At 41.2% G+C, this 288,358-nt stretch overlaps 4 protein-coding genes across 8 annotated transcripts; 1 reads left to right on the top strand and 3 right to left on the bottom strand.

Annotated features, from left to right (window-relative positions):
• Nucleotides 1-63,817: 63,817 nt before the first annotated feature.
• Nucleotides 63,818-136,076, top strand: PLXNC1 (plexin C1). Of its 2 annotated transcripts, none has more exons than XM_062015569.1 (31): nt 63,818-64,768; nt 74,541-74,669; nt 76,067-76,201; nt 78,586-78,686; nt 83,521-83,635; nt 84,631-84,775; nt 88,602-88,671; nt 90,033-90,108; nt 90,232-90,285; nt 94,722-94,861; nt 95,907-96,086; nt 97,360-97,447; nt 98,340-98,546; nt 98,650-98,841; nt 102,266-102,365; nt 103,402-103,500; nt 103,889-103,992; nt 107,858-107,899; nt 108,398-108,522; nt 109,099-109,297; nt 110,674-110,820; nt 118,992-119,169; nt 120,360-120,463; nt 124,781-124,835; nt 125,871-125,902; nt 125,991-126,098; nt 128,005-128,168; nt 128,673-128,820; nt 130,612-130,752; nt 130,834-130,908; nt 132,845-136,076. In XM_062015569.1, exons 1-31 carry the CDS (start codon nt 63,818-63,820, stop codon nt 132,947-132,949), a joined length of 4,509 nt encoding a protein of 1,502 aa, XP_061871553.1. In that variant the 3' UTR covers nt 132,950-136,076. The 2 variants fall into 2 exon arrangements, with proteins under 2 accessions (XP_061871553.1, XP_061871545.1); XM_062015561.1 differs by having other exon boundaries at nt 103,399-103,500.
• Nucleotides 136,077-138,593: 2,517 nt separating this feature from the next.
• On the bottom strand, nt 138,594-155,550 carry LOC133628312 (centrosomal protein of 83 kDa-like). The gene is made up of 17 exons (XM_062016216.1): nt 155,323-155,550; nt 154,773-154,923; nt 154,237-154,329; nt 153,811-153,942; nt 150,521-150,772; nt 149,133-149,268; nt 145,936-146,046; nt 145,808-145,831; nt 145,199-145,207; nt 144,689-144,800; nt 144,406-144,555; nt 143,644-143,737; nt 142,357-142,514; nt 140,281-140,428; nt 140,156-140,172; nt 139,374-139,448; nt 138,594-138,717 (listed from the first exon to the last, which is right to left on the bottom strand). Exons 1-17 carry the CDS (start codon nt 155,469-155,471, stop codon nt 138,594-138,596), a joined length of 1,935 nt encoding a protein of 644 aa, XP_061872200.1. The 5' UTR covers nt 155,472-155,550.
• Nucleotides 155,551-168,062: 12,512 nt separating this feature from the next.
• On the bottom strand, nt 168,063-196,585 carry LOC133624983 (centrosomal protein of 83 kDa-like). Of its 3 annotated transcripts, XM_061991229.1 has the most exons (16): nt 196,562-196,585; nt 188,281-188,533; nt 187,717-187,867; nt 186,860-186,952; nt 186,434-186,565; nt 183,101-183,352; nt 181,927-182,058; nt 178,033-178,147; nt 175,889-176,033; nt 175,606-175,755; nt 174,850-174,925; nt 173,569-173,726; nt 170,999-171,128; nt 170,244-170,347; nt 169,398-169,578; nt 168,063-168,774 (listed from the first exon to the last, which is right to left on the bottom strand). In XM_061991229.1, exons 2-16 carry the CDS (start codon nt 188,427-188,429, stop codon nt 168,613-168,615), a joined length of 2,130 nt encoding a protein of 709 aa, XP_061847213.1. In that variant the 5' UTR covers nt 188,430-188,533; nt 196,562-196,585; the 3' UTR covers nt 168,063-168,612. The 3 variants fall into 3 exon arrangements, with proteins under 3 accessions (XP_061847213.1, XP_061847050.1, XP_061847124.1); XM_061991066.1 differs by lacking the exons at nt 168,063-168,774; nt 170,244-170,347 and having other exon boundaries at nt 169,429-169,574; nt 170,995-171,128; XM_061991140.1 differs by lacking the exons at nt 168,063-168,774; nt 170,244-170,347; nt 196,562-196,585 and adding an exon at nt 196,074-196,099 and having other exon boundaries at nt 169,429-169,574; nt 170,995-171,128; nt 188,281-188,439.
• A 5,768-nt stretch (nt 196,586-202,353) lies between these two features.
• Nucleotides 202,354-256,918, bottom strand: TMCC3 (transmembrane and coiled-coil domain family 3). Of its 2 annotated transcripts, none has more exons than XM_062015552.1 (4): nt 256,701-256,918; nt 211,627-212,525; nt 210,013-210,148; nt 202,354-207,432 (listed from the first exon to the last, which is right to left on the bottom strand). In XM_062015552.1, exons 1-4 carry the CDS (start codon nt 256,776-256,778, stop codon nt 207,130-207,132), a joined length of 1,416 nt encoding a protein of 471 aa, XP_061871536.1. In that variant the 5' UTR covers nt 256,779-256,918; the 3' UTR covers nt 202,354-207,129. The 2 variants fall into 2 exon arrangements, with proteins under 2 accessions (XP_061871536.1, XP_061871529.1); XM_062015545.1 differs by lacking the exon at nt 256,701-256,918 and adding an exon at nt 242,430-242,485.
• Between the last annotated feature and the right edge of the window lie 31,440 nt (nt 256,919-288,358).

Raw genomic sequence — 288,358 nt, 5'->3', positions numbered from 1 at the left:
TCCTTAGGATGTTGCAGACCCCAGCAAGACAGAAGGGAAAAAAGATAACCAAGGATGTTGTGGATTGAGACAAGGGCAGGGAGGGGTCACTGCCAGTTACAGTTCTGTGCAAAACAGACTCCACTACTCAGAGAGGAAAGTAAGGAAAGTTTATTCTACTATCTACAAGAAAACAGGACAGAAAGACGAAACGGCAGGATGATGAGAAAAATACAATCAGTGCTTTAAGATCTCCCTTCCCCATTCCTCCCTTCTTCCCAGGCCCAGCTCACTGCTCCCAATATTTCTACCTCCTCCCTGCTCAACAGCTCGGAGAGGTAGGGAACGTGGGATGTGGTCAATCTCTCACAGATGGGCTCTGATGCTTTTATTGTCTCAGAGGAGGATGACTCCTAGCATTCTTCCCCTGCTCCAATACAGGGTCCCTCCCACGGGACACAGTCCTTAATGAACTTCTCTGGTGTGGATTCTTCCCAGCAGCTGTGGCTTGTGCAAATACAGAGTCCCTCCCACACAACACAGCCTCCTCTGGGCATAGTCACTGACCCTGGCACGGGGTCTTTTATGAAGTGCAAACAGATCTCAGCTTCACCAGTCCTCTCCACAGGATGCAGGTGAGTCTCTGCTCCGGCACACCTCCTCTTCCCTCACTAACCTTGAGGTCTGCATGGTCACTTCTCTCCTCCAATTCCTTGCACCACCACCAGCCAGAAAAGAATGAAGAAAAGAACAGCACCAGAAGGAACAGGAAAAACCTTCCTCTTCCAGCTGCTTCTTCTTAAAAAGTGATTGTGAAGGCACCTAATTAGCTCAGCCCCAGCAGGGAGTCTGACTCAGAGCTTGGGGAGAGTTTTGAGCAACTTCTTACAGGAGCCATCTTTACAGCCCCTTCCTCATTATTAGAAACAACTCCACAGAAACCCATGACATGTGGAAAATCTCAGTGCCAATTTTAGCCCGGACACCATTATATGGCCATTGTTACTGAGTATGTCAGGCAGTGCTTGAACTTTGAGTTTTGGGGTGCCTTGCTGGTCGATTGCCATAGGTTCTGGGACTGTTGTCAGGGGAGATGGATCAGCCCCCTTACCCCAGCAAGCTGGGTTTGTGCAGATGGAAGAGTTGGCCTATGTGTCTGGAGAAAAGGCTTATGAGCTTTGCAAGACTATAAGATGTCGGGTTTATAGCTGTGAAATCTTTACAGTGATCTAAGAAAGCTTCCTAAACTTTGGAATAATCCTTTGTTTCCTTTTGAGTCCTTGAGAACTGATATTTTCTCTCTTTCACTCTGAGTGGAATTGCCCTGTATTAGACTTATGTAAGTCTGCCACAAACCTTCCCCTCAGTCAGGAGCCAGCAATTACATACTACTCATTGCATGTCAGATGGGAAGCTGGGGCTGCAAACCAAAAGTTGGAAACAAATGTGTTTGTTTATCTAGATTTCACCTGGTTCCTGCAGGAAAATATGGTCTTGAACTGTGTGTATAACCCCCTTCCCTGGTCTCATGTCAACTCGAGCAAACCATGTGGCCTCTGTATGCTATCCCTAGCCTGTAGGACAAGCATTAGGATAATTATTTTTTGTCTGTTTAGATTATTAATAGATTACAGCCTTTAGCCTGAAACCCATGCCTAAGTATGGGCTTCTTCACTTAAAGTTGCTTTCTTTCTTGTGCTGGCATCATATTAGATGTTTAACCCACTGACTAGATTGACAGCTTCCTCCACACATCTTGGAAGAGAAGAAGTTAACGACATATGGCCCATGTTAAATCAAAGAGAAATTGGGATACACAGCTCCAAACTGAATTCCAGCTTCTGTTAAGTCAGCATGGCCTCATTGTGCAATTCCTAATACCTGAAGATATTTGACTATGACACTTCAGCACAGCTTCCCTGTGTTATCTGTTACAGCTGTCACATGCGATTTTCAAACAACAGCAGTTGAGTGTGATTTGGCAGTTTGAACCTCAGGATGCCATGTATTTCCCCATGACATAATAGGACCTAATATACTGACTACCTTGGATTATGGCAGCTCTGAAAGGTAGTATAGGGGTCATGATTTAACACAAATAGTAAAATCCATTTATTGCTTATTATACATGAAGCAGTAACATTTCTGGCATTCCACCTCCCTGCTCCTACCACGGTCTCTCCTGAAGCAGAGAGAACATGCTGTTTGAATTTAAGGCTCTTTGCTGGTGCTTTTAGAAGTGCACTTTATGCTGATGGCTGTGCTTGGTGTAGCTGGGTCCACACACACTATAGCTTGGCACACAGGCTTCTGCTGATATGCATCTCCTACGCTCCCTGCTTTGTCTGCTCTAGTAAGGGGAGATGCTACTTGCTGTTCCCCAAACTCTTCTGTGCAGGAGGCAGTGGTGGGAGGCCTGTGAGATGCAGCTCATGCTGGAGGGCTGCAGGGCAGGAGAGGTGGGTGATAAGCAGCTCATGGATCACTTGCTGGCATGGCTACAAGAAAACATCTTTGGGGACCTGCTGTTTGGGGCATGATGTGCACTGGCATAGACAGTATAGAGTCTGGTCTGGTAGGCACCACCACTCCTGGTAAAAAACCCATTTTAGAGAGACAGTCTGTGGTGTTGATAGTCTTTCTGTCCCCAGTAACTGAATTACAATTGTTGTTTACTGTAGAAAACCTTCAAGCATGTCCTATGGCTGCCATTAGAAATTAGTTGAGATGTTTAAAGTCCTATCTTTGATGCTATTCCTTTCTCATTGCTTATTTTTGAAGAAGTCTTTCCATTTCATTTCCCTTTATTTTGTCACCTTTTATTTAATGGATATGATGTACCTGTGTCATGGTTTAACCCCAGCTAGCAACTAAGCACCATGCAGCAGCTTGCTTGCTCCTCTCCAGTGGACAGGGAGGAGAATTGAGGGGGAGGGGAAAGTAAAACTTGTGAGTTAAGAACAGGTTACTAACTACAATTAAATAAAATGTATTCATAATAAATATTATTATTATAATAATAGTAATGAAAAGTAATAGGAAAAAAAAAGGGATATTTTTGAAAAGGAACAAACCTTCAACACACGGTGCCCACTGCAATTGCTCACAACCTGCTGATCAATGCCTGAGCAGCCTTCACATCAGCTCCCCCCAGTTTCAGTACTGGGCATGACATCCTATGGTATGGAATAGCCCTTTGGATAGTTCAGCTCAGCTGTCCTGGCCATGGTTCCTCCTAGCTTCTTGTGACCCCCCACCCAGCCCGCCTGCTGACAGGGCAGGCTGAGAAGCAGAACCAGCCGTTATACTGTGCATCATTGCTGGGCAATAACCAAAACATCCCTGTGTTGTTAATGCTGTTATCAGCACAAATCCAAAACACAGCCTTGTAGCAGCTACTAGGAAGAAAATTAACTCTATCCCAGCCCAAAGCAGGGGAACCTGTTACACAAAGATAAATTATTTCCGCAGATTTGGCATTGGGTTATTTATTAGGTTGAGAAGGAATCTGAGCTTGAGACAACCAAACCGCTAACAGTCTGTCATGTGGGTGCTGCTGCGGGATAGATTCTGCTTTCCTTTGCGCTGACATAAAATGAGTTGTTTAATGTCATCTAGTCACAGCATCTGTATCTACATCAGATATGAGGTCTGTTACGCTCTGAACTCCATCCTAATGTCTAAGAAATAAGCTTTTGAATAAAATGTTTATTTTTAAAAGAAGAAAGTATTTTGGAAATCGTATCAGAATTAAAATATATTTTATGTACTTGACAGCACTTTAACTAGATGTACTTTCTCATTCAATATTCACAATGCCCATATGTCAGCTGCCAGCACTGCCTCTTGCCTGTTACCATGATCTTCTCCCGGCACATAAACTGTTCAGGATTTGATTTTCCTTTCGGTTTAACCCCTCAGATTTCCATTCACAGTGCCACACACGATGTACATTTAAAATGCTATAAAAGGTATTAATAATGCCTCAATCTACAAAGCAGAGCACAGAAAGAGAAAGGACAGAAAAGCAAAATGTAATTCTCCCTGTTGAAATTTAAGCAGCACAATGAGATTAATTCTCCAGCTCTTGCGGAAAGCGTCATGGGATCTTTAAAGACCACAGACAAACCGGGCCAAGATGTTTAAGCCGCTTCAAGAGTAATACTCTCTTCACACCATATAAACCATATATAAGAACCACCAAGGGAAAGCCTCCCAACAATTTAAACAGCTGTGTAACACGTAACCCGATGCTGGGAGGGTTTATGTGTCCATGCACCCAGAGCATCCTCCTGATTAGTGGCGAGCGCTGTGCAACGTGTTCCTGCCAAAGCCGGCCGGCTGCGTGCTGCTGCCTGCGGGGCGTAAGGGCCCACGCGCGGCGGTGAGGCCTCGCTGGTAGCAGCTGAGCGAGAAGAAGGCATCACAGCATTATGGCAGCCTCTTCAGCAGATGTTTGTGACTGCCCAGCCTGCTGCAGATGTATTTAATGAGATTAACCCTCTAAATAGGGACTCTTCAAAAGAAGTGTATCGATAGTCACCTGTATTCTCCCCTTAATGAGACATGTCATCTACTTGGGACTGAAATAGAGGCACAGCAGCCCCGGCAGCCCCAGTGTCACTACCAGCAGTGAACTACTTCCCTCAGGGACTCTATGGGCCAAGTGAAACACCATGAGTCAAGCCATTGTCCTTCCTCACTCCTACACCAGGGCTGGACCCAGTCGCAGAGGTCCTTGTTCCACCCAGGACACAGGGTCTCCTCACCTCTGCGAAATAAACTTCTGCAGGAAATAGTTTGAGCAAAACTCAGACATGGGCAGCCTTTGGAGAGAAAAAAGAAACTTATAATGTCATCATGAAAGCAAAGGAAAATGGCATTGACGGATTGATAGGGAGATCACAGTGAAACTGCGGGTCATTAGATGAAAGGAAAGAAAGTGAGTGCTGAGAAGAATGAGCCCAGCAGCAAGCAAGAGGCAATGGTAGGGGTGTTCAGCACCATACTCACAGCGTGGTCAAACACCAGAGAAACAGTTTCTTGGATGCAAGTATTAGGTCTCAGAGCTTGCACATCAGAGGGAAAGCTATTCCTCACTAAGTCTTAATGAACACACAGGAGCTAATTTAAAGAAAATTACAGTGGTTGAATAATATATCATTAAGGACAATCATACAATTAGACTCACAAAGGGAAAATAACAAACCAGAAAGTGACATGGTTTTGGTAAGCATTAAAAAAATAAGATGAATGGGTTCATTTAAAAGGTTTAAAAATAAATTTAAAACGAAATCCTAGAAAGTCACCTACTTAAAACAGGTATGTAGTGTCAGAAGATATGCACAGGGCTGAATAAAAGGGAACCAGACGGGGTAGAGGAATGCCGAGTGGCAAGACTTAAGAGGTAATTTGAGACAGTCCTTCGGCATTTAGAAATCTGACCCTTCTGAGGGCAATAAACAGGATTATAAATTATGGTAGGTGATAAATTAGCAGGAAATCAGAAAGATCAACATAGGCTTCAAATGAATAAAGCTATTAAAAAAGAGTACAGATAAAAAGATGCTTTCTTAAGTCTATCAGAGGCGATAGTCATAAAAAAAGCATTCACATGCTGGGAGAGCACCAAGGACTAAACGAAGCATCTAATTTTTCAGCAGTAAAGTTATCTTTCTGTGTAAGTCTTTGCCACTGATGATATTGGATCTGTTTCTAAGGATAAGATGAAGTTGTTGAGGAAATATCACAACTGAGATGTTGGAACAAACTGAAAAAGTTACAAGTTGCTACATTCAGATCACAGAGTCATAGAATGGTAGGGGTTGGAAGGGACCTTTAGAGATCATCTAGTCCAACTCCCCTGCAGAAGCAGGTCCACCTAGATCAGATTGCATAGGAACATGTCCATGTGGGTCTTGAAGACCTCCAAGGAAAGAGACTTCATAACCCCTCTGGGCAGCCTGTGCCAGTGCTCCCTGAACAGTGAAATTGTGTTTTCTTATGTTTAAATGGAACTTTTTGTGTTCCAGCTTCATCCCATTACCCCTTGTCCTGTTGCTAGCTACTATAGAAAAAAGGGATGTCCCAACCTCCTGACACCCACCATTTAGATATTTGTAAATGTTAATAAGATCTCCCCTCGATCTCCTCTTCTCTAGACTAAACAGCCCCAGTTCCCACAGACTTTTTGCCCTATGAAAGATGTGCCAGTCCCCTGATCATCCTGGTGGTCCTGCACTGGACTGTCTCCAGCAGTTCTCTGTCCCTCTTAGCTGAGTAGCCCAGAACTGGACACAGTACTCCAGATGAGGCCTCACCAAGGCAGAGTAGAGGGGAAGCAGTACATCCCTTGACCTACTGGCCACACTCTTCTTGATGCATCCCAGTATGCCATTGGCCTTCTTGGCCACGAGTACATTGCTGTCTCATATTTAGCTTATTATCAATCAGGACTCCCAGGTCTCTCTCTGCAGAGCTGCTCTCCAGCAGGTCAGTCATAGCTTGTACTGATGCATGGAGTTTTTCCTCCCCAGGTGCAGGACTCTGCACTTGTCCTTGTTGAACCTCATGAGATACTTTGTCTAAGACTGGGAAAGAGCTCCGCTCCTCAAGGAGGCTGATGGTTGAAAGAAAACAAACTTCTTGTGTGCTTGAGGACTTCAAGTAGCAAGTTTATTCAGTATTTATACATACACAATGAAAAATCTGTCCATCGCTAATCACTGAATTTGTACCTCAGAGCTGGTCAAAATTATCATTGAAACTAGACCAATTAACATCTGGAAGCAGAATGACTTAGCTGAATTTCAGTTGGGATCTACAGGGGATTCTACTGGGACTTTACGGGTACCACCCCAGCAGCTAAATAGAGAACAAATGAAAGAGCAGTCATGAGTCAAACATTATGCCAAAGGCTAAAAGACAGGTTTCGTTATGACAAAATGGTGAAATGCAGAAGATCCTGTCCTGGCACATATGTTATTCACTATGTTTATCAATAATTTGGAAATCAGAGTGGGTAGTAAGGTAGCAAAATTACAGGTGATTAAAAGAAGGAAGTAGAGAAAGATTAATTAAATGCATTATGTTCTTGGCAGATGCTTGCCCGATCCTTCTTTTTTAAAAGCTCTAGTGATGGAGAAATCACGGCCCCACTTTGCCAGTCTGCTCCAGCACTGCAGAGTCCTTACTCTTGCAGAAATTTTCCTGATTAGTAACCTGTTTTCTTTGCTGTGATGCCTGGCATCACTCTTTGTCCAGCCTCCAGCAAACACTGAGAAGTGTTTATTCCTTTTCTGTGACTTATCTTTTGCATAATCAAAGTGACTTATGTGTGTCTCAGGGCTCATCATGAGATATTTAAGGACTCATCACCTCTGACTCCATACTACTCCAAATTCCTCCAATTCTTTTCACGACCATTCCCGAGAGGACAAATCGTTCTTGAATCACTATAACCTAAATGGGATACAAACTAATCAGTAACACATAGAGCAAAATAATTCCATCATATTTTATGGACTTCTCTTTTTTATCCATTACAACACAACCGTTGGTTGTGTCTGAGTTCTTGATTAGCAGGGAATTTGTAAACTCTTATACCCCCAAGCTGCATTACCTTGCATTAATTGGTCATTTTCCTCCCATGTTTCTGGAGTGTGCTATTCATATTTAATTAGTAAAACTCTGAATTTATCCTTTTTCAGTTGCACCCTATTTCTTCCAAGCCATTTCTTCAATTTGTCAAGATTGTTCTACCTTCCCATCTTGTCCTCTGTCATCACTACAGCTTCTCCCAGTTTAGTCATTCATATAATTAAAAAGCATATGTCTGCTCTCTCATGTAACTTGAAAATCTTGAATAGTGCTGGACACTGTACAGACACTGCTGAACTTCAACAGATACTTTTTGCAAATTTGAGAATGAGTTGTTGATCACTATTCTTGGAGTAAGTGGTTTTAACTAGATATGGTACTTCCTAACATTTATCTACGCTTTTTTCCATTCTTAGTTATGAGAATGTCATGCAAGGTATATTGAAAGTCTTAGTAAAGTAAAGATATATGCCATTGTGGTGCTGGAGCATGTCCAGAGATGGGCAACAAAGCTGGTGAAGGGTCTGTAGAACAAGTCTTAAGAGGAGTGGATGAGTGAACTGAGGCTATTTAGCTTGAAGGAGACTGAGGAGAAACCTTATAGTTCTCTACAGTTACCTGAAAGGAGGTTGTAGCGAGGTGGGGGTTGATCTCTTCTTACAAATTACAAGTGATAGGAAAAAAGGACATGGGTTCAAGTTGTACCAGGAAAAGTTTACACTGTTATTAGGAAAAATTTCTCAACTGAAAGGGTTGTTGACACTGTTGACACAGGCTGCCGTTGTTGACACTGGCACAGGCTGCTCAGGGAGGTGGTGGAGTTATCATACCTGGAAATTTAAAAGTGAAGATGAGGCACTGAGGGGCAAGGTTTAGTGGTGGGCTTGGCAGTGTGAGGTTAGCGGTTGGACTCGATGATCTTAAAGGTCTTTTCCAATGAAAAGGTTTCTATGACTGTAAGATTCTATGATTAACTTCCTCCTTCTAACCAACAAGACCTGTTGCCTTGACACAGAGAGTAAATTATATTAGTTTGACATGACAGATTCTTCTTAGGTGTCATTCATCTGGCTCTTATCTTCCAGATGCATCAAATTCTCAGATTTCTTGTTCCAGCATTTTTCTAAGAATTGAAGAAAAGCTGATTGCTTTGTAATTCCCTTGTTCTCTTATAATGATGAGAACTAATGTTAACTTTTTTTAGGCTTGTGATTGATCCAAGTTTACCTCTGACACTTAATTCAAGACATCCTCCTCACTGGGATAGACATGCAGAGACTCTCCATCTTCCTTCAATCCTTTCTCTCTTGCATTTGTTTTCTGTGTTGATCTTGCCTGATAGATCTCTTGAGCATTCTAAAGACTGCTTTCTTAAGTTCTTTCTCTTTATTTTGATCTTTTCTCTTCCTGCTTTTTTTAAGAGTTATAGGACATGTCATATCATGGTCACACTTGTACAGATGACCTTCATCTCCATGATCTTATGTAGAAGAAAATGAAGAAAATCCTCTCTTCTAGTTGATTTCTCCACTTTCTGCATTAACAATGCTGCTCATTACACATCCCAAGATCTTTTGGCCTGTCTTCATCCTGCTATTTTTCTCTTCTAGTAAATTTCTGTGTGGGAGTTAATCTCATTAACACCAAGTCATCTGTTTTGGGTGGTTCTATCTGTTGCTAAGAAAAAGTTGCATTCATCTGATCTTCCTGCTATTGCAAAATCCTGCTGTGCTCATGCCTGTGTGAATCTTCTCCTTTTCTATTTACTCTGAGACTTGATGTCTGTGAAGGTACAACAGAGACCTGTATTGTTTATCTTAGGTAGATTATGTGGGTAGTTCTTTCTCCCTTCTAATAATAGACATGTAAAAAGCAAGAAATTTGAGATGGATAAAAGGAAGTCTTTTCTTTCACAGACTCATCATTAGACCATTCATTGCCATGGGAACTGTTTTTAGCTGAGATGTAAGATTCAAAAGCCACATGGGGCATGGATGTGGATAGGACACATTTCCAGAGAGCATGTTTGTTGAAAACAATGTTTAAGAAAGTTGTTAAATCTTACTCTCCAAAACTGATACCAGTCCCTAATAACACAGTGCCAGGTTGATTCATGAGGTGCAGAAGTAGCTTACCTTCCCAAGGTGAGCATTTCATGAGCAAATCAACTCCGCCACGCGTGGCACATTTCTGACTACCGGGGCAATGTAGTCAGACTGTTCCTCCCAAGCTGAGCACAGCTGCATTAAACTCTGCACCCACTTAGAACTCTGACATGACAAGGTTTCCAGACTGAGTCAGAGAAGGAGCTGTTCTCCTGTTCTGAAACTTCAGTAACTTTTTAGCAGCAGTTTCCAAACTTTACTTACGATCCCACTTCTTATGTCAGTTATCTACTTCCATTTGCTTTTCCAGACTTATGAGCCCTTCTGCAGAAAACACTGTTTTATGGCATTGTGTGCTCCCCACATTCTCTTCCTCCCCATCACATCTTCCCTGCACCCCTACCTTGCCCTGCTGCTCACATCCCTCCTCTCTCTGCACCTCTCTGCCTGCTCCTTTCCTCCCTTTCTCTCCTGCACCTCTGCCATACAGATGCTGCCATGACTCCTTCATTTCTGTATGCTCAAAGCACCCCGTTTTCCCCCTCAGACTCTGTGAAAATCTTGCCATACTTTCAAAGTCCCTCCAGACTTCCCTTTGCCCCATCCCTGCATCTCCTGGTGTGTACTCCCAAACTGTCCAACTCTGCTTTGACATCACATTGTGTCACCAGTGACAAAACTTGTTTGTATTTGTTCTCAGATTTCAAGAGGTGAAGTCCATGCCAAGAGAAGATGGGATCTTCCTAGCTTGTTTTATTGGAGAAAACTGCAGGGAATGAAGAAGCAAGGTGGGGGAAAGGATAGTTAAAGTTGATAGTTTATTGGGAATTGTGCCATGGTGCAAGGAGCCCATAAAACATATACAAAGGAGCAGTAATAAGTAACGGGCTGCAGCTTTCTAAAGGAAACTTTATAAAGTTTGAAAGTGAACAATAAGGATGTTAAGATCACATTGCTCTCAGTAGAGTCTTCATCTAAGCAGGACAATGCTGGCTGCAGGGCTATGAGTGGTCTTCTATAATCCCCTTGCCCTTAGCCCCATTAAGTACACCTCTGCAGAGACTAAAAATTTGGTTTCAGGGAAAGGAAGAAACGGGATTATTTTAGAAATGACATAGGGAAAGAAAGCTTGCAACACATTAAAAAATGCTTTTGCTGGCCCTGTTCTTGAAGAAGAAATTTTTCCCGACTTAGAAACACCTACAATGGCAACAAAGACAAATCTCCTAGAAAATTACTGGGAAAAATATGCAAGAAAGAGGCAGATTAATTTCCAAAGTCGTTTTCCGGGAGATTTGTCTTTATTGTCATTGAAAGTATTTCTAAGAAAGAGTCTGATTAATTTCCAAAGTTAAGACTGCCCCTGTTTAGACAGAAAATCATGTTTGCCATGTTTCTGCTCTGGTGACTTACATTTTTCTCTTTGGGCATAGGCCAGAAGGATTCACAGCTTGAGAAAGGATCTTCCGTCTTCCTAGGAAGTTAAATCATTGGCACCGTTTCAGCTTTTGTGTATAAAGGAGATTAACATCATATTGACGTATAAGGTTGAAAGAACCACAAAACAGATGTTTGGATAGTCAACTGAACACTGAACTCAATGGAAAAATTCCATTTTGATCAGTTCGAGGTAGTGCTAGTCATCTTGTGGCTGTGCAGGATACTAAAATCTGGACTTTATAAATGAAACATAAAAAAAAATGGATTCCTGGAGAAACACAACTGTTTCAAGCTTCTCATTTTATTTTTTTAGACTGCAATAATCTCCGGCATGAATGGTCTGTCCCAAGTGGAACACATTAACATAAGTCATTCTAATAATTGCAGATTTTCAGATGATAGTCATCTCTTAATCACAGCTGGTCCCCATCTACAATACTGCTGGTGCCCTGATGTGATCTTTTCGGTGACTTACCACAGAGGTTGCTCTGGGAAAAAGGATGGAGAGCTGATGAGTTCTACTGTGGAGAGGTGGTTCATTGCTGAACATTTACTTTGTTCCTAAAGAGCACTGTGAGGAATCTCAGTTAAAGCAGCTGCTAAGGACTGGGATTAACCATGGCCAGTCTTTACCAATCACACACACAATGAGCAACCACCTGCATCCAGACTGCTCATCCCACGGAACAGAGATGCCGTCACAGCCAAGAAGAATAATTAGCTGCCGCCGCTGAAGATGTGATTTCCCTTTCTTACACTCCCTATGCTTTATTGGCTTTTTCAGACAGGTATTTTAACACTACCTTTATGATATAAAGCAAATTTCCTTCCTTTCCACACTTGTTTCTTTAACAAGCCAATCTCCTTGACTTTTTCTTACCTGAAAAGGGATCACAGTGTAAAGTTTTTATCTCACCTTTAGGGTGAAGGGGAAAGGATGGCCTCTCTAGCATGTTATTAAGGCCTTTGTTTTAAGCACACTTATTATTGCTCACTTCCTCTAACATATGGAGTTCATTTGTTGGACTAGCCAGAGCAGCACTGAGGCAAACATTAATGTTGTAAACATTAGACAATTGGGTCCAGCTCTTGCTCAGAGCTTGCATAGGGGTGGTCAGGGATGCTAATACATCTGCCACTCTTTGAGACAGATTGGTCCAGTAACTGTATAGAAACCAAGTGTATAGAGACAAGTGTCTATTTTAATTACTAAGAATTTGTAGCGGTGCTACAAATACCAGCGTGTCTTGGATTCCATCACAGGCAGACTGTGTTTGTTAAAGGAAACCTGAAGGAGAATCTGACCTTTAATCATTACTACACTAGGTAATGGAAAAATACTAAATTAAGACCCTTACAAGGAACAAGAGAGGTGGGTTTGGTGTTTTGTTTTGTTTTTTTTTAATTTGACCTGACAATATCTGTGTAAACTGAAGAAACACATGATACAAGCTGCAACTTTCTATGAAGCCTCTGAGTGTTAGCACTGGCATAAAAAGAAATGGCACCTTTGAAGTACTTCAGTATATTGAGATACTTATTTAGATAAGGAATGTGACTGCAAGATAGACAGCTGGTCAAAAGGGAACCTGTCTCTTTTGACAGTGCTACCTTCATGTTCTGCTTTAAGATATTGAGCCCTTTCTCTCAGCTACAAAATTTGCATATATGTTGACTCTCATTTGTCTTTACCGGAGACTGAAGTGGACCCAGTGCAGAATCCTCCATGAGTATTATTTACTTTCCTTCTCTTTCTTAGTCTCTTTAGGTTGAGATTCATCTACCCTGACTTCAGATTATTTAGATTATGATACCCATCTGCTACAGTCAATAGAGAGATATTGACAGCAGGGTGTAATTCATGTCACTCTAAATTTCATCTCTCACCTCTTGAAGTGACTTTCTGGAAGTGACTTTCCCTCTTCACTGTCTTTACACAGACCATGGACCCATGGCTCTGATTAGATGGCTCAAGGTAAATTTGATCAATGATCATGCTAGCATCTGCAATGACTTTATACTTTCCCCCAAAAGTCAGAAAGCTAAAAATGACTGCCAGTGACATCCAAGGTACCCAAAGGAAAGCTTAGTCTCTAAGCCCCATAAAAGAAATCCACTTTTGCCTCTTCTCCTCCTTTTGTACTCTTCTCTTTTGAGCTCTTCCAAATGTTGCTGTTTATATTTCACATCCATCTTAATTTTTGGAAATAAATACCTGACCCTGGGCTGGAGATCTGCCATGGTTTCATGATAAGTGATCCCTGCTTAAACAATTTGTTTCATCATCATCTAATTTTGGTTTCTACTGTCATTTTTGTTTTTCTCCACTTCAAACGCTTTAGCTAGTATGTATGTTGTCCCAGCAAATATTTATTGTAGACCCTAACTGGAAAAGCTCCTTTCCATTCCAGGGATATGTTGAAAGCATGGAGGTGAGTCTGGACGTGTCTACATGGATGGGCCCAGACAAGTACTCTCCTCTGCCATGCTCTGAGCTGATGCATGGGAGCCAGTTCTGGTCTGGAAACCACTGAGACATTTTCCTGCAGCTCTGTGCCCAAGCTAACATGCCTTGCAGAGGAGACCACATCCGTCTGCACCCATCTGTGTAGACACAGCTTATGCACATAAACCACATGATTTTGGTTCTTTCCCTCTCATTGGTTGTTTCTCCTGATGCAGGAGCACGTTCACACATGAGTGTGCACACTCCCATTTTTTATAGCCATTACAACCTGCAGGGGCTCAAAAACATATAGAAAAAATCACAGGAATTGTTTTTGTGCATATCTCAAATACTTCCTTCTAAGTGAAGAAGCAATTGAAAAGCAGCCTATATACTCTCTTTGTGAAATGTCTTACTGGCAGATAAACTGGATGACTTGACCACATGTCCCGTCTCTAATTTATGATTTGTGATGTAGGTGAAATTAATTGAAAGCTTGGCACTTGTAAGCGCTTTACTCCAGGCAATACACTCCAGAAGGAATTAACGAAAGAGAAGTGTTAGTTCAAAAAGCAATCTCTTCCAGATACATCTGCATGAAAGGATCATTCTGCGAACTCACACGCTGTACTGAAGTAAGCAAAGGGAATAGGGATCCTGAATTTACCCATGTGCAAACAGCATTTTGCTATGCAGATGCAGACTGTGGCGCGAAACCAGCTAACATGTTATTGGTTTTTTTACAGACTTTGCTGCCTCTGAATCCTTGGGGGAATTCTGGCTGGTGCAGACTTCCTCCTGGAGCCTTAGCAAAAAGCAAGCTGCAACAGCGGTCTGACACCACCTTCAAGGGGAGCTGCCCCAGCCCTGCACGCGGAGCCAGTTCTCCTGACGCTGGTGTTCGCACGCCTTTACTCCCTGACTGGCTGTGATTAATGTCCCTTGGAAGACCCCAGGTGTTCTGGGTGCCTGACTCTTATGACTGTGGACAGCTGTTTTGTGGAACACAACTGGGATGGAAAAAGTCTTGTATCCTTTTCCCGTTTTCTCACATTAGTGGAAAAAGAGCCCTCAGTAGTGCCTGAGAAACTATTTTCGCACACAGTGCTCTCATAGACTGTGGAGGGCACATATTGATATATGAAGTGGATGCCTATGGATATATTTCAGTGGTTTTGGCTAAACAAATGCAATGGATGCCTTCATTACTAAAAGTCTACTCCATTAGCCAGAGTTGTATTTACTCACTTTTGTTTGCAGTGACCAATTGCTTCCTCATCTTGCAGCATTTAAACAAGTACCACTCCCTTCATACTGGTTGGAGGTACCTCTGTTTCTAAGGGCTTGTATACAAGGGGGAGGCTAGTGTGCATTAAGATAGGGTATGAATTTACAGTGCTCTTGGGGTATCTGCACTTGATAGAAAAGCTATAAGGATGGAAAATGTGAAATTACGCCTGGTGGAATGGTCTGTCTAACTAAATCTGGTCTAACTGTGGATAATGCCTTATTCAGATGGCAATTTTGGTCACCTGGCAGATATTAATGTAAGCTCACATAGCTTTTGAATAATTATTCCACAGCTTCTCATCCCATTTTTGCGGCATGATTTCCACTCTCTCCATTTACTGTTTTTCTTGGCCTTTTTCCAGATGTGAGTGATTTGATAAAATCCCTGTTCAAATGTAGAGTTTCTGCAGCTGTAATCACTTTTGGCAGCCTGCTGAATAAGATAAGCTGATCTTCAAATATTAAAAAGATTGGACTGGTGCAGAGCTTTACTCCATTATCCTTGAAAAACAAACAATACTCACCACTCTGTGAAGGGCTATTCTTGGAAAAAGAAGATCTATTTGTTATCACAGAAAGCTGAGGGCAGTAATAACAGCCTTGCTCAGTTTCTCTTCTTAACATCAGTGATGCCACGACTCTGTGTTTTCAAATGAAAATATCCCTTTAAGCTATTGGTAGGTCTTATAACTACAACTATACAAAGACAGAGATTGAGTAGATGTATACTGATATTTATACATCACTCCAGCAGTTTTTGGCAGTGTTATCAGTATCTGCAACATCCAGACTTTCCAATGCTACTGCCTTTCTGAATGTGCACATAAAATGGCTAAAAAGAGAGCCTTAGGCTCACACTTACTCAGCGATGTTGTGCTGGAAATTCACTGGGCTTCAATGGTCATACTGACATATATGTTAACTATATCGTGTAATGACAAAACCATTCAGGCTGCAAGGCACCTCAGGAGCTCTCCAGTCAACACTGCTCAAATCAGGGTTAGATCTGAGATTGAGTCACGTGGTTCAGGATTTCATCCACCTCAGACCTTAAAAATTCCAAGGATGGAAACTATGCAGCCTCTCTAGGCAGCCACTGCTTGACTTTCCTGATGGACTAAAAGTTTCTCCCTACATCCAGTCTTTGCATTGTAGCTTAGTCATCAGCTTCCTGCTGAGTGAAGCCGATTTCCTGAGATCTATGCTTGTTTTCCTTGGTTTTGTGCTTGGAAGAGGTTGTCATTAAAGACTTGTAAGTTTTCCTGAGCCTTTTTGTCCTTCAGAGTTGGTTCTTATGGGATTCTGAAGAAACTAAAGTCTCTGCTCTCCTGAAGTCCATATCTGTAGTCTTCTACTTTTCTTCCTCATTCTCTTCAGTATCTTTAAGTCCACTATTTCAGGGTCTCCACAACCAAGCCTACCATTGATTATCACTCCTCCAACCAGTGTGAATACTTTGTGAATAGCAGATTCAGTGTGTGTGATCCCAGGTTGGCTTATCTAGTACCTCTGTCAAGAAGTTGGCCATGACATCTTCCAGAAACCTCCTGGCTTGCCTGCATCCCTCTCTAGTCCCCAGGATCCACGTAGTCTCTCCTGGTATGCTTGAAGTCCCTGGCAGTTATGTTGGTGCCCATGTGGAAGAGCAGCTAGGGTAATAGTCTGAGGCCAGACAACCTTTGGTCATCTCTGCTATGTCCCAGACATAAGCACGGGTCAGGTTGACAGGTAGAGACTTATATCTCCTGCAGCAGCTGTTGTCTCCAGTAACTATTGATCTCCTATTCCTCTTCATGCAGATACTTGGTTGAGGCCCAGCTGGCCATGACATGTCCCAGAAGTGTCATCATCTCCCCATGGTCCCGGGGAAATGTACTGGTTCTGTAACTGCAGAACTACAGGCCAAGAAAGACCCTTGCATAGGATGTCTGAGATGGTGCAACCTTCCCCATCTTGTGAGCCTGCATCCATTCACCCTCTGTGGGCTCTCTCCAGCTCATCTTCACAAACTCAGGGTTTAGCTCTGCAGGGTTTTTGCAAAGACTTTCAGTCTCCTCCTGCTCACTGTCATGGGTGCTGTGTGCCCACTCACCTCCTCCTGGCAGTTCTCCTTGCAGGCCTATGAGGCATATAGCCTGTTCCCTCACCCAATGCTGTCTCTGCAGAAAGAATTTATAGGAAACATTCTCTGAAAACCTTGTCCAGATGGGAAAAGATAAGTTTGGCCAGATATCAAACAATCCAGTCAACACACACATCATTCAGTGCACATGCAGTAAGTTGTACGTATTCAAGAAAGATGAAAGATCCCACCAGTCTTCTCTCTCAACCAACAGTGTGGAGCAGCCTTGGGGTCCCCAGTGCCATAATCACTGTAAGTGATAAATGGACCCCAGACCAACCTGCCCGGCAGGCAACAACTCAGCACTGCAGAAATAAGGCAGAGCCCCTTTGCTGGGAAAGGAGAGAGATGCTTTTGGGCATCTGAGTCTCAGTGTGCCAGGGCTCAGAGATGCTGGGATGGGGAAGTACATAGTGTGCTGTAGCAGGATGATGATGGACTGGCCCTGCAGATATAGCATGCTCCATGGTGATGAGGAACTGACAGAAGGACCTCTGCATGCCAACACCCTGGCACTTAAAGGATCCCTGATTTCCCCAGCACAGCAAGTCCCCTCTTGCTGTAGTATCTCAGTGCTTTCACATGATCTTGTCTTCACAGTGGAAGCATTGGTGTGTTGAAGTTGTCCATGTGTGTGAATCTGTCGGTCTGCAAGTGTGTGGAAGTGTGGAGCTGGCAGTGGCCCTAGGACAGGTAGGAAAGCAGTGGCACATTTGTGCTCCCTTCAGGGCAGGAGGGACCTGAGATCCCCACAGGGGATGTCAGGCAGAGGTTTGCACTTTCAGTGGAAGCCTGGAGAAGTCAAAAGAGATCAATATCAAGGACAGCTTTGCCTTGGCAGACCAAGAGGCACTGATAGGACTCCAGACTGGGAGTATCCAGAAGGTGGTAAAGCCTCTTCTGTTTGGGTACAAGACCATGTACAGAGTTCATAAGATATCTTAGTTCTAAAACTACAGCAAAGTGTATCACAGGGGCTAGAGGTTGTAAAGAAAGAAAAAGCTTGGCCTTCCTTTGAAGTGGAGTCATACAAGTCAGCACAAAGGTTGCACCTGCAAATCTGAGGGTATTTCTAGCTAACAAGATAAACACACAAGAACAATTCAAACCAGTGGGATAAAAAGGGAGAAAATCAATACATAAAGCCACTCGTGTCATTTTTTTAAACTTCACAGCATTTATCTTGCTCATTTCTCCATCAGTAATGGAAATGCCGTCTCTGTCTTCAAGAGATGTGGTATTTTCTTCTCAAGAACCCGCCTCCTGACCTCTGTCTCCAGAGAGACGAAATGTCATGGCCTGAAATCAAGAAAGAAATTCTAATAATTAACTGCTACTTATAGTGCCTCTTTCCTGCACAGTGTAGTGGCTCCCCATCAGCTTCGTCTTACAGCTAGGGAAACCAGAGGAGACTGAGTTAAGCAGTTGCTTTGGGTCTCACAAGAACTGGAGGGTAAGTCCCCTGCCTTTCTGACCAGCTCTTGTGCTTCAGACTGTGCTGCTTCTATCTATGATTTGGTAGTGAAATCGTGGCACTGGTATGCCTAATCCTTTATGGTCTTCATTTATTTTAGCTATTGTATTTTCACTTATTTTAGCCATTGTAAACACCAAATCACAATCCTGGTTGTCCTAACTGAGATGGTGGACAAAGACAAGAGCTTAGAGGGAAAGAAAATGACAGGGGTACATAGTGTGGCTTCAAGAAATCACTTAATGACGGCATGTGAAGAAACTCAAAGACAGATACATCAGAGGGAATGACGAGAATGGTGCCACCATAAAAAGAGGCTAAAATGCAGTGAGCAGAGTGAAGCCCTAAAAAGGCAGGCTTGCAGAGGGCTAATATAGCATCTCACAGGACGTTGTTGTGTGCCACACACTAGAGATTAAATGACAGCAGTGTTACCCTGACGTCAGTAGAAAAGAGGGACGAAGGACAGGTGGGAGTATGAACAGGGAGTGAGAAAGAGCACGTGTGTCTCTTACTTCTCACTGCAAGTGTCTTTTCACAGTTTGTTTTAATCTGCTACCAAAGAACATAAACTACACAATGACACATGTTTTAGATGCACACAGAATGACTATCCAAGGAGCGATTGCTGCTGCCCTTTACATTCACCCGTAGTGTACACAGTACTAGCTGCTTCAAGTAAACAAGCTCCAGATCAGAGGAGGCAGGTTGCATGGAAGAATTTCTTATCAGCTCATTTCTGGTTCAAAACCCACAAAAGTCCTGAACCCACAGTGGGTACTAAAATTAGAAAACCTGTGACAAAAATAGAACTCTTTCTTTTAACAGCCTGGGTTTATTTTGTGATACTCTGCAGGGAATGCCCCACTGAAATGTCATTTGAAGCCAAATCTTTGATTACACAAAACTCATCTTATTTGTGCAGATGGTTTAATAGACTACTTTTTCTTTTTATGTAGTAGATAGTAATGAAAAAATGCACAAAAAGTAGCTGGTGTGTTCTGAAGATGCTGGCAAATGGGCTGCTCAGGCTGTTAGCAGTGTAGGAGAAGGCAATTTCACCTCTTCCCAGTGCACACTGTGCCAGCAGGTCCTCACACATCCACACAGAGCTGAACTGAGATTACATGCCAAATATGTCAAAATGTCCCTCTTGGTGTCTCGAGGAAACTTCGGGAGGGAATAACGCTACAATGAAAGTCGGGTAGGTCCTGGACTGCTGAGGATTTATTTCCCATGTTCTGACTAGCACAAGTCTAAGGGTTAAATAATAACGTTCTTTGTTTAAATGAACCTGATATGCTTAAATGGAATTTTTTCAGGTCCTCTGTTATTGAAGTTGCAGTGTATTACTGAGCCTTTGTGTCCCAAATTTACGCAGATGCAATTCCAGCCACGAGCCAAGTCATAAGATGGCAAAACATAAGCGTTGAGAACATCAGGCTTAGGAAAATATACTGGTTACAGCCCCTGCAATGAAGTACTTGCAAAGGCCTAATTTTAGATGTGCACATTGGAATCAAATAGCAAAGGGATCAGCGGGGTGAGGAATGGAGGATTTTTTATTCAAATGTCAATTATAATTAACCTAGAGCACGATGATATTCCCCCGTCCCAGGGCATTTGTGGTGGGATGTAACACCATCCTTGGAAGCTGGCAGGGCATGCTGAGAAAAACGTCCCTGCCTAACGTTTCTGCCGATGCTAATCCATGAAGGCTTATTTTGGTGTCTGTCCAGTTAGGACTGGCCTTGGCCCTTCTTACCACTCTCTTCATTGCTGCAAAGCCACCTTAGGCACATGTTCCTGCACCGCCATGCACGACATCATCTCCCTGTTTCATATTGCGTAACTGCAAATCCCCTGTGATAAGGGAGGAGCAATCTCTCTCAAGGTGTGAAGGGAGCAAAAGCTCCCAGTGTTTGGGCTCAGAGAAATGAGGAAGGAGTGTCAGTCCTCTCCCATGGGAAGGTCTTCACCACCAGCCACCCTGGTCCCAGGGTCTGTCTATAGGATATCATGTACTGATGCTGCAGTCACACTTGGGACTGTTCAGATTTTGAACCCCAAATTTTGTCTCATGACATAACTATATACATAAAAATGGGAGAATCTCAATTCCTCACTCTAGTCGTTTCATGCTATTTTAACACTCAGTTTCTGTATGATGAGGCTGTAATAAAGAAGGGTAACAGAGTAGAATGGTGCAAAACAGGCAGAGGCCTCATTTACAGGGAGTCTCAGAAAACTCCCTTTTGGGATCCTTGGAGCTCAGAGGTGCTCACTGCAACTTCATCACATCCAGAGACCTTCTTGCAGAGTCTTGCATCTGGGAAAGAATAACCCCATGTACCAGTACAGGCTGGGGAATGAACTGTTAGAGAGTAGTGTAGGGGAAAGGGACCTGGGGGTCATAGTGGACAGCAGGATGCCCATGAGCCAGCAACTTGCCCTCGTGGCCAAGAAGGCCAATGGCATCCTGGGGTGTATTAGAAGAGCTGTGGTCAGTAGGTCGAGAGAGATTCTCCTCCTCCTCTACTCTGTTCTCGCGAGACTGCACTGGGAATGTTGTGTCCAGTTTTGGGCCCCTTGGTTCAAGGAAAAGGAGCTGCTGGAGCGAGTTCAGCACAAGACCACAAAGATGATGAAAGGAATGGAGCATCTACCTTATGATGAAAGGCTGAGGGAGGTGGGGCTCTTTAGCTTGGAGGACACTGAGGGGTGATCTCATTAATGTTTACAAACACGTAAATGATGGGAGTCAGGAGGATGGAGTCAGGCTGTTCTCAGTGATGTTCAATGACAGGACAAGGGGCAACAGGTACAAGCTGGAACATAAGATGTTCCAAAGAAATGCAAGGAAGAGTTTCTTCACTGTGAGGATGATGGAGCACTGGAACAGGCTGCCCAGATGGATTGCGGAGTCTCTTCTGGGGACATTCAAAACACATCTGGACAAGTTCCTGCATGACCTACTCTTGGAGGTCCTACTCTGGTAGGGTGTTTGGACTAGATGATCTTTCTAGGTCCCTTTCAGCCCTTGAGATTCTGTGATTCTGTGAATCATACTTTCTCAAGTACGATTTCCTCAAGCAGCTCTCTCACGTGTGACTATCCTTACTGGAGAAATCTAAAATAGGCAAGATGAACTCTAATGACTCTTTCCATACCTTAGTAAGCTTCCAACAAGTCATTAACTGCATTTGAAGCATAGTGCTGTGTCCCATTTTCCTGGAAAATCAAAGACAGAAACTCCTTCTCATAAAAAATAGCATGTGCAATACATAACAACTTCCTGCTCCCAGCCAGAGGCTGGGATTACTGAATGCAGTTGCATGACTGCATTTTACTTGTTGAGACACGGTAGCAACAAATGCCTCCTAGGTAATAAGAGGTTGTGGAAACTGGGCCACCTTCTGGCTTCATCTTTTGAGAGATACAGTGACAATGGAGTTTTTAATGAAGCTAATAAAAAGAAATGAACATGAGAATGTTACAGTAGCTTGTAGACTTCATTTTTTATGCAATTTAACAAGTGTCATCATGCTCTGTGTCAGACTTCTGACAATATTACCACGGTGGATGGTAGCAGCCAGTCAGCACAGACTTGTATAAACTCAGTGCATGCAGATGCCTTCATTTGGGCCATAAGAAGGAATAATTAAACATTTTCTACTGTAAAGATAGCTGAAGTCATGACCAAGGAAATGTCTAGCTATCACCACAAAGCCAAAGCAGAAGCTAGGACAGCACTAGAAATTCAAAGATTCTCTGAAAACTGACTGCAAGCTCGGGATGCATCAGTTTTATCACAAGAAAAAAGCTGCAAGCAAGCAAGAGAAAACCAGCAAATGAGGACTGTTGTTGTCATGCCTCAAAGAGAAATCACGGGCAGAAAGTATGCTCTCTGGAAGAGTCATCTTGGAAATGGTGAGCAAGGGAACTACCAGGTATTTGTTTTTACTGCAGTCACAGAAACAGATTTTGTGTAAAATATTGCATTCTTGGTAAATAATCAGTTAATTTCAGAGACCTAGTAATTGACTTCTGTAACCAATTCTCCTTGCAAACCCTGACCGTTGGCCAGCCACTCCACCTAAAGGACATTAATATATTGTCCAGGAGCTTGATTAATGAAGGACAAGGCAGATTTTTGTGGCTTGCACTGAAAAAAATAGAACTGTCAGTACCTTGATATGAAGTGACCAGGACAATTTTTTATTTAGTGACTCATTCTTGAAAGACTGTTCTGAATGCTACTTACCCCTCTGCTTAGTTTGGCTGTACTCAGGGATGCTATCAAAATCAATATTAAAGATAGGTTTTGTAGACTTGGCTGGAGTCAATGAGATGCTACAGGGAGATAAAAAAACAGTAATTCAAAAGTGCATGGCATGAAGAGTACTCTCTTCATTTTCAAGAAATTAGCTACCCATAAGAAAAACTAAAAATATCCATGGCAGATGTACATTCAAAGAAATGTACTTCAAAGAAAGTGTACTGAGACATCTTCTTTCTCAATAGATTTGAAAACATTTTCCATGAAAAACAATATAATAGAGTCAGAAAAGGGCAATACAAATGGTTTATAGCACAGCCACAAAGCAGCACTAAAGGTAACAGGCAGGGAGGTACCCTGTAGTAACCCTGCTATAACAATTGGGCGTGCTGGTGTGTACCAGGAAATAGACCACTGGGGACTATACACTTTCTCTAAACAGCATCTCCATCCCATTTCTCTCTGAGGGAAAGGGAAAAGAAAATAGAGAGAAATAAAATGATTATGGAGTGCAAGAATGAAGGTAAGAAAGAGGAGTGGGAGTCGGAAAATGAAAATCAGATAAACATGGCCCCAGAGAGCAGCTGGCAGTGCCATGGGAGCCCAGGTAGCAGTGGAGCCTGCAATCATAACACCAGACCTCTTTTTTATCTACATTTTCGTAATGTTTAGAAACAGTGCTTGAACTGAGAAGCAGCAACACAGGTCAAATTCTGGAGGACTGGAGCATGTCCTTTCCTGCTTCAAAGCAGTGGTTTCTCATCATCCCTCAGGATTGGCATGGAATGATGATCTCACAAGAGACCCAAATGAGGCATCTGGGAGCCAAATTTGTGATTGTTCTCAGCAGGGAGATCAGGGCCTTCAGTGAAATGCAAAGAGCCACCATCTCCAGCATCCATCACCATGGATCTCTTTCCTCTCCAGTACTTTTCTCACATCTTGGTCTCCCATCTGGTAGGGTTTTACCCTGCTTCCTCAGTGTCCTAAAATGTACTTTCCTAAAAGGCTGCAATGCCAGGTGGTGTGCATGAACAGTGCTAATTCAGGTGGCCTTGCATAGAGTTTTTACCTGGGGAACAGATCAAACAAACCACCCCACACTAAAACAGCGTGCAGAGTGGAGACACAAGGGTTGCCTGAGTTATTCCCTGTGATGTACAGGTCAGAGACCAAGATCTTGTAGGAGATTTTAAGGCTCAGAAAATGCTCTTCAATCACAGCTGAGCTGCAAAAGGTCAAAGTGTTTGACTTTAGGAAGCGGCAGAGGTTTGTTATGAAGTTCCTCTTTGTTTAAAGAGTTGAAAATAGGGAGGTTTATAGTAAAATAAATTAACTCTGGCAATCAAGTTTGAACAAGTTTCTTATCTCTGGTTTCAGAAAAGAAAGGGAAAGCAGTGAATCTGTATCTGAGGCAGTAGCAGCAAGAGCCCTGGGAGCTGCACCTGTCCTGGCAGCTCCCGGGCTCCTCTTGGGTTGATTAGTCTTTCCACTTGAGCACAGAAAGCAGTAATAAAAAGCTGTTCTCCTTAATATAGTGAAGACTTGTTCTTTTATGAAGAACAACAGTCTGGCTTCTCATCTATATATGGAGCATATGCATCCCCATCCCAGTTACGAAAATGTCAGTGTCTGTCCTGACTGCTGTAACAGAGCTTCTACTAGCAAGAGACAATTAGGCAGAAAGCTTGTGTAAATAATTTATCATTGCATATAAATGATTTCAGGAGATGCAAATACTAGCTATGAAAGTGCTGTCTGCTCAAATGGGAAACGTTGTAAGTTCAGTGGCTGGAAGCCAAAGCCATATAAAATCAAATGAGACTAAAATTTAGATTTTGACCAATGAGGTTGTTTAATAGTGGATCAGACTGTCACAGGCATGGTGAAGTTCTCATGTCTTGATCTCTTTGTATCAAAAGTGCATGACTTGAAGAAGGCATATTTTAAGCACATGCTAAATGGAGAAGCTTCCCTCCTAATTATTGGTGGGCCAGAATGAAAGTGTTTGTGACGGACTGGGGGACAGAGTTAGGCAACTGCTGGGTCATTGCCTTTCAAGTCACTCTGTGTCTGCTAAGTTAGCTGTCTATAATCAGATACACCAACTTACTCTTTTGAAATCAATATAGAATCCAATAACCCCATAAAACACGATTTGTGTATTAAATGTATTTGATCTAATGTGTAGTCCCAAGGTAACCTTTCTCGTACCTAAGGGTCTTTAAATGCTACATAATCTTTAACTCAGCTCTCAACTTGACTGTCTGTCTTCTGATTGTTTCAGAACCAGCAGAGGGTTTACAGAAAAAAATCTGAAATTTTTCTGGCCAGCATGTCAAGAAGAGAAACCACAGTCCTAGACAGACTCTCCAGCCCATTATGCGGCATATCAGTTCTCTCTGAACCTGTCCCAGGACCCAGACAGGAGATGTCTTGCGCTGTCCGTGACAGGACATCACCAGATGATTTGCAATAACCTAATTTTAATCACAAATCAAATAATCCTGTCTAATTTGATTTTGACTTTCTACTTATATTTGGATATTAGATTCATTTTCCTACACACAGACTGATTCTCTTTGGTTGGTAGCTATTAAAATATGTTGCTTTGTTACTAAAAGTAGCCCATAACTACAACTGGTATTTCCTTTTTGGTAGCCAAGGTGATATACTATACACATGTTAAATACATAGCTTAGAAGTACAATTTTTGTGCTGAATGAACAAGGTAAGTTTTAATTGGAACATGTTACGCATTTACAACAAAATGATACCGTAAAACAAAGAAAGCATTATTCACAGAAAATTAGTCAAACTAATGGTTTCTGATTGCCATGTTCTTCAGCATTTTAGAACTAATAGATGTCATCATCTCACACCTCATTTTTATAAGTAAACTGGAAGAGGAAACCTGCCACCTTTGTTTTTTTTTTTCAAATCCCAAATGGTTTGTCAAATTCTATTACATTATTGACATAGTTATTGAACTGAATATATCTGGTAGGAAGAAAATATCCTTCCAGCAGAAGAAACTACAGATTGCTGCAAAGAAATATAATGCTTTAGTAAGTCCTGTTTCCAGAGCTCAGGTAGTGATTTCATAAGTAAATTGAGTTTTACATAAATACCATTTAAGCAAATATATACTGGCTAGATAGTGTTCCTTATATAAGCGAAAAGTTTTCAATAGCATTAGATCAGGAGTTAATATAGGTTATGATGATTCATTAAATTAATTTAAACCAAACCCATTAAAGTGCATTTATTTTTAATGAGGAAACAGCAAGTTAATTTTTTTTAAATGTATTTTTATTTTATTTTTTATTTACTTAGACTTTTGGCAGCTCATTGTTTGCTGCTGTATTCAAAGGCTCCTAGGATCTTGAGAAACTTTTTGCCTGCCTGTTACTGACAGGGATCCTATGCAGACTTCTCAGCCTTATCACAACCTTGTGACTGATTTCTGCACTTGAATCATGTAAGGACAGCTAAACAAATACCAACTGAGCAAGACAGGAATATTTTTTTGTCTGCAGAGCCCACAAGATTCTGTCTTCAGTCTCATAGATTCAGGGACTTAAAGTTCTCTTCCAGTCCTGCACTGATTTTCTGGAGCAATTTCTCCCCTGCTTACCGTGCTAGCTCTGCCTTCAGGGAGGATTTTGGAGTGTTTTTCTTCCTTCCCGAGGTATGCAACAACTAGGCTTGCCTACCACAAGCTTCAACATTTGTGTTTAAGATATTGCCTTGAAAAATACCTTTTGTCTTTATATAAAACAACATTCTTTCAGCTCTCTAAATACATGCATTGTTTGATTTACCTTTATATTATAAAGGCGTATTGCCTGGGAAAAAGCGTTGAGCTAAGACACATAGAAAAACGAACATATATATGGTTATATACTTAAAAAAACACATATGCATGTACATATAGACACATGCAATTTGTGAAAGATTAGCAAAATTGTTTTAGATCCAGGAACAGATTAAATAAATTGCTGTAAGAAAATTGACATCTGGAGACTTTTCTTCAGACTCAGTGTGAAGCAGGAAAGATACTTTTTTTTTGAAACAATGTTTAGCTTATGTGTTAAATTTTTTCCATGACATTTTGCAGGATTGATTATCAGCTTTACTGACATTTTCTAATATCATTGCCTCTCTTTACCTCCTCCTGCTGTGCTCCATTACAAACTCAGTGCCTGGAAAAAGTTTCTTTCTCTTTTTATTCTCCTTTTAAAAGGTATAATTAGTGGTTTTCTGTGCGGGAGGGTCAGCACATGTATATACATGTGTTCATGTATGCTTTATATCCACAAGTACGTCTGTGTGTATATATACACACATATATATTCAATATTGTTTGTCATTACAAATCCTCTATGTTTGAAACTAATAGCAAAATAGTAATTATGTATAATTTTTCTGTTTCTGAACTGAGGAACTATGATAAGAGCATGAAAAATTATTCCTATCAGGGAGATTAACAGCACTGAGATGAGCTTTTACGGGCATACCTATGGAACACCTGGCTCCACCAAGGAGCCCACCTTCTCCCAGGACCACAGAGCCAAGCATGGCTCCATGCTGGCACAGATCCTCCTTACTCTGGACCAGATCAGTTGACAGGATGGGGGCCAGAAGGCAGACCTACACTGATAGTAGTCAGTGAATATTTCAAGGCTATCTCTTAAAAGAAGTTCCACTAGGTACCATGCTTCTCTTGGGTGAAAAGAAGAAAAGCAAGAGACAGTGGTTTCCAAATGGATGTAGTATCTAGGTGCCATTTCTGTTAGCTTGAGCTGCCCTGATGCATCTCTGTTGTTCTCTCCTAAAATTATTAAAAGATAGATGCATTCCTAATGGAGTTTAGCTCTCCTATTGTTGTTAACTGGGTTATCTTATACTAAGCAGTTCAGATTTTGTTAAATAAGGTCGTACAGTGGTCATTGAAAACATTTGAGTTGTTGCTAGATTAGTGTTAGCAATCAAATAAATCAGAAAAGAATATGGACACTGCATCGCAGAGTACAATTCCTAGCTTTATTTGAATGGAATAGTTTGTAAATAGAGTCTCATTGGTACCAGTCTAATGTCATTCTGTACTTTTTTTCTTGCAAGTGAAAAGAATGTAAGAGTGAAAGAAAGATGAAAAATGAACAATCACACCCAATTTAGGATGATTCATCTTCCAGAGGGGAAGAGATAAAATCTTTGTGTTCTGGAAAAATAATATGCAAAAGAAGACAGTAAAATCGCTGGGCAGTATTGTAGAATAAATAAAGCTACAATGAAATAGGGCATAACATGAGAATAAGAGCAAAAAATGTGTAACTTCTGTAGGCAAAAATTAATGCTTTAAAACCAGAGACAGATTAATAGAAATGCTTGGATCTAAATGAGATATTGTTATATGACATTGCATGTGAACTAGGATGAAGGAAAGAAAGTTAGTGTAACACTACAGTAAAAATTATATCAGAAAGTATAGCTATTTGTGCTGGTGGACAAACAATACATGTGTTAAAGAAAGCCTTGACAGTCAAATAATATGATCAAGTCATTCATGTCAACAAGTCCTAGGGTATCACTGTGGATTGAAATTGTGTATTACACATCAAACACTAGGACAAAGGTACACATCAGTGGAGCACAGTGGTGATCCCAGCCTCCAGGATCAGAAACAGAACAATAATGGAAAATTTCAGTCACTGCTTATCCCCAAGACAGTGGAGGAATGTCATTACAGACATCATACAAAGACAAAAGTTGTAAGCATAAATGACTGTTTTCTCAATAAAAGTGGAAAAAAACCCCACTAATCTAGATATGTACAAGAAAAAAGCATCTTGTGGGCATTGTACAAGACATAGTTCAAGATATAGTCATAGAAAAGATTGTCTGTAGTAGGAGATAAATGTCAAAAAGTCAATTATGTTATCATGGCTTTTAAAGAAGGGTGATTAATAAAAACAAAGCAGCTTTTTAAATAAGCACTTTATCAGAGTCTTTGAGTAAATGTAAATCATCCACAAAAAAGATTCAAACTCAAACTCAGGCCTAAAATAAAAAATGTAATTGCTTTTACGATTAAACATTTGAACAAAGGAATGGTCTAGAATTGAAAAATCCAAGTTGACTCCAAATGAAGAAAATAGACAAGAAGGTATATCATAGAATCACGGAGTCATAGAATAGTAGGGTTGGAAGGGACCTTTAGAGATCATCTAGTTCAATCCCTCTGCATCCTGGCAGCTAAATGCAAAAGTGTAAGAAAGCATACTAAAATCATCTTAAGAAGCAAGAAGCAAACGACACAGAAACTATTGAAGCCTTTTCAAATGCATCAGAAGCAAGAAGCCTCTCAGAATTGGACAGGTAAACAAGACACAGAAGAGATGCTTAGAGGAGTAAAGCCACAACAACAAAGAAAGACAAAAGAAAGAAGAAAAAAAAGAAATATGTAGAAAAAATAAAGATGGGGGGGAGGAAAGAAATACAAAGGAAAAATAAAAAGGTAAAAAGAAGAAAAGCCAAAGAGATTCTTTGTGTCAGGATTCAGCACAGAGAGGCTTAAGGAAGTTTGCACAATAAAGTCTTTATTTACAGGGGTGAGGCTGTGGGGTTGTGTCAAATTGAACTGTCAGTAGGGAGGTTTTAGAGCAAATCAATAAAGTGAGTAGCAACACATTGCTAGGAATAGGTAACAATCACTCGAGGGATCTGAGGGAATTCAAATATAAAATTGCTGAACTTTTCACAGTAGTGTGTAACCTATCGCTTACATTGGCCCAGGTTCCAGAGTAATGGAAGGTGGCAAATGTGGCCTCAATTTTTAAAATAATCTCCGGAGGGGAGCCAGGAAACCAGAGAATTGTAAATTTGACTTCCTGCTGAGGCAGACTGATGGAAGTTATAATAATGAGCAGAATTAGTAGACGTGAATATATACAACTTACTGGAGATAGTGAGCAGGGTTCATAAATAAAGAAACCATGCCTCACAAATCCTGTACAGTTCTTTGAAAGGATCATTGCACTTGTAGACAAGGGCAACTTGAGCAAAAAAATTACCTTTGGATTCCTAAACCTTTTTATAATATCCCTTCCCAAACAGTCTTACAGAAACCAAACGTCAGGGGCAGATTGCTGTGCATTAATAACTGCAAAGGAGACGGAACAGCAGGCAGGAATAAATGGTCAGTGTTCTTCCTGGAGCAGTCACTTGGGGAATCCCAGGGGCTCTTGGCTGGGAATAGCAACAAATCACCTAGAAAAGCTGAAGAACAGTGAGAGGAGAGAGTTTTCTGGTATTTTGGAAGAAGCTGAGACAATCAAAACCAAAGGAGACTGGAGAATTTCGAGTTTGCGTGGTGCCGAATAGGTGATAAAATGGAATATAAAATTCATCCTTCATGCATACAAAGTAATATACTGTGGCAATGAAGTCCTAAGTGCACTTAGGAAATGATCTGATCCAAATTTAGGAGGTTTTCTTCTGGAGATTAGGGAAAACTTAAGACAATCCTCCAAAGACATCTGCTTGACGATCTGTCATTGTCAAAAATGTGAACAACATTAGGGTGGACTAAGAGAAAACATCATTATGCTAATAATGCTGTCACAGTTTAGAGACAGGGTCAGCTTTTTTCTCAGCCTCTGTCTCGTAAAGGATGCAGAAGAACTGGAACACTTAAAAAAGAAAGGTAACGAAAATCAGCAGAGGCTTCTAAGCAAAAAGGAGTTTAAAATACGAAGACCACTAACCCTGGGAAAAAAAAGTCCAAACAGGACACACCCAAGTTGTTTAAAAATCCTGAATAATGTGAGAGGAAGATATGAGAGAATTTTGTAAGAGTAAACAAAAATAAATCCTTTTCCACACCATACACATAAAATTATGGAATTGCCATAGGATGCCATGGAAGTTTAGCATCTAACCAGATTCAGAATAAAATCTGGCAGCCACATGGAGTGAGATCTGTGGCTGTTAAGCAGCCACTCTGCTCAGCAAGTCCCTAACCTCTGATTTCCAGAAACTGGAGAAATGTAACAATGTAAGGATTATACTCAGCCTGATTCTCAAGGGCTCTCCCTTCGTCTGCTGTGGCCAGACGGAGTAGGTGGACCCTTGTTCTGACCCAGTATGTCATCCTTAAATTCTCTCTGTGCTTTTGTTCACTTTAGCAATTGTGTATTCAGTGGTGCTGAGGCAAGAGGGAGATGGACTGATGGTTGTGTGCTAAAGCTCAGGTGCACAGAAAAGCTCAGAGGAAAAGAGCAAGGCTCTCTCCTACTTCCAAACAGCTCAAAATAGGTGGTAATTCTCCAAGGCTGAAATCTATTATGGTAAAAGGTAGTAATCCCTCAACCAGAGAGACACATAGTTAACAGGTTTGGGTCAAAAACAAGACTGTACTGTAGTTGGAAGGAAGAAAATTATTAATGCAAGCCCAAGCCAATACTGATGAAGCTCTAATGGCATTAAAGGATACAGGTCGAAGTCATTCACCAGGCACTTTGGGATTCCCTTGCACCATATTTAACGTATGGATTAGCACCTTTCTTTTCAAACATTGAAGTTTCACAGACTTAGAAATCCCTGAAATAAAATGAGAGAAAGGTGTGATGAACTGGCTCTAGTATGTGTTAAAAAAGGTAGTCTGTAAAATGGTCCCAGTCATTGTTAATAACACAAAACTCTATTTTTAAACTAAAAGAGCTTGTTGGATGAATGGTAGTTGCAGCATTGTTTCCCACAACAAATGCTGATGAGGGTGGAAGCTGCTCTGCTTGCTGACAGCTCTCCAACTCCTGGGAACTGCTGCTCTCTGGTGCCCGCCTTCCTAACAAAATCCCAGACAATTTCCCTTTCATCCTCCTCGCCCTGCTTTTGATGTTGCTACTTTACTACCTCATCAAGAGAAGAATCAAAACGTAGTAACTCATGTTCAGATGCATATCCTTTCTAATTAAGTGCTGGCAAATAACATGTACTTGAATTGTAAAATGAGCCTATGCAGTATGTAAATGTGGTTGAGTCAATTCGCACAGCAGAGTGTCTTCTACCCATGTGACATGAAGAGCAAAGAAAACTCTAATTTGGGTAGCAGAGGTGGCTTGATTTAAACATTTTCAATAGAAAACATCTGGACTCCTCGTTTCAAAACTGTTTTTATTTTGAAATTGATGGAGACATCTCGAAAATGGGACTAAATAACCTGAAAACAAAACAAAGCACTCCTTTTTTGAGATGAATGGCTGAATCATTGTTTCTCAAAGAAACTGTTTGCTTTAGAAGGAGTATAAATCTTGTGTTGGGTCCCTACAGTCACAAGGGCCTTTGATGAATTTTGCAAGTGATGGCTTAAGTTCTGGTTTGATTTTATACTGCAGAAACTACGTGGCTGAAATAATGAATTATTTGGTAATATGTCTTTCACTATTTATTGCTTATTTTCATCACAGTTCTGCCATTTTTATTCCCTCTGCAAGCCAGTACATCTTCCGTGATGTTAGAGACTGGTGAACTAAATAAATATAAAGCAGTAACTGTCTGCAGCAAAATTTCTGAAACAAGTTCTCTCTTTTCCATTTTAAATAATTATGTTCTATAAACGGCACAAAGGAAATAACAAAGTCAGCCAGTAAATCAGAGGCAGTAAGTAGAAAAAGAGACTGTTGATGGTGTCTTTTAACTGCTGAAAATGGATATATGCATGAAGTAGCAATACTTTACAAAGTCATAGTTATTTCTGACTTTATTGAAATGCCTGCTGCTCATTACAGAGATTTAAGAGGTTGATGCTATGAGGTATAAGAGCTATATTTAACGAAAGTTGCAGCACCCCTGTTTTCTGGGCTACTGCGATTATGTTTTACACAAACTATAGACCCACTAGGTTCACCTTTAACTGACCATCAAAACATCCCATGTTGTTATTCACAGCAATTTCAACATCTATTGCTTGCAATAACTGAGTTTCTGTTAATAGTTTTACTTCTTGCTTGTGTGGTTTACGTTGAAATGCTTGTCTCTAAAATATTAATCACTAATTACAGAAAACGTCAGGTTAAGGGTGCCATGGTTCAACCCAGCAGACAGCTAAACACCACACAGTGCTTGCTCACTGCTCCCCTGCCCCTCGCAGTGGGACGGGGGAGAGAACTGGAAAAAATTAAGATTTATGAGTTGAGATGAAGGCATTTTAATAGGACAGAAAAGGACAGGCAACTAATAATGGAAACTAAGAATAATGGTAAAAGAATATACAAACCAAGCGATGCACAATGCAGTCGCCTGTCATCCACCACCCCGATGCTCAGCTAGTTCCTGAGAGGCAGCTCCTGCACAGCTTTCCCCCCAGTTGCTATACTGGGCATGATGTCCTGTGGTATAGAATATCCCTTTGGCCAGTTGGGGTCAGCTGTCCTGGCTGTGTCTCCTCAGAGACTCTTGTGCACCTCCAGCCTTCTCACTGGCAGGGCAGAGTGAGAAGTTGACAAGTCCTCAGTTTAGTATAAACACTACTTAACAACAACTAAAAAATCAGTGTATTATCAACATTATTCTCATCCTAAAATCAAAACACAGCCTAGTACCAGTCACTAGGAAGAAAATTAATTCTATCCCAGATGAAATCAGGACAAAGGGCCTAGAGTCAAACAAAGATCTAAGAAGGTACTTATCCTTTTACTGTAAGAAAAGCTGAATTGTCCTTAAAGTACATTGACTCCATGCTTAATATGAGTCCGTGCTCAGAGCTTTGCTGGATTTGAAAGTGAAAGAGCTTATTAGAAAGCAATATTTAGAGAACCATGTAAAATAACAGTGAATAACTTTCTTCCTGTGAATAGCATTCCTCCCTTCAGTTGTATTTAAATTTCAGGAAAAAAACTTAATGAAAAGCTTTTCTAGAGGACAAAATACCTACGTTACTGCCTTGTTTTTTCTTACCACTGAACATGTGGTCTGGGTTATCCCAGGCTACCACATTCCACTCTGAATTCAGTGTTTTTGCTGGGAAAACTGATGGATGTGCAAAGTAGAAGCTTGCTGGAAGCTCATGTAATGAGTCCCTCAGGAATAACTAGGCAAGGCTCAACTGGTTTAGGTGTCTTTGGGTAACCAAAGTACTCATTTACTTTAAAGGATAGTCTTCATTACTCATTCACTTAAAATGATGAAAATTATGGATAAAATTATATATACAATGTGGACTGCATAAGGAGAGTGAGCAAACAAGAGGAAGGATCTGTCTTCTTAAAAGATGTTTGGAATTTAAAGACATTTTTCAGAGAAATGTTGTCCATTTGCAGAAAATCTGTTTTTTAGAAGCACCTTGAAATACATGTTTAGAAGTGGATGTTTTTTCAAAGAGATAGTCTTGATGAAATTTCTAATCACATTGTATTTGAGTCCAAAGCTACTATCAGTCAAACAAGAAGTTTGTCCACATTTTGAAAAACTGTGATCTGAAATAGTCTAGTTTTCATTTATTTATTTCTTATCTTGTCCATTTGATAATGTCACTCAGAGCAGAACTGTCTTTATCATAAGGTAGCAAATCAGGAGTCAGGAATGCACATTGAGGGCTGATGAACAGTACCCCATGTAAAAGAAACTGTGAGAAGTGTTGTCGCTATCCAAACCACTTCTTTCAAAATTATTACACCTTTTCAGTGTGTTATTGTGAAATAGTCAGAAATCTGAGCTATTAGAAGAACATTTCCACAGCAAAACTCATTCACTCATACCCTGTTCTAAAGTGAATAAGCCTCATGGCTATGTACAACAAAAAGAAGAAAACATGTGACAAGAGAAGAACCCAGTTAAAAGTCAGCAAATTAGCAATGACGAGATCAAACCTCCCTATCATCACCAAGAGGGGTAGGGAGTTAATAGAAAGAACAAGGCAATAGGTGCTTGCAAAAATCTATGCATACCTGCAAAAATTCAATAATACACTTAGAATCATGGAATCATAGAATTAAGTCTATCAGAGGCGATAGTCATAAAAAAGCATCCATGTAGCTGGGAGAGCACCAAGGACTAAACAAAGCATCTAATTTTTCAGAAGTGAAGTTATCTTTCTGCGTAAGTCTTTGCCACTGATGATAACGGATCTATTTCTAAGGATGAGATGAAGTTACTGAGGAAATATCACAACTGAGATGTTGGAACAAACTGAAAAGTTGCAAGTTGCTACATTCAGATCATAGAAACATAGAATCATAGAATGGTAGGGGTTGGAAGGGACCTTTAAAGATTGTCTAGTCCAACTCCCCTGCAGAAGCAGGTTCACCTAGATCAGGTCACATAGGAACATGTCCAGGCAGGTCTTGAAGACCTCCAAGGAAAGAGGCTCCACACCCTCACTGTGCAGCCTGTGCCACTGCTCCATCACTTGTCATATGAGTATTTACTGACTGTAAAACATTATCAGAGAGGTATTACGTTTTATTTGAGTTTTCTCCTGAATATACAATCATTTTGCAGAAATCGTACTTCTCCTTACTATCCTTACATAGTAATTTTTATCATCTCTTGGCATCATGTGTTCTGGGATATCTAACTGCACAAAGGCTATTATTATCCTATAATTTCTCACTTACAAATATGGGCTACGTTTTAGCTGCCAACAGCACAGGAATCATTTGTGGTTGTAGGTTCCAGTTGAATACTTCCAAGGCATTTATGTGTTGTGGTTGCAATAGAATTATTCTTCAGATCACCCTAAAAAACTAGGAAACTATGAGGTCATTTCCAATAAACAATTACCACATAATTCACTAAGTGATTGGGGCAGGCGAGGGGGGGAAGTGCAGGGAGAAGCTGTTGTTTCTTGCCCATTGTGTATTCTTTAAACGAGTACAAGGTAAACATTGGTGGAACAAGTAAAGGACCTGAAATTAGTCCCGAAGTATAAGAACGAGATAGAGAGATCAATAGAAATTGAAGATTGAAAGGATACTGAGGGAAAGAGAAGTGTAAACTCGTTATTAAGGTTCACTGTTGTTGTCAAGGTGTTGGTGCTGCCTTATTGATGAAGAAGCTATGGTACTAGATATATAACTTCCAATGGTTGTTTTGGGTTCATGGACTCATATAAATCCTTCCATGTGTATCTCCATGTTCATATTTGTAGCTTAGGGATTTGTAAGTAGGAGAGGGACCTACATACCTTGACTTATTCTCTCCTGCACCAAATCTGGATCTAAAATGTAAAGACGTGCTGTGACATGATGAGTGAAATTTGGCTTTGTTTTGTATTCCTCTTTTCCTGCTTGCAGTCTTTCCTCACACACTGTGGGAACGCAGAAGCAATGAAAACAGCCCACATGGAGATGAAAGATCTATTCCCACAGCATCTCAGAGGATATGGCCAGAGTGGATAAAATAGGAAAGGTAATAAGCAAGAGGAGAAAATAGATGAGGAGAGGTTGAGGGCTGAAATACTCCAAGACATGCTTCAGGAGGTGAGAAGCTTTTCCTAATATTGCCTTCACCATCTCCTCTTGGGCACTCATTCAAGGGGCTCCTTTACACACTTTTTTGTTGCAGCTGTGCACAGCTGTGTCAGTACCCTGGCAGCACAGTGGCTGTTGGCTGCTGACAGAAACTCTGGTGCCCATTAAGCAGACAGCTGCACAAGGCACTATACAACACATTATCCATACTGGAATGCCACAGAGGCAGCATCAAAGGATTGGTCTCCAGGTCTTCTCCTTCTAAGATTGGTGGTACAGGTACTGGAGTTGTGCCAAGGCTGAATGGTCTTGATGCCTCTGATCAAATCCAACAGAAACTGGTGACACACAGGATTCCCACTGAACATCCCTGGCAATTGGATCAAGGCTTTTTTGACTGCTGTCAATCATACTTTGATACTCCATAAATGGGATGGACTCTACCTGGAGAAAAACGGACTGTTGTTTGCATCAGGCCAGCAGGAATGTAGTCACCAACATATTGAAAACGTTTCGTACGTAAAATGTTCAGCTTTGAGGAGCAAGGTCTGAAGTCCTTACGTAGTCTGAGATGGTTCTAGATTTGGCTGAAGTTCAGAAGCTTACTTTCTGTCTGTACAAATAAGCCCCTGGAAGTCCAGTCAAGATGTTCTTAAAACAGAGCTTCTTACAGTTTGAAATTAATAGTCAGTAGCAAATCATTATGATTTTACATAATAAGCCAGCTATAAAAGGGTTTGCAGCCAGTTCTTAAACTTCCAGGAACTGTGCTGTGGGATATAACGTTTCTATAGAGATCTTTTGTCATGCCACAAAATAGGTCTACAAATGTACAGCAGGGTGTCCCTTTGCAACAATCCTTCTTGTATCTCTCTGCCATATATTACAGTGGTGCCTCACGCAACGAGCACACATCTTCCCATGATTGTATTTTCTTTGTGCCTTCCAGCAAGATGAAGAGATAGAAAAAGAAGCTGAATTTTTCAGTTTTCACACGAGTAGAATCTCAGCTCTACAGTTGCTGCTTTTGTTTCCCTATACTGATACTTGTATTCTACCCTTTTGCTCCTGCATGTACAACTTCACTGTATTTTATGTATTCTACTCTGAATTAGAAAAAAAATCATAGATTTAGGAATGAGAGGTTATTGGAAAACATTAACCTAGAATGATTCAGATTTAAAATAAATAGCAAGCTGCCATAACATATTGAAATAGATTTTTAAGTGTTTTTTTTTACATAAGCAACATTTTGTTGGAAGCTCAATGAACTGGGAGAGTATCATAAGCAAAGTCATTGTCTTTAAAAAGTAGATAAAATCAGAAGGAACATCATATATGGATGAGGATTATTGATACAGAACAACTTCATAACAAGCTATTTCTTAAAGCTGCTCAAACTAATAAAAGAAGCCATGAGAATATTCCTTCCAGCTAAAAAAAAAAATCTTTAATGAAATTATTTTCATAGACTTCTGTAGACTCTATGCATAATACTCTGTTACATTAAGAGAAACAGTAAAATCCATTTTGCTGGAGAGAATTGTTTCAAGAAACACTGTAATTTCCATTGAAACTGCAAATCTTTTCAAAATAATTTTAAATGTATAAACATGAACTCTTGCATTGAAAATTGGGTTCAAAGGATTAAGTGCATTGTGACTAAGACCACATTTTTATTCTGACTTTTTTTGGTCTAGACACAGCTATCCTAACAGTGAACTTTTTTTAAGCAAGATTTAAAATACCTCTATCATTTTCTATAGATCAAGAATTTTTCTGCAAATTATAATGAAAAAGAAAAAAGAGAGATTCCAGAACTTCCAGAACAATGCCAGAACAGATTAAAGATTTAGGATGCATATTTTGGTGTTTTGGGTCTTTTTTTTCAACTGTACTGGGGAATACTCTTTGTATAAAAAAACCAAACCAAACAACAACCATATTCTGAACATCAGAACTGCTGAATAAAAGAGGGTAATCTTGCAACATGTTTCTTGAGAAACCATTAACGTGCTTCCCTGTTTAAAACCAGCTGGCACATCACAGAAGACTTTTATGAATGTTCTGATTTTAATTAATCCCTTGGGGTTCTCCATTGACCTCAGGACAGTTATACAAGGATGAGATTAGTCTTCTTGTTAGGAACAATTCTGTTTATAAATATGTCTTTAATTTGGGTAGGAGCTGAGTGGATTCTTCACTCTTTCTCAGAAGAGCACTATGTGCATAAAGCCAAGTTATTTGTTCTTTGTTTGGCTGCTGCTTAATTAGACTTCTCAGTTCTAACCAAACTTGTTTTGGAGCTCACCTGTTGCTGGGCTTGTGTTATAAATTCAGCTTTCATCACAGGTTCACACGCTCTTGTTTGTTCACATCTATAGCATGCTTTCTGTGATTTTCTTGATGAAAGAGGTCAAACTTGTGCCTTTTAAGACTTGGGTTAATCCAAGGGAGAAGGGTCTTACGTGATATCTTTTTTTTTCCAGATATAATTTCTGAGTTCACATGAGCTGGGGACTCCATGCAAAAGTAACCAGGAACAAACCAGCACAGATTAAGATGGCAGTAAACCATCCCATTAAAACCACCTTGGCCAGAAATTTTTGCGTGTGTCGACCTAATCTTTGATTGCCTTCGCAGCAAGTAGCTGTGATGTTGCAAAGAGATTTCTCAGTGTAGTGAAAGCTGTTGAACTTGTATAGTTATGCAAATTCCTATCATCTCTGTGTCAGAAAACTTGTTAATGAACATATCAATAAGGAAAGGTGGGGAGAGGAGGGCACGTGGGAGAAGAGCCACACGCATGCCAGCATTACGCCTTCTCCTTCAGGGGAGAATGAGTCAGAAATTTTTCTGTTTTGCACATCCTTGCTTTGAAGTGGTTCATTTTTGGCTTGATTTCACTGCACAGGAGACATTGCAAAGCAGCGTTTCTGCTGATACTGTCAGCCCTCCGGTGGATAACGAATGTGGTGTAGACAGACACCACAGCACTGCCCAAAACATGTTCAAAAACATCAATCCTGGGGATTACACAATGTATTTCATGGCTATTTACATGCAGAAGTCTCACCAGCTGGGTTAATCTTGTAGAAGCAAGTACAATTAGATGATATTTTATATGTATTATAAAGGCCGAGCCACAGGGCTCTACGCCAAGATCTGTTCTCATAAACAGCAGTGTAAATCCAGAGCAACCCTCTCAACTTCAGCAGAGATTACATCAAAGATGAGCCAGGATTCATATTCTAGGTTGCTTCCCACTGCCTACACACAGCCTACTAAGTTGCCTAAATTGAACCTTGGCTGTCTCATTTCTGGCACCTTAAAGGAACAGCTACATATATATATATACGTACATATATATATATATGTACATATATATGTGTTTTTATATATCTGTACATATATATATGCAGCAGGAATTGTTAGCAATGTTGGAAATAGCAACCTAACACCAAGAATTAGCTAGTATGGATCTTACATTTCAACAAGTGGGCATGTTCTTGTGCATGCACCCATGTGATATTCATACAGACAGTAGATTTTATGGATGCATGTATGTGTCCTGAAGAAAAGAGAAGGAATTCAGCATAGCAACAGAGGGAGATGATAGGGTGATTTCAAGGTTATCCTTCCAATCTTACAGCAATGGCAAGAAACACTCAGGATGATTGCACTGGGAAAAAAAAATGTGTTATGTAGTGTGTTTTGGACCTCTGACATGACTTTTAAGCCAGTTTTCCTATTTCCTACTGTAGTCCTTTAATGAGGATAGCCTATGATTTGGGTAAGCCAGTCACACAGCAGGAGCTTAGAGATGGGCTATTTTTAGTTGAATTTCCTACAGATATGTGGCTGTTCACATGATTATAGAGCTTGCAGATTTATCCATCTTTTCCCTGTCCTCCTCAATGACTTTTGGTGAGCTGCAGCCATATCAAAGATAGATGTAGAATTCTTAAATATATTAAATTCTTCTAGGTTTCATGATCATTTGTGACTTGACTGGAGGAGAAAGACCTAAAATAGTGCTCTTACTGTGTGCTCTGAGCACTATTATCAGACATTAAAGGAAGCCACCCAGGAGAAGGGAAGTCTAAATATTCCAGACATAGGAAATGCTTCTGTCAGAGCTTGCACTGCATGAGGAGCAGAGTGTCATTAGTCACAGAGGCACAAGTAACCAGAGCTCATTGAGTCTTCTGCTCGGGGAACTGTTGCTTAAAAAGATGAGAAATACGATGCTTCCACTGCAAAACCTGATAAGAGCAGAAAGACAAAATCTGAAAGTAGCTTTAAGTCAATAGCCTAGTTTCTAATAAATCTCTAGTAATTTTTGAATTGGCAGTGAACTTTTAATAGTATCTCTCTTAAAATAGTGTCATTTATTTGTTTCTATGTGTTGAGTTTCCTTTCCTTCCTGTCTTTAAAAGCAAATTTTTGGTATGTTGTAGTATCTTGTATAAGAAGCTCTAGTGAGTGAAGGAAGATATTTTTGCAGCTGCATTTTAATCTGGAGCTTTACAGGAGCCTTGCAAATAAAATCTTTACTTAAATATGACTTCCATAGCCCACAACAAATAGCTCATATCTCTGGATGGACTAACTGACCCATGGGAACTCTGCCATTCCCTGGAGAAGCTCCCTGTGCTCATTCCACCCTTCACTATGGCTCAGTATTAATTTAAGATAAAACAATCAGTCCGGTTCTCAAGATTTCAAAGAAACTCTTGAAAATAGATATCCCAGAGCTTGAAATTGCAGCTGTCTGGACAGTGGCTGGGAAATACAAACTCCCAACTTTGCAGCTCCTTGCAGCTGTTAACTGTAAAGTTTAAAGCTGACATATTAGGTACTGAAGAGGAAAAAAAAATATGTGCATCTAATTTAGTACTCAACAAAACAAAGTTGGAGTTCCTGTAGCTTATCTTCAGATGGAAAAAAACACGCCAAAAACTTTAGTTCCTCAAATGCCAACAAGTCTCACAGAGTATTTGTGTCACAGATGGCAAGCACCATGCTGCAAAGCATACAAAAGCACGAATTCATCTGTTGGATCCTCGATGACGGTATACTGTGCTCATACTTAGAAACATTCAATTTATTTCCAGGAAGCCAAACTTTCTAAACTATAAAACTATAGATGCAAGATTAACGCTTCCAGTCAATACTGATATGCTTTCTTGGCTGCTGAAAGAGACCCTTTCACATCATTAAGCTGCACCTCCAGGGCCCTCCCCTTTTCCAGGGGACACGCCGTGCTCCCATCCCTAATTACTGCATTCTCAGAGATGTGTGTTTCTGTGAGGCCTTTCATAGCACATCATGCTGCTCTACAGACGTGCTTTCTGACCATGCTGAAACCCTGTGGAGAAAGAAGGAAAGGAGGTTCCCTTTGAAAACAAACAAAAAAACCAGGCAGGCAAAGAAAATGTCTGTTACCACCTCCGCATGCCAGTGCTGCGTGTGTCTGCTTCCCCGGGCAGCCTGCTGGCACCACAGCCAAATTGGCTGAATCAGCCACACAGCAAGTTGAACCAATTGCTTTCCTACCACCTTTCTCAGTGGTGGCAAGGAGCCAAAGCCTGTGCCTTATCTGTTGGACCTTCATACCCCCAGCCGATGTCAAGAGCATCGCTACCCAGAAGCCATCACCTGGGAGCTCCCCCTGCATCCTCAGCCAGCTGGTGGGCTCTTGGGGATGCTGGATCCCACAGAGCACAGCAACATTGCCTACAGTCCACCTCTCCAAGCATCTCAAACCTGCTGTTGTGCCAGGATGTGCAGAGCTCGGGCTCCCCAGTCACACCAAGAGCTGCTCTTTGAAAGGGGAGCAGCAGCAGTAGCAGCTCTTGCACCAGGGGATGGCTTGACCACTGACTGCCAGCTGCAGCGTTGCTCATTATCCCAGCCACACGCATGGCTGGAGTTACAATAATTTCTACCAGCTTGAGGATAAACCCATAAATGTACAATTTCCTGCCCTTAAGGCCTTGGCATTCAAGCATATGTCAAAGGTGCACCTCTCATTTAAATAAAAACAAGGATTAATTGCCTAAATCTCAATCAGATACTGGTTTTAGACACTTCTTATCACTTTCTGAATGATCTCTCTTAAGCTGGAAAGTGTTACAGAAACAAGCTTGTTAAGTTGCATGTACATAAGCCAACTCAATCTGGAACCGAAGGACAGCAGTAAGGGAATAACTGGGGTCTGGAAAGCAAAGGTGTAATTAGCTGGGGTGCATTAGAAGGTCTGATAACAAGTACAAAGCAGTTTTTAGATGATCTGCATGGACGGGGAAGACTTCTGTTGTTTCTTAACCAAGCAGGAGGGTAATAAACCTCTCGCTGTGCCGGTTCGTTAGGGTTGGAATGCATTGTGGCTAAGGAAAAGAAAAGCAGCTCTGACACTTTTAACCGATGAGGGCTTTTTTTAATGAGACTAGCTGGCCTGATTTTCAAGTGTTTGATAGATGTGTGCGGGGTTGATTAGAAGTTACTTCATAATTGTAATGATATTGCAGAGTAAATGCAAGCTAAGTTATGTGAAACCAGTCAAATGTGGTGCTCTGAGTTACTGTAGAGATATTCTTATAGACTATGTCTAATGAATATGGAAATTGGCTGATTTGGAGATAAAAAGGTGTTAAAAAATAATTCCTTGGATCTCTTTCTAGGGGTTGTGTTTTGACATTTCTTTTTCACCTTGTGCCTGTCGAGCCAGGCTTCTCTGAATGCTGAACTTGCTCGAATTCTCAGTTCTTAGTACTGGTTTTAATTTTAGTAATAGAGTTCATTTGGTTTTTGTCTGGTTTCTACTACGTGAAACCATCAGTTTTTAGGGGACTAACCTAACAAAAACTACCTAAATTTACAACATTTCAAACAATATTTATAACAAACAAATCAGAAACCTCATTAAACATTTAGGATCCTACTTGTGATTACCTTGACAGTGAGTCTTCCGAGTTAAAGCAGGCCAAGAGCAAATCCTGAAGAAGCTTGTGTTCACAAACTGTAGGTAGGCTTTAACAACAGTTAAAAATCTGATTGTTATCTAAGGCTCCTTGGAGTATTTCCCTTATTTTGTCCAACTCAGGACAGTTGTACATTCAAGCCTTCTTGAAGAAATGAAAAGCTGAGGGAGGAATTACCCCATACTTTGACATCATACTGGAGTACAGGATCACTGGGTGCAGTAACTTGTTTTCACGAACCAGGAAGAGATTTCTATAAAGACTGTGTTCTGCAGTGGATGCCACCAGCACTGGAGCTGCCCCATCAACATCTGGACCATCTCCTTTACTGACAGCAGGAGAAGCCAGTGACAATCTTGGTTGATTTTTTTTGTGCGGGCTCTACAGCCAGAGCTTGCAGGGTATGCAATACAAATGCTACCCAAGCTTGACCCACTTGCCTAGGGGCAGAGGCAGCAAGCATCTTCAGCAAGGAGAGTGTCCCTACTGTGGGACAGAGGCAAACAGCCCATTGACACAGCATGTCAAGAGCTCAGAGCTGACAAACTACCTCCCTTAGGTGTCCTGAGTGTCTTCTAATGAAATGGTCACTTGTGGAAAGCAAACTTCTTGCTGGAGCATATTCAAGCCAGGTGGGTTGAGGCATCTCATCTGAAAGCCAGCAAGAATGTCACTTCAGTGAGTGGATCAGAGAGGCTTACACCAGGCAGGCAGTCTCCCTGGAGCAGGAGATTGCCTGCAGCCCAGTGTCCCCCTCCTGTACCCCACCATCCCCATGGGGAGAGCAGCCCTCACTTTCCAAACCTTGATGCAGCAAAGTGTTTATTTGAGGAACAAAAGGTTCCTTATACCTTGACAGCGGGGCTGCCTTCAAAGCCCTCGTTCAAACAGAGCTGTGTTTATCGAATTCCTCTGCACTGAGTATATACATGCCCGAGATTTTAATTCTTTCATAACTGTGAAACACTTGGTCGTATTTCTATCTGAGGCATCAGGATGGGAATTATTAGCAATTTGTGTGAATTTTGGTCTGTTCAGATCAAGACTGGGCAAAAATCATGTACTTGGGACTTCAGAGATTCCCCAGGCAGCAAGACTCAGGAGGAGGGAAATCTCTTCTCCCTAGTGGCCTGTTTTGTGACAAAGTGTGTCATAAAATCTCAGACATGGAATAAAAAAGCCCACATATTGCTTTTGATAACTACTCACCCTCCGGCTTTCTGAACAGATGGGAGCACTAAACACCAAAATTCTTCAGCTTACAAACTGGCAAAAGGCCCGGCAGCACTGCTAACAGAAGGAGTTGTACGAATTCTTCATTATTTACAAATTGAAATTCTTCTGGAAGGAATTACTGTAATATGTAGGACATGATCCCAGGGTTTTGGCAAAATGTATTAGTAACATGAGCTATTGATCCTAGGAATTAAATTAGATCTTGGAAGGTTAAAGTGTGATGTTGTCTAATGTATCGGGAACTTTACCTCTAATGAAAAGTTGTTTACACCTGTTGCAAGTGCTTTAGTTAATACATGAAAGTTGGTCTTTCCACAAGGGAATAGCCTGGCCATTCCTGTCAAATGGTGCCTGTGGTAATCAGGAGAGAAGTTCTGAGTTAGAAGCAGGGTTATAGTATCACTACCACATCTACTTTAAAGAAATGTATTTTAACAAAAAAGCTACATCTACTTTAGCCCCCAGTTTTTGTCAAATGTAACCTTTTGGTCCCAAACATCTCATTGTGGGTACTGCCTGCAAATAATTCAAAACTTAGAAAGCTGATTATTGAAAGAATATTTTAAGAGGTGGGTTCTTTTGCTTCTAGGTACCATCAAAACAGTTTGCTTTTAAGGATTTAACGACATCGTATCAAATTAGACTCACAAAATTGTCAGTGCCTTTGTAGCACATAATCAAGCAAAGGTTTGAAGCACTGGAAATAAAGTGGTAGGAACAGAAGGCTCAGCCATAGAGAGTTGTTTCCATAATTTCAGAAATCTAGGGAGCTCTGAGTTCTGATTCCAGTAGGAGCTGGGAGCTGCCGACCCAGGCAACGGAGAGGCAGCAAAGAGATCTGCTGGGAACGGAGAGGGCGGTATCCAGCAGACATTTCCTGCTTCCCAAGGAGCTTCCACCAACATGCTTCATCTCTGATCTGGGAAGGCAAGATGCCATCTAGTACACTGGCTGTGAAAAGGGTATGTTCACAATTTATATTGCAGGCAGCAGCTCCAGTGGCAGCTGGAGAGAGATACCCGGGTACAAATTCAGTGAGCGGTCAGTCGTTTCCTGCTTGTCAGATAACGTCCCTCCCTATGGGGTACCTATCAGTCGGAAGAGGTTGCCCTTCTCTCCAAAACACTTTCCTTGTTAAGCTTTCACTGACACTCCTTCTGTCTCCTTTAGATGTTTTGGTGTTGACACATCATTTTGTTGAAAAATTCCTGTCCGGCTCTGCTCAGTATCCCTTCCTTCAGTAAGCTGTCATCACTCTTTGATTTGCCAGACTTAGGGCAGTCACATAGCAGGGAAACTTGCAATATGAATCAGTGATATATAAGTGTCTCCCAGAGGATGCAAGTGATGGAAATCCCAGTTATTGGTTATTATTGGATCAGTGGGAACTTAGGACTGGGAATGAGATCAACTTACCAGTCCCACCGTAGTAAAGAGAGACCCTTCTTTGTTCCCTCAAATCCACTAATTGCATTGGCAGTTACATCCAGGCCCCAATTTTGGGACCATCCACATGGGGTGAGTGAGACTGTTTGAAGCATTGGGATTATCCTGCAGGCTCAAGCTCTTGTTGGTTTTGAATCAGAGCGAGATCTCCAGAGGCAGTCAGACTATGACTAGTGCAACGCATTTCAGGAATACCCAAACCAGCTTTAGCCAAGAAACACCAGTGCTGATTTTTTGCAAGAGTTGTGCAATTTTCAGCTGAAGATTGCTATTCCTGTGCTGTGCTCAGAAATCTAATAGAGGAAAGAAGGCTCAGGCACTGTATCTTTGGATTGTAGCAAAGGCAGAGCATTTGTTCAGCTGTGCATGTGAAGGTAGGCAAGGTCTTCCCCCTGCTGAGGGGTTTTAGCAGATCTCTCGGTGTTTTATTCTTTAGTCCTTGCTACAGAACACTGTGCTGGGTTTTTGGGGTTTTTTTGAAATCCTAGATTCCTTCTCCTGCCAGCTTGCCTGTGTGGGGCATCAATAAAAAGCATCTGACTGAGTCAGGCCTCTTTCCATGCATTTGTACTTTTGCTCCTGTCAGACCTTTTTAAAAAAGCAGTCTTGAGTTTGACTGCAAGTAGAAAAGCTCTGAAGGACAAAATCAGTCGTCTTTGTTTAACACACATATCTGTGGTTGATCTACAGCTGTCTGCTGGAGGGTCCTGCAGCATTTGGATTTTGTTACTCCCTCCTCTCCCATCCTTCTGCCACACTCTTCATTAGCTTAATTCTTTAAATAAATGTTGTTCTTTGCACTGTTGCAAATGCAATTGTCAATCATCTGCCAAGTGGCTTAGCAACTTGAGCCCACATCCCAAGAACTGCAAAAACTGAAGGCGCTGGCCCAGCCTGCCCTTACACCTGCTGCAAGCAGGCAGCTGAGAAACCATGCAGAGAGATATTTATCAAGGTAAAGAGGACAGAGTTCTCAGTCTGGGAAAACACAACACCAATTACATTTGCAAATAGAGTCATGTGCCTGTCCTTTCCCAGCAACTCTCATGCTCTCCCAGCTTCTATCCTAGCTGCCACTGTAAACATTCCCTTGCTTTCAGTTCCTCACAAGAGAAAAGCAAGAGGATGCAGAGTCCCAGAGCAGCTATGACAGCTTCAGAAGGAGATGCATGCCTCAACTTACGAGGTCTTGGGGACCATCTGTTCTCTCAGGACACAAGTTCATTGATAGCAATAACGCTTTCACGTGGCATTAGCTAACACAGGAGTAAATAACTCCTGTAAACAAAACCCCATTGCAACAAGTCTGTAGGGGAAAAAAGAGTTTTAAGATGGTGATTGGACTTGCCAGAGCAATGCCAATTTGTTTCAAAGACAATGTGGGTGTTTTGGAAGGTGTTTTCCTCCTATTGGGGAACAGACTCCAAACTGCTTCACGTTCTCTGAAGGAGATAAGAGCCATGGACTGCTTGGACCCAATACCAAAGGCAATCCAGAAGCTGAGCTGCCATGGAGCAGGGCAGGAGTATGTGGAGTATGTGTGTGCCTACATACGTGCACACACTCACTCGCACACCAGGCAGGAGACTGCCAGAGCTTTCTCTGAACGATTTCAGCAGAGTGTTTTGATTTCTACAGTCTGACACATTCCAGCCATTTAATGAGAATCTGGGGATTTTTACTGAGCTCACATTTAGGGAATTGAGCAGACTATTTTCCTGTGGGAACATCAGTCCTGTGCCTTGCACGGAAATGGCATGAAATCACCCTTAATTTCTTTTATTTACTTTTTAAAATCCAGGATCTTGCAGAATACAGGGAAGTGAAGCAAGGTGATATATAACTAAATGAAAAATGTGAAATTCTTTTCAAAGGTTTGACATTGAAATGCATGCCTGAAACTCACCGTTGCATGAGCTAATATCAGGCAAGTGAAAGCAACTGGCTATGAATAGAGGGAAATTTCTGTTTAAAGTATGAAATCCCCTCCACAATCAAGAACAGCTCTGTGATTTTATTTGTCAGGCTCTCTCACCATGCTGCACTATCATGAATTGATTTCAGGCAGAGGATGAGTGAAATCATATCTGGCTTGGCCAGCTGCCAGCAGCATTCAAGAAGTTTTGATTTCCAGGAAAAAAAAGATATTCCCAGGATAAAGACATGGTCTCTGTCACCTGTAGAACCACAAATTGTAGGTCAGTGGCTCCCAAATGTTTTGTACAAAAGCCTCAGTAGACAATATTGATAGTATTACATGCCTTTCCCTCCATTCTCTAAATCCTGCTCCTTTTCCTCCTGACATTTGTCCTTAGTACTGCTGCTTCCACCACTCCCCTCTTCTTCTCTGGCCACTCAACACAGGATTCCCACCACATATCCTTTTGTCATTGTCTCTCAAAGGAGACGCAGGCAAATGCTTTGTCAGTGTATTTCAGTTGGTATCTGCTCATGCAGATGACTTGACAGCATGACATTTTCTCCCTCTATCTGAAGATGCTGCAAAGTACTGATGGGTTTTTCAGTAAATAGTTTCATCTGTTGAAAATATGCATTTCCCATGTTAGAAAATATGCATTTTCCTAACCACTGAGGGCTCCAAATAATTGTTTTCAGGTCTGAATGTATCATTAGACTACCGTGATGGTATTTGCATTTATATCCAGCAGTCCCCAAGAGAACAAAGATTGCTAAAACAGTGCACATAATGTGAGAAAGCTGTATGAAAAAATCTGCATTTGATCAACAAAATATATGAAACAGCACTTTTCTAATGATGATGGAGGAGGTGTTTGAAGTTTGGAATAGGATTAATAGATCATCTTCTTTCACTATCACTTTTTATGAGATTGTAAACAGCAGAGATGTATAACACCTTCAGTAGCTCCATCTCAAACCATATGATAAGAATCAGGTTTTTTAACCCTCTATAACCTGATGATGTTTATGAAATACCTCTTACAGTTCTCTCTTAGATCACTGTATTCTGTTTTCCTTTCACTTGTGCACTTTAATAAAAGGCGGATCTGTTGTGAAGAAACATCTTGATTGCAGCTGAACTGAAGCCCATTTACGACTGTGAGAAAATTATTATTGTATGAACCTTTGGACAACAGGCAGCCCCACAAAACCTAGCGTCACAGGCTGAGTTAGAACAAGGCATGCTGTTAAAATTCCAGTATCATATTTGCTGCAGAAATTGGTTTTGTCACCTGAATTGGTAGCGGCACCCAGTGGCTAAAATACAGACTGCAAATTTTACCAATCCAAAAATTCCCCAGCTCAAATGCACTTGTGCCCACCAGGTAAAAAGCTTCCAGCTGGGGTCGGGGAAACCCTAGCAAGTGGGAACTGTTTCCAGCCTCTCTCATAATTACCAAAAGAGTTAGACATTGAGGTATCTAATTACCCTTGTAATACGCCCTTTGTCACTGAAACTGCTAAATATACGTGTTTTCCTAATGTTATTTTCCTGTGCAATTGCTGCAGTTGCCATGGGAGGGTTATGTAATGGTTTGTGGGAAGGGATGTGATCCATGTAATTGCAAATAGGAAGCAAAGTATCTGCAGCAAGCTGCTGGCTATATATAGCCTATGCTACAGCACACTGTAATATTCCCTGTCTCTGTCATATATATATATTTCTATTTACACATATATGTGTGTGTTAATTATAATTATATATAGTGTTACATATAATCACATATTGTGAACACACATATTTTGTAGGAAACAAGTAGGTGGACTCCAAATATAAATACCAAGACTCCACTGTATCTGCTGGTCCATGTTGCTTGTGATTTAAAAGCTGACATTAAGTTGTGTGGTATCAACACTTCATGAATCAGTGTTTGTGGAGGAAACACCAGGGATGAAATACCAGCTCCCTGAAAGCATTCATTCATGTAGGTACGAGGGCAGCTGATGCTCGCAGTTTCCTGCAAGCCTCATACCCCATGCCCAGGTAACAGGGGCAGCAGAGCTGCAACGTCATGGGCTGTGACATGTGAAGTGGAGATGTGCTAAGTGTCCCTTAAATGTATGTAGGAAGGTTTCTGCTGACGTATCTTCTCAGCTGCTGACAAATTTCTCATGGACCTCCTCGAAACACGGGTTTCTCACTGAGTGTCCTTGGGCCTTCAGACTGATCCCCAAAATCCTTTCAGGAGTCCTCAGGGTTCCTGAACCCTGGGTTGGACCTCAGGGCACTTGTCTGTAGATGGGCACCTACTCTGATCATAGTAGCTGGAAACATTTTGCTATAATAATGACTGTATTTCTAACTAATCAGCCAAAGCTCTTAGTACACCACATACAAGTAAAACATCATTTTCAAGACAGTGTAAGATCAGTTCTAACAGGAAAACCACCAACTCACCCTTCACACAAGATTAAATAAACACACATGTTGTGAGGTGCAGGCAGTTACAAATATATGGCCACCAGCAGTCGTTCAGAGACAGAACCAGGCCTGCAGAAAGCTGGGAAGGAGCAGCAGAGAGCGCCATGAGCTGCTTAAACACGGAGAAAGCTGCCTGACAGGGAGCAGCGGTTGGAGCAAGCGCTCACTGAGTGAGCTCACCACAGCCCCAGACCTCAACTGACGGCTTGTGGTCCTACCTGCAGAATACCACTGACCTACAAAGCCATCTGTGAAGTTGAAGGGGAAGCTGCCAAGCACACTCACCATAAAGTTTTATAAACACACACATCAGCAGGTGCCACATTTTTCTGTCACTTGTACACCAAGATAAATGCCTGGCAGGACAGTTTCTGTTCTCTGTTGTTTCAGACAAATTGGTTTCTGTTCTAGTTGTTTCTCCTAGTTGAAAGTCTCCCTGCTACCATGCTAGACTTTAAGCACTAGAGAGAAACACCCCTACTGCTCAACTAGTTACAGATGTGATCCTCACTTCAGTGAATTGTTCCTTCTTTGAGAACCACTGGCTGAGATAATATCCTGTGATATGAATGCTCTCTTCTAAGTGAAAGATGTTGGAGATAGCAAGCAGCAAACAGCTAGAGATGTGCCTGTCTCTAATTCCCAACCCACTTCCAGGGTTTCCTCCACCCATGGCAGAAACAAATTTGTCTCAGCCACTCACCTCCATGGGCACTTTCACATGCTGGACTGTGAACTTGTGCTGTGGCTTTCTCTGTTTTCACCTCAGACAGGTGGACAGACACCTCAGACAGCAAGACGGGAGAGGAAACCTTCAGTGATAGTTCCCTAAACAGACAGAGAAGACCTGATTCATCTTATTCTTTCAGGCTCTGCTTGTACCATTAATGAAGCACAGGAATAGCTCTTGGGAGGCAAAGGACTCTCCACCACTGATGGCTCTTACAAATAGAAGAGACAAAAATCTCTTGAGAATTTCTTACTTCTAGCTGTTCCTTCATTATGAGAGAGAGGATAGACTAGAAGACATCTTAAGGTACTGTGAAGCCCTTTTTTTTAATGATTTTTAGTTGTGGTTGGAATTTTCAGTCTCTAGAGACCTCAAACTGACACGAAGGGACTTTCTACACTGCTTACAATCCTAACAAGAAAAAAAACATCCAGTACTCTAAGAACAATGACACTTCTTTGTAGCGAATGTAAATCCTTACTCTGTCTTAAGTCCATTAAATATTGATTAGTTGTGGTTAAGTCATAGCATAATAGAATGTTTAGGGTTGAAAAGGACCTTAAATATCATCTTCCAGAGATAGGGTGTTCACAACCTCTCTGGACAACCTGTTGTAGTGCCTCACCACATTCCCAGTGAAGAATTTCTTGCTAATATCTAATTTGAATCTACCCTCTTTCAGTTTAATGCCATTACTCTGTGTCCTATCACAACAGATGCTAAAAATATTCTTCTCTACCTTTCTTGTAGGCCCCTTTAGGCACTGGAATGCTGTTAGAAGCTCTCCCTGGAGGCTTCTCTTCTCCAGTCTGTACAATCCTTACTCTCTCAGCCTTTCTTCACAGGAGAGGTGCTCCAGCCCTCTGGTCATCTTTATGGTCCTTCTCTGGACTCATCCCAACAGGTCCATTTCCTTCTTATGTTGAGAGCCTCAGAGCTGGACACAATACTGCAGGTGGGGTCTCCTGAGAGTGGAGAAGAGGGAGAGAATCACCTCCCTCAACCTGCTGTCAGGCTTTTTTTTATGTAGTCTGAGATATGGTTACCTTTCTGGGCTGCAAACACACATTGCTAGGTCATATTGAACTTCTCATCATCCAATACTCCCAAGTCTTCTTCAGTGCTTCTCTCCATCCTCTGCTCAGTCTATATCTGTGCTTGGGATTGCCCTGACTCATGTGCAGGACCTTGCATTTGGCCTTGTTGAACTTCAAAATGTCTGCATGGGCCCACCTTCAAGGTCCCTCTGGATGGTATCCTTTCGCTCCAGAGTGTGGACCAGACCATACAGCTCAGTGTTGGCAAACTTGCTGAGGATGTACTCAATCCCCCTGCCTATGTTCCTGACAAAGATGTTAAACAGTGCTAGTCTCAATACTGACCCCTGAGGAATGCCACTCACCACTTTAAAAAGCACTGATCAATATATGACATCAAGTTTGTGTTGCAGTTAAAATTGTACTAAAAAGAGGATCCACATCACTTTTTCATGCTTCAGTAATAGCTGTCTTTATTGCTGTCTTTCATATCTGAGATAATTCTTCTACTTTTAATAAATATGTATTAGTGAGATATTTTCTCATCAGTTTTCCTAGGCAATACTTCAAAAAGGTTTTGCCTGCAAAATCTTGACCTCATTTTGCCTTGCTCAAACTTAGTGATCTCTGCAGCTATGAAGGATCTCACACTATGAAGGACCCTTTTCTCACAGTGGTAATAAAGAAATTGGCATCCCTGCATGGATTCGCAGTACTTTTTCCCTAATCCCTGTAAAATGCAGGACAATCCAATAGGATGAGAAAGACCCCCTTTCCCCACCCCCCCCACCCATACTCAAGGAAAAAAAAACCCAAACCAAACCAAAACCAAACAGTTTGAAAGGGGAGAATGAATGATAAAAACAGGGGATTGGCAGAAAATGGGAGAAGCAAATACTGTCCTGTCATCGTACAGGATGTTACTGGCCTAAGTTTGGAATAAAGACAAGAAACATGAATGCATAATGCATCTTCCTCAATAAATGGTGTCAATCCTATACACATTCACGTATCTCCCTCTTCCAGTTATTTATTATTCATGTTTGCTCAGACCCAGTTATTTTCCACAAGACAAGAGTCAGAACATCAACTGCAAATTTAGTGGGATGCTGTGGAACTACTCAGGCAAGACCAGCTCTGTCTGTCATTCCTGACCAAGGCTTGCATTCTTAAATACCGCCCAGAGATCGACCCTTTGAGACTTCACTTTCCTGACGTTTCCTGATGTGAAATCTGGACCTTACTCACCGTACTTTTCCTGTCACGCAATCAGCCACAGACAAGGGGAACAAACAGTTTCCTTCCTTGTTGCATAGTTGAAGATCAGTGCAACCCTTTTCAATTTAGCCTTTTTTTCTTTTCTTCTGGAGAAAACAAATTCAAAACATTTCTAATCAATCCAGTCTTGTCTTCAAAGGCCCATTTTGGGTTTTGTTGCTTTCCACTGGTTGTCCTCATCCTTGAAGGGCAATGTCCAAAAACAGAAGCAACACAGCAGCTGCAGCATTGCCAGTGCAGAGCAGAGCTGGATTGCTTCACACTCTTGCAAGATTTCTGCTTACACGGAAATTTTACCTCCAAGTGATTTTGCACAAAAGCACGATGCTGTTGACTCATCTTTCAGCTTATGATAGGATATCCCACGAATCCTTTTCTGTAAAACTGTAGATTACCTTGTTTCTCCTAGTCTTGTGCCTGTGACATTGGTTGTTTCAGTTATACGTGGAACTTTCTACTTTCAAGGAACTCGCATCATCTTTATAGCCATGAGGTTTACAGAGAAACAAATTAAGTGGATTTTTCTTTTCCTTTATTGAATTTAATTCTATTTTTCCCCCAGGCTACTTCTCCAATTTGTAAACATAATTTTAAATTATAATCCTGCCCTCCTAAATGTTTGAAGCCCCTCCCAGCCTAATAACTGCCAACACTCATCACAAACAATGATCCCAGGAGACTTTTGAACACAGGTGTTAGATGTTGACTTTTTGCTGAGCTGCATTGTCTGTTGGTCAGGTTTAGAAAGTATTTTCCTCAGGCTTGGTTAAGAGACTCCAAGTACCTTCAAAAGAGAGAGACTTCATTTACTGTTACTCTTCTAAAGCAAGAGACATCTGGGCTACGTTAATCCAGAGCAGTCCTGCAAAGATTGTATTACAGGCAGCTCTTCCCCGAGTTAAAAACAAGCTTCTTGTTTTGCTCTCTGAGCTACTGTCTGGCCTCCACATACTTCCATAGCCTTAGTTCTTGAACTATCTTTTTAAAAACTATACCTAACTACATATATGTCCATTAATCATTTCCCTTTTTCTTCTTTTGTTAAAGACAATGATTCAAGGCCTTTTTTGAACATGTTGAATGTTCACAGAAATACTTAACAGAAGTGCTCATGCAGAAAACTAGTTCTCATTAGGATAAATAATTGTGGATCAGGATGAGCTTCTAGGTCGTTATCACATACTTTACACTGTCACAAAGTTGCATTTTTTTTCAAAGTATATTTTTGGCTTAGGGTCATGTTATACGGGGGATTATTAAAATGGGAGACCTCATACTAGATTATTTGGTGAATTAATGAATACAGAGGTTATAAGATAAAATTGTAAGTATACAGAGACTATGGACATACAGAGAACTCCATAATCTTTCAGGCATTGATTTTGCAGACAAATAAATTATAGCTTTTTTTTTCTTTTGTTTCAGACTAAATGTTCTCCTCTGCTTCACATTCTTCTTTGAGACAAATTGCTCTTGCATCATTGACCACAACAAACTTGTGACATTTCATACCAGCTGAGGATTTGCCTCTATTATACTACAACTGGAATATTAAAAGCAATATATGGCTCATTAAAAAAAAAAACCAAACAAAGCATTTGCATTTGGTGTCCTTTCATGTAGATGAAGGCACGGAAGGTTTTAAAGCATAATATGCTTCTGTAATTTAAGCTCTATTTCTGTTTCAGACTGTCCAGTAAACATTTCATTACGTGTGAGTGGTGTCATTATAATACCTAGAAGGTTATTTGGATAGGACTTCTAGCAGATTGTATGGTTAATTACTGAAGTTAGAGGATATGGGGAACATAAGGGATCCTGGATGCATTTGTAGGTGATGAGAAAAGCCACAGGTTTTTGTAATAACAGAGAAAATAAGCGAGATGTTTCTGAAATAACAAATAAGGTCATTGGCACTTGCAATGGGGAAGCTGACAGATCTCATATACATTGAGGTTTCTTACTTCCACCAGTCTTTATTCAGGTATGGAATCTACCGTCTCTGTCTTACTCTGAGAACCCAGAACCCTCTGGCTTCACATTCAGAATGTGGATTTTGTTCAAGAGGGCAAACAGAACATGCAGCACAGGTTTGTGGCTCAGATCTGGCACTGAGTAATGCCCCAGACTGAAAGGAGAGGAATGGAGAGGGAATATGTGGGAACATGGACATATACTGGGGTGTAAACAATTTTCAAGGAGTATGCAGCATTTTTAGAAACATGAAGACAAACATGCCTGAAATATGGGGTGATTAAGAAGAGAAGAATGGGCGGTGGGAGAGGAGAGAGAGAGCGTGCAATCTGTCTGTCAGACTCTTCACTGCAAAGCGGCAACAATTAAAAGACTGGAGACAGGCTTTTCAAATGGTATCCCAGATCGATGTAGTGGAGGTACAACCATTAACTAACAAGCTCTTCTGGGTAAATTTGTTGGTGACTCATCAGAGACAACGACAATTCAATCAGATCCTTCTCAGCGTGAACAGAGTGAAGGGAAATATTAGGAAAGAAAGAAACAATTTCAAGTAAATTCATATAAAATTAAGGGGTTTGTCCCTGTTTCCTTCAGGGACACCACTGTTCAACAGCATTCAAGGAAAGGCAAGCTCTTCCATTTAGTGCATGTCACTAATTAAAAACAATTATTGTTGTAATTAAAATACTTAATTCCACCTCTCTCTGGTGGTAAAGGCAGCATATATCTTGGCTTTTTCTATTAGCTCAGAGTAGGAATACTGAGGAGATTATTTGGCAAAAACGATTTCTATAGCCTCTGGACACAAACCTGAAAGTTGTCTTGGTTAATTTCATTAGCTTAACTAATTTGGCTAACTTAATTAATCAGACTTTCATTAAAAACCAATGAAAAAAAACCCCGAAGTACTGTTTTTGTGTTGATAATGGTATTTTTTAAAAATGCTCATTAAAAGATTGTTCATACCTAGACAACTTTGAAAAATACTCTCTACAGAAGCTGGAGGAGGTTTTTGTGAGTCAAACTTGCCTTCCACTCTATTGTCTTTTTGATTCCATTCAGATGCCAGTAGAAGAAAAAAAGATACATCAGCTTGCAGATTGCACCCTGCAGGCACTGAATACCCTGTAGCATTTGGCCAGCTAATCTGCCTCCAATGTCCTGTTTCCATGCAAAAGTCTCTTCAGCACAAACAAAAAGGGGAAGTGAGACTGCAATACATGAAAAACAATTGCCAGAATGATGAATAAGGAGTTAAACTTGGGTCAGCTTTTACTTTTCCTTGAAGACTTGCTTATGGAAAGCAGCCATGGAGTCAGACAGGAAAGGTCAAGCACCAGCAGTGAGAGATCAAGATTGGTCTGAACAACAGAATAGTTTTCAGGTTACCCCAAGTGGAGTGAACATCCTTCATTGACGTCCCATACATAACTAACTGCAAAGTTATTTTTTACCTGATATGCCATTCATTTCACAGCATAATTGCATAGATCTTTAACTCTGGGAAGCACTGTAGTTGTTTCAAAATACAGAGGTCAGTATGCAAGAAGTAGATACATACATAGGTGCTGACTTGGACAGTCTCTTAAATGAACATGCATTTGGACAAACATTTTGTTGTCTATTCCAAACTCAGTTTTCACTCCATACATCTCTCTGTATTAACCTATCTAGCACCAGTATGTTTTTTACATGTTTACCTACAAAAGAAAAATCCAAGATGTTTTCCTGTAGATATGTTTGACCTTTGTCTAACATAGGTCAGTACTTTAATTTGTTGAACTGAGTATATGGAAGCCTGCACAGTGACTGAATGCCACGGTCAGTGTCTCAGAGAGGATCTCTCCCACAGTCATTAGAATCTGGACTCTAGGATGGTAGAACTGCAGGACAGTAGGACTGCCAGGCTGAAGGAGGAAAGGCACAAGGAGGGAATTGGAATTTCTGGCACACGAGAGACTGTGGAGGATCATTTTCCCAAACTGCCCTGGCGAAACAGATTTGGTATGCTGTCATCTTTTAGTCCAAGTCCTGGAAAATAAAAGACACGACACCAGTGTTACAGTGCTGAAGGGTGGACTTGGAATATTATCTGAGTTTAGATCTGACTGATGCAAGAGAGTCTAATGGCAAGCAAGAGTAACACTTCATATTGTAAGTCACTGTAAGGATTAGCAGGAGGGTACTTGAATACTTTGGAAGCCATATGTAATTAAAGCTTGTTCCTTTGTAAATAGTAGCCTCTAGTATCCTTCTCTTCAAGTTAATAAACATTCCTATCTGTCTGCTATAGTGGCATATATCTATCACCTGACTCAACTCCCAAGTGATGTCTTTGTGTCAGATTATGAAACTCTGCTGTGAACAGATTAACAACCACAACCAAAAGCTGGAGTTTTATAAATACCACCAAGTGTGTTTAATCACATTCGCAGTGGGATTGCACAAATTGGTAGCATTTTGAGAAATCAGAGAAAAGAATGGTGGAAATAAATAGTACTTGATCAATTCAGAACCTATTCTAATCCTGAAGCATATCAATATGCGATAATGCTACGATGGCTCTAGCATCAGTCTGTAATTAAAACTGAGATGACTATTCTTTAAAGCAGTCATTCATTTTGCTTGTCACTGAAGAAGATTACACCATCTTATTCCCAAAATTAGAGTACTTGTAGTTTTTTGTCTTAATTCTGAGTGAGCATCCCAAGTTTAATTTGAAATAAATTTGATGAACAAATTTGAGCATGCACTTTAGTTTTTCTGTTACCTGAAGGTGCAATGACACAGGCTTTTCGAATCTTACTAGGTGAAAATTTCTTGAATTCAGATGAAAGAAACCTCTATTTTTAAAAAGCTCTTGCTAAACTTAACCATTAAAAATTAATATATCCATTAAATGATATGTTTATTAGAAACTAATAGAGTGAGGAGAAAAGTGAGGAAGAGAAGGGTGCCAGAGACAGGAAAACATTAAGGATTTAGGCAGACAGTGACTCTGCGAATAGCTGTGCTGATGCAAGACAGTACTATGGAGGCTTTGTGCTAGATTTCTTAATGGAGATGACAAGTCTTTAATAAAAAGGTAAATTAAGAAACAGTCAAGGCATCTGTGAAGGAGATGTGCACATCTTACAGCCTCAGCTCACATCAACAAGACATTAATAGACAGACCGAGCTTCTTGGAAGGTCAGATGCCATTTCCTTTACCACTTCTTGGCCCATATCCAGCTGTTTACCACCACAACCCCTCTGCTTCAATTTATCATCCCTTCAGATCTGCCAACAGAAAACCCTGCACAAGCTCTCCTACTGCTGTCTCATTCAAACTGGATGGGCTGGTTTAGATAGCTGAAATAGTAAATGTGCTGACCCAACAGATTTTGTTTGAAATGGCTTAGTAAGCCTTTGGATTAATATCTCTTCTGCAGGTATAAAAGTGCAAAGTGGAAAAATGAAGAGGACTTTAGGACAGGTTCTTGACAGTTTTCCATTTCTATTGGCAGAGTTAGACACAATGGATTAAATCTGTTCTTGTTTTACTGGGTGTGTTTGCCTAACGCTGAGGAACTGACTTGATGCAGTTTTTGGTTTGTGTTTTGGCTCATACAGGAAAAATCATATCATACAGCATTTGCTTTTTTCTCATTTGACCAAAATCACTCCTGTTTCACACCTTGTTCTAGGTCTTAGGCTCCTCTGCTACATGATTATTATCACTGACTGAAGACACAGATAGGTCAAGAGCTCGGGTCACTTTTAAAAACACTTGAGTAACACCATGCATCATCCTTCCTATCTGATTTGACAGCTCAACTTTTACAACAAATAAAACCAAAATACATCTTAGGCAAAAGATAGTTGTCAAGGTGTACCAGCTCTGGGAGCTAAGCTAAGCTGAGGATAAAACCCCATTATTTCTAGTTACGTTGTTACCTGTTCAGCATGTGTGCCTTCCTGTAATTCTGTTTTGAGAGGTTTTGTCCATGCATGGAATGGCTCTGCTTGTGAGGATTCCCAGAGCCTCCTTGAGAGGTAAGTAATTTTACTTCTTTCACAAACAAAGGAGATAAACATGGGATTCAGAGAGAGATTTGTCTTGTTCAGTGTTATAGAGGAATGTCATGGCACAGATCATCTCAAATCCAGGTTTCCTGCATGTGCTTCTGATACAAAACCAACCTTTTCAGTGTCGCTTGAATATGAATATTGCACAACGTGGAGAATAGCAAACTACAGTTTTCCTTTGTGTATATACCTCAGTTCCTTTTCTGTAACATCAGTACTACATATCAAAAATCCCACATTCTGAAAGAAGGAAACATAACATGATTGAAAAGAAAATGTTTTACATATATAATTGTGGTTTCCTGATTTCTTATCCAAAGTTTTACAGTATTATAGTGAAGACAGGATTAAAGCCTTCTTCCTCTCTCCCTTCTTTCCTTCTTTCCCTCTTCCTCCCAGAATACAGAAAGTATATGTACCTGTGAATATTTCAGTATAGGTAAATGTGCAACCAATACATTCATGAATTCAGGACCATATCCTGTGCCTTCAGTGGCATTATTTGCAGACCTTTCACAGTTAATTGCTCATTTTTTTTGCAATGAGGATTGGAATTTCCTCCAGGCTAACAAAGGTGCCTGTTCCTGAATCTGGCATTTCCTCTTTGTGAAGACCACCAGAAAAAATTTTAGATTAAATGAAACAAGTTTCAAGCAGAACTAAAATTCAAATCTGCAGACTCAGTTTCAATATCAAATTGCATTTACTTTGCCAGGAAGGGAATCCTTCCCAACAAAGCCTTTTGAAAAACTGCCCAGTATTTCCTTTTTGTTTTGTCAACATTCAGTTATAGCACAAAATTGACTTTACTGTATCATGAGAAAAGCAGTTATTTCAAGTATTACACTGAGGATAAAACGCATGTAAACATTAATGTTACCTATTATTAGCTCGTAAACAGAGGGTTATTTACCCTCCAAGAAAGAACATTTCAGAACTAAACTAAGGTAACCATATGCATTAAATAAACAAATCAAATCAAATCTTAATTGGGCTTGGAGCTTTGAAACAGGGAAAATATCGAAGTTCAGCTAAATAAATTACACACAAAAATTAAATCTCATTTGCAGAGTAATATTTTGTCAGATTGTCTGCAGAGTCATAACTTTAGAGAAATTTAGCATGCAGATGAGAAATAAGGAGGAGGGAAGCAGGCAGATGAACTAGCTGTAGTGGGAAAGCAATCTAAGTGAATTCAATGTGTGTTCTGCCTAACAGTGATGAAGATCTAAATGAGAGCTCTTTAAATTGTACACATAGAACCAAGTCTTGGTGTGATTCACATTCTAACTTCAGATCTCATACGCCCTGCTGAAATATATAAAGCTTGCTAAGGATAGCAAAGGAAGTTCAATTTGATTTCCTGGCTTTTTAAAGCAATTTTAGTCCCAGCAATACCTTGTAAAGTTCAACATTAACAAGTGAACTCCCTTGTTTGCCCTTCCTTCAGTGCCTGAAAAATAAAGCACAGTGCAACAGCAGGATAAAAACATCAACTACAGAAAAGTGTCAGCCAAGAAAATACAGAAAGACAATTTGCTGTTGTCTGCTCAGTTTTTATTAATTGTAGAGTGGTTTGGGTTGGAAGGGACCTTTGAAGTTCATCTAGTTCCAACATGAACATCAGTTTTTTGTTGGAATCAGTTCAGTCATGAACTGATTGCACTGTTTTCTGGTCTGCTGCATTAATAACAAATATTATACTCTGTGGCATTACAAACTAAATTTGTAGCCTCCCTTTCTATTTCCATAACATCAGCAGAAGCTCAGCTCTTCTGGTATCCTAATGGATATCTCTGGAAGAAGGAGTTGAAGACAAGAGCTCTTATTTACTTGGGGGGTTTTGAAAGGAACTGAGATATTTTGCTGCTTCAAGACCTGGGTCACTCATGGGTAAAACTTCATGCACTAATTCTCAATGCAAAACTATGTCAGCAGCTCTCAGAATTGTATGCAAAATTAAACATTGCAAGATGATGCTCTGGTCTGAGCTCCTGCTTCCCTGGGAAGAGGGAAGAAAGAACATAAAGAGAAAAGTTATGCAGGCAGGGAAGAATCTGCAGACTTGAGCTTCAATGGCTGTCCCTGGAACAGGTGGGTGTGCATCCTATCCTATCCTATCCTATCCTATCCTATCCTATCCTATCCTATCCCATCCCATCCCATCCCATCATGGTAGTACCTGCTACCCCACACAACTAGACAGTTTTCTTGTGACAGCAGTCATATACAGTTCAGTCTTCTCAGGTCCTAGAATAAGCAAAATTTGAAGCAGAACACAGAGAAGTCTGCAGCCTTAGGGGCATCACTGTTTGCCAAGATTAGAATAAGCCTGGCCCCACTCATTTAAGCAAATTAGTCATTCGGTGAAGTACATGTGGCTTATTTTAAACATAAAGCTTTAGAAATAGGGTATTTGGTCAGTCTTGAAAGCCAACACATGCAGGGCTCAGTGATTCTGTGAAGGGAGGGATGTCTGCAGAAGGTGACCTATTGCTGGACATGCTCTGAGGCCAAGACCAAAGATGTCTCACAGATAGGAGGTTAGTGTACTCTCCCAGTTATCCTCATAGGTTGTGAGCAAGACATAGACCACTGAGAACTTTCCATTTGCACTGAAAAGCAATTAGAAGGCAAGGTAGTGCATAATGCACTCCCATATGACACGTTCAGCCTACTCTGCAAAGCTGTACAAATTGCATTTCTGCACGCAATCTCTTTTGGCGATACTGGCATGAGGATCTGCTTTGCTTAGGTGTTGATTAGAAGTTCAGTCCTGCATGGGGAGCTGCAGGCAGTGTTTCTAAGTACGTAGAGCATCTCTTTGCATTTGGTGAGAAGACAAATCACTTTGTTTCACATTCTCTACTACATTTTGCAGATTTTGGAACACATTTTGGAGTCACTATACGAGAGATCGCTGAGTTGCCGAGGGCTCCAAATTTCATGGTAATATTTGTCGTAGACGCTGATTTCTGCAAGATGGTAAAATATTTTTGCTGACCAAGGCAACATCAATTCTTGCACAATAACTGCTGCTGGATAATGAAGAAAGATAATAAAAAAATTGCTAATTGTGTTTCACTTCCTACTTCAAAATGTTGTGCTTGACTCATTTCTACAGAGGTTACTTTTGTTCCAGTTTGTACAGTTCCACTTATTCCCACTCTAAAGGTATTTTAAGATAAAAGCATTTCAAATGGAGGGTCAGATGGCTTCTCGGTTTTGAACATTATGTCCTCTTCTCAGAAAGAATGGCAATGGGCCCTATGCCCATCCTCACCCATAGTTTCCAGAGACACCCAAGAGAGAACACTAAAATGCATCTTTGCTACCTTTCATAAGCCCGTTTACCATTTAAAATTCAGCAAAACAATACTTTACTGTTAGCTGGGCATGCAGGCTATATACTTCTCATTTTGTAGAGCCTGTACCAGCGACGACCCAGTGGGAAATCAAAGCAAACCGGTCACGCCATCCAGCACGGCCCGTCCTGTCCCCGGGCGCGCGTCGGACGGGCGGCGATCGCGCAGCAGCGCAGCGGGAGAGGGCAGGGCGTCTCCGCTGCCCTGCTCAACTCGGCAGAAAGGCTACAGCCTTTGTTCTGCCTCAGGCAACACGGTGAGATTTCTAACTAGAGATCTCACACCGCGGTCTTCCTGCTCACGGTGGCAGCGACCGGCTGGGCTGCTGGGGTGTAGTTTAGCAAGGATGGGTACGCGGAGCATCGTAGCTGGTCTAAGCCGGCTTCCCGAGCTCGGAGCGTTGCGGGAACGGGCGCTGCCGGCGCCCAACGGAGCTCGACCCCGCGCCCACATGAACCTGCCCCACTCGGCACCTGCCCCCCAACCCCCCCGCCCGCCGCGCTGCTCCCCTCCTCCCCCGCTGCTCACACGGCGGCTGCAGGGAGGGTTCGACTGGGCAGGGAGCGGATCGGAGGCCGGATGCCTCCGGGTACAGGGGGTGGCGCGGCGGGGGCCGCTGCCCCGGGTGGGCGGCCGGGCGCGGCGGTGCGCCCGAGGCGCGGCAGGTCTCGCCCCCCTCCGCGCCTCGCCGCGCGGCGGCGAAGGAGCCGCCCCCAACCCCGGCCCCCCCACCCCCAGCCTGGCGGCCACGGTGGGCGCTCGCGCCGCCGCCACCGCCCCCCGCCCGTGCGCGGCGAGGCGGGCCGGCGGGGCCGGGGGGCGGAGGGGGAGCGGCGGCGCACGGAGGCGAGGTGGCTCGGCAGCCCTCCCGGAGGAGCCCGGCCCACCGCTCCCGTACAAGCACCCCCTCCTCCCCGCCCCGAAAGAGGAACTCCCCGCCCGCGCTCAGCCCGGCCGCGGCGGAGGGAGGGAGAAGCGGCGGCGGCAGCGGCAGCGCGCCCGGCCCCTCCGCGCAGCATGGCGCAGCGGCGCCCGCCGCCCGCCGCCGCTTAAGGCGCCCCGCGGCGCCGAGCCGAGCCCGCGCCCATGGCGGCGCGGCCGCCCGCCCTCAGCTGGGCGCTGCCCCTGCTGGCGGCGCTGGCGGGCGCCGGCGGCCCCCAGAGCTTCGAGCTGCCGGGGGCTCCCATCGACAACATCGAGGTGAGCGGCGGCGGCGTGCTGGTGGCGGGCGGCAGCTGCCTCTACGAGCTGCGGCCCGAGCTGCGGTTCCCCCGCCGCGTGGTGCCGGCGGCGGCGGGGCAGGGCTGCGGGGAGCCCCCCGGCGTGCGCAGCAACCTGCTGCTGCCCTACCAGGAGGCGGGCGGGACGGGCGTCCTGCTGGCCGGCTGGACCCAGAAGGACGGCACCTGCCAGGTGTGGGAGCAGCCGGGCTATCGGCTGCGCTTGAACCGCAGCGAGGTGGTCAGCTGCCTGCCTGACGGCTCCACCGCCGGCGTCGTCTTCCAGCTGGCCGGTGACTGGTACCTGGCCGTGGCGGCCACCTACTCGGCTGGCCGCTATGGGAACCACCTGGGCTGCGAGCCCTCCCAGTCGGACGAGGCGACCGTCATCACGGTGCGCAGCATGGCCAACCTGGAGTCCAAGGAGGAGCTGGGCATCATCAAGCGCAGGGAAGAGCCTTTGCACTTCGTCGACGCGCTCCAGTGGGGAGACCACCTCTTCTTTCCCTACTACAGGTTGAAGGCCAGATTGGGTGAGGACACGGAGCCACCCAGCATGGCCGTCCTGCGCCAGCTGCGCCCCTCAGAGGGTGGCCTTACTTTGCAAGGGCACGTGTATTTGGACTGCGGGTGCAGGAGCCTCATCATTTCCTCTAGCCTTGTCCGCCAAGGCGAGCGGGGCTGGTGGGTGGGAGTTTTCCGCCACAGCCATGGTGCCAAGGCCTGGAACGCCACCGCCATCTGCATCTTCGGGATGGAAGAGGTGAAGGAGCAAGCCTGCGCGTCCACTCACTTCGTCATGAACGGGAAGGCCTGTGTAAGTCTGGGCATCGTTTTGCTAAGCTTTCCTCGAAGCGAGCCATTGTTGTCACTGTTGTTGTCGCTGTGCATGACTGCTAGGGTGTCCCTGACCTGAAGTTTGTGGGGAGCTTCAGAGCTGCAACAGGCTTTGCTCATCAGCGCTGACTCCATCAGCCCCAATGATTTCTGCAGTGCTTTCTAAAAAGCTCATCCCTTACCCGATCCTGGCGTGTCCTTCCCACCTGCATCTCAGGAAAGACATGTCTGGGGGATCATCTGAGGGCATCCTGGGTCAGGCCTGCATTTCAGGCTCCTCACTCAGTTAATGCACCCTTTTCTGTCAGGGATTAGTTGTTCTTCATTGCATTTTCCATACAGCCAAGATAAAGCATCTCCTACCTTATTCTGTTCATTTACATCTCGTGTCACTCCAGCTACATCAGAAATGAAAAAAAAGCCCATCAAATTGACTCCATGTGCATTGGGCTGTGTGTGTTGTTATCCTCATTGCTCACTAGATATTTATGGTTGCTTGTTCGGTGGTAGGTGTTTCCCAAACCTCCCAGGATTGGCCGTGCTCAAGAGGACTCACAGTCACCCCCCCAAACCCGTATGCACAGCAGACAGCAATAGGCAATATGTCTTTGTTGTTGGCAGTGGTTACATTTTCACAGGCAGTGGTATCCCATGGAGATCCCCTGGTCACCTACTTCTGTAACACTCTCTTCAGCTCCTTCCTCCTTTTGAAAGTGAGCTAGGCACGTAGAGGACAGGATGGACAAGATTACTGGCTTTGCTATAGCCTTGGTAGCTAGTAAAGAAATGAACAAAAACTTAAATTCAAGAAGCTATAAATGTCATTCAGGTGAAGCAGGTGCTCTTGCAAGGCCTGTACATGCTTTTAAGTCACTCTCAGAAGTCTTTTCAGAGCTGTTGCAAAAGGAACAACACTGGAGAGTGTCAGGGAGAACTATAGGGGATCAAGTATGCCATCGTAAAGCAAGCCCTGGCCTTTTGCAGTTCCCCCACCATCCAGGGACTTGGCAGCTTAACCCCTGAATCCCTGCTATGCTACAATAGGATTCTATTGAAAACTCCTTGAAAGAAGTGCGGTAGATTTACTGTCACTCTTCAGCTTCCCAAAACTAGCTGATAGCAGAGCACAGTGATGAGATTGTTTCAAATACAAACTACTGGAGGGCACGTGTGATTCAGTCTGCTTTTCTCTCTACCGAGTTGCAAGACTATTGTCAGTGTTAGAGGATGTAGTTATGAATGAGAACCCCATATGTGGGTGAAACGACTGTGCTGGAGTAAATAGTGAAACTCTTGCAACAGAGCTGGAGCCAATCCTTTGATTTCCAGTGCCAGTTTATAGCTTAATGCACGATTCCTGTGCTCTTGCAAGGCAAACTTGCTGAATGAATCTCAAAATACTTATATGCTAGTTGGATATTTAATTTGTATTCTTTGTTCCTAATTACTTGTGGAGTTTCATTGCGAGGTGCTTTCTGAGCCTGCAAAAAAACTTAGGTAAACTTCCCTGGGCAGCGGATTTATGAACACTTTCCAAACCCCCATGCTAGTAATTCCAGGCGAGTCTCATGGATTGCATAGAGCCACATACTGTGGGTAAAGTGAGGCAAATATTTCTGTCTGACTGATGTTGCTCTCAATCCCCCATCCCCATTGCCTCCCAGTGCCTGAATATGAAAAATCAATCATCTGCTTATTTAAGGATTGGTCTGCCTCCTGTGACTCCACAGTTATCATCATATCCCAAAAGTCTCATCTGTCCTGGAAATGTATATGATATTTGTGTACAATGCTGACGAATCCTAACTTTACAAATGATTAAAAGGATTGTTTACTTAGCATTATGTCCCTAACCGTGATGATGTTACTAATGATGGTATTTTGGCACAAGAAATACAGTTTACCACTGACACAAAAGTGGTATTTTAATATTTTGTGAGATGGCAAAGCATCTGGGTGTTGTGTAGTAATATGACTTGTAACATTACATGGCTAATTAGCCTCCCTTTTTAAGCTAATTACATGTGCTTATGGTGTATAAACATAGAAATAAATGCACGTAGTTCAGCTTTAATATGTTTTTTATACTACAGAAGGTTAGGCTAGGCTATTGCAGAGTAAGCGTGGGGATGACAGGCCCATATGCTGCTGCTTCTGGGTTGTTTTAGACTAGATCCTTCTACTGTCTCTCACCAAATCATGGGAGTCCCTGCAAACGTGGAACATACTCTTCTTCAAAACCGTCGGGAATGTGGTGTGCAGCATGTCCATCAGTGTGCAGCTTGTAGGAGAAGCGTGTGCGATAAGCTAGCAGTGGCTCTGGCCAGAAAGGAGCAACTAACTGGGAGCATGGAGCTGTCACAGGTACTTTGTAGCACGATATGTAGGAGTGGCAGCAAGCAACAGTACTGAACGTGTGCTTTGAAGTCCGATCTTTTAAAGATGGACTGAATAAATTAATGTGTTGCAGCATCACTGTTGCCCAGAGTGCAAGACCTATGTGGTGCTTGCATAGGAGATCCTGCTCTGACAGGGGGATTGGACTACCTGATCTTTCAAGGTCCCTTCCAACCCTTAAGATTCTGTGATTCTGTGCTATAGGATGTTATGAGTCTCAGTCTTCTTTGCTGGGTACACTTGAATTCTGGGGCTCAAGCATGATGTGATGAGGTACACAGATCGTGGATATGGACTGTCAGTTTAAGTAGGAACTGAAAACACAGGGAATTTTATTCACTGTAGCAATGCAATTTATAGTTAGGGGTATACATTAAGGAGTAGTGGCAGTTTGTTTTCCTTCTACTCTTGTCATTTTTCAGATTTCTGTAATTATTCTGGTTACCTTTAGGCAAGACATCCTCTTACTTGTCTGCACTCACTCAACTTTGCACTATGTTTTGGCACTTTGCTTCTCAACAGTACACTGCAAGCTTAGCCCAAATTATTTGTGCTCCTGAATTCCCTGCTGCATTACTACTGCATGTTGTACTCAGAACTCATTCCTGGTAGGTACTGAGCTTTCTGGCCCTAACCCAGTAAAGCACTTAAGGGCATATTTAACATTAGGCATATAAGTAATTCCATCCATGCACTAAGAGTTAAGCATGAACTTGAGTACTTCACTGGATTGGAACCAAATTGCTCTGAGTCCTGTAAGAACTTGTTGTAGGTGTGTAATCTCTTTAGCCTCACATTGCTACTTAGGCCAAAGTTGACATTTTCATTAAGTGTTAATGCTGGATTTGGTGTGTTGTTGGAAATTAGTAACTTTTAAGATCCTTGCTTACCAACTTTATCAAAAAAGCTTGCTACCGCTACAAATTGTGTGGAATCACTCCTTTTGAGAACTAACTAATTCTGGTTTTATTTTGTGCAGTACTGTGCACAAAGCATTTTATCCAAGTTGGATGTGTGTATTCTGGACATATGATACTGGATTTCCAGAGACATGATCCCTTATTAGCAAGAGGCCAGTGGTGTCTTAGATGAAACTACTCTGAACACTGTTTGCAGTTTGATGTTCAGCCCGTTTCCCTCTGATCCACATCGTAGTTTTGAGTGTATCTACTTATGCAAACTGTCAAGGTATATGCATATATGGACTCTCAAGCGTAACCCTGCATGTATGTAAGCACACCATCTTCACAATTTCTTTAGTTAATCAATGTGAATTTGCCAGATCTCATTCTCCATTTCTTTTCAGAAACCTGATTGAGCACTAACAAAACATTTTTTTGTGGTTTGTTATTGTGAAATGGAAGCTCCTTAGTCTATATATAGGAGGAATGCTGGAATTTGTCATGAACCTGTTCCAGTGAGCATTAAGAAAGGCTTTTCTTCTGTTCTGTGGCTGAATGGGGGCTACTAGAATCTCAGATCTCTCCCAGAGCTCCCACAATCTCGTGGAGCACAGCTAAGCAGATGAGTAGAAGCGTTCAAGTTAGAGAACATCAGCAGGAGGGAGTTATAATATGTTACCTAACCACAACGTCAAATCTTCAAATTAATTTTTCCATTAGAAAAAGTGGCATGAGAAGAGAAAGTTTCTACAGTTCTTCAGGGAGAAAATCCAAAAGAAGTGTTAGGCATATACCAGTAGGATGGAGAGAGGTTACTGTAATTTATAGGAAGGTTTTTATCTTGTGATATTCAAAGGCTAAGTAGCTGTGATAGTTACTAAATTATGAGCTATCTTCGACTTTCATCTGATATTTAATGCAAGTAAAGATATATATCAGTCTGTTCTTTGATTTTTTGCATTTTTCAGTGGGTGATAAATACGGGGGTTGATATATGCCCCTGAATTTATCTACCATAGTTTCGAATCCTAGGACAAATCTTAGCTGGTATAAGCTCTGCTGAAATGAGATTTTGAAGTCAACAGTGTGACATGAGTTTAATCATTAGTGGCCATTAATTTGCAGGGCTGACATTTGAATTTGTGTGGTAACTCATTCCAAAATGGTCTTTTATTTAAGGAAGGAATGGCAGACTTCTAAATATCATTTGGTATCAAAATTAATCCTGTAATTAATTTCCTAGTAGTGAAGTCATCTCCTGTGTATTACCAGGCTGCTAGTATTTCATCTGATGCTTGATAGATTTCTAGAGTTAATGTTTCTGAAGTGGATATTTCTGTTCAGTTACAATAAGTTTTCCATTCATCCCTGTTTGGTGTGGGAAGTAAGCCGTAGGAGACTTGTAAACTGTCAGTAAGAAGAAGAGTTGCTTTTAGTCATCTGGCTTCACCAGGTGTTCTTAGCAGAAATTTTGAAGAGCCTGGGGGCTCTTGAACAAATGATTCACTTTCTTGGGGTCACAGAGTCATTCAGGTTGGAAGGAACCTCAGTGGAGGTCTCGAGTCTAGCCTTCTGCTCACAACAGGGTCAGCTCTGAGATTGGACCAGGTTACTCTGAGCTTTGTCATGTTGGATCATGAAACATCCAGAGATGGAGACTGCACAACCTCTCTGGACAGCCTGTTCTGCTTATTTGTCCTCATAGTGCTGGGGTTTTTTCATCTCCTGTCTGCTAGAAACCTCTCCTGTTTCAATTTGTGTTACTATCTCTTGCTGTTCCGCACACACCTCAGTCAAGAGCCTAACTCTATTTCTCTGGTACCTCTGAAACTGGGTCTTCTGTAGGCTGACCCAGCAGAGTTTGCTCAGCCTTTCCTTATAGGGCAAGTGCTCCAGGCTCCAACCATCACAATGACCTTCTGCTGAGCTCTCTCCAATTTATCAAGATTAGTGCTGCACTGAGGGTCCCAGAACTGAGTGTAGTATCTTAGATACAATTGAATGTGTGCGAGGTAAAAGGAGGGTAATCACTTTCCTTGTTCTATCTGGCTGTGCATCTGTCGATACAGCCCAGGATGCTGTTAACTGTCACTGCTGCCTGGCTACATCAGTTAGCCTGCTGCTCTCCAGGGCTCCTATGTCCTCTCCAACAGAGCTGCTCCTCCACCTGTACTGTGACAGGGGTTTAGACCATCCACCTGCATTCGTTATTGTTGAATTTCTTGGGGTTCTTCTTCTCCCATTCTTCCAGCATCTCTAAGTCCTTCAGAACGGCAGCCCTACATTCAAGCTCAGCTCATTTTTATATCATCCACAAGGTTCGTCCAGAAGCTTTCAGTGTCTTCCTCCAGGTCATTGATAAAGGTATTTAACAGGACATATCCCAGGACAGTTCCCTCAAGAGCTTCCCTTGTAACTAGAGTCTAGATACAGTACAAACTGTAAACCAATACCCTTTGAGCCTGATCACAGAATCAAAGAATCATAGAATGGTAGGGATTGGAAGGGACCTCTAGAGAACATCCAGTCCAGCCCACTTGCTCAAGCAGATCCACCTCAATCAGGTGACACGGGAATATGTCCAGGTGAGTTTTGAAAACCCCGGAGAGGGAGACTCCACAACTCCTCTGGGCAGCCTGTGCCAGGGCTCCCTCACCCTTGCAGGAAAGGAGTTTTTCCTTATGTCGAAGTGGAACTTCCTGTGTTGCAGCTTGTGTCTGTTATGTCTGTTACTCCTTGTTCTGTCACTGGGCACTGCTGAAAAGAGACTCACTTCATTCTCTTCACACCCACCTGCTGTTGATTATCACATCAATGTGATAATATCACATGGATTATCACATCTCCAGTCAGTTCTTCCTTGTTTATGAGCAGCAAATTAGGACACTTTACCAATTCCATACACTTAGATCTGAGGGCAGAGAAGAAGTATTTTTGTTACTGCAAGAAGTCACAAATTTCTAGCATCTTCATCTCAGGAGTTGCTATTAACCTCTTGTTCAGGCATGACCTCTGTCCCTCCTGTCTTGTGTCATAAGACTCAGGATCTTGCCTCTGTGAGGTGTCTGTGAAGACCCTTTCATTTCCTGATAACCTTTCTGATTTTTTTTTTGTACTTTGCTCATCTGGGATGGTTTGTCCATCTAGCCTTGCTATGTAGTGCACAAATTCAAAACATTCTGTAGACAAAATTTGGGAAGAGTCCATCTTCTCATTCCTTAGCCCTAAGGCTCACCACATGCACCAATAATTAAGTTTGTTACCCTCTGCTATAATAAAAATTAATGCAGGTGGTTGAAGAGTGGTGAAGTTAAGAAAGAAGAATAAGGTTGCAGGAGTCTTTTTTTTCCCTGTAGGAAAAAAAATCTATATATTGTTCCAGTGTTGACTACTGCTCCCAAGTCCTGTGTCCTTTTGTATAGCTGCATCTGTTCTGGTGCTCAAACCCTGTATTTTTACTTTTTGCCCAGCTGCAATATGATGACTACTGTGAGCTAAAAATGCTGCCCTCCCCTCTGCGGCACACAACATAAAATAATCAGGAGGAAATCAAGAGAGAAAGTAGAAATGTGAATATGATTGCTGCAGTTGGAATCGTATGGAGATAAATCTGAAAATGAGATGCAAATGGAAAATGAGTATAAATACCTTTCATGCCAATAACCAAACAGCACAGTAAGGTGAGCTTAAAAGAAAACTGCAAGCTAATTCAGGAGATCTCTAGGCTTACCTGTGCACATGAGGTTTTGGGAGAACTATACAATAGAACAAGAACAAGAATAAGAATAAGAATAAGAATAAGAATAAGAATAAGAATAAGAATAAGAATAAGAATAGAGGATGAAACTGATGAATTAAAAAAGAAAGGTCTTCTAGAGCACTGTTGTAATTTCTTTTGCTTTTCTTATTTTTGTAATAGCCTTAAAATGTTGCAGGATAGACAAATATGTAGATGATCATGGAGATGAGTGACTCTTGAAGTATAAAGAAAGTTTAGACTGCAAATGTATTTTAAGAATGGATTTAGTTATGAAAGAAAAGGCTTGGGAAGGGTCTACAGTGCTGTAACCCCATTAGTCACACTGGAAGAGGTAAAGGGGCTTGTTAAAAAAATAAATGCACATAGAAAGGGGGTGACAGAAGGGTGAAAGCAGCAGCTGCACCCTGGAGGGAATGGGCAAGCTGGAGAAATAGGCTGCAAAAGAGAGGAGGCAATTTTTGTTGTGACTGCCCAGCGTCTAAATACCCCCTCTTCTTATCTGTATGAGCTCAATGTCGCATTGACCCTCCCTCTAGCAAGCAGAGTGAGGAGAGGAGGCTTCCACACTTGTCAGTATTGGTTTTTCAGTCAGATGAGGAGGATGCAGTGATATGACACTAGTTATTTTACTAGTATGTGGGTCAAAATAAAATCTGGCAGCAAAGCTTTTCAAAGACTCGGTGAGTCCTCCCCTCTTCTGTGATCTTGTTATACAGAGTCTGTGAGGAACCTAGGTTGGTTTGTTTTCCTTACACTACCACATGGTACCCTGCAGAAAAGAAAATCCTAATTATGGTGAAAATGAAAGCCTGGAAGCTTCACCTCCTCCCTCCTTAGCCTGAGTGAAGGTTCATTGTGTGCACCAGTGCTGGAGCTCTGTTACCCTCTGGTGTAATAGGAAAAAAGTGAGTTAACTTTTTCCACCTTAAAAGGCTTACGATCGCTTTTTCCCTTCCCATATCTAAACCAGACCTCCATGGTACTGGAGTCTCATGCCCAAGCGGGTTTTAATGAAGTTCTGTGCCAGTACATGGCAGTCACTGTGTCTTCTTTCTGCTGCATGAAAAAAAATAACCATATCTTTAAATATGAAAGTTAATCAAGTCTTCTTTTATTCCAAATGGCTGTTCTTGTGAGCTAATTAAAATAATTCAGATGATTGAAAAAGATTTTAATTGACTCAGGATTGTAGTTCAGAAAAAAAAAGGAATTATTTCTGTGTGAAAAGACTTTCTGGGGTTAAGCCGGCAGCCTGGCATGCAAGGGAGTTAAATTCAGCTGTTAACTGTGTTATGGATTCACTTCGGAACTTTGAGAAATGCCTTCACCTTTCTGCAAAATGTCTGTTTTAATGGTCTGTTCTTACACTGTTTTGTGCATTAAAGTGAAATAGGTTCTTGCACTCAGAGGGATCCTTTAGGCTTAGGGATCCATCCTTGAGGCTGAGATTCTGGGCTTTGTAAGTTGACCTACAGGGATTGTTCTCAAGAACGTGGTCCTACCTGATCTCTCACCCCTCACCTCTCTATGCCTGCTGCTCCTTTATGCGAGCCCTGGTGTCTGTGCAACCACATGTTCATGTGATGGGGAGAATGATTTGAATGAAAAATTACGTAGGTAGGTAGATGAACTTACAGACCATTTTCTAGGCACATCATTTCCTTAACTAAATTCACTGAAAAGCATTACACTAATAGAGGAGAAGGATTGGTAGAGCTCGACTGGAGTTGGATCTATTTTGAGAGCAGGTGGGATCACACCTTTGGTAATGTCTGCAGTGGAAATTGACTTAAAGCAATTACAGAGCTGCAAAACTAAATTACTGCGTGTTAGGGAGACACCTGGGCTTGTAGGGAGTTTGAGGCTGTGACCGTCTCTTACCTGGTGAATGACCTTATTCTCACACATCAGGGCTTCCTTTCAGCATTTGATTGTTTACAGTTGGGCTTATTTGGTTTGGTTCTTCCTTCCGCAAGATACAGGGGTTTCCTGCATGAAGTTTTCTTTCATGAGCTGCTTATATGTGTTTGTCCCTTAGCTTTCTCTGGCTTGGATGGAGGACTGTAGGTAACATGGTGATTTAAAAGTTCACACAGGTACATTTATGTTCTCCCTGACATGAATTTTATCTCATTTTTATATTGATATATTACACAACTTCCTTTAGTGTAAAGCAGGAAACCAGAAGGAGGAGGATGAAGCTCCACAGTTTTTGACACATACACAGAGAAAAGAGTCTTGTATATTCAAAGTGTCTCCTTTCTCCAGCATGTTTGCATGCTTTTAAAACTGGTTGCTGATTGTATTGGTAGCCTTCATGGTAGATGCAGCCAGGTGATGCCAAAACATGGCTTCACGAGGAGAACTGGCAATTCAGAATAAGCATTATGTCTCCAAAAAAGATAAATTCTGTTACAAAGTCATTTGCCCTACAGAGGTCAATGATTTAGCTGCAGTAGATGTAATCTTTATCACAGATGTGACCAGTTACTGTGTATAAAAAAGAGGTACTTTCATGTTTTATGTGCCATTTCCAGTGATAACATTGCTCTGAAATCATGTCAGAATTAAAATGTTACCCAAAGTATTGTCCAAAGTTGAGTTCCCCGAGACTCTTTCCAGGGATTCCTCTTGTTCTTAGTGTTTTGCAGTACAGGTGAATGATTTTGTAATAGCTGTCTCTTACATCTTAGTTTCAGAAGGAACCATCAATCAAGAAATTACCTACCTTGATTCACTCTGGATTAGTGGCTGTTTACGGCACAGTTGTTTTGAATCAGATAGTTCTCTTTTTGGGAACAGATGATGGACAGTTACTGAAGGTAAGCTGAGTGTGGTATTCCTTCCCTTTCCCATCAACTGCTGCTGTATTCAAGTGAGTAAATGTTTCCTGGTTTAGACACTGTGTTATAGAGAAGTATCTTCCATTGAATCTATTTCTTTTTTGTTTGTTTATGAAGTAACTGCTGTATTGTTACTTGGAGAGCAGAGTAGCTCTCAAAAGCAGTTATGCACCCTGCTTGAGATTCATGAAAACATTTCATTAAACTGCTAATGCCCACAGTATCAGCTTATGGACTGTTGAGTGCTCAGTTACTCTGTCTGTTATTTCCTTCCTTGCTCTCCTTTTTCAGTAGAAATATTAAATATTGTTAGGTTTTGAAAGCATATTTATTTGTTCATTAGCCTATGTGTGACATGAATAGCTACTCATTAGAGAGAAAATTCTTTTTCATTTTGCCTTAGCTTCTGAGGAGTTGACCTACACTAGCTTAAGTCAATCACTGGAAGTGAAAGTCATCTTATCAGACTTTTCAATCATCCAGTCAAATGTTTCTTATGGTTTAATTTCTTTCTGAGTTTTGCAAGAATGTGCATTTCCTGCCTACACTGCAAAGGATGATTCTCATTTTTTTGTCTTTATTAAGCAGGCAGTTGGAGCAGAATATAGTAGAGAGCTTGAAAAGCTTTTGCCCATTTGATTTCACTGTGCTTTTAATAGTGATAAAATAAATTGAAGTCTTCCATGTCTCCTTAGCACAGTGGAGACCATGAACATATCTTCCTCATTTAGTCAGGTTTATGGAAAACCTTAAATCAATGTTGGTGTGCTGATTAACTTGCAAAGTAACATTTCTTTAATCTCTGCGTCTCTTGAATTCTATGTGAAAGCTGGTAGAAAACTGTGGAGTTGGGTGAGGTAGTAAGATGAAGTACCACCTCATATGTATACTCACAAAACCCACAAAGAAACTTCTGTCATAATGACAGTTGTCAGCAACTTACATAGGTTCCTTTTTACATTCTGGTTGCCTGGATGTTTACTTTGTTTACTGGATGTTAATTTGTTTACTGAAGACGAAAACTTTCTTCTCCATTCTCCATAGGAGTATTTAACACATTATGACTTTGGGATATAGGTGTCTCTTCCACATTCAGTTTTTGCATCAGTCGGGAATATACTTTGTAGGAGGGCTGTTTTACACTAAACCAGTGCCAGATTCAGTGTAAAATGTGTCTGGAATGGATTTTGCTAAAATTCTGTTCTGGTGGTCTTTTCCTCCATCTTCCTGCAGTGTGAGACAGCACAGTGGATGAATTGAATCAGGGCATAATGAATCATGTCTGAAGCTCTGATATAGCTGAAATTAGGCTTTTGTTTAAAATGCTGATTGATCAGTACAAGGGCCTGTGAATAATTTAATTTCATGTGTTTTAGGCTATTCTTAATGAGGATATGGAATCTAATTGTCCAGAAGTTTTATACGAAATTGAGGAAGAAACTTCTGTTTTCCCCAAACTTCGACTTGATCCGGTAGATAATAACTACATCTATCTGTCCTCTGCCAATAAGGTAAGCACAATGTTAAATAAAATAGTAGAATCAAATAAATGACCACTTTAAGGATCTCTGCCGTTTTATAAGTAAAACATCAGTTTGAGTCAGAGTGAAACCTTAAGTGTCCAAACTGCAGTTACCAACTTTACATCTAGTACCTGGTTACGTTATTTAAGTTTGGGCTTCTCCAGATCTTAGAAGATCTGCTGTCGTGGTGCTGCCCACTGTTGCTATGATCCAGCAACACCCTTCATCTCTTGCTTACTTTATGTCATTCTGTTGAGAGAGTCTTTGTTTCTCTTTTTCCTGGAGACATCATGCAGAATTGGAGGTAGCAAACAAAACTTGTAGACTCTTTAGATATGGAGTTCCTCTGAATTAACAATCCAGGTATTGGTAGGCTAGCGTTTACTAGTCAGTTATGGAGTTTCTGACATGGAGAAATCTCTTAATTTGAGACAAGGGTTTGCAGTACTAGTTCTGCTGAAATCAACAATCACAGGATCATAGAATGGTAGGGGTTTGGAGGGACCTCTAGAGAACATCCAGTCCAACTCCCCTGCTCAAGCAGGTCCACCTCGATCAGGTGACACAGGAACGTGTCCAGGTGAGTTTGAAAACCTCCAGAGAAGGAGACTCCACACCCTCCTTGGGCAGCCTGTGCCAGGGCTCCCTCACTCTGACAGGAAAGAAGATTTTCCTTAAGTTTGAGTGGAACTTTTTGTGTTCCAGCCTTTGGCCAGTACCCTTAGTCCTGTCACTGGACACTACAGAAAAAAGTGTTGCCACATCCTCCTGACATACACCTTTCAAATACTTGTAAGTATTAATGAGGTCCCCCCCTCAATCTCCTCTTCTTCAGGCTGAACAGTCACAGGTCTTGCAGCCTTTCCTCATAAGAAAGATGCCTTCAGTTAGACATTAGAAAAGAAAACCAAACCATAGTAAGAAATTATTAATGTTTGTGTGTAGTAAGGCCAAGCAGTTCAGCAAGCACTGGGAGCTACTGCATGCGAGCAAACGCATCGGAGCTGCATGTCAAGCAGAGACTATCTCTCAAGAGTCAATGCAATTGTTGCAGCACATCCTCCAGCAGGGCCACTGAGCAAGAAGCTGGTAAATTTGTTTTTGTCTCTCTAGCAGCAAGGATGGTGGAAGTGAAAACGTAAGGGTTTGTTGTCTATCTTAGCACTTGATTACCTTCATTTACAGTCAAATCACTTTTTCACCAGTGGACATGGTATTTTACCCTGCCCACTGAGAGAGTGGATAAGGTGGTAGGAGAACTCCTGACTGATACAAACCATCCATCACAAATGCAGAAGGAATCAAAATTTTAGTCAAAAGTGTATGTAGATATCCAAAGTAAAGACTTGTGTTTTCTTTAGCTTTGGTAAAAGAGCAAGTTGTTGTAGAGGAACAACAGCTTTGGGGAGTAAATGCCTCTCTCTGATCATCTCTTGGAGCTTAAATAAGGCTTCTAGGCTGTCTTTTTAAACTTGCTAGTAGTGTACAATGTTGGCTGGTTTCTGAACTGATTATCTCTTCACATAAGCTGAATTTTACAAGATATGGCTGAAAACCACAGTAAATATAGTTTTGCAGAAAGCCGCATACCCTTGTTTCTCTTAACAATATATAGGAACATTTAATCCTTGTGTGAATCTGTAAAAAATGATTTGAATTAGGTATATTTCTATTACTAAGATGATTATTTAACATTGTTATTAATAACATTATTTGTATTCAGTATTTTTAATCAGCTTTCTCTTTTTCTTTTTCCTTTCTTTTTCTGAAAATGGCTGGCTAGGATATTCGAGATGAATGTACAAGTATAGCTACACACAATATAGCCACAATTATCTACATTTACTTATTGAAATGGCATTTTCATGCATGCTCAGTAGTTGCATGCGTTTGTTCTAGTGTGCACATGCAGTAACCTGACATGGTGATGCAAACACAGATGCATTTTGTTTTGCGCATGCATTTTTGGATGCACCTTCATCAATCATTTTAAAAAGCTCAGTTCTGGTGAGAGGAGAATGATCTTCTCCTAAGCAGAGCACTATTTGTAAAATATACCTCCTTTTTATTGTTATCTCTAATTCACTATGCTAATCAGTCTTTTTTGCCTTAATCTGTCCATGCTGGCCTTTGAGTAGTAGAATCAAATTGTCACTGTCAGAGGCATTTCATCATCTGATGGCAAAATACAGCGTGTGTAAAAAAAGGCTGCATATTTCTATCCAAAGGTCTTCTGACAGAGGGGAGTCCATAGCAAAACTTCCCCAGAGGGATTGTGCTTGGTTACTGTCAGATTTTTAATGATAACCCTCGATTTCCCTGTTTATGGAGACTATTGTAATTCAGTGTGCTATTGCATTCTTTGGTTTTAGGTGCGAAGAATACCAGTTGCAAATTGCAGTAGATACGTTTCTGAGCAAGAATGCTTATCTGCAAAGGATCCCTACTGTGGGTGGTGTTCTTTGAATCAAAGGTATTTTTTGGTATTTTAGACTTGTGTATAAAAGCGATGCATTATCTGTCAGTGTACATTTTTTCTGTCTTGGGGCTATTCAACATCAAGATTATATCTACTGAATTTTTAAGGAATCAGTCATAGCCATTTAACCTTTTAAAGACCATGTTAACCGTCAGATTTTTGAGATCTGCTGATAAAATATGTGTTGGACTGAGAAGAAAAAAAATATTTTGGGTTTAAAACAAATGATTTTGCTTTCCAGATTGATTTAGAGATGAAATTGTATACTCATGTTTGAAGCATGTTAATAGATGGGAGCATCTTCCTTGTGACAACAGGGAAAGAACGCTTAGTTTTCTTCAGTATTCATAGTTCCTTCCTTTGGAGCCACTGCTTTGTTCCTTGCTTTGGTTTAGGCCAGAGGAGAATTTCTTTCTAAACACTTCATGCCCACATTTAAGTCATTAGTTCTGCCACTTTGTTTGCAGCAGATTTGAAAGCTATTGTGTCTTTGGCCTGATCTGGAGAAATTCCTGGGTCATCAAGCTGAGTCTTCACAACAGCAAGCAACTGCATCATGTAAACCTACTCATAAACTAATCAAGGATCATCCTAATGGGATCATCCTAAATGGGCTTCTTGTCCTCCCTGCCCTGGTTGTGTGGCTGTCTGAGAGTCTCGTTTTTCTGTTGATGAAAATCTGTCTGCTCATTTTTATCATGCGTGTGTTCATGGACAGATATACTCATTTGTTCTGGTGCTCACATTGCCTTGGCTTAAATAGGCTTCTCCCCTTCACTCACGCTTATCTTTGTTATGTTTTTGTGAAATCACTCTCTTTTTTGACTTCCATTATGGTGTGCTAAAATAGCTAACTTCGCTAAGATCCCCTCACATAAGACACAGCTTTACTTCAGTATCCCTTCTGTGAAGTTTATGCATCCTCTTAAAATACGGATGGCTAGGACTATTACAGTATTCCAGAAGAGATTTCAGCTGTGCCTTGCTCTATAGTGTTTAATCAGTCTGTCCAGGAAAAACCTTACTTAGTGTGTCCTGGGATTGCAAATGTCTTTTTCATGACAGCATCACATTGATGGGCCACAATCATCCATGATCAAATAATGCCCCGAGGTCATTCTCTTTCTTTGTTTTCTTTCCAACTGATAAGTTTCCAGTCTATAACACACATGGGTTATGAGATTTTTATTGCTCTAGATACATGTTCTTGTACTTTATGCTTTGAAATGTCATCCCATTTCAAGGTTATGCAAGTTTTCTTGTGTAATATTCTCATCTTCCTCTGCATGGTAATGTTCCCAACATTATGTCATCTGCAGATGTTGATGGGGTAAACATTTTATGATAGTTTATCTGTAATTCAAACATTAAACAAAAGTGGTTGAAAGATTAGTTTTTCAGGAATTCCACTAGTAACCTTCTTTTGGAGGTTAATATCACCTACCCATTTTCCCTTGTTTCAGTGTTAACCCGATTTTGCTGAAGACCTGCTACTTTGTGTTTGCAAAGGTAGTTATTAGAAGAGAGTAGGTATTTACTCTGCAATGAGTATTCTTCCAATTCTCTTTTGCTACCTTGTTAGAAACTGTATATGTTCTAGTGCTAAGCTGTTCAGGCTTTCAGTTACCTTGTAAAGAGTTTACGAATAACAGCTATTAGTCAGTAAACCCACTGTTAATGAGGGGAATCACCAAAGTTTCCGTCAGATTGAAACAGAAAAAATCTACTCACTTGGAGTAAAAATTAATTACTATAATATATAATATAATAATATCCCATTCAGCACTCACATAATTCACTGTTAAGCACTTGGCATTGTTAAATATTTGGTTTAGTGAAGAGAGAGGTCTGAGTTAAACTTTAGAAAAAGAAGACCTATTTTTAGCCAGTATTTTCGTCAAAGTCCATATATATCCACTGAAGCAATATATTCCATAAAAAATTTTGAGATCAGTGATATGTTTTATACTCTCATTGGGAAATACATTTTGTATTAAATATTTACTTCATTTCTAAAGTAAAAGTTACCACCAGTGCTTCATTTTAAAGACAGTTTGAACTCAAATCCAGTATTTTAATCAAAAAAATCTGCACAACTTATTGCAAGTGAAAACAAAATGAAACAAAATGTTTCCACTGTCATTATTTTTACTTTTTCTTCTGTAGGGACAGATATATAAATTTTCCTTTTCACTTACCATCATTCAAAACAATTAGTCATAACATTGTGTGATTTCACTTAATGTTTATAGATTTTGTATAGATGAATGAGATTTACTTGAAGTATGCTGAAATTATTCCAGTATAAGGCACTGATGATTTTACATGTATTTTCCATATGGAAATAACACAGAATCTTTCAGTTATCTGATATGACCAGACTTACTTTTGAATTTGGTCAGTATATGTGACATCTGTGGACTTTATTCAGGGGCTAGTACCTTGGAAAAAGAAGCCAAAACTATCTCTGAAACTATGTTGTCATTCTATGAAGAAACCAGGATGCTTTTGCAAGGGAGAGAGGGCAAACTCAGTAGCATCTGTAGTTAATACAAGATTAGCTAACCAGAGACTTCAGTAAATATGAATTAAGTGGTATACATAGATATTGTGTTATCATAATGAAATAAGAGGAACTTCATTCTAATTGTGAAGAGGACTCTTTAGTAATATGAAGGACTAGCTTGCTGTGAAAGATTTAAATAAATTGACTCTGCTTTTCTCTGTACACATAGCTATCCATGTCTGAAATCTGATCCTAGGTTTTGGTGCCTCATACCTTCCTACTTGTATAGGCTCCAGCCCAGTCCACCTCTCCAAGAAAGCCAAACCTTGTAATTCTCTGAGTCTAGAGGTTAATTTTCACAACCATGGGGTTTACAAATAACATTTATCTGTTATATTCATTCCCATGTGCTTGCAAGTAATATTCTTCATTGTAGATGAGGAAAACAATTTCTCTGCTTGTGTTCCTCAGGAAGTCTAAGACAGCAAATAACTTTGTTCCAGGACAGTTTTGAATATGCAACTTTCCTAAACAATATTATTTGAAAATAGTTTTAATAGTAGTATCACTGAAAATGCACACACTTACTTAGTGCCAGGTATAGCAAATGGGTTGCCTTGCATCTTCAACATGATGTTCAGCCTGTCAGAAACTACAGGATGTCAGTGAAAGTCACCTACCCATATATATGTGAGCATCTGGTGTATGCACATCTGTTGATGACAGATCCCATCCTTTCTGCTTCTAAAACTGTGGTGCTAATGGACCTTCGTGATCTCAGTAAGGTGAAGAGAAAGATAAATGAGACTGAAATTTGTCCTAGTACAGATAATTTGAAATATGGCAGGCAGAGTCCCAGTTTCTTTCGGTATAGTTGTGACCTGAATGTATTACAATGCAAAGGCCCATTAGGTTCTTGTGCAGCAGCAACTCAGTTTCCTGACTTATACCACAAAGGAAGTGACCTTGTGCTTAACTGCATTCCAGTTGCCAATGCCTTGATCTACAGAGAAGAGAAGGCGGCTCTCTGGTTTCTGTGGGGTGTGGGGTTGTTCCAGGTGCTTTGGAAAGAAGTGGATTTTTTTTCTTGAAAGTCATTCTTGTGTTATTCTGATGGAGAGAAAAAACATTGTTTGAGAAGTATGTTTCTGTAGTGCTTCTGGGCTGTCCTTTGCAAGTATTTACTCATTTCTAGTTTTCAGTGAAGGAATAGTTCATTAAGACACCTGTCACTGGTCACTTGATTATCTACATATGCTTCTAGATTTGGTAGAAAAGTAGTATTATTGAAACAATATTAACTGCTACATTTATTTATTTATACATATTCAATCTTGAATAAAATACTAAAATAGATGTAGTTGGCACTTGTCTTCAGTTGCCAGCTATATGAAATTACTTGGAGTTAATCTGATTGTTCATTAACTGTCCACAGGAGACTGCATTGTAGGGATTCACCTTTCAAATGCAATGACTGTCCATCTGATTTGTATGCCCATGTTCTCTTCTTCTCACCACATGTTTATAATATGTGTAATTTTGTAGCACTTGCTTATCCCAGTGTTCCCTCATTCTTCCTTAATTTTCGGTGGTGTAGTTTATGTTTCCTATAGTTTGGCACCCGTGACATTTTTACTTGTGCCATCCTACTTCTAAATGGATTTTATTCTTGAAGACAGAGAAATCTATTTTGAACTACCTTTTCAAACACAGTGTTTTTAACCAAGTGCACTGACATAAAAGGGCAAGATTACCATTCGCATCAATGGATGACAGAGGAGATTGGATGGAAGATGCATCTCATCAACCGCATGCATCTGTAGCATAGTTCTACATCTGAGCTTCACCCTCATCTCCTCTTAAGCTGCTTGGAGAGAATAAGCAGTTTCTATAGTGTAATTCATTGCAGTTTTGAATGAATGACTAAAATAGGTTAGGTGAATTGCACCTTGAAAGAGCATATTTTTCTCCACTGAGTGCAGAGAGAACTGAGGGAAGGGGGTCAGATCTAGAGCTGTACAATGCAGCAATCAAGTTGGGGGTGATGAGTTCTTTCCCAGGCTACCAAGCCCACTGTTACTGGCCAAGCATCTAATATGTGCTTGAGTCTCATAGACATAATCAGGACTGTAGAGCTTGTATAAGTGCATTGTAGTTTATTTTGATAAGAAGATTTTCCTGATTGTTTTCCTGAAGCTTGTTGCAGTTATAACCATATTCCTGTAAAGAAAATCTTAATCTTTTACATGAAAATTATGGAACATTAAATAAGTTGAAGTGTGGTGAAGTCAAAGGCTAGCATAATTTTGTGTATACTTCTAGGTGCACATTAAAAGAAAATTGTACACGTTCAAACAGCATAAAGGGTTGGTATAACATTTCACATGCACCTGACAAAGATCTGAAAATCCTGCTAAGTTTCCCTGCCAAAAATCAGGTATGTGCACCTAGTTATTATGCATGTTTGTTTCTTGTGACTTACAGAGTGTCATTGTGTTGCTTATTGCAGCTTCCACTCTTTTGTCCCCTTGTTCCCTATATTAATCGCTCTTACCTCACCAATTGGCAAATGTATTGGAAATTCCAGTAACCTGAATGGATCAATCAGATAGATGTTGTGTTCCTCCCCTATAAAATGTATCCTGAAGCTCTACTTTGTGACATTGAGTCCAAAATTCACCATGCTGACAAAGGCAACGTTTCCATTATATCGCTTCATCAGCTATTTTAATATTTCCAGTGACTATATATCAAGTGCATTTATGTAAGTTCTGAGCTTTGTAACAAGTTATAAAATATTCACTGGGACACATATGCTAGCACAAATGCATCTTTAAATGTTTGGTATTAGTATTTACTCAGTATCTGTTCACAGCACACACAGCCTTAAGCATTTGATTATCAAGTATTGTGACTGGCCACTTAATCTGCATGCTATTGTTTCTGGTTTCCTGATTGAATGCCCTAATGTGATCATACTTGTAAAGCACTCTCAGCCAGAAACAAAAGATAATTCATTACAAGAGAAATTCTGTTTCATAATTAAATGCGCTTTGGTTATGGATGCAAGCATTGTCTCTCTGTAAGGATTCTTGATGAAATATTTTTAGGAGGCTATAACAGCATATAACAGTTATAGCAAAATTCTTGTCTTAAAATCCAAAATGATTCCAGACTGATCCCCTAACATACCTTATAGATCTATTTGATTTCTGGCAGTTAGCAATGCTGTTTCTTTCAGAACTCTTTCTGTCTTGTGTCTTCAGCTGGGACAGGACCCTACCTTTTGAGAGGCTACCTAGTGAATCATCTCCTTCTACCACAGAAACTGTCATTTTGTACATTTTATAGTTTGGGGTTTTCTGAAGAGACAAGGTGATGACTTGACAAGTATGACAAGAAATCTGTTGTGTCCGTTTTATTGTTTCATAGGTTGCTGTGACTGCAAGCATAAGCAAAATCCTTACTTCCTGTATGATAAAAATTGTAACACCTGTTGAAATATTTTATGAAAATGTAGTGCTGAGAAACTCATCATGTTTCTGCAATCTAACCAGTCCAGTGATAACTGATAAGGGTATGTTCTGCACTTATATTTCTTTAATCTTTATTTACTGTCTTTAATTACTGAGGAGAACTGATCATAAATATAGGCCTAATGAGTGTGAGAGTAGGTAATGCTTTTTATTAAATCTCATTGGAAAAAAAAAGTTCATGTTTTGTCAAGTGATTCGAGTGTACTCACATTATTCTTGGCAATTAAAGATTAGTTAATATGGTCAGTTCTGGGCTCCTCAGCTCAAGAGGGACAGAGAACTTCTGGAAAGAGTCCAGCGCGGGGCCACCAAGATGATCAGGGGACTGGAACATCTTTCATACCAGGAAAGGCTGCGGGAACTGGGGCTGTTTAGTCTATAGAAGAGGAGACTGAGGGGAGATCTTATTAACATTTATAAATATCTAAATGGTGGGTGTCAGGAGGTTGGGGCATCCCTTCTATAGTAGCTATCAACAGGACAAGAGACAATGGGATGAAGCTGGAACACAAAAAGATTCACTTAAACATAAGAAAAAACTATTTCACTGTTCAGGTGAGGGAGCAGTGGCACAGGCTGCCCAGAGGGGTTGTGGAGTCTCCTTCCTTGGAGGTCTTCAAGACCCACCTGGACAAGTTTCCTATGCGACCTGATCTAGGTGAACCTGCTTCTGCAGGGGGATTGGAGTAGATGATCTCTAAAGATCCCTTCCAACCCTACCATTCTATGATTCTATGACTATTTTGCTAGAATTTATAAAATATTTTAACTTATGGCCAGAAGCAGCTTCTTCAGTTCATCCTATAGCAGTGCAGTGTTTTAGCTTTAGGAGCATATTTGTGTGGTACCATTAGTCACTGTCTAAGGAAACTTAAGATAGCTGCAATGACAATGCAGCTGGAACAAGTGGTGTTGGTCCCGTGCTCTGCTTTTGACAAATTAACCCACCTTAACCTTTCTCTCATCTGCAAACAGATTTTTTTTTTTTTTGCAGGAAACTGTAGTAGCATCAGTAAGAGGAGGATCTGAATATGAATGTCTGAATCTTAACATTCAATTAACTGTTGCAACCTACCTTAGACACTTGCAGGAAACAGATTGTTCCATGTAGACAATCAGCAGAAAAAAACATGATTCAGGGGCGTTCTGAGTGGCACATCGTTTTGTCTCATTTTCATTCATCTTTCTAAATTATTAGTTGAATCATTTTGCAATAGTTTTTATACTACTTTGTTCATGAGTATTCAGAATAAAGAGCCCTGAGTCATTTGTGTTGGACACACGATGCATGTTATGTTTTGTGCATCCTATGGGCAACTGCAGGTTTTACAATGAGATGGTAAATTACTGAAGTTTTGAGCTGTTCTCTAGGCTTTGCTCTCAAAGATCAGATGATAATCCTTCACAGTAGAGTGTTATTTGGCTAATAAGAAGAATACGTCCCCTTTGCATTGCTTCAAGGGTCTGATAGAAATGCAAAGCTTCTTTATACAGGTTGACCTTGTACCTTTTTTAAGTTGCTTATTTTAGAATACAAAAGAGAGCTTTAATCTAAAATGAAGGACAAAGATAGCAAGCTCAAGGATACCATGTGCTCTTAAGTGACTTGAAGAGGAAACAGAAAATTCAGATAAATGCCTGCCTTTATCTTTTCTAGATAATATAACCCAAAAGACATGTAATACTCTGCATGAATCTGATTATCTTATAATACCTTTCTGTAAAAAGACGAATGGAATGTTAACCAGATATTACAATGACCTGTTGTTCTGAAGAGCTCAGTGCTGCAAAGAACTCTCTCTCTCGGGGACCCTTGTCCTTGAAGGAGATTCCTTTGAATATTGGCATCTCAGGAGGTCATCCTATCTATGGCCTTTGAATGGGAGAAGCTCCTCTGACATCAAACAAATGTTGTGTCAAGTTCCTGTCCAATATTGATTAGGGAATTGAGAAGAAAAAACTTTGTCACTAGCAGGTGATAGGCTGATATCCATATGTATTACAGTCTATTAAATTGTCTTTAGTAAAAACCATTAGTGGATTTTTAAGAGGGTCAAATGCGTTAGGGAGGAAAACAATGTCTTTTATTGACCAAGTCCCAAAAGCCAAGATTTCATATAACTATGGAGTATGTTGTTTTTGTTCTCTGTCTTCTGGGACTAAGGCTTTCTCTTACTCTGTTAGTAAGTTTTCAGGGTATAGTTTTTCAGAAGCCAACTTGCTGTGCCTGTGCATGGTGACAAAGATGAGCCCTTTGACAGTGTCAATCAGAAGGCTGTGAGCTCAGCTCATCCCTGCCAGTATTACTGCCCCTCACATGCTGCTACAAGCAGAGATATATTGGTGGATAATGCAAATGTGGAAGTTAGGCAAAGTGACCTCAGTCTCACAAGAAGATGCACTTGCTAAATTCCTTCATGTATCATTTTGAAAATACTTGCTACTCAGTGCCGTCTGGTCCATTTTGAAAGGTCAGCCTGGGCCATACAGAAGATAATAGGTTCCATTAATTTCAACGCTGACATAATCAACAAACCATATTCAGCAATGTTCTTTTTAAAGTGTTTATACAGACTTGAAAGAGAAGACAAACTCTGTCAGAAGCAGATAAATCCCATACTTCTACTTACTACTATTTTTCAATAGCTTATGACTTCAGACCCTTCTCGTATAATGACCTAGACAAGTGATTTAGGCAATTTTGTGCTCAAGGTACCACATTGCTGCAGGTATGTAGATTTCTGAGGATGTGGATAGGTGCTTGGTGAAGGATTTCAGAAAGTCTGTGTGTGCTCATCCACATCTTCAAGCATTTTAACACCCTTAAAAATCAGACTCTTTGCTATCCGTTGAATAAGATATTTAAGCATCCAAGCAGTTATAAGGACTATTTCCAACAAGCATTTCAGGTGACCTCTACAGCCAGCACCCAAGTGCCATGATGACCTGTGGAGCTAGGAGATACTTCTGATCTAACAATGTAGTTGTAGCCAAAGCCAATTTTCATCTGAACAAGCTACCCTGTGAAAAAGACAGAACATTCTCTACCTTTACAGAGTAGGTATAATTTAAATCTATGTAACTTTCCTGGATTAAAAAGCTTTCTACTTCCTAGCATAGAGAAGCCAGAAAAAGTCTGCACACATGGGTTTCATTTGATCTCAGACAGTCATTCATTTCACAGACGTACACATCTGCAGGCACACAGATGAAAGGGACCATGGCTTAAGTGGTATATATCTAACTCTACTTTTCGATGTGGTATTCTGCTCGTAGGAGAGGATACTCTTTCATTCCACAGCTGCCAGTGAATTGTTGGTATAGTAATTGCTAGCTGAAATAATGGCAAATTGACTCATGCAATCATAAAAGATTTAAATAGGATGAAAATTGCTACTGCATAGATTACAAAAGAAGACTCTGAAACCAAGTCTCTGAGACAGGGAGAGAGAGAGAAGTATGGTATGTTTGGATCTTGTATTATTAGAAGGCTTGGATTTGGGGTCTGGCCATGCCACAGTATACCACTGAGCACTCTTTGGGAATGATTTTATATCCCAACTCCATGATAGCATTTCCTTATTTGTATCCTGACAATAACATTATTTTTGTGTGTCATGCAGTGTCAAGCTTAATTAATGAGTGTATATAAAGTCTTGGAATAACTCAGCTGAAGGGAGCTATGAAAGGACGAGATCTAGTTATTTTTAGCAGTAAAAAGTGTGAGTGTGTATGTGAGATAAGGTGCACATCATGTAGAGAACAGCTGAAGGCACATGAGCTTTCAACTCTGGGGTTCTTTTTTGTTTGTTTTTAGTTTTTTTCTTGTAATATCCAGCATATGTCTAACAGTCACTTTTTTTACAGATTGTCTAGTTCTCGAAGCATCGCTGTCCTCCACCTCTTGGAATATCACGCAGACATTTTGGTTGAAAAAGTAAGAGCCTGGTTCCTACTGAAGTTCACTGAGGGGTTTATGTGGGAGGGCACCTGAAGTATGATCATTCTTTTGGGAGGAGTTAATTAAGGAAATACGTTTCGATAAAGATAGCCAAATCCCTTTTCTTGGTCCATTTCCTCCTTCTCTTCTTTCTTTATTGTCCTTAGAAAACTACTTTTTCTGATAGCCCTTTTATTTAATAAGATCCTGGCAGCTAGCTGTAGGAGAGTCATTACAATGACTGAATTTATGACAAGTGCCTGAAGAGATAATAAAGGATGTCACAGTGACATTAAAAACCTTTTTGTCCTTGTGAAAAAGGTGGGCCCCTGGTACTCAGGATAAGACCTAAATCAGAGGAGTCAAGAGATTCTGTAAGAGTCCCTGTATGGAGCTGGTTTTTAATAGAGCCAGATGCAATTTAAATATGATCCTTGGGTAACATGAATACAATTAAACCAGAAAGTAGCATCTAATCTGCTAATAAGAATAATGAATGCCTGTTATTCCATAAGCATTATTTTTCAGAGCTGCAGTCTTTGATGAGGGCTCACGGTAGAAAGCATTTGTGCCCAATCATGACCTAACCCTTTGTGAAATGTAGTTGTTAAAACTTAGAAAGATCTTGCTAACATATACTGTAGGTAACTACCGCGTTCCTATTCAGAATAGGACTTCCCCTATAACAAAGAGACTAATTCATAGACACTTCGGATGAAATAGAACTCCTGCATTTAGGGAAGTGGCACATCACTTCCCTGCCCCTGCAGCAACACAGGGAACGAGCTGTCTTTCTCTAAATCAGAGCATTTCTCAGCATGCATGGAGAAGGTCTGCACTGCTCTTGGCTCTCCTCTGTGCTCATAGATGCATTGCAAAACAAGACAGAGACAAACTAGTCTCCAACAGGCATTTTTTTTGGTAAGGGAAGGGAATAGCAAACTAGCAATACTTGCTAGCACTACACACAAAACAGAAGTTCGTGTAAGCTATGGAAGAATCAATGATGGTGTTTTGCCCTTTTCTGGTTAAAAAGTACTATCTGGCCATTTATGTACTGGAGAAAACCACAGCAAAATGAAACCCAGAGTCTTCCATCTGCTTTATGCTTTTTTGAAATTTATGACTCTCAACATCTCAGCACAGATTGTATTTCATACTAAATTTATCCTCAGAATAACCACAACAGAACAATAGGCTTGGAGAGTAAATGCAGGTTATGTGTTTTACACATTTCATTACATGTTTGCCAGGTTGTTCTCTTCATTTTGTGCTTTTTTCCCGTCACTTGAAATTTCATAGCTGAATCTCGATTGAGTTCCTCTGTCTTACAAAAACTCTGTTTTCTATGTTACCAGCTGCTCACGATGTATGCACAAGGGTGAGTGTGCCAGCTGTAAATGGATGCCTGTCTCTCCTGCTGCCACCTGCCAGGTGAAGTTTGTTGGGGAGAACTGGAATCCCCTGTCATGCTTTTTCCTTGTATTTTTTACATCTGAGCAGCAATCTGTCTCTTCATTGTCCTGACATGGAGAAATGCTGATTTTTTTTTTCCAGGATAGTTGTAATGCTGCTGCTTCCAAGAGGATCACCACTGCACAGAAAACAGAGGTTAGTTTAGCATTTTAGGATTTACATTATTGAGGCTCTGTGGGTTGGGGGAGAAATATATTTAAATATGAGGACTTTGGAGGAAGAATAGAGATGTGGATGAGGAGACAGACGATTGGTTACAAAGAAAGATAGTGCAGGATTGGGATTGATAGTACTTTTCCCTAGTGCTTTGTTGATGCTTAAAGATACCAACAAAGACTTGTGTTTCAGATCCAGACATTGAGACAGTGAACACTGCGCTCTAGATGCAGCGTTTACCATATTGCTTTAAATGCCAAAGTCCCTGTATGCTGTATTTAGGCACTCCCCAGGAGCCAACATGCTGAGGGCTGGGACCTGTAAGCTGACCAACAACAACAAAAAAAACCTACAAAGCAAAGCAGAACATCTTGGACTTAATCTCTTACTTAGATTTAAATACATGTTTGGGTTCAGCTGTCACAGACAGCTCTGTGAAACTAGGTTTCAGAGTCTCAAACCTTTTCCTCATTTTATGCAACCAGATCACAGCTTCTCCTGAAACGTAGCTGCCAGGGGAGCAGAAGGAAGGGGAGGATGTGCCACCCCGTTTCTGAATAACAGAGAAGTGGCTAGAGGATGCATCCAGGAACTAAAATCCGTTGGTATTAGTAAATCCCTGGTTCACACTTCCAGAAAAAAATGTCCTTGCTTCCAGGCTGTGGACAAAACTGGGAGACGGAGCTACTCCCCATCCATCCCACCCAAGCTGGATCACTGGGAAGGAAGGAGTGTCACTGGTGCCAAAGTGTCTTCTGAATCTGGTTATTGAGTTTTTTATTGAAATCATCTAGACTGTATGTGAGCACACAGTCTATACAATTTGCCTCCTAGGCCACCCCTTGAGCTTAGGTCAGCCCTTTAACCACAAAGTTATCCCTTGATTCTTTATAGTGCCAAAATGGTTTTATTTTCTCATAAAACCGAGCGATCATGTCATCAGTGGTTGCTTATGACATGCCTGTGTTAGGAAAGAAGTGAGTACTGAAGAGAAATTTGACAGATGAGTAGGTACATAGAGGTTTGCTGCCTACACTTTTTGGTTTCTGCTTTTCTATGAGTGATAGCATAGTTGGTATAAATAGCGATTATGTTCTTACCTCTAAATCTTTCACTAGAACTACCCAAACTTTTACCTGTGAGGACAGGAATTGCTTCTTAAATTCAGCTATTCAGCTGAGGTTTCTTAAACAAAATCACAAAAATCCATTTTGTTTTTCACAGAGATGAGTGGGATTGCAATACTTGTGCTTCCAAGCATTAATATTCTGGGTTTGGTCTGCATATAAAGCATAACGGCTGGTGAAAGAACAGAGGAAATTCTTCTTTACTCTGCTTCCAAGTGCATTAATTTGACATTGGTAAATAGTTGGAATTGCCTGGGAGATGGCTTTCTTCCACACGCCTTATCTTGGAAAGACAGTGATGGACAAGGCAGTGAGAGCACTAGAGGCAGTCCAGAGGCAGATGTTTATTTAAAAGTGATTGATCCATTCAGAGGGCTTGAAATTGCATTTAAAATCCTGCTCTCCTTTGACTGCTGGTGCTTTAAGGAGAGCATGCTGGAGAGCTGAGAAAGAGGATTTATGTTTTCCTACAACCCCAGCCGAGCATGTAGATTAATGCACATTTTTTTTCAGTGGCAGCCCCAGCCCTCCTCCTGACTCTAGCTGCTGGTTTCCATGCATGCACCTTCCCCCTCACTGCGCCAGAACAGCGGTTGGAGTGGTTGCATGAGTATGCTTGGCTGGGGAAATGATTTGGCTGTAAATAACCGTTGTCTTTCAGCAGGTTATTTTTCATCTGGGCCAGTTCCCTGATCCAATTCTTTGTGTGGCCTTGGGGCCCCTGTGCTAGTACCACAGGGAAGGCTGTGCCAGAGTCAGGGACAGACTTCCTGGGGTGACAGAAGCTGCTTAACCTGAGCCATTGCCAGATACCTCGGATGGGACCTGCAGCCATGCTAACCACACCTCTGAGGATGTGGCTGCCACTGTTTACGCAGCCCCAGGGAAGCATTAGGCTGTCCAGGGGACTGGGGCTGCAGCACAGAAATGTGGAGCTCTACAGAAGTTGACAGGGCTCTGCTGATTTACATTACCTTAGGACCTGGTGTACGCTCTCTGCATGTGTGTCTGCATGTTTACGCTGCTTTCATCTCATGCCTCACAACTAGTGATTTTTATAGATATCCTTCTGCCTCTCTACTGTCTCCCTTCTGCCTCTCTTGCTGCTGGGCATCTCTTCCCCTGCCACACAGTGATGGGAAGGTCAGTGGTTCTCTGGCACTGTGCAAACGAGCACCACAGATCCCAGCAAGGACACTGAGTCCAGTGAGGAAATTCACAGTTCCTTTTGCTGCTGAGGAAAGTGTTGCAGACCAGGGTGGTCAGGCTGGGAAGCAGGCTCTGGAGTAGCCAGGGCCAGCTTGCCTCAGCGCCATGAGTGGCTATACTGACGCCACGTGTCCAAGGCAGGACGTAGTGAGGGAGTCCGTATTGTGTAGCCACAGAGAAGGCAGGATTCAGGGGGTGACTGAAGCTTCCACAGTGAGCCATTCTTCCCTTGATTTCTTCTTGGTGTGAGAAAAGAAACAAGGCAATAGCTGTGGTGCCCTGTGGTGTGTGGTGCCTGTTCGAAAGACCAATGGGAGCCCTGAAGCGCCGCAGCATCCTGCTGCCCCCCTGAGCAGGGGATGTCTTATGTTTGCCTCAGCGGGACTCATGGCCCGGAGGCAGCTCTGGGGGATCTCTGTGTGGCTGTGTTATACAGTGTTAGTCCTGTGCTTTGGGGCTCCCTGCTGCTTACCAGTGAGAGCCTTGAAGCAATGTTTTACTCCTTTCTATGGTATTTGGCTTCTGGTTTGTGTGAGGATATTGATTGTCCTTGGTGCTCCGGAGTCCAGGCACAAGCAGAGGGATGGGATGTGGGTGGAGAAAAGCCCTGATGCTCCGCTGGCTTTAATCTCTCAGATTTCTGCTTCGGTTGTCCTGATTCCCAGGTCAGAGTGGGAGGGAATTTTCCCCCTCAGGCTCTTTGTCAGGGGTTTCTATTGCCCTTCTCCATTATCCATTCCAGAGGTCATCTTGGAGGCCCTTTCGGAGGCCCTCTGGCCCCAGCCTTTTCTGTCTGTTCCCTTTCCCGAGGCACAAGTTGCAGCTTTCCATCAGTTATGACAGGTCTCGCATTTGCTCGGGAGCACTCTGGCATTTAGCAGGCCATGGTAGCATTTGGGGACAACATGCCAGGGACCTTTCTGAAATAAACAAAGGCTGTGTTTGCAAAGGATGGCAGCATGAACCCAGCGATCCCCTCAGGCCACCAGCCCCAAGTCTTGGTGCTGCCAAAGAAAAACCCTGAGTGGTGAGAAAAACCCTGTGGGAAGGACTTTCCTAGAGGTTTTGCATCAGTGCCCTGCTTGGGTTTGGGAAGGCAGGAATCAAGATAATCACAATACTCTACAAACTCACTTTAAACTAGTATTATAGACAGTCTAAAAGCAAGCTAGAAACCATTTGCCTGTGAAGGTCCCAAACAGTTTGTGGTTTCACATGCGTATTTTCCTGTTTTTTTGAATGTTTTCAGTTTGTCGTCTGAAAGATACACAGAGAGGAAACCATCTGTGTGATTATAAAACTGGGGAAGCAGCAAAACTGATTAAACATGAGATGCTGTCAAATCTATCAAGTAAATACACCAAGGGGAAAAAAAAAAAATCTCTCTTCTTGCTCAGTAGTGTTAGTAAGTTAGGATAAGTAAAGAAAAGCACAGTTTAAAAATTGTCCACGTTTATGCTAGACCATGCCAGTGTCAGAGCAAACTAGGATTATTCTGAAATGCTGGAAAGTAGATTTGTAAGCTTCTTAGCACCAAAATGGGATACCAAAAAACCCAAATCCCTGCAGTTGTGTTGTACCTTTTGCTCTGTGTGTGACTTTGAAAGATTTCCTAGCAAAGCTGATTCTGTGGCTCTTTCTCAACTTTCATTCTAGGATTTGACCTTTCTTCCCCTTTTTCAGGTCACGAGAGATGCCTTCATTTGTTTCTGTGATCTCTCATAGTGACGGTACCAGGGGTTTTGCCTTGAGTTGTTTCTTAATTCTTCAAGGGTCACACGAAAGATATCATTTCAAGCTGGGTTTTTATGATGCTTACCTTCCACTATGTCAGCCTGTGATTCCTTTGGGCTACTTTGTTATGAGATAAATTGAAATATAAAATACGTAGGTATAAATAGTTGGCTCGTAAAGCAGTTGTGATTGGCAGTTTGTCCCAGGATCAAGCTTAACAAAAGTTGAAATCAATAAGAAAATTGTATCCCAGTGGCATGAAATCTGCATGGTAGTTTATACAGCTCGTGTTTAACTGCCTCGTCTTTTTATAACCAGATTTTGTTTTGCTCTGTTTTCTAATAGCATATCAGCATTCATTCCATTGAACCTTTGTGGATTTCTACATTAGGCAAGAGTGAAATAACGGTCAAAGGAGAAAACTTTACACACGCATCAGGCATAAAACTGATCCTGACTGGAATCACTGGCTGTAAACCAGACATGTGAGTCAAGCTCTGAGAAATAATACTATTTACTTTAAATGGTGAAAATTATGCACATTTTGCCCAGACAGTACAGTTGTGTGAACGGTTGTCATGGATCTCTCCTCAGCAGAGTGGGGAGTGCTCTGCACTCCTTCAGTTATAGTTCCATTTAAAGTTCCCAAGGGGTGGAAACCAATTTGGGTGCAATACAAGGGACAGATGGGTAGGTGGGCCATTCTGTCAGCAATAGTAGGACAGTTCTGTACCTGTGGCCCTCGGTTCCTTGCAGCAGGGCCTAAGAAGTTAGGTCACAGGAAAGCCTCAGCTTTTGTTTGACTCTCCTCTGCTTCAAAATATTCCCCAGATATATATTTTCTACTTGTGAAAGCACAAACACCATGCCAGGGAAAGGAATCTCTCATGCAACAGCTTGTACTTTTCTCTGTTGATGATTGCACAGTGTAACCCCCTAATTAGGCAATCTTATTCTGAATCCATCATTTTCAGGTGCAGCTGCGATGGCTGCCTGTGATTACCAAGCCCATTTTACATAGCTTGAAAAAGTACTCAAATGGTACAGTTCCATTTTTACTTCAACCATGAATTTCCTGGGGACCACAGAAAACAAAGGTGAGAGAGGGGAAGTAGAGAAAGAGAAGTGAAATGGAGGAAAGAGAGGAGGAAGGGGGAAAGTGAGAAGAAAGGAGAAGGTCCTGAAGGTTCTTGAGTAGGTCGTGGGCCGTGTTGGTAGCACGGGGAAGTGCACAGAGAACAGCAAAACTGCATGTTGTGTTACGTAGCCTCATCCCAAGGCTGCGAGGCCATATCGGTACTGTCTTCTGTGATTATTGTGACACACAGCAACTTCATTCAAAAGATGCCCTACTTTGTCTTTTCAACTCCCTGCTCAGTCTTTCCGCTTCCATCTGGCAGCTCAAAGAGAGATTAATTTGTCTTTTCTCCTTATCCTTTGCTTTCAGTTATAGTCTTCGTGTAGTAACACCAATGAGTGGCGTAGTGGCATCTGTGCCTCAGCGTCTGACTGTTTTTCTTTCTCCTCCAGCATTAAAGTTAGAAATGTGCTAAACGATACACAAATGACATTTACTCTCCCACCAACACGTAAAGAAGCCAAAAGTATCTGTATACAGGCTAATGGGAAAAAATGTTCACCACCGGTGACCCTGCATTATGTTTCACTGCCATCGTGTTTTGGGATCACACCAAATACCTCCTGGATCAGGTAAATGTGTCTTTTTGTACTTTTAATGCATTTATGAAGGTGTCGTCCTGCTGACCCAGTATGAGCCTCCTTCCTCAGCCAGACTGCAGCTGATGTAAACTTGGATGACTGCTGTAACCTGGGGTGGAGGATGAGTTTACACCAGTGGACTGATTTAGTGTATATCATGCGGATAGTCATGATACACCTGCAAGATGGATTGTGTGTTCTGCAGGATTCTTCCTGCCCAGCCCAGGTCTCCTTTGTAGAAGTAAAAAATAGTCTCTTCATGCTAGAGCTAAATCCAAAATACAGTAACATGCATAAATTCAAACTCTAATTAACTTTAATTTCTTGGTACTTACATACTCTTAACCTCCAAAGCACTGTAAGCTATCAGTGTATTGGAAAAGAAGAGAAAATAATCACCGCCGCAGTGGTACATGCAAACTTGCTTTAGCTTTGTGTTCTCTAAAGCCAAAAGAGCACTTTTCAAGCCTCTACTGGGTTCTATGGGAGACTCACAGCTCCAGTGAAAGACTTAGAGGGTGATTTTAAGATATTCTTAGGCACAGCTTTCCACCTGTCCCTCTGCCTGCACAGTTTTTACGCACTTTCATGTTCTTAATCTGATATCTTGGCGTCAAGCCCTGGCAAGTGTGGATTTGAGGTAATGAGTTGGGCTGGCAGCTGCAGCAGCTGAGCAACTAGGATGCCTGCCCTCATCTCCAGGTGAGAGGCAGCTCAGGCAGCTGGAAATTAATAATACCTTAAACCACTTCGGCTGTGTTCAGCAGAGATTGTGAGCCAGAGCCCTTGGACACAAGCACCATTGTGTGTGCTGAGACAGATGGTCTGAACACTGCTGAGAATGTTTCCTGGGAGGTGCCTGGCACCATCAGTTTGTCCTGAAGAAGGCAAGAATTAAGGGCAGGCAGGGCCCTGAAATACTATGACGCTCTTTCTTCAAGATAGAATATTAAATCACAGCCTGATTCTTTGGCTGCATGAATAGGAAACAAGGTGGAGAGTCCCTGAAAGGGAATGTGCTATCAAGTCATTTGGTTTTGCAGTAGCAGAAATATTTACCATTACATTATGAGGAAAGAATGGAAGTGCACTGTATGGCTCAAATTATCTCATCCTACAGTATGGCTTTATTATATTGTCTGCCACCGAAGCAAAATGTGCATGAGTAGTTTATTCATGGCTGAAACCTTAATGCAGGACTTACCTGTGATAAAACACAGAACATTAACCTCCCTCCCTCCCCTTGCCTTTTGTTTTTTTACAGCGGTGGTCGCAAAATTACTACGATTGGTCGAAATTTTAATGTGGTGGACAGTGTGATTATTTCAGATGACCAGAGGTCAAATCTCACCGTAAGTCTTAATGTCTTAATCTCCTTTGCAATAACAAGTGGAGGTCTTTTGAGGGATTAGGTTTTTGTTCCTAAGGTTTCAGGAGAATCTCGGTGTTTTTCAAACACTTGCTGAAATAATACTTGTAGGATTGCAGTTGCACACGTCTCAGTACAGGATCATGGATACACATAAGCTACTATGTTGTGTAATTCCTAAGCCTTTTTTCTGTCCTTTTCTGAGACTTGTTTCAAATCTGTCCTTTTTGACTCTCCCCAGCCTCCATATATGGGTTTGTTGGAGGAGGGGGTGGTGCACTTTTCTATGGCTTTGTGCTGAGAACCCAAATGGTGCCAATGCCTCAGCAAGGGGCAGCAGACTGGGGCTGATGTTGGGACGAAACCCTTTCTCCAAGTCTGTGAGGAGGTAAGCACCCCGTTGACTCCTGGGCTTGCAGCACAGAGACCAGAAAACAGCAGCACTACCCCATGGAGTAAACAATGCTGTGACTGTAGCAACTCTCCTCTCTTGGGAGTTAAACCGGGGAGAGGCAGTGCCCAGGGGTGCTGGGGAACTCATCCTGCTCTTCTCTTGTCACCTGCATTGAGGGGAAGGAAGGAGAAATCACTGTCACTATTCCTGTCTCACTGCAGGAAATACCTGCCTTAGCAGTGTGCAATCAGCCTTAAAGCAGCGTGCAGAGTGTGTAATAAATGTGCTTAAAGGTAGACACAGACTCAACACAGAAATTTTCCCAGGTGCTCTGCGTGCAGCCCTGATCTCAGAGAAGAGGTCTAGGAGAGATCTGTGTGAAGTCAGGAAGGCATTAAAATGATTTTGAATGCCTGTGTTTGTAATTGTACCCACTGTTGAGTGCTTAATGACTGTTACAGCTTTGCTATTGCATTTTTAGGTCTCTAGGAGTCCTGGCAATGAATCTGAATATCATTACTTGACACCAAGCCTGAGCCATGCAACAGAGGGCAAAGTTGTTGACATGATGTTAAAAGTGGAAACTACCTTTATACCGTGTGTCAAACTACACTATCACCCTGACCCAGTGTTCATTAACTACCAGCTGCACACTGAGCTGGATCCTGATCTGGAATTGAAAATATATGTAAGTCTAGAAGTGATAAATGGTTATTCCTTATTTGAAACTTGTTGCGAATCACTTTCTTGCTGTATTTAGTGACTATTATCTTTGATTTTTTTCCGTCTAGAAAGAAAATGACAAGTTGAATATTTCTAAAACTGAGGTAGAGGTTTATCTGTCATATATGAATGGTGCACAGACCAAAAAGATATGGTTCAGTGTCCAAAATATTACCAAAAAGCCAGACCGTAGCACCATACTGTGCAAATTCAAAAGGGAAGGAACAGACAAGATTGATTTCTCCACGGTGAAAGTTTTTGTAAGTAGATTTCCCTTTTGTTGCAATTGAGCAGTGTTTGGATGCTTGTACAGATGCAATAAAATGTGGCATTAACTCTCTTGTCAGGAATGTTCTTTATAAAGGGAGGAACTAGATGCATTTTCTGCTCTCCCAGTACTTGGTGGGACAGTTATCTTCCTCATATCTAAGCGCGTCTGCCTAGCTGAAGTACCACTAATGGTACTTGAGTTCATTCCCTGTCTAGTTTCTGCTGTAGTCTCAGAAGGTAGCCTTTGCAGTCCAAACTGAGCTCACTGCTGCTGAACTCCAGGAGAGCAGTAACTTGTTACACGTCTAACTGCAGTACAGACATCACCGATACAGCACAGCTGGCTCCAGGAGAGCCTCTCCTCTTAGATCTGCAGGCAATCTGATGCTGTAGTGTGGCCAAGAGGAAAAGGAATGTGTCCTCCCATTCACTTTTTCCCACTACAGTAGATAAGGATCTTGAACAGTGCACAGGGGTCACCAAGGAGAGAAGAGAAAGCATTTCTGGATGAAAAAGAGGGTGAAATTCAATGTGCCCTGGGAAGGCCAAAATGCTTTGAACATATGGCGCAAAGCCAGGCCCAAATATAAGGACATTAGCACGGATGTCAAAGCTAAATGGCAGCTTAAGATACTTGCTCCGTGAATCAGAAGATTCTATGAATTTTTTAAAATACAGTCATCATCATTTAAGAGGGAGAAAAATTATGCCAGACTCTTATTGCAGTGTATGGTGGTATAAAACTGAAATAACTCTATTGACTTCGAGGCATATGGCTCATAGTAAAGACTAACGAAGCTATTCTCAATTTCATATCACTGTTAAATGATCCCCCATCTGTGGATCCTGCCGTCTGAGCCAGTTATGGCATGGAAAAGCCTTTCTGAGACTGGTGTTGCATTTAAATATTAACGTTGCCTTGCACTGTCACATGCTCATTCTGCAAGCTTCGTAGGAGTGACTGTCAGAGAAAGGTCACCACTTCACTAAGGCAAATCAAATATAATAGCTATAATGTAACATTTCACTTCTGGTACCTTAAAATCATTTTTTCCAATGTCAAAAAAAATGTAAGAGCAGGGAATCATCATGTGTTTTTTCTATCTTATAAATAAAAAGTAGGGCCACTCTGAAGAAGGGATAATCTGGGGATAAAAGATAGGTATGGCCCAAGAATAAACATATCTCTTGCCTTAGTATTCAGGAGGAAAGATGATATTCGGCGTGGGGTCAAAGAGGGGACAATCAGTCTCAATGAAGGTATCAAATGAGTTAATACCATACATGTGACCAAAGCAAGATTCTGATAGATCTAGAAGCTCAAGGCAGCAGGAACAGGATCGTTCCCACCATAAAAGTGAGAAAGAGCTAGCAGATGATACTGTAGGCTTAGTAGGAAAGATTTTAAATAAAGCTGCAGCCAGGAGATGTACTATATGACTGGAGAGCAGCAAGTATAAAACCAGTATTTAAAAGAAAAAGAAAAAAAGGGAACTAGGCAAATGGAGGCTGGCTGATTTAATCCCAGCTCTGTGTAAAGCTCTATCATGTACTTTGAATGAGGGACTCACAAAGACCTGGGGGTGAGTGGATAATTGTCAACTTATTCTTAATAAAAGCAGATTACGATAGATAACTTTGTTTCATAAGATGAGTGATCTCCTCAACAACAAAAAACCAGTAGATCACATGTACCTGGAAGTCATTCAGTAAACTGCTTAACATAGTGATTATGAGGATTCTAGGGATTAGGAAAACTGGAAGCTGTGTGTGGGGAGCTGGCTCTGGGCAGTGTTGATTTTCATACAGATATTGTTTAGTGTCACTAGTGACTTGAGCACAAGAAGATGGCATGTACTAATAATATTTACTCATGGCATCAAGCTCAGAGGTTTTACCAGTCCAGAGGAAGTTTTATAATGTCATACAAGAATAATGAAATGAATTTAGGAATAGGAATTGGATGAACTCAGGTGTACCTTGTTCAGTCCATGACTCAGAAGCAAGATAAATAAAAGATAAGGAGAGAAATGGGGCCACTGAATGGAAAGGTTATGGTGAAGATTAAAGAGAATCTAATTGTGAGCAAAAAAAATTAAATGAATGCTTTATTTCAGTTTTCAAGAAGCAGGGATGAGTAACAAATTTCTGCCTTTGGAATGCTTTGGTTGGACATGATGAGTGGAGAAAGGCATGTGTGTTAGTTACAAGATGATTCATGTATTTAACCATCAATGTATTTCAGCCTTGGAAAAGGCAAGTGGGATCCTAGGAAGGCTTGGACCAAAAGTACTGTGTATAGGAACTTTGAAAACATATAAACCACTGAGGAGAAAAATAACATTTGATAGAGGAAATCGATCTGCTTTGTCCTCTGTTCTTTGTAGCCACAGGAGGCCAAAGAGGCTGTGTCGTTCCAGCACCGTGGGGTTTATTTTCTTGCTTGTGTCCATGTAGCTGTGATGTGACTATCCAGTTGGCAGCCTCCAGCTGCCCTGGCTGCTCACCTTCTGAAACAACCCAGTGACTGAAATTAGCAGATCTCTGCCTTCCCTACTGTAACCCGAAATAGTTTCAACCCAACTCTCCTTTTCAATTATCTCCATCTCATTTCTATCCCTGGCACTTGGTGGTATTCTTTTTCTGTGTCAAAGCATATTTTTACTTCTAGTCTGTTTGTAGGCTTAGCTACCCTTTGTTTGTGTTTTTGTAGTCCTCTCTGAGATCCTCCATTGTGAAATTTTCTCTGCCATAATTGTCAGTGGTGAATGCCTCAGTTCAGCATCTGGCAGACTTCAGCACTTGTGTGTATTCCTAAGAATTAATGCCTGTCCTGCCTTTGATGTGCCCAGTGGCTGTTGGGGGTGTTGTCTGTGGATGTTGTGTTTGTTCTGAAGCTGGACCTTCAGGAATGCCCTACAGCCTACGTAAAGAGGTTAAACTTCTGCAAATAAATAGGGAAGAGGGCTGTGGGACAGGCGGCTATCAAAAAACTTACTTCCCATTATCAGCTCCTTATCTTGCTTGTCTGCTCTGTGCAAAGTAATGTTTTTAACTGTCAACAATGTGCCTTCTTCAATTCAAATGCCCGGATGTTTAGCAACAATTCTGAAGTGTATGAGTCATTTGGACAGCTGGAGGCCAAATCCTGCCCTTCACTTGAGGGCTTTTGACAAAATTTGCTGCTTCACCAGGACCTCCAAAGATTTGTCTTGTCACTACTTTGTTATCCTGCTTTAAGTACAGTGAAAGTTAAGGGTTTTTTTGGTTCACATGATTTCCCAAATTGCTGCTGTCTTCCTAATAATCTGGAGAATCTTTCGTGTGCCTTCAGTACTTTTAATACATTAAATGTCATTTAAAGCACTGATATAATACTTATTCTCCATTAACACAGACATTCTCTTTCTTCAGGTCAAGTTAGGAAACTTTGAGCATGAAGTGAAACCAACATCATCACACATATATTTATATGTCCTTATTTTGCTACCAATTATAGTGTGTGTCATTATAGGTAAGTACAATAGTGTGTTCTCACTTTTTTGTTTGCTGATCATGACACATGAACACGTATACAAACACACATACGTCTTTGGGACTGTCACAAACATTCAGATGGTTTTCCTCACTTCCAAGTAAGAACAAAGTTAACTCTGGTCTGATGGTGAAGTCCATCTCATCAGACTAGAGCATATCAGGAGACTAGTTTTGGCTGTTCTGCTGGGTTTACTCACCATCATTTAGTGAGGCAAGCCATAGGACTGATGTCCTTGTGTCACAATTTGGGCCTTTCCAGCTGTCAGAGCTGGGCTACCCTCCCATCCCTGTGGAGATGTTGCCTAAGGAACTGCCTGTCCTCAGGCAGTGTTTGTGCTGTTTCGGCTCTGTTGCATTTGCATCACTGATGAATTTGTCAGTCATTACTAAATTGAGGGGGTAAATAGTTATCCCCTCCTCATTTTTGTCACTCTTTTTTTCTAAATGTTTTTGCCCTGATTGTATACTTGACAAGTTTCTGTTTATTGCAGGAATTCTGGCTGTGTGTTCTTCTTCTGTTTCTTTAGGTTTCTTTTTAAAAAGTGTGTTACCTTTACAGGAACCATATCTCATACCTTTACTCTCTCTACCTAAGCTTTAGAGGAATTAACAGTTTGGAAATGCATGTCCTGTTCAAAGGAACTGTTTTTCCTGTTTGGTCGATGCTACTTTAAGTGGGTTGCTAGTAGCTGAAGTGGTTGTTAGATTCTGTGTCTCAATGTGAAGGTTGTAGGTAGCAGAATGTGCTGTACTTTCAAATACAGTTGGATTGACAATTCTAAGACCTTGTTACAAGGAATGGTTTGTATTAAACATGTGGGTTTAGATGGAGATGACTGGGGCTCATGGGTACCAGCATCCTCAAAACAGTAGAAGCAGTAATGCTCCTGGAAAGTGCAAGTGTATATCAATCTTTCTGTTTCTTAAAATAGTATTAAAGTACATCTTGTATAGTGGTTGCCTGTTACCCAGTTTCTGTACTCAGAATCTCTTTTTCTTTTCCTTTCTAGCAGCATTTATAGTTACTAGATACAAATCCAAAGAGTTAACTCGTAAACAGAGTCAGCAACTGGAACTGCTGGAATACGAGATTCGGAAAGAAATACGTGAGGGTAGGTCTAAAGAGCTTTATAGAGCTTAAGTACAGTGTAATTTCTGAACTGAAGCTGTCTAGAAGCTCACATTATATAAACATGTTAATTTTATAGCTGTTAGAATGGTTTTGTGTTGTATCTGACTTCCCCTTCAGTGCTGGTGCACACTGTAGTAGCAGATAGCACTGAGCTAATAGGATTGCATTTAATATTTCCTTCAACAGAAATGGGGCGGGGGGAGGGAAAGATTGATACTTTCCCAGTCATAAGATTTTGGGTTAGAAAAACAACCCCTCTTGCCTGACACCTGTTTTTTAAGGAACAGCTGTTGAGGCCAATAGTTGTGAAGATGATTTTGTGTCAATTAAACTAACTGTCTGGGTGGGGACGGGGGGTGCTTTTTCAGGATTTGCAGAGCTGCAGATGGATGAATTAGATGTGGTGGATAGTTTTGGAACCATTCCCTTCCTTGACTACAAACACTTTGCTCTCAGAACTTTCTTTCCAGAGGTAAATATTTACAACTCTTTCAGTTGTCAGCCCTACCTAATAATGAAAAAGCTAGGAAGGTCAGTATCAAATAACTAAAGCAAATCCTACTCGGTAGTTGCACATTGTTTTCCCAAGAAACTTTTCTTAAATCAAGAATTACCAAAGAGTACTTAAGGCTTTACAGCTCTATATTTAAAAAGCCTAAACGCTGTATATGAAGCTTTTGAATTTTCAAGGGTTGTGTGTGCATCCATTTCTTTTTTGCCTAGCCTCACTAAGCTGCTTGCCTTTCAGGCCATCCTAGCTAAGCTGTAATTTATCCATTGCTCTTTTTTTTTGGTTCTCATTCTTTCACTCTCTGTGCTATAACTAATTAAAGTAACCGTCAGGCTAGCTAACATGCTAGCTAACATCATGACTCTTCCTAATTAGACTTGTGACATGAGGAAATGGCTCTAAGGTCGTGCTGACTTTCTACTTCAAGCTGCTGGCAGAAATGGTAAAACCTTGGTTCAAGGGAGTGCAGGGTCAGATGCTTAACATTTTCATAAGTATTTAAGTTCTATCCAGTTTAGAGGTGGATAGTTTCATTGTTCTTCGAAGCAGTTTGTGCCACTGCATCAGAGGACCAAAGAGGACTTCTCTTGAATGTTTTACTTCTGCTGGCTTTTTTCTTTCAGAGGCGGCGAGTTATAATGCTGATAAGTGCATTTGCCACAGCTTTCAAAATGATGTCATGATGTTAGCCAGTGCTTACTGGCATTTACTAACTGGCAGAAGCTCTGATCTCAGCTGATGATATTTTGTTGTGTAGCTGCCACCAATGAGTAGAACCCCTTGGTTTGTGCCGCGGTGGTTTAGGTTATAGCTGGTATGTTTGCGTGTTAGCTACTAGCCTTCGTGTCTTACTCATCACTGCTGCAGCCCAGTCCCGTAGGCTTATCTGCACACTGCTTCACTTTATCACAGTGTGTGATACACCACTAAAAGCTCGTTGTGATAAAGTAAACAGATGTAACAGCACAGATTCAGGGCCACACCAAATACCAGACACTACAGCAGAATAATATCGATCAGTTACACATACGTAATCTTTATATGCTTTGAGCCCAGTTCTCACACCAAAGGATCCTGGAGTTATCTCTTCTGGTACTACTGGGATGCCCCCAGTCTAATTTGTGTGCAGTTTGGAGGAGATTTTGAAAAAATGGATGAAGGAAACCCTACTTTCTACATATCTTTCAGGTTTTTTGTTGTTGTTGCCAGGCATAGTAGCAATAAAACAAGTGGTTTTATTTTTAGGACTATATCTTTTCCCAGTGATAGTCCCCTGTCAAAACAGTAACAATCTGTAGAAGCTGCTCTGAGTGGAAATGCTTTGCTTTATGCAAATAAAAGGAAAGAAAGAAGGCACAAAGTCTGCTACTCTCTTGCATTATGTGAGATTAGAACAGGAAGGGCTCCTGTTTTGCCTTGGCAGGTCTCATTACACTGTATGTCCCAGAAATAATTCCTGTTAGATTTTATCTCAATTAGAAGTACTGATACCACAAAGGTAAATTTGCCACTATTAGCTCTCTACAGACATGAGCTGTGCCAAACAAGTTATTTAATGTATTGTGTACCATTTTTTCCTGCTAAGTACTAATCATTTACATGGCAGGAAAGTCCAGACATGCCTTGTGCTGTGTGAATGTGGTTGGTCAGCAGTGCTCCACTAAACCAGTTACAGATGAACAGAAAAGGCAGTGTGGTAGCAGATGGCAACCAAGTGTCAGAGGGTTGGCAGGAGGGTCGGAGTGCCAAAGTGCCGCTCCCCTCGCTAACCTTGTGTGTTTGAATGGTGTCTGTATTGCGCCCTCTCTGCCTTTTGGCACGTTCCATGGGTTTTGTCTCATCTACTCTAAGCTGTTTAAACATGGACATCAGAGCTGTTCACTGAGCATCTTCTGTAGTCAGTGCAAAGACAAGCAGCTCAAGAAAGTGATTCATCTCACTTGCCTGAGACATCTGTCTCGGGATGGGATGACTTGCTTACAGAGGGAGTCAGATACCTAAAATTAACAGTGATGGACCTCATCTTCATTTTGAGCATCTAGCTTCCTGCTGCTTCTATTTTCTATATTTAATCTGGCTTGGTAGCTTTTGTTTTGTGCTTACTGCTTGTAGGTGTTTAATGGATATTGCATCTCTTCTTAAAATATTCCCTATGTTCAGCCTGATTTTTGCTTTACTTGTTAAAATTGGATTATTATTTCTGTTTGCCTGCAGTTTCCCACATTGTTTCGATTAATGCTACCACGCTTGTTCCCTGCTCACAAGCATGTTAACCTTTCATGTGGTTCTGGGTGTTTCACTCTGTGTATGTGTGTGTGTTTTATTGGTAGGTGGTGTTAGGGGTGCTGAAGAATACTTCAGAAAATGGGAATAACTAGTAGAGGAAGAGGAAGAAGGATGTGGTAAGGGAGAAGAGAACAGGCGGCTGAGGAAAGGGGGGTGTGAAAAGTTAGACATGTAGACGAAAAATTAAATGTGAGCCAGCAACGTGCATTTGCAGCCCAAAAAGCCAATAGTACCCTGGGCTGCATCAAAAGCAGTATGGCCAGCAAGTCAAGGAAAGTAATTCTTCCTTTCTGCTCTGCTCTCCTCTTGTGAGACCCCACTTGCAGTACTATGTCTAGCTCTGGGGTCCCCAGCACAAGAAAGACATGGGCCTGACCTGTTGGAGTGGTCCAGACGAAGGCCACAAAACCAGTCAGAGGGCTGAAACACCTCTCCTGTGAAGAAAGCCTGAGAGGGTTGGGGTTGTTCAGCCTGGAGAAAAGAAGGTTCCAGGGAGTCCTTACTGCAGCCTTTCGATACAAATGAAGCTTATAAGAAAGACAGAGAGACATTTTACCAGACCTTGTAGTGACAGATCAAGGGGCAATTGTTTTAAACTGGAAGAAGACAAATTTAGATTGAACATAAGGAAAAAATTCTTTATGTGAGGGTGGTGAGACACAGCAACAGGTTGCCCAGAGAACCTGTGCACACCTCATCCCTTGAGGTGTTCAAAGCCAGGTTGGATGGGACATTGAGCAACTGCCCATGGCAGTGGCTTGAATTAGATAATCTTTGAAGGTCTCTTCCAACCCAAACCATTCTGCAATTCTATAAGGCAGCTAGGAGCTGCCAGCATCACGGATAAAGCAGATGACAGTCAATGTTACTAGGGTGAAATTGTTGCCCAAGAGTGCTGCTTTGGGAACGTGCAGCTGTGTTGGGACCTTACAGGCTCTAAGAGTCAGACAAGAGGCATTGACAAATTGTATGAGAACTAGGGGCTTCCTTCTGTTATGAGAGCTGTTGCTTGGACTGAATGTGTGATGGCACCTGTGCCTCTCCGGAGACTGATAGCAAGACCTCCCGGAGAGTTCATTAGTGAACATTCATGAAGGGCCTTGAAATGAATGAAAGCAGATGAACTCAAGTGTCACTGTTGTAGAAAGCCCATATACCAAAGGCTATCATTGCTGTCCAAGAAGGATGCAGCCTGCAGCACTCCTGGCACACCAGCACGTCTGCAGATGAGGGTAATATTCAGCTTGTTGTGCAGAGCATTAGTTGATTGCCATGTAAGCGCAGCACAGAGGAGCACACACGTGAACACTGAAGTCAATCCCAAGTCATGTTTGAGCGTTGACTTTTCAGTGAACCTTGGCAACACCTTTGCAGAAGTTATTGTGTAGAGTTTTTCTGTTGTAGCCACATTAGAAGCCAGCATTGGTATTGTTTTATTTCAAGTTGTGTGCCATCAGGGACGTGCTCAGCGTGTTTTAACATACGTGTCTTAGAAACTTTTGGTACAAGAATGATAAATATCACCTGTCTTGTATTTTAGTCAGGAGACTTTGCATCCATGTTCAGTGAAGACATGCCACAGGTAAGTTGATGCAGTGTGATATGCCTTAATTCATAAGTATTTTTACAAAAGTAGTTGTGTCCCATATCTCAGTGTTGTCCTAGAAGTCATCAGATTGCATTTTCGATAAGTTCCCTTTCCCCTGTGAGGGAGGTTACTTGGATTTATACATAAAAAGAATTTTAATGTAAGATGCTTTTACCCAGTGTGTATTATGACTTATTTAAATAAAACTAATAGAATCTAGTCATGGGGAATGACAGGCAAGCTTAACTTACTGGCATTACTTCGTGTGTATGACAGAAAATGTATGCTCTGCATGTGTGTACTCTGTGTTGTACACAAATGCAAATACATCTTTGATAAAATCCTGAGACCTATGAAATTGTTGCAAAATTCCCACTGAATTGAACGAGGCCAGGATCTTATCCCATATGTTGCTTACCATTTTTTTTTCTGAGCATTAAGAATCCATCATAGCCAAACTACAGTTTGCTTATTTTTGTTTAACTATTCCAGAGCAGAGACCAAACGAGCAAGGATGAAAGCTTCAACATGTTGCATGCTTTAATTTGTAACAAGAACTTTCTTGTTACTCTCATTCACACCCTTGAAAAGCAGAAAAATTTCACTGTGAAAGACAGGTATAGTATGATTATGCTTATCACCTTCAAGACAAAGAATTAGCAGGAGAAAACAACACGGATTGTAGTGCACAAATGTAATTTCTACTTCTTACAAACCAAGTTTGCATTACTCCAGAGCATTTTTGCATCTTCTCCATCTGCACACACCGAGGAAGAAAAAACATTGCCATTGAAACAAGCCATTAAAAAGAGATAAGAATGTTTGTACATGTAAACAAAGAGGCAAAGGAGCAGGGAAACTCACTTCAAATCGGTAAACACTTCCTGCAGTTAGATCAACAGTTGTACAGTTTAGAAATGTTCTGTCACTGAAGCAGGTGTTGTTCTGCAGAATTAAATTTAGAGACACAAATTCTGTGTTTAAAAAATAATCACAAGAGCAGATGGACTTGAATTTTTTATATTTTTGTAGAGATTGGTGGACAGTTTCTGTGCCTGATGAGGGAAAACTTAGGATGCAAACTACACTCAAGTGTGTTTCATTTATTAAAGATGTCTGGGAAACTGGGAAGAGAAATTCCAACTATTACAGCATTCTTTTCTTTCTTTTCTGTTTTTTTGTTTTGGTGACAGGTGCTTGTTTGCATCCTTCTTGACTATTGCACTACAAACTAAGCTGGTTTATCTAACCCATATTTTGGAAGTGTTGACAAAGGACTTGATGGAGCAATCTAGCAATGTACAGCCTAAGCTCCTGCTCAGACGAACTGAATCTGTGGTAGAGAAATTGCTGACAAACTGGATGTCTGTCTGCCTCTCTGGATTTCTCCGGGTGGGTGTACAACTTGTTTTAACTGATTTCTTGCATAGGAATTGTTAGAAGGATCAGGTTAAAGTTTAAAAATGTTAATATTTAACATTTATAATGTGCCCTCTTCTAGTTTAGGTGACTTAGATAGTCATGACTAGCTATCATCAACGAGATGTAGGCAAAGAGTGTGTCTGTAGGCGATGAGCATGTCATTTATTTGGCTGAGATTTGGGTAATTCTGCAATCCCAGCGTATCTTTTTCTCATGTCAGACATTATTTCATCTCCATGAGACGAACTGTGATCGTACTAAAAGACTGACACACTTGTTAAAACGCAGCTGCACCTTTCTATGCAAGCTGTTGGAAAGCTGCCATGTAATGGAGAATTAAGGAATACCATCTTTTAGAAAAGTAAACTTCTTTCCAAACTTTTTAACCTCATAACAGCATTGCAGGCTTCATGAACTATGTGACTTCAAGTGGCAACAACATAAGGATTGTCTTACATTTTACAGTTTGTTTATTTTAGCCCACTTGGTAGCACTTTGGTCTTGGTTTCAGTGCTTGGTTATGCTTCCTGTCTCTCTTACCAGCGCTATGGTATTGCACTGTTGGTATCACTCATATCAGTCCTTGCATTAATACAGCAGCAGAATTGTTTGTGGCTCAGCAGCTCGCACCTCAGGAGAGAGCCAAGGAACTGTCAAGAGATCTGTTCTCGATACATCAGTTATCTTTACAGAGCTGTGCTCGTGAGATGCCTTAGCCAGGCTGCAGGAATGGCGTCACGTTGAAACAAAGATCCATCCTTCCCTTCTCAGGTGCTTTCCTGAAGCCCCGAGGTTCAGGCAGGAGAGAGAAGCCCCCGTTTCATTCCCTCTTTTGGCTAATAGACCAATGTATCTTTGGCTGATAGGCCACCTTGCTCCCACGGCTATTTTTTTCAGGGACAAGGAGAGATACCAATTCTAATGAAAACTAGTTGTTAGCTTGTTTTCTCACAAGACTGAAAAAGGAAGAAATAGCTGAATATGTGTGTGAACACATGCACGTCTCACCCCCCACCCGCTCCTCGCTGGAGCTAGGAAGCGTCTGCCAGGTGGAGTAGGAGCAGCTTGTCTGTAGTGTGCTTGTGAACAGCAAGGGGCTGTGAGCTAGCTTGCCACACACTCCAGCTGTCCCTTGCTATTTGCATGAGACTTTCGCACCAAAAAGCAAATGATGGAGGTTAAACAAGTAACTAGATAAATCTGCTCGGAGGGGTTTTCTTTTCTAACTGCAAGATAACAAGTTAGTTAAAAGGATATGACTTAATTTGTTACACTTGGTTCTTTTCTCAAGCTCATCTAGTGATTACAAAACCAAACGTGTTCCTTGCGTTTCTTTCATGGCCTAGGAGACAATTGGTGAACCTTTCTATTTGCTGGTGACAACCCTCAATCAGAGGATAAACAAAGGACCCGTTGATGCGATAACTTGCAAAGCCCTGTACACGCTCAACGAAGACTGGCTGCTGTGGCAAGTGTCTGAATTCAAAACAGTGGTATGTTTGCCTGTTTTCTGTTCCCTCCAAACATGGGCAACTACAATAGTTTCTCTTTTTCCAGGAAGCTAAATTAAGGCTCTTAGACACTAAAGTGATAGTTAAGTACTCAGATAATATAATTGTTATTGCTGACATAGTTTCAAAGCACAATAGAGTTTAACTAGCTGGTATTTCACCAATGTACAGTCACACATAGCACTCACTCCTCGCTTCACACCGTGCATTAGTCACCAAAGGTCAGGTTTAACAAAGCCTTAGGGTATCAATATTCCTTCTTATGTGGAAGTGTGCTATGAAAATATAAACATATGCTTAGAATTTAAACCAAATTACACTTTCCCAATGAATGAAATAATGGAATGCAGAGGTTTCATTTTTCTATTGTGTTTATGTGTGGCTAATATTCAGGCAGCCATAATTTTCTGTGGGTTTCCATGTTATTAGCTCCAAATTAGCAACGTTACAGTGTGGTGGATTTTAATTGGTTGCTTGGTTAAAAAGCAAGTTAACTGGGAAGCCTAGCTAGGATTCTGAAATTTACCAGAGATTTCTTGCCTTTCTCAAGTTAGACACGGAATTCTTTGAAAGCTGCAGTTTCCTTATTGATTGTCATTGTGACACCGAGGGGAGCAGGGACCGGGAGGATCATTGCTCTTTGGAGCATGTAAAATTGTGACTTTTTGAGAGGATCTGAACAAAATTTTCAGAATAAGCAGAGCACTTTTGGGGATTTTTTGGGATTTCCAAGTGATTTTGAGCCTCAGAACTTTAAAAATCTGGGTTTCTGGTCATTTCCATTGTTTCCTTCCTCCTTAACTCTTGGCTTTCTGTCAGTTACAAGGTATGCTTAGGGGTGGGAGAAGTGCAACTGAATTGTGGTCTTCAGAGCTAGGGAACAGCAACTGCCACAGCAAGGACACAACAAGTGCTGGTGGCTTTGGAGGAGAATTCAGTCATTTTTAGGGCCCAAATCTTGAGCCTCAGGTAGGGCTGGAGCTTCCAGGTCTGCTCATCATCCATTTGTGCAACGAGAACCTGGCGACACTAAGATGCCACGTACTGGGGTGGACTACATAACCCCAGGAATTTTGGCTGGTCAGGAATCCATTGGACTTAGCTCACTGAACCACGTAGGAAGCTCACTGTAGTGACAATCCCTCTGTAAAACCTTTCTGAATTGTCATTTTCTGCTGAAAGCTCTGGGACTGACAAATTTGTAGTCAAATCTTCTAATAGTTATTTACAAAGCTGTTGTTGGGAGCTTCATTTGAAGGTGCTTCAAGCTAATTTACCATGGCACATCATTGGAAAGGAAGTTTGCGACTGAAAATTAAATGCATAATGGCATATCTTTGTTTTCTTTCTTTATGCCCTGCATTCTGACATGCATTTGGGATCCAGAGTAAGCTTAAATATATTGCCATGTATAGCCATATGATACAAACCTCAGTAGTTAGGCAGAGCAACAATTTTCAAGCAAGCTCAGTATGCCTGTTAGTGGTAGACTGCACAGCAACATCTGGTCCTGTGGAATTGATTGACTTTTCTTATTTATAGCACAAATTCAAATTGAGAGCACCTTGGGGGATAGCTGACTGAAACTGCTGAGCACTGTCTTAAATGCTTCTCTCAGTGCAACTTCTATGTGTGCACTCACTGGTAGGGTCTTATGGGAAGCCTGCAGTGAAGAGGAGAGAGAGGAAGTGGTCTGAAGAACTCGGTATCAGTGGGAAAGGCTGAGTGTGGGATGGATGAGGAAGTGAGAGAGCAGATACCCTTTCTCAGACTTCGTTTGCTGCCTTTGTGCTTTGTATTCCTGCTTTTAAGTAGGAGATGATGGTAGTGGTGTAGGTTTAAGAAGTCAGCTTTCCCTGCTAAGGCACAGCAGTTTGCTGGACTTGTGGCTGAACATTCCCTTTAGAACCATCAGAAAAGGAGGGATGATCCTGTAGTACAGAGGTGGAGCCCAAAAACTCTAGTTGTGTCTGGAGAGGGAAACAGTTTTGTTTGGTGCTTTGTCTAAGATTTGCAATAGAAACAAAAACCATTCCCTGAAAGAGATTTAGGTGGAACAGCATGGCTTTCTGGGCTGGGGAAGCAGGCCACGTCGTCTTTTCAAGAACAGCAAAAGTGGAAGGAGTCTTTTCTTCACTCAGTAACACCACTTCACACGCACTGCAATGACACGTAGGACCTGTGAGCATACAGAACCACGTGTTTTCTCTTTTCTTTGGAAGAAAGTTTCTGCCTAAGGGGTTGCAGGTTGCATTTAGTAAATGAAGTAAGTCTGAGATGAGTTTTCAAATGCATTTGTACATTTGCTCAGTGCAGTTGCATTCTGAGTATTTTGTTGGTATTTTATTTTGCCCCTTTCCACAGCCCCACAATAGCAGTAGGTTAAAACCTACCTGTCCAGAGCGAAGTATAAAAACACAGCCAAAAAGAGGACAATAGGAGGATTCTGAAGGACATCTTCAGACACTCAGTATCCAGTTTTTAAACCTATCTCTAGGCACTTGAAGGCACAGGGATGCATCTGGTAGGGAGCGCAACTTTTAAATGGATGTCAGGGCACAAAGATCATAGAATGGTAGGGGTTGGAAGGGACCTTTAGAGATCTAGTCCAACTCTCCTTCAGAAGCAGGGTCACCTAGATCAGGTTACATAGGAACATGTCCAGGCAGGTCTTGAAGACCTCCAAGGAAGGAGACTCCACAACCCCTCTGGGCAGCCTGTGCCAGGGCTCCCTCACCTGAACAGTGAAATAGTTTTTTCTTATGTTTAAATGGAACTTTTTGTGTTCCAGCTTCATCCCATTACCCCTTGTCCTGTTGCTAGCTACTATAGAAAAAAGGGATGTCCCAACCTCCTGACACCCACCCTTTAGATATTTATAAATGTTAATAAGATCTCCCCTCAATCTCCTCCAGACTAAACAGCCCCAGTTCCCGCAGCCTTTCCTCATATGAAAGATGTTCCATTCCCCTGATCATCTTGGTAGCCCTGTGCTGGACTCCCTCCAGAAGTTCCCTGTCCCTCTTGAGCTGAGGAGCCCAGAACTGGACACAGGACTCCAGATGAGGCCTCACCAAGGCAGAGCAGAGAGGGAGAAGAACCTCCCTCCACCTGCCGGCCACACTCTTATTGATGCATCCCAGGATGCCATTGGATTTCTTGGCCACGAGGGCACATTGCTGGCTCATGTTTAGCTTATTATCAACCAGCACTCCCAGGTCTCTCTCTGCAGAGCTGCTCTTCAGCAGTTCAACTCCCAGCCTGCACTGGTGCATGGAGTTGTTCCTTCCCAGATGCAGGACTCTGCACTTGTCCTTGTTGAACCTCATGAGAGTCCTCTCTGCCCAACTCTCAAGCCAGTCGAGATCCCGCTGAATGGCAACACAGCCTTCTGGGATGTAGGCACTCTGCATGCAAATCTCTCAAGATTGAGACTTCAGCTCCAAACCAGTAACGCAGGATACAGACAAGCTCCTAAAAATCAGGGAGAACTCCACAGCCATTCTCCTAAACACACCACTGTGCAGATGAACTCTTGGAGCACAGAGAAAGACGGAAGGACAGATTTTTCAGGCCACTTGCAACAGGAGAAAAAGAGAACTAAGAAACACGTTGGTTTTGAACTGTGTTAGAGCTTTCCCTTGACTCAGCCCCATGCCCTTTTTAAAAATGCCACAGACCTTGGGACCAGCCAACCCCCTGCTGTTACCCTTCTCTGCTGGAAAGGGTCAGATATTGAACAGAGATCAACTGCTGAAGTAAATACTCAAGTAGAGGAATTGAAAGAAAGACACTTGTTAAAAAAATGGTCCAGTATGAGCTGAGGAGCTGTGTGGTTTCATGCTGTGCTTGTATTTTGAGTATTGAGAAATAAAACGGCCTTGAAAGAGACTTGGATATGTCATGGAGCCTTTTTGCAGGCTGAGGAAGCAAGCCTGCTTCCTCCCAGGCAGACAGGCAGCTGCAGCCTTTGGTGGATAATTTACTCAATGACTGATGAAGAAGCACAGTGCACAGCTGAGTGTTAGCATTTCACTGAAGTGTTTAAAATGAAATAGAAAAGCCACACGATGCCAGCCCAGCATGGGAGAAGTTCTCAGTGGAATCTCTCCTGTGGAAAACCGGGGGAGACCTCTTCATGTGATAGACTTGGTGCTCGAGCATTCTGTTGAATAGTCGCTGCTTCTTTTACAAAAGGGATTCGGGCAGTTCAGAATTATTTGCTGAAATGAGTTTACATCTTTTGGATGGGAAGAAATGATTGAATTCACCTGTGCAGCCAACAGCCTTTTGTTGAAAGTAAAGCAAAGCCACGTGCTGGAAGGTTGTTTAAAAGCATTCAGCTGCTTTATGAGTTAAAAGAAAGGTGTAATAAGAAGTGGGAGGGCTGCAAGGGAGTAAAGCTGAGTGGGGGAACCCGGTTTCCTAAGAAGGCGGCATGGCTGTGGTATTTAGGCACGCTTGGTGAGAGATGAGGAAGCTATTCAAAGCATGTGACATATGGGGATTTTCGTCAGCAGAAAAGAACACAGCAGCCCTCGCTCGGAAGCGAGTGGGGCAGATGTTGGCTGCAGGAGAGTCTTCTGAATTCTGTGCAGATTGAGCACCATACTGTAGCATCAAGAAGTGCAACCCTTGCTTTGCACAGTGCCCAACTAGCCTAAATTTAACTCCTGTAATGTTTTCTTCGCCAATTTGTTAGCAGTTCTATAACCTCTTCATGGGTATCTGTTCTGGCTGCTGCACAGAAGGATCATACCATCAATCTGATTTTTCCTGTTTGTTGTATCTCATAGTCTGGGAGACAGAGGAGTAGGTTTAAGGCAGTTTTGTTGCACTGTGTGTCGTGGTGCTGTCTCCTTTACAGAAATTCTCTAACTCTGTCAATCAAAAGTTTGTCTTGTTTTTTTCAGTCTGGTAAATAGAAGTAGGCTTTATTCAGATGCATAGCTGAATAGACAATGGAGTCATAAATAATTCCCTGAGCCCTTGAGTATCCCTGGTGATTTTTCTTTACTTCTAAGGCATGGAATTGTCACATTTCTTTATGAAACCACATCTTCTTTATTGCCTGCTATGGTTATTAATGTCTTTGCTGAATAATTCATTGTTAGAAAGTCATTTGCAAGAAAACTAGAAACCTGAAAAAAACATCTGTAAACACTGGCTTCAAATGTCCTTGTTTCTGTCACTGCATGAGTGAAAAAACGTTCCTAAGATGTGTTCCTGTCTTTCAGCTACGTTCTGAGGTGGTTCCTGTACAAGTAATTGCAGATGCTCGCCTTCTCCTCAACAGCCTTTAAGAATTCTTGTAACTTATGTTAGGCCTTTTCTGAAGAGCACTGTGACTTTATGCTGCTAATCACTAAGTTCTCACACGTGACATCTCAACTCGAGCTATTACTAGGTAGAACTACATGTCCTGTAATTTCCTCCTGAATCTTTCCCTAAGTTAACTCGTATTTTTATTTCCTTTACAAAGTGGGAGAGCTTAGAAAAGGACCTGATGATATTTCCTCGTGACTTCCATGTGTCACGATTCCTCCTGTGATTTCTCTTCAATGTTTTCTGACCTTCAGGGCTGATCATAAAAGCGATGGCATAATTTCACGGTCATTTCTGATTCTTTTTCCAGCTCTACACTTCGTGTCTAAATGCGGTGATTGTGACTGTCAGCTTCTGATTAACGGTTTCTAAAGCCAGGGGTTGTGCCGTCAGACAGGTTGAATCTGATTTATGAGAACTTCAGCGACAAGAGGGAAAACTTAATAATAGTCGGCTTCTCTAGCTCCCCATCAACTGCTTCATCACCTGGGATTAACTTCTGCAGGAAATCATTTCAGCAAAACTGTCTTGGTTTAGAGACTTTTACACATTTAAATCTTTCTTCCCATCTGACCACTTTTTTGAGTCCAAAAGTGTTGTTGTTATCCTCACGTTGTGGAAATGACTTGTATTCCACCTACATAAAGGACTGCTCTCTTTTACACTCCTGCCACCCTACATTGGGTTGAGTGGGGATGAGAAGACTCTCTCATGCTGATAACTGAAGAGGCTGCACATTTATGTGTGATCTGTGTGAGAGCATGTGCTGAAAAGGAAATGCTGCATAGAAAAACACAGTTTCTCTTGACAGTCTGAAAGGAAGACGGAATGAAGGAGAAGCAGGAACATGAATATTGCAGTGTAGGAATTATGTTAGGTGGAAAGGATCAACTAAAGGAAGGAATGCTTCCAAGGATTTGGAGATAAATCAACATCAGCTACAGTGTAACTACTCCAGAAAGTTCACTTTGGAGAGTAGAAGAGACAAAGGCTTTGATTAAAATGAGTTTTCCAAAGGCAAATGCAGTTAGTCCCTGTCCACGTTTTTGTCCCGCTGGTCCATGGCCTCGGGGCAGGCGAAGTCAAGGACAGGTTTGCTGTCTGTTCAGTTGGTCTGTGGGCCTAACCAAGCACAACTTCCTCATCCCTGTGCCAAGATATTTTTTACTAATTTTCTGCATGAAATCCCAACCTGAGGCACAGCATCCAGTCTGCTTCTCGTTCTGCAGGCACCGTTCCCACATCTCCTCCTCCTCCGTTCTGTCTGGCCTTTCCATGGACTTCTTTTCCTCTCAGTTAAACACCTCCATGTCCCAGTCAAGTTATTCCCAGTTACTTCAATTACATCCCAGTCTTTGTTAAATCCCAATCTTCAGAGCTTTGCAGCCCTGTTTTTAAGACTCCTTTTGCTTCTGTAGAAATAGTAAAACTCATTTATCTCTCCTTGGGCTACTGCTTTTCACCAGCAATGTGTAGTAGTTTCCACTCTTCATGGGTAATAAAGCAGAAAATAGCATTGTACAACTATTAATAACTACCAGTTTTTATAAGAAGAGAGAAAAAATTGTCACTGTAGCAACCTGGACAGAAGTTCTTTTCTTCACATGACAGAAGGGGACAAAAAAAATGTTAGTTGCTTCCTCTTTAAACTATCACTCCTTCAGTGAGTCACACCTGCAGCCTCTCACTTCAGACAGAAGATAGGTGTTATTCCAGAAGTGTCCAACAGCCAGCACGTAGGTTCAAGTATGTGGGTTTTCCTGTGCCACTTGTAGTTCAAGTGCTGGCACGTAAACCACTTGTTTTAATTCTGTCCCAAGACATCTCCAGCAGAGGGTCTGTGTCTGTGTGTCTGAGCAGTGATTTCTCTGCAAGGAGCAGCCTATGGCACTGGAAAGGGTTCCAGTTAGCGCTCGGCACAAACAATTCTGTGCTTCTCCCTTTTTCTCTGCCTTTTGGCACTTGATCTGCCTGACCTGCCCAGAAATATGACCTGACTACAAACATTCCCTGGAGATGGTCACCCAGTCTTATTGTCAGCTCCCAGTAGCCCATGCTCACCTTGTGTGCAGCCGAGCAGATGAGTCGTGGCCCAGCTAAGAGCGGCTGTGAGCTAAAGGGCAGGGGTGTAGGAACTGGACAGGTTGTGTGGGTATTTGACCTGGAGTAATAACTAATAGAATAAACCACCCTTTTCTGTGCAGGTCTGGACCACTTTGGGTTCTGTCTGATGCAACGTGCCTTTCCTTTCCACTGCTTCTGCAATAGCTCCATCACTGCTGCTTCTGGAGGCACATCTCTACACAGACAGACACTGATGTTTCCAGGGGAGGTGTATTTTTTTGTGTGGTTTAAGGCACTCAGCATAATCTGCTGGTGTAAATACACATTTTAGCACTGCTTCCTATCCTCTCAAAGTCAATCATGCTTGCCATGACGACTTACTTAGCAACCTTATCAGATCTCTAGTCGCTTAGAGTTCTGCTTTTAAGGCATTCGTTTTCAGTACAAATCTGCTTTTTTTTCTAGAAGGTGCATTGTCATTTTTCTTCGTCTGCCGTTGGTTTTTCAGTAATTCACTGAAATAGATTTGCACAAATCAAAATACTAAACACCCTTTTGGAAATAACATGGCTGCATATCTTTGATTCTTTGGGACTGAGGAGTTCTAAAAGCTTCATCGTGGGATTCCTTCAAATAGTCTTTATTGGAAATAGCTGTAGTAATAAATATGCTGAAAATTTCTCTGGCTTACTCTCAGGAGTTTGTAGGTTTCCCATACCAGATGTTCCCTGTAAGTCAGAATGACACTTGTTATGTTTCTCCAGGCATTGAACATTATCTTTGAAAAAATCCCGGAAAATGAGAGTGGAGATGCCTGTCAAACCATCCAAGTTAATGTTCTGGACTGCGACACCATAGGCCAAGCCAAGGAGAAGAGCCTTCAGGCTTTCCTTAATAAGAATGGCTTTCTTTACGGTCTTCAACTGGATGAAATTGGTCTTGGTAAGAGATTATCATTGTGTTATATCTTCACGGAGCTCACCGGCTCCTGGTTAGAAATTCCTACCTTTAGCTTTGGGGTTTTTATTTTAGTCTCTAGGCAGAACATAGCTTTTGTAAGGAATTTCTAGGGAAATACTAGATCATTTATGCCACCAGGTAGAACATTCGAACTACATTTACCTCACTTCTGTGAGGACTTCAGCGTGCAGTTAACAAGCATGTCTTATTTGTTGAACTCATGTAATTTGTATGTTCCTTTTCTGAGTCAAGGAAGGTAGTGCACCCACACAGGTACAGATGGTTGATACATCTTGTCAGTAGGTGAAATGATGCAGCAAGAGCTGCATTCAATTACCAAGAGCTTTAGTCCTTACCTACTGCCCTGCCTTCCAACAGGCCTACGTTTCCCTTGATCAAGAGAACCCACAGATAGAGTTTATTTACAGTCAGATTAGGTTGATCTAATAGTTTGCATGTGACTCGGAAAGATATGTGCATATCTACAGATATAAATGGGATCATTCTGGCAGATGAATTCAACCACCTTTTCCTGTTGGGTTTTCAAGAGCCCAAGGTCAGATAAAAGCTTGCAGCTGCCACCATACTGCTTCCCATGTGCTGCTCCAATTAACAAATTCAACATGGTTTGCATTTGTCACTTCCTGGCGTCACTTTCTAAAATGTTGGTGTTTCCTCACCTTCTCAGCTGCTATGTCAGCAAGGGATGCTAATTTACTTTAATACCTGATTTACGATGTATCCAGCACCGGTGCCCAACCACCCTTCACAAGTACCATGTCAGCTTTGTACAGCTCATTTAATGATCTCTTAGCAGTGGCTTGTGAAATCTTTCTTCTAGTCCCAGCGTGGCCTTAATACCAGGGCACGCTTGTAGAACAGGGTAACCAGGTGAGGTGAAATACCCTTCAAAAACTCTGCCTTGACCAACACAAAGTGAAGCACCAATAGCCTGCAGCAATGGAAGCCACCCAGGCTGTCACCCCAGAGCAGGAACCTGTTGTGTGGGAGTGCAAAACCACACTTATGTGACCCAGCACGAGGACAGAGAGAAGCAGCACTGTGGGGAGCCCCCAGTCCAAAAGTGCTTAGGTATTGTGTTTCCCTACAAACATCTGCATGGTGAGAATGTCACCGGGGTGTCATTGGTTTCTGTTGCTGTGATGTTGCAGAGCTCGTGTCTGAAGAGCGGCAAAGAGAGTTGTTAGACATCGATGGTTCCTCAGAGGTGATGGAGGATGGGATAAGGAAGCTCAATACCATCAGCCATTACGAGGTAAGCCCAGAAGCCAGACCTGTGAGTCGAGAAGCAGTTGCTCCCCAAATGCTGTCTGCACAGAAGTGTCTTGATTGATCAAAATCTTGAAGAGATAGCTGAGCATCATCAACAGAAGGAAAGAAATGTGTGACACGCAACTTTCTTGCCAATGAGTCATATGCTTTCTGTTACATCTCAGGGGGTTTGCTTGTTGCAGGGTTGCTTGGTTCACGCATACCAGGTAAACTGTTACTTCTGTTGAGCATTTCAGTTAAAGCAGCATCTGATTTCCAGTAAAGAGTCTTTCCTGCTCTCTGCTGCTGAGTTTTTCTTGTGCCATGAGCAATTGTTTATTTCTTCCCACCTCATATTTTGATTATCTGAACAGGCAGTAGCAGTACTTGTCAAAGCTCACTGAGAGTCAGAATAAGAAGGACTGATGAGTTTGCTCGCTATTCTCCTATGTCAGTCCCTTTCCCCTTTTCTCTGTTTCTGATTCCATCTGCTGTTGCCACTTGTACCATGAGTTTTTCTCCTCCGCTTCCGATTGCAGCTGTAAACCAGTTGTTTTCAATGCTGCAGTAGCCTGTCCGTCACAAGGCTGTGACTTGGGGCAGAGCCCTTCTGGGTGTAGCAGACTGCAAAAGTGTAGCAAGCAGCATGGCCTGAGGAGTTGCCACAGACATTGGTCAAAGTAGAGGGTGAGAGGCCAGGGTAAAATGTGCAACGGGTGAGTGGCCTCAGGTGCTGTGGTAGCTCACGTTCTGATGCTTACAGATAGAGTTTGGGAATGAGGTTAGTATGCTCAGTGCTTTTAGTGGACTTTCTTCATCTCTCATTGTTGAGCTTGACAGCCTTGGGTCTTAACAGGATCATCTGTATTTGTTTAGAAGTGCTGCTGGTGAGTGGAGGTCTGTGCCACACAGGGCAGTGTCGTGCTGGGAACCCCGAGGCAACCCTGGGCACGCTGCTGTGTGTGTGAGGGAACACAGTGCTATCCTCAGAGAGGAACAAGGACTCCTTGCAGGATTGCCTGTAGCTTGGGCAGAGCACGAGGCTGCTCAGAGCTGGAACACACTCAGCTGGAGTCCCTTCACACATTTCTGTCGGCATTTGTTGCTCTCCTTACCTACCAGGGACACAGCAGTGAACCCAGATGTCCCAGGTCACCATCCAGTGTCTTAAATACAGCTTTTTCTGTTCCTCTCTTGAATCTTGTCTGTAGATTAATGTGGGGCTTCCTCCACTCCACTTGCAAAGGTTTTGTACAAATTAGGACATGGTAGTGTTGCAGTCAGAGCCTGTGCAGCAAAGGTCAACTTAGATTTGAATTTGATTAGACATTTGTGGTAGTAGTGCCTGCCCTCTGTAATACAAGGCAGCTATTGCAAATGCTTCCTGACTTCACCTGGCATCTTTTGGCACTTCCTGAGCTCCTGGCATGCCGTGGTTCATGGGTGCCATACCTCATGGCAGATGAGTCTTCTCTGGTTGGTCACTGTGGTCCCTGGGGAGCTTTGTCCCAGCCCTTGCTTTCGACTGAGGTTTCTGCAGGCAGATGCAAGTTAGGTTGGAGATTCGGTTGTTTTTGCAAAGCTGTAACTACACTAATTACAGCTTTAGCAGCTGCTTCATAGAAATTGTGCTGGGTATCCATTTGGTAGATATTTTAGTTCACTTTTTCTGACACTGACAAAATACTGTAGGTTTTAGGCAGAAGCACAGTGGCATTTCAGGCAGTGGCTTAGTAGCAAGTATCAGCTATTAGCATATCTAGTGTATTGTCTTGTATGCATATTGATGCAAAAAGGGATGTAAAGGTGTCTAGCTAGCAAAAAAAAGGAACATTGCATACACAGTGTGAGGGAATTCAAGCCCAAGAGTGCCAAGAGTCTTGTAGCAAGCCTGACTTTTTGTTTGCCAGCTTTAAATGCTAGAAAGTAAACAGATTTTTGAAATGGGGAAGTACCACCAAGCCTTTTTAAGTTACTGAGACTGAGGGTTATGTTGTAAAGGTCACAGAATCACCATCCACTCTTGAAAAAAAGCAGCTATAGTTTCCACATTGATTTTTAAAGTGCTCAAGTAGGGGATGTTTGCATTTTTGTGTGGTGTTTCTGAAGGGAAAAACATCCAGTATGCTCTTGTTCGACTTTCATCTGTCTCTGACTTGTGTGCTCCTTTTGCTCTGACTTTTGCTCCCAGTAGGATTATTGGTGTGATTATTTACAAGGTCTGCACTACTGCTTGCATGAGAATAACCACAAACCTTGACAAGAAAGTTGCTGATTATCACAATGTCCTGTTCCCCACACAAGAAGAGATGTGAAGAACCTCTTTCAGATCTGCTGTCCAGGCACAGGTCTCCAGTTTCTCACCCTGTAGCAGTGTTGCAGAGAGTGAATCTGAATGTGTGATCCAGGGAGCTCACTGACAAGAAAGCCACACTAGTACATCTTCTGTTTTGCTCAGCAGCTGTACTGCATGTTGTGTGGATCTGAACAGTTCTCCCCTCTCCCTGGTTGTCCCCTTAAGTAACACAGCTGACAAAGTAAAGATGTTTTGAGGTGCCCATGGGAGCAGTCCACTGTGAAAAGGGATTTAGGCAGCAGGACACAAAAAGAAGGCTTTTTTAAAATGGTTTTTTTTATTTGGATCACTCTGCAAGAAGCAGCAAGTGTGGCTGCTGTGGTGGTGATAAAGAAGGGGAGGCACATTCCACTCAAGGCTAAAAGCATCAATTTTTTCCCAGAAGTAAAACCTGAAGTGGGTGCTTGGATCCTAGCTGCACTGCACCAACGCCTCGAGTTCCTGGAGGGAAGGGTTCTCCCTCCCAGCTCTTGCCCCTCTCTCTCAGGAGAGGAGCCAACACATTTCAGCTTTGAGCTGCTCTCCTGCTTCTTGGAGCAGGAGTGGAGACAGTGCATTGCCCACATTGCCCTGCGAGGGAGGGGATGAGCTGCTGGGTGGCCCTGTTCCTGTTTACCTGTCTTCAGGGCCAAGTAGGAGGACTCTCTGGATGTTTGTGTCACCTCAACAAGCTAGCTTTAGAGAGTATTCCCACATAGTCTGGTTTTAAAGTGCTCTGTGTTACCTGAAAGAGCTCTGAAGCACTGGATGATAAATAGAAACCCTGCAAAAAAAAAATCATAATATAGACTGCATTTGCTTTCCGGGAGCAAGTGTAAGTGCAGATTTCTTTGGCGCAAGACACAGCTTTTGATAGAGTATCTTCATGTTGAAACTGGTTTCTCACACCAGGCTGGCTGCCAAGGTTTAAAAAACACTTAAATTATTTTGGCAGAGATCCTTTCCTAGAACTGGCCAGTTGTTTTTGTAATTATAGAGGAAAGTACACTAGCACTTGGCAAGACCCAATATCTGACAGCAGAGCAGTGGCGTTCTCAGTGGGAGACATTTTTGAGTTACTCTTTGACAATAAAAGCAAACAACAAAAAGGACTTGGCAGTTTCTTTTACAGATTGTAGTTACCACCCTGGCAGCACTGTGAGCTTGGGGTAGGCAGGGGCTCAATTTTTCCTAGAAGTGCCAAGGTGACTGGATGTAGATTTTGACCTTACAGTCCACAGGGCATAAAGATTTTGCTCAGCTTGAAAATAGTTGTTGGGAGCACCAGGCTAAACTCTCAACATGGCCCTTCCAGAGAGCAGAGGGGGAATGGACTGAGCTAGAAGGAAAGGGGCCAAAAGAGGAGTGATCCTTGTATTTCCCTCCCTGCCTCTCTTTCGCAAAAAACCCAGTTGCGTTGGAGACAGAGAATTCTATTGGAGCAATCCATAGGGAGATAGGTGCAAGAGGCAGCACAAGGCAGTACATGCAAGTGAAAGTGTCTAAACAGGGGCTAAACCAGAAAAATAAGAGAAAGTGAAAGGTACAAAAAGTTCCATTTAAACATAAGGAAAAACTATTTCACTGTTTAGGTGAGGGAGCTCTGGCACAGGCTGCCCAGGGAGTGTGTGGAGTCTCCTTCCTTGGAGGTCTTCAAAACCTCCAAGGTGTTCTTGTGTGACCTGATCTGGGTGGATCTGTTTTAGCAGGGGGATTGGACTAGATGTTCTCTAGATGTTCTTCCAACCCCAGCCATTCTGTGATTCGGTGTACTGAAGGCCAATTTGTCAGAAGAGCTGCCTTCCCCCTGGTCGAGTGAGGCCAACAGAGTGCAGCTGCTGCCAGAGCACGGGGTGCGGAGCGGGGAGCGAGGAGTGGGGCACCCCCCTGTGCCCTCACCGGTGTCGGCAGCAGGAGATGAGGCTGAGGGCTTCTTGAATTCCAAGCACTTTGGTTTCAGCATGGTATCTTTGGTTTTGCTTTCAGATTTCAAATGGAGCAACCATAAAAGTCTTCAAAAAGAAAGCAAACACCCGATCAGGTAACAAAGGGACTGCTGCCTGTTTAGTCTTTTGTGGCGAGTGGGCTGGGAGTGCAGAGAGCAGAGCTGTGACAGGTGGTGTCATAGTCAACAGGAGCTCTGAAAAATGGGCATTTTGATACAGCTGAGCCAAATGAAGAGCCATGTTACACTGGCTCTAGGCCTTGTAAAGGCACAGTGGGCCTAGGAAGAAGGCAAAGGACAGGAGGACTCACAGTCCTTGGCAGGTGAATGCTTAAAGATCCATCCCTGTAGGCAGGAAAGCAGCACAGGAAGGCTGGGTGACACAAAGCCACCACGGGGAGTGTGCCCTGGGCCAGCACTGGCGTTGTGTGACACAAACACAACAGGGCACTCTTCAGAGTGGCACAGCAAAAAAATGTCCTTTGGGAATTTTCCTTGTTCTCTTGACTGTGTTTCTGAAAGCTTTGTCTCAGCAGGTCTGGAGTTAAAGGGTGCTTACAAAAGGTCGGTTCAGCTCACTTGCCCCTGCCATGCAGGTTGCTCCAACCCAGCTGGTGGCTGGGGGGAAACAGACATTCCCAGCATGTGATTCACCTCAACATCAAAGTGGACATCTGAAGTTAGGAGAGATGAATCCCTGAGGTGCAAGTCACAAGGGTGGCATCGTGCCCTCCCTCAGCAAGAACAGGGTTGTCTCTTCTCAGCCATTGCTTTCAAGTCTGATCTCAGCCCACCTGCACTGAGTGCTCTTAGAGACTAAACCAATGCACTCATCTCACCTGCTGCCCCTTGTCCTCCTTTCAGAGGAGCTTCCAGCTCGCCCTGGCAGCAGATGATGATGCCCCAGCTTAGCAAGCCCGAGCTACAGGTTAGCACTGGTGAGGTGAGCCAAGACCTGTGTGTTTCTCAGAGGCTTCCCCAACACGGAAGGCAGGAAGGTGTGACGTCGAGCCTGCTTGCTCTGCACCCTGACATGCATCCTGCTGCAGAGCCCAGAGCCAAGCAGAATTCACAAGCTTGTAGCTGTGTGTTTCACTAATGCTTGTTTGCTCTCTGCTTTCTGTTGTTTAGATGTGGACTACTCGGATGAGCACTGTCATTTGGTGAGTTCAGTCATTACACTGTTAAGTGGTAGATTTAATCCTGATCTGTATTTGTATCTGTGTAATCTCTCTAATCTCTTCATGGCAGATTTTACCAGACTGCGAAGCGAACAAAGATGTGAAAGGAGGAGGTCACAAAGGAAAGCAAAAATTCAAAGTGAAAGAAATGTATCTGACAAAGCTTCTGTCAACTAAGGTAAGTTGCAAAGGCCTTGGTTTGAGGGAAGGCTGATGTTAGGCTTGGCTGGTTTGGCACAACAGAAAGAGAAATCAAAGCAGAAATGGTGAGGACTTCCTGCATGTTTAGCAAATATGTTCAGTAAAAAGGTAGCCTCTAAAAATCACTGTGCTAACTGTGCATTATGGCCCTTTGCAAAGATCAGCTCATTTCGTGTTTTCTTATGCTAAAGTTCTAAAATTGTCTATTCTTCACCTTCTTTGTCTCTTCATTAAGCACAACCTTTTTTTCTCAGGTTAAATTTAAAAGGTAGTTATTGAGCTTAGAGAAAGTGAGTTTTGCCAGTGAGAACAATCCCTTCTGGAGAGATTGTTTCGACCAATAATCTCCTTACCCTCTACTAGAGTTTACCCAGCTCAGAGACAACTTCCAAGACCCGAGTCTCACAAATCACTGTCTAGGAATGATATCATCTTTTTAGGGTCTCAAATTAAGCATCCAAAATAACTAGATTAGTTTTAAAAACAAGGTCTTAGGATCCACAGTATGATCACTTAACTTACACGATGTGCATTCCTTAGGAATAAGGCTTGCTCCCTCCCTCTGGTAATGTCATCTTGTTTCTCACTGACTCTAAAGGGTTACAAAACTCTTTGCAACAGCTTATTACTTAAAATATTAATCAGTGCACAACACTGAGTGCTGTGCTGTACAAGAGGCCTGAAGGGATGCTGATTGTGGCCTTCTTGCATTTAAAAAGCTATCAATCATTATTTAGTTAGCTCGTTGATAGCATCTGAAGTAATTGGGGACACTACCCAAAGTGAGAGCGAAGACTGATCATGTCTCATTAGCTGTGGAAACTAACATAAGCCTTTAGGAGCTGTGGAGTAAACCAGTAACGTCTTATGGTGAAAGGCTGAACTACAAAAGGAAAGATCAGGCTCTTGAGAGGCAGACCTTTTAAAGTGCTTTAAATTAATCATAAGTAGGATAGTGCTCTGAACAACAGTGCTGTGGTATCCTTCACTGTGCAATTCCACCCATGATACGCCGTGCACTAGAGGAACTTGCACTGAATCATGTCTCTCTCCCTCTCTCTCGCCCACATACCCACACAGACACGGCTGCAGCGTTTGCCACGTGAAATGAACTGGCCAGTAGTGCATGAGGGCCCTGGGATGCACTTAAATCCTTCTTGTGGAGAGAGGTTTGGGCTCAACTAAGTTGCAGAAGCGATGTGGAGAAAAAAAAAGCACAAAACAGTGTTTCGCTTTGTTTGCCTCTACTTACGAATACTCTGTGACAATGTCAGTGAGTCCATCGGCAACCAAGCCCTTGCTTTTGTGAGCCAAACAGCTTCACTTCTGGATCAGAAATACCCAAGTTTCAGTTCTCCTCTCTAATATTAGTGCCCGTGTAGGCCACCCAGAGCTGTGACCCTGGGGTTAGATCAAGCACCGCAGCGCTGGTGAGCGCATGTGTCGAGCACGTGTGGCAGGTGGCCCCAAGAAGACCTGTGCCCTAGAAAGCTACTCAAAGTCTTTTTTGCTCAACCTCCCTGTTACTTCCAGTCACAAGTTCCAAATGCCTTTAGCAGTGATGCAAACAGTATGCGAAGAGTTGCTGTTGTCTTTGTGAGAAAAGTGATTCCTTCCACCTACAGTTTCTGACAAAGTTCCCCACAGTTGTCCTGTCGGTCATAGGGCTTGTGTGCAATTGCAAGCAGCTCTTAATGTATTTGTAGTGCCATTTTTTGCTACTGACTGTCTTGTTTGCCAATAACCTATGACCTGGGTGTTTGCCACAAGACTATTGCAGTTTCTGTGCCATGTTGCCTCTGGGGCACGCTCAGCTTTCCAAGACAAGAAAGCCCATTCTTTTCTTGCGCAATAATAGCACCGTTGGTTTTCTTACTTTGCAGGTCGCAATTCATTCAGTTGTTGAAAGGCTTTTCAGGAGCATTTGGACTTTACCCAACAATAAAGCACCCGTTGCCATCAAGTACTTTTTTGACTTCCTGGATGCCCAGGCTGAGAGCAAAAAAATCACCGACCCTGATGTGGTCCATATATGGAAAACCAACAGGTATGTCCATGGGTCGTGCTCAGGAAATGGAGTTGCACAGAGGGAACAGGTCACCTGTGATCAGGGGAATACCATTTGGGCATGTCTGGGTGAAGATGTGGTTTGGCTTTGTGGATTCCAGTGATTTTAGTGTATTGGATACTGCTATGAACCACCTGAACTTCCAGGACTTCTAAGTCCACATACTGACCTGACACTCAGAAAGAAGCACTATTATTTGAAGATGCAAGGGTGACTGACCAGTGTGTGTCCTCCGTAGCCTTTATTCCTTTATCCCTTTTTAAACATGATTAAACAGCCCGGAGCTGTGCTTCTTTCCACGAGTGCAGTGCAACTAAACCACCATTTTAAAGCAGTTGTGCTGAGTGGAGTAGTAGTGACCTGATCTAGGTGGACCTGCTTGAGCAGGGAGGGTTGCCTAGATGATATGTGGATGTCCCTTCCAACCCCTACCATCCCGTGATTTGGTGTGCAATTAAAGATGTTCCTTCTTTCTCTGTCTAGTCTTCCTCTTCGCTTCTGGGTGAACATCCTGAAGAACCCCCAGTTTGTCTTTGATATTAAGAAGACTTCACACATAGATGGCTGCTTGTCTGTGATCGCCCAAGCTTTCATGGATGCCTTTTCTCTCGCAGAGCAGACGCTGGGGAAGGTAATGCTGCCCTTCCAGTCTTTCACTAACTTCTCCACCAATGTCTTTCTGAACTGTGTAATGATTTAGAGGATGAAGTGATGAATCTGCTTTCAGTGGCCTGATTAAGCTCGGTTTCCATTCCTTGTTGCCCTGTCTCACCAGACTTTGAGGAATTCGCTGGAGCAGAGAGATACAGCTTCTAGAAACCCACCTTTAGGGTTAATTGCTGCCTGTCTCCTCTGCAGTTAGTACCTGCAGTGTGTTTATGGAATGGAGGGTGGGAACTGTAAGACTTTATTAAGACTTTATTTAATGGATTTTTAAGCAAAAGTCTTAAAAGTATTAACATTATTTGATAAGTAGTCCAAGTTTTGCCTGCTGCACACCAGTGTGCAGAAAACACACTTAGTAAGCTACAGAGAGCTGTAAGAATACTTGAAAGGGGTTTGAAACGGTTCCTTTCACATGTATTCACTGCTCCCTTTTCATGTGCAAAATTGTTTTGCTGGAGAAACAAGTCCAAAAATCTTACATTCAAAAGCCAACTGTAGTGCAGTGTCCAGAGCTTTGGGGATCAGAAGTACTTCCTTTTTCCCCAAGGCTATTTTCCTTTGCTTTGCACTAAAGCAGGAAGCATTTTTCTTCAGGCTCACACTACCCAGAGCAGGCTTGACGGTTTTTACCCTAAAAAAAAATTGGTTATCAAAATGGACTGATTTCCTGTGTGATCTGAACCAGCTGCTCATCTGTTAAAGGCAAATAACAAATAATGTGCTTGTTTATCTTATTGTAGGAGTGAAGTGTCATGAATTAAAACTAATTACAACACTTAATTGATGGAAGAACTGCAAATGAGCACGGTCTGTGCTCAGCATCCACTCTGAAGTAGTGCGGAACTCCCATTAGCTGTTTGAGAAGCGATGCTGAAACCTGATAAAAGTTGGCAGTGCAGTAAACATCCTGTGGCCTTTTTAGTACTAAAATGTATTTACTTTCATTATTTTTTAGCCTTTTATCTTAAGACGTTCCTCTGCCACTTAGAAAATAAACATCTCAATCATTTAATCACCCAGCAGAAGCGGTAGTGACAAGGTATCACGTGCTTGTGTCATTCCCCAGAATTTAAAGTAGAGCAGTGACAGGAAACTACCAACCACCACTTTTACATTTTGAAAACATAGTTTCCAGGTGGGGCTTCAGCTCCTGCCACAAATAGCAGCATTTACTTCCTCGGATGAGCCTAAAGCTGTCTGGTGGGTCACTGCTAACCCAGGCTAAACATCAAGCCATCCCTTCTGGCTGTGCGTGCCTGGCAGTCAGCTCTCCCTGCTCTCAAGCCCCTGAGAGGAAGGAGGAGCAGGGACTAAAGAGTTTATAGGGGAACCTGTGCCAGGCCAGGATCGAGTGAGACTCCCGGGCCAGTTTCCCCAGGGGAGCTTTCCACTGCGCCGCTGTATCTGCAGGTAACCAGGGTAGCAGCCACAAGCCCTTGGGTCAGCTTTCACAGCCTTTTAGGGCCTGGGGAGGGGTGAGAAGGAAGGGTGAGAAAGAAGAATATGTCTGAGGGACAAATGTTCATCACTCCTGATGCCAACAGAAATAATTATATGGCAACTGCCGTGAAACACACCGGACTGTTACTGAGGTCCCCTTTCTGTTCATCTTTATTTCATAACCTTGATTCCACTACAAAGAGAAATGAGTCACACAGGGAACAGACACAATTAGATGCAATTAACTATGTGGAGGTGGAACCTCAGGAAATCTGTGCTGTGAAAACTGACAAGGCTTCCAATATTGTCTTTTAAGGAAGCACCAACAAATAAACTTCTCTACGCTAAGGACATTCCACTCTACAAGAAGGAGGTGAAAGCGTACTATAAAGCCATCAGGGATCTGCCTCCATTGACCACTTCAGAGGTTGAAGAATTTCTAACTCAGGAATCTAAGGTATGGCTGAGAAGCAACAGCTTCATTTGCTTTACAGGTTAAAAAGGAGAACTACCTGACCAGAACTGTGTTCTGTTTTAGAAACATGAAAACGAATTTAACGAGAAAGTGGCCTTGAATGAAATCTGCAGATACATAGTGAAATATTACGATGAGGTAAGTGCCTCTGCTGTTCTCACCCAACCCATTAACCTTAGCTTGCCACCTCAAGCTTGAAAGTTGGGCTCAACAGAGAAAGCAAGGGCTGGCCTGGCATGTAACTTGCTGGTGCCACTGCAGGGCCAGCCCCTGGGTGACGCAGCCCAGGCTGCTCCTCAGGCTAAGCTCAGACAGCACCGGAAGTTTTTAAACACGTGGCTGCCTCTTCTTCTAAGATTCTATGCTTAATAATTAACTTAAGATTGATTAGTAGAGTATGAGACAAACACTAGCATTGAATACTAGTTCTAGCATCTTTATTCTTGGATAAATGAAACATTCTAGGATCTTGAATTCTCTTCCACTTAAAACCACTTTTTATGCCCAGAGGACTTAAAATAAATGGATAGCTGAGCAGCTATGGAACACATTTTACTCCATACTTTTTGTGTGTGGAAACTTGATACTTGTTTATGTGTATTACCCCTTGGAGGGGGTCACAGGCCAAAGGTTTGTTGGTGCACCTTTACTGTCACCTCTGTATTTCACGGAGGACGTAGCAATGAGATGCTCCCTGTAGTCTGGAGGAAGCTCCCCTACAGCTTAGGCTTCTGGTTGTAGTGTGTTTGCAGAAGATCTGCTAATGCCTGTCACAGCTCTTGTGCACGCGCTCCATTTCCCTGGAGGTTTGGAAACCAGATTAGACTGTTGCACCAGGGATCTCGAGTTAACAGTCAGTGCAGACACCTCGGCGGAGCACACTCAGCCTTACGGCAAGAAGTGTCTGCTCCTTTCCCATCACAGCCCTTACTCTCCTAATAATCTTTCTTTCTCTTAAAGGCGGGAAGCTAGAGCTTCCAGTCTTTGCTATTGCTAACAAAGGAAATCTTTTCTCAGCTGAAAGCACATAGTCACAGGCTGCCTCTAAGCTGCTTTGTAAGAAAATCCTTTGCGTGGTAAGATTCTCCACTCAGTTTTGCTCGGCGCCCTTAACAGAGGCTGCGGAGCCGGCTGGGAGGTGTTGCCTGAAGGCCTCCTTACCACTTCCAGCAGGTTGTCTTGGTCTCCTGGCAACCAGACCTCTCTCCCTTTCATCCCCAGCAGCACAGCAGCAGCGCTTGCTGTAATCATCCAGCTCTCAGTCACCTGTTAGCCAGCTCACCCCTTCTGATCTCTAACATCTCACATTATCTGGGTTCAGCGTCCTGTCTGTGCCTCTTCAAAAAAAAGCTTGGGACAGTGCTTGGAATGGCACTAGCCCATTAAAATTGTTGACACGTGAGGCTTCAGAATGCTTCTTAATCCCAGTGTCTTATTTTTTGCCTTTTTGAAGCTAGTACTGGCTAAATTCACCATATCCTTAGAAGGAATCTTGCCCCCCTCCCCACTCTTCTCCCTCTGGCTTTTGACTGGGAGCAGCTGAACCTCATTCATTGTTTGCTGAGACCTCAATGGCTTTGCAGAGCTGCCAGCAAGGAGTTTTCAGACAGCAGTAGCGCTCCTTCCTATTGCCTGGGCCGGTGCCAAGTGGGCCAGTCAGAGGAAGAAAGGCAGTTCCTTGCCCTCAGTTTATAGGGCAGAGGGCAGAAGGAGAGAAATAAAATACCATTTGCAAATCTGCTTTAAGGGCAAAGCTGAAGCCCTGGCCTTGCCTCAGACTTGGAGAGATGAACATGTGTTTGATTTGTTTTGGGTTTTGGAGGTTTTTTTGCTTGGCTCTGTCATTCTTTTGTGCAAGTGTTGCAAATCCTGTAATCGTAAGGACTTGAGAGGAAAACTACCAAAATAAAGTGTTAAAATCAGAAAAGAATGTTTACATCCAGGCAGGCATTCAGATGGATTTATTTCTGCCAGTAGTTGTTGGAATGCAGAAAAGCAAGCTTTAAACAGCAAGTAAAATATGCACTAAAAAAGAAAATGATTCTCTCTTTTCTTTTTTGCTAATTGTTAACAGATTGTCAGCAAACTCGAGCGAGAACGGGGGTTTGAAGAAGTCCAGAAACAGCTCCAGCAAGTAAAAGCCTTATTTGATGAAAAGAAAAAATGCAAATGGTTTTGAGCAGAGAGCACTGACTCACAGCGTCGCTGTGGGGGATTTCAAATAAGAGCTACTGCTCCCAAAACTGTTTTGACTGACTTTATGTACAGGGTTTGAAACATTTGGACACTCTTCTCCGCTCTGACCATTCCAAGCGACGCCTGCGTTTGGGACTGAAGGACGAGCAGGGTCACCTGTTCAAACGTGGGCACGTGAAAGGGAAAGCGAGGCTGGCCTCGGCAGGGACAGCATTTTTAGGTACTTGAACACACATATACCTTTGGCTTCAAAAGTACTGCCTAAGTAAGCTTCCTGCTTGCTTCAAAACAAGCTCGCAGGAGATGCACAAAACACACTGCAAGTTCAGCGGTGCCCGCGTGAACTTGTAGGTTGCTTCACTCTTTTTTTGAAGAGAGCGAGCTGCAGCCTCGCCACATCCTTTTGGCAGCCCTGGCAAACTGTGGGGATGTGCTCTGCCTGCAGAATATAGGTCGGCTACAGTTGCCTTCCTGCCTTCCTTCCTCCCAGGCAAAGCTACACTTCTTCCTATTCAATAGGAAAACAACCCCCACAGCACCAAAGTGACGCTTGGGATGAGTGTGTTTAGAAGAAAAAGTAGGTCTGAGGTCTGAAGGCCAAACGTCCCACGGCAGGACTCTCCTTCCTTAGGTTAGAAATTCCCCGTAGCAAAGTGAAGCCAACCGCTGGGGGCCAGGGGGGAGGCTTTTGGAGAAAGGCACTAGACCCGCATCAGTCTGTGTTTACATTTCTACCTTTCCATCCTTAAATAAGCTGTGAAACAGATCGTGAGCAGCTTCACTTCACAACGCGGAACCTCTGTGCAGCTGTGCCGCATCAGAACGCCGCCGGGATTTGGTGGAGCAGCCGGTGGGCGGCTGCACTTTGGTGCACAATCCTGTGCTCAGGTGCCTGCCCGGCCCCTGCAGCAGTGCTGGCAGTGCTGGCCATCCCTCTACACTGGCCTCACAAAGCTAAAGCCAGCAGTTTTCGTTTTCATGTTGTCCACCGAAAGGCTTTGGCAAAAGAGGGTTAGGGTAAGAATACGTAGGAACACAAGAGCTGGTGTCAGCTCTGTGTATGAGAAGCATACAAACATGAGAGCTCAGGTTGGGCTGGGGAGGGGGAACTGTCTGCCTTAGGCCTGCTGGGGTGTCTTTTTTTTTTCAGGCTTAGAAGTTTTAAGAGGAAGGCATCCATTACATTTGTCTTGGTGGCCATAGCCCAGCTGGCAATGGGTGCATGGCCATGCTGCTGAGAGGAGGCTGGTGCCACGGTTGTGGTTCTGCTGCCGTGCCAGCACGGCCCTACCCTCCATCACAGGGCTGAAGTGGTTTGTTGCCGTGGGCTCTGCTTCTGCCTCTCTGCCTCTCCTTGGGGCTGAGATGGGCACTGATGGGACTGAGATCCAATCGATACATTTCAGGGTTCTGTGCCCTGAGCTGGAGGTGCAGAGGCAGCCTGGGGGCCACAGGGAGAGCAATCCTGGCTGTGGCAGCAGGGACATGCCCCGGGCTGTGCATGGCACAGGAGGCCCACATGTAGCATAGAGCTCAGCCAGAGGCATGTATGGAGCTGCCAGGTGCTGCTGCCATGGCAGAGCCTGGGGGCTGCTGGCCGACAGCACTGAAGGCACTGGTTTGGTTCCAGGGGCTGCCAGAAAGTGGTACCAGGCATAAGCCCCCAACCCACAGCCAGCCAGAGCTCAGGCAGCTCCCAGCCCGCCTTGGCAGCAGCAAGGGCCACCTGTTAACGTGGGGAAAAGCAAACACAAAGCCACGTTGCCTACTGGCCTGCACTCTCCCTACTCAGTGATTGCACAAGTTGTATCTCTGGCACACCCAAGAGGGCAGCCACCAACCCATACTGTGAGTGAGGGCTTTTGCTTTCTTCTTTTCTTCTTCCTTTAACTCCAGTCTTACCCGTGCTGTTAAGTTTACACTTGATGGAATGTATGGCTTTGGTCAGGAAACTGCACTACAACGTTGCAGTACTTTCAGCAGTTCTCTGCCTGGCACAATATATTTTGGTAAGTTTAACTTTAATTGGGGAAAAAAAACAACCCCACCCCAACTCTAACCTATTTTGCCCTCTCTCCTAAAGGAGTGGACTGTGGCTTGAGTGGCACTTGAGCTTAGAATACCTGTACTAAAGGGCTTGATTTTTATCATTCTTAACCTAACATTTTAAAGCAGCATCAAATAAAAAATATTGGGAAAAAAATAAAGCACAGTAGTTCCTATGAAAGGAGGGGTAGGAGCAGATTTACTCTTTCCAGTTGGGCATCTGAGCGGCTCCGTTCCATGTCAGGTGGTTGCTGGCAGCGCGTTTGAATGAACTGTGATGGTTTTGTTCAACAGTAACCTTCTGTACAGGCAGAAAGGAAAAAAAATCCCAAACATTTCTGCTTGAAAAAAAACTGTAAAATATAATCTGTTTGCGTGGGTCTGATCCTGTGAACTTCACTCTATGTGTTTATATGATGAGGAAATGAAAATCAGTCCTATTCTGTATTTGTACTACTGCTTGTTGGCTACAATAGCTTTAATGATTTCTAGAGATTAAGTATGTGTTGAAGCAGGCCCTGTAGCTTTAGCCTACAGCCTGGAATAGGAGTATTGCCTTTTATTCAAGCCTCCTGAACAGCGTCACTCTGTTAGTAAACCATTTAAAGTCATGTTGGGACTTTGTAACCCATCAAGTGGATCTCACGAAGTGATGTGGAGTATAATTAAGTGATTGTGGCTCTTTTGGTAGGTTTGGGTCAGCACACAGAAACACTGGCACACCTTCTGTATCTGCAAGTCGCTGTTATGGTGACACGGACAAAAACAACAACCTCTGACTAAAGCTGTATTACGGCAACCCAGCAATTCTGATAGCACTCTCTGAAATGAAAGCAAACTTCTAACTCCTTTTCACATGTTTACAGGCAAACAGCTTATTTTCTAACACTAGCTTACAGAGCATTATTTTGCAGTCATCTAGTTTAAAGTCACATCTTACTAATGTGTAAAGTAATTCCTGTTGTACAGAAGTTAACCTGTTGTTTAAAATGAATGGTTAAAAAAAAAGTGCAGGTGACAAATCCATGTTGGTGTTTGTATGGGTTTATCTAGAATAAAGTGCATTTGGAGGTTATTTGGATTAATGTCTGTACTTTACAGTGGCTGGAAGCAGTGCCCCCACCCAGGAAGGGGCTAACTGCAGCCCAGGAGCAGCACGGCAGCTCCAAAGCAGAGCCATGGGAGTCAGCCCCCTGCAGTGCAAACCACTTTGTCACTCTGAAGCTGGGAAGTACAAAAAAAGGAAGGTTGGAGTCAGCGTTGGGTGATGCAGGGGGTGTGGAGAGATAGCAGCCTGAAACCCAGCAGCTCCTGAGCAGAGACCTCTGCGTGGGCAGGGAAGGGGATTCCCAGTCTTCTCCACAGGCCAGAGCCCTGCTGAAGGTGCAGCTCTCTTGTGCAGTCTTCAGGAGCCACACTGCAACAGCATTGCTCTATGTCCTGAGCCTGAGGGCACTTTTAAAAAGTTAAAAATGTTTAAATGAGGATTATCTGGTAAGTGTTTTTCTGGGAGAGGATGCTGCAGAGGGACTACCTCTCCTGCAAAGAGCCTGAGGCAGACTGGGAACGGGAGCCCAAAGACCATCATTCTTCCTCTGCCATCATTCGTTTTTTTGAGCTCCATGACTACTGCAGTTTGCATGACTGCTGTCTGTGCCCCCTGGCACCCAGAGCTGGGGACAGAGGTGCAAGGCTGCCAAGTCAGAGCTCTGGGTCACCACTGATACCTGACTGAAGGGTACCATGGGCAGAGCTGTCCTGGGCAGCTGGACTGACTCCTTCCAAATTAACCCTGGGGAGACAGTAGGAACAGCTTCTAAGCATCACACTGTTCTACTCAGAGAAGTCCCCAGGAAAGTGCAGGACAATACACACTGTGGGGAAAATCAAAACACAGACTCTGGAGAAAAGAGCTGCCTCAATGACAATCACAGAATCACAGAATGGTAGGAGTTGGAAGGGACCTTTAGAGATCATCTAGTCCAGCCCCCCACCCAAAGCAGGTCCACCTAGATCAGGTCACACAGGAATGCGTCAAGGTGGGTTTTGGAAACCTCCAGAGAAGGAGTCTCCACCCTCTCCCTGGGCAGCCTGTGCCAGGGCTCCCTCACCTGAACAGTGAAATAGTTTTTCCTATGTTTAACTTTTTGTGTTCCAGCTTCATCCCATTATCCTTTGTCCTGTCACTAGACACTACAGGAAAAAGAGATGCTTCAACCTCCTGACATCCACCCTTTAGATATTTGTAAATATTAATGAAATCTCCCCTCAGTCTCCTCCAGACTAAACAGCCCCAGTTCCCGCAGCCTTTCCTCAGAAGGAAGATGTTCCAGTCCCAATTAGCTTGGTGGCCCTGCGCTGGACTCTCTCCAGCACTTCCCTGTCCCTCTTGAGCTGGGGAACCCAGAACTGGACACAGGACTCCAGATGAGGCCTCACCAGGGCAGAGTAGAGCGGGAGAAGAACCGACCTTGACCTGCTGGCCACACTCTTCTTGATGCATCCCAGGATGCCATTGGCCTTCTTGGCCATGAGGGCACATTGTTGCTTTTTACTATCAGCCGGGACTCCCAGGTCTCTCTCTGCAGAGCTGCTCTCCAGCAGGTCAACCCCGAGCCTCTACTGGTGCATTGGGGTTGTTAGTTCCCAGGTGTAGGACTCTGCACTTGAACCTCATGAGATTCCTCTCTGCCCGCTCGGAAGCCGGTCAAGATCCTGCTGACTGGCAGCACAGTGTCACCATACACAATGCAGTTACTCAGCTGTCTGTTACTACCATCTAACAACAGCACCAAGTAAAATATTATGAGAAATGACACTGCATAGCTCACTGCTTTATATTTTTACTGCAGTATTTGGGGAAAAAAAAAAGCACCCAAAACCAGAACCATAAACCAGATAAAATCATTCCTGCTCTTCCAGGAAAGTTTTCACGTTCAGGTCAAAAAAATGAATTGATCCTTTACAAGTTTCTGTTGTTAAACTGATAATGAAGAGGAAACCCATCCAAACAAACATTACACCAGAATAAATGCTATTGTAGTGAAGTAAACAAATAACAGTATGTCCTGGTTTGAGCTAGGATAGGGTTAATTCCTGTGAGGAACCAGGAAGAGGTACAGCCTGGGCAGCTGATCCAGGCTAGCCAGTAGGTATTCAATACCATCCTAATGTAATGCCCAGTATACAGTGGGGAGCTAGCCAGAAGGAACTCTTCTGGGGTCGCGGTTCTTTGGCTGCCGGTCCATCGCAGTCGCTTAGGTTGGGTCCCGGGTGGTGAGCAACTGCGACACTCACCAGTTTTCTTTGTAATATTTCTTTATTTTTTGTGATAGTTGTTCTTTTCCAACCTGTATTCTAGTAAACTGTTCTTCTTTACACTTCCATGGGCTGTTTTCCTTTGTTTCTGATCCCCTCCCCATTGTGCCGGGAGGGGGACAATGTTCTCCCTTTGTCCTAGCTGGGTAAAACCATGACACAGTAGCAACAAACTTACATTTTCATAATAACAAAACCAAAGTATTGCTTATTCCTGTTATAAAATTAGAAGGCACATCCTCAAGGGTAACAAATAGAAGTTTTCAGCACTTTTTCCATTTCTGTTTCATTTCATCTTCTTTACCTTCATGGAACTCATTGTGCCGACGTTGCAAGTCCTTCAGTCTCCTCTGGAGCCGGGTGTATTCTTCGTAGGAAACATTCTGCCTAGGAAAGAGAAGATTTCTTATTGCTCCAAACCTTTACTATCCTGGCACAGAAGCCTGCCTCTCCACAAGTAGCTCTGCTCTCTACTGTCCCTGTAAAGAAAAAACGCATACCAGAAGAACTGGAAGGTAGAAGACCTGTGTATATTCTTCTGCCTAAATGTCCAAAAGTCCCTCCCAACACATCGAGCTCCCTGCCATATTACAGATTAGAATTCACATGGGATAAATTAAGCTTTCAATGGTGTTCACAGGTGAGAGCCACAGGAATCACATCAAATTGACTCAAGCCTTCCACAGGTGCCCAGCAAAGAGAAAAAAAAAGATAGGAGTTTGTCTTGCAAAGAGGACATGAAGTGCGTTTGGCTTGCCATTGCAAAGTCTTTCTTCATTTCCCTCTTTAGAAGGGATTCCTGCAACTGCACCTGTCTGATATTCTCCCTCTGTGTTTTCCTGAAGAGATGGTCCTGCAGTTGTCTTAGAAACTCTCACCTGTCCATCCTAAAGGGATTCCACTCAAAGAATCCTAGTGCTGAACATGCCATTAGACTGGACTCTTGTTATTAAACTGTCATGTACCTCCAAAAGTACTTCAGAGCTGTCAGATCTTCAGCATATATCATTTTTCAAGCTACAGTAAAAAGCAAAGTTTGTTACCTATTTAACACCTGATTTTCTGTTTCTAGTTGTTCTATCTTGGCTTCCAAAAGTTCTAGTTCCTCTTGCATCCTCCTGTTGAGAATCTTTCTCTGTCAAACAGACATTTCAAGCAGCTAAGTAAGGCTTTCATAGATTAGATTAACAATTAAATCTACACTGTACACGGTTTCATGCTGTGACAGATTTTAGGAGTTTCCTTCCTTAAGGAGAGGTGCTGAGTCCCCACAATAGGAGCCAGAAAAGATGAGAAGTGACCCATAGCTGCCACCAAAAGCTGAGGAGCTGCCAGGCCCTTGTTGCTCAGTGACTAACTGGACTGACAAACACTTCCTGTAGTTTGAGAATTCAAAGCTCATTTGTCAAATGACCAGGTGTAAGTGTATAAACATGAGCCAAAAAAAGTACACTTTGGTTTCAGGTTGTTAGGGTTTTTTTTTTTGCTCAGGTTGACCTCAACTTTTTACAACCTTAAAAGCTACTGGTGGTGTATGTGTCCAAGGTGTAAAACTGCCAATTAATCTTGAGCTTTTACAGGCAACTAATCAGCTTTTCATTTCAAGTTATTTCACAAAAAGCAAGCTTAGGTGATAATGGAAAATTATAATATTCCATTAAGGAAAAGTAAAACATCATTTGCCCAGTATCCAAAGCATCATCTTTAGTGATCAGGCCCCACCTCTTAAATAATCATGTGTACACACACACACATTTCCCTGTACACAAAAGCTTTGATGGCTTTGTAACAAGCCTGTTGGCTGTCCTATTCTTTTGCATATTACTTCAATCTATTTCTATGCTGGTCTTGAAGAATCCCATAAATTTTGTTATTTTATACAGTGGACTGCAGATAAGCCCTTAATGTTCTAACAATTCTAGCTGGCCAAAGTACAGCTCAACTTCTCACGAGGAAGAGTGAACCTGCCTTCTTCTGGGCCACAGCAGCTCGGGATAGCCTGTTCTTCATTTGGTTGTACTTCCCTTCTGTCTCTGTGATGCGCTGAGTAAGCACACGCTTCTCCTCCAGCCATTCCCTCCGCTGGTGTTCAAAAGTCCTTTGAAAAATATCAGGTTAGAAGATTAAGAAATTATGTAGACAAAGTACTGCATCTGGTGTCTTGAGGCTCTTAAAAGAGATGCATCATTTCACAACCCCTCTCTCTATATACTTGAAGGATCTGATTTAAACTTGATTCTGCTAACAATCTAATTGTGACCGAGGACATTTCAACCTTTGCATTAACAGCCTCCTAGGTTTTGTTCAGCTAGGAGGCCAATTGTGGAAAGTGATTCCAATAAGCTAGTTAATTGCTGGCTGCTTGCTGCTCTGGCCTGCTGCCAAACCAGCCATGGAAGATGCCTAAATTCAGCTCAAACAAGCACACTGCAACACATGAGCAGCCATCTCTCTCACACAGCAGTTGTTGCAGGAGCTGACTACTGCCTTCTCTGTTTGGGAGCCAGGACGTAAGAGAACAAGTAACATGCTGCTGCCCTATGCAGTCTACTACATCTTTGTCAAGTCTGTACTCCTCTGTTCCTACTACATGCTCCTGACCAGAACAAACACCAACACAAGAGGAGGCTCCACATTCCAGCTACACATACTCCACCCCCCGGCACATGTTACCTGTTCAGGCTTTTGCATGGTTAAAACACACCAAAATGAGGCTGTGTTCTCTAGCTGTGCCTGTGAGACCAGACAGTTTCTCTGCTGCTGTGTGTGTTTGGGCTGTCTCCATTTCAGGTAACAGTAGTCAAGAGCTAACTGCATATTTAACTACATTACTACAAAAACCCTCTCAAATGCTGACATTCTGAGCAGCGGTGTTTAACAAATAGACTCCAAGGCTTGGGATCAGTGCATCCATCCCATTTGGGACTGGATGTGATGCAGTGTTGCTACAGGGATTCATACAATCTCCATAAATTTCTCACCAAACAGCCTTTTCTTTCCCCACCGTAGAGTTCCTGTATCAGAACCAAGATCCCGGCCCCCTTGCTACTCATCGCTGTTCTTTTAGTAGACCCAGTGTGGTTTGTACCTTGCTGTTGTTGCTCTAAACAACTACTACTGCCCAGGAACCAAAGAGCTTTCTCAAAAAGTACTGCTTAACAGCAGAAGATTTTCATTTGAACAGTGGTTAATAAAAGTCATAAGGTGGGGTTTTTTCTTTTCTATCCCACTAATGCTGTTCCTGAAATGCTTAACAAGTGCCTGCTTGAGCTCATCTCTGATCTGTATCAGTCTCATAATTTGCCTTCAGCCCTTTTTCTCATTTCACATTTTCACTTCCAAGCCTAAGATTGCCACAGCCAGGCAGGCAGCTGCCTTACTTATGGCTCAACTGGCATTATTTTATTTATCTGACACTTTTCATCTGAGACTTTCTTATCTTTTGGTCTCTATTTCAGTTCCTCTTTAAGCCAAGTAACTTTGGTGCAACTTAACTCTTGGAGTTCACGCTGGTAGAAATTACTGAACTGAGGAAGGAAGCCCTACCACCCACAGAGTCAGAAAAAGAATGGAAACATGGAGGCTCAAGGTTAACAGTACGACAGACGTGGAGGGCTTGGGTATAGGCTGAAAAGCTGCTTAATTTCTGCAGTATCGGCCTTGGTGCATCACCCATTACCCTCACTCTTACAGAAAGACCTCTGAGGACTGCCAAGTTCCTTCTATGGCCTTCCCGGGAAAACCTACTCCTGAGTGGTCTTTGGCCCATAAACTCATTAAAGACATTGACAGACTCACTAAAAATGTGAATACATCCTCCTGAAGTATTTTTTAAGTTACCACAAGCAAGGTTCTTATGCACACTGCATAACACAAGGTGTAGCCATTGTTTACAATTGTCTGATATTTCCTGTTCAGGTTACATTTCCAACTTCATTCGGAACCCACAGTCCATAGTTAAGTAATCCACGTGAAAAGAACACAAGCAATATGAAAAGTAAAGCCAAAAAGGAAGAAAAAGATTACTTCTCTGTTTCCAGTTGAGCTTTTCCTGCCTGAGTCCTTGCATGTTGACATTCTTGTTTCAACCTCTCTATTTTTCCCTTCAGCTTCTGATTAGACTCCAGCAACTCATTTTCTGATTGAGAAAGTGACGTGACCTGGAGCTGCAAGTCGTCAATTTGCTATAAAACAAAAGAATTTTTTCCATTTGAGAAGGTTTGTGAGTGACTAACAATTAATGATGAGATATTGAGACTGAACAAAATGCAGACACCAACTGGCTCCATTAGCTTTCCAAAAGCCTTTCTTCTTTGTTAACTTTTCTCCTTATTTGACACTTTCTCCAGAAGGTTTACAGCAAATCACTACTAGACAATGAAGGTTTGCTCTTGTAGTGGAAACACGAGGGGGAGGGAGGACTCTTCTTCAGTCATTGATGTGTTCCCCAGAACTTAAGAAAACTAACATTAAGCCCCAGGGCTGAACAGAACTAGAGCACCAGACAACATTTCCGAGCAGAGCTGTGGAGCTACCTAGATTCTGCTCTCATAACGCGGAGGCTCTTACAGCCCGGCGTGGCTTTACCAGCCAGTTCCCAAAGTCAAGTAAGTGCAGAGTCTGGGAAGTCCAACCTCTGCAGCAAGAACATCAAAAGAAAGATTTCTCTTGCCCTTTTTCTCTCCACAGGGATGCCCAGATACCCCAATTTCTGGAGGGAAAAGACTAAACCAACGTCTCAGAGTGCACACAGCTTGCAGACCACTCTGTGGCACAGCTACGTTCCCACCTCCCAAATAACAACACAGGCGAGTGGCAGCTAAAATAATTCAGGTTTATTTTCAACACAGACATCAACTCACACTGAAATACACCTCTTTACGCTAGTTTATTCATTTGTGAAACATCTGTTGAGCACTTGAAGAACCTCAGATGAGAGATGCAGTGTAAATGCAAAGCATTACCTAGAAACAATTTGTAAGTCTCCATGGAAACTGACTCTCCAGTTAAATAGTGCATAACCGTGTGCAATACACCAGTCTATAAACATTCAGCTTTGAAATCCTCAGTACCCACAAAATGCACAAAGCAAACAGCAGTAAGCTATTTATAAAAGTCCAGAAAAACATGACTGATGGCTGAACACTTTTGCAACAACATATCTGTTGTTGTATGCATTTTGTCCCTCTGGAGGGGGTGGGGCAAGGAGGGGAAAAGCTTTAAAGACTCAATCTAATCTGCAAACACTGGACATGGTCATTGCAGGAGAGCTTGCATTTCTCTATAAAACACTGCAATGCAACAAAACCTTACCTGTCTCAGATCAGCAATTTCATGTCTCTTCTCTTTCAGTTTCTCTGCTGTACTTGCTTGAATAGCTCGAATAGCTTGCTGTTGAATTTTTAGTCTAAAACAGTATAAGACATCTTAACGTTTATGTAATTAAAATACAGATGTGAAGACTAATCAGGCAGACAATAGAACACATTGGATAGTTCAAAAGGCTGATACATATTTCAATAATGACTGAAAGATGTGTTTATTACTGAATTTCTACACAAGTAAGAAATATCTTGATTTGTTTGCTTTTGGAGTGTGACTTTTGGTCAATTTATCATACTGACTTTCATACTATAGTAAAACAACTCTACTGACCAGCTCAGAGAGGTACCATATTAGGGTCCCAGTTTGCCACTTGCTGATGTGGTGCCATTGCAGAAAGATAAATAGCTTCCTCTAACTCATGGGCTATGTCAGCAGGCAACAGGGACCCCATTTTCATAAAGGAGAGTAGTGCAAAATGGTGTCTTTAAAATGTTAATTGAAATCATGGAATTTGTAAAGGTTTGGATTAAAAAAAAATCTGTTTTTTTAAAGAGCACATTTTAAATCCACTCCTCTTTCTGCACAATGCCAAGGTAATTCTGTGTAATGAACACCTGTGTATCTATGAATAGATATCTATGAATCTCTATGAAAAGTAACCTTTTTATACTGACTACTGGAAAGAAATTTGGGGAGGGGGGGAAAGAAAAGAAAGAGAAATTTGTGTGAAGGTTAGAAAAGCCACACTACCGCAAACGCTGAAGTTCCTTCTTGGCAGATTCTTCTGCCATCTGTACAACACGTAGTTTCTCCTCATACCGGTCCTTTTCAGATTGTCGCCAAGTATCTTGTTCCAGTTTCATCTTCTCTAGATCAGCTAATCTGTTCTCGAGTTCTAACCTGAGACACGATCCGACATGCACAAGAGTCACCACAAAATGCCAGAAGTGTTTAGTTGCCAAAAAATGACATTTTGAGAAGTTACTCAAAACACTCTTCTTTTAGAAGTTGAGCAGTAAACCAACAAACATACTTTTCATCCTGTAAGGCTGTAAGTTTTTCAAACACTTCCTCTTTGGCAGCTTGAACTTTATGGATTAGCTCCCGATCCTTTCCTACTAAAAGCAACTTATGACGCTCCACACCTTTTGGAGAGTAAACATCACACTGAGTCTCTGTCTATTAGTATTTTAACATACAAAAGTAATTAAAAAGTTGATACCATTATAAAGTCTAAAGCAATTTCTGCTAAACAGTCGTGTCTGGATTGAAAACAAAAAGTGATTCTCAGAGCTACAAAAAGGTCAAGCAGTAAAATTTGTTATTTTCTATTTTATGGAAAACTTTCTGCTGCCCAGTGCCTGGTTACCCCTGAAACTGGTCTAAAATTGTGACTCCATAGGCAGGGACAAAGAGAGGCAAGATGCAAAGAGGCCTGACACTAATGAAAAACTTGTGATCCTGACAACTGTGTCCACTGGCAAATAAGCCAAGATGCTATAACAGCGACTCCTGGTTATTATGCTAATTTAGTGATGCAAACTGGATTCCACTGCAAGTTCAGCTTGGTTGGAATCTCATCTCCAATATTTTTAGCTCACAATATTTTGCATTGTCAGTAGAGAAAACACCACTTTTTAGTTGCTCTCAGTGAACAGAAACAACTCTCAGAGGAAGACAAAGGGGTTATGTTGGGGTTATGGCAAATCAGTGAGGTCAGACCACTTAAAAGCTGTGTAGTGATTGAAATCATGAACACATAGCTAGTACTAGGAAGCTTTGGTCTTTTCACTCTAGAAAGCTATTTCAAGTTTTCTACATACTCAGATGTATTAGGTAGCTTAGAACATTGCCTGTTTTCTTCAAAGAATCATTTGAAAACTGTCTTTTGCTTCACACAGCTGCCTTACCCAATTGTTACCAATTCCACAGAGACAGAATCTGAAAACAAAACTACCACTGAAGCCCTGTGGTGTCAAACAGAGTGTGAAAGACTCTAGCATTTGGCAATAACAGCAAAAAGAACCATTTCAAGTACACATTGGGAACCACACTATGCTCTAATTGTGTCACAGAGGCACTAGTTTACAGAAATACAAAATTCTTCTCTCCTAACCTAGCAGACCCAGCGAAACACAGTTTTTTGGGATACAAAATGAATTGTCAGATCTATGACCTGGACCAGAAGGGAATGCTGGGGAATGTTTAAAGGAAAAATAATGGTAGTATTCTAACTATAACTAACAAAAAACATCATTAGAAATTATTTGCAGATATTACCATCCATTTCACTTTGGATCTTGTTTCTCTCTCTTTCTACCTCACTCTTTGCTCTTGCTGCCTCAAGTTTGACATTGGTTACTTCCAGTTTATGTGAATGCTTAAGTTCTTCTACCTAGAAAGCAGAAAAAAAACCACAACTAAGATAAATATGTATACATTTGCAGCTTTACAGTGAGTTTTTCATGGGACACCTTGCTAACAAGAAAATCTGCCAAATAATCATGGACTATGCTTACTTTGGACATATCTTAAGTCCTTTCTTTTCCCCATCCACTGCTCTCCCAAAGCCAAACCACTCACTTTAGCAGAGAATTCCTAATGGTGATGATACAGATGCTGTAACACTACAGCTACTGGCTTGAGCTGTTCCCCAAATCACAACCAGCGCTAGTATGGGTTTTATTCATTTCTCAAGGCACGCACTAAAGACCATTGAATGAATTGTCAGTCATCTTCAAATGCAAGTTTATATATTCCCTGATTAAAGTGCTCTTACACAACAAATATACCAAGACCACTGACCTGTATTTCACCTTTAACCAGCCACTTAGCATAAACTATAGTGTAGGAAAGCTCCTCTTTGAAGCAGCCTTGGCAGTACAAGCACAGATGCGCAGGATTACCTGTGAAAACTCAGATTCTGAGCAAATACCTGACACTCTACAAGCCAATCTCCACATACTGGGGTGTTTCTGAAGAGACTACTCTTTGGAAATACCTTGCTATGACACTGATCCAAATTGGATATGACCCCAGTGCCTTACCACCCAACTAGTAGCATGTCACTTTACACATAATTCACTTCTGACTAAAAGTTCCCCAGAGTCAAGCTAAATAAAGTTACATTTAATCTCCCTAAGTGAAACAAAACACTGACATGCAAAACTAGATTAGCAGTTGCTCCCCCAAGTAATTTCACTTGGGTGGCTACTTGCAGTCCCCCCACCTCCTGGAGTACTACCCGACTTTCTCAAAACCCAGATCTTTGTAGTTTTAAAGTGCGTTTTAATTCCAGTGCTTCTCTACAGCTGTGACATACACATCAAATGGCCTGATGAAAACAGGAGCTTGAAGAACATCCAATCAAAAGACAATGACTGCTTGCATGGAAACTTTCCATAGTTTAGGCATTTGCACGCAGTAATTACACGGTCAATGCAAATTAAATATCTAGAGGAAAGCGCTTATAATGAAAATCCATTCACAATGACAAATGTAATTACAACCTGCTAGCACATACAAGTGGCAAAAGGTTAAGAATGACATAGTAGCTTATTAAGTAACTACACAGTGGATTTGGTTGCTTAAATACTAAGTTGGGAACATTTCAAGGTAACTTGCAAAGATTTAAGGTGGCTTTTTTAAGGCACAAAATCCAGAAGACAAATGAGTGTGCCTGTGCTCAGGACTAAGTTTGAGTGGGTGCAGAAGGGAGTGGAGGTGTGTATAGAAATCAGTTTCTACTTTCCTCCCTGAAAGAAACACTACTGAACATATTCATTTTCAGAAATGTAGAACAGCATCAAGTCATAGAGCTTAAAGGCATTCTGCATTCAGCTAGTCATGCAAGACCAAAGTTACTGGCTTTACAGTTAGCTCAGAACTAACTAAAGCCTCTCCAAACAGGGGGAAAAAAACCAGAGGATTAAATTTCCTACCAGGAACTGACAGATGTGATAAAAAAATGTTATCCAGTATTCTCTCCAGAAAGGAGGGAATAAAAGGCAGCAGAAAGCTAATATTTACCCATGGAACTGTTTCATAGAATCATATAAACGTAGGGGTTGGAAGAGACCTTTAGAGATCATTCAGTCTAACCCCGCTGCCAAAGCAGGTCCACCTAGATCAGGTCACACAAGAATGTGTCCAGGTGGGTTGTGAAGACCTCCAGAGCAAGAAACTCCACATCTTCCCTGGGCTCGCTCACCTGAACAGTAAAATAGTTTTTTCCTTATGTTTCAATGGAATGTTTTGTGTTCCAGCTTCATCCCATTACGCCTTGTCCTGTTGATAGATACAATAGAAAAAAACGGGGGGCCCAACCTCCTCACACCCACCATTTATATACTTGTAAATATTTATGAGATCCTCCTTCAGTCTCCTCTTCTCTAGAATAAAGTTTCATTAGGACTCGTATCCTGACTCAAATGTACATAAAGCAATCCAAGCACTGTGCAACATTTGAAGGTAAAGCTGTTTCCTAGTGTTTTCATTTTTCTTGTTTTTTTCAAATAACCACATAGGAAACTGCACACAGGATCTGTCGGTTTTAACTTGTGTAGCTGAGGGGTCACTCTAACCAGACAAAACTGTCGACCTGCTTGAGGGTAGGGAAGCTCTACAGAGAGATTTAGATAGGCTGGAAGGCTGGGGCAAGGCCAACGCCATGAGTTTCAACAAGGCCAAGTGCCAGGTCCTGCACTTGGGCCACAACAACCCCCAGCAGCCTGGGGGAGAAGTGGCTGGAAAGCTGCCAGGCAGAGAGGGACCTGGGAGTGTTGATTGATACCAGCTGAAATTTCTTGAAATTTCTCAATCATGTGGCAAGACAATGATCTACTGAAAATGCTATGATGCAGTGCTGTACAGAGATGTTCCCATACAAGCTATACAGGCATTGGCCCAAGAAGAGTGCGATGCTCATGTGACCATCCTGCTTCTAACATAACCTAAATCTCTGCTGGCAGTTCCAATGCAGCTTCCTTCCTGGAGCTATCACAGCCCATTCAGAGGATACTTTTAAAATCTGCAGAAGCCACAGCTCCATTAAAAAGAAAAAAAAGGCCAAACAAACCACACTGTGCAATTTAAAGCTCTATTGCACTCTACACACTTTATGAAAAAGTAATGCTTCTTTCCAGCACATAAGGCTGCCTATTTTCATCAGTACTAAAACCATGAAGAGAAAGACACCTTTTCAAGCCCTGTTTTGTTTAGGAAAAAAAGAGATCTAGAACATGAAATAAAAAGGAGCATAACCACCATCTTTAGAGATACTTTCAGAGATGTTTTTCCTGTAAAGTCACATATTCTGTATCTCCCAACTGAAACTGGGGGAAAAAATTCCAAACCTATTTTGAGTCACAGCAGAAGACACTCGATTCTTGTTACTTGATTCTTCTTATAAAACATAAACAGAGAAACTTAAATATAATGGGATATGAAAAATGGATTTCAGATATCATAAAAAGCACTTACTTTAGCAGCTAAGTTATTGACTTCTCGTTCAGATTTGTGAAGTTTGCTAATTAAGAGAATGTTTTGCTCATGACTCTTCTGTAGTTCTTTCTCCATTCGATCAATTTGTAGTTCAGCAGACTTCTTTTCTGCCTTGAATAAAGGAGGTATTTGTAAGTTCTGGAGCAGGGCTGTCTTTTGCTGTTCACTTGAAAGGCTCCATTGATCTGGGATTTCAGATACTACTCATCTTTAATATTTTTCAATAATATGTCAATATTTCTCTTTGCCCAATAATCTGTTCCAACACAATAAGGGTCTTGAGCTTTACACAGAAGTCACAACTGGTTTTACAAACACTGCCCACACAGAATCACACATATTTTCAATCCCACTTCACAAGAGGCAGAGGTAAGCTGACTTGGTCAGAAAGCAGCAGATATTCCTACCAATGAATTACTTACTGGGCTGTAAGCAGCAACATGACTATAAGCAGTGCTCTGAAAGATGTCATATGTTGGCCTATGCAGTTACACAAACTGAAGAATTAACATCATAGAGAGGAAGTGAAACACCATTACAGTACTATATATTCGTGACCCTCAGGTTTACTAAGGATCGGAAAGATAATCTAACATATGATTTCACCTTCCTTTTTCCAAACTAACCTATTCCCACCAGGATTTTTAAAAAGTTCTCTAAATTAAGAATATTACAGCACTTTTTAAGTTGTGATCAGAGCATTTTGTAACACATATATACAGCACTGACAAGATGACAAAGGAAAACAAACCCTCTAGCAATATGCTGTAAGTGTGCAAGAAATCTAGATGGAAAGGCTCCTTGCCTAAAGAGCTGGCAAGAACTGACAGGAACACTGAAGACCACAGATAAGGAATACAGTGCAACTCTGGGAAACACACAACAGGCCAGGAATACCATAAGCTCTCTAAGGGAGAGCAAAAACTAAACAGCTGCAGCAATGTGCTGGAGAAAAGAAAGACAAGAAAAAAGATGAGGAAAAGATTCAAGAAACATGAAGCATCGTATGACTTTTTTTGCAAATAATAAATAATTAATAACATTGCCATCAGTTTCTGATTCCAGAAGAATGGCAAGTGCTGACACGACCATCTTCTTGACTGTAACCACGGCTATCAGTCGCATGTTTAGAAAGGAGATCATTCAACAGAATCTCTCGGTTGAGCTCTCCACCTCCCAAAAGGTGAACTGACAGTACAGGACGCCCAACCTACTTCCAATTTGGTTTTGAATCTGAAACATACAAATTCAAATTGCAGAGTAAAAGGCAAAATTACCAGAGACAGTCCCATCAGGCCAAGCATTAGTCTCACTGCATCCTACAAGGAGGCAAAATTTAATTAAAAGAAAGAAAGAGTCTTACCTCTAGAGATCTTGTCACAGCCTGCATCTCAGCTAACTGTCGCACTTGGACTCTTTGAACGCTTTCTGCTTGCAGACCACAATTGTCTCGTTCTGCTCTTAGCTCTTCTACTTCTGCTTCTAAGCCTTTTAATTTCTGATACAGTTGTGCTTTTTCTCTAGAGAGTGCCTCCACGCGTTTGCTGTCCCTCGTGGGATCAACACTAAGCAGCTGATTATGGAGCTCTTCTTTATCATTATCCAGCCTTGCAATCTGATGGTTGTTAATCAGAAAAACAAACGCTTTTACCCTGGTGAGGTGTCAGGCAGCAACAAACACAGCAGCTGTCAATTCAGGAAAGAGCAGAACTGTGCATTTAAAGTATTAAGAAGTTACATTCACATTCAATGTCATTTTTGCTCCAGTTATCACTGATAAGCCTTGTCCTCATGCCTCAGGTGTCCTTGGGCCACCTAGCAGTCTGTGGGAGTAAAGCAGTATCCAAAGCAGAGGAAGAAAACTATAGGGATCATTTAATCCAATGGACATCGGCATGAGCCCTTGGAATAGATTCAGGCGTTGTGAAGGAACTCACTGGTATCACCACGAGGCTATTCTCTATTACCTTTGAAAAGTCATAGCAATCAGAGAAGGTTCCTGATGACTGGAAAGAAGCAGACAGCACACCCATTATCAAGAACAGTAAAAAGGTCAGGAAGAAGGATCCAAGTAACTACAGGACAGTCAGATTCACTTTAGTCTCCATGAAGGTTACAAAGCAAAGCCTCTTAAAAGTCATTTCTAAACACATGAAAGACTAGGTGATAGAAAGCAGGGTTTCCCAAGGACAAATCATGCCTGACCTACTTCTCTGCTTTCTAGAAAGAGGTGACTGGCACTGTAGACACAGAGAGTGCAGTAGATGTTGTATACCTTGATTTAACAAGGCCTTTGATGGTCTCCCACAATCTTCTCTCTCATCAAATTGGTGAGATACGGGCCAGAAAATTGGATGATAAATTGGATAGAAAACTGGCTGGGCTAACAGCCTTAAAAGGTGATGATCAGAGCCTGCAAAGCCCAGCTAACTGCTTGTAATTAGTGGGGTTTAAATGCTGATTGGTGTCCTAATTAGCAATCTGGATGATGGAATGGAGCGTGCTTTCGGCAAGCTTGGGGGTGACACCAAAATGAAGGGAAACAGTCAATGGGCTGGAAAGTAGAACTGTTACTCTGAGAAGTCTGAAGGCTTGGGCTAACTGGAACCTCTTCAACAAAAGCAACTCGTGCATCTGGGATGCAATAATTCAGTGCAACGGTACAGGCCAGGGAAAACTTGTCTAGGAAGCAGCTCCATGGAAAAGGATTTGAGAGTCCTACTGGACAATAAGTTCACAACAAGTCAGCAGAGTACGCTTGCAGCAAAGATGATCAACTGCATCCTGGCAGATTAGCAGAAGGACAGATAGCATATTCCAGGAAATGAACCTCTCTCCCAATCCAGTACTGGTAAGACTGCATCTAGAGTTTGTGTCCAGTACACAAAGAACAATGATGAACTGGAGCAAGTCCAGAGGATGCCTACCAAGATGGGCAGGGAGTTGAGGAACATGGCATGTAAGGACAGGCTGAGAAAACTATGCCTCTTCAGTTTGGGAAGACAAGGAGAGGTATAGTGATGGAAAGAGTGGCAATAGCCACAAGCTGGAACATGTGCAATCCCAATTAGATGTCAGGAAAAAAAGTTTACCATGAAGATGGTTAAATACCAGAACGGTTTGCCCAGAAAGGCTGCGGATTCTCCAGCCCCACAGATTTTTCAAGACTTGACTGGAAATTGTCCTGAGCAACCTGATCTCATTACACTTCAGTATTTTAAGCAGAATGTTGGACGAGGCATAAGTCTCTTCCAGCCTACAGGATGATTCCACAATTCTAAAACCACAACAGAACACAAATCTGCTAGTAACAGCCAACGTGGCTGGGCCCTGTCAGACAGAAGAAAAAGGGGAAAAAAATTCTCTCTCCTGCAAGGTAGTATGGGGAGTACAAACTAATCTCGAGGCTGTAACTAGCAAACTAACATATAGATTGCAGTGTTTCAAATTGAGTTGTGCAGACTGAATACAATACTGGGGGCAAGAGTGAGACAGTCAGGTATATAGGAGTTCTCTTGATATTTGGCGACAAGTCCAAACTCTGGTCTGCTGCTCTGCTTTTAGAAGTTGCATCAACGACCTCTATGGAGCAAAGGCATTTTCTGCAGTAAAAGCCCTCCAAATCCCTTCTTTACAATGAGATTCAAACACTTATTGCACAGCACGCCCAAGCTATCATTTAAGAATTACGATGGCTTTGTAGCCTCCTTGTACTAAATGGCACAGAAGGTTAAAAGTGCTCTTAGACAGCAAAACTAGATCACATTGTGCCCTGTGCTAATTAGCTGCAGGACTACCACAAACCCAACAAGCCCACAAGAGAGGCAAGCTGTAAAGTAGCATGTGGCTTTAGCTCCAGGAAGGACAACTGTTCTGCTTTTAAGGCATTGCATTTGCAAAGTTGGATTGGTTTTCAAAGTGATGATTGCTTTGATTTGTGTCTCACGTTTGGACTAATACATTCAAATCTGGCATCTTACGATATATGGTCCCAGACAAACACTTAAATGAATATGCAAATGACACATGCAACATTCATTTATACGGCTGCATATACTTAAAACATGAATAAGCTGGCGATTTATTTAGCTACACTTTGGAACGTCGAATTCTGAAAGAGAAAATTCATGAATGGCTTATTCAAGAGTTAACACAACTGAAACAAAAGTTACCAAAGCTTTCAGTATCCTTTTGAACACCACTGCCTTGATCCATGAGTGCAAAATGTACCCTCATCTGGCATTAACAGTAACTTCTGCTGACACCTTCTTGGATTAGCGGGCACAGAAGTAATGAAAAATCTACCCTTACATCAGATAACTTATTAATTTCACATTACCATAATGTCACAAAGTCCATCACAAAGGTGAGTTTAAAAAGCAGAAAGCAAAGCTCCTGGCTGTCACTTATCAGAAGGCAAGTCTATTCTTACCCATAATAGCACAAATGATGTTGCGACACACTGCTGAGCAAACCCAGAGAGGCAGCTTTAGGCTAAGTCATAAAAGTGTTGTGAGAATTAAGAGGAATGGAAACAAACACTACATTATGAAACGGTGTCAAACTGACAGCCCATCAAGCAGCAAAGTTTTCACAACCTTCAAACAGTTTTCTCATCAGATACATTGTAGGCTACTGTAACAGTCTGTGTACCTCAGCCTCGTATTTTAGTTTCTTCTCTTCTAAAATACGTGCGTGTTCTTCCTTTTGATGTTCAAATTCTGATTTCAGAAAAGTATGTTCATAACGAAGTTTGTTGTATTCTCTTCTGTATTTTTCCACTTCCTAAGTTGGGGGGCATAAAAACCACAAAATCATCAACCAGAGAAGTTTTCAGATTCATTTCTTTCAAACGTCCAGGCAATGTTCCTATCATTTCACAAATGATATTAGACAAACTGAATCCCTCCTTCTCCCAGAGTTTCAACCTTCATTGCCTGAGGCAACAGTACCAGACCAAAAAATGTCAGAGCTTGCCCCCCTTGAAGTTTTAATTTCCTAAGGTTTTAGGAACAATGGCTGATGGCAAGTAGTGATTGCTACTCTAAAGGAAACAGAATTACAATGCTTACGACTTACATTTTCTAGCTTCTGATAACGTTCTGTCATTGGAGATTCCAATTCCTGCTGTATTTGTGCTTTTAATAGTTCCAATTTTTGAGGCGTTAACACCTTAGGACAGAAAGGTATCATAAGTAACTAGACATTCTCATTTACTTATCCTGTAATAGGACAAATAGCCAGGAAGAATGGATTTCAAGTATGGCTTTAGGATTCCTGCTTCATTTTCTATGTTCTTCTAAGAATTTTCAACAGTAATCTCAGAAGCAAAACAACATTGTATTAGTGAGCTAGAAATATTCTGGGAAGATAACAGAGTGTCTTACTATTAACACGGCACATAACAGGATCTGAAAGATTCCGTTAAACAAGAAAACAATCATTTCAACCCAACTCTAGAGAAGAAACACCACTCTGCCACTCTGGGTGAATTTCAAGATATCTGAAATACATTCAAGCTAGGTATATGCAAATTATATACACAGAAATGTCTAGCCCTATCACAGGGCCTATGGCTAGAATTCATATTAAGCTCTGACAATAAGTGATCTTACCTGCATCTTCAGTTCTTCCAGCTCCTGTGTTTTACTCACCAACTGCTCTTCAAATTCAGCGAGAAGCAGCTGGAATTTGTCATGTGCAGTCTGCTTTTCAACTAACAACCGCTCCAGTTCATCTTGTGATTTGGTATATTCCTCCTTCAATCTGCAAGACAAAAATACATTCTTAGTAGTATTATTATTACACTGGCCACATTCTTTTGTTTATACCTAATTTATCTTACATTTACCCTCTAAAATTAATCTTAAAGCTCAAAAAAATCACAAGCAGAAGCAAACATACAAATATCAAGTCAGAACTAGGTTACCCACACCCTCTTTCTGTAATATACTGAAAAGATACCCATATTTATATACATAAAAAGTATTGTAGAAACATAATCTGCAATGTTTTAAGGTATTTTGAATTGTCTCTTTTCTAATACGAACAACACTCAAATCTGTCCTTACACACAGAAATAGCTAACACACAAATTCCTTGCACTTAACATCTAGCTTCACCTCTTAACAGCTCAAATGAAGTAATCTGTTAAAATCAATGTACCTTAGATGTTCTGCCTTCAAAGTTTGATAATTTGTCTTATGGTGTTCACATCGCATTTTTTCATCAATCAGAAGTTTTTGTAGTTCTTGGGCGTTAGCTGTCTCACCATTTCCAGCCACAGGAGGAAGGAGACTGCCTGAAGCATCCATCTTACGACAACTGGTCACAATGAGTGTGGAGAGGACAAAATTAAAATTAACTTCTCTACAAGGCCATCCACTTTTTCTGCTGACATCCCAGAAGATCAAGTCACCTGAACAGATACAAGGGCACGGACTTAGCAATCAATTACCTTCACAGTTCAAAGATTTCACACTCTGCTTTTGCCTTCAGTACAGAGGCATCTCCACTGTACTATAACTCAGGTCAGAAACCTCTACTGAAAGGGCAACTCTTCTCTGCTCATCCTGCCTGCCCTGAAAACTAATAGCCCTTCCAGAGGCACTGAATCAACTTCACCATGAAGACTGAGTCAACATAAGCACAAGCACTTCTATCTGACTGATTGCATTAAATGTTATTTCTACTGACGCTGAGAATCAAACTATGATGCTCGCAATGCCCTAATTATGCTTTGTTACTCGGAGTTCAAGCAGAGGCCACAGATGTCAGACACATGCAGCTTTTACCACTACTTATCACAGCTATGGCCTGTCTCACACTCCTACTCCATACATCATCACTTCAGATGGAAGAAGAGCAGATAATTCTCACTGTGGAATTCCTATCAAGCCCTCTCCAGAGAGGAGTTGAGGTTCCATGGGCAGGCTGGAAGACACTGGCCCACAGTTCAGCTCTGAAACATAACTTGATACATGGCACTTCCTTCTTTTAGAAGTTTGTCTCAGGATTTCTTGTGATCTTTCCAGAAAGAGCTTTGCTAGACCTGACAATATCAGATTGGTGTGAGAAAGTGGAAAACTGACAGATGCTGAGAAATGAGGAAGTATTCTAACATGTCTCATTAGTTCTTTTCATTATTAGAAGCAAGATGTATCAATCTGAACATTACTGACACTTCTAAAGAATCTGCGTGAGGAAGGGCTGTAACTGACATTTAGGGAAGTTACAAAGCTTTGAAACCAACTACTCTGCCAATTTAGCTTTTGGCATAAGTGGACTGATGCCTAAGAGCTCCATGGTTGTAGTGTACAAATATAATTCACCGTTATAAAGTGTAACTTTGTACAAAGCAGAACTCAAACACAAAAAGATGTTAAATCTCGCTGCAAATAACCTCATCTTCTTTATACATACACTTGAATATACAATGCTTTCTACCATTCCACGCTTTAAATCTTTCATGGATCACAGAATCATAGAATGGTAGGGGTTGGAAGGGACCTTTAGAGATCATCTAGTCCAAACGCTTACCATTTTATGAACTCTGAACTATGAGCAATACGGAAATTCCAAACAACGATAGCACAAGTTCCAAATAACGTTCTAACCAGCACAATATCTATTTCTCATTCTTCAATTTTGTCTACTAATGAGAAAAAAAGGACAACAGCAATTTCCAAACTCAATATAGAGGCATTTTCAATTGTGAAAGCAACAGCTGTATGAGGTCCGTCATCCTAAATACAATAAACCACATGAGAGCACAGACAGTTTGGGTACCCAGAGAAACTCCAAATATCTTTACAAATTTCTAAGTCTATCAGCAGAGTTACCATGATCACTGTAAGAAAAACCAACCCAAATAAAACCAAAACCCAAAACAAACAGAAAACAACACAAACCCAACCCCATCACCAGGCAATAGTACTTTGTCGCAGGTTTGCAGTTTCATAAGCTACAGATACCAAATGTAACTGCCAAGCTATAAGTCATATTCAGAATTAGGAACATCAGATTTAAAATTGGGTCTGAATCCTGCAGCTTATTCAAATAAGGATTTCTGAATAACAGAAACAGATACAAAATCAAAGGTATCAAAAGAAAGCACAGCATTTTCTGAGAGCATTTCAACCAAAAGAAAAAAGATAAATGGAAATGTAACCTTTTCTTCTCTTAATTCCAAACTGTTGCAGGTGGGAAGTACATTCTCTCCTCATAGCTTTTGCTACTATCAAAAAGTGCACAAACTGTAAAGCAAACCACACACCTGGCCATGTATTCGTCTGCATGAAACGTTCATGAAAAAGAAAAAAAGAAAGAAGGGGCGGGGAGGGAACTGGACATGGAATCATATCTTAAAAAACATTTGTTTCAGACTGCAAAAACCTAAACCAGTGGGTATTTAAGGAAACAAAACCATTTTGGCTTGCAGGGACATCTAGTGGCAAATTCCACTATATGCATTCCTGGTGACTACTGTGAAACAAATTACAATAACAGAGATGCATTACTTCACAAGAGCTCTTTCCTTGAAGTCACTGATAGCAACTTGTAGTCTTTAACCTGCTGACCTTGTTACAAATAAAATCCCCTAACTTTTCACCCCTTCAAAAAACATAAATAATTCCTGGCAGTGAACTGTCAATAAGCAATGTCATTTAGGGCTACAAATATTGAGAGTACACTACTAAAAAGAATGTCTGCTGTGCTAATAGCTTACAGCAGCTACTCATGATCAACAGCCCTTAAATAATCTTCAAAATTACAGAAGACTACACCTCTAGTCTTTGAGAAATATTTTAAAGGAACATTACCTGAAATTTCCTCCTCTCTTGCAGACCTGTCCAAGGAGTAGAGAACCATGAAACATACTTTAAAGAAACTAAAACTACATTCTATCTAAAAATAGTTCTCCATCTATGTATTTGCCCAATTTTGTCATGTTACAGAGCTGCAAACTTCTATCAGTTGCCTCAAATTCATATTATGAAATCTTAACATTCTTTTGGTCACCTATACATAGAAAGGTAAACTGGTGCAAAGTCCTGAAACCTATGAAACTCAGTAGCTAAAATAACTACAATTTACTGCAGAATGTCTAGCTAAGTGAAGTAACTCAACTACACTTCCAAGAATCATCCTTGGTTTGCCTTTCTTCTCCAGTTGTTTGTTTTCAGAGAGAAACATTGCTTAAAGATCTACTTCACTTCTCCCTCTCAATTATACCTACACATTGTGAAAGGGCTCTTCCTCTTTTTCAAGATTTTCCAGCTATGTTAACTTTTTGTTTACTAGAAGTTAAAATGAGAGGATATGTGCATTTAGAGAAAGATATAAAGGTATCAGTATAACTTTATTTATGTCACTTTTTTGTTGTTGTATGTTGTTTAAAACACCAAGGCTTTCTTCTAGCTTACGTGACAGTGCAAAAAACACTAAAATTTACCCTATTTAGTCGCTGTTTTAAGCAGACAATACAACAAATGTAATTCTGCAACTACTGATGACAAAAGATGTTTTGTTCAAGCTATAAAACTCTCTGTAAAACCTGTTGAGAGCCAAAAAGCTGTTTCTCACAGCGTATGGTTTAATCCATTTGCCTTCAGTCAGAACTCTAGAGACCTCTTTAGATGCTCAGTCTTTTCTTTGTTTCTAATTGGACTAGCCAAGGTCTTGTGAAACAATAAACTATTTGCCTGAAAGAATGAGACACTCAAAGGAAACACATGAAAATGACTCTTCACACACTACCCCTTCTCATCCCTGCTTAAGAGCCTGCAGTAAGACTAGATAAAGAACTAAAAAGTGTTATCCAACACAAGAGCTCCCTGTCACCAGGAATGGGAGGTTCCACTCCTTTCTTCATTCTCATTTCTAGATTTGCCATTTGTCAGACCCTTCCACTCAAGAAGCAAACACACTTAAACATGCAGAAAACACTCAATAGTTTTTCCTGGGAGCTCAGTGAGTTACAGCAGCTCATGGAAAAATCCAACAAGCTACATCATCAGTGAAAGCAGGCAGCTGGTACTGGCTAGGAGAAAGGAATAAGGAGACAAGTAAAGAGGCTGGAGGAGGAGCAAGGCTTTCTCCTTTAGGAACACAAAGTTGTCACATCATGAGCTCAGATGTTCACAGTATCACAGCCTTGGAATGGATACCTAACCTTTAGATAGCCAAAATTAAGTTAAACAAATCCTACCTTAAATGACTGTGCAACACACGAGACTTCTCATGCACAACTGAATAAAAAGCAAACCAAAATTATATCTGTATCTTGAGAAACATGACAGCATACCTCTCATTACTTCAATAGTCAATATTCTACTAATTCCTCATCAGACACTTGCAACAGCCAAAGTAATCACCTTAAAAAAATATATCTATCTAGACCTATCTCTATATCTAAAGATTTATATACACATATCTATATGGGAGAGTGAGGTGTCGAAGAGAAACGTGAAAATGACCCCTATCCTCAATCTGCAAAAAGGCTGAAGTTCACCAGTAGAAAAGTGAACATGTAAGTGCAAACTTCTGAATGCCCGGCAGCAAGCAGGTTCTCCCTATCCCTGAACCTCACCGCCCTAGGCTTGTGCCGGGTTATTCCCAAAACACCCTGCCCAAAGAGGCCACAGCAAGCCATTACCACCAGACAAAGCAAATGGCAAAGATGATGGCTTTGGAGAGAAGACTGAACAGCCTTCCTGCTCATACGCAGAAAGTTGAAGGTCCATGCAGGAAGGCCCCAGTCCACCTGCCCAACCAGCCTACACTCATTAGCCAGCCACTCCTCAGACCTAAACCTGCTCCACCACAGCAGCTGCTACTGAAACATAATTTCAAAATGGCACCTCACCTCCCAGTGGTGCCTCACCTCATAATGGTGCCTCTGCCCCACAATGGTGCATAATCTCCCAATGGCGCCTCCACCCCCATTGGAGCCTCATTTCCCAATGGCGTCTCACCTCCAAATGGTGTCTCACCTCCCAGTGGCACCTCACCTCCCAGTGGTGTCTCATCTCCCATAGGCACCTCACCTCCAAATGGCACCGCACCTCGCAATGGTGCCTCAACTCCCAATGGCAGCTCACGTCCCAGTGGCGCCTCACCTCCCAGTGGTGACTCACCTCCCAACGGCAGTTCACCTTCCAATGGCACCTCCATGTCCTAAAGATGCCTCACGTCCCAATAGCGCCTGACATCCAAATGGCCCCTCCGCCCTCCATTAAGGCCTCACATCCCAATGGCGCCCCAACCCACCAACGGCAGCTCACGTCCCAATGGTGCCTCAACTTCCAAAGGCGTCTCATGTCCCAACAACACCTCCCCTCACAACAGTGCCTCATCTCTCAATGGCGCCTCCTGCCCTCATTGGCGCCTCACCTTCCCACCTCACATCCAAATGGCATCTCACCTCACAGAGATGCCTCACCTCCCAATGGCACCTCACCTCACAACAGCGTCTCACCTCCCAACAGCGCCTCACCTCCCAACAGCGCCTCACCTCCCAATGGCACCTCATCTCCCAACGGCGCCTCACCTCCCAACGGCACCTCACCTTCCAATGGCACCTCCATGTCCCAAAGACGCCTCACATCCCAATAGCACCTCACATCCAAATGGCCCCTCCATCCCCCACTAAGGCCTCACATCCAAATGGCACCCCACATCCCAATGGCACCTCCGACCCCCAACAACTCCTCATCTCCCAACGGTGCCTCATCTCCCAACGGTGTCACCACCCCTCAATGGCGCCTTCACACCCCAAATGGCACCTCACCTACCAATGGCGCCTCACCTACCAATGGCGCCTCACGTCCCAACGGGACGTCACCACCTAGCGGCGCCTCAAGTCTCAATGGCACCTCACCTCCCAACGGCGCCTCATCTCCCAGTGGCGCCTCCGACTCCCATAGGCGCCCCACATCGCAATGGTGCCTCACCTAACCACCTCACTTCCCAGCCGCGCCTCCGATCCCCAACGGCGCCTCCGCCCGCCGGGGTCCCGCGGCGCGCGGGGCATGCCGGGAGCGGGGCAGCGCAGCGCGGCGTTGCCGGGGAAACGGGCCCGCGCGACCTCCGCTCCGCCCCCGCCGGGGCCTCGAGGCGGGGCGCGCGCCGTGCCCGGCGCCCGGCGCGCGGGGAGCGGGGAGCGGGGAGCGGGGCCGTCCCGGGGCGGCGGCGGGCTTGGGCGGCTGCCGTGCCGCATGCGCCGCGCTCCCCGCCACTCGCGGGGGTCACGTACCCGCTGGACAAGGGCGGGCGCCCACGGGCCTCGCAGCGCCGCTGTGGAACGGCGGCACGGCCGTGCCGCTCGCGCTGGTGTCTGAAGTCGGTACCGGGCTCTTTTCGCTTGCCAGCGGAGGGGACCGAAGTAGGCGTTATGTCTCCTCTGCCGCGCTGCTAAGGAGCTGCAGCCCTGATGCTAATACCAAGCCGCAACGGACAAAGGGAAAGACTTACTGAGGGCGCTCCTGGCAATGGCCGCTGCTTGCTGACAGAGCTCGGCTGGTGAGAACTGTTGAAATGCCGTAAACACGATCCTCTCATGAACTGCCTGCGTTGCTCTCTGAAACTGTGTTGACTAAACATCGATTGATCATCCAGACTGCTACCGACACCCCCCTAGAAAGATGCACAATCCTGTAATAAGGGTTAAAATTGGCTTCAGATGGTGTATTAGAAGGTGGTTGTTACTGACGACATACACACATCCCCAAGGAAAACAAGGCAAATGTTAAATTAGCCAGTACTTGTGTACAGATCTGGAGATTACAGCTCACCCTCCCAGAGGTGGCTGTAAACTCAGTTAATCCTAAAACACGTTACAGTCACTTCCATCCCCACAACCAGAGTTCAGCACTTCCTTCACTGGAAGTCAGACTGTGCAGGCCAATGCTGCCGCTGCAGTTTTACACGTATGCTGTGTGCTTGGGGTCGGTACCTTTGCGGTATTAGAAGTGGAATGCCAACAGCGTTCAACCTATACTGATTTATACCTATCCCACAATAGGGAACATTAGAGCAGCTTGAAAGTTCATCTTCCAAAAGGAACTAAAATTTATTTTTCATGCAAAACACATGTTGATTAACAAACAAAAAACCAAACCCTGGTTCCACACGGCCTTACAATGCAAACCAATCTTTCCTAAAGGTATGAAGTTGCATGCCTGACTCTCTTGTTTTCTGTATCAAATTTGCTCATTTTTAAATTATTGGTTTTGCTGTCAGCTCTACAAACACTAATGCTGGCTAAGTCCAAACAGAAGTCTTCCTCCCTTTAACAGCTTCATTAACACCAGCTGTAGTGTGGCCCAAATCTGTTCTTTGGTTCTGTGTCTGTTCACATCAGGATTACACAGCAATGATCTATTGGAAAGTGCGTAATTGACATGAGAAATATGATGTCAAGAATCTAGGTCACTGAGTGTCAGCTCTATGGGGGATATAACAACAACAAAAAAACCACCAAAATTATTTAGGTAACTTGAATCAACAGACAGGGCTGGGTGTCTCTTGCCGGCTAATTTGTTCAATAACGGTGCCATTTTTGTGTGACCATTTCCAGTGTGGTGTCTTGTTCTATGAGGATGAGTCAGGATGGTGGAAACCATGTTACTTTATTTTTACCTCCATGACTTACACATTGATCAAAAAAAGGTACTTGTTTCCCACCTACTGACCTGAGGCCTACTGACTCAGGTAATTCCAGTTAATCACCTGATAGCATTTTTGAAGGAAGCAGATTTAATACCTTCATAATATAATGGATTATTTCAGCAGTGAAAAATTCTCCTTTGTGGAATTTTTCCCACAATACTGGCTTTTTGTAGGAACAGAAATTTATGCAGCTACAGACCTCAGGAGTTTATTTTACAAAAAAAATAAAGTCTCTTTAAAGTACACCATTTAAACTCACTGTAGGTCTCAAGTTAAAGTTGCATCATTTCGTGTGAGACACCTCAAGGTTTTTTTAAATGTCTCTTTAAATGTCATCATATTAGTTATGGGTAGATCAGCATTTCATGGAGCAGCAAATTTCACCCTCACATAGAGAAAGCAACATACAAAGATCTACAAAATATGTACAGAAAATTTCTGGGTGAGTTTGAAAGCTTGTTTAGACTTCCTTGCTGTCTCAGTTGAGCAAGCTGAAAATAGTTGCCAGATAAGATAAATCCTCAAGCTTCAGTAGCCCAGTGGTGTATCTTTAGGGCAGGGGTTTGCTGTTATGCACACATGCTGCTGGCCATACCTCCAGTTTAATCCATACTTAGGTTATGTCACCTTGACCTGAATCCATATCAATATCAAGACAGAGGCCCCTGGGAGTAGGAGTGTTAAGAGTACAAGCTCTGCTCAGTCCCTGAGTCAGCAGAACCTGAAAGCGTGCAAACACTTTCATTTGCTCATACAATTGCATCAAAGATATCTATGACTGTGCTGTTGGTGGTGGAGAGTTAAAACAATACATTGCTATGTGTAGGTTGTTGAGAAAAAAACGTTTTACTGTTGAGCTCAGTAGGACTGGAAAGTAATTTTTAGCACTTAAGACAACAGGAGATATACAGCATGAGGCAGTTTATGAAGCAGTTACTCAGGCTCTGTGCTGTGTGGGACTGCTGTTCACACAGGTGGTGTGTTCTCTTCTGCTCAGTATGTACATGGAGTGTCTCGTGCTTATAAATACTGATCTTCTGCATCCTTCCCTTTTAACCATGTGTCTGTGCTATAGGGAAAAAAGATGTTTCCCAGACCAGTACCAATTTCTTAAAATGGTATTCAATAGAAAAATACTGCGGGAATTTATTGGACTACAAGGAGATTTCACATCCACGTATATTGCTCTCGTACATTACAAGCTGCAGTCCTGACTGTGCTTTCATTTCACAGAATCACAGAATCATTCAGGCTGGAAAAGAACTTCAAGATCATCAGCTCTGTTAACCCAGCACTGCTGTATCCACCACTAAACCATGCCCCTCAGTCTTTTAAATACTTCCAGGGATGGTAACAATCACTTCCCTGGGCAGCTTGTGCCAGTGTTTAACAGCCCTTTCAGTGAGCAAACTTTTCCTAATACCCAATCTGAATGTCCCCTGGCAGAACTTGCAGCTGTTTCCTCTTGTCCTGCTGCTTGTTACTTGGGAGAAAAGACCAACTCCCACCTCACTACAACGTCCTTTCAGGTAGTTGTAGAGAGCAATAACTTCTCCCCAGAGCCTCCTCTTCTCCAGACTAAACACCCCACTTTTGTCTCTTAGGACTTGTTGTCCAGACCCTTCACCAGCTTTGTTACCCTTCTTTTTCCATTACATTGGCCCCATTGTAATCACACGGAGAAGAGTTTTTCCAAATTTACACCCACACAGATGGTAGATCTGCACACTCACTAACTGAAGGGATCACAACTACATGAAATGCAAGCTCAGTTCCTAAAGTTTCTGTCAAGAGTGTGTTAAGGGTCAGTTCTGGGGCCAGTCTTATTCAACATGTTCATCAATGACCTTGGATGAGGTGACAGGGTACCCTCAACAAGTTTGCTGATGACATGAAAATTAAAGGAGTGTTTAACACACAAGAAGGCTGTGCTGCATTGATCCTAGTTTTGAAGAGGACTCTTTAGTAACATGAAGAACTAGCTTGCTGTGAAAGATTTAAATAGTCTCTGCTTTTCTCTCTACACACAGCTATCCATGTCTGAAATCTTATCCTAGGTTTTGGTGCCTCATACCTTCCTACTTGCATAGGCTCCAGCCCAGTCCACCTTTCCAAGAAAGCCAAACCTTGTAATTGTCTGAATCTAGAGGTTAATTTTCACAACCATGGGGTTTACAAATAACATTTTCCATTATATTCATTCCCGTGTGCTTGCAAGTAATATCAGTTGTCTAGAAACAGGGATACAAGAAAATAATATCATCCTCAGGTGAGGTGAATTGATGTTACTCTTGGCCTGTGCAGGGCAATTTTGAGAATTTATGCTGAGGACCATCATCAGATGCTCTACCACCCCTTTGCAACTGCTCTCCATGAAATAGCCATTTTCCATAGCACGTTGTTTCGGTGTTAAAGGTCATACTTTAGAGCAACAGAAGCCACATTTTTCCTGTCATAAAGACAAGCATCACCCTGGATCCAGGGTGACTTTACTTTTTTTGCCATTAATTTCTCAAATTCTTCATTCTAGATGAGGGAAATAATTTCTCTGCTCGGGAAGTCTAAGGCAGCAAATAACTTTGTTCCAGGACAGTTTTGAATATGCAACTTTCCTAAACAATATTATTTGAAAATAGTTTTAATAGTAGTATCACTGAAAATGCACACACTTACTTAGTGCCAGGTATAGCAAATGGGTTGCCTTGCATCTTCAACATGATGTTCAGCCTGTCAGAAACTACAGGATGTCAGTGAAAGTCACCTACCCATATATATGTGAGCATCTGGTGTATGCACATCTGTTGATGACAGATCCCATCCTTTCTGCTTCTAAAACTGTGGTGCTAATGGACCTTCGTGATCTCAGTAAGGTGAAGAGAGAGATAAATGAGACTGAAATTTGCCCTAGTACAGATAATTTGAAATATGGCAGGCAGAGTCCCAGTTTCTTTCGGTATAGTTGTGACCTGAATGTATTACAATGCAAAGGCCCATTAGGTTCTTGTGCAGCAGCAACTCAGTTTCCTGACTTATACCACAAAGGAAGTGACCTTGTGCTTAACTGCATTCCAGTTGCCAATGCCTTGATCTACAGAGAAGAGAAGGCGGCCCTCTGGTTTCTGTGGGGTGTGGGGTTGTTCCGGGTGCTTTGGAAAGAAGTGGATTTTTTTTCTTGAAAGTCATTCTTGTGTTATTCTGATGGAGAGAAAAAACATTGCTTGAGAAATATGTTTCTGTAGTGCTTCTGGGCTGTCCTTTGCAAGTATTTACTCATTTCTAGTTTTCAGTGAAGGAATAGTTCATTAAGATACCTGTCACTGGTCACTTGATTATCTACATATGCTTCTAGATTTGGTAGAAAAGTAGTATTATTGAAACAATATTAACTGCTACATTTATTTATTTATACACATTCAATCTTGAATAAAATACTAAAATAGATGTAGTTGGCACTTGTCTTCAGTTGCCAGCTATATGAAATTACTTGGAGTTAATCTGATTGTTCATTAACTGTCCACAGGAGACGGCATTGTAAGGATTCACCTTTCAAATGCAATGACTGTCCATCTGATTTGTATGCCCATGTTCTCTTCTTCTCACCACATGTTTATAATATGTGTCATTTTGTAGCACTTGCTTATCCCAGTGTTCCCTCATTCTTCCTTAATTTTCGGTGGTATAGTTTATGTTTCCTATAGTTTGGCACCTGTGACATTTTTACTTGTGCCATCCTACTTCTAAATGGATTTTATTCTTGAAGACAGAGAAATCTATTTTGAACTACCTTTTCAAACACAGTGTTTTTAACCAAGTGCACTGACATAAAAGGGCAAGATTACCATTCGCATCAATGGATGACAGAGGAGATTGGATGGAAGATGCATCTCATCAACCGCATGCATCTGTAGCATAGTTCTACATCTGAGCTTCACCCTCATCTCCTCTTAAGCTGCTTGGAGAGAATAAGCAGTTTCTATAGCGTGATTCATTGCAGTTTTGTATGAATGACTAAAATAGGTTAGGTGAATTGCACCTTGAAAGAGCATATTTTTCTCCACTGAGTGCAGAGAGAACTGAGGGAAGGGGGTCAGATCTAGAGCTGTACAATGCAGCAATCAAGTTGGGGGTGATGAGTTCTTTCCCAGGCTACCAAGCCCACTGTTACTGGCCAAGCATCTAATATGTGCTTGAGTCTCATAGACATAATCAGGACTGTAGAGTTTGTATAAGTGCATTGTAGTTTATTTTGATAAGAAGATTTTCCTGATTGTTTTCCTGAAGCTTGTTGCAGTTATAACCATATTCCTGTAAAGAAAATCTTAATCTTTTACATGAAAATTATGGAACATTAAATAAGTTGAAGTGTGGTGAAGTCAAAGGCTAGCATAATTTTGTGTATACTTCTAGGTGCACATTAAAAGAAAATTGTACACGTTCAAACAGCATAAAGGGTTGGTATAACATTTCACATGCACCTGACAAAGATCTGAAAATCCTGCTAAGTTTCCCTGCCAAAAATCAGGTATGTGCACCTAGTTATTATGCATGTTTGTTTCTTGTGACTTACAGAGTGTCATTGTGTTGCTTATTGCAGCTTCCAGTCTTTTGTCCCCTTGTTCCCTATATTAATCGCTCTTACCTCACCAATTGGCAAATGTATTGGAAATTCTAGTAACCTGAATGGGTCAATAGATGTTGTGTTCCTCCCCTATAAAATGTATCCTGAAGCTCTACTTTGTGACATTGAGTCCAAAATTCACCATGCTGACAAAGGCAACGTTTCCGTTATTAAAACAGCTGATGATATATTTCCAGTGACTATATATCAAGTGCATTTATGTAAGTTCTGAGCTTTGTAACACGTTACAAAATATTCACTGGGACACATATGCTAGCACAAATGCGTCTTTAAATGTTTGGTATTAGTATTTACTCAGTATCTGTTCACAGCACACACAGCCTTAAGCATTTGATTATCAAGTATTGTGACTGACCACTTAATCTGCATGCTATTGTTTCTGGTTTCCTGATTGAATGCCCTAATGTGATCATACTTGTAAAGCACTCTCAGCCAGAAACAAAAGATAATTCATTACTATAGAACAGAACTGATAATGAAGGGGAAAAACACCCAAACAAACATTAAACCAGAATAAATAATGTTATTGTAGTTGAGTAAACAAATAACAGTAGCAACAAACTTACATTTTCGTAATAACAAACCCAAATTATTGCTTATTCCTGTTATAAAATTAGAAGGCACATCCTCAAAGGTAACAAATAGAAGTTTTCAGCACTTTTTCCATTTCTGTTTAATTTCATCTTCTTTACCTTCATGGGAACCTCAAAACAACTATAGATCACAGCAGTATTAACAGCCGGCAACCCAACAAACTCCTGATACGGTAACATCCATATTGAAGGAGTAAGAGGATATTATCAAATAATTTTTTAAAGGATTTAGCAAATCATTTTTATGTTAAAGGTGAGCACAATCCAAACCTTGTTTTAAAGTTTCGTGTGATGAGATTATTTCATATGTTTTGCCCTCAAGCTAATGATACCTCATTTCCATAGAAACACTTAAAAACGCAGTTAGTCTGTCAGTGCTTTTACTTTGAACCGTTGTAGTAGATGATACCTGACAGCCTATCAAACATGAATACAAAACTCTGCAGGGGATATTTGATGCTGCTCAGGCACATACCAGCCTGCTTTTGGCAAAACATTGAGCTCATCTAAGGCAAAGCCATTGCCTGGGGCCAGCAGGCAGAGCCTGGGGATTCATGGGGTGTCCGCGGGGGTGACCTCAGCTCTGTCAGAGCCGTCTGCTGCCACTGTGCGCTCTCGGGGCAGCCCGAGGTCTTCCAGCTGCTTTCTCTGCGTGGTTTCAAGGTCTTCCAGCCGTTTTCGGAGCAGGGAAAGCTCTCTCTGATGCTGCTCCTCCTTCAAATTTAAAAAACACAACTGGTTCTTATATTCTGCACAGCTAGGAGGGACCAAAACCATCAGTAATTTCCTAGTGATTTTTAATGAATGTTGTGAAGTCCCAAATACCCTTATTCATGAAATGTTTCTCCTACATGTTTTGTGGGTATCGTTCTCGGCAAGAAATACACATGCAGGTGCTCTCCCTGTCAGGTGACTCCAGGTCTGTTATCAAGACTCTCAAGTCAGCCTGGTCAGCCTCAGCCAGAGAGATTTTCAACCTCAGCAGCTCACCACAGTAAAATTCTCCTAACCACACAAGAAATCAAGAGCACTGCTTTTTAAAAACAAAAGCATGGTGTTACAGCACCACTGTGGTATTTCTTGTCCGAAGGAGCTATTTAAAACCTCTCAAGGAGAAGGATGAAAAGTACAGAGAGACTGACCATTTGTTACATTCTGTAACATATAGTGACTTTCTAGTGCTCCTTCCTATCATAAGGAAGAGGACTTCACTAGAAGCACTCATTCGTTTCCCTCCTCTGTTCAAGCATCAAATACTCCTTCCTTAAGACTATGGACTACCACAAAGGACTGTTCTAAGTACTCTCTTTTGTGTTATCATTTTCATAGCCCAGCACCTGGAGAAGGGGGAAGGCCAGTTCAGGCCCAGGAGGCAAGGCGGCTGGGGACAGGACACTTCCTGGAGGGACTGACAGCATGTTTGGATTCAGAATCAAGCTCCGGAACTCATTGTGCCGACGTTGCAAGTCCTTCAGTCTCCTCTGGAGCCGGGTGTATTCTTCGTAGGAAACATTCTGCCTAGGAAAGAGAAGATTTCTTATTGCTCCAAACCTTTACTATCCTGGCACAGAAGCCTGCCTCGCCACAAGTAGCTCTGTTCTCTAATATCCCTGTAAAGAAAAAAAAAACACATACCAGAAGAATTGGAAGGTAGAAGACCTGTGTATATTCTTCTGCCTAAATGTCCAAAAGTCCCTCCCAGCACATGGAGCTCCCTGCCATATTACAGATTAGAATTCATGTGGGCTCAATTAAGCTTTCAATGGCATTCACAGTTGAGAGCCACAGGAATCACATCAAATTGACTCAAGCCTTCCACAGGTGCCCAGCGAAGAGAAAAAAAAAGATAGGAGTTTGTCTTGCAAAGAGGACACTAAGTGTGTTTGGCTTGCCATTGCAAAGTCTTTCTTCATTTCCCTCTTTAGAAGGGATTCCTGCAACTGCATCTATCTGATATTTTCCCTTTGTGTCTTCCTGAAGAGATGGTCCTGCAGTTGCCTTGTAAACTCTCACCTGTCCATCCTAAAGGGATTCCACTCAAAGAATCCTAGTGCTGAACATGCCATTAGACTGCACTCTCGTTACTAAACTGTCATGTATCTCCAAAAGTACTTCAGAGCTGCAAGTCAGATCTTGAGCATATATCATTTTTCAAGCTACAAAAAAAGAGCAAAGTTTATTACCTATTTAATACCTGATTTTCTGTTTCTAGTTGTTCTATCTTGGCTTCCAAAAGTTCTAGTTTCTCTTGCATCCTCCTGTGTTTATTATCATTGAGAGTCTTTCTCTGTCAAACAGACATTTCAAACAGCTAAGTAAGGCTTTCATAGATTAGATTAACAATTAAATCTACACTGTACATGGTTTCATGCTGTGACAGATTTTAGGAGTTTCCTTCCTTAAGGAGAGGTGCTGAGTCCCCACAATAGGAGCCAGAAGAGATGGGAAGTGACCCATAGCTGCCACCAAAAGCTGAGGAGCTGCCAGGCCCTTGTTCGGTGACTAACTGGACTGACAAACACTTCCTGTAGTTTGAGAATTCAAAGCTCATTTGTCAAATGACCAGGTGTAAATAAGTATAAACATGAGCCAAAAAAAGTACACTTTGGTTTTCGGTTGTTGGGTTTTTTTTTTTACAACCTTAAAAGCTGCTGGTAGGTTTCAGAACGTATATGTGTCCAATGTGTAAAACTGCCAATTAATCTTGAGCTTTTACAGGCAACTAATCAGCTTTTCATTTCAAGTTATGTCATAAAAAAGTTATAATATTCCATCAAGGAAAAGTAAAACATCATTTGCCCAGTATCCAAAGCATCATGTTTAGTAATCAGGCCCCACCTCTTAAATAATCATGTGTACACACACACACATATTTCCCTGCACACAAAAGCTCAACTTCTCACAAGCTGGATCATTCATAAAGGAAGAGTGAACCTGCCTTCTTCTGGGCCACAGCAGCTCGGGATAGCCTGTTCTTCATTTGGTTGTACTTCTCCTCTTTCTCCGTCATGTGCTGAGTAAGCACACGCTTCTCCTCCAGCCATTCCATCCGCTGGTGTTCTAAAGTCCTTTGAAAAGATTAGAATATTAAGAAGTTATGTAGACAAAGCACTGCTTCTGATTGGTGTCTTGAGGCTCTTAAAAGAGATGCATCATTTCACAACCCCTCTCTCTATATAATTGAATGATCTGCTCCCGAACAGAACAAACACCAACTCAAGAGGAGGCTCCACATTCCAGCTACACACACCCCACCCGCGGCGCATGTTACCTGTTCAGGCTTTTGCATGGTTAAAACACACCAAAATGAGGCTGTGTTCTCTAGCTGTGCATGTGAAACCAGACAGTTTCTCTGCTGCTGTGTGTGTTTGGGCTGTCTCCATTTCAGGTAACAGTAGTCAAGAGCTAACTGCATATTTAACTACATTACTACAAAAAACTCTCTCAAATGCTGACATTCTGAGCAGCGGTGTTTAACAAATAGACTCCAAGGCTTGGGATCAGTGCATCCATCCCATTTGGGACTGGATGTGATGCAGTGTCGCTACAGGGATTCATACAATCTCCATAAATTTCTCACCAAACAGCCTTTTCTTTCCCCACCGTAGAGTTCCCGTATCAGAACCAAGATCCCGGCCCCCTTGCTACTCATCGCTGTTCTTTTAGTAGACCCAGTGTGGTTTGTACCTTGCTGTTGTTGCTCTAAACAACTACTACTGCCCAGGAACCAAAGAGCTTTCTCAAAAAGTACTGCTTAACAGCAGAAGATTTTCATTTGAACAGTGGTTAATAAAAGTCATAAGGTGGGGTTTTTTCTTTTCTATCCCACTAATGCTGTTCCTGAAATGCTTAACAAGTGCCTGCTTGAGCTCATCTCTGATCTGTATCAGTCTCATAATTTGCCTTCAGCCCTTTTTCTCATTTCACATTTTCACTTCCAAGCCTAAGATTGCCACAGCCAGGCAGGCAGCTGCCTTACTTATGGCTCAACTGGTATTATTTTATTTATCTGACACTTTTCATCTGAGACTTTCTTATCTTTTGGTCTCTGTTTCACTTCCTCTTTAAGCCAAGTAACTTTGGTGCAACTTAACTCTTGGAGTTCACGCTGGTAGAAATTACTGAACTGAGGAAGGAAGCCCTACCACCCACAGAGTCAGAAAAATAATGGAAACATGTCCCAAAGCTCAAGGTTAACAGTATGACAGACGTGGAGGGCTTGGGTGTAGCCTGAAAAGCTGCTTAATTTCTGCAGTATCAGCCTTGCTGCATCACCCATTACACAAAGACCTCTGAGGACTGCCAAGTTTCTTCCACTGCCTTCCCAAGAAAACCTACTCCTGAGTGGTCTTTGGCCCATAAACTCATAAAAGACATTGACAGTCTCACTAAAAATGTGAATACATCCTCCTGAAGTAAGCATCCAATGTATTTCACATGCTACTAACCATTGAACATACTCTGCAGTCCCAGTGCTTGTTATGCCTTGCAATGTTAAGCTGAAAAGCAATACTTAAACAAATGGCAACAACACAATTGCAGCATGAATTTATAGCAAAAGAAATGTTTAAACAAACAAACAAAAATATGCCACATGAAATAGAAAACTTCCAGAAGATATAATTTGGGATGCTCAGTTTTTTAAAAAACCCACCACCCAACAATCTGCCACAAGTTCAACAAATATTTGGTTATGAGGCTTGCCAATACTGAACAGCCATTTCAGATAGACTGACAAAAGCATTTTTAATTTTCAGGAAACTGTTAATTTCTTTATGGCATCTCAACAAGGTTTGGTTTCCTTCAGCGTTTATTAGCATGTTTTCATGGTATGTGGTCAAGCTTGTGCAAAAAAATGAAAGTGATTATTTTTAATTCTGATGAGAGCAACTAGGAGGCCTCCTGTAAGATTTTCACAGAATCACAGAATGGTCAGGGTTGGAAGGGACCCCTAAAGATTGTCTAGTCCAACCCCTCCGCTACAGTAGGTTCACCTAGAGCAGGTTGCAAATTTTATTTGTCTTCGGTCAGCCAGAAGGATCTAATAGGAAGGGAAACAAATATAGATATACACACAGATACAGACGGTGTGCTTGAAACCTTATCAAAGCATAATACAACATTTATATGCCTTTTTCACCCTTAATGCTTGAACACACTTGAGAGATCTGTGTGTGAAAGTCTAGATCCACTGAAGCTTTCATTAAATTTGACATTCACTTCACTATGAATAGGATTTAATTTCATACAAAAGGTGTATTTCACTAGCCAGTAATTAATTGGAACAGACATGAATGGAAGCAAAATTATTTTTTAAGTTACCACAAGCAAGGTTCTTATGCACACTGCATAACACAAGGTGTAGCCATTGTTTACAATTGTCTGATATTTCCTGTTCAGGTTACATTTCCAACTTCATTCGGAACCCACAGTCCATAGTTAAGTAATCCATGTGAAAAGAACACAAGCAATATGAAAAGTAAAGCCAAAAAGGAAGAAAAAGATTACTTCTCTGTTTCCAGTTGAGCTTTTTCTGCCTGAGTCCTTGCATGTTGACATTCTTGTTTCAACCTCTCTGTTTTTTCCTTCAGCTTCTGATTAGACTCCAGCAAATCATTTTCTGATTGAGAAAGTGACGTGACCTGGAGCTGCAAGTCGTCAATTTGCTATAAACAAAAGAATTTTTTCCATTTGAGAAGGTTTGTGAGTGACTAACAATTAATGATGAGATATTGAGACTGAACAAAATGCAGACACCAACTGGCTCCATTCAAAAGCCTTTCTTCTTTGTTAACTTTTCTCCTTATTTGACACTTTCTCCAGAAGGTTTACAGCAAATCACTACTAGACAATGAAGGTTTGCTCTTGTAGTGGAAACACGAGGGGGAGGGAGGACTCTTCTTCAGTCATTGATGTGTTCCCCAGAACTTAAGAAAACTAACATTAAGCCCCAGGGCTGAACAGAACTAGAGCCCCAGACAACATTTCCGAGCAGAGCTGTGGAGCTACCTAGATTCTGCTCTCATAACGCAGAGGCTCTTACAGCCCGGCGTGGCTTTACCAGCCAGTTCCCAAAGTCAAGTAAGTGCAGAGTCTGGGAAGTCCAACCTCTGCAGCAAGAACATCAAAAGAAAGATTTCTCTTGCCCTTTTTTCTCTCCACAGGGATGCCCAGATACCCCAGTTTCTGGAGGGAAAAGACTAAACCAACGCCTCAGAGTGCACACAGCTTGCAGACCACTCTGTGGTACAGCTACGTTCCCACCTCCCAAATAACAACACAGGCGAGTGGCAGCTAAAATAATTCAGGTTTATTTTCAACACAGACATCAACTCACACTGAAATACACCTCTTTACGCTAGTTTATTCATTTGTGAAACATCTGTTGAGCACTTGAAGAACCTCAGATGAGAGATGCAGTGTAAATGCAAAGCATTACCTAGAAACAATTTGTAAGTCTCCATGGAAACTGACTCTCCAGTTAAATAGTGCATAACCGTGTGCAATACACCAGTCTATAAACATTCAGCTTTGAAATCCTCAGTACCCACAAAATGCACAAAGCAAACAGCAGTAAGCTATTTATAAAAGTCCAGAAAAACATGACTGAGGGCTGAACACTTTTGCAACAACATATCTGTTGTTGCATGCATTTTGTCCCTCTGGGGGGGGGTGGGGCAAGGAGGGGAAAAGCTTTAAAGACTCAATCTAATCTGCAAACACTGGACATGGTCATTGCAGGAGAGCTTGCATTTCTCTATAAAACACTGCAATGCAATAAAACCTTACCTGTCTCAGATCAGCAATTTCATGTCTCTTTTCTTCCAGTTCCTCTGTCTGAATAGCTTGCTGTTGAATTTTTAATCTAAAACGGTATAAGACATCTTAATGTTTATGTAATTAAAATACAGATGTGAAGACTAATCAGGCAGACAATAGAACACATTGGATAATTCAAATGGCTGATACATATTTCAATAATGACTGAAAGATGTGTTTATTACTGAATTTCTACACAAGTAAGAAATATCTTGATTTGTTTGCTTTTGGAGTGTGACTTTTGGTCAATTTATCATACTGACTTTCATACTATAGTAAAACAACTCTACTGACCAATGGTAGAGTACCAGAGAGGTACCATATTAGGGTCCCAGTTTGCCAGTTGCTGATGTGGTGCCATCACAGAAAGAGAAATAGCTTACTCTAACTCATGGGCTATGTCAGCAGGCAACAGGGACCCCATTTTCATAAAGGAGAGTAGTGCAAAATGGTGTCTTTAAAATGTTAATTGAAATCATGGAATTTGTAAAGGTTTGGATTAAAAAAAAACAAAACTTTTTTTTAAAGAGCACATTTTAAATCCACTCCTCTTTCTGCACAATGCCAAGGTAATTCTGTGTAATGAACACCTGTGTATCTATGAATAGATATCTATGAATCTCTATGAAAAGTAACCTTTTTATACTGACTATTGGAAAGAAATTTGGGGAGGGGGGGGAAGAAAAGAAAGAGAAATTTGTGCGAAGGTTAGAAAAGCCACACTACCGCAAACGCTGAAGTTCCTTCTTGGCAGATTCTTCTGCCATCTGTACAACACGTAGTTTCTCCTCATACCGGTCCTTTTCAGATTGTCGCCAAGTATCTTGTTCCAGTTTCATCTTCTCTAGATCAGCTAATCTGTTCTCGAGTTCTAACCTGAGACACGATCCGACATGCACAAGAGTCACCACAAAATGCCAGAAGTGTTTAGTTGCCAAAAAATGACATTTTGAGAAGTTACTCAAAACACTCTTCTTTTAGAAGTTGAGCAGTAAACCAACAAACATACTTTTCATCCTGTAAGGCTGTAAGTTTTTCAAACACTTCTTCTTTGGCAGCTTGAACTTTACGGATTAGCTCCCGATCCTTTTCTACTAAAAGCACCTTATGACGCTCAGCAGCTGCTTTCAGAACTTCCTTGTCTGACAGCAATCCTGCATTACACATTTTAAAAAGTTTAAATGTCAGTACTTATATCAGTCTGATGAAATCTAGTTTTAAAATAACTTTATCAATTGCTAAAATGCATTTCAAAAAAGAAAAACAATCACAAGCCAGGTCATAGAATGAATGAGGAAAAACATCCCAGAAGAACAGAAGGGATGTAGCCTTTCTACGTTCAACAGCAACGCTTCAAAACCTCTTGGAGAGTAAACATCATATTGAGTCTCTGTCTATTATTATTTTAACATACAAAATACCAAGTTGATACCATTATAAAGTCTAAAGCAATTTCTGCTAAACAGTCATGTCTGGATTGAAAACAAAAAGTGATTATCAGAGCTACAGAAAGGTCAAGCAGTAAAATATGTTATTTTCTATTTTATGGAAAAATTTCTGCTGCCCAGTGCCTGGTTACCCCTGAAACTGGTCTAAAATTGTGACTCCATAGGCAAGGACAAGGAGAGGCAAGATGCAAAGAGGCCTGACACTAATGAAAAACTTGTGATCCTGACACTTGTGTTCACTGGCAAATAAGCCAAGATGCTATGACAGTGTCTCCTGGTTATTATGCTAATTCAGTGATGCAAACTGGATTCCACTGCAAGTTCAGCTTGGCTGGAATCTCACTGTGTTTAGTTTCATATTTCATAGGCTCCAACGTTTTTAGTTCACAGTATTTTGCTTTGTCAGTAGAGAAAACGCCACTTTTTAGTTGCTCTCGGTGAATAGGAACAACTCTCACAGGAAAACAAAGGGGTTATATTGGGGTTATGGCAAATCAGTGAGGTCAGTCCACTTAAAAGCTGTGTAGTGATTGAAATCATGAACACATAGCTAGTACTAGTGTTGCAGATACACAATTATTTTAATTAACAACTTATCATCACAATAAGTAGTCAAGCACTCATTAAGCACTTGTTAATCACCTAGTAATAGTTGAATCAATTAGCTAAACACTTGCAAATAACTCAAACACCTCTTGATTAAGTATTCGTTTGAATCACATAAGAATCAAACTGCAAGAGTTACTTACCACACCTGATAGGGACCTGTTACCTTAGCCAGGAGACCCTGGTGAATGTATTTGTTAGGTTACTTTAGCAGTTACCTTAACCACAAGACTCTGGTAAATGTATTCGTTAGGTTACCTTGGCTGTTACCTTAGTTGTTACTAAACCAAAGGGACTGATATCTTTTTTTGACCAATCAGTGTGAGTTTGGAAATTTTGTGTTGTTTGGGAACCAATCAAGTTGAATGGCTAAATTGATAGATGGACATTTTATGCATGCTTTTGTTGGCAAATGTGATTCTTTTGTTTGAAGTGTATAAAAACCCTGTAAATGGTAACTAACAAAAAAGCAAGTATGGAGGAGCTATCCCCTGCATTTTCTGAGCTCTGCATAATAAAGAAGTGCCTGCTTATCTACATTCCTGTGTAGATAAGTTTTTCGGGATTGCTGATCCATCAACACTAGGAAGCTTTGGTCTTTTCACTCTAGAAAGCTATTTCAAGTTGTCTGTCTACATACTCAGATGTATTAGGTAGCTTAGAACATTGCCTGTTTTCTTCAAAGAATCATTTGAAAACTGCCTTTTGCTTCACACAGCTGCCTTACCCAATTGTTACCAATTCATCAGATAGAATCTGAAAACAAAACCACCACTGAAGCCCTGTGGTTTCAAACAGAGTGTGAAAGACTCTAGCATTTGGCAATAACAGCAAAAAGAACCATTTCAAGTACATGGTTGGAACCACACTATGCTGTAATTGTGTCACAGATGCACTAGTTTACAGAAATACAAAATTCTTCTCTCCTAACCTAGCAGACCCAGCGAAACACAGTTTTTTGGGATACAAAACGAACTGTCAGATCTATGACCTGGACCAGAAAGTGAAGGCTGCTGGGGAATGTTTAGAGGAAAAATATTGGTAGTATTCTAACTATAACTTACAAAAAACATCATTAGAAATTATTTGCAGATATTACCATCCATTTCACTTTGGATCTTGTTTCTCTCTCTTTCTACCTCACTCTTTGCTCTTGCTGCCTCAAGTTTGACATTGGTTACTTCCAGTTTATGTGAATGCTTAAGTTCTTCTACCTAGAAAGCAGAAAAAAAACCACAACTAAGATAAATATGTATACATTTGCAGCTTTACAGTGAGTTTTTCATGGGACACCTTGCTAACAAGAAAATCTGCCAAATAATCATGGACTATGCTTACTTTGGACATATCTTAAGTCCTTTCTTTTCCCCATCCCAGAGTCAAGCTAAATAAAGTTACATTTAATCTCCCTAAGTGAAACAAAACACTGACATGCAAAACTAGATTAGCAGTTGCTCCCCCAAGTAATTTCATTTGGGTGGCTACTTGCAGTCCCCCCACCTCCTGGAGTACTACCCGACTTTCTCAAAACCCAGATCTTTGTAGTTTTAAAGTGCGTTTTAATTCCAATGCTTCTCTACAGCTGTGACATACACATCAAATGGCCTGATGAAAACAGGAGCTTGAAGAACATCCAATCAAAAGACAATGACTGCTTGCATGGAAACTTTCCATAGTTTAGGCATTTGCACGCAGTAATTACACGGTCAATGCGAATTAAATATCTAGAGGAAAGCGCTTATAATGAAAATCCATTCACAATGACAAATGTAATTACAACCTGCTAGCACATACAAGTGGCAAAAGGTTAAGAATGACATAGTAGCTTATTAAGTAACTACACAGTGGATTTGGTTGCTTAAATACTAAGTTGGGAACATTTCAAGGTAACTTGCAAAGATTTAAGGTGGCTTTTTTAAGGCACAAAATCCAGAAGACAAATGAGTGTGCCTGTGCTCAGGACTAAGTTTGAGTGGGTGCAGAAGGGAGTGGAGGTGTGTATAGAAATCAGTTTCTACTTTCCTCCCTGAAAGAAACACTACTGAACATATTCATTTTCTCCTACTTCTGGAGGTGTGCAGAGAACACATGTTGATACAACAATGTAAAGACTGTAACAGCTTTCTGTATATTCTGATCAACATTCAGTCAAAAAACATTTTGCAGAAGTTTTCCCCTCCTGTTCCTCATTTGTGCGAGTCAAGTATGACACGTTGTATACAAAGACTTGAAATACTGGTAGAGGAATATCCTGTTCCTACTGTAAATTAGAACTTTGTTGGATTAGCAGCCAAAATAAAATACTTCACACTTATAAGTGGGCCTCATAAAGCCTGTTTTGATTTGATTTGAGACTGTTAAAGAACCAGCGTGGTAGAAGTCAAAATTTTCTTCCTGTATTGTATCTTCCTTGAGGCATATTATGACATTATTAACTGCTGTACCCATGCAAAGTGCATGTCACTTACTCTGAAAGTATTTTCAGAAATGTAGGACAGCATCATGTCAGAGAGCTTGAAGTCATTCTGCATTCAGCTAGTTATGCAAGACCAAAGTTACTGGCTTTACAGTTAGCTCAGAACTAACTAAAGCCTCTCCAAAAAGATTAAAAAAATATCCCACATTGGAGTAAATTTGTACCAGGAACTGACAGATGTGATAAAAAATTGTTATCCAATATTCTCTCCAGAAAGAAGGGAATAAAAAGCAGCAGAAAGCTAATATTTACCCATGGAATTGTTTCATAGAATCATAGAATCATAGAATGGTAGAAGTTGGAAGAGACCTTTAGAGATCATCTAGTCCAACCCCTTGCCGAAGCAGGTCCACCTAGATCAGGTCTGACAGGAACGCGTCCAGGTGGGTTTTGAAGACCTCCACAGCAGGAGACTCCACACCCTCCCTGGGCAGCCTGTGCCAGGGTTCCCTCACCTCAACAGTGAAACAGTTTTTCCTTATGTTTCAATGGAATGTTTTGTGTTCCAGCTTCATCCCATTATGCCTTGTCCTGTTGATAGATACAATAGAAAAAAACGGGGGGCCCAACCTCCTCACACCCACCATTTATATACTTGTAAATATTTATGAGATCCTCCTTCAGTCTCCTCTTCTCTAGAATAAAGTTTCATTAGGACTCGTATCCTGACTCAAATGTACATAAAGCAATCCAAGCACTGTGCAACATTTGAAGGTAAAGCTGTTTCCTAGTGTTTTCATTTTTCTTGTTTTTTCAAATAACCACATAGGAAACTGCACACAGGATCTGTCGGTTTTAACTTGTGTAGCTGAGGGGTCACTCTAACCAGACAAAACTGTCGACCTGCTTGAGGGTAGGGAAGCTCTACAGAGAGATTTAGATAGGCTGGATGGCTGGGGCAAGGCCAATGCCATGAGTTTCAACAAGGCCAAGTGCCAGCTCCTGCACTTGGGCCACAACAACCCGCAGCAGCAGGAGGTTGATTGAAAAGCAGCTGAATATGAGCCAGCAGTGTGCCCAGGTGGCCAAGAAGGCCAATGGCATCATGGCCTGGATAAGGAATAATGTTGTCAGTAGGAGCAGGGAAGTGATTATTTCCCTGGACTGAGCTTTGTTGAAGCTGTACCTCAAATACTGTGTCCAGTTTTGTGCCTCTCTCTACAAGAAGGACATTGAGGTGCTGTAGAGGATACAGAGGAGGGCTAGGAAAGGATCTGGAGTATGTCTCCTATGAAGAACAGCTGAGGGATCTGGGGCTTTTTAGCCTGGAGAAAAGAAGGCTCAGGGAAGACCTTATTGCTCTCTACAACTACCTGAAAGGAAGCTGTAACCACGTGGGGATCTGTTCTGCGTATTGACAAGCCATAGAACAAGAGGAAACGGCCTCAAGTTGCACCAGGATAGGTTCAGGCTGGATATGAGCAGGAATTTCTTTAGTGAAGGGGCTGTCAGGGATTGGAAGAGCTGCCCAGGGAGGTGGTGGAGTCACTGTCCCTGAAGGTGTTTAAGAGACAGGTGGATGTTGCACTTAGGGAAATGGTCTGGTGGTTGATACGGCTGGGACAAAGGCTGGACTCAATGATCTTAAAGGTCTCTTCCAGCGGAAGTGATTCTGTGATTCTAAATTACCTCTGAAGCCAGTATTCATATTTACCTCATTATCATGAAACACTAAAAAGTGATGTCAAGTTTCTTCAGCACCTGAGGGTTTTCCATGAACTTGAATCCTCCAGATATATTTTTTTTTAATTATTTTTCTCAACATTTCTCTAAGATCTCAAAAATAATACCTACATACAAAAACATACTAAAACCTCTAACATCTGATGCCAACCCAATAACTAAGATACTCAATCATGTGGCAAGACAATGATCTACTGAAAATGCTATGATGCAGTGCTGTACAGAGATGTTCCCATACAAGCTATACAGGCATTGGCCCAAGAAGAATGTGATGCTCATGTGACCATCCTGCTTCTAACATAACCTAAATCTCTGCTGGCAGTTCCAATGCAGCTTCCTTCCTGGAGCTATCACAGCCCATTCAGAGGATACTTTTAAAATCTGCAGAAGCCACAGCTCCATTAAAAGGAAAAAAAAAGGCCAAACAAACCACGCTGTGCAATTTAAAGCTCTATTGCACTCTACACACTTTATGAAAAAGTAATGCTTCTTTCCAGCACATAAGGCTGCCTATTTTCATCAGTACTAAAACCATGAAGAGAAAGACACCTTTTCAAGCCCTGTTTTGTTTAGGAAAAAAAAAGATCTAGAACATGAAATAAAAAGGAGCATAACCACCATCTTTAGAGATACTTTCAGAGATGTTTTTCCTGTAAAGTCACATATTTTGTATCTCCCAACTGAAACTGGGGGAAAAAATTACAAACCTATTTTGAGTCACAGCAGAAGACACTCGATTCTTGTTACTTGATTCTTCTTATAAAACATAAACAGAGAAACTTAAATATAATGGGATATGAAAAATGGATTTCAGATATCATAAAAAGCACTTACTTTAGCAGCTAAGTTATTGACTTCTCGTTCAGATTTGTGAAGTTTGCTAATTAAGAGAATGTTTTGCTCATGACTCTTCTGTAGTTCTTTCTCCATTCGATCAATTTGTAGTTCAGCAGACTTCTTTTCTGCCTTGAATAAAGGAGGTATTTGTAAGTTCTGGAGCAGGGCTGTCTTTTTGCTGTTCACTTGAAAGGCTCCACTGATGTGGGCTTTCAGATATTACTCATCTTTTATATTTTTCAATAATATATCAATATTTCTCTTTGCCCAATAATCTGTTCCAACACAATAAGGGTCTTGAGCTTTACACAGAAGTCACAACTGGTTTTACAAACACTGCCCACACAGAATCACACATATTTTCAATCCCACTTCACAAGAGGCAGAGGTAAGCTGACTTGGTCAGAAAGCAGCAGATATTCCTACCAATGAATTACTTACTGGGCTGTAAGCAGCAACATGACTATAAGCAGTGCTCTGAAAGATGTCGTATGTTGGCCTATGCAGTTACACAAACTGAAGAGTTAACATCATAGAGAGGAAGTGAAATGCCATTACAGTACTATATATTCGTGACCCTCAGGTTTACTAAGGATCAAAAAGATAATCTAACATATGATTTCACCTTCCTTTTTCCAAACTAACCTATTCCCAGCAGGATTTTTAAAAAGTTCTCTAAATTAAGAATATTACAGCACTTTATACGTTGTGATCAGAGCATTTTGTAACAAAACTAAACAGCTGCAGCAATGTGCTGGAGAAAGGAAAGACAAGAAAAAAGATGAGGAAAAGATTCAAGAAACATGGAGCATCGTATGACTTTTTTTTAAATAATAAATAATTAATAACATTGCCATCAGTTTCTGATTCCAGAAGAATGGCAAGTGCTGACACGACCATCTTCTTGACTGTAACCACGGCTATCAGTCGCATGTTTAGAAAGGAGATCATTTAACAGAATCTCTCGGTTGAGCTCTCCACCTCCCAAAAGGTGAACTGACAGTACAGGACGCCCAACCTACTTCCAATTTGGTTTTGAATCTGAAACGTACAAATTCAAATTGCAGAGTAAAAGGCAAAATTACCAGAGACAGTCCCATCAGGCCAAGCATTAGTCTCACTGCATCCTACAAGGAGGCAAAATTTAATTAAAAGAAAGAAAGAGTCTTACCTCTAGAGATCTTGTCACAGCCTGCATCTCAGCCAACTGTCGCACTTGGACTCTTTGAACGCTTTCTGCTTGCAGACCACAATTGTCTCGTTCTGCTCTTAGCTCTTCTACTTCTGCTTCTAAGCCTTTTAATTTCTGATACAGTTGTGCTTTTTCTCTAGAGAGTGCCTCCACACGTTTGCTGTCCCTCGTGGGATCAACACTAAGCAGCTGATTATGGAGCTCTTCTTTATCATTATCCAGCCTTGCAATCTGATGGTTGTTAATCAGAAAAACAAACGCTTTTACACTGGTGAGGTGTCAGGCAGCAACAAACACAGCAGCTGTCAATTCAGGAAAGAGCAGAACTGTGCATTTAAAGTATTAAGAAGTTATATTCACATTTATTTTCTTCCTTAGAGTAGGAAAGTCAACAGGCTCACTCTTCAATGTCATTTTTGCTCCAGTTATCACTGATAAGCCTTGTCCTCAGGCCTCAGATGTCCCTGGGCCACCTAGCAGTCTGTGGGAGTAAAGCAGTATCCAAAGCAGAGGAAGAAAACTTTAGGGATCATTTAATCCAATGGACATCGGCATGAGCCCTTGGAATAGATTCAGGTGTTGTGAAGGAACTCACTGGTATCACCACGAGGCTATTCTCTATTACTTTTGAAAAGTTTGGCAATCAGAGAAGGTTCCTGATGACTGGAAAGAAGCAGACAGCATACCCATTATCAAGAACAGTAAAAAGGTCAGGAAGAAGGATCCAAGTAACTCCAGGACAGTCAGATTCACTTTAGTCTCCATGAAGGTTACAAAGCAAAGCCTCTTAAAAGTCATTTCTAAACACATGAAAGACTAGGTGATAGAAAGCAGGGTTTCCCAAGGGCAAATCATGCCTGACCTACTTCTCTGCTTTCTAGAAAGAGGTGACTGGCACTGTAGACACAGAGAGTGCAGTAGATGTTGTATACCTTGATTTAACAAGGCTTTTGATGGTCTCCCACAATCTTCTCTCTCATCAAATTGGTGAGATACGGGCCAGAAAATTGGACGATAAATTGGATAGAAAACTGACTGGGCTAACAGCCTTAAAAAGTGATGATCAGAGCTGCAAAGCCCAGCTAACTGCTTGTAATTAGTGGGGTTTAAATGCTGATTGGTGTCCTAATTAGCAATCTGGATGATGGAATGGAGCATGCTTTCGGCAAGCTTGGGGGTGACACCAAACTGAAGGGAAACAGTCAATGGGCTGGAAAGTAGAACTGTTACTCTGAGAAGTCTGAAGGCTTGGGCTAACTGGAACCTCTTCAACAAAAGCAACTCGTGCATCTGGGATGCAATAATTCAGTGCAACGGTACAGGCCAGGGAAAACTTGTCTAGGAAGCAGCTCCATGGAAAAGGATTTGAGAGTCCTACTGGACAATAAGTTCACAACAAGTCAGCAGAGTACCCTTGCAGCAAAGATGATCAACTGCATCCTGGCAGATTAGCAGAAGGACAGATAGCAGATTCCAGGAAATGAACCTCTCTCCCAATCCAGTACTGGTAAGACTGCATCTAGAGTTTGTGTCCAGTACACAAAGAACAATGATGAACTGGAGCAAGTCCAGAGGATGCCTACGAAGATGGGCAGGGAGTTGAGGAACATGGCATGTAAAGACAGGCTGAGAAAACTATGCCTCTTCAGTTTGGGAAGACATGGAGAGATATAGTGATGGAAAGAGTGGCAATAGCCACAAGCTGGAACATGTGCAATCCCAATTAGATGTCAGGAAAAAAAGTTTACCATGAAGATGGTTAAATACCAGAACGGTTTTGCCCAGAAAGGCTGCAGACTCTCCAGCCCCACAGATTTTTCAAGACTTGACTGGAAATGGTCCTGAGCAACCTGATCTCATTACACTTCAATATTTTAAGCAGAATGTTGGACAAGGCATAAGTCTCTTCCAGTCTACAGGATGATTCCACAATTCTAAAACCACAACAGAACACAAATCTGCTAGTAACAGCCAACGTGGCTGGGCCCTCTCAGACAGAAGAAAAAGGGGAAAAAAAAATTCTCTCTCCTGCAAGGTAGTATGGGGAGTACAAACTAATCTCGAGGCTGTAACTAGCAAACTAACATATAGATTGCAGTGTTTCAAATTGAGTTGTGCAGACTGAATACAATACTGGGGGCAAGAGTGAGACAGTCAGGTATATAGGAGTTCTCTTGATATTTGGCGACAAGTCCAAACTCTGATCTGCTGCTCTGCTTTTAGAAGTTGCATCAACGACCTCTATGGAGCAAAGGCATCTTCTGCAGTAAAAGCCCTCCAAACCCCTTCTTTACAATAAGATTCAAACACTTATTGCACAGCACGCCCAAGCTATCATTTAAGAATTACAATGGCTTTGTAGCCTCCTTGTACTAAATGGCACAGAAGGTTAAAAGTGCTCTTAGACAGCAAAACTAGATCACATTGTGCCCTGTGCTAATTAGCTGCAGGACTACCACAAACCCAACAAGCCCACAAGAGAGGCAAGCTGTAAAGTAGCATGTGGCTTTAGCTCCAGGAAGGACAACTGTTCTGCTTTTAAGGCATTGCATTTGCAAAGTTGGATTGGTTTTCAAAGTGATGATTGCTTTGATTTGTGTCTCACGTTTGGACTAATACATTCAAATCTGGCATCTTACGATATATGGTCCCAGACAAACACTTAAATGAATATGCAAATGACACATGCAACATTCATTTATACGGCTGCATATACTTAAAACATGAATAAGCTGGCGATTTATTTAGCTACACTTTGGAACGTCGAATTCTGAAAGAGAAAATTCATGAATGGCTTATTCAAGAGTTAACATAACTGAAACAAAAGTTACCAAAGCTTTCAGTATCCTTTTGAACACCACTGCCTTGATCCATGAGTGCAAAATGTACCCTCATCTGGCATTAACAGTAACTTCTGCTGACACCTTCTTGGATTAGCGGGCACAGAAGTAATGAAAAATCTACCCTTACATCAGATAACTTATTAATTTCACGTTACCATAATGTCACAAAGTCCATCACAAAGGTGAGTTTAAAAAGCAGAAAGCAAAGCTCCTGGCTGTCACTTATCAGAAGGCAAGTCTATTCTTACCCATAATAGCACAAATGATGTTGCGACACACTGCTGAGCAAACCCAGAGAGGCAGCTTTAGGCTAAGTCATAAAAGTGTTGTGAGAATTAAGAGGAATGGAAACCAACACTACATTATGAAACGGTGTCAAACTGACAGCCCATCAGGCAGTAAAGTTTTCACAACGTTCAAACAGTTTTCTCATCAGATACATTGTAGGCTACTGTAACAGTCTGTGTACCTCAGCCTCGTATTTTATTTTCTTCTCTTCTAAAATACGTGCGTGTTCTTCCTTTTGATGTTCAAATTCTGATTTCAGAAAAGTATGTTCATAACGAAGTTTGTTGTATTCTCTTCTGTATTTTTCCACTTCCTAAGTTGGGGGGAATAAAAACCACAAAATCATCAACCAGAGAAGTTTTCAGATTCATTTCTTTCAAACGTCCAGGCAATGTTCCTATCATTTCACAAATGATATTAGACAAACTGAATCCCTCCTTCTCCCAGAGTTTCAACCTTCATTGCCTGAGGCAACAGTACCAGACCAAAAAATGTCAGAGCTTGCCCCCCTTGAAGTTTTAATTTCCTAAGGTTTTAGGAACAACGGCTGATGGCAAGTAGTGATTGCTACTCTAAAGGAAACAGAATTACAATGCTTACGACTTACATTTTCTAGCTTCTGATAACGTTCTGTCATCGGAGATTCCAATTCCTGCTGTATTTGCGCTTTTAATAGTTCCAATTTTTGAGGAGTTAACACCTTAGGACAGAAAGGTATCATAAGTAACTAGACATTCTCATTTACTTATCCTGTAATAGGACGAATAGCCAGGAAGAATGGATTTCAAGTATGGCTTTAGGATTCCTGCTTCATTTTCTATGTTCTTCTAAAGAATTTTCAACAGTAATCTCAGAAGCAAAACAACACTGTATTAGTGAGCTAGAAATATTCTGGGAAGATAACAGAAGCGTTTAAAATGTCAGTATTTTCTGGTAGAAGCAATACAAATGTCAAGCTCAATTGCCAAGAGATTTATCTCTGGGGGAGGAAGGGGAGTGGTCTTACCTAAAAGATAAAGAATTAGCATTTGAAAAACTTCCATAGTAAATGAACCAATCCCAAAGAATCAAAATGAGCAACACCAAACCAATTCTTTGTAAAACACATCAGATGCAAAGAAACAAATATCTTTTTTTCCTGTCACTTTCCCTAACAGATTTTGGCACCTAATTTATCCTCCAGGGAGATGATTCTCCCCATAACAGAAGACCAGGCAGACAGAGACTGAGAGTCTTACTATTACTATTAACACGGCACATAACAGGATCTGAAAGATTCCGTTAAACAAGAAAACAATCATTTCAACCCAACTCTAGAGAAGAAACACCACTCTGGGTGAATTTCAAGATATCTGAAATACATTCAAGCTAGGTATATGCAAATTATATACACAGAAATGTCTAGCCCTATCACAGGGCCTATGGCTAGAATTCATATTAAGCTCTGACAGTAAGTGATCTTACCTGCATCTTCAGTTCTTCCAGCTCCTGTGTTTTACTCACCAACTGCTCTTCAAATTCAGCGAGAAGCAGCTGGAATTTGTCATGTGCAGTCTGCTTTTCAACTAACAACCGCTCCAGTTCATCTCGTGATTTGGTATATTCCTCCTTCAATCTGCAAGACAAAAATACATTCTTAGTAGTAGTATTATTATTACACTGACCACATTCTTTTGTTTATACCTAATTTATCTTACATTTACCCTCTAAAATTAATCTTAAAGCTCAAAAAAATCACAAGCAGAAGCAAACATACAAATACCAAGTCAGAACTAAGCTACCCACACCCTCTTTCTGTAATATACTGAAAAGTATTTATAAGCATAAAAAGTATTGCAGAAACATAATCTGCAATGTTTTAAGGTATTTTGAATTGTCTCTTTTCTAATATGAACAACACTGAAATCTGTCCTTACACACAGAAATAGCTAACACACACACACACACACACAGAAAAATTCCTTGCACTTAACATCTAGCTTCACCTCTTAACAGCTCAAATGAAGTAATCTGTTAAAATCAATGTACCTTAGATGTTCTGCCTTCAAAGTTTGATAATTTGTCTTATGGTGTTCACATCGCATTTTTTCATCAATCAGAAGTTTTTGTAGTTCTTGGGCGTTAGCTGTCTCACCATTTCCAGCCACAGGAGGAAGGAGACTGCCTGAAGCATCCATCTTACGACAACTGGTCACAATGAGTGTGGAGAGGACAAAATTAAAATTAACTTCTCTACAAGGCCATCCACTTTTTCTGCTGACATCCCAGAAGATCAAGTCACCTGAACAGATACAAGGGCATGGACTTAGCAATCAATTACCTTCACAGTTCAAAGATTTCAACACTCTGCTTTTGCCTTCAGTACAGAGGCATCTCCACTGTACTATAACTCGGGTCAGAAACCTCTACTGAAAGGGCAACTCTTCTCTGCTCATCCTGCCTGCCCTGAAAACTAATAGCCCTTCCAGAGGCACTGAATCAACTTCATCACGAAGATTGAGTCAACATAAGCACAAGCACTTCTATCTGACTGATTGCATTAAATGTTATTTCTACTGACGCTGAGAATCAAACTATGATGCTCGCAATGCCCTAATTATGCTTTGTTACTTGGAGTTCAAGCAGAGGCCAAAGATGTCAGACACATGCAGCTTTTACCACTACTTACCACAGCTATGGCCTGTCTCACACTCCTACTCCATACATCATCACTTCAGATGGAAGAAGAGCAGATAATTCTCACTGTGGAATTCCTATCAAGCCCTCTCCAGAGAGGAGCTGAGGTTCCATGGGCAGGCTGGAAGACACTGGCCCACAGTTCAGCTCTGAAACATAACTTGATACATGGCACTTCCTTGTTTTACACATTTATCTCCGGATTTCTTGTGATCTTTCCAGAAAGAGCTTTGCTAGACCTGACAATATCAGATTGGTGTGAGAAAGTGGAAAACTGACAGATGCTGAGAAATGAGGAAGTATTCTAACATGTCTCATTAGTTCTTTTCATTATTAGAAGCAAGATGTATCAATCTGAACATTACTGACACTTCTAAAGAATCTGGGTGAGGAAGGGCTGTAACTGACATTTAGGGAAGTTACAAAGCTTTGAAACCAACTACTCTGCCAATTTAGCTTTTGGCATAAGTGGACTGATGCCTAAGAGCTCCATGGTTGTAGTGTACAAATATAATTCACCGTTATAAAGTGTAACTTTGTACAAAGCAGAACTCAAACAGAAAAAAATGTTAAATCTTGCTGCAAATAACCTCATCTTCTTTATACATACACTTGAATATACAATGCTTTCTACCATTCCACGCTTTAAATCTTTCATGGATCACAGAATCATAGAATGGTAGGGGTTGGAAGGGACCTTTAGAGATCATCTAGTCCAAACACTTACCATTTTCTGAACTGTGAACTATGAGCAACACAGTAATCTATCTTCTATATAGGAAAATAAACAATGCATGCTTTTGCCCATTCCACTAACAGACATAATAATATCAAGAAAGTCTTACATTTAAAACTTTTCCACTTTTTCCCACTTTTCCTTCCTCCATCACTAAGAGTGGAAAAGGTCAGAGGAAACTCCACCAGTTACAACACCACTATAGGCAAAGTGATAACAGCAATTTTTATTCTGCTTTACCCAAATTTGCTGAGAGAATAAGTCTGAAGAAGTAAAAACAATGAGTCCCCTTCTTAGCTATTGTCCTATGTGCACAACTAATTTCAAACATCGATAGCACAAGTTCCAAAGAACCTTCTAACCAGCACAATATCTATTTCTCATTCCTATTTTTTTTTCTATTATTGAGAAAAAAAGGACAACAGCAATTTCCAAACTCAATGTAGAGGCATTTTCAATTGTGAAAGCAACAGCTGTATGAGGAGATCTGGTCTGTGATCCTAAATACAATAAACCACATGAGAGCACAGACAGTTTGGGTACTCAGAGAAAATCCAAGGCAGTACATCTTTACAAATTTCTAAGTATACCAGCAGGGTTATCATGATCACTGTAAAAAAAAAAACCAACCCAAATAAAACCAAAACCCAAAACAAATAGAAAACAACACAAAACCAACCCCATCACCAGGCAATAGTACTTTGTCTCAGGTTTACAGTTTCATAAGCTTCAGATACCAAATGTAACTGTCAAGCCTGAACTCAGAATTAGGAACATAGAATTTAAAATTGGGTCTGAATCCTGCAGCTTACTTGAATAAGGATTTCTGAAGTGGTCCAACAGATATAAAATCAAAGGCATCAAAAGAAAGTACAGCATTTTCTGAGAGCATATCAACCAAAAGAAAAAAGATAAATGGAAATGTAACCTTTTCTTCTCTTACTTCCAAACTGTTGCAGGTGGGAAGTACATTCTCTCCTCATAGCTTTTGCTACTATGAAAAAGTGCACAAACTGTAAAGCAAACCACACACCTGGCCATGTATTCGTCTGCATGAAATATTCATGAAAAAGAAAAAAAGAAAAAACGGAGGGGGGAAAGAACTTAAGCAGTGGGTATTTAAGGAAACAAAACCATTTTGGCTTGCAGGGACATCTAGTGGCAAATTCCACTATTTGCATTCCTGGTGACTACTGTGAAACAAATTACAATAACAGAGATGCATTACTTCACAAGAGCTCTTTCCTTGAAGTCATTGATAGCAACCTGCAGTATTTAACCTGCTGACCTTGTTACAAATAAAATCCCCTAACTTTCCACCCCTTCAAAAAACATAAATAATTCCTGGCAGTGAACTGTCAATAAGCAATGTCATTTAGGGCTACAAATATTGAGAGTACACTACTAAAAAGAATGTCTGCTGTGCTAATGGCTTACAGCACTTGCTCATGATCAACAGCCCTTAAATAATCTTCAAAATTACACAAGACTACATAGAATCATACAATGGTAGGGGTTGGAAGGGACCTTTAGAGATCACCTAGTCCAATCCCCCTGCAGAAGCAGGTTCACCTAGATCAGGTCCATAGGAACATGTCCAGGTGGGTCTTGAAGACCTCCAAGGAAGAAGACTCCACAACCCATCTGGGCAGCCTGTGCCTCCCTCATCTTCAGAGTAAAATAGTTTTTTCTTATATTTAAATGGAACTTTTGGTGTTCCAGCTTCATCCCATTACCCCTTGTCCTGTTGCTAGATACCATAGAAAAAAAGGAAGCCCCAACTTCCTGACACCCACCCTTTAGATATTTATAAATGCTAATAAGGTGTCCTCTCAGTCTCCTCTTTTCTAGGCTAAACAGCCCCAGTTCCAGCCTTTTATCCCACAGCCCTACATCTCTAGTCTTTGAGAAATACTTTAAACGAACATTACCTGAAATTTCCTCCTCTCTTGCAGACCTGTCCAAGAAGTAGAGAACCATGAAACATACTTTAAAGAAACTAAAACTACATTCTATCTAAAAATAGTTCTCCATCTATGTATTTGCCCAATTTTGTCATGTTACAGAGCTGCAAACTTCTATCAGTTGCCTCAAATTCATATTATGAAATCTTAACATTCTTTTGGTCACCTATACATAGAAAGGTAAACTGGTGCAAAGTCCTGAAACCTATGAAACTCAGTAGCTAAAATAACTACAATTTACTGCAGAATGTCTAGCTAAGTGAAGTAACTCAACTACACTTCCAAGAATCATCCTTGGTTTGCCTTTCTTCTCCAGTTGTTTGTTTTCATAGAGAGAAACATTGCTTAAAGATCTACTTCACTTCTCCCTCTCAATTATACCTACACATTGTGAACAGGCCTTTCCAAGATTTTCCAGCTATATTACTTTAGCTTTCTGTTTTCTACAAGCAGTCAAAATGAGAGAATATGTGCAATTAGAGAAAGATATAAAGATATCAGTATAATTTTATTTATGTCACTTTTTTGTTGTTGTATGTTGTTTTAAAAAACAAAGCTTCCTTCTAGCTTACGTGACAGTGCAAAATGACATGATTTCAGCATGTATTGGTAATTCACCCAGGTGACATACAGAAGTCACTCATGGCACTTTCCATACCACAGCCACATATAAAACACGAAAATTTACCTTATTTGGTCACTCTTTAAAATAGACAATACAACAAATGTAATTCTGCAACTACCGATGACAAAAGATGTTTTGTTCAAGCTATAAAACTCTCAGTAAAACCTGTTGAGAGCCAAAAAGCTGTTTCTCACAACGTACGGTTTAATCCATTTGCCTTTCTTCAGTCAGAACTCTAGAGACCTCTCTAGATGTTCGGTCTTTTCTTTGTTTCTAATTGGACTAGCCAAGTTCTTGTGAAACAATAAACTATTTGTCTGAAAGAAAAAGTGAGACACTCGAAAGGAAGCACATGAAACTGACTCTTCAAACACTACCCCTTCTCATCTGTCGTGGTTTGACATGATAGCCTTTTCTGGTAAGGGGATGTAAAGATGGCTCCTGTAAGTAGTTGCTTGAAACTCTCCCCAGCTCTGAGCCAGATCCACTTCTGGGGCTGAGCCAATTAGAAGCCTCCATGATCACTTTCTAAGAAGAAGCCAGAAGAGGAGGCTTCTTCCTCCTTCTTCTTCCTGTTTCTTCCTTCTTCTGCCCCTTTTTCTTCTTCTGGCTGGTGGTGGTGCAAGGAGCAGGAACAGTGAGAGAAACAACCATGCAGACTCCAAGGTCAGTGATGAAAGAGAGGAGGAGGAGGTGTGCTGGAGCAGAGACTCCCCTGCATTCTACAGAGAGGACCGGTGAAGCTGATTTATTTTCATTTCTTTAAAGACCCCACATCAGCGGTATAGACTCATTTTGATAATGAGCCTGTATCAGGGGCAGAGACTCATGTTGCTAAAGCTGGCCCCGGACCAGGGGCAACGATTCACTTCATTAAAGGCCTCGAGCCAGAGAGAGTGACTATGGCTGGAGGAGGCCATGTTCTGTGAGAAGGACCCAATCACTTCATCACAGACCCCGAGCCAAGGGGAGTGATTTTCTTCTTTAAAACTATGGCGGGAAGAGGCCATGTCCTGATAGAGAGACCCAATATCCACAGCTGTAACTGTGGGAAGGAACCCACGACAAAGCAGTTCATTCAACCTGTGCCCAGAGGAGGACTTGTCCTGGGGGAGGGACCCGCTATCTGCAGAATCTGCAACCGCGGCAAAGAATCCATGCCTGAGACATTCACCAAGGACTGTGTCCCATGTGAAGGACCCTGTATCAGCAGAAGCCACGGCTGCTGGGAACAACCCACACCAGAGAAGTTCGTTAAGGACTGTGTCCCGGGGAAGGAACCCCATGTTGGAGCAGGGGAAGAATTACAGGAGTCATCCTCCTCTGAGAAGACAGAAGCAGCAGAGCCCATCTGTGAGAGACTGACCACATCCCCCATTCCCTGCCCCCCTGAGCTGTTGAAGGGGGAGGAGGTAGAGATATCGGGAGCAGTGAGTTGGGCCCAGGAAGAAAGGAGGGATGGAGGAGGGAGATCTTAAAGTGCTGGTTGTAATTTTCTCATCATCCTACTCCCTTTTTGCTTTTATTCTGTTCTGTTTCTTGTAGAATAAAATTTCCTACTTTCTTCTCCATGTTGAGTACTAGAGTCTGTTTTGCCCAGGACCATAATTGGCAGTGAGTCCTCTCTGTCCTTGTCTCAATCCACAACAACCTTGCTTATCTTTTTACTCCTATTTCGCTTGGGCCTCCACCATCCTAATGAGTGTGGGGGTGAATACGGGCACTGAGCAAGAGACTGTCATGGTGTTTCTGTGCTAGCTGGGTCAAACCATGACATCATCCCTGCTTAAGAGCCTACAGTAAGACTAGATAAAGGAACTAAAGATAAAAAGTGTTATCCAACACAAGAGCTCCCTGTCACCAGGAATGGGAGGTTCCACTCCTTTCTTCATTCTCATTTCTAGATTTGCCATTTGTCAGACCCTTCCACTCAAGAAGCAAACACACTTAAACACGCAGAAAACACTCAGTAGTTTTTCCTGTGAGCTCAGTGAGTTACAACAGCTCATGGAAAAATCCAACAAGCTACATCATCAGTGAAAGCAGGCAGCTGGTACTGGCTAGGAGAAAGGAATAAGGAGACAAGTAAAGAGGCTGGAGGAGGAGCAAGGCTTTCTCCTTGAGGAACACAAAGTTGTCACATCGTGAGCTCAGATGTTCACAATATCACAGCCTTGGACTAGATACCTAACCTTTAGATAGCCAAAATTAAGTGAAACAAATCCTACCTTAAACGACTGTGCAACACACGAGACTTCTCGTAAACCAAAATTATATCTGTATCTTGAGAAACATGACAGCATACCTCTCATTACTTCAACAGTCAATATTCTACTAATCCCTCATCAGACACTTGCAACAGCCAAAGTAATCACCTTAAAAAACATATATATGTATATGAAGATATCTATATGGGAGAGTGAGGTGTCAAAGAGAAATATGAAAATCTTTATTATGGAAAGTTCCATAATCTAGACACTACTCAGATATCACTGTAGAAAATACAGTGAAAATAAACAGTATCTTTATGTGCTTAAGTGCAGAAACTTTGGGGGACATCTATGTGGCTTCTACATTACAGACAACATCAGTAACATTGAAATTACTATCACATGTCCCACAACACCGTTCAAAGTACAAATTCCATCAACAATTAAGAATGTATTATTTCAGTGTTCATCCCTTCACATGGCCCACAGTATCACCCTTTCAGTTTCTCTGATACAGTTAATTATTAGGTCAAAAGCAACAAACAAGGTCATCTCTTAACTCAGGATTAACATTTTTGCTTTAGTCACACAGACTACTAAGGCAGACTGACAGCAGTTACTGATCAGATTGAAATTTTGTATACAAGCTACAGTTGGCAAATCTAGCTGTACTCAAGAACAGCTCATCTACATATGCCACATACATTCTCCACTATGTTTTCATGACAAGAGACCTTCAAACACACAGGAGAAACTTGTTGACTAGAATCTCATTCAAAGTTTTACCCGGCCATCCAGATGGCTGCTTGTCACAAGTAGTTCTGTAGTCCACAACCAAAATTGTTCAGGGGAAAAAAAAAAAAAAAACATTTCCCTTTCATACTGATGTAAAAATAGACATGTTCAGGCAGGGCACAGGTCTCACGTTAGCATATATATTCTACACTTTCTACAGGCAGAAATATGATTATATGCACCTTACAAAATGTGGACAAAAAGCACACACGAGGCAAAATGAGCCATATCAGCTACCGTGACATTTTTACTGTTAATTTCCCTGCGGCGCGTGGATACAGCAGCTTGGTCAGAAGAACAATACAAGGATGTGACGCTTCCAGAAGTGCTGGAAAATTACCCTTATTCTCAAGCTGCAAAAAGGCTGAAGTTCACCAGTAGAAAAGCGAGCATGTAACTGTAAACATCTCCAAGCCCGGCGGCGAGCAGGCTCTCCCTACCCCTGAACCTCGCCGCCCCGGGCTTGTGCTGGGCGATTCCCAAACCACCCTAACCAGAGAGGCCGCAACAGGCCTCTACCACCAGACGATGCACACGGCAAAGACGATGGCTGTCTGGGACAGGCCGCTGACCTCTTTGCCCAGCTCTGCAGTTCTCTGTTTGGGAACTAACGGCCTAGGGGAGGAGCGAGCGTGACCGAAGAGAAAGCCGAAGGGCCTTCCTGCTCATATGCGGCGAGGTGAAGGCCCGAGCAGGAAGGCCCCAGCCCGCCTGCCCAAGCGAGCAGCACTGAGGATCCAACCACCCCTCAAACCCGCACCCGCTCCACCACGGCAGCCGCTACCGGGCCGCGGAGTTTAAAAATGGCGCCTCACCTCCCAACGGCGCCTCCGCCCGCCGGGGTCCCGCGGCGCGCGGGGCATGCCGGGAGCGGGGCAGCGCAGCGCGGCGTTGCCGGGGAAACGGGCCCGCGCGACCTCCGCTCCGCCCCCGCCGGGGCCTCGAGGCGGGGCGCGCGCCGTGCCCGGCGCCCGGCGCGCGGGGAGCGGGGAGCGGGGAGCGGGGCCGTCCCGGGGCGGCGGCGGGCTTGGGCGGCTGCCGTGCCGCATGCGCCGCGCTCCCCGCCACTCGCGGGGGTCACGTACCCGCTGGACAAGGGCGGGCGCCCACGGGCCTCGCAGCGCCGCTGTGGAACGGCGGCACGGCCGTGCCGCTCGCGCTGGTGTCTGAAGTCGGTACCGGGCTCTTTTCGCTTGCCAGCGGAGGGGACCGAAGTAGGCGTTATGTCTCCTCTGCCGCGCTGCTAAGGAGCTGCAGCCCTGATGCTAATACCAAGCCGCAACGGACAAAGGGAAAGACTTACTGAGGGCGCTCCTGGCGATGGCCGCTGCTTGCTGACAGAGCTCGGCTGGTGAGAACTGTTGAAATGCCGTAAACACGATCCTCTCATGAACTGCCTGCGTTGCTCTCTGAAACTGTGTTGACTAAACATCGATTGATCATCCAGACTGCTACCGACACCCCCCTAGAAAGATGCACAATCCTGTAATAAGGGTTAAAATTGGCTTCAGATCGTGTATTAGAAGGTGGTTGTTACCGAGGACATACACACATCCCCAAGGAAAACAAGGCAAATGTTAAATTAGCCAGTACTTGTGTACAGATCTGGAGATTACAGCTCACTCTCCTAGAGGTGGCTGTAAACTCAGTTAATCCTAAAACACGTTACAGTCACTTCCATCCCCACAACCAGAGTTCAGCACTTCCTTCACTGGAAGTCAGCCTGTGCAGGCCAATGCTGCCGCTGCAGTTTTACACGTATGCTGTGTGCTTGGGGTCGGTACCTTTATGGTATTAGAAGTGGAATGCCAACAGCATTCAACCTGTACTGATTTATACCTATTCCACAATAGGGAACATTAGAGCAGCTTGAAAGTTCATCTTCCAAAAGGAACTAAAATTTATTTTTCATGCAAAACACATGTTGATTAACAAACAAAAAACCAAACCCTGGTTCCACACGGCCTTACAATGCAAACCAATCTTTCCTAAAGGTATGAAGTTTCATACCTTTCCTAAAGGTATGAAATTTGCTCATTTTTAAATTATTGGTTTTGCTGTCAGCTCTACAAACACTAATGCTGGCTAAGTCCAAACAGAAGTCTTCCTCCCTTTAACAGCTTCATTAACACCAGCTGTAGTGTGGCCCAAATCCGTTCTTTGGTTCTGTGTCTGTTCACATCAGGATTACACAGCAATGATCTATTGGAAAGTGCGTAATTGACATGAGAAATATGATGTCAAGAATCTAGGTCACTGAGTGTCAGCTCTATGGGGGATATAACAACAACAAAAAACCCACCAAAATTATTTAGGTAACTTGAATCAACAGACAGGGCTGGGTGTCTCTTGCCGGCTAATTTGTTCAATAACGGTGCCATTTTTGTGTGACCATTTCCAGTGTGGTGTCTTGTTCTATGAGGATGAGTCAGGATGGTGGAAATCATGTTACTTTATTTTTACCTCCATGACTTACACATTGATCAAAAAGCTACTTGTTTCCCACCAAGGCCTACTGACTCAGGTAATTCCAATTAATCACCTGATAGCATTTTTGAAGTGCAGGTCATAATGATGCTCTTCCTTGTCACAGTGACCATCTCTTCTATGTCTCACAGCAATGCATGAAGAAGTGCTGAAAACCTGCTCCTTAGGGTGCTTGCTTTAAATATAGAGCTACCATAGTGACTCAGATGGGCTTGACCTGGGAATCTTGTAGAGTACAAGGACAGAGAGAGAAAAAGCAAGAGACAAGATGGAGTGCAAGGGCACAAGGAGGAGATGGCTGAAGGAACAGAAAGCAGCTATGTGGGGCTTATGGACACAGCAGAGAGAAGGTCAATCAAGACAGAAGCATGGGGAGCAAGAGTGAGAAACAGAAAACAAAGACTATATGTATTTCAAGACAAGGAGGGATAAATAAATAGGAAAAGAAGCCATCCTGTTGAAGATTTTAACTCACTGTAGGGCTCAAGTTAAAGTCACAAGGTTTCATCTGAGAGACCTCAAGGGTTTTTAGTTGAGAGTACTTGAGATTTTTTTAATGTCTCTTTAAATGTCATCATATTAGTTATGGGTAGATCAGCATTTCTTGGACAGTAAATTTCACCCTCACATAGAGAAAACAACACACAAAGAGCTACAAAATCTGTAGAGATGCCCAGGAAAATGTTTCAATGTATTTTGCACATGCAGTCTTTGGAGGAATATACTGCTTAAGATTAGTCAAAAAATGTCTGGGTGAGTTTGAAAGCTTGTTTAGACTTCCTTGCTGCCTCAGTTGAGCAAGCTGAAAATAGTTGCCAGATTAGATAAATCCTCAAGCTTCAGTAGCCCAGTGGTGTATCTTTAGGGCAGGGGTTTGCTGTTATGCACACATGCTGCTGGCCATACCACCAGTTTAATCCATACTTAAGTTATGTCACCTTGACCTGAATCCAATCTAACAAGATAGAGGCCCCGGGGAGTAGGAGTGTTAAGAGTACAAGCTCTGCTCAGTCCCTGAGTCAGCAGAACCTGAAAGCATGCAAATAGTTTCATCAACTCATACAATTGCATCAGAGAGGCCTGTGACTAAGTAGTGTGCCGGTGGTGGTGGAGAGTTAAAACCATACATTGCTGTGTGTAGGTTGCTGAGAAAAACAATGTTTTGGGAATTGTGAAATAAGGAGATGAAATTGCATTTAAGTGCTGTAGTGCTGTGGGAAGAGTCTTCCCTGGTTAAACTCTGAGAAGGTTTTACTGTTGAGCTCAATAGGACTGGAAAGTAATTTTTAGCACTTAAGACAACAGGAGATATACAGCATGAGGCAGTTTATGAAGCAGTTACTCAGGCTCTGTGCTGTGTGGGACTGCTGTTCACACAGGTGGTGTGTTCTCTTCTGCTCAGTATGTACATGGAGTGTCTCGTGCTTATAAATACTGATCTTCTGCATCCTTCCCTTTTAACCATGTGTCTGTGCTATAGGGAAAAAAGATGTTTCCCAGACCAGTACCAATTTCTTAAAATGGTATTCAGTAGAAAAATACTGCGGGAATTTATTGGGCTACAAGGAGATTTCACATCCACGTATATTGCTCTCGTACATTACAGGCTGCAGTCCTGACTGTGCTTTCATTTCACAGAATCACAGAATCGTTCAGGCTGGAAAAGAACTTCAAGATCATCAGCTCTGTTAACCCAGCACTGCTGTATCCACCACTAAACCATGCCCCTCAGTCTTTTAAATACTTCCAGGGATGGTAACAATCACTTCCCTGGGCAGCTTGTGCCAGTGTTTAACAGCCCTTTCAGTGAGCAAACTTTTCCTAATATCCAATCTAAATCTCCCCTGGCAGAACTTGCAGCTGTTTCCTCTTGTCCTGCTGCTTGTTACTTGGGAGAAAAGACCAACTCCCACCTCACTACAACATCCTTTCAGGTAGATGTAGAGAGCAATAACTTCTCCCCAGAGCCTCTGCTTCTCCAGACTAAACACCCCAGTTTTGTCTCTTAGGACTTGTTGTCCAGACCCTTCACCAGCTTTGTTACCCTTCTTTTTCCATTACATTGGCCCCATTCTAGTCATACCGAGAAGAGTTTTTCCAAATTTACACCCACACAGATGGTAGATCTGCACACTCACTAACTGAAGGGATCACAACTACATGAAATGCAAGCTCAATTCCTAAAGTTTCTGTCAAGAGGGTCAGTTCTGGGGCCAGTCTTATTCAACATGTTCATCAATGACCTTAGATGAGGTGACAGGGTACCCTCAACAAGTTTGCTGATGACATGAAAATGAGAGGAGTGGCTAATACACAAGAAGGCTGTGCTGCCATTCATCAAGATCTAGACTGGCTTCAGAGTTGGGCAGAGAGGAACCTCATGAGTTTCAACAAGGACAATGCAGAGTCCTGTATCTGGGAATGAACAACCCCATGCACCAGTACAGGCTGAGGGTTGACCTACTGGAGAGCAGCTCTGCAGAGAGAGACCTGGGAGTCCTAATTGACAATAAACTGAACATGAGCCAGCAATGTGCCCTCGTGGCCAAGAAGGTTGAGGGAGGTTCTACTCACCTGCTACTCTGCCCTGGTGAGGCCTCATATGGAGTCCTGTGTTCAGTTCTGGGCTCCCCACTTCAAGAGCAGTACAGAACTTCTGAAGAGAGTACAGCAGAGGGCTACAAAGATGATCAGAGAACTGGAACATCTCTTTTATGAGGAAAGGCTGTGAAACCTGGGGCTGTTTAGCCTGGTGAAGAGGAGACTGAGGGGGCACATCATCAATGCTTGAAAATACTTAAAGGGTGGGTGTCAAAAGGATGAGGTGAGTCTTTTTTTCTGCAGTAGCCAGTAGCAGGACAAGGGGTAATGGGCAGAAGCTGAACTTCAGGAAGTTCCACTTGAACATGAGAAAAACTTTCCCTCTGAGGGTGAAGTAGCCTTGGCACAGGCTGCCCAGGGAGGTTGTAGTCTCCTCTGGAGGTTTTCAAAACCTGCCTGGGCATGTTCCTGTGCAACGAAGTGGACCTGCTTTGGTAGACAGTTGAATTAGATGATCTCCAACCCTGACCATTCTATGCATGGATGCTTCTTTCATCAGCTTAGCACTAGCCAACATCACACTTGTCCTAAAAAGCAGCCTTTCTGCTTTCTGTCTGAATCTGGTAGGCTGCACATAAAAGGTAACATAGCATCGATCCACTTAGTAACTTCACAAAACTAATGAGTTGTCACCTAAGTCCACAGTCCAAATATGAATTGAGGAGGATACAGCGTGGAGATTTCTCCTTTCAATTACATCAACTCTGTGCTGGTTGCCATGGGAGACAGAACCTGCCCTTTGATTGCTGTACTCTTCCACAGCAGCACAAGTCCAGGATGGCAACATATACACTGAGGAAGCACTTATTACAAAGTTTAAATGGCACTGCCAGCAGCGTCTCAACTAGCTCTCTCCAAGCAGGGTTTGGTGTGGCAAAATGAGTTGCAGTGTAGAAGCAGATGAAGTCTTTAGTGCCTTGAGCTGGTTTCTCGCACATTTCTACAACTTTAGCTCTGAGAAGTATTGGAGGCACTGACACAAAGTCCACCCAGTGTGTGCTGCTGGGTTGTCTTGTCCAGCGATTGTTGACACTGTATAGTCACCAGGACTTGGCTACAAATGACCCTTTGCCTTCTGGGCAAAGTTCAACAGCAACATTGTGTTTTCCTCCCTGCCTTTCTATTTTTGGGTGCAGTCACCAGTGTGTGTTACGCACTCTTCAAAGCCAGAGCACTGAACAGCTAAGAGAACCAGTGGTGAGGAAGATGGCTTTTTTCACACCTGGTTTGACAGTTTGTTAGCAGAGGTTATTCAGCCCATGCTAGAAGTGGTCCAAAAGTCTCAGAGGTTGGAGGGGAACCTGCTGGTTGTGAATGGAGTCGGCCTTAATATAGACTGAGTTCCAGGCACTAACGCAAAACTCAGCATGACAAGACCTTGGAAAGTCTGTGGGAGGCACGGGAGCTGCTGGGTGCCATTTACTCCATGGAAGGAAGTCGGAAGTACGGCATGACTGAAAAGCAACACAGTCACTGCACTGTTTCTGGTCTGCCCTTGGTAGAAAAATAATAGCACTCCCAACAGGTGCTCATGACAGCTGATAAGAGCTCCACTTTGTGAAAAAATAAATGCAAGTGCTTTGCTTTGTCAGCTATGTTAACTATGAGGCATGTCAGTATTACATTTTTCACATGCGTGACCAAGATTTCTGACAGCAATCTACAAATTCAGCCGTGGTTTCTAATTCAGTTTTCCAAAGAAACAATCCAAAGTGAGTCCAAGTGCTCGGTATGACAACATCACGTTTGCATAGCATGTTCACACAGGCTCTGGAGAAGAGTGATGTTGATACCTCATTTGATGGTTGCAGTTTGGCTGTCACAGCTGTAAATTAACTTCAAATGACCAGTTTAGGTCAAAATTGCAGCAGAGCAGAACGCTCCTTTTTGAATTCTCAGCGTTTTAAAGCTGAGGCTTATCCTCAACTGAATAACTGTTACCGACAAAGAAAAACTCATTGGGTTTGAGTGATCCAACAGTAAGTTTAAGAAACAATGTTCATCATCTCATAAATGTAAATATTTTTATTTTTTTAAAAAGTGTTAATGGCACCTTAGAGGCAGTCATGGCTACACAACAAAATATACAAAAATTACATCGTCTTAGTTGCATCTTTCCACAGTGCTGCATGAAATGACAGTGGTATAAGAAGCATTGTAGATCACGCATCAAGACAACTAACTTTAGTCAATAAAAGATAAGGTTTGGTACACCTCCATACTACCAGCCCCAGCTTCCCTGGGTGACAAAGAAAGGTGGCTTTGTGCAAAACTTCCCAACACCAGGACAATTTAATACATTAAGCATACAGCAAATCAACATACAACATCAGTGTGAGTAGTCCTCACATGGGCTCTATATACAGCATCATCTCAGTTTGCTTTTTCAGGGCAAAACTTCGATCCTTTTAACTAAAATGTGACTTTTTTTAATCTTTAACTGCTGTCAGATAAAACTGTCTGATTCTTTCTGCTGGAATCTATTCAGCATCAGAGAGACCATTCAAAGAAACAAGCCTTTTATCACTTGCCTTTTAAGGAGGGTCAATATAATTAATTAAAGGGCATATTCTGGCATGAGGGTAAATGAAAAAAGCAGAGAAATATTTGCTCGATTAAAAAATAAGAGACTAGATACGACTGATTTCTGAAACTAGGAACAGCAATGATTAAATTCTGTTATCTAAAGTGTTTAATCACATGAATCTCTGTTTACTTTCAGTTGCACCATCGAATCCAGAAATAAAATGTTTGTGCCCTAGTGGAAAGGGGCTTGGTTTCCAAAATTGTTTTTCATATTGCCTAAGTGAACCACAAACTTCTGTGGGTTGGGGTTTTTCCCCCAGATAATTTGTTGTTCATTGATTTTTAACTCCAGAAAGTACTACAGTTGACTTTGCAGATTATGCAGTTGACTTTGATGCAAATATAAGTCTGGATGGACTCTTCTCTGAACAGCCTCAGTCAGCTTTAGCTTTTAGTATTGAAGCCCTTGTTTATGTTATGCTTATGAGACTAATAACTAGCTGTGATCCTTCTGATTCCCAAACTGAATCTTATGATTGCAATAGATTTGTCTAGCTTCAACTTCTAGTTAGTGGATCATGCATATTTCCTACAGCAAATTACCTTCACCTATTGAATTTCTCTTCTCCAGATAAGCAGTTCATGATCTCTTCAGACAAAACCATTGGCTTTTAAATATCCTTCATGCAGCGCAGCAGAGGCACTGCATAAGCATTTTAACGTTAAACTAAAAGGCAGTCCAATTTGATAATGCTTCTCTTAAGAATTCAGAATGAGTAGACATAGTAGAGCAGTAAAATGAGAAGCTGGATGAACACATATAAAGCAGAAAAAAAGAATTTAAACTGGGTCTCATTCAGTGCTGGCAGTGACTAATTGGATGTTCAACAACAATGGTGTTACAGTCAAAGCTAGTAGAGGGATCCATTATACAAGTTTTTGAGAAAACCCAGTTTAGAGCTGAATACTGAAATGAAAGGGGTCAGGAAAATTGTGCAAACCTTCAAGAGAAACTAAATCCGCAGAAACTTACAAGCAGAAAAACTGCCCAAAGCCTATAGAACAGATATTGACAACTAACTGAAGGGCTTTTCTGTTGGAGAAACTACTGTTCAAAGTGAAGTGAAATAATTGACTGCCAGGCAGCACCAAGCAGAAAAGACACTGACTGGCAACTTGAATATTTTAGAGGCTCACGATGAGCGAGTGTAAAGAGTACACACTAAGAACATGTAATGTGTTATATGAGAATATAAGAGCAAGTGGTATCCTAACAGACCATGGTTAACTGAGAAGCTGGACAAAGTTCTACTTAAGTGAGATCTTGGGGCCATTTGGGATGGCCCAGAGAGCAGAGCCCTGACTGCAGGCTGAGGCTGTACACTTGCAGAACTCCAGCCTAGGTGGTGGAAGTGCTGCTGATACTAGCCTCCAGCCTGCTCTTGGCCCTGGTAACAGAGCTGGCTAGCCAGTGCTATACCACCTCCTGGTCCCTCTAGTACCTGTGCCCTGGAGGCAGCAGTTAGGAAGAACCTTTCTTGCACATATACACTCCTGACCCCATCTAACAAAATGCTACACACACAGTCTTGTCTCAAGCGGCCAAAACAGACGGTGGCTGTGCAAGTTGAAGAAAAGAATAGAGATTATAATACAGATGGCAAAAAAACTATGAAGAGTCACAGCTTTCTGAAGAGCAGTACCAGGATCCTTGGGTTTTTGTAATAGATACATAATCTCATAGCTTATGGAAATGGGGCAGGGAGAAAAAAGTCATAAGGTTGTTAAGTAAAATGGAATTTCAGAAAAGACCTCAGAAAGAAAAGAACTCCAAACAGAAGCACACTCATTGACTAAAGAAATGGAAAGTAAAGAATATAAAGAGACACCACGTACCTTTTCAAAAATGAAAAAGAAATTATACAAAAACAGTGGAAAAGACCGAGAGGATCTCAGGACACACCGAAAGGGCATAAAAACAATCATGGGAAACCCTCTCATGTGATGTAAAGGTCAGGAAAGAGCTACTTCTTTTTTCTTTTTAATCTTTTTAACATTGTGGAAGGGACTTTCCTCTGAAGATAAGTTTATAGGTCGCCTTTGTGGAAACAATTGCCTCAGTTTACTAGCTGGCTGTAAAAGGAGGCTAAGCACAGATACACTCGGGAAGTGAGGGCAAAGGCCTGTTGCAATGCATGCACACGGTTAACAGTTAAGAGACATGACAAGAAAGGTCTCCCTGAACTGACCAGCAGCAGAAGCCCATGCAGCAATTAAAGACAAAAAAAAGCTTCCTATGTATCATAACACCCCATTACCCTTGTTTTCCTGGTATACCCTGAAGAAGGAAAGGCAAAGAGAAAAACCCCAAATCATTAAGGAAAAGAAGAATCTATCTATGTAATTGTTCCTAACACAACCTGGGATTATCCAATTGGTAAGTTCAGGCTTTATAGAGCCATATGCCTCTCAGCAGGACTTTTGCTTTCGACCTTTCTCGGAAGATAAGGCAGGGCTGTGTTAGGATAACATGGGTGTGGCTGAGCCGATCCATTTCCGGTGCCTGCGAGCCAGCACAAGTCTTCCTGATTTCTCTGCTCCAAGATGTAGCACAGACAAACATTTCTTTGATGATTTTTAAAGTATTTTAATTGAATTTTCTAAATGCTGAGTCATATCATTATTTATGCAGTTAATTCTGTCTTTCCTTCAGTCCTTGAAGTCACAATAAGTAACTGTAGTCACTGCTAACCCAGTTGTGGTAAGATATCAAAGTTCTTCCCCTGACTCCACCCCCCTCCCTTTTTTCAAAATAAAGACTTCTGAATTTCTACACCAACTGTTGCACTTGGTAAAAACAAATACACACATCAAGTAATTGCCTTCCCCACCCTCCTGTAAAACCAGCATAACAAATACTGCAACTGAAAAGAAAATCTTTTCAAAGCAAGTAACACTGAACATCAAAGAACTGATTCTTTTTATTTAAGGGAGGGTAGAGAATAATTCTGGGTGCGGTGGTTTGTTTGGGGTTTTTTATTAAAGATCTTGTTTTACATCATGGCTGAAAGCCAAACAGATTTCAGGGATATTTAATTTTTTTTTTTTTTTTCAGTTCTTAAATCGAGCAGAAAAAATTCCAGTAAGAAAACAAAACCATCTGTCTCCTAGCAGTGCTACTGTATGTAAATACATTATTTTCAGGAATGTTTGTCAAGAAAATCTGCACAGTGATTGTATATTTACAGAAGTTTAAGTCCTTGCTCATCTAAGAAGAAGCTGTTTCCACATGCTTCTTCCACATTCCTTAATCTGACACAAGAAAGAAATCCACTGTACCCAGAGTCCCACCACCTATCTGCTCTGCATTCAGTTAGAGCATCACAACAATTCTGTGCTAACTAACAAGAGCTAACCTTTGCCTTTCTGTGTTGTTCTCCCTTGCAGGCTGCAGGGCTTGAAACAAGTGAGTGCTTTGGTCTGCATGACAACTTACCCAACAGTTATTTGCTTCTTTACTCTTTTACAAAATGGCCTGGAGATCTTGTAATTCAATTCAGTTCATCTTTGGAAGTCTTATGTCACAGGTGTATGTTTCTCCAGTGTGGTGAGGAACAGTGACACGATAGAACAACTGCTAACTGAGGTCAATAGTCAGCATTGGTCTAACTTACAAACAATAAACTCTGTGCAAAGGGTTGGTAGCTAAAGCATCAGGTTTTACTAGTCCTGAGAACAAGAAACCTCATATATAGATACCTATTAATTTCGATTCAAGAACTATTAATACATATGACTGTATAATTTGGCTTATTGCTCTAGTTGGGTTCAGATAGAAAATTAAATTATTGGTCTAGCAGGGCTGATACACATTACAGTGCACTCTCTCCCAATTCCGCTCTTTGCACTCTAGTAAAAAGCACACCTGACACTTGCAGTTGCTTGGATTCCTCCCAGAACATCATACCATCTTCTGTGGGCTTGTAAAGTGGAAAACCCTTTGGATTAAGGCAGAAGACTGACATAAGCAAGTAGTTCATCACAGACGTAGCCAATTGGACACAATTGGATTGAACAGGCAAGTGACTGCCAACAAGCACGCATTTATGTATTTACACCTTCAAGTCCAAGGGTCTTTGTAGCCTCCTCCATCCAGTCTGCACATTTAAACTGACAAAAATTTATTTGTATACACACAGCACTTAAAAAAAACAGAGAGGAGAGGAAAAAAAGCAGCAAGCAGCCAGACCAGCAGCTTCATCTGGGTATAATCATCCTTTCTATGGCACAAATGATGTGATCCCAGTTTTTACAAAATATTGCCAGCAGAGTCACTGCAAAAAAAGTGCAGATGATATGAAAACGGCTCTTCATCATCGGTGCAATGAACTTTGCGATAGTAGAAACACACACTAAGATGACAGTCATGAAGGCCAGGATAACATTTATACATTTCCCCAGGAGCACTTTGGCATTAACCGTTTCCGACTGCTGTGCTTGCTGTTCCTGCTGATGGAGCTCCAGCTTTGAAACTCGGGTCTGGCACGATTCCAAGGCTTCCTGGTGACAGAAAACAAGAATTAGGGCAGCTGTATTTCCATACACTGCTTTTCCTGTTTCAGCTGCAGAGCCATCCGTCAGCTAGATTAAAAGTGTAATTTATTACAGTGTTCTCAAATCTGAATGCACCACCCACATTTTAAAAAATAAATGCACATATGTATCTGCATGTGTATACCACTCCCTGCTCAGGCATAATCCAGTCTGACAACACTGTCCAAAATGTAGGTTTTACATTTTTCATGCCTCAGAGAAAAGGACCGTAACTCTAATGTTCCTGACAGATAATATTTCCTGAATATACCAAAGAAACAAAGTACTGGAAAAACTGTTGCCATGTCAACTTCCCCTGAATTAAAACAGCATCAAAGTTAGTTTCTTTGTATATTCTGCAGAAAACATTAAGGTAGTACAGGCTTCTTGCTATACTAATTAAATCTGCTTTGCAACATGTAGCATTTGGCTTACACCACCTCTCTGCTCTACAGTTTCTCCCCAGGCAAACGGTGGTGTCAGGCTTGAGACCTAAGTAGGAGACTGCCTTCTCCCTCTGTTGGTGTGGAGGCTCATCAATCCATACCCTGAGCAGACAGTGTATAGTGGAGACAGTGGAGAAATCCATGGTGATGCTTTTAGGAGATTCACTCACATGACATATTCCACTTCACATTCTGTTCTAAAGAAAGCAGATCTTTCTCTTCTGATTCAGTGTAGGCTAAAAGTGGTCTTTGAATAAAATAGTTCCCAAGTCACTAATCCTATGCTGAAGTCCTCTCAAAGTGAAACATGGAAGAATTTCCAACTGCTTTGCTTACACTGCTTTCTGCTAGAAGCTGGGATTTGGGCACCACAGTGTTACATGGTGCAAAACTATATAATTCAACGGGGTCATCCATTAACTTGATGTAAACTTTTGCCACTGTGTAAAAGGGAAAAATTCCAGGGATGTTCACCTGATGATACAGTAAGCTGATTCAACCCAGTCCTCTGGGTAAAAACAAACCAAGCTGCTGTATACAGAGCTATTAGCTCTCCTTTGCTGAGTCAGTTCTCTGTAGTTCGCAAGTTGAATTGGCCTACCATTTGACCAGCCAGGCATCAAGTCAGCAAAAAGCATGTGGTACAGCACCTTACAAAAGACTTCTTCCTTTCACTGCCCTAGGAATTAGTAATAAGGTAGAAGACAGTTCTTAACGGGTGGCACAAAGTCCCTTAGGGCTCATACATGCTCTCTGCTTCATCTAGTGCTGGTTTAGACAAAGTCCAGCTGCAAAGTCTGAGCGCTGCAGTTCTGCACCAAGAGGCTGAGCAAGTGTTTTACAGACAATCTGCCCGTCCCTTAGGGACAGAATGCTTCAAAGTCAGTTACTTAAAATATCCACAACTTAAATGCTTTTACTTGATTTTATCTTATTTGCCAAACCCCAGAGAGGTAGGTTTAAAGAGGCCCAAGTGCACATAGATAAAAGAAAAAAGGTTGTATCAACATAGCACTTCAATTAGTTTTAAAAGTCTCTGACACCCCTCCAGGGTTTTGCTAATGAGTCTGTGAACATTTCACAGCTCTTCTGCTGGAAGTTCTCCACTCAGTTCTCCTTCAGTTTTCACATCCTCAAGATCCCTTCACAGAAAGGAGTCCTGCAGGAGAAACCTCTCTTCTTTAAACCTACAAAGGAACCTACAACATGCTTAGATTCAGTGCCATCCTTTTCCCACTCTGTTTCCAGGGGGTCTCAGAGCCTTGCACTGATCAGGAAGCAGTGTGATTGCGCTGCTGCTTGCACTCACTACACTTAGAAATGTGAGCACAGGGGTGTAACAGGACTGGGATGAGGTTTTTTATCATCTGAGCCAGTGCAAAGACAGTCTTTGAGCATTTCTCGGTGAATTTAAACTCAAGGTAAGGCAAAACAATTGCTCAGACTTTGGGTAGAAATATTATGCATTACATAAATGCTTCTATCTTCTATAAATATTCAAGAATGTAACAACATGCTGCCAGGAGAAACTTGCAGATATTATTGCTGGCTTTTGATGGAAACCAGACATGACTACAACCAAACACTGAGGTGAACATACTCGACAGATTTGATTATTGTTGTGACCATGGATTAAAATTCCGAATCCTAACTGGCAAATCCACAAGTCTACTTATCAACTAGCTCTCTTACTTTTTTAACTTAAATTCAATTATCATAAAACTTGCCAGTGATAGGATTACATATTGGAGGAAGTCTGAGTGAGAGGTTTGTATTAGGACATTGTCAAAAGCATCATTTTACACAGTACAAGGAGACTCAATTCCTTCCTCCTGTGGTGCAAGAAATCAAAGCAGACCATTCTTCATCCATAAGTCTGTCTAGGCTAGATCATCAATTCCAGCAGATAAAATTTTGAATCCACTGAAATGAGACTGGCACCAATATAAATATGCTGTGTTTTCACCTTGAAGAGACAAAACATGGGCTTAAATCTTTCCCCAGATTTCTTATACACAAAGATGTAGAAAGATGCAAGTGTTTTACAGTACAAGATTTTAACAAAATATACAAAGCTTATGATAAGGAAAAAAAGAAGTACCTGAACATCTCGCGATCTCTCATATGCCTGATACGCCACTTTCTCCTCTATGCTGGCTAACTCTTGTTTCAAGTTTGCTGTCTCATGTTGATGAAGATCAGTGAGGTCATTTAACTGGTCTTCCAATCTTTCGTATCTTATTAGGAAAAAAGGTCTAAATTTAGTTCCTTCTATTCAAGTAATGCTAAATCGTGAAAATGATTATACATTTTAAAAGGTAATTTCTCAGTGTACTATGGATTCATCTGACTGGCATTACAGAGCACAAAGAAATCAGTAAAAACTTTGGACACTCTCCATAAGCATTTATTCAGCAAACTGAAAGCCTTTTTTTTCTTGCTGGCAGTTGGTGTTAAAAAGCAAATATTTTCACATTGTTGGCAAATTATATGAACTATAAGCAGTGCCTTAGGGTATCCAACTCACATTTTTCCATTTCTCACTCTTCATTTAGACAAGAAGATATGGGTTCATAAGTAAGCTTGAGCCAGTTAACAGCTCACTAGTAGTGAAAGGAAAAACATGTTTCCTGGATCCCTTGTCAAACACAACTGCAAGGTCTTGCCATTTATATACAGCCTGTTCTGACCCGTCTCTGCATGTAAATCAGTTCAACAAAACCATAAGGATACTAGAAATATTTTCTGATGAGTTTGTAACTTGGTTTAAACACAAGACCAGTGGTGCAGTTGGCACAAAAAATAGAGACAAAATTGTCTAGCTGTAGAAACAGTGGCAGAAGACTTGAGATCTTAGTGGCAATGAGCTGTCAGAAAAGGCTGCTCTGTTTTCTCCCGAAACCAAGTTCTGAGTGCTCTAGGCCATTCACCCTGGTTTTTTCCTTCCCCAAGTTGTCATCTAATATCCAGCCTTCCCTTGTATTTGAAGAACTGTTACTAAGGGAAACATTAAATATTGCGTTTCATACCGAGTCTTTGTCTATTAGCATAGTAAAGACTTCAAAAGACGCTTACTTTAATATGTCACATGACAAATGGGATATAGCTATAGTAGGTGCAAGTCCCCTGTAGAATAAATCTCACTTCCCACAGTAGGCGATAAAGGAACTAATTGCCAAGTAACAAATGCAAGAGGAAGTTGTGTTACTGCACTCAAAATTACATTTCACCACCAGGGGTTACACCAGGGTACAAAGTGACATTGCATTCACAAGATAGCAATGTGTCTGAAAAGTATTTGGACAAGGTACTTAGGACAAGTGTAGATACTTATAAGCTATAAGTCAGCTCTGACTTGAAAATACTAATAGGTTGACAGTCTAGCACAATAAATCAGAATCCTTCTACCACTTACAAAACAATTGGCATCTCTTATACACAGTTTTCATATAATACAACATGGCAGATGAGAAAATGTTCTGATAGGCCTAAGAACTACCACATCGTTTGATTGGAAATCTCAACATTCTACACATTTTCAGTTATTGAAAGGAGTGGAACATTTTGGTACCAGATATTGATTGGAATTATTTTTTCCTCTTGCTTCTGAAATCTCTCACACACAAGCATGCACCCAAGTTTACACTCTCCAAACAGTTTCTATATCCATTCAGAAGCCATTCAAATATTCAAGAGAATAGTTAAAAAATGATACCTATATCTTTCCTCTTGTAACATCTGAGTAATAAAGCCATAGTCTCTTTTAAATTGTGTTTTTAAATTCTCAATATCGTCAGCTAATTGAGATTGTGTCTCCTTGATTTCCCTTAGTTCCTCCAAAATCATGGAAAGTTTTCCCTGGCTGTCCAGGGTACTTGCCACAGCAGGCCCAAAGGAAGTATTGCCGTTGCTATCTGCTGAGCCAGAGGTCCCACTTGAGCACTCATCATCACTAACATATTTAGGTTTGGCAACAATGGTGGCGCTGCCCCCATAGGTTCTAGAACTTGTTTCTGGCCGAAATTCATCCAAGGTGTTTTTGAGATGAGCGATGTTGTCTGCACTACCAAATTTGTTTCGGATCAGGTTTGCAAACTCCCTAGACTTGCTGAAAACAAAGACAGGTGGTGTCAATGATACACCTGGCACACCCGACTTGCTGCTCTCTGTTCCATGCCCAGAGCTACGAGCTTTTCCATGCTGAATGTCTTTCAAGTTCTCTTTGGAAGTATCCTTAGTAGTTTTGGAAGATCCATTTTGTTCAATATCCTTGAGTTTTTTGTGATACTGTTCCAATTTCTTCTGCAGCTGGGCAATGGAGTGGGCAGATTTCTGGTTCTTTTTCTCAAAGACTTGTTTAATGCGCCCAGCCTGTTGTTTGTCTGCACTGTTTACCAGTTTCAAATATTCAGCCACGTTTCCATCTCGAGCTGTTTGTTCAACTTTGATTTGTTCTGTAACCTTGAGGATTTTCTGTTTCAAGCTATCTGTACTGAGTTTGGCTTTGTGAAATTCTAGGACTCCATCTGGTACATCAAAATTCAGGTTGGTGTCAGAGCCTCCTCGGCGAATGTTAAGTGGTAAACTCAGGGTATTCATGTCATGTCTTTCCACCTGAGAGGTTAAAAAAAAAAGGAATATGAATTTTACTTTAATCCAACTTTGTTTCCTTTTCTGCATGCAATTATAACAAGTACACAATATAAAGTAGAATGAACTTTTCTTTGAAGTTAAGAAGCATTTCTTTACTTTCCTAGATTGATAAACTGTCTCCATTTAAAAAGCAAAGCAGCAAGATGAATTAGAGTGAAAATTATTCAAGTGTTTAGTATTTCAGAATCATTTACAGTTACTCCCAAAATCAGACCAACACCTAGTTAGAAAAGGTTCCTAAAGATATTGTTTATTACGTTTAAAAAAGGTCATGACTGATAATCACTCCATCTTTCTCCCAGAAATAATCAGATACAGATAGAGACATAAACAGAATTTTTTCCTCAATGGCAAAGTTATATTGTTCAGTATATTTTTTGATATATGCTAAAATCTTTTTTTGGTACATGCTCCTCCCATTCAAGTTGTTCACACAATTCAAAACTTTTGCACAACTAGCTGAATGTTCTTGGAAATTTACTGCCTGCTTCAGCAGGAAGCAGTTGCTAGTTTTTAATGCACAGGGCATAGAGAAAGACTTGGCCTGCATTTGACTTTCCATGCTTAATGAAGATGCTCAGCAACTTGATTCACTGTGGCTAAATTTGTTTTAATAGCAAACTCACCCAGTGGGGTTAACAGAAACAAATTCAGGAAAGAAAACTGCATTCACCCAAGTATAGGATGAATATGCTCTCCGGAAGCATAACAAAAAAACCAGTCAGGCAACTTGTTCACACACAAACGCAACAGATTATTCATCTTTATCAACAGAAAGGCCAAGATAGTTTGACACAAAACATAGAAAGTATTTCCACATATAGTCAAAGCCACAGGGAAGGCATGAAACAAGAATGATCTAACCAAAACAGCTTCATTCTTATTATCATTTTGCACCATTTTGCTCTCTGACAGAGACAGTACATTTCATTACAGCTGCCACAACACCCTGTCTACAGGGACTGCTTAACAAACACCCCAGACATAACAGGTTTTAAGAGCTTTAACACCATTGCAGAGACATGGCAGAAGACATTTTAAAGTAGCTTTTTAAGATGCATTCGTGAAATGCTTTAACTGCTCTTTGCTTCAAAATGCCTGAGATACCATGTTAGAAGTTTGATTTCTGACTACAGTATTTATTCTGGTTTATAATACCAAAGATCTTGCAGCAAGAGCTATGTTGCAGCACATACATGTTCAGTCACCATCATTCCATCTTTTTCTTGATTAAGATCAAAAAAAATCATTAAGCATTGTTTTAAGGTTCATTCTCACATTTTTGTACAATGTTGGTGGCCTTTGGTATCCTACTGTTAACGACATGCAGTGTGCACAAACTGATCAGGAGAACTATTCTCACTCTGCATCTATCATGATGGGTTACAAACACAGAGGGAGTCATACAGCCATGAAGCCATATCTGTACCTGACCATTTTGGATCATCTCCACTCTTATATCATACCCTTATAGTACTGAGGATGATGGTATTTTTTTTCTGCACTGCTCAGGGTACAAACAAAGTAACTAAAGTTCACATTCACCAACCTTTAAGGAAAATGGACATTTGAAAAATGCAAACTGAAGAGCTCTGGAGTTTAAAATTTCTCCCAGAGACTATTGGTTAATGGCGACCTTTAAGACTCAGGCTCTATTTCAAGGATTAAACCAGTGCTGTGGCTGGTTTAGTGAAGTGCTTTGCATTTTACCAGTTTGTTAAAAATAATTGATATTGAGCCATATGCTTAATTATTAAAAAGAACTGCAAGCAATTTTCATCAATATATAAGAACTATACATAGTTTAATAAAATCAGTCACATGTGCTTCACAGAAAATCTCCTTTATTAATGAGATTTCATTTTACTATAGGCACAGATACAAAACACATGGGTGGTATTCTATATTTCCCATGATACCTAATTTAAAGACTACAAAACATTGCAAGTGTCAAAACTAATCTCAATTTTTATTGATTTTTTTAAAAAATCAAGTAGTCTTAGAAATATAAATAATAGGGTGGAAAAAAAGCTTTTACAGATCACTTTTAAAAATGATAACGCTCATAATACTGTTGTGGTAGCTAAAATATGCGTTTAATAAAGTTTGATATAGGATACTTGTATCTTTCCAAAGGCTCACACAGCAAAGAAAAGTAATCACAGCAAACATCTGAAAAGCTCAAGATACTAGATCTGTACCCCATATTGCAATTATTTCTTTAAATGGATTTACTTGATCTGAACAAATTTAGTGAAGAGAAAAAGCTCTATATAAAAACAATAGTTTCCTGAAAAAAGCCCAAGACATTTGAAAAAGCTTTGGTACAAAAATGAGACTGTAATAAATCGCTGGATTGCATATACACACAAGACAGATCCATCACTGATGTCATTCAGGACAAGCTGTATGTACTTCCAAGAATGGGTGGGTCTATTGCTAACCTTTAAACACCATTAAGTGTTTACTTCCTTTGTACAAAATAGTCTAAAAATATATCATAATAATTGGATATGAGCCCAAAACAAATCCCTTCTCCCTTATGTCCTTTCCCTCACTGGAGTCTCTAGCGGTCAGCAAGGTCTATCATCACCATGCGCCCTGTGCCTTCCTGGTACTTTGAGGTCACAATAGCAATAGAGATAAAAAAAACACAAAACCAGCAGCATCGAGGGAACACATTTGCTGAAAGTTGCACTGCTTTTGGAGATGAGGAAATCAATTATCATGTGGCAAATTTCCTTCTGTAAATGAGTAAACCAAATTGTAAAGTCAGTTCAAATTCAGTGATGTTTAGAAAAGAATTGTATATGAATTTCCAAAACACTGCTAGGAGTAGGGGTGCTTTTTAGCTTACTGGATTGAGAGCTCACTAAGTGTACAGAACAGTAAAACACATCCCTCTGTCTAATTGTATTTGACCAAAATGGCAGGTGTCCTCCTGTCGTCGTGCTGCAAGGTTGGGCGAAGTAATAGAGGCTCCTTTAAAATTCTGCTGATGTACTATGCTTTTTTGTTGGGGTTTTTTTGACAGTGAGTTTTGGTTTTTTTCTTACTGTTGGGGTTTGGTTGTTTTTGTGTGGTTTTGGGTTGGCTTTTTTGTTTGGTTGGTTGAGTTTTTTTAAATTAGAAGCAAGCAGTCACTGGAGGATCCAGGTATCTGTAAACACGTGGCCTATCACCTGTCTTCTATCTTGATGAGGCAGAATAGTTTGGCAAAGATCCTTTTGGGATTGCTTTATAGCTCAACACTAACACCACCTCAAGACATACAGCATTCAACTTCAGAGCCTACCCCAAATCCTCCTTGTTGCAACAGTCTCATCTTGAGATGAGAAGAGTCACCCCGTTAGCACCCAACGCTCCTTCCCGAGGCACTGTAAGTGCAGCTTGCACTTACTACTCTATTGAATGCCTGGCTCTTTCCACTGAGCAGAAGACTGTCAGTAGGAGTCTGAGATGCTACCTCATCCCCACGGGGACTGGCATCCTCTCCTGTGATGTGGACTGAAATCCTCCCACCCGTAGGAGACTGAACGCACTTCCGCCTCAAACTACACAAGTGCTCTTCCAGCTATGCTACAGGAAGAGATGATGAATGCCATACATGCCATTGTTCTTCCTGTGACTTGTGGGTCACCAGGGCCTGACAAGAGCACCAAGTTGCTCATAATAAAGAAGCTGATGAGAGATTGATTTGTTTAAGATTTTTCATTGTAGTTGACAAAAGAATAATATCTCTACACACAGTAGTGGCCCCAACAGACAAGACAGGACAAGTCATATTTTGGAAAGTGAGAAGCACTTGAGAAAAGAATGGAATTATCCCACATCACTCCTTTTATGATAATAATTAATAGGGAGACAGGGAACAGCAATAGATGAGAGGAAGTAGTCCTGAGACAAGTGGTAACACAAGGAAGAAAAAGCACTAGCCCAGAGTGTCAGGAAATACAACAGATGTGCCCAGGATCTGACTTCTACGGGAACTGGGGAAAAAACAATTTGCACAGAGTTACTGGGAGAGCCATATCTGATATTGGCTTGAAAGAAAAGATCTGCAGCTTGAAGAGACTGCCACATTTTATGGAGCAGTTCACATACACACTTTGCTACCACCCAAGTGAGAACTAATTGTAATGTTTCTGTCACTCAAATACAAGCTTTTTAAGAACAGTGATTTAGGAGTGCAGCAATTTAGGCTCCCTGCCTGCAGGGCCAGACATCACAGATGACTAGATCAGTACATTTCAGAAGTAAAGCAACTTCCTCTGCACCAGCCCTGCTTTTCTCCAAGGAACCTGTCCAAGCAGATCTCTGGCTGCATGGACAGGTCATTGATGCGGCCCATCCCAACCAGAAGTCCAGAGCTTTGAGACAGGGAGAGTAGAGCAACTGTTCATGCAACGAACACAGGCACACTGATAGGAAACCTTCAATATGCTTAATTCAGAGGTATTTTTTCCATGTTAAATTGTAAGTGTAGCAGTTTATAAATAGCAGGTTGTCTTTTAACAAGAAACAATCAGAACACAATAGCGCTTTGAAAACACAATCACAGGAGCAAGGTGAGGGATTTTATTGGTATCCACACTTTCCCACTATCTGGAAAAGCAACTGAAAGCTCAGATCTGCAGCCCATGCTAACAATAAGTGCAGAGGGACCCACATCATGCCCAAATACCACAGGTAAGACTGATAGAAAGGGGCTTCATATGGACAGGACATTTAATAGACTATAGATTGGCCATTACATCCTCTGGTTGCAAAATGTGAAGCAGATATAGACGGTTATTTCTTCCCAAAGATCCTGAGGTGAGATCCATTTGGGAGAATGCAATCTGTAGTGACTGCAGTGACTAGAGCACAGAAAGCACCAGCCCACCCTAGTGTAGCACTTCCTCAGGCGTACACCTCATGGTTGCTCAGAGGCATCTGTTCCACTGACTGTCATCAGTAGCTCTCTACCAGCATGAGAGAGCTCAGCCACTGACGTTTAAGTGTCAAATTTAACTCTACTATTTATTTCATAGATTTCTTTTATACTCTTTTAAGAAGTGGCTGAAAGTAGCACAGAAAAAAAATCCTGAAACATTAGCAAGACAGAATCATTGACTGCATACACACATATCAGGCTCCAGAAAGCATCTTTGGGTTGTCCTTCTAACAAAAGCAAACCATGAAGACAATGTGATCTATTTATTTGAACAGGCCCAGTTCGAAGGTGGCTTGTTGTTTGAGGTTTTTTTTTTTTTCCCTTTCCCTAAACAGCCTCATTACCGTCTTAAGTCATAGCTGCAAGCTTATGATGACAATTTAAATCTATCTTACAAGACTTTTGGAGGAGTATCTGATAGAAAAAAAAAATCCCATAGGAAGAATTCAAGACAGTATCAAATCTGCTTTAAAGCTTTTAGGGTTTATTAATAACAAAAATAAGCAAGAATAAATATATTTTTCCTAAAGAAGTATGCATATACCAGAAGGACAGGGGTCGCAATGGGTAAAAGAGCATGCAGGGAAGAGGTTTTTTTTACTTCTTCAGTATATTCCAAAGTAGAAACGTGTTTGGGGAGAGAATATTACCACTGCTCCTTCTAAAATCCACGGGAGAAGAATCCTTGATGGAATGCTTAAAATAGTGCTTAATCATCATAAAAGATTTTAAGTTATATAAAACCAGCTCCCAAAATTGCCATAGAGTATGTTACAGCAAAACATCTTACACTCATGTTTTTGGGACTTTTTTTTTTAAAGAGCTACTTAACAGTTAATATCTAGAAGTATCTATGCTCAGAACATCATACTAACAATCACGCAGGGGGTTGAGAATATAGGAACAAAAAGAGAAAGCCATCCCTACTTTTTACTGGGGAAATCAGAGACCCAGGGTGATTTGTCTGAGGCCACCTGGCAAACATTGGTGGAGTCAAATAACACAGAAGGTTCTTTTACCATCATCAGTTCATCTATCACCTATCAAAAATAAAACATTAAAGCTGTAAGGCATTTCACTAACACTAGAGGTTTATTGCAAGTAGCAGTCAAAGATAATCCTAGATATCCTTTGGCAAGTACTTACACTTCAATATTCAAACGCTAGGGAGCTTCAAGGGCATTCCATGAGTAAGGCATCAGATATCAGTCTGTAGAGCTTTGAATACTTTGGAAAATTTTCCCCATAGGCCAATACAGTCTGATAATTATAAAAATTCAGCTGTTACACTAACTTAGCAAGATCTCAGACATAGAGTAAGCAACTAAGTATATCAGGCAAGAGCTCAGATATAGAACACACTCCTTTTCAAGGTCAGTTTGATTAACTGTCTTTCCCTCTGTTTTGTTGTGTTGGTTTTTTTTTATAGCACCACAGATTTGAGACTGTAAACACAGGCACCTCAGGAAAGATGTAAGTGTGCTTGCAATTTTAGTTTAAGAAAAGAAAAACCAATAGTGTTTAAAATGCTATTAAACAACTTCTATAGGAAGCAATTGCAAAGAAAGCATAAACGTGTAAGTTCTGGTGTTACTAGAAAGATGGCTTTTAGTCCCCTAATTAGAAAGATGTCTTTTACTCTCCTAGTCTAATTTTCGTCAATGCCAAATAGTCATACCTAAACTGTGACCCAGACAGCCAAGTTCACATCAACATTGTTTTGCTTCAAATTGCATGGACATGCTCAGTTCAAACTAGGAGTATCTTAGAAATAACCTTTTACCTGATTTCTAATTAAAGGATTGAACTAATGCCAAATTAGCTAGGTCACTGCTTGTGTGTAAATAAGCCTTCAGATATGGTACTACCTCAGATGAAATGAACAATGGGAGAAGAGAACAATGAGGGGAAGAGGCAGTCTTCTGCTTCATGCTAACACCAGCTCCTCCAAAATCCGAAAACATCCACTAAAAAGTCTCCCATGTCATGCCTTCACTCAGTCCTGTTCTGGATTGTTCCACAGCGTAAGACATACATGGGCAAACCAGTTCCAATAGAAACAAGTTCTGTGGCTAGACACTGTAAACTTCAACAAGGCTTAATAAAACTAAGCAAGCTACTTCCCAGTTACTGTCCAACAGTTAAGGTAAAAAATAACATTAAAAAAAGAAATCACTGTTCTGGATAGGAAAAACAATACAGTGATGAACTAATACTCAGATTTACTATGCCTGAGCTTCTTAAGGGGGAAAGAGGTAGGCTACACATCTCACAGTTAAATATTTTGCTTCAGATTAGTTGCACTCTTCACGTAAGTGCCATTAATTAAGAAGTCATTAAAGTACTCTCTCCTAACCTCTTACATCAAAAGTAAATGTAACTTTTACATGTATGTTCCATCTCAGGTTTCCACAGCAATATAAGGAAATACCTGGGAGCCCCAGGGACTACACGAGTGGTTCCATCAAGAGCGCTTAGGATAAAGCTGCACTCCCACTGAAGGAGAAGTGCCTTTCACCTGACACAAATGCCTCAACATACAGCCACTATGAATCACTGTGAGGGTGGCATATTTTTGAAGTGATGCAAGACATTCTGTATCTCTTCTATACTAATTGTTCAACTTCCTTTCTGTGCTTCCTTCTCCCTTAGCTTTTATGGATTTTCTTCCCCTCTCATTCAATAATGAGCTTTCTTTTACTGAAGATGTTCAAATGACATTTTCCAGAATACTGAGAAATACCCTGTGAAAACTCAGCTGCTATACATTTTCAGTTACTAAATCCTTTTCTATGAATGAGAATTTGGTAAAAAGCCAGCCACATCCCTGCCATGACTAACCAGTTCTCACAGTTACAGCACACACTTCCAATTTCCCACCACTTGTGACTTAGAGTAGACTTCCCTTTATATCACTCCCTTGCCCAACTTCCCATCACAAATTACCTATTCTATATCTGATCTATCTATTCTGATCTGATCTGTATCTATCTAGCTGATAAAGCTACAACAGGTCCTCTGCTCCCTCCTCCCAGCTCTTTCTGTTTTACAGTCAACGCTTTTAATTTCATTACTATTCAGATAGTTTGTTTCCAGAAAATCTACCTACTAGAACTGAACAATCATACAAGAGACTTCCAGGGAATATTACTAAGTTTTTTGCCCCCAGTTACAGAGAAATAACTCCTACATAGAACTTAATAGTCAACAATCAACCAAGTCCTCCTCTCCCCAAACACAGACAATGATAAGGAAATTTGAAATATATGGTTTACAGATCTATAAAAATCAAACCCACAACCCAACACGGATTTTAGAAAGTCTAATTCATGGCTTTTACTGCTTTGAGCTGGCAACAGTTGCATAAAACTTATTGTGTAACAGGAACATTAAAGACTTTACATAAGCAGGGAATTTTGGAAGTCCTACTATTCAGAGATAAAGCACTTGAAACCCAGACAGACCAGCCATCGTAGGTAAAGGCCCTGAGACATGGAGTTTTTGTTTGTTTTAACCATTGCAAAACTTCCATTTATAAACAAGAGAACAATAACTTCACCACGTATAAGACCTTTTCATTTGCGTTAACGCTGTGGCAGTGCATCCGGAGCATATAAACAATCACATCTTGTCCTGTACAGGAGCAGAGTCACATATTCAAAGGAGCTTATTTGCTTCTTCCTTTTCCCTCCCTCTTCTCTCCCATACTGGGCTGATAAAGTAGAACCTCAAAAATACATTTTTGTTACATTAGCAGTTTTGTGTATACACAGGACTTTTAGTTCATTTTTTGATATGAATGTCTAATCAAAAGATAAGGTCTGCTTCACTGTGTTACATGACTTAACCACAGGCTGCCTAATAGGCAGCTTAGATGTCATTTTTCACTACTGTGGGAACTATTGAAAGGCTGAGAGCTGTGGCTTCAATCTGTCTTTTAGAATGACCTCATGCATACCTGATACTCCTCCCACTTCTCTAACTCAGATATTAAGGACCCTAAGACTTACTTGTCCACTAAGTTCAATACCTGGTAGCCCTCTTTCCAGGTATCAGCAGCAAACAAACCAACATATTTGAACTTAGAAGCCTGCTGAACACCATGGAGTCTTGCCTCCCTCCCTCCTCTCCCTCTCCTCATCCTCACCCCTGCCCTAATATCTCGGGCTGCTCTTCAGGAAAGGATCTCTCTTTTGGAGAGCATTTTATTTATGTCTCCATAATAACTAGTACATCTTTTGACAAGGCAATGTATTTTTTAAAGCTTAGTTACTTATATACACAAGCAAACTTTCACTGTTTTCTGTATTACACATATGAATACAGGTTTGTTTTTCTTTTGTTCCACACCAGATATTCAAGACTTGTATTTGTGAAGAACACTACAAACAAGCCCAAAGTCAGAGAGCTGCAGAGAGAATGGGCTACTGAAAGTCCAAAACTTTAGCCATATTTCATGACTTACACATAGAGAAAGGGAGAAAAAAAAAAAGACTGCCAGAAAAGGAGGTTAAAGGTTTTCTTTTAAAGCCTATTTTAATAAAAATAAACTTTTTTTTTTTTAAATGAAAAAATAGCATTATACAAGGTAAGGACAACTAAAACTGGAACCACACAAATGCATCATTATACAGACAATTTGTTCTTCAAAAACAATGCTGCAATAGTGATATTTGAAGCCAGTATACATAACTGATTAATACTGCTCTGAATCAACTCTGGATGAAAACATCTTGAGTGCAGTATGTGCCAAAATTGTCTGCAGAGCCAGTGGATTTAACCCTCTGCCTCCTGAAGACCACAACAACAGAACTGTATGGCATTTTTTCATCTAAATTTCTTTTCAAAATACCAAGAACCTTTTTCTTTCTTTTCACTGAAGGGGCAATACAGAGTATTAGACAGTCAAACTACAGTTTCCTGCTCAGGCAGTAATCTTTCCGTATCTTCCTCCTGGAACAAAGTGAAACATTGTTCCCCAAGTTAATATAAATAACATTGTTCTGAAAAGTAAAAATATAATGGAACAAGGTTTTCTGCTGTTGTGACTATGCTACTAAACAGGACAGAGGAGATGCTTTCCATCTCTGAACAGAACTAATCACATCTTCAAGAGCAACTATAACAACTCTCCTTATTCTGGAGGAAATGTCTTCAAATATTACTTGTATGCTTACAATCATCCTTATATAAATGTATACATATAAAAATGGTCTTCTCTAAGTCTTGTTAAAATACATATATATAAATATCATTATAAGCAAGTGCTAACCACAGAAAATCTCATATACTGCTTTATTTTTCTTTTGCTATGTTTCAGCTAATGTGTACCTTCTGGAGAACCTGCTCTTCAGTACAGTATTTTAACTTTAATCATCAATTCAAATAGTTACAGCTAAACATGAACTCAGAAAAAAAGATAACTGGTCCAGAAAGACAGGGCATACATTTAGAAGATGAATGTGCTGTGAATTCATTTTGAAGAGATTCCATGTACACATAACAGCAACATATCCATCCTAGTTTCAGATGGGATAGGAGTTAATTTTTATTTCTAGTAGCTGGTACACAGCTGAGGTTTGGATTCAGGGAGAGTTGGACTCACATTGATAACACACTGATGGTTTAGGTCTTTCTAAGTAGTGTTTATCTTGAGTTAAGGACTTTCCCATGCTCTGCCAGCACACAGGGGCAGAAGAAGCTGGGAGGAGCATGGCCAGAACAGCTTGGCCAGGACAGCTCACCCAAACTAGTCAAAGGGCTATTCCGTACCACAGGATATCATGTCCATTGCTGAAACTGGGGAGAGTTGGTGTGAATGGGGTGGATCATTGCTTGGGCATTGGTCAGCAGGTCATGAGGAACTGCACTGGGCACCATTTGTTCTTTTGTCTTTTTTTTTTTTCCTCCTTGGGTTTTATTGCTCTTTTTTTATTATACTCCTTTTCTTTACTATTATAATAACAATTATTATTAACGATTACTGTAGCTGTTATATTTTCATAAAATCATAGAATGGTAGGGGTTGGAAGGGACCTTTAGAGATCATCTAGTCCAACCCCCCTGCAGAAGCAGGTTCACCTAGAACAGGTTGCATAGGAACACATCCAGGCAGGTCTTGAAGATGTCCAAGGAAGGAGACTCCACAACCCCCGTGGGCAGCCTGTGCCAGGGCTCCCTCATCTGAACAGTGAAATAGTTTTTTCTTAAATATAAGTGAAACTTTTTGTGTTCCAGCTTCATCCCATTACCCCTTGTCCTGTTGCTAGCTACTACAGAAAAAAGGGATGTCCCAACCTCCTGACACTCACCCTTTAGATATTTATAAATGTTAATAAGATCTCCCCTCAATCTCCTCCAGACTAAACAGCCCCAGTTCCCGCAGCCTTTCCGCATATGAAAGATGTTCCATTCCCCTGATCATCTTGGTGGCCCTGTGCTGGACTCCCTCCAGAAGTTCCCTGTCCCTCTTGAGCTGAGGAGCCCAGAACTGGACACAGGACTCCAGATGAGGCCTCGCTAGGGCAAAGTAGAGGGGGAGCAGAACTTCCTTTGACCTGCTGGCCACACTCTTCTTGATGCATCCCAGGATGCCATTGGCCTTCTTTTATTTCATTTCATTTTAGTTAGTAAACTGTTCTTAACCTACAAGATTTACTTTATTCTCTGTTTTTCCTCCCCATCTCACCGTGGGGTAGAAGATAGTGGTGAGTGAGGGACTGTGTGATGCTTCGTTGTTGGCTGACATTAAATCACAGCAACATCAGGGTGAACGACTGTTTTAACTACTGTTTTGTGCACTCCCAAGAAACATGTTTTGTGTGTGCACCAATTGCCTATTTGTTAGTAGCAAAGGAAGAAAATCTGCTTAGAAGTCTTTAAAAAAATTAAACTAACTTTTAGGTTAAGCAATTTGAAGGACTCATCACACATTTAAACTGTCTATAGCACAGGATTTTTCAGCTAATACTGTTGTATCAGTTTTATAGAAGAAAAATAATAACCCAATATTTGTACTTAATGATGGGTCATCCCCATACTCCTTTTTTTCCTTTTTCTTTCACATTTTTGTACACATCATACAGTTCAAATGCTAATGCACATTACAGAAGATCTGTCAGCCCATAATAGAAACTGTATTGTAGAGAAGTTCCACAAGTCAATAACATTAATTAAAAGCTTAAAATGCAGAAGGCATGTCAAACTGAAAAGAAAATCAAAGATATTCATCCAATTAGAGAGTAATAAAACCCTACAGTGAAATTTTTATCTAGTCTTTAAAATATTCCTATCCTGAGAACATATTTTCCCAATTAATGTGATTTATTGAACTCAATAACTTTCAGAAAGCAATTCTGACAATTTTGGCAGATAAACTAGGTTACATTATACTGTCACTGTACTACTGGCAATGAAAGTGTTAAATCAGTTTTAGAGGTAAAGAAAAAAAATGGTATTTTTTCAACAATTGCCTTTAACAGGGATTCACAACGTTTTTGAGAGTATGGTACAAAGGCTCTGAACAAGCTTTAGAGAGTATGGTACAAGCTTTTGAACAAGCTTGAGTAGTAACCATTATGTATTGTCAGAGTAGTACTGGCAAATGAAAGCAGACTTCTCTCAGAGACATTTGCAAACTGAAAATACATCTATCTCTGGCCAGAATAAAAATGTCAAGGGTGGACTGAACTCCTGCAGATAATAAAGGCTCATTACAAACCTCACTGACTTCTACTCTAACTACAAGGCACATTTGGTGAGCATATCATCATTTAGTATAATACACAGGAGAATGTGTAATATGCACAAAATTTAGCACAAATTCAGTGCTCAAACTAAATTAAAAAACCCAAACAAACAAAAAAATCTTGCTCCTTTCTCTCTGTCATCCAACACAAAAACCATTCCTAAATACATGACTGCGGGATAAAAATTACAGGCAAGAAACAGAAGTGACTTTGTTTAACAGACTGCTGGAAGGGAAACTGTTCAGTTGCACAGCACACGATATTGTGTAGAAAGAGATTCAGTAGGAAAAACTGTGTTTAAGTTGGTCTTTCTTAATCTGCTAAAAACATGCTGCTAATCTAAAAGTCATTTAATGCAGTGAAACTAAAACATCTTATCTTAGATACTGTAATTGAGAGGGCTGATAAAATGCTGTAGACTAACTCTACACATTTTCTTTGCTACATTAATATATTTATGCGAAAGTGTGCTCAATGCTGCACAGATCTAGCCAAGAACTATCATAGGAGACACAGGGCTAAAAGGGCAACACCAATAATGCAACAAAAAGTGTTGCATAAGAAAATTACAAGCAATTACAGGTTTGCAGTCTATATTGCTTATACTTATTTTCTTGCCTTTCAATGTGTTATAGATCCCCATTTTTTGTATTCAAGGCCCTTCAGAAATTTTTTTGTTAAAACTATGTAGGAGGACAGAAAGGATTAAGGCCTTTCTAGAGTCACGATTTAATTTGGATCTCTTTGCTGTCTTCTCCTGGTTTCAGCTGGGATAGAGTTAACTTTCTGCCTAGTAGCAGGTACACAGCTGAGGTTTGGATTTAGTGTGAGAATAATGCTGAAAACACATTGATGGTTTAGTTGTCACTCAGTAGTGCTTATCTTGAGTTAAGGACTTCTCAGTTTCCCATGCTCTGCCAGCATGCAGGTGCAGAAGAAGGTGGTAGGGAGTATGGCCAGGACAGATCACTCAAACCAGCCAAGAGGCTATTCCATACCACAGAGTTTCATATCCATTGATGAAACTGGGGGGAGTTGGTGGGAAGGGGTGGATTGCTACTCGGGCATTAGTTAGTGGGTGGTGAACAATTGTATTTGGCATCACTTGTCTTCTCTTGGGTTTTGTTTCTGTCTTTTTGTTATATTCCTTTTCACCATTGTCATTATTATTGTATTTTCTTTTAATTTAGTTAAACTGCTATTATCTCAATCAAGTTTTACTTTTTCCCCCTACTGTCCTCCCCACCCACTGGGAATGTGAAGGAGTGAGTGGTTGTCTGGTGCTTAGTCACTGGCTGGGGTTAAACCACAATACCCTCCTCAAAGGATGCTGTCAGAGGGATTATTTATTTAACTGGACAAAGGCAATAATAGCAGTGTTTCATTGTTCTCGGATAATGCCTCTCAGGTAATGATAAAATTATTCTTCATATAATATTTGTTGAAATATAATTAAAGCTCAGAGAGGTTTACTTTACCAAGATATTTATATGGCCAGATGCCATATTAACCATAATTTAGACTCTAAAGACAAAACAGGCAAACTTGTCAATTCATATCAACAAGGATCCCTGGCTAATCAAATAGATTTTTTTGAAAAAGGACAACAATATTGTCAGAATATTGTAGTACGGTCAACTTAAATAAAAGTAAGTATTGCTTGCGAAAGCAATAATATCTACACTGACAGTTACATGCTTATGCTCTAACTTTGTACTTTTTTTTTCAATTGTGTCTTTCTACTTCTTGATTTTGCTTATGCTATATTTGCAACTTCGTATTCTTTTTAAAAATGAATTTAATCATACTTAATCATACATAACTGCAATATATTTTACACAGTACAATACTTGTCAAAACTGTCAATATATGAATTAGTATTTCTTAAAAGTCTTACAGATGGAAATATAGGAAATTAAGACTATCCCTGAACAATTAATCTTTTTGAAATAATAGTGATGAACTACATTACACCACACATACAAGTGTTTATTCTGGATACTGCAAACTGCAAAGTTTGATTTATGGAGTCCATACACTTCAATTTGAATGGGTACTTGACTCAACAACTGATAATATTGCTTTAATAAAATACAATCTTAGAATGGATTTTGCTATATTCTCAGTAATGTCCATTATTAAATCCATAGTGATGAGTACATGCCGGAACATAAGAGGTTCCAAAGAAATGCAAGGAAGAGTTTCTTTACTGTGAGGGTGACAGAGCACTGGAACAGGCTGCCCAGCTGGGTTGTTGAGTCTCCTTCTCTGGAGACATTCAAAGTCCACATGGACGAGTTCCTGTGTGACCTACTCTAGGTGGTCCTGCTAGACTAGAGGATCCTTCTAGGTAACTTACAGCATCTTAAGTGTTGGAAGTGGTATAAATACATATGATAAAGAAACAATGTCCAAGTCACACACACTGTTTTACCCAGAATCTCATTCAGCATTGCTGATAAGCTTTACATGCTATGAAGAAACAAAGCTACTTATATTGTTTAAGCAGAGATGGCAACAGAAGTTACTTACATGATATTTAACAGAAACTTCATTAAGTAAGTAGGCATTTCAGACTCTTTAATAGCCATAACCCATGTTAGGTAGACCAGGATAGCATTTCTGAAACACGAGCACAGGCTATTGCCTTTCTACTTGGCCAAGCTGTCACACAACCAAGATCACCATCCTTGACTTAAACATTTCAGAAACTGAGTGATAGCATCTGCCAATCAATTTCTCTGCCAAGTGTACGAAAACTGTTGTTTTCATACACAGATTGGCAGACACTTCTGAGCATTTTTAAGAATTATCTTTCAGCTTATTGAAAGTCACTGCCTCCCTTACCTAACCATGGAGAACCGGGAGAGCCTCTCTCAAGCCACTGCCGTAGTCAAACAGTTGCACTCATCTCATTTTAACATTATGTGAAGCTATAGGCTGCCAAACTTCAGACTGTTCCCCGCATTCTTTGGTCATTACAACACAACAGAATCACTTAAAGCAGGATATAAGTTCAGCCATGTGCTTCCCTACCTACCTTTTCCCATAAAGCACTGCAATAACCCCGACTGTCTTTTCAAGGCAGCTTGTAATCTTAATTCAGAGCATTTAAACAACTATCAACAGAAAACAGCATGTGTTCAGTTTACATTCACACTAAACATAGAGGGATTCTCAAAAGCACATACACAGAAATGCTGGTTGCCAGCTCTCTTTTAATGCTAGTTCCTACGTATTAAACGCATATTAGATTTTTCTATTTTTAGAGTTGAGGAGACGTTATCAGCCTATTTACCAATATGATTTGATTAGAAATGAAGCTGCAATCAATATCAATCTTCCATTCCTAGCCTGCCTGCCTCCCTCTCCTTTGAACTTTCTAAATAGATTCATTTCTCCCCCCCCCCCGCCTTAAGTTTCTATTCAGACAATCTAAAAGGATATGCTTTATCACATGGTTTGCTTTGGTGTAAGAGATTTATAAACATATTACCATATTCAGTCATAGCAACAGCACAGAAAAAAAGAACAAAGCGGAGCTCAGTGCAAAAGGAAGCAGACAAGAGTCATGCTGTCCTTGGAGTCCAACCACCGTTACTGGCACTGCCCTTAGTCAGAGCTCTGTACCTGAGCAGGGAGTTCTGCTTGGCTACAGGCTCCTATATCCTGTAGTAAACAGCCTAACATTTGACACAGGAGACCTTATACCTTTGAAAGTGGAATAGCAAAACAAACCCCAAAACACAGTACTAATTTTAAAAGATCAAGGCATTAGAAAAATGTCTAAATATTTTGTCTCTTTCTCGTTTGATCAAGTCCTTAGAGTAATTCAACCTGCATAAACTACCATCTATAAATCAGATATTTAGTGCTCTCAAGAGGCAGAGGAAGCTCTACATACACTACCAAACACTCAAAAATATGCCTCCTGTGAGATTAGACAAACAAGGTTAGCCTAATTACAATTTTCACACAGTGAGTTAATATTCTATAAGGTATTACCTGTTGAAAAAAACATTTCCCAAATACTCTTCCTAAACAAATAGACCAACAAATGCATCCACTTTCTGTAGTCAGTAACTCAACAAGTTGGTGAAACACCTAAATCACTCCATAGCTCTTTCACAAGCCAAAGGTGCAAGTAGTTCCTGAAGCAAGTCCCACGCTTCCTTTCAACTACTCCTCTTTGCTCATCTCTGAAGTCTGTCATCCCTCAACTTCATTTACATTTTTTCTAAGGAACATTTTAACCAATTACCTCACTGAAAATTCTGCTACATAGGTCAAGGTTTCACCACTATGGCCAAGGCGGAAAAGTCAGGTGCTATATGGATAGTGGTTATGTTAGAGCTCAGAGATTCCCTTCTTAAAACAATTTGTGTTTGCTGCTGTGGCAAAAAAGCTTTTGCTGAAAAAACTTTGAGCTCAGAGAAAGAGAGGGCTCTGCAAGAAATTATAGTGCAAGCTGCAATGGAAGCTACTTCAGCTTATGCCCCTCTAATTCTTAGGATGTACATTACAATTGAAGCACACTGATAGCAGGAGGAACAAGTTAAAGAAATGTGTTAGAGGTGTCACTTCTATACACAGGAGTAACACATACCAGCCTAGCTACAGTTTGGATGTTAGCTCCAGAGAATCAACTGTTTTCCAAAATTGAGAAATGTACTTGCTACCAGCGTAAGTTTTGGGCAGAAATAGACTTTCAGAAGTAGCTCATGCAGGCTTAACACTTGTTAAAGGTTTGGAGCAGGAGAGAAAGGAAGTAGTAAACTAAAACCAAGAACACCTAACATCTCCGCCAACTAGAAGTGACCTTAATGGCTTATATTCTGTGTTCATTAGGGAGGGAACTTGTAGATTTGCAAATATTCATTGACTCTTGGAACCTATTTGTTTGGAAAAGACCTTTAAGGTCATCAAGTCCAACCACCAACCTCACACTGCCAGGCCTATCGCCAAACCATGTCTCTCAGCACCTCATCTACACATCTTTTAAAGTATCTCCAGGGATGGTGACTCCACCACTTCCCCCGGCAGCCATTAAACACTTTGGGAAACTTTAAGGAGCTGCAGTGATCTGCATAGGCCAGAAACTTTCCATGCAACAGAAACAAAAGGTGAATGCAAGAAACTCCACTACACCTCCTCAAACATAAGGAATAGTTTTGTTATTTAGTTAACTTATCTGCTCTCTAAATTCAGATTTTAAAAGTCTGTCTCTACACATGATTCTGGTACAAATCAAGCAAAATTGCATCACTTTAACTTTATGGAATAAACTGATGTAGTTAATCATTCATCCTATTTTGTCTGTAGGCTTTTGACTTGCTTTCAATTATCTTTTGTGTTCACTTACTGCTTTCAGAAGGTGTTATAAAAATAAAAGTCAATATAGAAATAAATACACCAGGTGTTATGATCCTCTGTATAATTTAACAATATTTAGACAACAGTCATATAGCCTGAAAGTAAAAGATACAGAAAAAAATAATTGTTGAAAAAGCCTGTTAAGGCTATCTGATAGCTGAAAGCCAGAGACTTGCCCAAATAAAAGTACCTATAGGTTCAAACATTTTCAGAGTCTCTTAGCCACAGCTACTGTGACCACCGTAGAGCTGTATATCCATGTAACAACTCTGAAGTACATTTAAAATAGCATAATAGACCAGTACAGAGAACTATGTCATTATTTAGCTTTTTATCAAAAAGTTGTTTCACTCTTAGTGTGACATCAGTGATGTTCAGTTTCTGCTACTGACTTGACAACACTGGTTTTAAAAGATTCAGGCTGCGCATGCATTCTTGTTTCGCGTGCAGAGCTGAGACTGGGGGTTAGCAGAGTGTAAATAACTTAAGACATTTACAACATGGTGTAATAAAGAATTCATACCATTTTAACACTGCTTTTAAAGTTCTGCAGATGGCTTCCAGGTCACATGAGGTAACAGATAAGAAAAGTTGTTACTATGTTTAAAATATCACAATACTTTGATATTTGATTACTTAAAGTATTAGGGTTGAAACCTGTGTCTGATCCTAAGTTTTCTTACCGTTTTACTGCTGTCTGTAGGGAAAGATAAGAACTCTTCTTTGAAAGGATGTTGTTTCAGAAGGTAAATGGTTTTATCATCCTGAAGGTACTACCTAAGTTTTAACCCAACCACAAACATTTTTTAACAGTCTAGAATGCCGAGACCCAACTACAAGTAGTCATCTTGCACAGTGCAAGTAAAAGAAAATCTAAGGAATTTTAGAACTTACCAGATTGGTTATGTAAGAGACTGCTACATGTACACGTGAAAGTACATAAAATCACTATCTACAGGCTTGGCAGTTTACCGGCATCCCTTACAGCGAGCAAGCCCAGTAAGGTCAAAATAGAGAAAAATTTGGGGTATTACACCTTTATGATCACCTTCCAAAGAGTTCTCACTGTTAAAAGCAACATTTAGAAGTCATAGCTAGTAATTGTAGATATGTGTTTCTTGGCACAAGCTGACAGAATGATGTGAGCTTTACTTACAACCTGGAAAATGACAAATCCTAGAAACTCCATTAGTTGCAAGAAAAGGCCCAGGGACAAATACAGGTATTTGTCTTATTTGGAATATATAGATATTTCAGGTAGTCATGCCAGATGTACTCAAAAATCTATTCTACAGGAACCTGCCTTTCCCTCTACCCTCAAAGCACATAGACACACTGGTGGGCAATAAGAGTCAGAGATGAAAAGACTAAAAACTAATCCTCACATTGTTCTTTCAAACCAATCATGAGTTCCAAGTATTATAACATGATCTATTTATTTTAATTTTGGTCAGTGTTGCCTCTTGAACCTGCTCTTTGTAAGGCGAAGACTTTGTCATCTGCCCACAGAAGATCAACTGTCACAACCGCTTTCATTGTTGAAGCACTCCAGGACTTTTGTTAGGCCAAAAGTAAACAAAGTATGTCTTTGATGACCACAGATACTTGATCTGTGCTTACACTTAGATGCCAAATAGCTCCTGCAGCCACCTCAGGTGAAATTTCATCCTCAGTCTCATACCACAGGCATCCGACACCTTGTACATAGTAATTCTGCTACCTGCAAATCATAATCCAGTCTCTTCTGTCTTCACTTTATCTCACTCATGGCATGGCTGGCATCCATGAATGATGACAGTAGCCATTCTGGCAGGTGGAAGCTGATCCAGTCACTATTTTGGGTGAAGCAGGAAGGCCTGGAATTTTCCTAAGTGTTAAGCTTAGGGAGGACACTATGGAAACTGTTCTGCTCCTCCCTGGAGGATGGGAGTAGGCCACATACAAGGACTTTGCTTCAACAGCTTTCATGAGTTCTGTTTGTGTGAGCAGCTCATGGAAGTTTCTGATCTTATGAGCTCAGGCTTTTCCCCTTACCTCTTTCCACTCTTATCTCCATGTACTTTTTGTCATGAACTCTTCAGTTTTTGGTACCTTCTCTGTCACTGCTTCCTTCACAGTTTTCTAACTACATACCTTGTAGTAGCTGGGTACCTTCCCCTCATCCAGATTTCTGCAGGGATCTACCTATTCCCTAAACCCAGTCTCTCTCTACTCCCTGACTCGATTTAGACTTAGCTCATCTCTGAGCCAAAGGGTCTTAAAGCAAGGATCTAGCTTCATAACATTTATTAACAGTAGCATATAATTTGTCATTAGCAGTACAACTTTCTGCAAACCACACCAGTATCCACTCCTATTATGAAATCTGAATAATCTCACTATCCAAGCACAATCTTTCTAGCAAGTCTTTCAGCCTCTCAGAAGATGCCTTATCAAATGTACAGATTCTCTTCAGCTTACCTAACTTTACAAGGAAAGCCACAGCAGCTTTAACTCACTGTTAGGCTCCTGGAATTAACAGCAGCAATATGATACAGCTGCAGAAATAGGAACCAATGTGAAGGCAGAACAAGCAGCTCTGTAAGTCATGTAACAAACTCAGACACTCAGCCTACCCCATCAGCCTGGTAGCATCTGGGAAAAACTTTTTCCTCTCTAGTCTCTTGTCTATGTGCCTTCACTTCTCAGAAGCACAAAAACTACAAAAGGGATCATATATAAAACCAAATCAAACAAACCCAAACAAATCCAGGCCAATACTAAATGTTTACAAGTTAAGTTATTATCAACATTGACCTACTCTTGAGGCTATCCAGGCTGCCACTTGCTTGTCAAATAAAAAATAACATCTCCTTTAAAACCTACCTTTGCACTGTACTGTAGATACTGCATGAGGGGGAGATGACTGCAACCGCATTGTGAAATATACTTCCCAGTTTTTTGACCTAGACTTTATTTAAAAACAAAACAAACCTTACAGCAATTAATAGAACAAATGAAAGCTCTCTAGCATCTGCATAATGAAAAGAATCAACAACTTTTTGTTTCTTTTGTGCTACTCAAGTAACAAAAATCAGAAGGATGGCAAGTAATACTTCAATAGTTTTAGCTGATTGAGACAGAGACATGATTCTAAACAACCTACAAGAGAACTAAGTGTTAGGTAGCATGAAGACTTTGTACTAAGGCAAATGTCACTGTTTCAAGTGTCACAAGTTCCTGTGTGACCTGATCTACGTGGACCTGCTTTAGCAGGGGGGTTGGACTAGGTGATCTCTGAAGATCCCTTCTAACCCCTACCATTCTGTGATTCTATGAAGTGAGCTGCCCTTAGCCAGTCATTTCCTGAATTATTTTTCCTGTTATTTCCCATGCTTTAATAAAATCTGTATTCCTGAAAAGTTTATTCCCTTATTCTCCAGGGACTTCAGAATAGGAGCACCGACAACATAATCTGTTGCCAGGGGAATAAACTCAAATGCAGAATGTATCATGGCTCCACTGCAGAAATCAATGGTGAAGAAATACTTGATCCAAGATGAATTGTGTTCAGTCATATGTGCCTTCAGCAACAGGCATGAAGGAAGAAAGAACCTGTAAGCTTACTTATCAGTTCAAATTGTTCATCAAGTAACTAATGGTTTCTAGGCTCTCTTCAGTTTCAAACACTTCCAGTCTCACAGTTTCTATGAAGATGCCCCAAACACTAAACTGACAGTTAAGACAACAGCGTTCCTCTGCTCTCTTGAAGAACTCTGGCCACTGGATCAAGATTTATGGGTTATAAAAGACAGTAGGGCAGTGAGGACGTGCCCCAGTAAGTGGAAAACTGTTCTCACACCATAAATGTGTTTTGAAGTAATGTACTGTGACTGCAAGAGGGCATGCTGGCATGTTGCCTTTTATTCTGTCTCACTCTTGTTATTTTTCAACAGGCACTTGTTGCACTAAACCCCTGCAGTGTTGGGGCAAACACGCCTCTGGAGGTACAGAGGCCTTGAACAGATTACAAGCCTCAAACATAGGCTCCCAAGCAGTTGAGCAAATAGATGGTAAGAAATACTCAAGATGTTCACAACAGGCTCCTTTCCTTTGTTCAGCAGCAGCATGCTGCAATATTTTCCATGAAATATGCTGAATCTAATTTTATCCTATTTCTGTAAAACTGCATTTTTTACCATTTTTTTCAGTACATTATTAATCAGCAGGGTCAGAGCCACACGTCTCCCATTACAGTTGTGCTGTGATGTTGTTCCCCACCAGTCATGACCTGAACTGAGCTTACCAAAAACCACATCCATCACTACTTAATATTGACAGGAATTAGTCGAAAAATGGTATTGTATGAAAGCCAGAGTGCTTAAATGGATTGCAAGGAGAATCTGATTTCCATACATTTCTTTTCTGTAAATGCATAACACAAGTAATGCCATTCAATTGCCTCCAAAATCATGGTTGTCTGGAATTGACTTACATACCCAAATAATTCACGAACGAAGAGAGGTGAGTGCACCCTAGTTTGTAATCAGGCCATTAGAGCCTGTCACTGTTAAGATTCTTTTGTGCTTATTTCCCCACTTACGAACCCAAGCTGTTGTTTACAACAACTTGACACTGTTATGCTCAATCACTTCATGTCATTTTAAAACTCTACTCATTTTTTTTTCCTATTAACTGTACTTATGAAAGACGTTTTCATCAAATAGAGGACAACAAGTACCTGCACAAAATAGCTTATCCTTTAGAACATTTTCTTGAACAACTGCTCTATAGTGTCAAGTATTAGAAAAGTTAGTAGGAAAAAAAACCTCACAGCACAAATCATTTCTGTATCAACTGAGGCTTCAGATCCTCAGATTATTAATTTTAACATGGATGTCTGAAGTTTGTCAAGCAAAAATTGAACCAGGACTAAGAAGTTACCTGCAATATCCATCTTTGTATGCAGCAAAGCCTAACACTTATTAAAAGTCAGATTTTATTCTTTTCATGAAAATGCACAAAGTGTAGACAAGCTGTTAAATACTTAATGCTTGGTAAGATACTGTATAACAATCTATCAAAAAAAAAGCAGTACTTTTTTTTATGAAGGTCGTGATTTTCTTGCTTCAGTGCTCATGAAAGTGTAATAATAATGTCATGCACAGGAATGAAGCATACTGAAAACCCCCAGAGGTCTGTCAAGATGTCTAGAACCAGTTTCAGAAGCAGCAACCAGAGCTACTTCAGTAAAGACCATTCTTCCACACTGTGTGGCAGCTAAGCAGTGCAGAAAGGCATTTCAAAGATTTGATTAACATCAATTGCTTTTTGTGTTCGCAAGCATGGATGAATCCAGATTGTTAAAAAAAATTATGAGGAAAATCACTATACTAGGCACTTAAAGACAATGAAACACTGTCAAATGGAATTAAGTGTGCCTACTGAAAGGAAAAGAATAAACACACATACAAACCACTAAATAGCCATGAACACACTGTGTTCTTGGAGAGAGAATTCAAAATTTAGATTGACAAGAACTTTCTATTTAACTCCTGCCACATGAAGTATATGCCCAAATTTAGTTAACATTAGTTTTCTGTGAATTTAAATTCACTCACGGAATAATAATAAAAAAAATACTAACAATTGTTTAAACTAAAAACTAAGATTTTAGTTTCCAGCAACAAATGCAGCTATGGAAACATATAAAGAGAAAAAAAACGGAACTAGCTCTCTTTGAAAATGTCAATGAAATAGTCCATGTGTATCAACAACAAACACTTCCTATGGTATTTGTTCTCTATGAAGAGAGAAACAGTCTGACAGGAAACAGACACATCAAAACGCAGTGAATACAAGAGTAACCCTGTCAGTTGTGGCACATACCACACCAGAGCAAAGTGGTCTACTGCCAATACTTGCTACTTCACTTGACATGCTTTGCCTTCCCAAAGGGACACCATCTCATTTTGAAGTTGTGCATCTTCATTCATGGTGCTCTCTCTAGGCATCTATTTGCTGCTAGGAGCACAAGAGTTGACTGGGATGTTGTGTTCAAATCAAACTTGCCTTCCCAATGCTCCCGAAGACCTCTCAGGCCTGTTTTCTCTTCCTACACTCCAACATGACACACTGAATATACTAGAATGCCTTCATCCAAGTATTTAGATCACTAACAGAGCTCTGCTATTGACACACTCCTATCAATTTATCACTATCCTGCTGATATGAAAGCTGCATTCAAATTAGAGCATAAAGCTGCCTTTTGTGGCAGAGTTCCACGGTACAGACATAGACACTATCAGAGGGCAGAAGTTACACCTGATCAGTGACTTAATAAACACCAGTTATCCACCTATCAGGTGGAAAACTTGATCCCACCTTAACTCATACTCCTGCTGATGAGTGTCACTATTGGTAGCAAAACAATGCAGATGACACCACAGATGATTAAAAATCTGTTTCCACAGAGAGAGAAAGAGAAAGCTCTTTTAAAGGAGTGGTTAAGTGCAAGCTGATGATCTGCCCAAAGGACAGCAGCAGCAGATTGTTTTCAGAACCAGGAGGCGGGCACCTGCTTCTAAGGTTACTAAAGAAGTGAAATAGGAGCCCTCATACCTGAGCACAGCCTGTATATTGAGCAAGTGGCAGCCCAAAAGCAAATACCAGTAACTGCTTTAACAACACCAGCAACCCAATTATCTTGCAACAGACAACTGACAGATGTACAATTACTATGACAAGTTGTATGAATTCTCCGAGAAACATCTTGAAACCACTACTAGAAATCATATATGCCCACAAAGTCTAGCCAATCCATTTTTAATAGTAGATTGAATGTCCCTGGAACATTAATCTTCTGTTATGCTGTGACAATGCTTAAACTGGTGAGCACTATGGGCAAGGACATCTATATGTTAACATAGCTTCACTGTTTTTTAAGCAGTTAACTTGTGATTGTCACAAATTTTACAGGCTAGAGACTCCAGCAAACACAATGGCCACCAAATAACTTTTTTCAGTACACCTGAGGAGTATCAGGACCAGTAGCTATGACAGACAATTAGAGTGAATATGTATTCTAGACTAGCACCATTAAGCAAAATTAAGGCTTACCTATCACTAAATGAATTGGATTGTTAGCTAAGTAGTTAAACATAATTGCATTTGAACTGAGATACAGCATGTATATATTCCTGTGTGTGGAAGAGCATGTAAAATAGGGGATCAGACAGTTCTCAACCACAAACAAAATTTCTGAAAGTGTTCCACAATGCAAAAATATCCACTGCTTCTTAGAGCTTTGGGCCTTAGCTTAGCCTGAACAGCAGCATGGAAGAATTGCCGTACTTCCTAGTCGCGTTTGAATTGACAGAGAAGAAGCATCAGTCTGCTGTATAATCCCCTTCAATCCAGCTAAAGCATTAGTTCAGCAAAAACAATGAAACGTGGTATTATATGGCCTTTGGACTTGTTTCCTACAAAACAGCGTCAGCTACATCTTCCCAGATCCCCTCACTCCCCACATCTCCGTACCCTCAGATTCTCTTATGTCCCTAAAATGCTAAAGAATATTTTCTGCTTCTGTCACTATCCTTAATTGTCCATTATAATAGCTCCAACTTAATTAGTGTCTTTTGCATAACCTTTCTAACCCGACAGTTGGGCAAGAAAGCATATTTTGTGGATAATCTTAAAGTATTGCCTACTGAAGGATAGGTATGCCAGTCAATGGATAACAGGCAAATTAGTTTCACTCCCTACTAGAATAAGTACCTGGGTAAGGACACATGAAAGTTATTTTCACAAGACGTCTAGGCTCATTACCTTTGAGGCTTCTAGTGTCCTGTCAAATTTATTAGGCAGAATGTATTCACTTCAACAGAACTTAATGATGCAAAAGCCTCAGGAAACATGTGAAATAAATTCCAGGACAGAAACAAAGGACATCAATGTTAAGAGCCAGGAATTTCCTTTAAGTTACTTTCATAAACTATTAGGCTTCCTTTCCAAAGAAGCCAAGTATTTCTCCTGCTACTCAAGCTTGGAAAGTAAATTTCAGAACATCATTACTCCCATGAATACTTTTTTCCTTGATTTACTACCTATACTTGCAGATAGATCTTTCTCTTCTATACCTGCTTGATTTCAACCATTTCTCCTTGTTATTGGTGCGTAAGTGCAGGATGACATACATTAAATCAAAAGCAACAGTACAAACTTCCTCTCTTTGCTTAAAGGAAAACCATACCAGATACTTTGCAGATTATTAACCATCTCTAACCCCATCTTTCTTCTATTTCCCTAATCCCTGCGAAATCACCAACTTCACATACCATTTATCACATAGCACCATAGCAAGACCCTGAGTGTGACCCTGAGCCAAAGCTCAGGCAATTCAGCAGACATTGTGTTTACTTTTGCTACAATGGCAGACCATATTAACTGACAGCATCCACCACTGGTTAATCCACAAGTTAAGTTTATTTTGTTTTCTATTTACTTCTAAGTCTTTCATTATTCTCTCCTTGAAAACTCTTTTAGAGATGTATTTCCTTTAAAGCCTTCCCTGTCACTGAGGTTATATTAAGGCCTGTCTTGACCTGTAGTATTCTTTCCAAGATTCTACACTTGCTCATCTCCTGAAGGAGGTTAGCTCTGCTAACTCCTTGCAGTTTTCTCTCTAGCACAGACTAAAGTTTTATTTTCACCTTTATTACCAGTACCTCTCTCATTTCTACATACTCATTCTGATTTGACAGAATGAGTATGTAGAAATACTCATTCTGTCAGATGAATTCTGCCTCCACTCAAACACCAGTGTCTTGCCAAACACTCAGCACAAAGCTAACCATTTGAATTCTATGCACACATCTAAATAGATTATTCTCATTTCCAGTTTACCTTAAACTCCTGTAAGAATTTACCTATACTCTTTGTATTTAAATAGCAGAACATAGTGTTTCTAGTTCTAAGGGATTAAAAAATGAAACGCTGAAGAAACAAGCATCTGAGTCACTTAATAAACAATTTAAAAGTATCCAAGAGTGATGAAAACTAAGAAGACAAAAGAGCTAAGAATGTATTAATCCAGAATGAAATTCATGCAGAGGGAAAAGAAGAGAAAGGTTAATCTAGGAGGGGATGGGAAATCTGCACACTTCAGCCTAGGGGAAAAAAAAAAATGCTATGAATCTTAAAAGTGATGCATTCATTTCATAAAAAGCTCTGCACGGGATGCAGAGCTGTAAAGTGAGGAATCTTTAAGGGCCATTTAAAGGGTTTGAGTTCACTTTACTGTTATGAAAAATCTATGCTGATATAATAACACAGGTTCTTTGTTACCAAATCTAAGTACTAAGCACTACAATCATCCCAGGCAATTCAATAGACTGGCTAAAATCATGGTGTCACACACAAGAGCAGGAGTAGGTCAGCCACTAAAATACTAATGTTTTAAACAAAAATAAATATAAATGTCACTATTGTAATTCACACTGACCACTGAATCCCAAAAGAGGATATGTCCTCAGCCAACAGCAATAAAATTATCTTTTCTTGTGGTAGTCTGCAGATAAACAATGATTAACAGCTACTTCCTAATCTTCATAGTCCCCTCTCCTCTCAACTTCATCCTTTCCTAATGAAGTCAATAAACTACAGTTTCTATACAAGTTTTGCCAAAGGGGGAAAATTGCAGGAACTGGTATGAAATATAGCTCTCAGTGAAAAGAAGAAAAATAATCACATTCCAGGCTCTTCATTTGATAATAATTTGATAATTTTTTTTTCTTGAAACAACACAATAGAGGAAAAGATGAGCTAGAGTTTCTAAGATAAATATTCATACTTCAGTTCTTATTGCTTTTTTTTCTAAAAGGAAAAGAGAAGTTAAATATTAAAAATACAGAAAGATTATAAGTAATTTAAGTATGTTATACATGCATCTATCAGTGTGCACATGTGTATAAAACACAATTGCACACTTTATAGCAATAAAACTACTGTGTCCTCTTTTCTCCTTTCCCATAAAACATAGATAACCCCAATTTTTTTTTTCTAGTGAGAGTGCATATTTGGTGCAGAATGGTCATTTTAAAATAATGTCTAGCAATAAGGAAACTCTATTTGGTACCTGCAAGAGCAATATCCAGCCTACTAAGAACATGGAGTTGTGAGTCCATTTAGGGAAAAAGAGTTATCCTGAAGAGATGTGCTGCATGAAGAATTCAATTTGACAGAAAAGAGCTTTATACAGTAGAGACAGTCCATTACTTTAGTGGTAACAACAGGGTGATGACATAACTCAGAATAAGGAGATTAAAAGTAGGAGTGGGTCTTCTGGAAAGCTCAGATATCAGAATATTGCAGTATTTTCATACTGACAATTTGTTTACTTCTGAAAAAAGTACACAGAAATTATGCAGAATATAAAACATATACTTACAATTTCAAATAATTAATGAGCACTATCTTTAGTCATTCTCCCTTTTTAAAACGATGATGGGCTGAATAAACAACGCAAAGCCTGCTCAGGCAGAAGAAAGCCGAGTATGGCCTACTGAATACTTCTGAGCACTCAATATTCAAAAAAGCAAGCCCATCTGCTGTGATAGTGCTGAAGGGTTTTCTGTTTGGAAATGAGTTGTTGAATTGAGGACACTTTGTACATTTGTTAACAAGAATGTCTCCTAAATCTTATTGCTATTGCAATGATAATGACAACAGATAGACCTGTCTGTCCCAGGAGGAAAAGACATCTCGGAGAACGATGCAATTTTATCATAGAAGTCTCAGAGCGCTCAGAACTGAATCTTCCCAGCATGTTAACCACTGCACCGGATAGTACCCGGCACTACCCTTCTAAAACGAAAGCTTCCCTAAATTTGGCAAATAATAATTACTACAGGAAATAAAGATAGTGTTTCATGTGTTGGCAAGTTTCAAAAACTGTTAGAATATTAGACTTCCAAGCCAATTCTAACTCTGTGGCTTTAAAACACACTGATGTGATGATTTGCTATATTAAGACATGAGACTGTTCAAAATCATATTGAAATGAGAATTTCTTCTCATTTCCAATTCACTAACCCTACTTTTATTGAAGTATGTACTTATTAGTCCATCAGACTGCTAGTCACCAAAGCAGCAACATCATAAGAACCTATTTGGCCCTACATAAAACAATACAGTCATAAATTTCAAACAAGTATTCAGACAGAGCTGTTAAAACTTTTTCTCACTAAACCATGAGGATTTAATATCCCTAAAATTAGCAAGTTACACTGGATGTCACCAGAGAGAAAATTTTCTTCTTAAAAATAGAAATTAAGACTCTATTTCAATGTCCAAGGGATATTAATAAAGTAAATTTACCTCTATATGACATTTTAAAGATATCTTACTAGACAGTCTACAAATTAATTGTAGCCCTTTATTTTCCTAAAATCCGATATGTTAAAAGCCATGCCACAAAAAACAATCAGTACAGGAGTGCTGTTTCTACACATAAAATTACTTTCTCCACTTTTAAAAATGTAAATTCTATCCCAAGCCTTCACTTGAGATTTCAGTTTTCACATGAACAACTTTGGTACAATTCAATCAGCATCTGTAACAATGGTAAAAGGTTGAAAAAACTTTGCTTTCTCATTGCTAGAGAAAGACAGTGAGGGCGAAAGGCAAGATAAGCTACATGTCTGCAGGAGCAGGAACCAGTGCTGCAACTGTCTACATACAGTCAGTCATAAGCAAGCAGGCATGAATATATCTACACAGTTAAACTTCAGGAGTGATGAGCAGCAGATCAAAATTTCCTTAACTCACAGACATTGAATTTGAACCGCAGCAATGTAGAGACAAAGGACAGAAATCTCCTCTCTCTCCCAATTCACTCCTTTCCCACATTCTCTTCAATATGTCCATTCCAGCATAGCAAAAGCAATTACATACTGAAGATGATGGGGCACCTTCTGAAAAGAACACATTACAGTTTAGGGAATTTGCTGAAAGATCATGCTGAAGATGCACTTACAAGGGCAACAAATGAATTCTTACTCTGAGGATTGGAACAGAGGAAGTTAGAAGATCATCATAAAAAGTTTCAAAGGAATTAGGACACTATGACCTGTCATTGGAAGGTCAAGATTTATGTAAGTTAAGTTACATGTTTTCTCAGGCAGCCTATAGTTTGGACCTCTGTCAGAGCCGTTAAGTACACATCTTATACATGCTTTATACAACAGATGCACTCCAAGAAAATCTTTCCACTTCAAACTTCAGCCTTCTTTGCCTTTCTCTTCCTGCCACTGTGCTGTACAGTTTGCTTTTTCAGCCACTTGTACTTTACAAAATGAACATGACAGCACTAATACTTGCCAGTGTCTGGGCATAAGGTAGCCTCATATAAGAAATATGCAAGAGTGACACTGAAAACTTGCCATGCAACACTTCTTGTCAAGATGTGACAACTCACTGCATACGGTCAAACTCTATACAACTTTACAACCTAGTCTTAGAAAGTCAAATTCCCGCTTCTTGGGGAGGATTCATTTTAATGGGCACATCCTGCCACAAAGGTTAATGTTGACTGAAGTCTGACAGACACACGAGGAGTAATAAACTGTCTAATATGTCCTATCAGTACATCTTTTGCTGTAGGTTACACAAGGCCAAGGTGAACTCCTTAAACCAACAGAAAAATGTACTGAAAAACTGACTTGCTTTAAACCCAAAGCAACATTGTATTTCCACAAAGAAACAACTTCAATCATACTCTCCATGTTCCAAGAATTACTACATACATTTCTGCTTCAGGCTTTTTAAAAATCAACTTCTGATGCCTACCTGCTGAAATAATGATTTTTTTTATCAGTAACAGCTGGAACAAGTACTTTCCACTGTGTCTGTGTGCTCCCAGTTCTAGCACTAAAAGCTTACCTTTCTGACATGCTAAAAGCTCATAAATGCCTGTTTCCACAAACAAGATTACTACAAATAGCATCTGCAGAAGGCCCAGTCCTGCACCACTGAAATTACCCAGGGCTGTGCTGCCGATTAACCCAAAAGCAGAACACAACTGACAGGAATGGCCTGGTAGTGGTCTCATCTGCGTGCAGCCCTAAGTCTCCCACAAGATGACACATAAAAGACAGTACCAGTCTAATTCCAACTCAATGTGCCATTAACAAAGGACAAAACACTAACAAACTTAACATTATCAGAAGCACATATCACTCCCAGAAGTAATAAGAGCCCTACAGATTTACAGGAGCAGTCTTGTACTTTCTTGCAGTAATGGCCAAGAAGGCCAATGGCATTCTGAGATGCATCAAGAAGAGTGTGGCCAGCAGGTCGAGTGAGGTTCTGCTCCCCCTCTTCTCTGCCCTGGTGAGGCCTCATCTGGAGTGCTGTGTCCAGTTCTGGGCTCCTCAGCTCAAGAGGGACAGGGAACTGCTGGAGAGAGTCCAGCGCAGGGCCATCAAGATGATCAAGGTTATAGAACATCTTTCATACAAGGAAAAACTGCGGGAACTGGGGCTGTTTAGTCTGGAGAAGAGGAGATTGAGGGGAGATCTTATTAACATTTACAAATATCTAAAGAGTGAGTTTCAGGAGGTTGGGACACCCCTCTTTCCTATAGTAGCTAGCAACAGGACAAGGGGTAATGGGATGAAGCTGGAACACAAAAAGTTCCACTTAAATATAAGAAAAAACTATTTCACTGTGAGAGTGATGGAGCAGTGACACAGGCTGCCCAGAGGGGTTGTGGAGTCTCCTTCCTTGGAGGTCTTCAAGACCCACCTGGACATGTTCCTATGCGACTTGATCTAGGTGATCCTGCTTCTGCAGAGGGGTCAGACTAGATGATCTCTAAAGGTCCCTTCAGACCCCTACCATTCTATGATTCTATGAATGGTAAGGTGAATTTAAGTTCACTCTCCAAGTTACACATTAGTATTTTTTTCACCTTTCTTCTTTTATAGAAAAAAAAGGAACTGTTCTACAATTGCATTTTGGCTTAACTACACAGAGAAAAATAATGCATTTTGGTGTAATACTCACAGCAGGAGCACTCTGTAATAATCATAATACAGCTAAAACAGAGAAGAGGGGAAAGGAAAGATAACAGTCTGTACTGCCAAATTTATGAGCAACCTATGCAGTTTTCTACTGCAACCACCTGAGTGTCTACGCATAATGGCACAGCTGGCAAAAGACAGTATTTTTTTATTTTAAAAAAAGTTTTCCTAAGTCAGTACAGTTAGGCACAAGTGAAATGAAGATTCAGTAATATTAAGAATGCACTGTGCAAGAGGGAGAGCCAGAAAAACCTTTTGCTTTTCCAAAGAATAAAAAGAACTAAGTCTTGCTCAAGAGTAAAGTTGATTTGGCACAGATGCCTAGATGTTCAGTACATACATCCAGTTCTATAATGCATCAAAAATAGTGAAACTTGCACCTCTTACGCAGTGCCTGCAATATCCCCTGCCACACAGCTATTTAGACTGGATTTAGTCCCACCTTTGTGGGTTTTTTTAAGCTTTTAAGCTTCTACCAAATCAACAGAGATCAGATAGATGACTTGGAAGAGCTGTACCCCTCTCAGCTACAGAGGGTACCCTACGCAACTACCTGAAGAGCAAATGGCCAATTTCAAACAGTTACACAAGAGTTACACAACCTAGGAGGGAAGATGCAGCACCTATGGCAGATAGTCTTAAAGTCTGCCTGATGTGGAAAGCAAGAACATGTATCCACTATGTATTTTCTTTTTTTTGAGATCCAAAAGAAGTCAGAAGTGGTGGGGTTTTAATGAGGTATCCACCCAGATGGATAATGATTCTGGACACATATCCTTCGTGGTATTTATCCCCTCCCCTGTGCGTGCCAGGAGAAACTACATTCTCTTCAGAAAGGTGAATTAACCCCCATCATTACACAAGGTCTGAAAGCTGCCACAGTAGTCTGAACCCAAGTCACCAGAGCCTCAGGCTAACATTGTCACCGCTGCTCTAGACTTCCATTCTCTTCAAGCAAATCATTCAACTTCAACCATCTCTGACATAACTGCCACATCACATAATGGCACAGAGCGCACAGAGATTATTCTCATTGACCCTCTCAAGTCCAAACAAGAATAACTAAAACAAGGGCTTGGCCGTTTGTTTCTAAACCCCACAAGTGGGTGTATATTCATTGCAAGAGTACTTCTTTAAAATTAAAGAGCAGTTTGCATACATGTGACAGTGTAACGTACATACTAATTGGTAAATGAGAAGGTATACCTAATGAGTGCATGAAAAGTGGCAAGATAGGTCAAAACATTTTGTGAAAGAACAATTTGTAAATTCTTCATCCCAGCTTCCCAAGAGTATCATATCTTCTGGCATGAACAAATCACAAACAAAAGCCTGACACAAAGTTACAGAATGTCATTAGAGATATCACTTGATCACTTTCAGATTAAGCTTAGTCAGTTCACGTATTATTCATCCTCCTGGATTCATCTGCAATCCAAGACTTTTCTTGTTTTCTTGGTAAAAAGAGAGAAAGTTCCTTGGAGGCAAAATAACCCCAAACAAACACACAGAAAAGAAAGGTGCCCATTTTTTCTACATTAAAGTTGTATTGCACGACACAAGTGATACCCCTCAGGCAGAAATCCATAGGATGGTGGTTTCATAAATTCCAGAAATAGAAGATTTGCTCAATAAGGTTTTTCTGTGCACTTCAGAGAGAATACCACAGGAGGTACACTGAAAAGACACAATGGAATGACCTGACCATGGCATATCTCCTTTACTAGTAGCAATAAGCATTTAGCTCTTACAGGTAGTAATGCTCTTTGTTGCTTCCTAAGACAAACTACTTAAGACTACAACCACAAAGTTTATGGGAACAAAACACGCAAGGGCCAGCAAGGAGAGATTCAGAATTTCTTCATATACTTACTGGCAAAGAGCAGAAACTCTCACTGACTATCAAAAATATTCTCTTGTCTTGACTGTTTTTTTTCTCAAATCTTTCTCAGCACTTGTCAATAAATGCTTTCCCTCTCATTTCCCAGCCTTCCCATACCTCTGGTACAAAAGTCTACCAAATCCAATCCGCTTGTATGGGACAAAAGAAGCATACTTCCTGTACTGATCACAAGCCTTCATCAGGACTGGCAGCACTTGCTTGTGATGATGCCGTGTATCAGAAGAGCCTGAGTGTTACTGCATAAATTCATGTGTGAAGAAAGGGTTCCACCATAGAGAGCTTCACGAAGTGCTCAGCAGGACAACATGAGTATGGCAAACTCGTTGCCAACCCTCTGGACCCATTTTTAGCACAACAGGAGGCTGACAGTCTCCTGAATCAGTCAACGACCATTTACTGCCTGGCTTTAAGAGCGACTCTTAAGAATATCTCTTAGGTTGTCATCCTCCTTTATTCAAATTGAAATTCCATCATTAGTTCCAAAAAAAGGACTGGTTACAGGTGATAAGATGTAGCCAGATTTCTTCCTTAAGATAAGGGAGGAGGGGTAAATGAACAAAGACCACTTTTTCTAGACATGGCAGGGAAGGGGGAAGAAAAATGTCAGAAACCTGATGAGATTAAGAGCTAGTTGGCTGCAACGGATATCAGGGCCAACTATGACACAGAATTGTGTTATTTGTGCTAAAAAACTCTAGTAAAACAAAGCATAGCAAGAGCCACATGTTCCCATATTATGGGCATGTATCCGTAACTGAAGCCACATCAAGTATTGAAGCATTTTATTTTCAAGTCATGTGCATGGAGCCAAAAAAAAAAAGCAAGAAAAATCACATCTCACCTTTGGAATAAATTCTTTGCCTGATTCTAGCCAAACTCACATTTTTCAAATTCACTTCAACACACGACAAACTCTCCTTAGTGGTTTAGGTACAAACAAAAAGTAAACAAGTCAGATACATAATTCAAGAAATGCAGTCAAGTTTGTTTTAGGAGACCCAGGAGAATCTGAAGGCATGTGATACCAGATGTATCTTCTTCATAACCCAATGTATCAGAATGTTATTAGTAAACAGTAGAACTAAAGCAGGTATGAGAAGAAAGAGTTCCAGAAGTTGACATTTAAAAAAGCTCTCCTGCAAAAACAGAGACCAATGTACATTTTGTACGTAACACTTGTTACTGTATTTTGTCAGTCTTACCCTAACAATATTTTCCTATCTTTTCTTCCCTTGTGGTTATTTTTTTAATATTTGTCCTATTTCTAACACCCAGAAATATTCCTCATGTCCTTTTCTGGTTACTATAATTTTCATATTTGAACTCATGTTTCTTCTAGATTTACAGAAGAAGATTGTAATTTATTATAACTATTTCATTATTATAAAATAACATATTGACACTAGTATGACACTATTGACACTGATAATTCAGTGTCCACATACTGCACAAATATCAAAGTGGGAATACAAAAGCTCCAGATTAGTGCATTCAAAATTGACTGCAGATGGAATTCTGCATCTCACGGCATCTATAACAGTTAAATGCTTCTCTTGAAAAAAAAAAGGTGAAAGAGAGAAACAAAAAGAAAGTGGAAGTGACACTATTCTGGGTAGAGTATGTGAAATCCCACTCCTGCTCCTCTCTATCATGTCTCCCTACTGTCCTCTCCATTCCTTGCTATTGCCCTGACCATACCAAAAAGCTGACAGTTGCCCAGTTACACTCACAGATTTCCCTGCCCTTCAGCCCTGAGACAGGGATTGAGGGAGGTGGAACTGGGAGGCGTGTAGAATCCTAGAATCCCACATACAGTATGACCACAGTGGGGGTGAAGAAGCCCCAGGCTAGGGTTCTGCTAATGGACTTGATGCAAGATAGTTCTGAGTAGCTGTGGGAAAGATAGTAGAGAGAAGGTGGCAACTTTCAATGCTGCAGACTGGAGGAGAAGCTGCAAATAAGTGCACAGTCTTCTTTCACCTTTCTTAAGTAAGGAGAGTTCCTCTTGAAAGGCAACAAGACCTGATCCTTTAGTTTTGCCAAAATTGTCTCTTTGAGACTAATACTGGGTTTCATCCTACTTGTTTCCAAAGCTTCCACCTTTCTTTGCAGTTGTCTGCAGAGTTCAACCAAAGCTTCTTGACTACTGTAATCCAAAACATAGTCAATGGCCACTGGAGTCCAACAGCCACTTCCTGTTTGATATAAATTCATCTCCTAGAAAGTGAGGACAAAGCAGTGAAGCTTTTTAAGCTTTTAGCACATTTACAGTACAGCATGCTGCTAAGCCATACTGCCCTGAATTAGAAAAATGTTGACAGTCAGTTCTAATTGATCTGTCAGTTGGATCTTTGGGCCTCACTCCCCTGTACAGACATGTTGGTATAAAACAGCACATTTTATGCATATTTCTATAATTTTGCATTTGAACAATGAGCACTAGTTTAATTGTAACTCCTGCATTACATGTATTGGAATAACACGAGTAAAAACTGTAAAACTAGAGAAGCTAGCTACATCAACTTACCCTAACAAGGCTTCTCTTCCTGGTGCAGCAATTCTTGTAGTGTAGCATGGAAATAGAAATTCACTTAGATTTAAAAACTAATAATCTACAGACCTCAAAGCATTGGCTCCTCACACTTTCTGTAAGCTGTCTTACTTGGGATTTTTCAGTGGTAGTAGGCAGTATCAGGTTTCTATTAAGAATGGAGGACTTCAAGCAGCTCTGCACAACACACAGTCTCAGCTTATACATCAACACCTCGTGCACATACACACTGACTTCAGAGCATTGCAGTCTTCCCTAGCTTTAAAACACCAATGTAATGCTTCATCTTCAACTGAAAAGTCTTCCTAATCCTGTGTTTAAAGAGAGCTAATAGGAAAAAAAGAGAAATCTTACTTAAGGTTCAAGAAGCCAACGATAAAGTATTTTCTAACAGTGAGCAGCCTTTTTGAAAGCCATTGCCCTATTAATTTTTATCAATGACGTGATTTTTATTAATCATGTGATGATATCACAGGACAACATGTTAATCATGTCATCTGATTTTTTTAGTTTAATTGTTGCAATCCTTAGATACAAACACACACAGAGGCTGCTCCTTTTGTTACAACCTTTGCCAGGAGACTAAACAGGTTTCCGTACATTTTTAACCAAACCCACTACAAAAGCACTTATTTACAAAACAAAAACAAAGACGAAACTCCACCTACACCATCCTGGTTTAAGCTAGATGAGACTATACTACAAACTGGAAGTAGCATCTACCATTCTGTAAAGAACACTTGAAAGACAGAATTTTCCATAAGGCCGTTCTAACTCATCTCAAACTGGTTCCACAGGCCACTGATGTCAATCGAAAGTAGATTCAGCACTACTTGGATCGCATTTTTATTTTCAGTCAATAGCACAGTGTTCACTTTTTACATTCCCATGCAACTTCTTCATCCAGAGCTACTGAAACAAAAATTTACAAAGGAAGGTAACTGTACACAAGTAGGTAAACCACGGAAATGGTGCCTACTATAGTAAATGTTAATTGAGAAATATTTAGAATTGATCCTAAATCTTTTATATCAAAGGTCTATAAAAATACATCATAGTCTCAGTGTACAATAAAGAAGTAACTACAAAAATATTAGTAGCAGTGGTTTCCATAACTTCTGCCTTCTGGAATTGTATCCAGCTGTGACATTTAAGCAGAAGAACAATCAAGTGGGTCAGCTCTTAATATTATTAAGCTTTCTGGAAAATCAAAAGCCTCATTTCAACTTTCTGTAACACCAGCATCACAGACAGCAATTTGTAGATTTTTTTATACCTCAGCCAGTAGAGACATGCCACCAATCTCATCCTTGTCCTTAAATTAATGCTGAGATTATGTATGATGATATAAAAAAAACTGCCTTAGAGGAGTTCTCACTTGCCAAGTGTCTGAGAAAGGTTAGCTGCACAGCTACATGCCATCCCAGTTGTATACCGGGTCCCATATGTCACGGCTTTCAAGCAGCAGGTTTATTTTTGGCTTTGCATATTAATCTTCCACGCCTCTTTCAGGCTAAGGGAAAAGCAGAAAACTTTACTATTGAAAAGTATTTGCAAATGCTCTTAGCAAGGTTCCTTCACCTGGATACATAAATGAAAAGCAAGAATTACATTCCACTGTTCCCCACAGAGAAACTCATCTCCCACACAAGTACCTCCCAAAACCACACTCACTGGGGGGTGAAGATGAAAGTTGTACACTTGCTAATGATGCCAAAACAACTAAAACTGGACCACATGCAGTGGCAATCTTTCTAACCTGGCCAACGTTAGACAGCAAATTTAGCCAAAACCTTAAAGGCTCAGCCTCTGTGCAGCCATTGTGCCAGGTGGTGCCTAGTTGAAGCCCTAACCATAGGGATCACAACAATAAGCAAGCTAGGGATATAGTGCTGTTGGCATTCCCTTATATCATCACTGGCAGCCTGACAGAAAAACAATTGCATGCCCTTCAAAAGGAAAGCAAACCAGAATGTTGGTTGTTTTTCCCCAGTGACTGTTTGTTTTTTGTTTTGTTTTTTAAAACATACCTAACATTTAAAAGGTGATAACAGACTTCCCAGTCCTGCAAGCAATACCATCCATTGCAATGTGGACAAATCAAAAGCACAGCTAAGGGAAGGAAACACTCTATAATCTTCAGACTCTACTTTTCCAGGTGGAAACCAAAAACTATGAAAGGTCTAAGTATAAACCTTCCAAACCTAAAAATCAGCTTAAACCATGAAAAGAACAGGCATCCCCACTTCTACTCAGTGTTTAAATCCATCTTCTTGGGTTGGAAGGGATGGACTGAGTGAAAATACAACCTTTATGGTTTATAACTCTTCCAAAGATGTTCATCTTGCAAGATTAGGGGAGCATAGTAATAATAGTATATACTAAGCAGTAAACCAACAACTTGCCCCTTTATTTTGTTTAAAAACAACAAATTACACCCAATATTGACTTTTACATTTTAGATGCATTTAATGCCAAAACTCCAAGTATACAAAAAAAAAAAATACCAACTTGGTAAGCTTCCTAACATTCCTTTCTGGCACTAGCAAAAAAAAAAACCAGATAAGAAGTTACAGTTTTCCAAACAGTTCTACAATGACAAAATAATCAAAATGTGATTACTGTTTTAAGTGAACAAACCAGGCTTTTCTTCAGTTCTAACCAGCTAATGTCTCTTTTTGGGTTTATATTACAATGACGGTTTCCCTCTCTTATTCCCAATACCCCTGCCTCATGCAGCCTACTCTTTGATGGTTTTCATGAGTTTTTAGATACACTATGGACTTAAAACCAATGTTTGAAGGTCTTAATATTCTGTCTCATCAAGTTATCTTCATCTTATGTCAAAACATGAGGGAACTGTGGGAAAAGTATGCATAAGTTCTTTGAGCACAAAATATCTGGAGGTTTGGTTACAAGTCACAAAAGCCCAGAACAAGCATTTCTTCTACAGTGATTTTTGCCTTTAAAGGAGCATCAGAAGATTAAATCTTCCTTCCTCTTAAAACTGTGGGTAGGGTGTTTTGGGTAGAGGGTGTTTTTGTTGTTGCGTTTGGTTGGTTTGTTTCAAGGTTTTTTATTTGTTTCTGGTTGTGGGTTTTTTTTACATTTTTAATCCTTCTAGGTCTCTTTATGTTATTTCCTCTAAAGGTACTAAAGAGTAAGAAATAAAGGGAATTCAAGGACAGATGATGAAAGTGATTAGAGGCTTAGAAAGACCTCCATATGAGGAGAGATTATTAAAAAGACTGCCTCGCTTACAGACAAGATGAAGTGGAGGGATCATAAAAGAGACATGGAAAATGAGAAGAGACTTTCAACAGAATGTTTTTTCATCGATAGAAAGCAAGTGGATTTCTGTATTATTTTATTGTAAGTCTTTTTGTGTGCATGTGTGATCACATAAGAATCAGCTCATCCACGAAACACTAGCATTAGCTAGTCTTACTAAGGCTGAAAGCATGAAAAGACTGAAATTAAGAGTCTCTATTTGTTAATAAACAAACCACATGTTCCAGGTAAGGTTTAGGGGATTTTTTAGGTTTGTTCTGTTTTCAAATAAAGGAAGAATTCTTACCATTTCAAATGTAAGTCTGCCCTAACTTATAAGTTAGAGACAGTTCTGAATAGAATCCAGTGTGCAAGAAATTATGTCATTAGGTGTTCCTCTACCTCTCTCTACAGCATCTGGTACTTGTTAAAACCAGGACATGTTGCTGCATAGAATTCCGAAGGGATGCTGTGAAGCAACTCGTGTTTTAGTTGTATTAAAGAAGGATTTTTCTCCTGCAAAGTCCTATGTATAAATTTATAATCCCGATGAAATGTGGAGACTTCTTATTCTGCAAGGGATAAGAGATCAAGAGTAAGGAGTAACTTCCCAGTCAGTAGCAAAGACAAAAAAAAAAGTGTACACAGGTTTCTGAAGTCTATATAGGACAACCTGGTGAGCATTCAGAGATGACAGCTTTCATACAGCCTTGAAAGGCAGTCCTGAAGCAAAAGCCAACACCAAGAGGCTTAAGTTAGCAGAGCCAAGCTAGTTTGCACATAGACCTTTGCAGGTGCTCAGATTCTGGCTACACCATGCTTCTTGGGTACTAAATCCAGGCAGTCTCCCACAGTACTCACTGCAAAAACAACTCCGTCGAGAAAGGACCATGACACTCTAGCTGTCCTGAAAGCTGCACTCTAGCAAGAACCATACTTGGTGTGTGACAGCTAAAAACGCCACTCTTGTTCGCATATCTTGTCCTCCTTCGTGGCTTAGGTCCCGATTTTGAAAGACTTTGATTAGTTGTGAAGTGTTGCAGGAATCAACTAGCAGTGGATGTGAAACAGTTAAGCCACAGCCCTGGCATTAGAAGAGGTGAACTGAAATGCTTTCCACAGCTGTGTCGTCTACATTGATTCCACCTGTGTCACCAGAGCAAGCTGCAGTAATACAGATTGTTGTGACCAGATACTACTGACAAGGAGAGGCAAGAAAAGTCTCCTGGAAGAATATCCTTCCTACAGCTGGGGATGGATGATTTACCTGAACCAAGTTAACGACGTGAATGTAAACCTATACGCACCAAATCATACCCAAACTGTGAGGCATTGATACTGTTACACTACAAGCAACAGTAGTTGCATGCCCCATTCTGTGCCGCCATGCACAGCACAGCTCGGCTCTCTTGTGACTCATCCAAAGAAGAGAATAGGAATCCAGCCTCTCCCTCAAAATACTTGACCTCAGTAGGCAGCAATTACTCCCCCCATGTTAAGAATCACTCAGCTGTTCTTCATTATTTTTCTCTTTTTCAGGCACTGGGAACTTTGCACAAATTGTGATGTATGGTTCATTGGAGAGCTGTTAGCAGAGCCCAGGATACTTTATACTTCAAATGACCTCAAATAAGAAGGTATTGAAAAGACCTGCTGCCTCACACTGAAGGAGCTTTTTAGCTGCAGCACAAATCTTAAAATCCTTTTCCCCTCAGAGTTCACTGTTTACAAACTCAGAAGGCTATATTCACAGTAGGTCGTTCTAGTATATCTGCAAACTGAATTTGAGGATGTCTTCCTATGGTACATAGAGCTGTAATTTTGGAACTGTCTCCTTGCCTGTCTATAGAAAAGGCTTCATTCAGCTTCTTGTAAGAAAAATCCTTAGATGGGTTTTGAAAGACCTAGGCACTAATCCAAGGGGCTGGAGAAGACTTTCAAAACCTGAACACCTAAAAACTGGACTAGTAGGTTATGTTCCACAGACTATGAGATCCAGCAGCTCCTTTCACACCTCTTTTCCCCAGGCTTTGTTAAATGGATCTAAGTCTACTGACTGTACACTGTCCTATCCTGCTGACAAAAACAACTCCAAGAGTTTCTTCAAATAAGCAAGTCTCCTTAGCTCTCCAAGCATTCGCCCATCAGCTCTGTATTACTGTGTTCATGCTCTTCATTGTGTTTCTCCATGAATATTTGGGAAGGGCAGCTTTAACTCCAGCTGCTCTGGTGGTTTTTATTCCTGCATTCTTGGTTCTTTCCTATGTAATAACACCAGTTGTTGCTGCTCCAGGGCCTGACTATTCACATACTCCCAGTTAAAGCAGTAAGAGGAATGTTTAAGTTATCCACACAATTTACTTAGGAAAAAATCCCATTTGTCTGGAATAAACACAAAGGGATTTAATCCGAGCTCTTGGCATCATCTGGAACATTTAGCCTGCCACTACCACCTCCAGCAATTATATTACAAGTTCTGTGCTACCTGATACAACCTGTAAAGCCCAAACCCCGGAGCAATGTAATGACATACAACTCTACAAACTTGTTACAGAGTGATATAGTTCATTTCTCACGGTTGCAGAAAAGGACCAGAAGCCAAATGTTTTCATAGAATTGTCTTAAGTATGTCTTAAGCTATTTTTTTTCTGAACACACAAGAACAATACACAACATAATGGTACCCATGACACTTTAGGCTTTTAAGCAGATCAACTAGACTACAGAGCAGAGGCTTCAGCTTTAACTCTTAAATATGCCAAAAATCACTCTCTTGAAGCTAGGCAGCTTTCTTCCGTGAACACAGCAAGCTAGTTAGCACATTATTCTTACAGCAAGAACAACAAAAATAAACACAAATCAGTTCAACTTGCAAAGACAAAAACAAAAGAAATACATAACATTTTTTACTGCGTTATGACTAGCACATGCACCCAGTTTATGGTATGAAGAGCATTATAGACTCCAGCAGTAAAGCTGCAGTATATAGGGTTACTTCTTTCTAAAACATTTCATTTGTAGCAACAATCTGAAGCACACCATCTCCCTTCCAGCACTGTGAATGGTCTGGAGAGATGGAAAGTACTGCTCATGTGCAGGAAAGGAAAAGAAACCAAGCAAACCAATCCAAAACACACACAAAAAAGCCCCCAAAACAACAACAACAAAAACAAAGCCAAGAACCTTCCCCCCTACCCCCACAATCAGTCTTCCTTCATAAACAGCAAATCCCTACACTTCAAACTGTACAGCTCACCTATTAACACATACCAGATATCATCTTAGCATAGAGAACAAAATAGAATTTCTGCCCATCTCAAGTCAGCTAAAGCAACCTTTTTCTTTACGTTTTTCTGCACTACATGGGAATAAAGCCTCATTTGTTCTACACCTGTTTGAGGTGAGCATTTAGGTAAGAACTTGAAATCTGTGCATTAACTGGAGAGCCATCTGTCTTCACGAGCAGAACACTGACCACTAAAAAGGTTACTAAATATACAAAAGGGCCTCGAGCATTGCCTATAAATGTTTATCATATATCATGTGAACAAAATATCAAGATAATAGACAAACTTGCCAGCAGACCATGAGAAAAACCATTTCATAAAACCACACATTATGAATATATAGTATATTAAGGACATGGTTTAGTGGTGGGCTTGGCAGGTTAGTGGTTAGACTTGATGATCTTAAAGGTCTTTTCCAATCAAAATAACTCTATGATATTCTTACTTTACCGCTAGCACACACTGTAAGACCTTTTCTGTCAATCTCCATCCCTGTCACAGCTCCCTTGCAATTAACTTCAGGAAGTCAACCAGTGCTGCTCCATAACCTCATCCATAGTTTCTTAAACAGACCTTCAGACACAAGACCAAAACCAGGTATTCACCAGTGTGATCGAGACTCAGAGTCACTTCATTAAATCATCAGTGCTGTTGACTCTGGTGAGTAAGTTCTCTATTACTCTCACCTCCAACTAGTTTCTATTGTGGATATGTCTTGAGCATCGGTTTCTGTTATGTCAGCAAGCAGTTTCGTTTCATTTAATTCTCCTATACCGAAATGCATTTAGAGTAGGAATAGGAAAGAAGCACAGTCAAAACAAACTCCCCTTCCCTTTAGATCGACAACACAGCAAACGCGGAGACCTCCTGGGGTACACGCTGCAGGTTGCTGCTTGCCTCTGAGAGCTCGGCACCCAGGCCCACCGGGCAGTCCCCCGCCTTCACCTCACCCTCTTTCCAAGCGTGGCCCCGACAGCTCTTTCCCCTGCCCGCACATGCACTTACCCGCGTCTTGCGGCGCCTGTGCCGCTCCGGGTCCGAGTACGTCCTGTCCACGGCCAGCGCCGTGTCGCTGCCCGGCATGCTGCCTCGGCGCCGCCGCCACCACCTCCTTCTTCCCCCTGGCGGCACCCGCCAAAAGCCCGCGCACAGGTAAGGGTCCCGTCAAAGACCACCCGACCACTAGCCCCACAGCTGCGATACTGAGGGGGCTCGCAGCTGCCGCCGGGGGTGCGGGAGGGCCGGGCACGCCCCCTCGGGGCGTGCCCGGCCCTCCCGCACCCCCGGCGGCAGCCGCTCCGCTTCTCCTCAGTCGGCACACCCGGATTAACCCCTCAGCGCTCCGCTTCCCGCCTCAAGGGCTGAGGCGGCGGGCCCTGGCCGCCCGCTGTGGCGCCTAACAGGCAGGTCCTGAGGCGATCGGGGCTTCGAAAAAGGGAGGGGGAAAGAGGGTTGGAGCCGGCCATGAATCGTAGCTTTTTTAAAAATGAATTTATTTTGATGGCCGGTGATTCTGAGGCGGGAGGATAGCAGGAGTCGGGAGAAGGATGATTTCCCAGAGATGTGGCTGGACAAGAGGGCTGACAGACCCATTCCTCCTGCTGGCAACCAAGCTACAGCTCGTGGAAGGAGTTACCGTCCAGATAAAGTCAAGCAGACATCTCGACTTCTGTTGGAAGAGATCTAGACCTTCTTGCTACAATGAAACCCCGCATGTCATATCCTAAAGGCTCAGAAGTCCAAAGGGGAAAGAGAGGAAGAAAATACAAGTATTTAGTGTGTTGTTCGTTCTGGGGCCAGCTCACTTGTAAGATGATGGGTTCAACTGCAGTAGAATAAGACACTCTGGATGCAGCTGCTGCTGCCACAAAACCCTTCATTACCTGGAGCTTCTCACATAAACATGTTATAAAAATTCTGCCAAACCAAGTAAATAATCAGTGTCTGCATTTTCCAAAGTGGTCAGTGCAACATTCAGCCCCCATTTCTGCACGTTACACGTGCGAGATAAACGCTTCAGTGTCCTAGCATAGGGCAGCTTCAAACCGTACTTGTGAACACCCAAGGAAAACATTATTTTTCAGGGCATGTGTATACCAACATACTTGAATTCCTAAAAGTTGAGTGGAGTTCCTGACTGATTTTTGCATTTATCTTCAGAATACCTGTGCTGAGGAATGTATTTAAATCGGTAACAATATACTTTAAGCTGTTGGAAAAGTGTAAGTAGAATATTGGGTTTATAATCACTCACTAAGTTGGACAGGAAACGCACTCTTTTTTCTCCTCTAGATAAGTGGAATTAGTTGTGTTAGCACTTCTACCCTGTTACACAAAGGAAATCTGGAGTTCCCTCAGACTAACTCTCTTGCAACAGCAGCAGGACTTTACCTTTTAGGTACAGTTGTTATGATGCTCATGGATGAGTCACACTGCTTTTCTTCTCTAATTGGAGAGAGCAACAGTCCCAAGGCATGTGCATACATAAACATAAATAAATCAACACCACTAACTACCCTAGGGAGGGCTTGCAGCATTTCAAAATATATTCCCCTGCCACCATTTACTTTTTTCTTTTAACTGGAATATTATGTTCCAAGAGAACACTACTATAGGAAGTGAATTATCTGACACAAGGGCATCCATGAGGTCTTCAGAAATGAAAGACCTGAAATTTCAAAGTAAAAATAAATCCAAGACCTCACCTTCTTGGCAGGTGTTTCTTCAAGTTTAACATCAGTTTTTAAGAAGTTATCCCAAATTCATACACAAATTAAGTAGCGAGGGGGTTTACTAAGGGACAAGTGATGACTTGCCATTCTTCCTACCCTTCTTATGCAGCTTCCTAGGCTCCTAATGTAGCTGAATGAGATAGCTGAAGTCAGAAGGCTGATGAGAAAAAGCTTTAAAGTGAGAACTGGACTTCTTCAGTCCTTCAGCACAGATATTAAAGTTAACTCACAAGTCAAAATGTGCTCAATGGTGGAGAACTCTGAAGGTAAAGGTCAGTAAGAAGTTAAATATGTAAAAGTTGTGGGTTTGGGGTTTTCGCTGAAGTCATAATTGCACATTTCAAAGAGGACTGTGCAGTTTCCAACACCTAGGATGAAACGTTCTATTTCCTTAGAAACTTTTGGGAGTCTTTTTAAGCCTTGCCAGATGTCGTTGATCAAAGCATAGAGCGGATAAGTAGTTGGAAAAGGGGCACATAAAAGGCCTTAACAGCTTGGCTCTTTAGTAATACAGGGCTTATTATAAATTATAGTTTATTCAAAAGTTTAAGAGTTCTATGTAAATAGCATCAGCTTTACTTAAATAATACCAGCAGACTAGCCACAAAACGATGAAACTTCTGCTCAAGATGAAAAGAGGCAGGGATGTGCAATATTTATTTAGAGGTATATCATGTGTGGTTGGCCTCAGTAAGCACACATGCTAATGTATACACAAAGAGAGCACTCTCTCCTAATGCAGCTCCTAAGAAGAGAGGATAATACAGTTAGTCTTGGGGTTGCATTAGTCAAACCTTCCAATCAAGCTCATGGATCTGTTTGGTCGGGTGCCTCTCTCAACGGTGGCAGCTACTGCCACGTGTACCAGCAACAACAGCTGTGTCCTGCATCATTGGTGAAAACCCTGGCACTAGGTAGTTCCTGGAGGAGCTGTGACCACAGGGCAGCAGGCTGGGCAACCAGGAACAACCGCTGCACGTAGTAGCAAGCTACAATGGAGGAGAAATAGCTGCTTGGGTAGAGGAATCTATCCCAGCTCAGGAGAGCCCTTTCACAAGAGGTGAATTAAGAGCTGTTGCCATCTCGGCAGTCTCTGCAGGTGCTGCCCTTTGGAAAGATCTCAATAAATCATTCTTTTCATATGTTGGAGTCAAATCATCTGCATTTACAGGTTAGTTGATTGTATATTGAACTGGCCAGCTGAAGGCTTCTCTTGTTCCCCTTTATCTTTCCCCTCCCTTGGGAAAGGATAGGACCTCCTTGGTCCTCCTTGGTCCTTTTCTTGCCCTTTAGCAAGGGCAGAAAAACTGTTATCCTGTGGCATGTTTGTAGAATACATTTCATTTTGCTTGGTCGAGCAGTGAGAACTTCCCCCTCCCACCACCTCCTCCAATGCACACATAGCTAGTTTGTACAGCTTTCCTTCTCCCCTCTAAAACAGAGACATAACTCCCTGAACGTTGCAGAATACTGCACAGCACAGTACTTCTGACAACCTCACAAGGTACCTCTCTCACTGTTATTTTCAAAAGTCCACAGAGTTTTAATAAATGCTCTTCTCACACACTGCACCTACTCCCAACTGAACATTCAACCCACTGAATCAAAACCTTCCAGATATTGGCAGGAAAATGAGGCCAGACTCACAGTGACATAGAAGTGGTAGCCTATAGATAGCCTCACAAAGTATTTTTAAAATTCATTTCTATGGTGTAAATTAATGATAAAAGTGCTAAATCATTCAAGCCAGTCATTGTGTCAACTTTAAAACTCAAATACCTCAAAATCCCTCAGTGACTGCTCAGCTGTTCTTAGAGGCACAGAGCCATTTCATCCTGTTCCAGAGCCCTCCCTCATACTGTATTTAACTTTCAGAGAGACATACATCAATACTGGGTTTGCTTACATTGCCCTGTTTTGGGAAAATCAAATCTCTGGAAGGGCAGCATTGGCAGCAGAGGTCTGTCAGGCCCAGCCTGAACTCTCTACAGAGCACTCCTATCTCACTCTTCCCTGTGAAAATGGCATCTTTGCCATCCATTTCCTGCCACATCACTCCCCAGAGCAGACACAGCGTTCCCACCTGTGAGCCATGAATTATTATACTGACATGCACAGGCCATGGAAGGAGAAGTAGCAGTGATGACAGCAGGACTACTTAGCAAAACCCAACCCCCACTCAATGTAATCCCATATATGGGGTTGTGCACATGCACTGGGAAGTATCACAAGAAAGGAAACAACCTTTTTGGAGACAGAAGGCATGGAAATTCTGACATTAGGAGGCTGGCTGGAGGCTTGGCCAGATTTTCTTTCCAGTTTTATCATTAATATGGATCTTGGCAATTTACTGCTTTGGCCTTCAACTACCACATTTGTCAAAGGAGAAGCACAGCACATCCTTCTGCAGAGAACCTTGAGCTCTTTGGAATTAAAAATGCTATTATTAAATGTTGTGTTCTGATGTTTGTTGGGAGGAATTAAACATACAGCGTCAAGAGTATATTGGCAAAGGTACAATCATGAAGAAGGCAAAGGTTCATTGTTCCACAGTGATAACATCTGTACTCTAAACAGGATACTGGAGCTCCTTATGGGAGACTTTTCAACATGCCCTCTGAATCTTTTTCCAAAGGCTTGTACCAACCAGCCTCTGGGGACAAGGTCTACAGGATCTCAGTGTCATTTCTAAGTCTGATGGCAAATGGGACAGAGCTGAGTGACGCCGGTCTTGCAGTTATCCGTGAGTGCACTGTCACAGTTCTCAGTTTATCTGCCAAAGCATGAGCCTTTCCCACCCACAGGAAAGGAGATATTCCCCCTGTCTGTATCCAGTATAAACTACCAAGGGATCACACTGAGGCTTGTATTGCCAAGCTGTGACGTTCATTCAGAAGATGTTGATAAACATTCAGACATCAAACCAAAATTTTCGATGGTCTGCTCTCCTACCCTGTTCTCTCCTCATTAAAAAATCTTTAAAGTGTTTTCAGGATATAATAGCCATGGATGCTCTGCGAGTACTCATTTTCTACACAGGAAGAATCTCCAAAACTAAGACTGATGGGGGCACTGTTCTGCATTTCAAATGCTATGAATAAAGAACCAACCTTTTAGCAGACTTGAATGCCAGCTGTTCTGTATACCCAAGAACTTGCCTAGAGCTCAGTTTTTTCCATTAAAGATGACCTATGTTACGGAGGCAAACACAGGACTTTCCCTCAGGCAATGTGAATTGTTGCTGTTCATCAGCTTACAAATTTTCTTCTGCCTCATAGTATGTGATTTTGGGCCCTTCTGGGAATAAATGTGTGCAGCCTGACTGTTCTGAATCAGTCACATCGATATTGCTGTGAGCTATGCAGGACCAACAGCTGCAGCCTCTTGGTGCATAAATGCATACCCTATTCCAACATACAAATGTGAATGTGCATCCAAACCATTCAGACTACAGCCAAAAGACTGCTAGCCTGAATCTCCTGTTACTGCATATCCTGGTGGTTACATCAGCAGGATCTTTTATCCCAGATTAAAACAAACAAGCCAAAACCTCAAACTAGACACAGCCCATGAGCACAAGAATTTCTCTCAGGATGTATCACGTCTATCCACTGCTCAGAGAAGTTCATGCAGCCTCCTTGAAGCAGCATGTAGCAGAGTAGCTGACATCTGAGCACCTAAAGGCTCTCTCGGTCAATATATTACAGTGTTCACCCTTCTGCTTTATGGCTATAGCTTCACAGATATCCCAGATCAATTTGAGGCTCATGGTTGCACACAGAGATTGTAAACTGAGCTGGAAAGGAATCTATCAGTTTTATTTGTCTATGAAGTGCATCCACATGGCTGTGGCTCTGTATAGGCTATGTCATGCTAAATGTGTGACATCAATTATTTCCGTATCAAGAGACAATAAATGCAGGACTTTTTTGCCCAGAAAAAAGTAAGGATTATGCAAGTAAGCCTCCACCTCTTCCTGGTGAGTGTTGTTACTACATAGCCCTTTGGCTTCAACTGTGGTGACCTTCTGTCTACAGCGATGCAAGTTACCAGGAGGTGAAGCTCAAGTTCCCACACCACTGTCAAAGATGACCACCTACAACTCATCTAACTGTGGTTCTGCTAAACTGAATTCAATGCAATATGAAAGCTTTCCTTTAAAACCAGGTGAACAGGGAAGTATGTTATGCCAGTTATCTGGTTTTAGGGCATTTTATCTGGCTGGGCATTAGTAAAAGCCATTAGATAAATACAGTTAAAAGCCCATTTAAGACGAGCATAATAAAAAAAGAAAGCTCTTCCCAGTTCTCAGTGTGTCTGACCTAAACATATGACATTCAGCTCTGATTTGGGTGACAGTGACTTGAAAGATAACATCATCTAAGCAGAAAAGCCCAAATGTCACTATGTTTAATTGGCATAAATTTTTCAAGTCCTTGGTTTTCACAACAAATATTTTGCAGGCAGCAAATTACAAACAAAAATCCCACCCCACAGCATAGCACAGATATTTGCTTACACTACACAAATTTGTATCAACCATCATTTATAAATATCCAGCAACACACTCCCTTTACTCATTTAAATACTGTAATTTATCAAGGAGCTGGTTCTGGGTTATCACTATGTATTACTATTTAATTCCACATGATAGTGTTCACTGAATAAAGTATTCGCTTTCTTTGCTTCTTGTTTATATTGCTATCAGTTATTACATTCATTTTGCTTTCATTTCACTCTGCTTTTTTAAGGCAAATATCCAGGTCTATTGACCAAAATTTTACCAGTTGCTTCAATATGCAAGGCCCTTCTCACATATTTCTGTGCATTCCACAGCAAATTCACTCACTACTAATATTCTAAAGATAGAGGCAGAGCTTACTAACTCCTTGTATGTAAGTACTCATTTTTAACAATATTGAACTTCAGTATCTGTATGCATACATTCCTGCACCAGAACTATATAATTAAGACTATTGGAATAATGTCTTAGATTAGAATTTAGATTTAGTTAGTGTAGATATGAGACTAAGTTCACCATGTAGGAAAGTGATAAGGATTCCAATTTTTAACTATCCTGGTGCTGTGAAATGCTTCACAATGATCTGTAAGAGAATACAGATTTCAAGCTGAAAAAGTCTACATTTTTAATATATACCCATTCTTTTTGGCCTGTAAGAAATCATCATTTCATAAGATTTTATTCATTACAAAATTTTAGGGACAACTTTTGAAAGACTGAATTTTCTAGTTTGTTCTTATACAACCAATGAAATGTATGAGATACCATATAGTACAATTTTCTTATCCCCGAGAGCTGAGTTTTAGTAGGAATATGTAAGAAGCAGCACATTTTGTAATGTTTTTGGAAACTGTATCAACACAAGGTAGAGTCCTAGCATTTCAGGGGAGTTTCACCCTGAACTTCCATGAATGGAAAATGTTACAGCATGAGATCATGAGAAAATGGAACAATGAAGATACAACATCTGCCAATAAAAATTTCTGTTCTGCTATATAGGAATGTAGGGTTTTTTTGGAACAAAATTAATACCTTTTTTACCCAGCATAACTGTAATTGGGCTTTTCTTACTAAAGTTATATTCATGAAAGGTAGGACTTCTTTTTCTTTACCTTCCTGACCAACACAGCTATGTTGATAAAGCAATATGTAAATCAATTCTAAGGCAAAAGAAGCACAGAGAACCCACAGATTCCTGACAGCACAGCAGAAGACACCCTGCAGCAGCCAGACAATTCCATGGCTGGAAGACACTTGAAAGCACCTTATCCTTTGGTGTCCACTGTGTACCCAGACCTGCCATCACCAGCTAGCCTCAGGTGTCATTGAAATGAAGCTGTCTCCCTTCCCCAAACAACCCAGTTTTGGCAGCAGGGTTTAGATTGGTGTGATCTGGAAGGTCAGTAAGTAATTGCCTCTGCTCAAGCTACAGGCAACTCCCCACTTCTTTTTTGCTTCTTTTTGGTAACCACCTCAGGCCTACAGTTTTACAGATGTCAGACAGATTTTTTTAAGCCCCGTATAAAGGCGTGACATTATCAACAAGAATGTCACAGGCACATGCTTACAAATCAAAACACAGGAAAAATCACTATAGGCTTACTAGTGAAACTGTTCTTTTGCAATGTTCTCTTAAGTGTATTTAGATGTATCTCACACACATACACAGCCTTATAAACAATTTTGTTGAAAATATTCTAAGGGGAGAAACTGAATGTTCCAGCTTTCCTATTCTGCTAATGAAAATTAATTACATGTAGGTTTTGAAACATTTGTAATGAGGAGGCATATATACATTCTAATAGCAACATAAAAACTCTAATAGCAACATGGTAAATATCATAAGTAATTTCCAGTTCTAGAGCCCAGGCATATAAAAGTTACAAGGTAATGCAGCTGAGGATAAATTGTATTACACAAAGTAAGTCAAGCCCCTCAGGAACAAGTGACATCCTAAACATACAGGACATGAAGGGAAGGTGCAGACTTTGCAACTTACTCTGACACCAATTCCAACAATTTTCAGCATCTCAAACACACAGGTCCAATGCAATTACAAACAAACAGAGCATATACTTCATTAACACTCACCCAGACCTTGCATTTCTTTCAATGGAAGGTTGTCTTTTTTCCTAAACAACACAAGTTCTCTATCTTCTAAAACAGCACCACAAACCTTTCCACTGTTTGAAAACTTAACAGGAAAAAACTTAGGAGATTCTCTTTCATTTTCATTTTTCATTTCATGGATTTTTCATTTCTGCCACAAGTTTTCATGAAAATAACCTACCATTTTCCTGCACTTCTGTTTTGTGCCGCTGAAACTCTAGGCATGATCTGAAGATTTGCTTACGTTGAAAGGCTTAAGGCTTTCAAGCTCTGCCTTGGCCGGTAAGCAAAGTCACTTTGGTCACATACATGTAGCTCTGCTGTAGCTGCATGGAGAGCAATGGGGTGTACCTGCAAAAGGGTGTGCTCTATATATGCTCCTGTGGCGTTGATAAAGAACAATCCCAGGTACAGGTGGGGCTACTCCACAGCGCAGCCTCTGTCTGACATCAGCGGTCTTTAAACTAGAGCACGGGAAGCTATCAGAGGCTCCAAGGCCGTAAACAGAAACAGCCAGTTACTCATACAGACCTGGAAGTAACCCCTGCAAGCAGCCCACAGTCAGGAACAGATGCTGAGGAGTATTTATACCACGTACTTAAGCTGCAACAAAACCACAGACTGCTTGGATGCCACTGCTTCAGAGTTAGTATATAGAACTGATAACTGTTTGCCTGTAATATCTATGTATTTTCAGGGCAGAGAGATGTACCTTTAATGCCTGTATTTGGTCTAGTACCTTATCCTTGATATTGGGTTGTAATTTGGTTGCAACAATGGGCACCTGCTCAGAGAGCTGATCCAGGTGAAAACTAGCTCTGTCAAAACAAACTGAATTATTAGCTTGCAAAAATACATACGTATGAGTTTTATTAGCTCTCTCATCTGACTGGCTGCATGGCTCCTCAAGCCGTGGTGTTGACTCAAGGATGTGGGCAGGGAATGATGCCTGAGGGCAGAAGGCAGAACCTAGCAGAAGTCAGGACTAAGTCATCATGCAATCACAGTCGTAGTTGCCAGGGGTTTAATTGTGTCATAGCATGTTGGATACATTTGAATCCCAAGACTCTTAACATCAATATACTCTGGATTTCTATAAAGCTTAATTATCCTTTTGAAAGACATGGAGTGAGGATACAGTCAAATGTTAAACCACCTAACATTTCTGGAAGTCTACAAAAGCATGGGCACCTCAAAATGAACTATTTATAATTTTCTAATAGAGTTTCAGTATCAGTGTGATTCAGCCAGGCCTTGAAATATAACAAACAGCTTCATCCAAGTAAAAATGTAGCTTGAAGCTTCAGAATTAATCTTCTGGTGAAGCTGAGATCAGCAACTATATCTGAGTATCGTAATACTGCGGCTGAAATTATGATGAGGGACAGATGAAAACTAACAGGATTTCTTGAAGGACCAAGAATAATGCAAATGTGTCATTAAAATGTTTGTGGAGATAAAGTATCTGAAGTATGCGAACAATTATCTGGTTTGCTAGAAAAGGGAAAAAATCTTTCCATGTAAATAAAACAAGTGACCCATCAGGAATAAGCTCTTATCTTCTCTAAGAACGTGTCATATCCAGGGGATGCTTTACTAAATCTATATAGATTTTCCCCTTGGAACTGATAATGAAATTTCTTTTAGTTATTTAGACTTTATGTGTTCAGTCACTAAAACCATAATGTATTTATTTTTCAAAGATATCTAATAGTAAGAAACAAGGACACATCTGTACACAACTCAGCTTCACTGACGCAGAAAAGAAGCAGATAAGTGCAACTAAATCAGGAGGGAATTCTTGCATTCCTCTGTAGTGAATGGAGATAGGCAGCAGAATAAACATCTAAAAGTTAAACAACATCCCTAAACATTTAAATAGCTTAAAGTGAATCCTCTTTTTAAGTTGAGAATAAAAACAAATGCATGTTTAGTAACTGCTCCCAGCAAGACATCTCCAGGTCATCTATCAAAATCATACGGCAATTTTAATTCAGAAGAGATTAAGAGATCCCAAATTAACTTGTTTTCCCCCAAGAAGGTGTGTTTTCTACTTATGGTTAACTTTTTAATTCCTCTTGGCACGCACAGAGCTAAACTCCCTGCAACGTGTTTGCATCGCAACAAACCTCTTTTTTGACTTGATTCCTCCAAAACTTCTTGACACAGCCCTCGTTTCCTTTTGTAACTTCTGGATCTATGCACATACAAATATGCATCGGTAAACACATGCACATGAGCCCTTCCACCTCTTCTAGTTTTCCAATATGTTCCCAGCAGTTGTGAATGAGATCTTCAGCAAACATATCCCTACTGTTTTCAACATGTCCTCATACTGCCCTGTAACCTCAGAAATAAGAAACAATAGACAGAAAACTTTGAGGCTAAAAATATACTGCTGAGGGTGCATTCTCTCTGTTTGTTAGGTATTCAACAGATATGCATATGGATAAACACACATTATTAATGTATGCCTCCTCAGTGCTTACAGCATTTCTTAGGGAGAGTGAGCAGTTTACATGTGGCACTTAACAGCATGTAGGAGGAATACCCACATCCTGATTTCTTGTCTTCAGTCTGCCAAAAGCCTAAGTAGTTGTCAACTGCTGGACAGTAAATAGTATAACAGAGCAGTGGGAATAAAGTTAGCAGTTTGAGAAAGGATGTATCAGTTTTGGTACATTTTTATCCCAAGAAGAAAAAAAAAATGAGTGGACTTGTTCTGCATGTTACAGGTCAACTGGAGGAGTTTCTGAGATTGAGTTCTAGTAATTAATTCCTGTAACACATTCTTAAGTGTTACAAAATTGAGACAAGCCTTTTGGCTTCTGTGAAAATTAAGGATTTTCAACAGCTAAGGACCCTCCAAAATCTCTTCTGTTATTGCTGATGGGTTTTAGTTCAATAAATCATGGACAGCCATTAAAGTAGTGAAAAATAAGTCCCATAACTGGAATGGGCAGGATCTTCTTGTGTTCTTCAGAACCATTCAAATAGGATGCAGAATCAGTGTTTCTAGTTTACTATAGCCCTCCTGTAGATGTGCAATAAAATCTTGCTTTCAGCCACTAGTAAAGTTGAAATTCTTTTCACCACAAATTCTGTGGCACTTAAAATACCTCTTAATATTGGATATTGTGCCCTCAGTCACTTTTAGTTGTGCAGTGGAACAGGTTGCCCCGAGGGGTTGTGGAGTCTCCTTCCTTGGAGGTCTTCAAGACCCACCTGGATATGTTCCTATGAGACTTGATGTAGGTGAACCTGCTTCTGCAGGGAGGTTGGACTAGATGATCTCTAAAGGTCCCTTCCAACCCCTACCATTCTATGATTCTATGTCTAGCTATTTTGAGCTAGAATTTATATACATGCATTATATACATAAATGCAAATATTTATAGGTACATATAGATACACATACAAAAGAATATGCAATAGAATATAAAATCATTTTGTGAATCAGAAGTATGAGAAGCTGTATGAAAAGTTGCAGTTTTAATACTGATCAGCTGCAGTGTTTTCTTAAGAATAGGTGGGCTGCAAGCTAGCAGAAGCTCTTCCACCAGGACAGTCTCAGGAGAAGGGAAGAAACACATAATTTGTTCTAGCTGTTTTTTCCTAATTCCATTTACTAGGATTTAATTGAATGAGTCATAAAAGCTATATACATAACAACAGTTTGGTCCCCATAAGAAATTTCCAAAATACGTCTCTAGGTTTCTGTATGTATGTTACTTCTGTGATTCAAATCCAATGATAGAAATTAAACTGATTTAGATCATCAAGGATATGATCAGCATACGTGACACTGCTTCGACAAACAAGGATTCTGACACATGAGACATCTCAATTTAGTCAGATCTTGTAGATCATGCTGTCAGTACTGGTCAGCACCAGTCTGTGGTAGAATTTACCTCATAGGTCAGATATCTGCTGCAATGGGTACTCATGACTTATTCTTTCAACTTTCAATTTCATGTAGTTTTGCAAAGACACTCATGTATTCATGCAAGTACTTTGAAGACTATGCTGATGCCAGATCGTATGGTATCTCAGAAAGAACATGGAAACATTTTCAACATTTTAGAAATGTGCATATACAAGTGATTGACTTTATTTATGGTCAACAATTCTTCCATAAAGCTATTTCGAAGGCACACATTTTACCAAATTATCCATCACTCAGGGCTATAGTCCATGCATCATCTATTAAAAGTTAACTTCCCCTGGATAATCTACTTGGTCTTTTAACTTAATTTTTAATCTGAGTATCAAGATGAAAACATATGAAAAAGAATCCAGTTAGCTTTCAAATATGGTCACAGCACTAACACTGCTAAACAGAGTCAGAAAGGCCTCCTGCTTCAACCTTTACTTAGTATTTGACCTTTCTTTGATTCTGTGGCTTGCTTTAAAGACTTGATACATATAGGGTTCTTTCAATTATCAGTCTGAAGGATATTTTTTATTATATGTCATAAAAATATTGTTTATAGCAGTTGTACTTTAATATAACTCAAGCAAATATCTCTAAGTGATACTGTTGAATCAATCAGAGGTGACATTGTTCTCAGAACAGAATTTCTTCAGCCCTCTCTGCTTCGGGCTCCATCCCACCATCAGGGGTTTCATCATGTGCAAAGAATGAATTTCATCCCTCAGACACTTTCCAACTAATCTCATTTCTGTCAGCCTTTCTGAAAGATGGGAGACAGGGGATGGATGTGTTAGACAGATGAATTTGAAATAAATTCTAGGGAAGATAAATGTTAACTGGGTCTCGTCTGCTGAAGGCTGATGCCTTAGCTGTGTACTGATGGAAATTCCTGTCAGCACAGATGGTTTGTTTTGACCATGCTATATAATTTAAATGTTATAATAATAATAGAAATTGGGTTATTTTGTGGCAGCAGCCAGCTCGCAAAGGAAGTTAAAATCACGTGGGCACGGAGAAAGTTATAACCGATATTAAGCATGGCAACAAAACTCAGCAATCTGCTGCGTAGGTGATACTGCAAGACACATGAAAGCTTGCCTGAAACAATCCACTGCATCTGTTGCTGTGCTGTAATCCAGTGGTACCATATTTTAAATATGCCCTGAGCTGAAAAAACTCAATATAAACAATCTCCTTGTGTTTGTCAGCATTCATCTTTAAATGTATCATGATCCCTAGAAGCCTAAAAAATATAAAACCAGTGTGTAAAACATGTTTTAGCCACAGCTCCAGTAAAAAGAGTATTTTTCTTGTCTCAGACAGATGACATTGAGCACTTTCTTTCAGTCTGACATTGCGTCATTTGCTGTGGTATTACACATCTGATCCTTCCCTCCACTAGGAGAAGAGAAGGAGGGGGCTGGGGTGGCAGATGTCACCTACTGTGTCCCTGAGGAGCTGATGTGCAGACACACATCCTGCTATGTCCACTCATGGGGTGGGTGGAAACTCTGCTGAGAGATATTGTTGCCTTTGCTGACATGATATAACAGATTCTGAAGTTATTTTTTCTGTTAAAATTATTTACTAATGCCAGTTACCCCAGGTGAATACTCAGCAAGGACTGATTTCCACTAGCTCATCTAGGGAGGGAAAAGGTTGGTAGCTCTGTCTTTCTTTTATGGTTTTCAATTATTTTCAGATGATACACTGCTTGTACAGGATCCCTGGGACTGTGATGGGAAGTTACTGGGGCACATACAATTTTGTAATCCTTCTCCAGGTACATTTTTACAAAACAGAGATAGGGATGGGGACAAGGGAACAGGCTGAGCAGGTCAGGCTTACATGGAGGCCTTTACACAAGAAGCAAAGACAAATTCTACACAAGAAGCTGACAGATGAAATAGGATAGCATGTGGTACTTGGCTTCTGCTCTTGTGTAGGGTGGAACAAGAACAGAAGAAAGCATCGAAAACACTTTGACAAAACTTTCCTGTTTCATGGACAGCCTCCCAAGACAGCTGCTACTTTTGCCCTCATCTATGCACCCCAAGAATTAAAATAAAAATGACCTTTAAAATCCCCAGGAGCACCAGTACACACAAACACTTTATCATGCCTTAACATTTTTATGTAACTTTAATATCTGTGTATGTTGTAATGGGTCATTTATCTCACAAAAATCTCAAATTCCTTTAAAGCTGAAGACATTAATGAAACTGTGAACCAGAAAACCATTTCTATTGATTTTTGTTTCTCTTGTCTGCTGTTGCTGTAAACATGCTTCTCATGCAAAAGACTTATTTTTAACCTGTGCATTGCACCATCATCTGGACATAGAGGGAGGAAAAAGTGATACGACATGGAACAGCACAGGGGAGGAAGCAGCAGTCTGGGAAGAGTGAGAGAGGAGACTGAGAAAACTTGAGTAGTGGCTGCACACTTGATTTTTTTCAGAGCAACAAGCACTTTAAGTTCCCAAGGGAAGATGCCAACTGCTGAGAGGAACCAGTGAGACATGGCAGCACCACTTGGCTCATACAGTAACACCAAGCAACACCTGCAAGGTCCCCAGCCTCTGGGGTGGGAGCAGTGGGCTGCCCAAGGCTCACATCAGCCAAGGGAGGGTCAGGGCAGGTTATAGAGCCCATTAGCAATATACCACCATGCTTGGAGGAGGTCTCAGGTAGGGAGATGAGAGCTAAATGGCTGGGTCAGAGGCTAGCTAGCTCTGCCAATGTAAAAGGCCTAGAAGATGGTGACATCTTTCCAGACAGACATAACATCATCCCCTCCTTGGTAACCTGGAGCAGGGCAAAAGATAGACGCTCATCATGAAGCAAGATGGAAGCAACACCTCCAGGTGTGCTCACCGTGGTCTGGGATGGATCATCTCTCAGGGCTTCTGCAAGATGGGACAATGATGAGCTGGAAAATGGCAGCATAGCAAATACTTGCTGAAGGGTGTTTTGAAATACCCTATGAACCCTATAGCTTAAGCATAGGCTCTGCCCATGTTGTAAAACTGAGAAGGTGCAAAGTATTTTTAGAACATTACTGCTGGTCTGTAAACCATTTATCTGCATTGCTTAGCACAATAATCATGGGTTGGGTGGCCCAAGGGTTCCTCAGTAGTTAAGTAACCTGTGTAATCAGGTCAAGATTTAAAATTCTCTCATGATCTTTTAAAAATAGTATATTAAAAAAACCCACAACCATACAGCATAGATTTGAAGCATGTACATGCACACAAAAAAAGTCAACTTCAGCTTCTATGTAACAGGGTAATTCCTTGTCCAGCATTTATACAAGTACAGCAAAAGCAGTATTTCTAAGCCTCTCCCTTTTTTTATGATCGTTCTACAATAAAGTAACTGAAGTCAGTTGAGGTAACCATTCTGTAACTGAGCTGCCAGTCCTGACAACAGAAATCTATATCTTCATAGGAAGATTTTTAACCTTGTTTTCACCCACCACTACTGTCATAAAATTCCTCTAACGTGTGCTTACTTTTCTTAACCTTTGGAAGCCGCAATACTGTTCCTTCACAAGGCTGAACTCTAAGAGAGCTGAGAAAGGGGGCATATGATACAAGGTAGTTCAAATTTAGGAACAACAATTAAATACAAGTCCTGCACACACCAAGCCTTGTCTTAGTTATTTTTTTTCCTGGCAGTTGATTGCTGAATCCCACTACTATAAAAGTTTTATTAAAGTCCTGGATTATTTGAAGCTACAGAGCAAAAAGAATTTATAAAATATGTCAAAGAGAAGAACATACAAACCTGGTAGGACAACAAGTCTAGTCAGGTACAGTGAATCACAGAGAAATCACAGCCATGCTTGAAACCACCACCAAGGACTTTACCCTACAAGCTTCAGGGTAACAATGTCAAAGATGTGGAATTTTGAGTTTCGGCTTCTGAGACAGTTAATGTCAATAAAACAGTGCAGCAAAGTAGGTCACAGAGTCACCACCTCACCTGCTGCTCCCAAAGTCACAACAAGCTTGCTTTCTTTTGCTTTGATTTCACACATTAGTTTGGCACTTGAAACTACTTCATTATTTCAAGTAACTCTCTGACATTTCACATGGAGTTTATTTCTCCAACTTGTTCATTTTAGCCATTGGATTCAGGTGCACAACAAACAGTCCCTGGTTTTACAATGCTAAGCAGAAGAGTCTTAATTAAGACGCCAGTTAAAACAGTAGCACAATCACAAGGACAGTTTTCTCTGAGCAATAGGCATTCATAGCCAAAGGTAATGATTAAATTTCTGCAAAAAATATTCTTCATTTTGAACTACTATCAGCCAGCAAAGTACTTGGAATGCATAATTTAGAGTCCCCCAGAAAATAATATTCCAGACAAATAGTTATTCTAGTGGCAACTTGAATCTTGAGATGTGTCACTTCCCTATTTTGTGGAATTTAATAAAAATGCCAACACAGATAATGGGCCATAAATAGAACTTAGATTTTTCTATTCAGTTAGCGTTGCCTATTCTGATGCAAACTGTTTTGTGTTAAAGTAAGATCTTGCTTAATTTTCACTAGGCACTTAAATAACCTACCAAGTAATAACGATGCAGAAGAAATACAGATATAGACTGTACATTAAGAACTGTTTATTACTCTGTACTTTCGCAGTTGTTTGCAATACCTCTGCAACCCTATTTGGTCTTTAACCACTGCAGTAATAAATCCAGTGCATCATCATGCAACGACCAACTGAATTAACAACTTCTGACACTCTAGCTGTGTTCCAACTCGAGCAGCACATTTCGAAAGGCATTGTGCAACCCACTGAAAATGCCGTGTGAACAGATGACACGCTGCTCTCAGTCCAGCAGACCTGGAGCCAGCCACACCTTCCAGAGCACTCTGTAGCAATCCAGGTTACAGCAGCCCACCTTGAAGATACCCGAGGTCTGTCCTGAGTGTAGCTGAAACCCAGAACACGCTAGCCTATCAACTGCTAACCCTGACAGGGCCACTTGAATTGCTGCTCATGCTCATGGCACACCTTCTCCCTGGGCTGCCCACAAAGCTGCACAGGCAACATTACACTGCCCAGATAGTGTTGTCACCCATGGGAATGTGAGTTCATCTTGAGAGAGCAACCACAGGCTAGAATTTGGGCTTCATCCATGGACAGTGTTGGGCTGTGTTGGTTTTTTTTATTTTTAGTATACACAACCTTTTATCTTTCCACTTCACTGAGAGAATTCTGTAACTGTGACTAGGAAGACACTTCAGAGGGATCCGGACAGGCTGGATAGATGGGCCTATTGTATGAAGTTTAACAAGGCCAAGTGTCGAGTCCTGCACTTGAGCCACAACAATCCCAAGCAACAATACAGGCTTGCGGCAGAGAGGCTGGAAGGCTGCTCAGAGGAAAAAGACCTGAGGGTGTTAATCGACAGCCATCTGAACATGAGCCAGCAGTGTGCCCAAGTGGTCAAGAAGGCCAATGGCATCCTGGCTTGTATCAGAAACAGTGTAGCCAACAGGACCAGGGAAGTGTCCAAGATTAAGTCCTTGTACTCAGTGGTGGTGAGGCTGCACCCTGAATACTGGGTCCAGTTCTGGGTCCCTCACTACAAGAATGACACTGAGGTGCTGGAGCATGTCCAGAGATAGGCAACGAAGCTGGTGAAGGGTTTGGAGCATGTGTCTTATGTGGAATGGCTGAGGGAACCGGGGTTGTTCATCTTGGAGAAGAGGAGGCTGAGGGGAGCCCTTATCACTCTCTTCAGCTACCTGAAAGGAGGTTGTAGGGAGGTGGGGGTCAGTCTCTCCTCCAAAGTAGCAAGTGATAGGACAAGAGGAAATAGGCTCAAGTTGTACCAGGGGAGGTTTAGATTGGAGATTAGGAAGAACTTTTTCACCAAAGGGTTGTTACAGATTTGGAACTGGCTGCCCAGGAAAGTGGTGGAGTCCCAATCTCTGGAGATATTTAAAAGATGTGTAGATGAGGTGCTGAGGGACCTGGTTTAGTGGTGGGCTAGGCAGTATTAGGTTAGTGGCTGGACTTGATGATCCTAAAGATCCTTTCCAACCAAAACAGTTCTAGGATTCTATTATTGTAGGTTCTTGTATTGTGCATTAAAATAATGCTAAAGGTAAAAAAGTCACACTTCTCTCAATGCTGTCATTAAAAAAACATGTCAACACTCACTGGTTGTAAACAGATAGATAAATAGATAGATAAACATTGAAACAAAATTTCTAAAGCCATCCATAAATTTGCCTAAGCCAGACAGTGCTGATAGTGTAAAGGATTTGGCACTTAGATTTGCAGTCAGACATCAGAGACCACACTGCTCTGGCCTTCAGCATCAGTAAAGTAATTTATTGAATTGGAATTGCGGAAAGCTAACTTGAAAATTAACTTGACGGCAAGCTATTGATTAAAAGTCCTCCAGTGGAGCGTGGCTACAGCTTCAGTATTGCCACATACAGGTATTCTTCTCTTCCTTCCCTACAAAAAATAACGAGTGAAATATGTTGTCCTGACACTACACTATGATAAATTCAATCACTACCATGTAACTCACTGAAGATGCAACATTGTCTGCTCTCTGGGTACCAGCTACAATTGAATATCTCCTATAAAATTCAATAAAATGCTACTTACTTGAAGGAGGAAATGTTTAAAAATTCAGTGACAGAAAGGCTAAAAATATACTGTTTAGCTAGACAAAAAACCACCAACTTGCTCTACATGATGAGACATTTTTTTGATACTTGAATAGCTTACGTAGACAGTAAATACCTGTAGAGGACATGGCTGACGGTAGCGGGGTTGAGATACTCCAGGCTCCCAAAGTACACATCAAGGATGTTCTTGTCTATCTTTGCTGCCTTGTCTAAGAGGGGGAGCAGCAGCCTTCATCTTTTAAAGGTAGGTTGCTTGGAACATCGCAGAGTGCCCTCTAAGCAAACCTGCAACTTTTTAATCTTCATTTGGAAATACACTCCTTTTTAAGAAGGTAATTTAATCATAATTTCAAGTGGTACCTACAATACTTGTTCCCCAGACTGGTCATTGCCTATGAATAGGTCAATTGCAAAGGTTTCTAAATGAAACACTCAAGCTTACTCAAAACCCTGTTTTAGTTACTCACACTGTAATTTCCAGATATGCTCAGCATCTGCAAACATCCCTGGAAAATAAAAGAAGCTATGAGTGCTAGCCATTTTGAGAAAAGCTGAAGAAATCAAAATATTAGCACAATAGTATTGTCAGTATACTAAAATAAACTGCTTTGGGCACATTTTGTTGTTAACAAGTGCAGTATGGAAAGTATTGAGGGCATTGAGACATGAAGCCATGTGAGGATGGGTATGGGAACTGGTACACAAGATCCTGGAAAACAATAATATGAAGGTCTTAATTTAAAAAACAAAAGATGTGAAAACAAGGTTCTGATTGTAATAGTGTTTCTTAGTTTTATACAGGTAGATGGCTGCAAGTACTGACAGAGAGATGAGTGGTGTTGTCTGGAAAGGTGAATACTCAGTAGAGTCACAGATTCATCTTCACAATTGCTGCCTCATGTCATATTAAAAGTCTATGTATTCACAACAGTACTGGCAAAGCTAAATCACTGTGGCTAACATTTCAGCTATAGCTGAGGCTTGTAATTATTTCAGAGTCACAAAGCCACAATATACCCACTCTGAAAACAACATTATTTAGTGTGTGCGTGTATACAGAATACCAATGATGTTGATAGAGTTTGGTCTTTCATATTAATGGAACACTTAAATCCAAATGCTGGTATTTCTTTTGGAATGTCTTTTGTAATGTTTATGTGCATAAGAAATATGAGCTGATAAATGAAATACAACTACCACTTAAACATGACATACAAGATATGTCCAATTAGATGTGAAGCTCCATGTAATACATGGATACAAAATAGAAGTATGTTACTACAACTGGACATCTCCAAAATCCTACCTATTCAAGAGAAGCAGGTTGGCACGATATAAAGAGAATTTACAGAAATTTCTTGCTAGAATGATCCATAGCTAAGTGTTCTATTTTAAGGTAAATGTCCAAGTTTGAACTTTACCAGGCTTAGGCCTCTTTACTAGATTTCAAAGAGATAGTGAATAAACTACTTCCTCTTCTTCATTTTCTACTTTCATTCAACAACATTTTGAGCACAATTGAGTTCTAGCTGCGTCTCCTCTTTGTATGAGGTCTTTTCACATTAAAACAAAAGAACAGGTTGCTTTTCAACAGTAGAATTGGGGGTGACAGTGAGGGCAGGAATCAACAGGAGAAAATTATATATGCAAGCATCATCCTTGAAGCAATTACCTCTGTTTTTGTAATTAACTACATTTCAGCTTGACGATATCTAATTAATGAAAAATTTCAACTGAGTGGTCAGGAAATGTCTCAGAGCATAAAACATAGAGCATTTAAACAGACATAAGCAGCATGAAAAGCACTTGTCTGAAATCAGAAGATGCTCTCACAAACCACTGGAGACCTCATGGCTGGGATAGCACCCCAGGGAAAGTAGAAGCGGTATTATAGCCAAAACAGTCATTGGCCATTTTATCCCTAGAAAATAACACTTGTTTGAGAAATGAGAGTACATTTTTATGAACTGGTATCAAGCCAACGACCAAGAAACCTGTCGTGTCAGAAGAGATGCAGCTTGCATCCTCCATATCACATGAGAAAGGCCGTGTGACTGACAGGAGGGATGAGGAAAGTATGACTGGGACCTGATGGCTACACTGACAATGCCACTGATTTGCTAGCTAGACAGCACAGAGAGTCAGGAAAGGCTCAGTGTTTCAAAAACAAGTGAAAAAGACCATTTGATATGCTCTCTTGGAGGCCAAGCAAGAAGCTGGGACTTGTATCCAAATGACTGGGAGCTCTAAGGTTCTCCCACATGGAATCTGACAAAGCTTAGTTTTGTCTTTGATATCAATCACATATGAGAAACAATCAATGTATCTTCACATGCTGAATAACCTGAGCAAATAAAACCCATATTGTTCAAGCAATAATGTCTCCAATGGTGTTTAGAGGCTTATACTAGTGCAGTGACTCTTTTAGGTCTTGTACCTAGAATAAAACACCAGAATCTCCTAAGGAAAAACCCAAGATTTTTTAAGAACTACTAACATATTCTTAAACATGTTATGAAACTCCTGATTTTACTAAACTAAGTGAGAGTTTTGCCTCTGATTTAAGTTAAGCTTTCACTCATTCTTCCTGGTACTGTAATAGGGATGTTTCTTATCTTTTATGCAGATACAATCTTACCAATGTGGCCTGTGTCACATGAAAGGAAAGTAGAAGTACTGTAAAAATTAACACTAAAATATAAGTTTCACTTCCATGTTTCTCCAAAAGTGTAAAACATCAAACCTTTAAAATAAAACTCTTTTAATTATAAATGAGAACCAGAAACAGTACATTAACTCAGAATACACACTTCTTTGATCAACAGTATTTTTTAGATAGTGTCTGAATGGTAGGAATTTTTAAATGGGATTTCAGTATTTTAGGTACAACATTGCAAAGCCTAAGTGATTCAGGAGCTTCAGTCCTACCATCAAAATAACTTAAGAATTTAAGGGCTGGATTCTTAAAAACACTCAAGTAAAAAATCTCAGTTGATCTGCTTAATTCCTTGGGAATTAAAGCTCTGACTCATTAGGAGACATAGATGAGCTTAGGAAAGCTTAGAATAATTTTCTGTCCCAACAATCTGCCCATTTTACATGTCTCCCTCCCTCCTTACAGGACCAGCTCAGCTTCTGGTGAAGTAGAAGCTCTATCAAGTCTTGGTATAGCAGCATAAACTGTCATCAGTTTTGGTCTTTTCCAGTGCATTGAGCTATGGTTTAAGCAAATCTGCAACCACTTTATGATTAGCTGAGAAATCCCACCAAGAGAGTCAGAAATCTTTGAAGAGCAGAGTGAAAAGCACATGGCCAGAATCACTGCATCAGACTTAGCATAAGCTGTCCCTATTTGTGTGCCAAAACCTTTGAGCATTCAAATAGGAACCTGAGTTCAATTGCAATTAACAGACTCTCACTAGTACCTATGCCTTTTTTTAAAAGTAAGAATTTAAAACAGCTGAGAAAAGTTTATTTGTATCTTCTTGGGAATAGCAGACATGACCTGTACTTCTAATTCACTGTTGTGTGTTTTACAGCAGGTCATTATTATCATTAATTGCTAAGCTGCTGGCAGATTCCTTGACGTTTTGGATGAAAGATCAATCTGGATTTAATAAAGTGATCAAAAGGAAAGAGGTTATAATTCTTTTGCTTAAAAGTCTGCCAAATCAACGACATTGTGCAGACTGACATCGTGATGGGCAGCAGCTTATTGATGCAGCAGTTCATTTTTAAATCAAGGTGACATAATAATACAGCTATTGTCTGGCATGATCTATAATTGCGTCATATGCACAAGGCCAAATTTTACTGCAAATCCAACACACTGTCCTTTCCCAGTTCCTCCTGTTTCAAAGTTCAAGGTGGGCAAAGTAGGCAGGAAGGGGTGAGATGATTTACAAAGGAATGTTTTCAGCTCTGGACACAGAAGTTCTTTCTTGGACTTACACATACATCCAGCAGGACCAACTACAATATAAAGGCATTTTGGTTCAGGCAGTTCTAGCTTTCCATTCATTATAATTCAGAACTATTAAGTAATTTGACTACCACTAGAAGTTAATGTTTTGTTTTCCAATACTTGTGATATTTCCTTTCCCTCTCATCCTCTCACACATATGCACAGTTCCCATGTACACATTAACACAAACTTCTGACTGCTAAAAAAAAGTTCACATTTAGCTTCAGGTGCATCTGATTGATTCCTTTTTATTTTCCTGGCCCATCTCCAATTCAACCAGCGTAGCAACCTGTTAAGCTGAAACACAAAAAGTTCCATTTAAACATAAGAAAAAACTATTTCACTGTTGAGGTGAGGGAGCCCTGGCACAGGCTGCCCAGAGGGCTTGTGGAGTCTCCTTCCTTGGAGGTCTTCAGGACCCACCTGGACATGTTCCTATGTAACCTGACCTAGGTGAACCTGCTTCTGCAGGGGGCTTGGACTAGATGATCTCTAAAGGTCCCTTCCAACCCCTACCATTCTAATATTCTAACCATGCTGCTTTCTGTAGCTTAGAGCACAAGAGTTCCCTTGGATGGGGTGAGTACCATGCCCTGCACCTTTGCGTTCCTGGCCCTGACAGAGCAGGTATCCATTTCCACTGGCATTCACTAGGAACAGCCTTTGACATGAGAGCAGAGCAAGAGGCTCAGACTCATGCCTCTTGCTCTGAAATGAGGTTTACACTAAATGCAATTAGCTTTTTCAAGCTACAATTATTTTTTTTTACAGGTATCATCTTGGAGAAATTAAAACAAACTCTGTTTACTCTAAAACATACATCCCATGGCAGAAAAATCAGAGAGCAGACATTCAGACTGAGCTGAAAAAAAAACCTGGCAGAAGGATGAAAGAAATTATGACAACCTGCTCTGTGCTGGGTTTTGGACAGAGCAAGTTGGGGAAAGGGCTGCGCTGTTTTTGCAGTTGATTGGAGTATGTTGTTAACTCAGTATAAAGTACAAGACTAAACAGAAAGGCAGATTTCAAAGAGCTCTACGTTAAGCCTCTACTCTCTTGCTTAGAAGGCAAGTTCAGCCATATCACTTGAAAGACCCTAAATGAGAATATGCCATCCACCTGGAGTAGAAATTGAGCTTGTAGAGACAGGATTTGAGCACAGTGTGATGAAAGCTGAAAGAACTAAGTACGTGAAAGGAGGAGGAAACTGATGAAAATTACTTCTGAGATAACATGTTTCCACTGTGACCTCTCAAAAAGTGAACTGCTGTGGAACCAAGCACCTGGGTTCCACCAGGCTGCAGAAGTACGATCAATCATGGGCTGCTGTAAGTAATCATCTATGTCTAAAAAATGAAATTTAAAAGTAAACACAGTAGATCTATAGATTTCAAAGCTTAATGACATTCTTGCTGGAGAATATTTTAAAATTGGGGAATGGAAAAGAATTTTGTGGAACAGTCATCTTCTAAAGTTATACATTTGAAGGTAGCGGCAAGATGCATTAGGTAGTGGTAAGGCATAAAATTGCCTCATAAAGGAAATCACTTTTGTGAAACATGGTAATAAACATCACAGTGAAATTACAGATAATGATTGGCATTTTTGTGCTATTTTCCACAGCCTGCTCTGACACTTGTTCTGAGTAAATGAATAAGGAACTTGTCTCCAACCAAGAAGAAAGAAAATCTTGGGTTATCCTAGTTCGTTGTGTCTTGGTATACGCAAAGATGAAGCATGTGCCATTTTGGGCTATATCTGAATTGACAAAGTAGGTACCTTCTCTGGAGAAAGGCTCCCAGTGGCTTTGTGGTACCTGCTGTGGGTGAGCTACTGCCCAAGTCGACAATCTATCACATAGTTTTTCTACCAGTCTATAAAGCTTCCTGCTGAGTGTGGCATGTACTGGTTTTGTAACCTGCACATCTATTTATTGAAGCAGGGATCTGAGTCCTCATCTGCTTGAAATGGACAATTGCTGTCTTAAATAAAATGGGTATTTAATGCAGTAACTGTGTGCAAAGCTTTTTAGGATGAATTCTAGGAACATTTGAGCTACTGAGGCAGATGAGATTGCACTTGTTTCACTGTCAAGAACTAATAAGTGGATCAGATGACAGCAAATGGCAAGTTACAGACAGTTATGGCTGGAAAAAATTACTCTCTATATACATGAAAGAATAAAAACTTGATTCCGTTTTGCTTGGGACAGTGGAGTTTTAATGTCTGGAAGTACAGTTAAATAATGCTAATTAGCCATTAAGAAGCACTCTACATCTGCAAGAAGCTCTTCAGTAGTTAGATACGGAGAGTTATTCTACACAATAACCTTGCCTTATATGCATTAGTCTCATTCTTTAGCAATGGAAATTGAGGTCTTTAGATGAGACACCTCAAATTACAATTAACTTATTTGCAGATGGCTTACGAATAGGCATGTGATGAACAGATGATAAGATTCAGCTGCAAGTCTTTAAGTCTGTGACTTGGTCTCCTGTCTGATAAAAAAACCCCTTCTGGGAGTTAAGAAAGGCAGAAGTAAAGAGAGAGATACAGCTGACTTGCAGAAGGCTAGAGACTTACTGCAAATCTCCAAAGCAGTCAGTTGCAAACAGCACACTTACAAGGCTCCGTGCTTATATATCAAAACTCCCACAATAAACAAAGAGGTTTCCTTTACCTGAACTGCCACAGAAAGAGCAAATATAGATGTACCTGTGGGGAGCAGAAAGATTACCTCAATTAGTCCTATCTGATTCCCTCTTCAGAAGCAGCCAACTGGTTGCCACAGGGGGTCCCAAGGGACCTAAACTTGCCTTCAGCCTCTTTTAGATCATTTCCTCAGGGATCTCAAACCCATAAGTCCACTCACCATCTCCAGCTACTTGTGTGTCATGTGCCTGGGGCTTGCCAGTACAAGAGGAAGATTTGCCACCTGAGTTGCCCAGTGTTACCAGTGAAGGAAGGCTCTGAGGGGTACCCAGAGCACCTGTCTGTCTTAGCGTGTCACACAGACAGTTCTCACCAGCTTACCAACTGCCTGGATTCTTTAAATGACATGTGGGAACAGAAAGGAACAGTATCCTTCACCTGAACACAGTATTTTTTCCCCAAGGTCTTCATTTGACGAAGACTGTAGATAAGCATTTGCCATTCTAGCAAAATCATCAGCCTTAAGGAGGGCTGGCTTGCACTCTTCATGAACAAATTAAATACACAAGGAGAAGTGGCTAATTATTATCCCTTTCTTTTAGCTACACAAATGTCATCATCTATACCTACTTTTGAGTAAAACTTAAGAGGATACAAATTTTGCTAACTAAAGCTCAGACAAGTCAAAGACCTGACTTTATAATAAATGCATCTGGGAACGCAGAATGCTTGTTCATTCAAGACAGTTTGACAAACCTAAAAGCAATCCAGCAAGGAACACCTCTGGGATCCTCAATACTTCAACAAAAGTTAGGTTCTACTCTTCTCACTAGCCTTAGTAGCTAGCGACTAAGTTGGACAGGGCTATGAGAAGAGAAACAACTTTTCCAGCCACTTTCAAAACAATCTATATCAAGTATAACATCAAAACCAGTTACCTGTAGCAAGTTTGGTATGGGCTCCCTGGTTTTACCCAAAGATACCTCATTTTTTTTGAGAAAAAGCTGCCTTCCTTCCCACTAAACTTCTTTAGTCTTCTGAAATTATCTTCTCCAAGGATTCCCACTGGGTTCAGTATGAAGTACAGACAATTTCCCATGAAAATTCCTCTGGGCATATACTAAATATGATACATACTGCAAAACTCAGCACAGGTCCAGGTCTTCTGCGTCCCTCGGCAATATTAAAGCTCTCATTGTTCTACCCGTCTAGTGGATTTGTGGCTGTTCGGGTTTTTTTTAAAGGCAATTTCCTGTATATCTGAGCAGCCACATCTGATAGAACAGAAGCAGGAGAAGACAATGACACGCCTCTTCCTCTCAAGCCCTCTTTGCATGCAGGGTATGCCTCTTCTTCTTGACATCCTTCCCTCTAGCCAACCCACTTCCAGAAGTGGCACACGGTAGCTGGTTGTTAGCACTCAGAGTGCTGATGGCGAGCTGTAGGAACAGCACAGACTTAGTGCATAGGTGAGAGGGCTGAAACGATGTGAAAGTGTTATGGGAGTAAGAGGAATCAAACTTTGGGCATAGTTAACACATCCTGCTCTAAATGTTCATTTCTCAACTTCCCCCAGTTCCAGAACACATCTTGTGGACTGCCCATCCCTGGATAGACCAAAAAGCATGTGTACATCATAACCAAAACTGCCTAAACTACTTGGTTGTTGAGGTTTTGTTTTTTACCCAAGTCTTAGCTTGGCTGATTGAAAAGAGTATATTTGAGTTCCACGTGCAAAACTGACACTTTTCACTTTTACATATCCAAAAAAAGGAAGTGAGACTATCACACAAATACTGAAAGGAAATGATTTTATCACACACACGCTCTTTTGGCCACTGCCTTCATATTTCTCACAGAGTGGGAGCACATCACACAGAATTAGACTACAGAGAAGTGAGTCAGGCTAAGTAACTCATAAGGTTAATAACATCTAGATCCTGAAGGACTGGATCTAGACTGTAGTTTACCACAAAAGGCTGTAGCAGAGTTCTTGCACGTAATTACATTGCTGAATTTCTAACATATGCCATTCTTCATCCTTAGTTTAATGAATTTTCAGCAGAATACATGCAGCTCCCAAAACATGTGTCATTCAGATGATACACACATCTTCCTTGGGATAAAATAATGAAGTTTTTAAAATCAGAGAAGCAAATTCCCAGCTTATCTAATTCATGTTAGGAAATGGGATGCAAACATGGAAATTCAGAAAGATAACAACTTCCTACTTTTATTTCTGCGAAATGCAAAAGTAATTTCTCCCTTGACATTTTCTCTAGTCATTTTATTTGGCCTTTGCATAAGAACTATACAAGGTTAACAGCACCTCTTCATTTTTTGTTCCCTGTTCCGTTCCTTGAGGGGGTCAGAACGTTCAACTGTAAACCACTATTGCTAATTTTAGGATTGATTCTTGTGCCGTGGTAGCTCAGACTGCAGTCACTTTGACAAGCAGTAAAAACTAGCTCAGAATGCCATCAGCTCTGTCTTGTAAACACAGTTTTCCTAATGTTGCACAGTTCTCTATGAAGTACAAGTAAATCCTTATGCTTACTACCAGAGTCGAAATTCAGATACTATTTTCTTCTCTCTTCTTCAAAGGCAGACAAACACTGTACCACTGTCGCAAACAAAGGTTAGGTCAGACCATGACCTTCCCTACACCAAGACTAAGAGTTCTCATGGCACATAACTCAGAAGAAGTATGTGAAGACCAGTTGTCTCCACAGTACAGCTGCACATGAGCCAAGTAATCCATTTTTTACAGGAATTTGGTACAGTTGAGAAGTAGGTAGTTTCCTCAACTTCCCATCCATACACAGCCAATACATAAGATATAGGTAAGCAGTGGCTGGGATCCCACTCAACTGTTCCAAGGAGTGTGTCTCACGGTGTGTGTCTCCTACGTGTCATTTACTTGTCAGTCATTCCTGGCTTGGGTTTTTTGGTCAGGAGGCCTTGATCCCTTGACAAACTTTGATCCCTTGATGTCATCAGAAGAGGCATACAAGCCCTCCCACAGGCTCACATATAGAACTCAGGGAGAGTTATATTGACCCACCAGAGGCTCATCAACTCTCATTTTATTTGAGCTTCCTGACATATAGACTTTCTTAAAGCTCCCAGTCCCAGAATGACAAAACTAAGTGAGATTCTCAGCTTTCAGATTTTTTAATAGTGTAAATTTGCGACTGCAAAGAAAAGCTAAAAAACTATCCAGAGTGTCATGTGACAACTCATAAAACAGGTGGCAAAGAAAAAAGTCACTGGTTTTGATCTGATTACTTTGGAAGGTCTGACTCATAGCTGCTAAGTACAAAAGTTGGCAGAGGGGACATAATACACCTAAATGACGCCTCAAAGAAGTTGTACATCCTGCCTTTAATTTTTAGGTAGCTAAAAATTAATGAATTTTGTGGAGTGTCTTGGCAGAAAGAGTCCGCTCAAGTCACAAACTTCAACTAAAGCCAGGAATCAGACTCTATCTGCAGCAGCCCAAAGATACTACTGCCTAGGGCACTCACTGAAAATGAACAACAGATGATGCTGCTGAAAAGCAAACCTGCTTGATTGCTTTCATATTTTCTGACTCCGATTCTGTGGAAAATAAACCACTGAAGCTGATGAAAACCATGCAATTGACAAGGTCAAGCCCTATGAGGCAATTAGTCCCTGACATTATTGCAACTGCTTGTATGGTTTCCCAGCACTCCCTTGCCTCCAGCAATTGGGTAGTAACAACTTGAATAAAAACGTGTTTAGAAAATTCATTAGTAACAATCTGAGTGAATCGTGGCATTAGTGCAGGTCAATGTTAAGCTTCTAATTAAAAGATGCCAAATCTAACTAGGTCGTTGAAATATCTTTAAATAAGATACATGTGTTTGGGGTATGTATCAGAGGCATATTGGTTTGGTTTTGCTGCTCTCCAGTCATTATAAAAATTGGCTCATTTAAGGCCACTTAAATGGTAACAGCTTGTTTTAGTAATATAAAAATAGACAGAGGGAAACACCTGTATCAAAGATGGAAATGGTTTCCTGCACATTTAGGAAAAAAAATTTAAAAAGACATTTAAGACATTATAGTTACAGTCCTATTGCAAAATAATTCTAAAGGTATTCACCATCAGATGCAACTGTCTGGGAAGTAGCATCCATCTCTTCTACTCAGTCTAGGGTAGGGAAAGGGAAACACATAGTGTGTCCCAGTTCTTTGAACTTTTCAGCAAGTATTCCTGAATTTCTAATCAGCATCCACTTCACAAATGTCCTGTTTTAACTGCTGATACTCAACCTTTCTAACCAAGCTGAAACTGTGACTGATGCACATAGTTCCCATGTTTCCAGAGAAGTGATGAGAAATTGATAAAATGTCTGCTTCTTTTTAATCAATTGATAAAATTGGCTTTAAAAAATATAGGAAACCATGGGTATTTTATCAAGTCATAGCTGGTTTCAACTTGCTGTAAACAGGACATTAGACTGGCATGAAAAGCTAGGACGGTGTATTAAAAAAGAGTTAATTTGCAGGAAAGAATACAGTTTCAGTTGACAGCAAAAATTGTAAGTCAGCCAGAGGTCACTGAAAAGTTTTGGTTTAATAATAAAGTCTGGTATTTGTAAAGCAATTAGTTTAAGGTATTTATGTCTGGAAGCGTTCAGTCTTCCAGCTAAATTCATAACAAATGTACATACATATCTTCCACAAAAGCAACAAGATGATGGTATCACATCTCTTTGTGGACAAGTATTTCGTTAGCCTCCTAAAAAGATTTATAAAAAAAAAAATCCAGAAGATCCAAAACTCACAGAAACCTAAAAAACTGTGAAGGAGCTAAAAAGCCACAGAGCTGCCTTGGGAACAGATAGCTAAACAGTTCTTGACAGATGTTTGTATGTATTCCTCTCTCCTCCCCTCCTGAACTGAGGGAAGGCCGAAGGCTGTTGAACCTTGAACAGTGAAGCTCTGTAGAGAACGGCTTTGCTCAGAGGCGCATGTGTGAGTGACAGTTCGGTGTGTCACTGGAAATGACAAGCCCGAAGAGGTGGCCTGCCTCAGAAGAAACATCGAGCACAGCTGAGTAAGTGCAGCAGGAGGTGACTGTGGCAGCATTCAGAGTGAGCCCTGGAGAGTTACCCACTGTCCTGTGTGTTGGGGATGTGAGCAAGGACACTGCCTTGAGTTACTGTCTCTTCTGGCATTCAAGGAAGTGGGATTTTGATGCAATTCTTTTTATGTACGAGAATGTGCAAAAATACCTGATTCCACTGCATTCAGGTTTTTTCTCCTAGATGGACCAGTTGGGGTGCACAGCCTCTACTGCAAGGCCAGGCTCACCTCTTGTAGAGGTGCCTCCTACATCAGCACTTGCTTCAACACATTGCTGACACCTGTTGATGTCTGTGTAAACAGAGACCTGATGGATGGAGGAAATGAAGTTCACAGCCTATATGTTTAGCTGTCGAACGGTCTGGATGAGATCATGCACCTTAAAATCCTGTGAGGTTCACTTAGGTGATGTGAAATGTCAACTCTGAGCTGTGAACATCTGAGTCACAGGCAGCAATAATGTGTTGGCAAGTGGCGAATACAAGCTGAGAACAAAATGTTCAATAGAGGTTGGTGGATTTCCCACAGTATAATAGGTACCAATGGTACTTCCACTCAGCTTGAGACACATCCCACTGTCATGTGATGAATTACATTCCAAGAATATTAAACTCACAAAGAAGTTTCCATCCTGCCTAATTTGATAGTTGCTTTCCTTGCTAATGCAAGGCTAATTCCAGAATCTGTTTATTCCTAGCTTTCCTCCAGGGTTTCTTTCTGTCCTAAAGACATTTCCCCTCCTTTCATAGACATCTCTCAGACATCCTGTATCTGCTGTGGTTCCCTGGGGATCAGCTGCCACCTGAAGTCTGCCCAGATGGCCAGGACCTAGCCTGCAGGGTTAGGAAATAGCTTCAGGCAGGGGAACAGGTAGGACTTGTGGACCCAAACAGATCTGTACAGGAACAAATCAGGAACAACACTGCAACTTACAAAAAGAAAATTTGAAAGTAGTGTTAGAAAGTAGA

Source organism: Colius striatus, chromosome 1 (genome assembly GCF_028858725.1).
Source record: "Colius striatus isolate bColStr4 chromosome 1, bColStr4.1.hap1, whole genome shotgun sequence".
Classification (NCBI taxonomy): Eukaryota; Metazoa; Chordata; class Aves; order Coliiformes; family Coliidae; genus Colius; species Colius striatus.
Note: the sequence above shows the minus strand (reverse complement) of the source record. Positions and strands in the feature narration are given on the sequence as shown.

Bases quoted from the DNA above. Each gene is read 5' to 3' on its own strand.
- PLXNC1 (XM_062015561.1), top strand. From the start codon at position 63,818: ATGGCGGCGCGGCCGCCCGCCCTCAGCTGGGCGCTGCCCCTGCTGGCG. The intron at 103,501-103,888 runs GTAGGTCTAAAG...GTGCTTTTTCAG, and splicing joins TCGGAAAGAAATACGTGAGG to GATTTGCAGAGCTGCAGATG. The intron at 128,821-130,611 runs GTAATGCTGCCC...TTGTCTTTTAAG, and splicing joins CAGAGCAGACGCTGGGGAAG to GAAGCACCAACAAATAAACT.
- LOC133628312 (XM_062016216.1), bottom strand. From the start codon at position 155,471: ATGGATGCTTCAGGCAGTCTCCTTCCTCCTGTGGCTGGAAATGGTGAG. The intron at 150,773-153,810 runs GTACACAGACTG...AACAACCATCAG, and splicing joins AACTAAAATACGAGGCTGAG to ATTGCAAGGCTGGATAATGA. The intron at 145,832-145,935 runs GTAATATCTGCA...CTTCTGGTCCAG, and splicing joins GATCCAAAGTGAAATGGATG to GTCATAGATCTGACAATTCA.
- LOC133624983 (XM_061991229.1), bottom strand. From the start codon at position 188,429: ATGGATGCTTCAGGCAGTCTCCTTCCTCCTGTGGCTGGAAATGGTGAG. The intron at 186,953-187,716 runs GTAAGATCACTT...TTCTGTCCTAAG, and splicing joins TGGAAGAACTGAAGATGCAG to GTGTTAACTCCTCAAAAATT. The intron at 173,727-174,849 runs GTAAGGTTTTAT...TTTTGTTTATAG, and splicing joins AAATTGCTGATCTGAGACAG to CAAATTGACGACTTGCAGCT.
- TMCC3 (XM_062015552.1), bottom strand. From the start codon at position 256,778: ATGCCGGGCAGCGACACGGCGCTGGCCGTGGACAGGACGTACTCGGAC. The intron at 210,149-211,626 runs GTATCATTTTTT...TTTCCTAATAAG, and splicing joins TTACAAGAGGAAAGATATAG to ATACGAAAGATTGGAAGACC. The intron at 207,433-210,012 runs GTACTTCTTTTT...TTCTGTCACCAG, and splicing joins AGAGATCGCGAGATGTTCAG to GAAGCCTTGGAATCGTGCCA.